This window comes from Bufo bufo, chromosome 3 (assembly GCF_905171765.1).
Source record: "Bufo bufo chromosome 3, aBufBuf1.1, whole genome shotgun sequence".
NCBI lineage: Eukaryota > Metazoa > Chordata > Amphibia > Anura > Bufonidae > Bufo > Bufo bufo.
In genome coordinates, this window is record NC_053391.1 from 7,584,763 (window position 1) to 7,851,445 (window position 266,683).

The 266,683-nt window shown below is 45.8% G+C and overlaps 1 protein-coding gene across 1 annotated transcript; it reads right to left on the reverse strand.

The window, feature by feature from the left end:
* Window positions 1-65,082: 65,082 nt before the first annotated feature.
* Window positions 65,083-243,584, reverse strand: CASR (calcium sensing receptor). Its single transcript, XM_040422857.1, has 8 exons — window positions 242,929-243,584; window positions 186,630-186,687; window positions 132,108-132,544; window positions 117,286-117,592; window positions 106,859-107,677; window positions 85,703-85,939; window positions 68,277-68,400; window positions 65,083-66,518 (listed from the first exon to the last, which is right to left on the reverse strand). Exons 3-8 carry the CDS (start codon window positions 132,290-132,292, stop codon window positions 65,119-65,121), a joined length of 3,072 nt encoding a protein of 1,023 aa, XP_040278791.1. The 5' UTR covers window positions 132,293-132,544; window positions 186,630-186,687; window positions 242,929-243,584; the 3' UTR covers window positions 65,083-65,118.
* Window positions 243,585-266,683: the final 23,099 nt, after the last annotated feature.

Here is a 266,683-nt window from a genome sequence, read left to right on the forward strand (position 1 = left end):
GATGGACACCTACTGATGGAAGGCCACTGACTGACAGTAACAGACGGACACCTACTGATGGAAGGCCACTGACTGACAGTAAGGGATGGACACCTACTGATGGAAGGCCACTGACTGACAGTAACAGACGGACACCTACTGATGGAAGGCCACTGACTGACAGTAACGGATGGACACCTACTGATGGAAGGCCACTGACTAACAGTAACGGATGGACACCTCCTGATGGAAGGCCACTGACTGACAGTAACAGACGGACACCTACTGATGGAAGGCCACTGACTGACAGTAACGGATGGACACCTACTGATGGAAGGCCACTGACTGACAGTATTGTATGGACACCTACTGATGGAAGGCCACTGACTGACAGTAATGGATGGACACCTACTGACGGAAGGCCAATGACTGACAGTAACGGACGGACACCTACTGATGGAAGGCCACTGACTGACAGTTACAGACGGACACCAACTGATGGAAGGCCAATGACTGACAGTAACGGATGGACACCTACTGATGGAAGGCCACTGACTGACAGTATTGTATGGACACCTACTGATGGAAGGCCACTGACTGACAGTTACAGATGGTCACCTACTGATGGAAAGCCACTGACTGACAGTAACAGATGGACACCTACTGATGGAAGGCCACTGACTGACAGTATTGTATGGACACCTACTGATGGAAGGCCACTGACTGACAGTAACGGATGGACACCTACTGATGGAAGGCCACTGACTGACAGTAACAGACGGACACCTACTGATGGAAGGCCACTGACTGACAGTAACGCATGGACACCTACTGATGGAAGGCCACTGACTGACAGTAACGGATGGACACCTACTGATGGAAGACCACTGACTGACAGTATTGTATGGACACCTACTGATGGAAGGCCACTGACTGACAGTAATGGATGGACACCTACTGACGGAAGGCCAATGACTGACAGTAACGGACGGACACCTACTGATGGAAGGCCACTGACTGACAGTTACAGACGGACACCAACTGATGGAAGGCCACTGACTGACAGTAACGGATGGACACCTACTGATGGAAGGCCACTGACTGACAGTATTGTATGGACACCTACTGATGGAAGGCCACTGACTGACAGTTACAGATGGTCACCTACTGATGGAAAGCCACTGACTGACAGTAACAGATGGACACCTACTGATGGAAGGCCACTGACTGACAGTATTGTATGGACACCTACTGATGGAAGGCCACTGACTGACAGTAACGGATGGACACCTACTGATGGAAGGCCACTGACTGACAGTTACAGACGGACACCTACTGATGGAAGGCCACTGACTGACAGTAACGCATGGACACCTACTGATGGAAGGCCACTGACTGACAGTAACGGATGGACACCTACTGATGGAAGACCACTGACTGACAGTATTGTATGGACACCTACTGATGGAAGGCCACTGACTGACAGTAATGGATGGACACCTACTGACGGAAGGCCAATGACTGACAGTAACGGACGGACACCTACTGATGGAAGGCCACTGACTGACAGTTACAGACGGACACCAACTGATGGAAGGCCACTGACTGACAGTAACGGATGGACACCTACTGATGGAAGGCCACTGACTGACAGTATTGTATGGACACCTACTGATGGAAGGCCACTGACTGACAGTTACAGATGGTCACCTACTGATGGAAAGCCACTGACTGACAGTAACGGATGGACACCTACTGATGGAAGGCCACTGACTGACAGCTACAGACGGACACCTACTATTTATTTTTCGTATGGCATAGACACTAAAAATAGCAACACATAAAAATGGATAAGAGCATCCATAGGCATATACACATGCATAAACTCAACACTTAGCAAAATAAGGTGACAATGATGAAGCAGAGTGAATATGAAGGTGTGGCAGGGTGGAGCAGAGCAGGCTTTGTCCGTTTGTAGACAAACATCCAATTTGTCTATGTATTCAATTGCTTCAGTGGTTGCCATCAGGAAATCTTCTGGCTGCCATCATAGGACCTTGTCGGACATTCTTCTATGATGTGTTTTATAGTCTGGTTATTTCCGCAATCACAGAGTGGGGATGGTTGTTTGCCCCATTTGTGTAGGAGGTATGCGCACCTCCCATGCTCGGTTCTGATCCTGTTTAGCGTGGACCAGGTTTTGCGTGGCAGACATGTTGTTGTGATGCATGTTATGTACTTGGATCCATGCATTGGTGAGATTGTACCCTTCCTCCATGATCATTTTTGCTGTTTTGGTAGGTGGTTTACGGGATCGGAGTCTGCCACAGTTGGCATCTTCTATGTCCATGTGTATCGGCAGGTTTATGTTGTCCATTGTCTTTTTATATTCTCTCTTTAGAGCATTTTTCCTCCGAAGGTGAAGTGGAGGGATATGGTTTAATGTTGGCAGCCAGTACGTGGGGGTTGATTTGACAGTCCCTGATATCATGCGCATAGTGTTGTTCAGTTGGGTGTCTATTTTTTGTATATGTGGGCTGTTAAGCCATACTGGGGCGCAGAATTCAGCTGCAGAGAATATAAGACCCAGGGCCGAGGAACCCAGCGTGGAGGCCGATGCTCCCCAGGTTGTTCCACAGCTTCTGGACGATATTGTTTCTTGTTTTTAGCTCTTCAGCTGTTTTTGTTAGGTGTTCCTTGTAAGACAGGGTTCTATCTAGGGTTACGCCTAGGTATTTGGGTGTTTGGTTGTGCTTTAGAGAGTTGTTTTCAAATTGTATATTAAGTTCTCTATTAGCTAATTTATTATTAAAGTGGAAACAGGCTACTTCCGTTTTAGTGTAATTTGGTTGGAGTCTCCATTTTTTTTAAATATTCTCCCAGCACTTTTAGGTCGGCTGTTAGGATTTTTTCTGTCGTTTCCATTGATGTGGTTCTTGTTGCCAGTGCCCAGTCGTCGGCGTATCCAAACTTCCTCGATCTAGTTTGAGGTATATCCGCGATGTACAGGCTAAAGAGTAGTGGTGCAAGCACTGACCCTTGTGGCAGTCCGTTCTTTAGCTTTTATTTTGGAGCTGGTGTTTGTTCCCATGATTACTTGAAATGTGCGATCATTGAGCATGTTGTCTATTAGGCGGGATAGTGATTTGCAGGGGATTACACGGAGAAATGTAAGTGTCATCCCCTCTCTCCATACTGTATCATAGGCTGCGGACAGGTCTATAAATGCAGCAGAGGTTTTCAGTTTTCTTTGGAATCCCGCCTCGATATACATAGTGAGTGATAGGACTTGGTCTGCGCAGCTTCTTTTGGGTCGAAATCCGGCTTGTTCGAAGGGTATTGCTTTGAGTATTTCTGGACTGATTCGATTATAGATTTCTAGTAACTTGTACATAGCAGATAGCAGGGAGATCGGCCTGTGGCTTTTAGGATTATCTGATGGTTTGCAAGGTTTAAATATGGCTATTATCTTTGATTGTTTAAATTCCTGAGGAATATTTACTGTTTGCATTAAGTCTGTAAAGAAATCTGCCATCCATTTTCTTGTGTACTTGCCACTATTTATAAGAAACCTACTGATGGAAGGCCACTGACTGACAGTTACGGATGGACACCTACTGATGAAAGGCCACTGACTGACAGTAACGGATGGACACCTACTGATGGAAGGCCACTGACTGACAGTAACGGATGGACACCTACTGATGGAAGGCCACTGACTGACAGTTACAGATGGACACCTACTGATGGAAGGCCACTGACTGACAGTAACGGATGGACACCTACTGATGGAAGGCCACTGACTGACAGTAATGGATGGACACCTACTGATGGAAGGCCACTGACTGACAGTAACTGATGGACACCTACTGATGGAAGGCCACTGACTTACAGTTACAGACGGACACCTACTGATGGAAGGCCACTGACTGACAGTTACGGATGGACACCAACTGATGGAAGGCCAGTGACTGACAGTAATAGATGGACACCCACTGATGGAAGGCCACTGACTGACAGTAACAGATGGATACCTACTGATAGAAGGCCACTGACTGACAGTAACAGATGGACACCTACTGATGGAAGGCCACTGACTGACAGTTACAGATGGTCACCTACTGATGGAAGGCCACTGACTGACAGTAATGGATGGACACCTACTGATGGAAGGCCACTGACTGACAGTTACGGATGGACACCAACTGATGGAAGGCCACTGACTGACAGTAACAGATGGATACCTACTGATAGAAGGCCACTGACTGACAGTAACAGATGGACACCTACTGATGGAAGGCCACTGACTGACAGTTACAGATGGTCACCTACTGATGGAAGGCCACTGACTGACAGTAATGGATGGACACCTACTGATGGAAGGCCACTGACTGTTAGTAACGGACAGACACCTACTGATGGAAGGCCACTGACTGACAGCAATGGATGGACACCTACTGATGGAAGGCCACTGACTGACAGTAACGGACGGACATCTCCTGATGGAAGGCCACTGACTGACAGTAATGGATGGACACCTACTGATGGAAGGCCACTGACTGACAGTTACAGATGGACACCTACTGATGGAAGGCCACTGACTGACAGTTACAGATGGACACCTACTGATGGAAGGCCCTGACTGACAGTTACAGATAGACACCTACTGATGGAAGGCCACTGACTGACAGGAACGGATGGACACCTACTGATGGAAGGCCACTGACTGACAGTAACGGACGGACACCTACTGATGGAAGGCCACTGACTGACAGTAACGGATGGACACCTACTTATGGAAGGCCACTGACTTACAGTTACAGACGGACACCTACTGATGGAAGGCCACTGACTGACAGTTACGGATGGACACCAACTGATGGAAGGCCAGTGACTGACAGTAATAGATGGACACCTACTGATGGAAGGCCACTGACTGACAGTAACAGATGGATACCTACTGATAGAAGGCCACTGACTGACAGTAACAGATGGACACCTACTGATGGAAGGCCACTGACTGACAGTTACAGATGGTCACCTACTGATGGAAGGCCACTGACTGACAGTTACAGATGGACACCTACTGATGGAAGGCCACCGACTGATAGTAGCGGACAGACACCTTCTGATGGAAGGCCACTGACTGACAGTTACAGATGGACACCTACTGATGGAAGACCACTGACTGACAGTTACAGATGGAAACCTACTGATGGAAGGCCAGTGACTGACAGTAACAGATGGACACCTACTGATGGAAGGCCACTGACTGACAGTTACCGATGGACACCTACTGATGGAAGGCTACTGACTGACAGTTACAGATGGACACCTACTGATGGAAGGCCACTGACTGACAGTAATAGATGGACACCTACTGATGGAAGGTTACTGACTGACAGTTACAGAAGGACACCTACTGATGGAAGGCCACTGACTGATAGTAACGGACAGACACTTACTGATGGAAGGCCACTGACTGACAGTTACAGATGGACACCTACTGATGGAAGGCCACTGACTGACAGTAACAGACGGACACCTACTGATGGAAGGCCACTGACTGACATTAATGGATGGACACCTACTGATGGAAGGCCACTGACTGACAGTTACAGATGGACACCTACTGATGGAAGGCTACTGACTGACAGTTACAGATGGACACCTACTGATGGAAGGCCACTGACTGACAGTAATGGATGGACACCTACTGATGTAAGGCCACTGACTGACAGTTACAGATGGACACCTACTGATGGAAGGCCAGTGACTGACAGTAACGAACGGACACCTACTGATGGAAGGCCACTGACTGACAGTAATGGATGGACACCTACTGATGGAAGGCCACTGACTGACAGTTACAGATGGACACCTATTGATGGATGGCCACTGACTGACAGTAATGGATGGACACCTACTGATGGAAGGCCACTGACTGACAGTTACAGATGGACACCTATTGATGGATGGCCACTGACTGACAGTAATGGATGGACACCTACTGATGGAAGGCCACTGACTGACAGTTACAGATGGACACCTACTGATGGAAGGCCACTGACTGACAGTAACGGACGGACACCTCCTGATGGAAGGCCACTGACTGACAGTAATGGATGGACACCTACTGATGGAAGGCCATGGACTGACAGTTACAGATGGACACCTACTGAAGGAAGGCCCTGACTGACAGTTACAGATGGACACCTACTGAAGGAAGGCCCTGACTGGCAGTTACAGATGGACACCTACTGATGAAAGGCCACTGACTGACAGTAACGGATAGACACCTACTGATGGAAGGCCACTGACTGACAGTAATGGACGCAGAGTTTATGAAGTGATGTTTGTGATTTTGTGGGGGGCTTTTTCTAAAAGTGAAGCGCACGGCCAGGACAGCGGTCTGACTCCTCTCCTCCTAGAACAATGCGCTGAGAGGAGCTCTTGTCCTGGATGTGTCATTAAATATACCGCTATGTGACCTCCATGACAGAGTTATCCTGGTGATCACTAATACTATTGGTCCCTGGGCTGCAGGCAGACCTCAGCTCGGTAACCTAGGACACACATATGCGCCATTTAGCTTTTTCGTAATAGGGAGGAAGGATTTGGGACCCAGCTTTGGCCCCCGGTATCCTGATCTGGGCACCGGAGGCTTTCTCTCATGATCAGAGACTGCTCGTAGATGCAGTGCACGGTAGATGAGGGCATGGAGCATTAGCTTTAGCTTGGGCTTAAAGGGACACTGACAGGCCGTTAGATCATATAAAGTGACATATATTCTTCTGTTGGTCTTAATATGCTTAATTAAACTATACCATTATCACCCCTCGCTGCCTTTCTGTTACTTATAAAAAGTGTTTTTATCAATATGCAAATTACCTTACTTTGTGCCCATGGGGTTGTCTCTCATTCAGTTCTGTGTCCAGCCGCGTCCCGACTGCCGTCTCCTAGTGCCGCCCAGCTCATTAGTATTCACTGCACTGGGCGGCTTTTTTTTCTCCCGACTCGGCGAAATCCCGCGCATGCCCAGTACTATCTTCCTGGCATCAGCCTCATCTTGTCGCTCCATGCCTGCGCCTTAGCACCAGCTCCAGTAGAAGATAGTACTGGGCATGCGCGGAATTTCGCCGAGTCGGGAGAAAAAAAAGCCGCCCAGTGCAGTGAATACTAATGAGCTGGGCGGCACTAGGAGACGGCAGTCGGGGCGCGGCTGGGCACAGAACTGAATGAGGGACAGCCCCATGGGCACAAAGTAAGGTAATTTGCATATTGATAAAAACACTTTTTATAAGTAACGGAAAGGCAGCGAGGGGTGATAATGGTATAGTTTAATCAAGCATATTAAGACCAACAGAAGAATATATGTCACTTTATATGTTCTAACGGCCTCTCAGTGTCCCTTTAAGGGCCTCTGTAAAAAGGCGTATGGGTGGTCACTAAGGTGTTAATATACGTTCATGGACGGTATCAGACGTGTGATAACAGGTTTCTGAAGTCATTAGAAAGTCAGTCTATAATTTGTGCTGTGGAGGCAGGAGGACGAGATTCTGATCCACACCTGTCATTGCCTCCAGGAATGAGAGAGACTGAAAGAATTGTAATGAGGCGACCCCGGGGCAGGGCAGGGGCGGCTGAGTGTTACATACATTAATATTACAAACTGGATTCCAAAAAAGTAGGGACACTAAACAAATTGTGAATAAAAACTGAATGCAATGATGTGGAGATGGCAAATGTCAATATTTTATTTGTAATAAAACGTAGATGACAGATCAAACGTTTAATCCGAGTAAATGTATCATTTTAAAGGAAAAATACGTTGATTCCAATTTTCACGGTGTCAACAAATCCCCAAAAAGTTGGGACAAGTAGCAATAAGAGGCTGGAAAAAGTCAATTTGAGCATAACGAAGAACTGGAAGACCAATTAACACTAATTAGGTCAATTGGCAACATGATTGGGTATAAAAAGAGCTTCTTCTCAGAGTGGCCGTGTCTCTCAGAAGCCAAGATGGGTAGAGGATCACCAATTCCCACAATGTTGCGCAGAAAGATAGTGGAGCAATATCAGAAAGGTGTTACCCAGCGAAAAATTGCAAAGACTTTGCATCTATCATCATCAACTGTGCATAACATCATCCGAAGATTCTGAGAATCTGGAACAATCTCTGTGCGTAAGGGTCAAGGCGGTAAAACCATACTGGATGCCCGTGATCTCCGGGCCCTTAAACGACACTGCACCACAAACAGGAATGCTACTGTAAAGGAAATCACAGAATGGGCTCAGGAATACTTCCAGAAACCATTGTCAGTGAACACAATCCACCGTGCCATCCGCCGCTGCCAGCTGAAACTCTACAGTGCAAAGAAGAAGCCATTTCTAAGCAAGATCCACAAGCTCAGGCGTTTTCACTGGGCCAGGGATCATTTAAAATGGAGTGTGGCAAAATGGAAGACTGTTCTGTGGTCAGACGAGTCACGATTCAAAGTTCTTTTTGGAAATCTGGGACGCCATGTCATCCGGACCAAAGAGGACAAGGCCACTGACTGACAGTTACAGACGGACACCTACTGATGGAAGGCCACTGACTGACAGTAATGGATGGAAACCTACTGATGGAAGGCAACTGACTGATAGTAATGGATGGACACCTACTGATGGAAGGCCACTGACTGACAGTAACGGACAGACACCTACTGATGGAAGGCCACTGACTGACAGTTACAGATGGACACCTATTGATGGATGGCCACTGACTGACATTAATGGATGGACACCTACTGATGGAAGGCCAGTGACTGACAGTAATGGATGGACACCTACTGATGGAAGACCACTGACTGACAGTTACAGATGGAAACCTACTGATGGAAGGCCACTGACTGATAGTAATGGATGGACACCTACTGATGGAAGGCCACTTGCAGTACACAGCCCTGCAGGGTATTGCGCATAGTGAGGTCACGGTTACTTTGGCAAACGAGGATTGCTCTTGGTTACTCACAGTTTGTAGGAAGACCCTGGGCAGGCGTACAGCAGTGATGGAGAGGCTGGCACAGTAGTCCTCTGGGGCACTCTCTGTATATAGGGACCAGGCCGGTAGTAGGTGAGGTGCCCTGTGTGTTGCAGGTTTTAATGTGCCAGTGACAAGATCCCTTTAAGATTCATGACGCCAGTGCCTGTAACGGTGGCACACCGATTGATGATAGGAATAATTGAGGAACACGATGTTGTGGTGAACCAGAACTACCTTTACTGGAACAGTTAACTATATACATTTCTTTAGCAAAGTTCCATATGACAGTAGCAAATCGCAAGCAGGCTTTTATAAATGGCAGGCACAATGTTCTTGCAGGATACTCAGAGGGTTAAACGCACTCACAGATCAGGCTGCACCTTTTCCTCAGAAATCCTGTGCACTGTTCCTCAGAACTCCTGTCTGTCTTGATCCCAAGGCCCGTATGCCCTATTGGTGGCTTTATCCTTGGTAAAGAAACTTTCTCTCGTATATATCTCCTTGCATTAGATAGATCCTTCTGCCCTTCAGCTCTCTTGTCTGGCTGGAAACACTTCTGCTCTGCTCTGTACTGTACTTGGTAGGAACTGCAGGTTTCTCAGGAGGTAACTCTTCCCCTGGTGACAACTAGAAGCCTGGGCTGTCTAGCTGTATGTCAGAAGCCCACTTCAGCTGCTGCCTAGCTAAAGTCCACACTCACTTCTGACTCTACACTACTTTCCCTGAACAGAACCTGACTATATTTATTAGGGGTTCCATAGATCCATCTACTGTCTTGGAGGTAGAACTACACCCTAACAGGCCTGATACTCAGATACAACAGGGAAATACACATAAAAGCATAGCAATACACATTAAAATGTGAAGTCAAATACAATGCCACTGTTTCACAGGAGGTGGAGAACAACATGGCCCAATTGACCCTTGTGTAGTGCCCACATTTACCTAGTGGGACACTACACACTGACTGACAGTTACAGATGGACACCTACTGATGGAAGGCCACTGACTGATAGTAACGGACAGACACCTACTGATGGAAGGCCAGTGACTGATAGTAACAGACGGACACCTACTGATGGAAGGCCAGTGACTGACAGTAACAGATGGACACCTACTGATTGAAGGCCACTGACTGATAGTAACAGACGGACACCTACTGATGGAAGGCCAGTGACTGACAGTAACAGATGGACACCTACTGATTGAAGGCCACTGACTGACAGTAACAGATGGACACCTACTGATAGAAGGCCACTGACTGACAGTAATGGATGGACACCTACTGATGGAAGGCCACTGACTGACAGTAATGGATGGACACCTACTGATGAAAGGCCACTGACTGATAGTAATGGATGGACACCTACTGATGGAAGGCCACTGACTGACAGTAATGGATGGACACCTACTGATGGAAGGCCACTGACTGATAGTAACAGATGGACACCTACTGATTGAAGGCCACTGACTGACAGTAACAGATGGACACCTACTGATGGAAGGCCACTGACTGACAGTAATGGATGGACACCTACTGATGGAAGGCCACTGACTGATAGTAATGAATGGACACCTACTGATGGAAGGCCACTGACTGACAGTAATGGATGGACACCTACTGATGGAAGGCCACTGACTGACAGTAATGGATGGACACCTACTGATGGAAGGCCACTGACTGACAGTAACAGATGGACACCTACTGATGGAAGGCCACTGACTGACAGTAATGGATGGACACCTACTGATGGAAGGCCACTGACTGATAGTAACAGATGGACACCTACTGATTGAAGGCCACTGACTGACAGTAACAGATGGACACCTACTGATGGAAGGCCACTGACTGACAGTAACGGACGGACACCTACTGATGGAAGGCCACTGAATGACAGTTACAGATGGTCACCTACTGATGGAAGGCCACTGACTGACAGTAATGGATGGACACCTACTGATGGAAGGCCACTGACTGATAGTAACAGATGGACACCTACTGATTGAAGGCCACTGACTGACAGTAACAGATGGACACCTACTGATGGAAGGCCACTGACTGACAGCTACAGATGGACACCTACTGATGGAAGGCCACTGACTGACAGTAACGGATGGACACCTACTGATGGAAGGCCACTGACTGACAGTAACGGATGGACACCTACTGATGGAAGGCAACTGACTGATAGTAATGGATGGACACCTACTGATGGAAGGCCACTGACTGACAGTTACAGATGGACACCTACTGATGGAAGGCCACTGACTGACAGTGACAGATGGACACCTATTGATGGATGGCCACTGACTGACAGTTACAGATGGACACCTACTGATGGAAGGCCAGTGACTGACAGTAACAGATGGACACCTACTGATTGAAGGCCACTGACTGACAGTAACAGATGGACACCTACTGATGGAAGGCCACTGACTGATAGTAATGGATGGACACCTACTGATGGAAGGCCACTGACTGACAGTAATGGATGGACACCTACTGATGGAAGGCCACTGACTGATAGTAACAGATGGACACCTACTGATTGAAGGCCACTGACTGACAGTAACAGATGGACACCTACTGATGGAAGGCCACTGACTGACAGCTACAGATGGACACCTACTGATGGAAGGCCACTGACTGACAGTAACGGATGGACACCTACTGATGGAAGGCCACTGACTGACAGTAACGGATGGACACCTACTGATGGAAGGCAACTGACTGATAGTAATGGATGGACACCTACTGATGGAAGGCCACTGACTGACAGTTACAGATGGACACCTACTGATGGAAGGCCACTGACTGACAGTTACAGATGGACACCTATTGATGGATGGCCACTGACTGACAGTTACAGATGGACACCTACTGATGGAAGGCCAGTGACTGACAGTAACAGATGGACACCTACTGATTGAAGGCCACTGACTGACAGTAACAGATGGACACCTACTGATGGAAGGCCACTGACTGATAGTAATGGATGGACACCTACTGATGGAAGGCCACTGACTGACAGTAATGAATGGACACCTACTGATGGAAGGCCACTGACTGACAGTAATGGATGGACACCTACTGATGGAAGGCCACTGACTGATAGTAACAGATGGACACCTACTGATTAAAGGCCACTGACTGACAGTAACAGATGGACACCTACTGATGGAAGGCCACTGACTGACAGTAATGGATGGACACCTACTGATGGAAGGCCACTGACTGATAGTAATGGATGGACACCTACTGATGGAAGGCCACTGACTGACAGTAATGGATGGACACCTACTGATGGAAGGCCACTGACTGATAGCAACAGATGGACACCTACTGATGGAAGGCCACTGACTGACAGTAATGGATGGACACCTACTGATGGAAGTCCACTGACTGACAGTAACAGATGGACACCTACTGATGGAAGGCCACTGACTGACAGTAATGGATGGACACCTACTGACGGAAGGCCACTGACTGACAGTAACGGATGGACACCTACTGATTAAAGGCCACTGACTGACAGTAACAGATGGAAACCTACTGATGGAAGGCCACTGACTGACAGTAACGGACGGACACCTACTGATGGAAGGCCACTGACTGATAGTAACAGATGGACACCTACTGATTGAAGGCCACTGACTGACAGCTACAGATGGACACCTACTGATGGAAGGCCACTGACTGACAGTAACGGATGGACACCTACTGATTGAAGGCCACTGACTGACAGTAACGGATGGACACCTACTGATGGAAGGCAACTGACTGACAGCAATGGATGGACACTGTGACAAACTGCCATTTGCCACTGGGCTTTGTAGAGGACTTATGGCTAGCCTCCTGCCCTACGACTATGGCCCCGGGACATAATACCTTCTTCCATACTGAACTTTCAAGCTCCAGAAACTAAGTCCCGTTCGAAGATGGGACTTAGTCGTTTTTCTGCATGAAATTGACCGACCGCACAGCCCAAATCTATGGAACTGTTTTGGGCAGGAAATTGTGCTAGCAGTCGGTCATAAAGGACTTCACTTAACTCTTGATCCACTGGAGGGATTTGTGTGATTTTTGGGAGTGTTTATGTTTGATGTATGCGGAGTTTAAATATGTAATTTTTATGGAGATGGAATGTATGGTTTTAAAGTTACAGTGTATGTTTAAAAACTGTAGTTTTACTGTCTTTGATAGTTATGTTAATCCATAATTATATCCCAGACAGAAGGGAGGATTTTGTGTATTCGGGTGGGGATTCCTCTCCTATTGTTCCCACATGTGTATTGGTGATCTCCCTTTGTCCTGGGAGATAATTGAATTGCACTTCGGGTGTCTCCAGGGCAGAGAGGAGGAAACCATGATGCATTGTGGGGACCTGCATAAATACGGGCGGGTAGCCCTCAATAAAGTGTTCAGTTCAGTTCATGTTTTTCTAACCCTTCAAAACGCAGCCTCGTCTCGTTATTGGAGGGAATTGCTGCATCACGCTGGGGATTGCTATGCTCTGCATATTACCTGGAGGAGAGATCTTTCCCACACGGTCCTGAATGCTGGAGGTTCATTCAGGGTAGAAGGAAGATGGTGCGGCTCCAGTTAAGCTACGGCGGTTGTGGAGTCTGCGGTGCTTGTGGTGTCCAGTGCGGTGCTTGTGGTCCTCGGCGCAAGCTAGGAAGCGTCCATTAACGGAAGGGGATCCGTTACATTGGTGGCAAGCGGTGGGATGGCTTCCCTAGTGCGAGGAGCAGCATCCTGGGAACACCAAGCAGAGCTGGAGTATTGGTATAGCCACATACGGTTTGACGCTATGCTGAAGAGGCGGTTGGATATCTACGGGTCCCACCTAACAGAGGAACTGGTACCGGAAGTGAGGTGAGAACTGGGGGAGTATCTGCAGCAGGAAGCAGAATATCGGGCAGAGATAGCGAAGTATTCCGTCACTGCGCCCCAGCAAAAACGTGAGTTACAGGGGGCCGAAGGTGTCGTCCTTCCACCCCAGCGGCAGTGTGTACCCCAGGGGGCCGAAGGTGTCGTCCTTCCCCCCAGCGGCAGTGTGTACCCCAGGGGGCCGAAGGTGTCGTCCTTTTCCCCCAGCGGCAGTGTGTACCCCAGGGGGCCGAAGGTGTCGTCCTTCCCCCCCCAGCGGCAGTGTGAACTCCAGGGAGCTGAAGGTGTCGTCCTTCCCCCCAGCGGCAGTGTGTACCCCAGGGGGCCGAAGGTGTCGTCCTTCGACCCCAGCGGCAGTGTGAACGCCAGGGAGCTGAAGGTGTCGTTCTTCCTCCCCAGCGGCAGTGTGCACCCCAGGGGGCCGAAGATGTCGTCCTTCCCCCCCAGCGGCAGTGTGAACCCCAGGGAGCTGAAGGTGTCGTTCTTCCTCCCCAGCGGCAGTGTGTGTTACAGGGAGCTGATAATGCCCTCCTTCCTCCCCAGCGGCAGTGTGTACCCCAGGGGGCCGAAGATGTCGTCCTTCCCCCCCCAGCGGCAGTGTGTACCCCAGGGGGCCGAAGGTGTCGTCCTTCCCCCCCAGCGGCAGTGTGAACCCCAGGGAGCTGAAGGTGTCGTCCTTCCCCCCCAGCGGCAGTGTGTACCCCAGGGGGCCGAAGGTGTCGTCCTTTTCCCCCAGCGGCAGTGTGAACCCCAGGGAGCTGAAGGTGTCCTCCTTCCTCCCCAGCGGCAGCCTGTGTTTCAGGGAGAGGAGCGCAGCACCCTCTCTCCCCAGCGGCAGCTTAACGTAACAAGGGGAGACACCAATCGCCCAGACGGCGCAGATGGGACCGTGGTCTCTGCGCCTGACCTACCGGGATGCTGGACAGCCTGTCCAGATCCCCCACTACCCCCACCAGGACAACAGGAGGAGAGGGTAAGTACAAATTCCCCTCCCCAGTTAACTCCTAACGTGGCCTCAGGGTTAACAGAGGCGATGTTAACCCCTGCTGACTCCCATGTTCCTCTGGCTACTGAGCCGGACTATGGTCTCAGCACCTCAGCAGAAGAGCTGGCAGCTGGGCAGAGTGCAGTCGGCCTCTGCCCTCCCTCAAGTCCCCACAGCATGTTGCCCCATCACCACAGCAAAATACCCAGGTGCAGTAACTGTTTCTTGTGGGTGGGTCACCCTTGTACCTGTTTGTTGTGGGTGGGCTACTCGGGCATTACTGTGGGTTGGTGGATCGACTAACGGAGGCACTGACCGACAGAAGGTCAGGTGCCTGGTTAGTCTTCCCCCCAAAAGGGAGATGTGTGACAAACTGCCATTTGCCACTGGGCATTGTAGAGGACTTATGGCTAGCCTCCTGCCCTACGACTATGGCCCCGGGACATATTACCTTCTTCCATACTGAACTTTCAAGCTCCAGAGACTAAGTCCCGTTCGAAGATGGGACTTAGTCGTTTTTCTGCATGAAATTGACCGACCGCACAGCCCAAATCTATGGAACTGTTTTGGGCAGGAAATTGTGCTTGCGGTCGGTCATAAAGGACTTCACTTAACTCTTGATCCGCTGGAGGGATTTGTGTGATTTTTGGGAGTGTTTATGTTTGATGTATGCAGAGTTTAAATATGTAATTTTTATGGAGATGGAATGTATGGTTTTAAAGTTACAGTGTATGTTTGAAAACTGTATTTTTACTGTCTGTGATAGTTATGTTAATCCATAATTATATCCCAGACAGAAGGGAGGATTTTGTGTATTCGGGTGGGGATTCCTCTCCTATTGTTCCCACATGTGTATTGGTGATCTCCCTTTGTCCTGGGAGATAATTGAATTGCACTTCGGGTGTCTCCAGGGCAGAGAGGAGGAAACCATGATGCATTGTGGGGACCTGCATAAATACGAGCGGGTAGCCCTCAATAAAGTGTTCAGTTCAGTTCATGTTTTTCTAACCCTTCAAAACGCAGCCTCGTCTCGTTATTGGAGGGAATTGCTGCATCACGCTGGGGATTGCTATGCTCTGCATATTCCCTGGAGGAGAGATCTTTCCCACACGGTCCTGAATGCTGGAGGTTCATTCAGGGTGGAAGGAAGACGGCGCGGCTCCAGTTAAGCTACGGCGGTTGTGGAGTCTGCGGTGCTTGTGGTGTCCAGTGCGGTGCTTGTGGTCCTCGGCGCAAGCTAGGAAGCGTCCATTAACGGAAGGGGATCCGTTACATTGGTGGCAAGCGGTGGGATGGCTTCCCTAGTGCGAGGAGCAGCATCCAGGGAACACCAAGCAGAGCTGGAGTATTGGTATAGCCACGTACGGTTTGACGCTATGCTGAAGAGGCGGTTGGCTATCTACGGGCCCCACCTAACAGAGGAACTGGTACCGGAAATGAGGAGAGAACTGGCGGAGTATCTGCAGCAGGAAGCAGAATATCGGGCAGAGATAGCGAAGTATTCCGTCCCTGCGCCCCAGCAAAAACGTGAGTTACAGGGGGCCGAAGGTGTCGTCCTTCCCCCCCAGCGGCAGTGTGTACCCCAGGGGGCCGAAGGTGTCGTCCTTCCCCCCCAGCGGCAGTGTGTACCCCAGGGGGCCGAAGGTGTCGTCCTTTTCCCCCAGCGGCAGTGTGTACCCCAGGGGGCCGAAGGTGTCGTCCTTCCCCCCCAGCGGCAGTGTGAACCCCAGGGAGCTGAAGGTGTCGTCCTTCCCCCCCAGCGGCAGTGTGTACCCCAGGGGGCCGAAGGTGTCGTCCTTCCCCCCCCAGCGGCAGTGTGAACCCCAGGGAGCTGAAGGTGTCGTTCTTCCTCCCCAGCGGCAGTGTGTGTTACAGGGAGCTGAAGATGCCCTCCTTCCTCCCCAGCGGCAGTGTGTACCCCAGGGGGCCGAAGATGTCGTCCTTCCCCCCCCCAGCGGCAGTGTGTACCCCAGGGGGCCGAAGGTGTCGTCCTTCCCCCCCAGTGGCAGTGTGAACCCCAGGGAGCTGAAGGTGTCGTCCTCCCCCCCCAGCGGCAGTGTGTACCCCAGGGGGCCGAAGGTGTCGTCCTTCCCCCCCAGCGGCAGTGTGAACCCCAGGGAGCTGAAGGTGTCGTCCTTCCTCTCCAGCGGCAGCCTGTGTTTCAGGGAGAGGAGCGCAGCACCCTCTCTCCCCAGCGGCAGCTTACCCTAACAAGGGGAGACACCAATTGCCCAGACGGCGCAGATGGGACCGTGGTCTCTGCGCCTGACCTACTGGGATGCTGGACAGCCTGTCCAGATCCCCCACTACCCTCACAGGACAACAGGAGGAGGGGGTAAGTACAAATTCCCCTCCCCAGTTAACTCCTAACGTGGCCTCAGGGTTAACAGAGGCGATGTTAACCCTTGCTGACTCCCATGTTCCTCTGGCTACTGAGCCGGACTATGGTCTCAGCACCCCAGCAGAAGAGCTGGCAGCTGGGCAGAATGCAGTCGGCCTCTGCCCTCCGTCAAGTCCCCACAGCATGTTGCCCCATCACCACAGCAAAATACCCAGGTGCAGTAACTGTTTCTTGTGGGTGGGTCACCCTTGTACCTGTTTGTTGTGGGTGGGCTACTCGGGCATTACTGTGGGTTGGTGGATCGACTAACGGAGGCACTGACCGACAGAAGGTCAGGTGCCTGGTTAGTCTTCCCCCCAAAAGGGAGATGTGTGACAAACTGCCATTTGCCACTGGGCATTGTAGAGGACTTATGGCTAGCCTCCTGCCCTACGACTATGGCCCCGGGACATAATACCTTCTTCCATACTGAACTTTCAAGCTCCAGAGACTAAGTCCCGTTCGAAGATGGGACTTAGTCGTTTTTCTGCACGAAATTGACCGACCGCACAGCCCAAATCTATGGAACTGTTTTGGGCAGGAAATTGTGCTTGCGGTCGGTCATAAAGGACTTCACTTAACTCTTGATCCGCTGGAGGGATTTGTGTGATTTTTGGGAGTGTTTATGTTTGATGTATGCGGAGTTTAAATATGTAATTTTTATGGAGATGGAATGTATGATTTTAAAGTTACAGTGTATGTTTAAAAACTGTATTTTTACTGTCTGTGATAGTTATGTTAATCCATAATTATATCCCAGACAGAAGGGAGGATTTTGTGTATTCGGGTGGGGATTCCTCTCCTATTGTTCCCACATGTGTATTGGTGATCTCCCTTTGTCCTGGGAGATAATTGAATTGCACTTCGGGTGTCTCCAGGGCAGAGAGGAGGAAACCATGATGCATTGTGGGGACCTGCATAAATACGAGCGGGTAGCCCTCAATAAAGTGTTCAGTTCAGTTCATGTTTTTCTAACCCTTCAAAACGCAGTCTCGTCTCGTTATTGGAGGGAATTGCTGCATCACGCTGGGGATTGCTATGCTCTGCATATTCCCTGGAGGAGAGATCTTTCCCACACGGTCCTGAATGCTGGAGGTTCATTCAGGGTGGAAGGAAGACGGCGCGGCTCCAGTTAAGCTACGGCGGTTGTGGAGTCTGCGGTGCTTGTGGTGTCCAGTGCGGTGCTTGTGGTCCTCGGCGCAAGCTAGGAAGCGTCCATTAACGGAAGGGGATCCGTTACAGACACCTACTGATGGAAGGCCACTGACTGACAGTTACAGATGGACACCTACTGATGGAAGGCAACTGACTGACAGTAACAGATGGACACCTATTGATGGATGGCCACTGACTGACAGTTACAGATGGACACCTACTGATGGAAGGCCACTGACTGACAGTTACAGATGGACACCTACTGATGGAAGGCCACTGACTGACAGTTACAGATGGACACCTACTGATGGAAGGCCACTGACTGACAGTTACAGATGGACACCTATTAAAGGATGGCCACTGACTGACAGTTACAGATGGACACCTACTGATGGAAGGCCACTGACTGACAGTAATGGATGGACACCTACTGATGGAAGGCCACTGACAGTAATGGACGCAGAGTTTATGAAGTGATGTTTGTGATTTTGTGTTTTTTTTCTTCTGAAAGTGAAGCGCACGGCCAGGACAGCGGTCTGACTTCTCTCCTCCTAGAACAATGCGCTGAGAGGAGCTCTTGTCCTGGATGTGTCAGTAAATATACCGCTATGTGACCTCCATGACAGAGTTATCCTGGAGATCACTAATACTATTGGTCCCTGGGCTCCAGGCAGACCTCAGCTCGGTAACCTAGGACACACATATGCGCCATTTTGCTTTTTTGTAATAGGGAGGAAGGATTTGGGACCCAGCTTTGGCCCCCGATATCCTGATCAGGGCACCGGAGGCTTTCTCTCATGATCAGAGACTGCTCGTAGATGCAGTGCACGGTAGATGAGGGCATGGAGCATTAGCTTTAGCTTGGGCTTAAAGGGACACTGACAGGCCGTTAGATCATATAAAGTGACATATATTCTTCTGTTGGTCTTAATATGCTTAATTAAACTATACCATTATCACCCCTCGCTGCCTTTCTGTTACTTATAAAAAGTGTTTTTATCAATATGCAAATGACCTTACTTTGTGCCCATGGGGCTGTACCTCATTCAGTTCTGTGCCCAGCCGCGTCCCGACTGCCGTCTCCTAGTGCCGCCCAGCTCATTAATATTCACGAAATCCCATGCATGCCCAGTACTATCTTCCTGGCATCAGCATCATCTTGTCGCTCCGTGCCTGCGCCTTAGCACCAGCTCCAGTAGAAGATAGTACTGGGCATGCGCGGGATTTTGTGAATATTAATGAGCTGGGCGGCACTAGGAGACGGCAGTCGGGGCGCGGCTGGGCACAAAACTGAATGAGGGACGGGCTGTCCCATGGGCACAGGTAAGGTAATTTGCATATTGATAAAAACACTTTTTATAAGTAACGGAAAGGCAGTGAGGGGTGATAATGGTATAGGTTAATTAAGCATATTAAGACCAACAGAAGAATATATGTAACGGCCTGTCAGTGTCCCTTTAAGGGCCTCTGTAAAAAGGCGTATGGGTGGTCACTAAGGTGTTAATATATGTTCATGGACGGTATCAGACGTGTGATAACAGGTTTCTGAAGTCATTAGAAAGTCAGTCTATAATTTGTGCTGTGGAGGCAGGAGGACGAGATTCTGATCCACACCTGTCATTGCCTCCAGGAATGAGAGAGACTGAAAGAATTGTAATGAGGTGACCCCGGAGAAGAGCGGAGGAGGCTGAGTGTTACACATACATTAATATTACACCTACCTTACTATTATGACTGAGATGCAGAAAATGCTTTGAATCCCCCTCACCGCGCAGGTTACAGGGGGTCTCCTACCCCATGAAACGAATCCAGCTGACTCAGGAGATGTGCACCTGTCAGCTGAATCCAACCCCATTAGGCTGGTTTCACACGGGCGATGCGGGAAAAGGTGCGGGTGCGTTGCGGAAACTTGCTTGATTTTTCCCGCGTGAGTGCAAAACATTGCAATGCGTTTTGCACGCGCGTGAGAAAAATCGTCATGTTTGGTACCCAAACCCGAACTTCTTCACAGAAGTTCGGGCTTGGGTTAGGTATTCTGTAGATTGTATTATTTTCCCTTATAACATGGTTATAAGGGAAAATAATAGCATTCTGAATACAGAATGTATAGTACAGAAGGGCTGGAGGGGTTAAAAAAAAAAGACAAAAATTTAACTCACCTTAATCCACTTGCTCGCCCAGCCTGGCATTTCTTCTGTCTTTATCTTAGCTTTGTGCAGGAAAAGGACCTGTGGTGACGTCACTCCGTTCATCACATGGTCCATCACATGATCTTTTACCATGGTGATGGATCATGTGATGACCGGAGTGACGTCACCACAGGTCCTTTTCCTGCACACAGCAAAGAAGACAGAAGGAGATGCCGGCTGCACGAGCAAGTGGATTAAGGTGAGTTAAATTATTATTTATTTATTTTTTAACCCCTCCAGCGCTATTGTACTAAGCATTCTGTATTCAGAATACTATTATTTTCCCTTATAACCATGTTATAAGGGAAAATAATAATGATCGGGTCTCCATCCCGAATTTCTCCTAGCAACCGTGCGTGAAAATCGCACAGCATCCGCACTTGCTTGCGGATGCTTGCGATTTTCACGCAACTCCATTCACTTCTATGGGGCCTGCGTTGCGTGGAAAACGCACAATATAGAGCATGCTGTGATTTTCATGCAACGCACAAGTGATGCGTGAAAATCACCGCTCATGTGCACAGCCCCATAGAAATGAATGGGTCAGGATTCAGTGCGGGTGCAATGCGTTCACATCACGCATTGCACCCGCGCGGAATACTCGCCCGTGTGAAAGGGGCCTTAGTCTCATGTCCATTGGTCGTCTGAATCCAGAGACATAAGAGATTTTATATGATGCAGTTTAGCCCCTTGATGCATACGAGGTCGTTGTGTTGCACCTCATTGCATCCGGCTGCGCCCCCTCAGCTCTTTGTTTGGAGCGCGTGCCGTACAGTACTGAAGCTTGCTGGACAGATGAATGCATGTGCAGTGCAGGTTCCATCAGCGGGCGAGCCTCAGTCCTGTACAACGTGTGCTCCGATCAAAGAGGTGAACTCACAGCTGCAAGGCATCACCTTCACACTGCCTGGCCCTCCCCCAAATAGCTCAAATGGGTCCGCAATCCGGACGGCATGGTGCAGTGTGGAATGGAGGCATAGATCGGGTTTTCTGCACGTGCCTTCACACAGCAAAAAAAAAGTAGTGCATGCACTACTTATTTTTTGGTGCAGACCATCGGATGCGGATCGCGGACCCCATTCAAGTCAGTGCCCATGCATTGCGAACCACAATTTCCTAGATAAATTTACCCCTCTGTATGATCCGTTAGCCGGCGCATGCGTATAAGCTACTGCGATGCCGTACCAGCAATGGGCATCGCAGTGCGCATGCCCCAGCCAAGGAAGTCAGCGCGCAGGGGCGGGATCTCGCTGAGGGGGAGAGAAAACAGATGGGCGGGCAGAGGAAGAGGCTGGGCGGGGATAAGAGCCGAAGAGGCAGAGCTGCCTGGTCACCAACGCGGTGGATGCCGCCCCTGGGCACTTGCGAGCCCTCATTAACATATGCGTCAAAATTCGTTTTTGGCAGTTTTACAAGTCCACAAAAGCATATAAAGGTACCGTTTTAATCATCTGTGTTGCGGCTACAGCGCTATGGGAACAGACTCCCTTTAAGGCCGATTTATTGGCCTGTGTTTGTGGGAGGGGTGCCTGTAGTCTTCATTAACAGACCAGGCATCCTCCCCCACGTTCTGCATTAGAGCGGTGTTCATGTGCGCCATCTGAACCCAGGGGCTTAGCGAGTCATCAGTTGCACTAACCTTAGCAGTCGTTCTCTACTGCTGCTGCTTGGTTCGGGTGAGTTGCTGCTACCTTCGGCAGCTTCAGTACGTTCAGTCCGGTCGGCGGTGCCCGGATCCTTAGGTGAGGAGGAGCAGCACCGCATCGGAGCCTTCCTGCCTGGCAGCCCATCGGCTCCCCACGTGGCAGTGTCGTCAGGGCGCAGGAGTCAGCGGGACTTCGTCTCGGCTTCTTTACAAAGTATTGCACGTGCTCCTAGAGAGGTAGGGGGTGGGGGGAGGGGAGCTTGTTTAGGATTAGAGCTGGTCTTCACTCGTTTTCTGTGTGTTCTGGTGGGGCATGCTCCTGGCATAGGTCTGCGTTCCAGTGCGACAACAGCTTCCAGGGGGCCCTTGTAAGGCAATATAGACTCTTTGCCTAATGTGTCTCTGACACAAGATTTTGGTGATCAGCTAGAATTAAGTCTTATCCGGTACCAGGAGAATGAATTAGGGTGAAACACTTAAACACATGTCTAGTTCCAATCCATTCTGGTTTATTCACAGTTGGCAAACAGTTATAATAGAGGGGGTTGAGCTTCCTTGACATCCAATCATATGTTAGCATTTGTTTAACCTATAGTATGAACACACATGAGCTCTGTATTAACATAATAGATGACTCATAGTAACAGCATTTGACCAATCAGGTATAGACACATAGGCCAGTATGCATTTGAGCCAAGATGACCCTATAAGGTAAGACTGTTCAAACTACAAACTAAGGAATGTATGGGTATCTTGAAACCGCACAGGAAGTTTCTCACATTCCAAAGGGGGGAAGGGGGATTTTGGAAGTGCACTGGCCAAATGTAATCGTAATACACGTTGCTGAAAAGACAAAATGGAGTTACTTATACCCCATCAATCCCCTCTTTAGAACCTTATATATATACCTTATACTATATGGTTCTTTCTCTTCTCTTCCTTAGTTTGCTTGTAAGCCTTTAGGTATTCCATATACCCTTCAGGAGTATAATCCTCAGGCTTTGTTGGGGTTGTGTTTGCCTCTTCTACCTCTACCGGAGTATAGAGGAATGTTGAGTGTACCCCTCTTTCGGCCACATTTTTACATACGGCAAGAAGTGAGGGCACACACTGCAGACAACAGCAGAGACCCACTATTGCAGAGACCACGGCGAGTGCCACTCCTAAGACATATCTTATTTGACCAAAGTCAGGTATCCAGCCAAAAAGCCAATCCCACCATCCTTGGTCAACATCCTGTTTTATATGTTTTCTCATCTCTTCTAATTGGCCTATTTTATCTTTTATTCCACAGGAGTGATCTGATAAATTGAAACAACACATCCCTGCGAACGCTGAGCATCCTACACCATGTTGGAGCAATAAATAGTCAATAGTTGCCCTATTCTGCAAGATAGCCTTTTTATATGATTGTATATCCAGCAGCATATCTTGAAGAATTCCACTAGTGACATTTATCTGTTTTACCATAAAACAGGCAAGTTTTGATATTGTCCTGTAGTTATATATGGCCAACCCTGGTACCCCTATCAAAGACATCCCTAAACTCATATATTCTGATCTAGAGAGGAGATTCACATTATAGTCACAATTTTCTGGTAACTGTAGGGAAGTGTCTCTCATGTATTGTGTCTGCATTGCTGGGAATAGTGGTATCATTGTTAACGTCAACCTAGCTATTGTACAGGGTCCCTCTGTAATATTGGCCGGTATGTATGTGTAACTAGTATTTCCACAGGCCAATACCCATCCTGCTGGTAGAGGTACATGTTTGTCTAGGGATGGTACTGTTTTTGTAATATTACATTGCATATTTTTTACTGATACTATCTTTTTACAACTACCTAGATCTCTATCACAAATATTTGGCTCAGTCTTTGTCACGAGGGTGTCGAGGACCACGCCTGACTCCGTTATACCCGGGGTCAGGAAGTCGCAGCGGTTGGCTGCACGCTCTATTTAAGATAGGGCTGTTTTCCTTATGGTAGCTTTCTGGGTTTGCTTAGCAAACCCTTTTGGCTCACTCAGGGATCCGTAGCTCCTTCTCCTCAGCTGTTCCTTGTCCAGCACTCCCAGACCTCCTTATATTTCTCTCTCACACTTCTCTGGTTGCCAGAGATAGAGCTTCCTGCCTGGACATCTATTCTGACCTTCTGGAGCTGTGTTGCTGCGTTCGCTGGTAGTTGGTCCAGTACGCTACCCTCCAGATCCCTGTTGGACCTTTTTGGTTTATTGTGGTCGCCCACCTGGGTGTATGTGTTTGTCTGTTTTGTCTGTCCTCTCCCTGGTGTTTCCCTCTTAGTGATAGTGGTGTGGACTAGCGATCCCACCGGCCTGTTCACTATCCAGGGCTCATATTAGGGAAAGCCAGGGTTTAGGCACGCGATCGCCGCACGGGTGAGGAACCCGTCTAGGGACGTCAGGGCAGTCAGGTGCCAGCCGCAAGGTGAGTTAGGGGTCACCACCTTTCCCTCTCCCTTGGGCAGGGCTTTCCCTGTTTTCCTCCCTGTGCGTGTCGTCGGTCGTTACATTATCTCTGGCCAATTATTTTTGTGTAGGTAAAAAAAAAAATTAAAAAAAAAATAATTTTTTTTTTACCTACTTAGAATCCAGTATGGATCAAATTGCTGCTCTATCCAAACAATTTCATGGCCTGTCTTTGGAGGTGGTAGGATTGAAGGCGTCGGTCCTCCAGCAACAGCAGCAATTACAACTGACTGCAAGCCCAGCGGTTGCTACTGGTAACCAGGTTGTTGCGGAACCCAAGGTCCCTCTCCCTGACAGATTTTCTGGGGGAAGGGACAAGTTTTTGACATTCCGTGAGGCCTGTAAGTTATATTTTAAACTGCGCCCTTACTCCACTGGTAATGAAGATCAGCGGGTGGGGGTTGTTATTTCCCTGCTGCAGGGGGATCCGCAGTCCTGGGCGTTCTCTTTACCTACTGATTCCCAGGCTCTTCGGTCAGTGGATGAGTTTTTTGGGGCCTTGGGTCTCATTTATGATGATCCTGACCGAGTCGCCCTGGCTGAATCAAGATTACGGAGACTCTTACAAGGAGAGCGGCCGGTAGAGGAGTATTGCTCTGAATTCCGTAGGTGGGCTACGGATACCCAATGGAACGACCCGGCTCTCAGGAGTCAGTTCTGCTCTGGGTTATCCGAAAGGGTTAAGGATGCGCTTGCATTATATGAGACCCCCTTTTCCCTTGATGCGGTTATGTCCCTTTCTATCCGAATAGATAGACGCCTTAGGGTCAGGTTGAAAAAACCGGAGCAATTGGTAACCCCTCCGAAGCAGCAGTTAGTCTGTACGGACTTAGACGAGCCTATGCAGCTAGGAGGAACTACTCGTCAGGTCCGTCCTCCTGAGGCTCGCCGTAGGCGTGGGGTTTGTTTTTTTTGTGGGGAGAGGGGTCATTTCATTAATGTCTGTCCTTCTTTCCTCAGAAACAAAAGACCGTCGGAAAAACTACTAACCCCAGGCTGTGCGGAGGATGTCAGCCGGGGGGTATACGTTTCCTCCATACGTACATCGCAATTTGTGTTGCCAGCGGTTATTATTTTTGGTGATAAGACGGAGACTATTTCTTTCTTTCTAGACAGTGGAGCAGGGGTAAATTTGATAGATGCCCATTTTGCCCGCACTTTGGGTTTGTCTCTCTGTACTTTACAGAGACCCATTCCCATATTCGCTATTGATTCTGCTCCCCTGTCTCAGAGAAACCTCACGCACATGGTTCATAATTTACACCTTCGGGTAGGGGACCACCATAACGAGATGCTCTCAGGTTATGTTCTGGAGGGGCTTCCCACTCCGGTAGTGCTGGGTCTTCCCTGGTTGGTAGCGCACAATCCAGTGGTGGATTGGCAGGCCAGGGAGATATTGGAGTGGAGTGAGCAGTGCAGAGAAAATTGCTTAAATAGCAATTGCTTAGTCGCCTCCATAACTACCCTACCTACATTTATTTCGGACTTTGAGGATGTTTTTTCTGAAAAGGGTTGTCAGAAGTTACCACCTCACCGTCCTTATGATTGCCCGGTTAACCTTATTCCCGGCGCAAAATTACCCAAGACCAGGTTATATAATCTTTCGGGTCCAGAGAGACAAGCCATGAAAGATTATATCTCCGAGAGCTTGGCTAAGGGACACATCAGACCCTCTTCTTCACCCGTGGCTGCAGGGTTTTTCTTCGTTAAAAAGAAAGATGGGGGCCTGCGTCCTTGCTTAGATTTTCGCGAATTAAATCGGATAACCATCCGAGACCCATACCCTCTTCCTCTCATTCCTGACCTGTTTAATCAGATTGCGGGTGCTAGGTGGTTCTCCAAACTTGATCTTAGGGGTGCCTACAATCTGATTCGTATTAAGGAGGGGGATGAGTGGAAGACAGCGTTTAACACCCCTGAGGGGCATTATGAAAATCTAGTTATGCCTTTCGGTCTGACCAATGCTCCTGCCGTCTTTCAACATTTCGTTAATGACATTTTTAGTCATCTTATCGGCAGGTTTGTGGTAATATACCTAGATGATATTTTAATTTATTCGTCCGATCTGAAAACACATGAGGTGCATGTCAGACAAGTACTGCAGGTCCTACAGACGAATGAATTATATGCTAAAATTGAAAAATGTGTCTTCGCCGTTCAGGAGATACAATTCCTGGGTTATTTTTTATCTGCGTCAGGTTTCCGTATGGATCCTAGGAAGGTCCAGGCAATTTTAGATTGGGATCTTCCTGAGAACCTCAAAGCACTACAACGGTTCTTGGGCTTCGCGAATTTCTATAGGAAATTCATTAAAAATTATTCACTTATTGTAAAACCGCTTACTGACATGACTAGGAAGGGGACTGATTTTTCTAAATGGTCTGACGCCGCTAAAGTTGCTTTTTCCTCTCTAAAAGAGAGGTTTACCTCAGCACCTGTACTGGTCCAACCTGATGTCTCTCAGCCTTTTATTGTTGAAGTCGATGCGTCAGAGGTGGGAGTGGGGGCAGTGCTGTCTCAGGGTCCGTCTCCTGGCAAATGGCGTCCTTGTGCTTTCTTTTCTAAAAAACTATCTGCAGCAGAAAAGAACTACGATATTGGCAATAGGGAACTATTAGCTATTAAACTTGCGTTTGAGGAGTGGCGTCATTTCTTAGAGGGGGCAGTCCACCCCGTCACTGTAATTACGGACCACAAAAATCTTCTGTACCTCGAATCAGCTAAGCGTCTCACCCCTAGACAAGCTAGGTGGTCGCTATTTTTTACCAGGTTTAACTTTGTGATTACCTATCGTCCTGGGGCAAAGAACACCAAGGCAGATGCACTATCTCGTTGTTTCCCTGGAGGGGGTAATGTGAGTGATCCGGTGCCCATTCTTCAAAGAGGAGTGGTTGTTTCTGCGGTACACTCTGTTTTGGAGGGGAAGGTGTTAGAGGCACAGGGGGACGCCCCGGTCTCTTGCCCCACAGAGAAATTGTTTGTACCGTTGAACTTACGTTTCGAATTATTAAAGGAACATCATAATTCGGCACTTGCTGGGCACCCGGGTAGTAAAGCAACCTTGGAACTATTGTCTCGTCGTTTTTGGTGGCCAAGGTTGCGTCAGGATGTATTGGATTTTGTGTCTTCTTGTTCTACCTGTGCGCGCGCAAAAGTTTCACATACACGTCCTGCAGGGTCTCTATTACCACTTGTCATTCCCAATAGGCCATGGACACATCTGTCAATGGATTTTATCACTGACTTACCTTTGTCTGCGGGTAAAACAGTTATTTTGGTAGTAGTGGACAGGTTTAGCAAAATGGTACACTTCATTGCGTTACCCGCACTACCTAATGCTAAGACTCTTGCTCAGGTATTCGTCAGTGAAATCGTGAAGCTTCACAGGGTCCCCTCCGATGTTGTTTCGGATCGGGGTACCCAGTTTATTTCAAAATTTTGGTAAGCTTTTTGTTCTCGTTTGGGGGTACACTTGTCCTTTTCCTCTGCTTTCCATCCTCAGTCGAATGGACAGACTGAGCGTACCAACCAAAACCTTGAGACATATCTAAGATGTTTTGTGTCTGAAAACCAAGAGTTGTGGTCATCATATTTACCGTTAGCTGAGTTTGCCATAAATAATCGTCGTCAGGAATCCACTGGCAAGTCACCATTTCTTGGTGCATATGGTTTTCATCCCCAATTCTGTACTTTCAAAGAGGGGGGGTCTTCTGGGGTTCCCGAAGAGGAACGGTTTTCGTCATCTCTTTCATCGGTATGGCAGAAGGTGCAAGCTAACTTGAAAAATATGGGAGGTAAATACAAATGCATGGCTGATAAGAGACGGTCACCAGGTCCGGACCTAGGAGTGAATGACTATGTGTGGTTGTCTACTAGGAATATTAAATTGAAGGTTCCCTCTTGGAAACTGGGTCCTAGGTTTATTGGCCCTTACAAAATTGTAGCCATCATCAACCCCGTGGCTTTTCGCCTGGAGTTACCTCAGACTTTTAAAATTCATAATGTTTTTCATAAGTCGTTACTCAAAAAATATGTTCCACCTCTAGAACCATCACCGCTGCCACCCCCTCCTGTTGTCGTGGATGGTAACCTAGAATTTCAGATATCCAAAATTGTTAATTCTCGTCGGGTCCGCCGCTCTCTTCAATATCTGGTGCATTGGAGAGGTTACGGTCCCGAGGAAAGAATGTGGGTTCCTGCGTCTGAGGTAAACGCCGACAGGTTAGTTCGGGTTTTTCATGCCTCTCATCCTGGGAGACCTGGTCCTGAGTGTCCGGAGGCCCCTCGTAGAGAGGGGGGTACTGTCACGAGGGTGTCGAGGACCACGCCTGACTCCGTTATACCCGGGGTCAGGAAGTCGCAGCGGTTGGCTGCACGCTCTATTTAAGATAGGGCTGTTTTCCTTATGGTAGCTTTCTGGGTTTGCTTAGCAAACCCTTTTGGCTCACTCAGGGATCCGTAGCTCCTTCTCCTCAGCTGTTCCTTGTCCAGCACTCCCAGACCTCCTTATATTTCTCTCTCACACTTCTCTGGTTGCCAGAGATAGAGCTTCCTGCCTGGACATCTATTCTGACCTTCTGGAGCTGTGTTGCTGCGTTCGCTGGTAGTTGGTCCAGTACGCTACCCTCCAGATCCCTGTTGGACCTTTTTGGTTTATTGTGGTCGCCCACCTGGGTGTATATGTTTGTCTGTTTTGTCTGTCCTCTCCCTGGTGTTTCCCTCTTAGTGATAGTGGTGTGGACTAGCGATCCCACCGGCCTGTTCACTATCCAGGGCTCATATTAGGGAAAGCCAGGGTTTAGGCACGCGATCGCCGCACGGGTGAGGAACCCGTCTAGGGACGTCAGGGCAGTCAGGTGCCAGCCGCAAGGTGAGTTAGGGGTCACCACCTTTCCCTCTCCCTTGGGCAGGGCTTTCCCTGTTTTCCTCCCTGTGCGTGTCGTCGGCCGTTACAGTCTTATTCTGCATTTTTGCTTGTATGCAGGGGGGGCAATAGTTTCTCATCGCAGGAGAATTTATAACATATTTCTGCTGCTGTGACAAGACCTGTAATTATTTCTATCATGTTACTTTGCAGAGTCTCATATGTAGGACAGTCATAACAAGCATGATAAGGATTTGTATATACATATTTAACATCATGATCCTCCAAATCTGTGTCATTCCATTGGGAACGTAGGAGCCCCGTCCATACATCTACTGGGGTGGGGACTGCTACCAGACATGTCTCCAAAATGTTAGATGCAGATAAAGTGGTTTGGAGACAGAAATCAGTTGAGTTCAGAGTTTTGGCCAGGTACAGCCATAAGTTCTCCTTTGTCTTCCACAGATTGTCTTCCCCCCTGCATTCCAATTTCAGGTATGTCTGTCTGTTCCACAGCCATGGGACAGTAAGTAGGAGACACAAAACTGCAATTATCAAGGCACTGCATCTCAGCCATCTCGAGGAATTTCCCGACTGCGTCATCTCGTTGGGGGTCAAGGCTGTCTGCCTCCGTTAGTACCCCTTCTGTATTTTCTTTGAGGTCAAGGCTGTCTGCCTCCGTTAGTACCTCTGGGCCTCATTGGAGGTCAGGGCTGTCTGCCCCCGTTAGTACCTCCTGTGCTTCTTCAAGGCCAAGGCTGTCTGCCTCCGTTCCTGCCTCCTCTCTTTCTCTCACAAGCTTCACTCGGGTGGCGTGGATCCAAATTGGAGATTGTTCAGTCAGCACAGCTGTTCTGGTTACTACAACCACGGTAGTAGGTGGGCCATATACGAAATCACCTTGAGCTATTCCTTTCTTCAGTGTTTCGACCACCACCTCTTCCCCCACCCTGTATAGGTGGGTGGGTGGGTTCCTGTGGAAGAGAGGGAGACTTACAAGCAACTTTTTTTTTTTTTTTTTTTTCAGTTTTGTTAAGTACCTGTATCAATTTGGTGACATAGTCTTCCCTTATTAAATCAAGGTCTCCTTCCTACACTATCATTGGGCCCAGGGGGTGGGGAAAGACCTCCCCATGAGTATCTCAATGCTGTTATGTCCTACTCCGTGGAAATGTGCTATTAAGATGGAAGCACTGTGTTGGGGGATGCATGGCTTCCGTTCTTCGCAGACTAATCCTGTCTTAGGATTTTTCTGCAATACTGGATAATACCAGTCTTACTGTTCCTGTTCAGTGGCATACCACTGAAGATCAGTAAGCATTTGCAACATCTCAGAGGTTGGAGGTGCCAGACATGGCATCTCCCAATGGTTACACGGACCTGTGGGGTTGCATTTGGCCACTCATTTCGCCACCTTATCTGCCAGCGCATTGCCCTGTGAGAGATGATCCTTACCATCTGCTGCCGTGAATCCTCTCATCTGCCAGATCATACCATGGTCCCACACTACCCCATGTGTGTACCTACTCTCAGTATAAATGGTGACAGGTCTATCAGTATGTAGAATAAATGCACTAGTGAGTGCAATAAGCTTAGCTGCCTGCTGTGTTGAGTGTGGATGTCCTTGAGTAGGCCTACAACATCATGAGTGGTGTGCAAAATGGTGTAATGTTACATTGTGAAAGGAGTTGCCAACTCTACCATCATAGCACAGGCTGCAAGAGAACACAGACATGCCGGCATCCCTTGAACAGGGGTGGGCATTACCTTTGAGAAAAATACACAAGGACGCAACTTGCCTCCGTTTTCTTGTGTCAGTATACCCGCCATGGTTTTACAATTTAAAGGGCATATTATAGTCAGGGAGGCCCAGCCCTGGACTCGACATGAGTGAACATTTCAGATAATCAAATGCATTGTACATTTCAGAAGACCATTTAATCAAATCTGGATTTTCGTCCAGAGTGGCTTGCCTCAAAACATTGTCATAATAGGAGCAATCAGGAATCCATTGTCTACAGTAGTTTATCATACCAAGGAAAGATAACATTTCTTTCTTGGTGTGCGGGGTGACCAGTCCCACAATAGACTGGACTCTTTCTGCGCTGATTCTCCTTTCACCTTTTGTGAGGACCAAGCCCAAGTATTCAACCTGCATTTTACACCATTGCATTTTCTTAAGTGTCACTTTGTGACCACATCCTGACAACCATTATAACAGTGATAAACCATCCTGAATGCTGGCCTCCGCTGACATGCTGCACAGTAACAAATCATCGACATATTGCAGCCGCACAGAACCTTGGGGGGGGGGGGGTTCCATGGTTCTAACATCGCTTGGAGGACTATGCTGTACACTACAGGTGAATCAGCATATCCCTGGGGCATTTCTGCACCAGGTCAGTTGACGTCTGTCAAAGAAAAAAGCAAAAAGTAGTCTGGTTATCTTATCAACTGGGATAGAAAAGAATGCATTTTTCAGATCTATCACACTGAACCAAACAGCGTCTGCTGGAATGGCAGATAATAATTAAGTGACATCAGGTACAACAGGGGCTATAGGCACAATGATGTTGTTGATGGCCCTTAAATCCTGTACAAAGCGGGCAGTATCATCTGCCTTTGTCACTGGATTCACGGGCGTGCTGTAGGGTGAAATCACCTCTGCCAGGATTCCCTTTTGTAGGAATTCTTCTATCATTGGCCTAAGTCCATCAAGTTTCTCTTTTGACAGCGGGTATTGTTTCTGGAACACTGAGATGACACCTGCTTTTACAGTAGCTTTGTAAAGTGTGCAATCTATGAATCCTGTGTCATATTCATTTGAAGACCATAATGCAGGGTTAATGTTATTAAGTTCTGGGTGGTCCTGTATGTTTGCAAGAATCAGTGGCACTGGTGTAGAGACTGGAATGAGACCTGAGTGTACTCTTATGCCCTGATTCTTTGCTGATACTTGCAAGTCAAGCTTAATGAACAAATCTCTCCCTAACAGGCTGACTGGGCAATCTAGTATAATGCTAAATACATGATCTGTGATGTATTCCCTGTCCATGGTCTCGAGTGGTAGTGAGTCAGTTTTGAAAGGTTTTGTCAAAACCCCATTAATTCACATAGAAGGCTCCCACTTCCTTCCTCCCACTCTGAGTCATCTAAGTCCACCCCTTTTAGTCGGACAATGTGGTCCTCCTTCTGTCTATCATTAGTGTCCCAGCTGCCCATAAGAACAGAGCTCAGATGTTAAGCACAACACTTAACATGTAACACGTAACTGCAAACATTGAAACAAACAGATCTGACAATACAGACATGAACACACAAAGGGCCCATAAAAACTTTTCATTGACTTCAATAAAAAAAAATGTACAGCTTGATCAATGCTGTTGGCACCAATAAAAACCAAAAACTTCCAAGAAAAATAAAATAAAATTCTCAATGCGCATATTATTCACATTTTCATGTACTCATTTTCACAAACAGCTCAAACCACGCCCTTACACATAAAAACTGAATTGCACACACAGCTCTGCTAAAAACATCTCAGTCTTCGTACATTTTCAACTTCCACTTACAATTCAAAGCCACACCCATTCACATTCCACTGAATCATGTATCTTTCAACCCAGTCACACAATTTCTTTGTTTCATTCCAAAACTTGTAAATTTCGTTAAAACCCAAATCATCTTATATGCCATGTGGTTTTAGTTTAGTGTTGCACACATCGTCACTTACTCTATATAATTCCCCTTCCCCTATTTCCTTTGCCTTGCGTCTATTATCTCAAGAATGTTTCTTTGTTTAAGGCAGGAGAAGTAAATCCGTCCATCACAGAACGTTCTACTTAAATATTCCTCAAACTTTTACTCATATCTGAATAAGGACTTAGAATGGGTGCAACCTTAGATTGATCGGATTGGACACTTCCAATTGGCATCATAGCACAATCACTGTGGGCACTTTCTTAACTAGTGGATTTGCAAACATCATTGGATCTAATCCAATGCTGGAGCCCTGTCTGTAAGATCTATAGATAAAATACATTAGTATCTTCACAGTCTGCAGATGCATTACCAATTACCAGCCCCCTCCCCCCCCCCCTCAACAAATTACAAAAGTAATTACAAAAGTAATTTGTGGGACTAGACCGTGCAATATAAAGTTTACATGTTGGCAGTGATGGAAACAGAATGATTTCACAGTGGGATGTGACCGTACACTTACCACCCGGTCAACATCTCACACAGACAGATAATCTAATCACTTCTAAAATACTTATACTATATATACATAAGAGTTAATCCAAGCTTGTAATCTTCTGTTCCCTGAAAAGGATTTCTTCATAGTGCACTTTATTTATCTCTAATGATATGGACTCCCTGAGCCTCTTATAATCAACTTAGCTCCCTGAGCTATTGCCTGTGTCCCCTGGACACAAAAACCCACCAAAATCATAAATAGATGGTTCAACTTACTTGGGTCGAGATTTTGGTCAGTGCCCCCAGGTCCGAGGAGGACAAAAATTGATGTCTTTCACCGTAGACCCGAGGATGACCCTCTCGATCCCGAGACTGAGCCCCCAAAGCTGTAAGGCAATATAGACTCTTTGCCTAATGTGTCCCTGACACAAGATTTCGGTGATCAGCTTGAATTAAGTCTTATCCGGTACCAGGAGAATGAATTAGGGTGAAACACTTAAACACGTGTCTAGTTCCAATCCATTCTGGTTTATTCACAGTTGGCAAACAGTTATACACTGTGTGCAGAATTATTAGGCAAATGAGTATTTTGACCACATCATCCTCTTTATGCATGTTGTCTTACTCCAAGCTGTATAGGCTCGAAAGCCTACTACCAATTAAGCATATTAGGTGATGTGCATCTCTGTAATGAGAAGGGGTATGGTCTAATGACATCAACACCCTATATTAGGTGTGCATAATTATTAGGCAACTTCCTTTCCTTTGGCAAAATGGGTCAAAAGAAGGACTTGACAGGCTCAGAAAAGTCAAAAATAGTGAGATATCTTGCAGAGGGATGCAGCACTCTTAAAATTGCAAAGCTTCTGAAACGTGATCATCGAACAATCAAGCGTTTCATTCAAAATAGTCAACAGGGTCGCAAGAAGCGTGTGGAAAAACCAAGGCGCTAAATAACTGCCCTTGAACTGAGAAAAGTCAAGCGTGCAGCTGCCAAGATGCCACTTGCCACCAGTTTGGCCATATTTCAGAGCTGCAACATCACTGGAGTGCCCAAAAGCACAAGGTGTGCAATACTCAGAGACATGGCCAAGGTAAGAAAGGCTGAAAGACGACCACCACTGAACAAGACACACAAGCTGAAACGTCAAGACTGGGCCAAGAAATATCTCAAGACTGATTTTTCTAAGGTTTTATGGACTGATGAAATGAGAGTGAGTCTTGATGGGCCAGATGGATGGGCCCGTGGCTGGATTGGTAAAGGGCAGAGAGCTCCAGTCCGACTCAGACGCCAGCAAGGTGGAGGTGGAGTACTGGTTTGGGCTGGTATCATCAAAGATGAGCTTGTGGGGCCTTTTCGGGTTGAGGATGGAGTCAAGCTCAACTCCCAGTCCTACTGCCAGTTTCTGGAAGACACCTTCTTCAAGCAGTGGTACAGGAAGAAGTCTGCATCCTTCAAGAAAAACATGATTTTTATGCAGGACAATGCTCCATCACACGCGTCCAAGTACTCCACAGCGTAGCTGGCAAGAAAGGGTATAAAAGAAGAAAATCTAATGACATGGCCTCCTTGTTCACCTGATCTGAACCCCATTGAGAACCTGTGGTCCATCATCAAATGTGAGATTTACAAGGAGGGAAAACAGTACACCTCTCTGAACAGTGTCTGGGAGGCTGTGGTTGCTGCTGCACGCAATGTTGATGGTGAACAGATCAAAACACTGACAGAATCCATGGATTGCAGGCTTTTGAGTGTCCTTGCAAAGAAAGGTGGCTATATTGGTCACTGATTTGTTTTTGTTTTGTTTTTGAATGTCAGAAATGTATATTTGTGAATGTTGAGATGTTATATTGGTTTCACTGGTAAAAATAAATAATTGAAATGGGTATATATTTGTTTTTTGTTAAGTTGCCTAATAATTATGCACAGTAATAGTCACCTGCACACACAGATATCCCCCTAAAATAGCTAAAACTAAAAACAAACTAAAAACTACTTCCAAAAATATTCAGCTTTGATATTAATGAGTTTTTTGGGTTCATTGAGAACATGGTTGTTGTTCAATAATAAAATTAATCCTCAAAAATACAACTTGCCTAATAATTCTGCACTCCCTGTAATAGAGGGGGTTGAGCTTCCTTGACATCCAATCATATGTTAGCATTTGTTTAACCTATAGTATGAACACACATGAGCTCTGCATTAACATAATAGATGACTCATAGTAACAGCATTTGACCAATCAGGTATAGACACATAGGCCAGTATGCATTTGAGCCAAGATGACCCTATAAGGTAAGACTGTTCAAACTACAAACTAAGGAATGTATGGGTATCTTGAAACCGCACAGGAAGTTTCTCACATTCCAAAGGGGGGAAGGGGGATTTTGGAAGTGCACTGGCCAAATGTAATCGTAATACACATTGCTGAAAGGACAAAATGGAGTTACTTATACCCCATCAGCCCTTACAAAGTTCAGTTTAATTGAATAGAGACACTTAAGGTTTGCTCGGCTTTTGAAGTGGTTCCGTTACATGGTCATGCTCCTATGTGGATAATAGCTATTGTTCTTGTTGTAGGTCAGCTTTCCCTCCCTTTGTCGGCTATTTTCCGTGGGACCAGGTAGTAAATACAGGGAAAAAAAATATAATATATATATATATAGTACAGACCAAAAGTTTGGACACACCTTCTCATTCAAAGAGTTTTCTTTATTTTCATGACTATGAAAATTGTAGATTCACACTGAAGGCATCAAAACTATGAATTGACACATGTGGAATTATATACATAACAAACAAGTGTGAAACAACTGAAAATATGTCATATTCTAGGTTCTTCAAAGTAGCCACCTTTTGCTTTGATTACTGCTTTGCACACTCTTGGTATTCTCTTGATGAGCTTCAAGAGGTAGTCCCCTGAAATGGTTTTCACTTCACAGGTGTGCCCTGTCAGGTTTAATAAGTGGGATTTCTTGCCTTATAAATGGGGTTGGGACCATCAGTGGCGTTGAGGAGAAGTTAGGTGGATACACAGCTGATAGTCCTACTGAATAGACTGTTAGAATTTGTATTATGGCAAGAAAAAAGCAGCTAAGTAAAGAAAAACGAGTGGCCATCATTACTTTAAGAAATGAAGGTCAGTCAGTCAGCCGAAAAATTGGGAAAACTTTGAAAGTAAGGGCTATTTGACCATGAAGGAGAGTGATGGGGTGCGGCACCAGATGACCTGGCCTCCACAGTCACCGGACCTGAACCCAATCGAGATGGTTTGGGGTGAGCTGGACCGCAGAGTGAAGGCAAAAGGGCCAACAAGTGCTAAGCATCTCTGGGAACTCCTTCAAGACTGTTGGAAGACCATTTCAGGGGACTACCTCTTGAAGCTCATCAAGAGAATGCCAAGAGTGTGCAAAGCAGTAATCAAAGCAAAAGGTGGCTACTTTGAAGAACCTAGAACATGACATATTTTCAGTTGTTTCACACTTGTTTGTTATGTATATAATTCCACATGTGTTAATTCATAGTTTTGATGCCTTCATAGTCATGAAAATAAAGAAAACTCTTTGAATGAGAAGGTGTGTCCAAACTTTTGGTCTGTACTGTATATATGTGTGTGCATAAGATTGGAGGACACAAAGCAAAGGTTTTGTGTCATCGTTACTTACACAATCTTGCATAAATCATTGGCAGGTTCAGACCCTCTATTTCCGTCTTATTCAGGTTGTTACTCACCAGGGTTCTGGTAAGTTTCTTCGCCAGATGGCGGTTGCTATGCTTCGATTGGCACTTCTCTTTCATTGCGTGCACCTGACAAAAAAATTATAATAATATTCCTTTGGCATGAGATTCGCACGAGGTAAATGTCACGCTCAGGCGTGGGTCACGGTTTAGCCGCATGGTCACAGGGTTGGCCTAGGTTTGCACGTTTCCACCTCCTCGAGGCCTTCTGTTGAGGTTTTGGTCTCCACAGTCGGCTTCGGGGTGCATGCATGCCTCTCGGTTTCCCCAGCCACCTTGGTGATCGTTCTATCGGTGGTGGTGGTTCATGCAACCTGCAGTTGTCCTGATTTCTGTTGTTGTCCCAGTTTAGACATTTCACACGCGTCCGATATCGTTGAAGCCTCTGTGGACGAGAACGCCACCAGGATGTCGGAGGGGGGCAGTGTTCCATCACTCCGGAGTTGGACCATTCCCAGGCTCACATCGGAGATGTTGAAAAGGGGCATACCTTTCTCGGCCACAGCGAGAAAGGCAAAGCTGTACCGCTTACTGGTGGCGGATACAGCTGGTCCTCGTCAGGACTAGGTGTCGATGCCTATGTTGCAGACTTATCTCACCCAACTGCATGTGATGGTCAATAACTTGACATCGTCAATTAATAATATTCAGGCCAGGCTGCAGATAGTAGAGTCTCGAGGTGCTACTGCTGCTAATCCTGCCCAGGACATTCCAGTCGCTTCCACGTCCGCTGCATCAAGAAGGACATACTTGAGGGCAGAGATGTGAATCTGGTGTCCTTACTGATTGCTACCAGAGACATATCTGATAACAAAGTTATTACATGTGGTGATGTTTCCGTGGTTCTTAGGAGCCGCGATCACAGGCTCAATAATAAGTTATCATTTCCGGAATTCGTTCTGGCATTCAGCCTGTATAGAGATGTCATCTGTTCTGTCCGCCCAGATAGGAGAGAAGAGTTGGATCTGTATCTTTATAGAGTTACTGATTTGGGGCATAAGTATGGCGGTGCTGCGTTCTATGATTATCATTGTTCTTTTTCTGCGAAGGCTGCACCAGCACTCAGTCAGTTTCAATTTACTACAAATTGGGCTAATATTGACACTGAGCTCTTCTGCAGACATTTCGCAGGGCTTAAAGCACTGGTGTGTTCTTCGTGCCAATCTTTATTCCATGCGGCTGAGTGGTGTCATCTTTCTGCTGTCGGTGCAGAGACTGCCCCCAGAGCCCCTTCAGCTGGCCCGGTCGGATGCTCTCAAGGGTACCGGCATGGTCGATAAATTAGGTGACCCTATCAAATTTGTAGGGAGATCCCAGATTTGTAACAACTTTAACTTCGCAGCGTGCATCTACGGTCAATGTCGTCTGCTCCATGTGTGTATCAATTGTTTCAGAGCTCACCCTAAAGTAGCGTGTACATTAAAGTCAGACAAAGCGTACATGAGCGTCGTTAACACTGATTATTTACAGTCATGTCTGCTAGGTCATCATGACCCTGAGTTTGTTAACTTCCTGGTCACAGGTTTCGTGGCAGGTTTCCACATGGGACTGGTCACGCTGCCTGAGGTCACGCATGAGTGTAGAAACTTGCAGTCTGCCGAGAGAGCACCAAAGTCAGTTGACAAGTTATTACAGACTGAGGTCGAGAAGGGTTTTCTTATAGGGCCCTTCACAGTGTCGCCGTTTGAACGGTGGAGGGTCAGCCCGGTAGGGGTAGTTACCGGCAAGTTTAGCAAGAAAGAAAGGCTGATTTTTGATCTATCGGCCCCGCACGGGTCTCATATCGCTAGTTTAAACTCCCTTATTCCGTCTGAAGAAGTGAGCATGAAGTATTCCACTATAGACCAGGTCATAGCAACTATTATGCAATTAGGTCCGGGCGCCCACCTATCTAAGGCCGACATATCTTATGCTTTTAAACTCCTCCCCACCTGGCAATGGCACGGCATTAAATGGAGGGATTTGTATTATTTTGCCACAAAGTTAACGTTTGGCTCCAAGAGCAGCCCTTGGTTATTTGATCAGTTTGCGCAGGCCCTGCATTGGATCCTGGAGTCCAAGTTTCACTGCGAACATGTTATCCACTACCTGGATGACTTCTTATTGATTGATTTTCTCAGCTAGGTGTGCCGGTATCACCTAAGAAGGTTGAAGGCCCTTCCTCTGTTATCACTTTTCTAGGGATTGTGTTGGACTCTGACAATATGTTAGCCAGACTGCCAGAAGATAAGTTAGTCAGGATCAAGGAGGTCATTCACAAGTTCACCGTAGTGAGGGTGACAACGAAGGCAGATTTACAGTCATTATTGGGCATGTTAAACTTTGCAATGCGTATTATTCCGCAGGGTAGGTCTTTTATTTCCCGGTTGTTGGCCCTCCTTCCTGAGGCAGCGCATCAGGACAGCTCAGTGCACTTAGATGCACAGGCCATGGCAGACCTGGCCATGTGGGACCATTTTCTGAGCCACTGGAACGGGGTTTCTTTTTTCATACCCGCCACCGGTAATTCGTCTCCCATGGTCTTTTCTGACGTGGCAGCTGGTTATGGTTTTGCTGCCATTTTTGGCATCCACTGGTTGGCTGGTACTTGGCCCAATGAAGTTAGGCAGGTTCAGAATTTTCTGCAGACGTCTGCTCTGTTTGAATTATACCCTATCTTGGCGGCTGCGTATGTGTGGGGTAGCTTGTGGGCCAATTCCACAGTCGTGTTTATTTCTGATAATTCATCCACTGTGGATATTTTAACGAAAGGAAGGTCTAAATCACCGTACGTTATGTCTTTCGCGAGACGTCTAGTTCAGCTCTCTCTGCTACATAATTTTCATTACTGTTGCTCCCATGTCCGAGGCACACAGAATGTGGCGGCTGATGCGTTGTCACAGGCTAACTTCTCCCTCTTTTCACAGGTTTTGCCAGAAGCAGACGACATAGGGGCCACAGTTCCTCCCTACGCGGCACTAGTACTGGACTATCTCGTCATCTGGTTACGGCACACTGCCTAGTAGCCAGGTCACTGTCAGTTAATACGGCTAGGAGTTATAACACAGGTTGGAAGTTATTCTGCAAGTTTCAAGATAAATATCCACAAAGGGATGTTGGTTTTGTAGTATATATATTGGCGTTCATTGGCTACTGTCACTCAGAATGCGCGCTGTCTTATAACACTGTCCGGTCCTATGTAGCCGGGGTTCAACATTTCACCACCCTTAGTTATCCTGATAGGGGGTCCTTGTTTTCCGTCCATGTCATAAAAGCCACCTTGAGGGGTTTAGAGAAGACACTCCCGGAAGGCCTGATGCGCAGAGAGGGTATTACCGGTAAAGTCCTTCGAGACTTGTCTGATATGTTGGATAGAGGCTCTTTTGGGGTTGTCCCTAGTCTAGTGCTCAAAGCTGCTGTTTACCTTGCATTTTATGGCTTCATGAGACCCGGCGAGTTCACTCGTACTACCACTAATAGCAGGTTCATCAGCCTCAGCCAGTTGAGTCGGACTCCTGGCGGTTTCGTGTTGTCGTTGCCAGTTACCAAGACTTCTCAGACAGGTCCCCCCACTCAGGTTTCCTTTTTCCTCACTTCCCATTCCTGGTGCCCGGTACAGGTTCTTCGGCAGTTACTGACCGCCTTAGCTGACCGAGACCCCGAAAGTCCGTTGTTGCCATTTCCCATCGCACCCCTTACTACCTCTCAGTTTGTGGCGCATGTCCGCATTTTAGTGTCTAATTTAGGCTTAAATCCTACTTCCGTATCGGGGCACTCTTTCAGGATAGGGGCTGCTTCAGCTGCCTCCAGAAACAAGGTCCCGGCTCATGTTATTTGTAAGCTCAGTCGATGGCGCTCCTCTTGTTTTAATAGGTACATTTCCCAGCCTAAACGTGAGATGTTGTCGGCGTTTTAGAAGTTGGAAATGTGATACTGTTGGTAATAAACTTGCTATTCCGCAGTTGTGGTGTTTTGCCCTCTTTCAGGTGTCTCTTCTACACAGCGGTTATGGCACAAATCAAGCCGCTTAGTCCTAGTTAGTTAGGTAGGTTGGGGGAGGGTTTGTCCAGGGGCTCGTCTTTTCTAGATAGCCCCGACCACAAGTGTTAAGGCCGATTTATTGGCCTGTGTTTGTGGGAGGGGCGCCTGCAGCCTTCATTAACAGACCAGGCGTCCTCCCCCATGTTCTGCATTAGAGCGGCGTTCCCTCCCAACCCGGCCTTATACAGGTTACATTCTCCAGGGTATGCCCTCTTTCAGGTGTCCCTCCTACGCTCGGTTATGGCACAAATCAAGCCGCTTAGTCCTAGTTAGTTAGGTAGGTTGGGGGGGTTTGTCCAGGGGCTCGTCTTTTATAGATAGCCCCGACCACAAACAGTAAAAATAATATAACAATAACAAAGACAGGCGCACTCTGCGGTCTTACTAACCCTCGTACTGCATATGGGGTTGAGCACTTCCTGCTTTTTAATACCACGCCAATCTGTAGTTTGTAACATAGACTATTTCCAATACAAATACAAAATACTACTAAACCAATAAGAAGTACCACACAAATAAATGAAAATTTGGAACAGCAGGGACACCTGGTGGACAAAAGATGCGGCACTGCCACTTCCTGATCTCTATACACAGCTGTGTATAGAACGATGGGGAAGGCAGGGACAGCTTGCTTCCCGCTTCCACAGCTACATGATTAGCGCACGGCTGCAGTCTCTGCGCAGACGATTTAAAACATCTGTGCAGAGATGTGTGCTCACCACTAGGACGTATATAGTAAACAGGCAGTCAGCGAGCGGTTAAATAGGCGGCCAGGTCTGAGATCCTCTTCAGATGGCACTTGCCCTAGCAGCCTGATAGCACCATGGACCAGAAGACAAGAGCAATGGTGGAAGGCTGCCAACAAAAAAAACAAAAAAACGCATTATTCCCAGACCCCTCAAGTGTCCCTCATTTGGAGGGACAGTCCCTCTTTTTGACCCAAGTCCCTCTGTACCTGCCTTACCGATCCCCGCTGCTGCGGTTCTTGACATGGCAGGAATTGGCTGTGAAAAGGCTCAATAAAATCACTGCCTGCAGCCAAGAGAGTGAACATCTAAAAAAGCACTCACCCCTCCCCCGCATATAGAAAGTGAGTGCAGAATAATGTGATACACCTCTGGAGGGGACCACACACTAGATATGAGCCCCCCCCCTCTAGAATTGGGAAGGTTGAGAGACAACCTATAACCCCCCTAAGGCTATTCACGTGCCGGAGTCATAGTCTCTGTTCTAAGCCTCTGTCAGGAGTGCCTTAAGATTTGACAGAGAGATTAGCACAACATGTAGCACTAATCCTTCTGTCAAAAAGACAGACACCACATTGGGACCCATGATGGATGACTATTACTATTTAAAGTACATTCCGCACTACCAAACATACAGGAGAATACAGCATCACCTCCTACATCCAGTGATGTCCTCTCTGATGTAGATTCTCTCTTTCCTCATCTTCTCCATTCGGACCAGACCGCCATGATGATTTCTTTCTGAACTCCTCATCCTGCCACCCCCAATACTGTGCCCTCTGTGCTCCCCAATAACTATACTGCAAGAAACAGATAGTCCCCCTGAAAATACTAGCATCACACAGATAGCGCTCCCTGAAAATACTAGCATCACACAGATAGCGCTCCCTGAAAATACTAGCATCACACAGATAGCGCTCCCTGAAAATAATAGCATCACACAGATAGTGCCCCCTTTAATAATTATTGGCACACAGCGCCCTAAAACATACCTGCACCCAGCGAATCGTGCCCCTGACAGTAATAGTGTTATAAACACAGTGTTCCCCCAAAATAATTGTGCTATACTGTGCCAGGGTGCCCACCACACTAATAGTGTAAACATAATGTTCCCCAAAAATAATTGTGCTAAGCTGATACTGTGCCAGGGTGCCCCCACAGTAATAGTGCTCCCCAAAGTGTCACAATGTAGGGGGAGGGGAGGAACACCAGAATGACAACAGAAGGAAAATGACCAGGAACTAGGCTTCAAGGCTAGGGAAAGGGAAATGGTGACCACCTAAGGAAACCCTAAACCTAGCCCTGACTCCTGTCAGTATGAATAGACCCGAAAGGTGGGACTATTCATACAACGTAAAGCTAGGACCTAGTATCCCTGAAAAGCCCTAGGATTAGTGACAGGGTCTGAGACTACTGGTTCCTACCCAGATGAACGAACCAGGGTCTCCCTGAGGCCTAGTAAACAACAAGCAAATGGGAGTAACCAAATACCAAGAGAAGAACACTTATCTTCAATAGAAAATGGATGAGCAGGAACTCAGATGAGGACCACACACCAGCTCTTCCAACTCCAGGCAAAGAATATCAACGCATGGTATGAAGTGTGAGTCCAGACTAAATAGAGGAGCAGTAATGACCACAAGCTGCACCTGAGACAAGAGGTGTGGTCATTACCAACAACAACACTGCAACAAGTGAAATGCTATAAAGTGCGACATCTTGCTGAAGCGATGAACAACCACCAGAATCACAGTTTTTCCTGAGGAATTACGCAAATCTGTGATAAAGTCCATGGACAAATGAGTCCAGGGTCGGGATGGGATAGACAAGGGAAGTAAAGATCCTGAAGGCCAAGTATGTGTCACCAGGGCCGCTGATAGGCCAGTACAGCTGGCCCAGTTGTACCGGGCCCGGCTGGCAGGGGGGCCCGGGCAGCCTCGACAATTAATGTTTTTAAAAAAAAAAAAAAAAAAAAACCTCCACAGCCCTGACCGCTAGTCAACGTACCCCCCCCCCCTGCTTTCTACGTTTTTTTTTTTTTTTAAATCGCCGCTCAGTACTACCTGCCTGCTTGCTGTGCCTGTAGGGACTATTTCCTCTGTTTCGGGCGCGGAAGAGTATCTCTTCTCTTCTCTCTCCCGCGCCCGCTCCTCTGCTCTGCTCAGTCCCGGAATCAAGTCCCGGCCAGCTCGTCGCATACTGCGCGTCACGAGTTGCCAAAAGAAGCCGAAGACCGTGCAACATCGACTGTGTCAGGTGGGGGTCAGCGTCTGTGTCAGGTGAGGTGGCCAGGTGGGGTCAGCGTCTGGACAGGTGGGGGTCAGCGTCTGTGTCAGGTGGGGGGTCAGCGTCTGTGTCAGGTGGGGGTCAGCGTCTGTGTCAGGTGGGGGTCAGCGTCTGTGTCAGGTGGGGGTCAGCGTCTGTGTCAGGTGGGTGGGGGTCAGCGTCTGTGTCAGGTGGGGGTCAGCGTAATGTGAGTAGTGCAGAAAGTAGGAGTCAGGTGGATCAGTGTGTGTGTCAGGGCCTAGGGAGGGCGGGGTATCCGTGGATGGCACTGTTATGGGGGGGGGGGTCTGTCATGTGGATGACACTTATGGGGGGGGCCGGGGGGTCTGTGGATGACACTTATGGGGGGGATCTGTGGATGGCACCATTATGGAGGGGGATCTGTGGATGACACTGTTATGGGGGGGATCTGTGGATGACACTGTTATGGGGGGATCTGTGGATGACACTGTTATGGGGGGATCTGTGGATGACTGTTATGGGGGGGATCTGTGGATGGCACTGTTATGGAGGGTATCTGACTGTGAATGGCACTGTTATGGAGGGGTATCTGTGGATGACACATAGCATAAGATGCTATATACGGTATGTGTCATCCACAGATCCCCCTCTATAACAGTGCCATCCACAGATCCCCCCATAACAGTGCCATCCACAGATCCCCTCCATAACAGTGCCATCCACAGATCCTCTCCATAACAGTGCCATCCACAGATCCCCTCCATAACAGTGCCATCCACAGATCCCCTCCATAACAGTGCCATCCACAGATCCCCTCCATAACAGTGCCATCCACAGATCCCCTCCATAACAGTGCCATCCACAGATCCCCTCCATAAAAGTGCCATTCACAGATCCCCTCCATAACAGTGCCATTCACAGATCCCCTCCATAACAGCGCCATTCACAGACGACCCCCCAGCGCCATAAATATCACTTGTAGACAAATCTGCATGTTGTTTCAAGGCGGCGTCTGGGGAGGGGCCAAGGGCGGGGCCAGGGGTGTGGCTGAAGGAGGGATCAGGGGGTGGAGCTGAAGGGGGCCCCGTCATGTATGCTGTACGGGGCCCCATGATTTCTATCAGCGGCCCTGTGTGTCACCTTAGCACGTGCACAAGTACCACAAGCTAACACATAGACCTCAACACATTTACGCAACCCTGGCCACCATAATCTATGAGAAATGAGATCGACCGTGAATCTGCTCCCAGGGTGTCTTGTAAGAACTGTACAGTGATGTTCCTCGAACACCTTGTGTCGTAATTCGGAAGGAACATTCAACTTCCCTGGAGGACAGGACTCCGGTGCATCTCCCAGGGCCTCCCACACCTCTGCCTCAAGGTAGAGATAAAGGGCGGATATTACCACCCCTTCAGCCAATATCGGACCAGGATCTTCTGAATCAACCCCCCCAGGAAACCAGGAAAGCTACGTGACAAAACGTCTGCCTTGACATTCTTAACCCCAGGGCGATAGGTTACAACAAAATTTAATCTGGTAACAAACAACGACCATCTGGCCTGCCTTGGGTTCAGATGTTTAGCCGACTCCAGGTAAGCCACATTTTTGTGATCGGTAATTATCGCAGTAGGATGAATCGCTCCTTACAACCAATGACACCATTCCTCAAAAGCCAACTTCATGGCCAGCACCAATTACCTACGTCATATTTTTTTCAGCAGTTGAGAGCTTCTTAGAGAAGAAAGCACATGGGCACCATTTACTAGGTGAAGGGCCCTGCCATAAGACTGCTCATAACCCTACTTCAGATGCGTCAACTTCCACAATGAATGCTGTGACACATCCGGTTGCACCAGTATAGGAGCACAAGCGAAACATTCCTTCACCGCTGAAAAGGCTTGTAATGCCTCATTTGACCAGACTAAGACATCCAAACCCTTCCTAGTCATGTCAGTTAAAGGTTTAACCACAGTTGAGTAGTTCAAAATGAATTTACGGTAGAAGTTGGTGAACCCTAAAAACTGCATAAGCGCTTTCAGATTTTCGGGTCTATCCCAGTTCAGCACAGCACGGACCTTCTCTCGATCCATACGAAAACCTGAAGATGAGATCTACAAATACACACTTCGCCATCTTAGCATACAATTTATTCTCTCTTAGGATCTGTAACACTTGTCTCACGTGATCCTGATGCGTCTTCATGTCAGGAGAATAAATTAGAATATCATCCAGATACACCACCAAAAACCTGCCCACCAGATGATCAAAGATGTCATTGATGAAATGTTGAAAAACCACAGGGGCATTGGTTAACCCAAAAGGCACGACCATATTCTCAAAATGACCTTCAGGGGTATTAAAGGCCGTCTTCGTCTTCCATTCGTCCCCCTCCTGTCCTTGATCCTTACCAGATTATATGCCCCCCTCAAATCCAACTTAGAGAACACCTTGGCACCGACAATCTGATTGAACAAATCCGGGATCAAAGGAAGAAGATAAGGATCACTGACAGTAATGTGATTAAGCTCACGGAAGTACCAACATGGCCTAAGAGTTGCGTCCTTTTTCTTAACAAAGACGAACCCTGCGGCCACTGGGGATTTGGATGGTCTAATATGACCTTTAGCCAAACTCTCGGTGATATATTCTCGCATGGCTGTTCTTTTGGGTTCAGAAAGATTATACAACCAAGACTTGTACAACCTAGCTCCGGGAACAAGGTTGACAGGGCAAGCATACTCCTGATGTGGAGGTAACTCCTGGTTTCCACTTTCAGAGAATACATCAGAAAAATCATAAATAAATGAAGGTACAACTTTAGTGGTTACGACAGAAAGCGATGTTCTAAGAAAGTTGTCTCTGCAATAATCACTCCAATCAAGAATCTGTCTCGCTTGCCAATCGATGGTAGAATTATGTTTGCTTAACCATGGTAAACCTAGCACCAAGGGAGCAGGCAGACCCTCCAGCACAAAACATGAAATGGATTCTTGATGAAAATCACCCACTTTTAAACGGATGTCCTGCACCATTTGTGACAAACATTTCTGTGTGAGTGGAGCGGAATCAATTGCAAACACCAAAATATTTTTGTCTAATGCACTTTTAGTCAACCCATGCATACGGACAAACTGACCATCAACTAGGTTAACCCCTGCCCCACTGTCAATAAACACTTCAATTTCCATAGTTTTGGAATCTAGCGCCACCTCGGCAGACAGGAGAAATTGAGTACTACCAGCAAATTACAAAAGTAAATTCTCAGATTCCCCACCCACACCACCAAGAGTGAGATGAAGATTAAAAAATGTTTTTCTTTTTCACCTTGACGATGAACATACGTTAACAAAATGTCCCCCTTTTTCCACAGAAAAAGCAGAGTCTCTTCTTAAGTCTAAAGTTCTTATCACAAGCTCCAGGAGTAGCTCCTCCCAGCTGCATTGGTTCGTCACCAGACATGAACTCAAATGTCGCTCTACCCAAAGTGTCGGAGGAGGCCTCCACCTTAAATGATAGTACATCCTGAGAGTGAGGAACCTTAGATCTCTACCTCAGGCTTCTATCAATATGTACAGCAAGGGACATGGTCGCTTCCAATGACTCAGGATATTCGTGAAACGCCAACGCGTCCTTCAGGCTCTCGGATAACCCTTGACAGAATTGACTACGGAGAGCTGGATCATTCCACTCCGTATCCATAGCCCATCTCCTAAATTCAGAGCAATAGGTCTCCACAGAACACTCTCCCTGCCGTAAGCCACGCAACTTAGTCTCGGCTAGGGAGATCCGATCTGGGTCATCGTAGATAAGACCTAGAGCTCTGAAAAATTCATCTACTGACCGGAGGGACTGTGATCCGGTCGGCAACGAAAAAGCCCAAGATTGAGCGTCACCTTTAAGTAACAAAATGATTATACCACTCTTTGACTCTTGTCCCCAGAAGAGTTAGGACATACTATAAAATATAATTTGCACGACTCCCTGAACCGAATAAAGTTGTCACTTCCCCTGGAAAATCTATCCGGGAGAGCGACCTTAGGTTCAGGACAGGCCTGAATCCCGCTGCCGAAACCATCCGCCTGTGGTCTCTGGATCTGTGAGATGGTCATGTGGAGGTCAGCTACCTCCAAAGACAGTCCCTGGAATTGTCCGACCAGTGCAGAAATTGTATCCATCGCTGCACTGACACAAACAAAATGGCGGTTTTTCGGCTGTTGATAATGTCACATTGTAGGGAGAGGGGAGGAACACCAGAATGACAACAGAAGGAAAATGACCAGGAACTAGGCCTCAAGGCTAGGGAAAGGGAAATGGTGACCACCTAAGGAAACCCTAAACCTAGCCCTGACTCCTCTCAGTATGAATAGACCCTGAAGGTGGGACTATTCATACACCGTAAACCTAGGACCAAGTAACCCTGAAAAGCCCTAGGATTAGTGACAGGGTCTGAGACCACTGGTTCCTTCCCAGATGAACGAACCAGGGTCTCCCTGAGGCTTAGTAAACAACGAGCAAATGGGAGTAACCAAATACCAAGAGAAGAACACTTATCTTCAATAGAAAATGGATGAGCAGGAACTCAGATGAGGACCACACACCAGATATTCCAACTCCAGGCAGAGAATATCAACGCATGGTATGAAGTGTGAGTCCAGACTAAATAGAGGAGCAGTAATGACCACAAGCTGCACCTGAGACAAGAGGTGTGGTCATTACCAACAACAACACTGCAACAAGTGAAAACAGATAGGCTGTCAGATGACCTAACGTGCAGCCAGTCTCTCAGATCTTCTAACCTCTGTCACTGGAGGGCACCATTAGACGTAATTATCTCCCAGAGTGCATCGTGTTAACAGTGCCCTCAATAGTAATAATGCCCCCATTGTGCCCATACTAGTCATTATGTTCCCCATAGTCCCCCAGTAGTAATAATTATCTCCCAGAGTGCAGAGTGTTAGAACTGCCTCCCAAGTGTCCCTTTTTTTGACTTAGGTCCCTCTGTCCCTCTTTGGTCCTTAAAGAGGTCCTCTTACCTCTCCTGACATGTCAGTTGTAGTAACTACTTGCATTCCCCATGTAATAACGAGTCTGGAGCGTCTATTCTTATGACTCTATGATGTGCCATTCCTGTATTATTCCTGCTAGAAGTTTATGAATTAATTGTCAGCAGCTTGCAGTAAAGATACCAATTGGGGGGGTGTCCCTGCACAGTCTTACACTAGCAGCGCCGATTGGACAGAGTTATACACACCCGCTTTTGTAAACTTCTAGAAGGAATAATACAGGAATGGCACTTTATAGAGTCATAAGAATAGATACTCCAGAATTGGCAGTACATGGGGAACGTATGTAGTTACTAAACCAGACATGTCAGGAGCGGTGAGAGGCCCTCTTTAAATGTCCCTCTTTTTGACCTGGGAAATAAATGTGCAGTAATAAACGGTTTCTACCTGTATATTACACTTCTACTTCAGTATTTAGTGCTATTTGTACCTTAAAATATTAGAAGATTTATCGGCTAACTTCTACTCGCCAATCTCCGGCTGCTGCAGTTCTGGCGGTGCCGGTCCCCGCTGCTGTCCACTTCCTGTTACGACCATGAAATGGCTTTGAATGCTGCTGAATCAGTGGCTGCAGCCATAACCCTCCTTACAAAATGAGCCGCCAAAAAGTAAGTAGGCGTAAAGGACGCAAACGCAGACTCAAGTGAAACTGGCTTCAAATATCCCCAACCTTGCTCTCCTCCTGCCACCGATAATGGTGCTCTGCGGCCTCTACCCTCTGCCATTCCCCCAAGGAGGTGCGCTCCGCATATTCAGCCTCCAACCCCATGTGCACTGTGACGTCTGCATAACTCGCCCTCCCCGAGAATACTGCCCGGTGACCCATAAAAAGAGCTGTAAGTTACTCCAGTGACGACGCGAGCCGACGTGTAAAAGTATGAGACATATGTGTGTACTAGGCCTCACTTATCACGGGAATAGGGTCTGTTGCCCATAGCAACCAATCACAGTTCAGCTCTCATTTCTTAAACTGCTCTGGAAAAATGAAAGCTGCATCCTGATTGGCTGCTCGGGGCCACGGAGGCAGTCCTACTCTGAGGCCCATAGTGTGTGTATCTGCCCGAAACAAGTCACCAAAATTCACACAAGGCCTCTTTTGTGCAAAAATGAGCGACTTTCTCCATTTTACAGTGAAAGAGGCGGAGGGGCTACACTGTCGTTTAGCAATACTTTTCCTGGAAAGCTGGTGGAAGTTACACCAGAAATGTCCTTTTCTGGTGCACGGATCCTCCTCCATGACTGATATTACAATGAGGATTGCGCTCCTTAGTAATTTTGACGCATAGTATTCTGAGTACACTTCCGTCCTGATTACCCTCCCATGTTGCGTGTGCACATGTATGATGCTTTTGGCACATGCCTTCAATGACCCCTAGGCCCTTATTATACTGGTGTATGTCAATAGTCATCGCCCATTGGGGGGAATCGCTAAGGTTTCACACCACGCGGAGTAGCGCAATTGTAAGCTGTGTACCGGGGTGGGCTCCCCAGGATACAGCAAAATCATGAACGAGGATGACAACTCCAACACCAGTTTTGCCAAAACCGTAATTAACTTAAAAGTGGTGATGAGCGTGACCACAAATGCTGGGAACATACAATTAAAATGTAAATACACCCAGCTGGAAGGCTGAGACCCTTGTGCTGCACAGCGCGGTGACCTCTGTTTAATGCTGGAGGTAAGAGCGGTAATTTACTTACTGGCTGGCTCAACTAAAACAGCCACGCCTTACCTGTTATTACCCTATAATCAGGAACAACTGTTGGGTACTGTGACAAGGTGGACAGTGCGGGAAGGTGTGTATATCCCACTGGGTGGGATAGCTAAAATCCGGGATGCAAGGTTGTTTTTGGTATATTCTGGGCTGTATTTTAGTTGGATTGGCAGATAGGACTGGAAGTGGGATCTGCCAATCCACACCCTTCCAGGATGGGTGTTTCCTTGGTCCAGAGAGGATCGCAAGTGATGTCTGCGATAATCAGACTGGGATAAAGCACCTTCCAGGGTGTCAGTCTGGGGAAGAGAGTAACTTGGAAGCAGAGACCTGCCGAGGCTCCGCATGGTCTCAGTCAGGAGGACTGAGGGGCCACAAGGCTAAGTGACGCCTGATCACCTCCCTGATCACTATTTGGACCGACTTGCACGTGTGAACGGTGCTCTACAAAAGAGGTAGTGATGTATTTTGTTTAGATAGTGCCTAGATGGGCAGGTGTTTATTTTGTTTTGTTGATGCTGAAGTGCCATAATAAATCACAAGTTTGGACCTTAAACTCGGTGTCTGGCGAAGAAGTCTGTGAGCGCGACCCCCTGAAGTAAAGCGATCCCTTACAATTGGTGGAGGATGCGGGCAACAGCAAATGTCCATGCAAAAAGGCACTCGGATGTTGTCTATGCTAAAAAGGCAAAGTGTTGCTAGGGGCAACGGCATGGCAGAAAGAGCAGGTGCTGCTGAAAGCTGCTGAAGGTTGTATTCAGGATCGGGGGATTTTCCAATTTTGCGTTTTCGTTGCAGACCATGTAGTAGGAAGGGGAAAAAAAATTCCAAATGGGGTAGAATTGTGAAAAAGATGCAATTCTGATAAAGGTTTCTATTATTTTTTTTTTTTTACACTGTACATTATGTGGTAAAATTGACCTGTTACCTTCATTCTCCAGGTCAGTACCGTTACAACGATACAACAGTTGTATAATTTTTCTTGCGTTTTAATACTGAAAAAAAAATTTATAACCATATTCTGACCCCTATAACTTTTTTGTAGTTTTGTGTACGGGACTGTGTGAGGGCTGTGCGACTTTTTGATCACTTTTTATTAAAAAAATTATTGAAGTGAAAAAAAATGGCAAATTGGCATTTTTAAAAAAAAAAAAATTGTCACCTTGGGTGACAATAACTGGCAATCATTAGATTGCCCATTGTGTTCATTGATGTCTACATAGACATCATTGAACACTTCATTGCACTATACCAATACAATGCTGCCACCTAGTGGCCTGTGCGAGCGGGCGCCATGTTTAGGGTCCTTAAGTGGTTAAAGGACCAGAAGTCCAATTTAAAGAGACAAAGATCTCTCCTGATAAGACTGTGATGTCTGCGGTGCAAAAGAAACGTGTATGCTGAAATTGTCTCTAGTTAAAAAGAAACACCTGGAGACTGTGGTCTCTGATTAAAGTGGACGGTTGTGGCAGATAAAACGGCAGGAAAACCTGGCGAAACAGATGGGTTGTACCTAGGATGGCCACTGGCTTCACCCTCGAAAGCCGGACCTCACAGGCCACAACCCCAAACCACGCCTACAATGCCCCTAAACTAAGCCCACAATGCCCCAAACAACGCCTCCATCCCACATGAAGCCACGCCCCCACACCCGTGAAGCCATGCCACCACCGCCGGCCAGAAAAACATGGGGGAGGAGAGGGAAGAACTTTGTGAATGGAAGGTGAACGGGGGCAGCCGGGGTGCTTCTCTCCCCCTCAGTCAGCCACAGGGAGCCATATCTGCAGCTCTAGTGACTGACTGGGGGTGAGAGAAGCCTCGGTCAGTTGCTGCAGCTCATGCTCAGACAGCACAATGCTGCTGTCTGAGCGTGAGCTACTGAAAAGGAGGACATCCCTGTGTCCGTCCAGGCCTTGCATCGGGCGGAGGACAGGGAGCCTGAAATCCGGACTGTCTGGCCTAAAACCGGATGTCTGGCCACTCTAGTTGTACCCAAAGTGAAATAATGCGTTTTGATGCAGAGCGGGAGGCTTTGGAGGCACAACTGCAGTTGGCCTTTTAGAGAAAGTCTTTAACATTGAGTGGACACTTAGCAAAGGTCCAAAGTATCACTATACCTGGAGATCAAGAGGAAAAGGTGATGTGTGCCGTTGCTAAGAGCAACCAACTACGACAGCATGCAGCTGTCCGGCAACAGAGAGAGTGCTGCTGGAGATGCTTTCAAGTGAGAAGGTGTGCACCAGATTGTCCTTTGGTCAGGAAGCCTGAGAATGATAGTTTAAACAGGAGAACTGAAAAACCGTATGAAAGATCCTGCGAGTTGGTGATTGGGGGAATCACGCTGTGGGTCACTTTAGATTCCCGCCAACAAGTGTCCCGTGTTATGCCCGAAGTACTGGACTTTCTAAAGAGAGGGCCAGAGACAGATGCCACCGTGACCTTTATAATGGACTATGGCTCTGTACAGTGGGAGCTCTTGAAATGCGAGACCATGAGGGTAGAGTTCATACTGGGCAAGGACTTTCCGTTCTTTTGGCAGATATGAAGCGGCAAGAGTGCTTCAAGTTCTGCGGTTGGAGTTCCAGAGACAAATATATATGCTGTTGCCAAGGGAAACAAACGGGAAGAAAAGGAGGGGAAGAGCGGTTTGGCTCTCAGGAGTTCCTATATTTCCTGCAAATGTGCACAGAGTCCTAAAAGGTGCGGCTGGAGTGACCGTCCGGGAAAAGTCTGGACTCAAGGCCAGGACTTTTCTAGTAGCAACGGTTGCATCATGGAGTCTGCAGGTGATCGTGGTATCAGGAACCAAGGGAAGGTTTCCAAAGTCCGGAAGAAGGATGATGATCTCGGTAGAGATGTCCCTGGAATGTCCTCGTCTCCCGATACTTCCGAACCCGTGACATCAGGGGGTAAGAACGTTCCTGTTGTTGGTTGTGTGGCAGATCCCATGACAGTGAGCTGGCGGCAGTTGCTCCCTGCTGGGCGGTAGGGGGTAAGAAACCCAGTCAAGAAACTGCTACAAAAATATGTGACAATGTGAAAAAAACTGTGTCTGAACAGGCGGGTAAGCCTGTTGTGGTTGCTCTCCCACAGGAGTCTGCAGGGGAGAAGGTTACTGTGTTGCCTAAATTGCCCGTAACAAAAGCTAGGTTTGGGATGGCAAAACTCGGAGATCCTATGCTAGCCCGGGTAAGAGGTAGCACGATAGTGAAACCTGAGACTGGTAAAATTATAAATGTGCTGGACAGTCATGCGCATAATAAGGACTATCCAGTGGTTCTCACTGAGTGTGAGACTCCAGTGGGAACTGGGATTTATGGACTTGCAGGTAGAAATACGTTCAGGCATGCAGGAATGTTGGGCTGTGATTTCCCATTGTTCTGTGAATTGGGGGGGGAAGTGGAACCACTTCTGCAGTTAGTGATGAACCTCCTGCAGAACTTGTACCAACCCCTTTAAGTAATATGATGTCACGGTGGGGAGTGGGGGAAACACCTCACAGTACAATGTATATTGACGGGTTATACCACTAGGCCTGGAAACAGGAATAAAGGGAGCAGGTCACCTTCTTACACATCCCTAAATCCTAGCCCTGACCTCCTCCTAACTGTATGAGCGAACCCTAATGGTGGGAGGGCTCATACCTGGAACATCGGGCCCTACTAACCCTAGAGATCCCTAGTAATAATGTCAGGGCTAGGAGACAACCTGTTCATCCACGACACGGATGAACCGGAGTCTTCAGCAGGCCTAGCAACAAGAAAGGAGCGGACAGTAGCATAAACCAGATTGGCAGGTAAGCACCCAGCGCAAACAACACACACTGGAACAACAAAACTTCCCTGCCACAACAACTGGATGAAACCACAACTGCTACTGACTAGTGGTTCCCCCTCTGAGAAACCCTGGAGCCAACTTCCACAGGCAGGTGGTCAACTCAGTTCCTCCTCCGAGGAACCCAGGAGCCCCCTCACCGGAGGCACAACACACAGGGAAACGCCTTGCATACATGCTGAATGAACAACACCAAAAGACCAGACATGAAACTACAACAAGACGTACACCACACCCTGAACATAAACCCACACCAAACATCAACATAGGTAATGTAGGGAACATGGAGGATACATAAGGGATGACAATGTATGTCCAACAAGGTGGCCCTCAAACTGGACAGATGGTAAGGTCCAGGATGGCAGCATAACTCCAGCTCCACAAGAAGCTGAAGTCCCACTAACCTCAGGCTCCAAGCCCAAGTACTATAAGAGTCCACGCCCAGCTCCACCTTGCTCACACTTAACCCCATACCCAACAGAATGGGAAGGGACAACAACCTTAAAGGGGAAGTGTGTAAACATGCTAAAAACTACACATTCCCACCAGCAACAAGCATGCATGGCTAAAGTGTCACGGTCCACTACCACCAGACCATGACACAGCCATGACATATGACCATTGAAAACAGTTGTACCGATAAGATGCAAAGTGATGGTGCCAAGTTTGCAGAAATGCATAATGAAATGTGATGGCATGTGAAATATGTGGTGATGATGACATGCCTTTTCCGTTGCAGGTTGTGATCAGGGGAGAAGCGCCCCCTGGGTAAAAAATTATAAAGGATGCAGAAGTGTTGATGTTGAGAGAACGCAGCTGGGGGAACTCAATGTGGAAAATGTTCAGGGAAATGTGGCAGGGCTAGAGTATGTACCACATGTACCAGAGGAAAGTGTGCAGTCGCTCCAGTGTTCTATGTTTAATGAGGAAATTACCCAGGTGGGGATTAGCTCATCGGTGCCCCTAGAGGTCAGGATTAATTGCTGTGACCGATAGCAACTCAGAGAGTGAAGCTACCATGTCAAGGTCCTGCGAAACTAAGGTGGTTACTAGTAGCGACCAGACGACAGTTATACCTGATGAGACGAGAGTTAAGTGGGGAGATGTCAGCCTAGTGTCTGAGACCCATGCCCAGGCAGTGATAGATGACCTGACAGGTCAGTACAACTGCAATCAGGAGGATGATTTCTCTCTCTCCACACGGTCCCTAGATATGATAGAGAAGGAACTAGCTGTCTTCACAGAGCAACTGAAGAAGGCTTCAGAGGGGTCAAAGGAGGAGACCCAGAAAGAGATGAGTGAACTGAATGGTCAACTGCCTGATGTCCAGGAGAAAAGTAAAGACTCCAGAAAAACACAAAAGGACTACAGTAGACATCGACAAAGGGCTTGAAGAGTCCCTGAGTGGAACTCCCACAGGGTTGCCAAAAGAAAATGTGGGTACTCCTGTGTCTGCCAATGTTCAAGAGAAGGATAATAAGGCTATCTCTCTGGCAGCGGTCCTTGAGGAATCGCCTAAGGAGCGAAGTTAAGGTGAAGGACTGGAAAAACACCTTAGAGCAGAATTGGAAGATATTTGTCACGGTCTTTGTTGTGCGCCGTGACACATTAGCCGTACATGCTGGTTGCCAGGGGCAACGCGTTGTTGTCGCAGCATGTATGGGCTTTGCTCCCCTTCTCCTGGTTCCTCCCCTGTCTGGTGCTGGAGGGGTTAACTTCCTGGCTGGGTGTGGCCACTTGGGTATATGCTGTTTGGTATGGTGGCTCCAGTACTTATACACAGGTTCCAGTCATGGTGGCAGCGGCAGGTAAGTGTGTTCTTACCTGCCGATCCAGTTGCTGTTTATGGTCTCCACTTTTCCCTGCAACTAGGCCGGGAAGACTCCTGTTTATCCGTGTCTGGGATGAACAGATCGTCTCAGCCCCTTCCCTATTTTGAGGGATTATCAGGGTGACTCAGGGTCCGAGGTTCCTGGATATGAGCCGTCCTACCATCCAGGTTCACTCATATGGTGAGGAGTAAGGGCGAGGATTAGGGAAGCATTAGGAGGTGACCTGCTCCCTGTCCTCGGTATCCTGGCTTAGTTGTCTTCCCGTTTACTCTCCTCATTGTACAGGGGGAGTTTCCCCCACTCCCCACCGTGACAATATTATAAGATCAAAGGATGACATCGTGAAGAACGTCCACAAGTTAGAAAAGTACAAACCAGGACCTGTTAAGAATAGGTCTGGAAACCGTGACGTTGCGGTGCCAGCCAAAGCAGAAAAGATGGAAGAGGTCTCTTCTGACCAAGTTGATGAGGCTGATAGGGCTGCGGAAGCCAAAAGACCCATGGGAGAGTGTAGCCCGGGCCTGAAAGATGTCCCCTCCGCCTACAAGCCCGTCCAAGTAGCCAGCAGCTTGCTTACATTTGTACTGTGGTTCTCCACGGTATATTTCACCCTTTGGTATGCAGAGGGTTAAATTCTCAGTCATTTCCAAGGGTTTCATTGAAGATTTGCAGCAGATCTGTGCCAAGATCTGCAATGGATATTTCTGCTGAATTTCACGTCCTGAGGGCTCATTCAGACGGCCGTATGCTGTTTGCAAAAATACTGAATGCTATCCGTTTTTTTGCGGATCCGCAAAAAAAATGAAACATGTCCTATACTTGTCCGTGAAAATCAAGACATGGCCCTATTGAAGTCTATGGGTCCGCAAAAATACTGAATGCTATCCGTTTTTTTGCAGATCCGTTTTTTTGCGGATCCGCAAAAAAACGGATAGCATTCAGTATTTTTGCGGACAGCATACGGCCGTCTGAATGAGCCCTAAATCATACCCTTAGGCTACATGCACGTGAACGTTGTTTGTTTCCTTGTCCGTTCCATTTTTTTTTGCGTATATGATGCGGACCCATTCATTTCAATGGGTCTGCAAAAAATGCAGACAGAACACCGCAAAACACATACGGTCGTGTGCATGTAGCCTTAATCTTCAAAAGATCTGTGCCTTCCTATAAAACATATGTACTGTGCTGGAGTTCATGGTGGGAATGTGTAGTGATATCATGTGCAGACCATGACAGCATAATGACACTCTGGTAGAATCATATCCCTTCGTTAGGATGTGATGGACACTGCAGAGACAACACTGATATATAATAAAATATATGAGCTAATTGGCATTAGGTCTTTAGGTATGTAGTAAAAGCTAAGGCAGAGAAAGCATAACAGCAGTGCTCTGCAGACCTCATGGTCAGCAGCAGTTGTAGTACCCCGGAGTGGTTATCGTTTCTTCACCCTGCTACTGTCTCTAATGTCTAACATTAATGCCATCTGTGTATTTCTTCCAGGTTCTTTGTCGCTGTGCATTGATAATGTTGCTATGAAACTGTTTTGTACATGTAATGTGCCTGGTTCACCAGCAGGTGGCAGCTTATATGGCAGAGAGATCTTTAGATAGAATGGAACTTACCATTCTATTCTCCCTCTTTTGGGCAGAAGTGGGCAGCAGAAAGTGTCTAGTCAAGCCAGGGCAGCGTCAGAGTCAGACCTAACATAATGTAGCAGCTAGGGGAGGCCCCCCTCCTGCAGCAGCAGGAGTCTCTCCAGAGGGAAGCAGCTCATAGAGCACCATGACTCCTTATAGATTTACAGATAGAGTGTCACGAGGGGGTCAACAGCCAAAGACATCCCACTCCAGAGGTACCAGAACAGTCCTAAAGTCCAGCTACCAGACTAAAGCTGAGTTTAGCACAGCAGAGAGAGAAAGCAGAGTACTCAAGTTTGCCTGCCAGTTTATGTCAAAGCCTGCTGGAACCAGGGGAAAGCCTGAATATTGTCTGGATTCAAGTAAAGCTGTTGAACTTTATAAAAGTCTGGACTCGACATATTCTCCACCGCCACCATTACTCTCCCCTTTATTGCTTCGTAGCCAAACCCTGGGGAGTGACGGTATCCAGGTAGGAGCACCGTGACACACAGAGAAAACTGTTGTGGCTGCACCACACCACTCGGCATTCCTATAAACCTGGGACAGATCGGCCCTGGGGGCTGGCACGTTGCACAATCAGGAGATGGAAGAGTGAGCTGGTAGAGCCTTGGGCACAATGGTTTTACCTGTAATGACGCCTTCACATGCAGCAGTTTTGTGGCAGAAAATTCCATGACTAAAAATCATTTCCATTCACCGTAATGGGGCCTGCAGAAATCCATGTGCTTGCCGCCCCATTCAAATGAATGGAACTGATTTTCAGTCTCAGAATTTTCTGCCACAAAATCTGCCGCGTGTGAAGGAGCCCTAAAAAACGGTGAAATTGCAGACAGGTTGCAGACGCATTCAGCTTGCATTGTGGTCCATGATAGAAAAGTCCAGTGCGACAGGCAACCAAAAATCCAAGTGGGATTTAATGTTAAGAGTCATATCTCCATGTTGTGTCAGACACGTTGTTGTGCAGCAGGCTGCTGTGTAATACATTATCCTCTGTGTCACAGGCTGGTATTAGGGGTTATTATGGCGTAACTACAGGCTAAGTGAGCAGACGGCCCTGGGGTCCTCTCTAGATCCCCACAGCGGACTCTACAAGGCTCCCTTAGTACTTGATCTTATTATTGGGAAATGCTTGGACCACTATTCCCTCTAAGCTGTGCAGCAGCGTGGCCGAACAGAAATGGTCCCTGCTGTGAGACAGACTGCTTCTGCACAGACTTCCTGAGTTCTCCACTGAATCGCTCTGCCCAATCATAGAGAGAACTGTGAGCTGGTACAGAAACAGCTGCACAGTCCTCCCTGCTCTCATCTGTCTGATCAGTGGTAGCCTGGAGACATGAGTAACCCATGGACCCCAGTATGCAGTATTACCTTCCACTGCCCTAAACCAGGAATATTAACATCAACCATTCCACAGCCCTAGTCCACCAGGAACCCTTACATTAATTCTCCCTTCACTAGGGATGCTTGCATTAACTTGCAACTACACTAGACCACCAGGGATACTGAAATTAACTTCCTCACTGTCCTAGACCACTAATTATACTGACAATTGTTTCAATGCTGTAGACCACCAATCATACTAACATTAAGCTCTTACCTCCCTTGATCACCGGGTATACTAACATTAAGCCCTTCAGTGCCCTAGACCACTAGGGATACTGGAGTTAACCAGCTGGCTGCCCTACACCACCAGTTGTGCTGACATGACTCTTTATTGTCCTAGACCACCAAGTATACTAACATATTGCTCTAGATCAGGGGTGTCAAACTCAAATTCATCGGGGGCCGCATCAGCAGTTTGGTCACCCTCAAAGGGCCGGTTGTATCTGTAGGACTATGTGTCCACTCTTTATTATCATAAATTATTGTCACTGCATTCAATTATTACTGTTTTTTGTAATAATGTAAGTAATAACTATCTCTGAAAGCAGAAACATAGTCAGAATAATGGCAAGTAGATATTCAAATGTACAATTATTGTACAATTTATTGAAAAATGATTTTTGGTAACAGACAGTAATTATTTTATTTTTTTAAACATCTGTGGATGACGGACACTGTTATGGGGGGATCTGTGGATGACGGACACTGTTATGGGGGGATCTGTGGATGACGGACACTGTTATGGGGGGATCTGTGGATGACGGACACTGTTATGGGGGGATCTGTGGATGACGGACACTGTTATGGGGGATCTGTGGATGAAGGACACTGTTATGGGGGGATCTGTGGATGACGGACACTGTTATGGGGGGATCTGTGGATGATGGACACTGTTATGGGGGGATCTGTGGATGACGGACACTGTTATGGGGGGATCTGTGGATGACGGACACTGTTATGGGGGATCTGTGGATGAAGGACACTGTTATGGGGGGATCTGTGGATGACGGACACTGTTATGGGGGGATCTGTGGATGATGGACACTGTTATGGGGGGATCTGTGGATGACGGACACTGTTATGGGGGGATCTGTGGATGACGGACACTGTTATGGGGGGATCTGTGGATGACGGACACTGTTATGGGGGATCTGTGGATGAAGGACACTGTTATGGGGGGATCTGTGGATGACGGACACTGTTATGGGGGGATCTGTGGATGACGGACACTGTTATGGGGGGATCTGTGGATGATGGACACTGTTATGGGGGGATCTGTGGATGATGGACACTGTTATGGGGGGATCTGTGGATGATGGACACTGTTATGGGGGGGATCTGTGGATGACGGACACTGTTATGGGGGGATCTGTGGATGACGGACACTGTTATGGGGGGATCTGTGGATGACGGACACTGTTATGGGGGGATCTGTGGATGACGGACACTGTTATGGGGGGATCTGTGGATGACGGACCCTTATGGGGGGATCTGTGGATGACGGACACTTATGGGGGGATCTGTGGATGACAGACACTTATGGGGGGATCTGTGGCTGGCACTGTTACAGGGGGGGATCTATGGATGGCAGTGTCATATATGTGCCATCCACAGACCCCCCACCCCATAACAGTGCCATCCACAGACCCCCCACCCTATAACAGTGCCATCCACAGACCCCCCACCCCATAACAGTGCCATCCACAGACCCCCACCCCTTAACTGTGCCATCCACAGATTCCGTGTAACCCCCCGTCCCCCCCAGTATACAAATATAAAATGTATTATTGAATTAAAAGTTATTAAACATGCCCCCCTCACTCCTAATTGTACCGTATATCCGAATTGCTTGTGTATAATGGCGGCAGGCAGGACGGGCGGCCGGCGCGTCACTCACTGACGTCACTTGCCTGCGCCGCCTGCTTCATTCATAAAGGAGGCGGTGCAGGCACGTGACATCAGGGAGTTACGCTGCCGCCCGCCCGGCCTGCCTGCATTCTACACAAGCAATTAGGATATACGGTACAATTATTTCCTGTGTAGAACGGCCGGCGCCGCTAGAGGGCAGACGTTCTCTGGCTTGTAGGCTGCCGCGCATGCGCTGAAGAGGCGGCTTTCTTGTGTCAAAAAAAAAAAAAGCGAGAATAAAAGGTGAAGGCTGGCGGCCGGCGGCTCCTGCGCGGGCCACATGACGAGGTCTGGCGGGTCGGATTCGGCCCGCGGGCCTTGTGTTTGACACCCGTGCTCTAGATCATCAGGTATATGGACAATAACCCCTTCACTGCCTTAGAGCGCCCTGTTTCTTACATTAACCCCATTCACTGCTCTAAAGCCCAGAAGATACCTTAGGTAACCTCTTTATGGCCATAGACTACTAAGAATTCACTAACCCCTTCACTGTCCTAAACCACCAAGGAAACAGATATTAATCCTTCACTGCACTAGACCTGGATGCTGTTTCTTACTGTTTGCCTGGACAATAAGTTGCTCTGTATATCTGGCTTCTTTATGGCTAGTTGCTCTATAGTACTTTATTTGCTGAAGTTCTTCATTGCCCGGGTTAGCAGTCAGGTCCCAAACTGCCCTGCTTACAAGCCACAGAGGCTTAGAGGGCACCTCACTGGTGACCTGATAGAAGGCAGATGCCCCCTCACAATGGGGTGGGAAGAGTTTAATAGCGGCATGGGATGCTTGTGTTGCAGCTGCACTGTAGAATAAGGCCCATTAGTGGTCGTTAAGGGCTTAAAGTGTCTCAGGACTCCACTTTTTATTAATTCATTACTAGGTTCTGCTGAGACTTGTAGTACCTCGCCATTTCAGTGTGTAATCATGAAGACAGTTTTCTATGGCAGGACTGGGAGCCTTCACTAGTCCCCAGGCTGCCAGAGCAACCAATTGGCAACCTTCAGCATGGAGACAGTTTTCTATGGCAGGCCTGGGAGCCTTCACTAGTCCCCAGGCTGCCAGAGCAACCAATTGGCAACCTTCAGCATGGAGACAGTTTTCTATGGCAGGCCTGGGAGCCTTCACTAGTCCCCAGGCTGCCAGAGCAACCAATTGGCAACCTTCAGCATGGAGACAGTTTTCTATGGCAGGCCTGGGAGCCTTCACTAGTCCCCAGGCTGCCAGAGCAACCAATTGGCAACCCTCAGTTTCACCGTGGATGGTGCTAACTGGAGGTCGGAGGGAGCCGTCTTCCTCTAACTAACCTCTCAGATGCTGCGTTTACTGTTGACTGACTGAGGCATCTCAGGGGATAAACGACAAGAAATCATTTAACATAAATGTTCTTATTACACGGGTCGGTGTATTCTGGGATGACGGGAGGTGTTAGGATGATTTCTGGTAAGGTGTATCTGGTGAAGAAAGGAAGACGAAAACCAGAGCAATACAGCAATGTTTTTATTAAATGTTGTCACGTAGCTGCTCTAAAACAAGGAGGAGATTTAAGGGGGTCTCCAGGAAGTGTTCCTGAGGGACGAGATCTAGAATAGTAATATTCATACAACACTGTCACACAATAAGAAAAGCCACATCAACACAGGCAGCTTCAGCCTTGTAGGGTCTACAGTAAGACGTTCAGATGCAGATTTGGTTCCTCAAAAAACAATGGGCTACAGGTGTACAGAGACAGACCTAACATCGATGGATTACTCTTAAGCTGCCCACACACATCAGATAAAAAGTTGGCTGAAATGGCCTAAAAGTTTTTTTTTTAATTCAACCCAAATGATTGGCTTTAAAGCAGTCTTACAGCTTTTGAAAATGTGATCCCTCTATTCGGACAATTTTTTCAAGTGCATGACATGATCACCAGCTAGTTTTCGAAAGCTCTGTGTATTTTTTTTTTAGCCTAAACTGGCTGATCGGTCTAGCTGGTCCGATCACTTACACAAACGATCCCATGAACATCCAATCGGCTACATTTGAGCCGATAGGTCTCTCTCGTTTTTATGCCCAGATTTACCCAAAGGATTGAAGATTACTGTGGGGTGGGGCCCCTGTTAAATGCACAAAATGCATTCTCACCTTTGATCCTATTTTTATCTCCTAATACTATTAAAACTGAGAAATCTATGAAGTAATTTTCTCTCTGTTTCACAGAAGCTCAGCCACGTCCCTCCTCCTGCTCCTTACTGTCCTGTGCCTGGTTGTAAGACAACTGGCTGCAGCAGGAACCTCCCCCCTCTGCAGAAAGACACAAAGATGGTTAAGCCCCAGCTTTCTTGGCTAAGCCTCACTCTCAACTGAAAATGGAAAAGACCAGCAGGTGATTAACCCCACGTTCTCTGCAGGATTTCTACAAGAGTGTGGGGTTAGGATCATGCAGAACAAGCTGGGGATTGATTTGTTTACTTTTATGATTCCTTTTTAGGGTTGGTCAAGACGAAACCAGTATGAAAGATTTACATACACATTCCATGCAGAAGACGTCCTGGAATTCACCATAGGGCTGCACGGTAAGAATACTGACCACTATGCCACCATTAAATGTACAAACCAATAAATTAGCATAGAAATACCCTATGTGATTAATAGATTATCATACGCATGATGTGACTAAAGAGGTCTACACATACATCTTACTTTGAATTTTCAGAAAGATCTGCATGGGACCCACCAACAAGAACAGGGAACACAATTATAATAACTGGTACAGGAGAATACTTCTCCTACAATGGAATCACGGCTTAGATACATTATGCAGTTACATATTGGCAGTAGGAAGGATATGCGAGTTCACCAAAACAAGATACAAGTGACTAATCCTATAAGTTCATTTAACAGTAATACACAAATGGAGAGAGAAGTCTCCAGTAAATTTGGTGCATGTTCCCTCTTAGGATCCACCAACACTGTCCTTCGTCTTCCAGAAGAAAGTTCCACCAATGCTTTGAAGGACTGTCCTTAGTCCTCTAGAGGAAAAAGTTCCACCAACGATTTAAAGAACTGTCTTTCATCTTTCAGAAGAATTAAGTTCCACCAATGCTTTGAAGAACAGTCCTTTGTCTTCCAGAAGAAAGAAGTCTTTGATCAACACTGTCATAAGGTCTGGACTGACGTTAAAATTTACTGCTATCTTAAGAGATTTATTAGGAGTTTATCATGTTTTCTTTGATGGATCCATCAACATCATGCCTATCCTCCTGAATTGTTGAAGCCGCCATGCTAGATTTGTCTGTGTTGCCTTGACCAGTATAACCCTGTGCCTCAGACTCGTCAATGTTGGAGGCTGTTCTAAAGCTGGATTCGCTGCCGGCATCACTGTTTTGCAACGGGAGCAAAGCCTTGTGTCTCATCAAGCTGTCATCACTGTTCTTTGCCTCCTCTCTTTTGGGTTTCATAGCCTTGTTGGACACAGAATTTTTCGAAGGTTCCTCAAAGCTGAGAGACAAAGTGACGGTTCCACTCCCAATGTTCACCTTCTGCTTGCAGCTCCTGGCTCGCTCTGCTGCTACGACATGTGCATCGTGGTTGCTTTTGCTGCTGATGGAAGATGATGGAGTGGAACCTGATGAGCCTCCCAAGCTGTTAGACCTTTTGTGGGAAACATTGCTGCGTCTCAGGGTGGCTCTGGCTGCAACTTTGAATGCATGGGCTACCGTGCTGCATCGAACCTCTTCAATGGTGTTCCTAGATGGTTTGAACAAAATGATATAGACCTTATTGAAGAAAATGCAAGTCAGCAAGCCAAAACTGGAAGCCAGGATGGCAATGACCTCAACAGCTGACACATATTTCCCATAGGTGCTTACATAAGCCGGAATGAAGGAGATCCAGACAATGAAGAATATGAGCATGCTGAAAGTGATAAACTTTGCTTCATTGAAATTTTCCGGCAGTTTTCTGGCTTTGAAGGCAAAGAAAAAGCAAATTGCGGCAAGTAAGCAAATGTAGCTGATCAAGAAACCGAGAGCCATCAATGATCCCTCATTACATATGACAAAAATGATCTCATCTTCGTGATTTTTAGCACTCTTCGGGGGTGCACTGTAAAGCCAGATAATACAAGTCACAATTTGAACAAAGGTACAAAGGAACACAAGAAGAAACTGGAGGTTCAGGCCCCACCATTTCCGCTGAAAGCTGGTGGGGATTTTGGCCTCGAAGACAAGCAAGATACGGTTGGTCTTCACCAAGATGCACGAAATACAAAGGACAAAGCTAATACCAAATGCCGGCTGCCGTAACTGACAAGTCCAGTCCTCGGGTTCTCCAATGAAAAACAAAGAACTAGAGAAGCAACACAGCAGGGAGAAGAGGAGGAGATATGACAGCTCTCGGTTGGTGGCCTTGACGATGGGAGTGTTGCGGAATTTGATGAAAACACTGAAGACGAAGGACGTCAGGCATATCCCCTGGATGGCGAACATTGTCAGGGCTATTCCAAAGGGTTCTGTCCAAGACAGGAACTCTATCTCTTTGGCGATGCAGGACGTGTGGTTTTCATTGGACCAGTAATCTGTGGCACATTTCTCACAGGCACTCGCATCTGCAAAAAAATAAAAGAAACAAATTATTTACAATATAAAAAATTCTAACACAAGCAAAACTATGTGTCTAAAGAGATTTTTCTGAGAAGCAGTGCAATAAGCAACTTCACCTTAATAACAGCTAGCCCAATGATTTTCTCCAACTTTCCCACATTCCTGAATGGTACAACTTTTTTATTATTGAGAAAATGTTTTGTTTTTTTTGTGGTCCCAATTTAAAGGGCAAGGACACCTTTGCACAAATTTTTCCTTTTATTTGTTCATTTACTTCCTAAACACAAAATTGAGCAACTTTCTAAATGGTGTTTACAAAAATTTTCCTATCATTCTGCTGCTGTAGAGTATCTATAAGTCCTTCACCTAGCTGGTGGTGCTGCTGTATCTGACATAGATCTGGCAGTGCACTGTTCCTGGCTGTGTTAGCTCTCTGTGCTCTTTCAATCTAATGCATGTCTCTGTATGTTTAAATGTAATGCAACGTTTATTTACAAGATCAGTGGCAGAAATCCTAGGCTGACATGTGGATGTGCAGTGACTGCGCTGGCGAATCAGTGAGAGGAATATACCCATTGAATATGGCTTATATGCATGGGGATAATCTGCAGCTTTTCTGTACAGAATCCGAAAGGAGAATTAATACACTCAATGATTTTTTTTATTGGGTGGATTTTTTCCCCCCGCATGGGAATGGGTATAAAATAAAGGATTTCAGTACACAACCCACATCAAAATCCTGAATGTGTGAGCAAACCCGAGATAGCAGAGACAAGGAGGTTTTACACAGGAGATCAGAGTGTGGAGAGGGATCAAAGCATCCAATGAGGGCAGGTCACACAGGATGAACTGTGTGTGCAGACAGAGAGGACGGCACACGCAGCAGTACTACAGGAGGAGCGAGAGGGGAAATCAGACAGTCCTTAGCATCATGTTAGCATGTCTGTAAGGAGGAGACATCCTTCATGAACTGCAGAAGGAGAAATCACACCAGGAATGAAGCCGTGCTGATGGATGACAGCTAGTGAAGGCAGCAGCATCCTGGACACACAGATCTTACATCCAGCACTTATTACTTGGAAGGACATCCCCACATGAGAAAGGCCTGTAAACTGTAAAACAGGTCTGAATATGAATGAAGGAATGATTGCAGATTAAAGGTTAGCGCAATTTTTTTTCCTTCAAGGTGACCACTAAGATATGTAAAAAAAAAATTTCCATGTTGTACCTGCCCATAGGCTTCAGGCCATAACAAATTCAACATATAACGTTAGAGGGAATAGTTATCATCCCCCTATGCCATGGATTCAGCGTTAAAAAGTCACAAAACCTGGCCATCTGTCCAAGCACATGTTTCATTTACATCAGAAACTGGTGTAAATGATGACTGAAATCTATGCCAGGATGGATTTCATTTACGATGAGGTCTTTGCCTCGCCATAAATTAAATGTCTCCTCCAGCGGCACAGGGCCCATCAAGAATGTTGTAGCACACGTCAGTCTTGATAAATCAGGGCCTAGGGCTTTATAACAGCACAGTGCCTGTACTGATGTGCAGTTACACAGCTCAACCACTAGAGGGCCCTACAGGTGAATCATAGTCTCCTTTTAAGGATTGGTGATTGTATCTTAACCTTGAGGAGAGGAAAATAAAGCGATTCCGTTTTTTTTCCCAGTGCTGTGATTTTTGTATATCACTGAAGTAGATTTGAGCGGTCAGCAGGTGACTACCTTGGACTAGAAGTCACTACAGGAAGTATTACCTGTCTCATCCGAGTACTCCCCATCTGGACAGTCCTCGCAGCTGAAGCAGCAGGTGGGCTCTCCTTCAATGATGCCTTTCCTGGTGCCTTCCTGGCAGATTCTGCTGCAGTTTGAAAAAGGAACCTGGAGGGATTAAAAGTGATTTCATATTACTGGAAAGCGGTAATGTGTGGAGGGGTCCAGCAGGTGGCGCTACATGCACACTGCACACTTGGTACTGCTGGAAGCTAGCATCATGGGAAACAACACATAAGAGGTAATTTCCATTCAGTGACCGCCAGAGGGTGAAAATACCTCATGACCTAGTCTGGGTCACACAGCATATGATTTGTTACAATGTCTCCAGGCTGATAGAACTCAGCTCCACTGATACAGTGTAACAAGCCCATCAGCTGTGTGAAACAAGGTGGGTTTCTAGTCTCTAAATCAGGGTTTTTCAACTCCGGTCCTCGGGACCACCTACCGGTCCACAGAATGAATACCTGTGGTAAGTCCTGATACACGGACACTATTTATATTACCTGCTGAATACTAAGGAAATTCTGAAAACATGAATGGGAGGTGGGTCCCAAGGACTGGAGTTGAGAACCCCTGCTCTAGATGTAAACAAATGTTTCCTTACATTATAGAGATGAAGCGTCACTTACATGAAACCAGGCAGTCCTTCTAATGATTAATCCATTCAGAGAACAACGACTATAATAAACCTAAACCTATTCATACATCTAATTAGAGATGAGCGAATTTCTTGAAATTCAGTTAGGGTCCATTTTGTCAAATTTTTCAAAAAATTAGATTTGTGTACAAATTCTACATGAATCAAAAGTGCTCTAATTGGCCTGAAAATTGGTATAACGTTCTGAGCTCTCCTAATATTTTTTCCTTAACTTTCTCTTTTTTTAAAAAAATATAATACATTTTTAATTTTTTACTCCCTTCTCCCTAAGCTCTTGAACGTAATGACAGCAATAGTAACTGAGTGACACTGACAAACATATCTATGAGTAAACGCACTTTTGACGGCGTTGAACATACAGCGTGTTTAAAAACACACCAGGCCAGCACATGTCTCATGCTTTTTCCTATTCCAAAGCTTCCAAATATTGTCCCTTATCGAGGGCAGATGGTGTTTAAACACACACAGTGTTATGGGGAAAAAACAGTGGCTTGTTGGGACCAAGCATCTTAATAGTATGTCTTAACGGGAGGGCGTATCCCTGCCCCTGTTTATACACATGCACATGTTAATGTGGGAAAAAAGAGTAGCTTGTTCTGCACAAGCATCCAGAAATAATGCCTTAATGGGGGCAGAATGCTTGCCCGTATTTATACACATACAAATGTTAATTATCAGAAGAAAGAGTGACTTGATCTGAATGAGCTTGGAAAAATGCTCACTTTTAATCGGGAGCAGTAGCACAGTGTGGATGTGGAAAGAGTAGGGTGTGTGGGTGTACTAGTGGCAGAAATAGCCGCAACAGCAGGCCATGCAATAGACATGACAGAAGATCATAGTAGTTGTAGTATTGGCGGCGTTAATAGTGGTGGCAGTAGGGGATTTTTAGCAGCAGATCTTGCACATGGCAATGCTTTTGTTTCCCGGCAGTGTGCAGAAAAACTGCTAGGCAGAAGATGCTCACACAGAGCTAGAGGAAGCCAAGCTTGGCCTAGTTCTGGCAAAACTTGAGTGGCATCACCAGTTCTCAAAGCAGATGTGGCCTTGCTAGCTTTTTTGGAAGGTTTTGGCCATATGATACCTCTCGTTTTTATTGCTGCTGCCACCAACCTCCTTCTCTGATGTTTCCTTCTCCTCAGCACCAAGATCTGGCTCCCAGGTCACAATCATCTTCACCCTCCCCAACACATTTAACATACTGTTATATATAATGGTCGGCTCCTTGGCTTCCTCACAATTTCCTGCCCTGTATTTACTACTGTCGTTACCACTGACCCTACCACCACTGTGGCTACAAGTGCAACTATTACCACCAAGTCACTATAAAATGAGTCAACTCAACACTACCCAGTGGATTCACAAGAATGGGGATAAGTTGCACATGCCCCAAAAGAAGCCAGAAAGTGGCAAAACACAGGGTCGGGCTATAAACAGCAGGTTTCATTGATTTTTTGCTGATTTTACACATTTGTTTGAGAGTACGGAATAAAAGCCAGCCATTTTATTATATCCCTGCAGTCTACACTATTTGTGCTTTTCTCCTATTGAGCGCAGTTTGCTGAGGAGGAATTGTGACGCTTCTGGGACTGCGCCAGAGAACTTATCTCCAATCTTTTTCATCCACGGGGTAGTGGTGAGTAGCTTGTAGCCATCTGCTGATACTAACTGGAACGTGATTGCTGTGGGACTTTGCAATTTTTTAGTGACCAAGTGTGAACAGGGAGGTAGCGGATCGCTCTCTATTCACACAATGCTCCGTTTGCAGTAGGAGATTTGGTGCTGTTCGTTTTTAATTCTTTGTCTACTACTACCACCTCCAACCCCAACACAGCTATGCATGGGGTCTCCCACCTCTGCCTGAACCTCCTCGTCATGAGAGTCCAAACGCTGACTGCTCTCAGAAAAGTCAACAGGGAGTCTATCTTGACTATCTGTCCTAGGGTGTAGTGGGGTTTTGTTGGCTCTTCTTAGGAAAAAAGAAGGCGCCCCACAAGAAGGAGGCAGTGAAGACTGAGAGGATAAAACTGAAAGGCTTCTCTGGTCCAAGAAGGAGGAGGAGGAGGAACGCCGTGACCCCTGGCTTCAAGGTAGGGTGTCAGACTCAGAAGTAACTTCCATATAATCCTGCTGTGACTGAGAGGAGTGGGCCATCCAATCCACAATCTCATCCTCTTTATCCTAAATAATAATGTGGCACCTATTGGAAGCCAGGGAGAACTATGGCCTGCTACTACTACTACTGGCCGCATAGCTGGTGCTGCTTCTGCTGTTTGCACTACTACCCACATTCTGACTGTCGGGTGATAAGGACTTGGTCTTTTATTTTGCATTCATCCGTTTACCAGACATTTTATTTTGAGGCCTATAAATGAAAAGTCACGGTTTTGGTACACAGATTATTAAACAGTAGTAGCAAAATCGCAAGTATTTTTTTCTATAATTTAAAGACAGAAGCACCATTAAATGTTTCTCCCCATATATAAACACACAGCACACTGGTACTGCCAATTTACAATGTTAACAATGCAGTTTTTGCAGTAAAATGCTTTTGCTGCAACTACACGGTAACTTGCAGTAATACAACACATTCAGTAAAACAGGTATACTAATGGTGTTAATTAGAGATGAGCGAATTTCTCAAAAATTATATTTGGTAGGTTCGCCGAATTTTCCGAAAAGATTAGATTCGATCAGAATTCCTTTGTGGCAAATCGCGTTAAAAAACAGCTATTTCCTGGCTGCAGAGAGCCTGTATAGTGGTGTAGAACACTGTGCCTAGCAGTAACACGCATAGGGAGTCTGCTGTGGTAGTGAAACAATACTGTGAGTCCGTATGACCTCCAGATGACAGGCGTCGCCCTTAGAATCACTGCACACTTCACTTCTTTGGGCAGTCACGGGGCCAAAACTGACTAAATAACTCAAGTGTGAACTCAACCGTACAGGTCGATGTTAGCATCAGGTATAAAGAACCGTGCAGAGGCCCAAGATCCTACTATAGCATAAAGGCACACTCCTTTTACACCATCATCAGCTGATATAGATGTCTACAGACATAGATGTCTACAGAACCTGTTCTATTAAACGCTTATACAAGTAGAGCCCCCAGACAGAGAGGAGAGGGTGTCAGCAGTAAGTTTGCGTTGACGTCACTCATTATTTTGACCTTCCTCTCATCCTTTAGAACAATAACCCCCCAAAAAACGGATCCTGTCTGTGTAGCATCTGCCTTCACTCGGTCAGCATTTGGTCAATAATCCATCAGTATTGCTAATGCCAAAAAAAACAGGAGTGGATCCAAAACAGAGATGACACGTGAATGGAATATTTGCATGTCTTCTGTGTTTTGTACCCACTCCTGCTTTTGGCTACCAAATCATAAGCTAATTCTCATGGGACCATACAGGCCTTACAGCTGATACACAGACAGGATCCGTTGTGCGTCTCATTTTTCCTTCATTCTGACAAATCAGATGAAGGGTCAAATAAATGATGATGTCAACCAGGCCAAAAAGGCAAAATAGTGGCATAGTCACGAAGTGGGGAGGGTGGGAACAGCATGAGAAGTCCACAGAGTGGCAAGTTGACATAGTGTATACCTGGCAGAAGCATCAGGAGACCACAGAGTGGAAGGGTGACATAGTGTGGAGGTAGCAGCAGCATCAGGAGACCAGAGAGTGGCAAGGAGACATAGTGTGGAGGTGGCAGCATCATCAGGAGACCACAGAGTGGCAAGGTGACATAGTGTGGAGGTGACAGCAGCATCAGGAGACCACAGAGTGGCAAGGTGACATAGTGTGGAGGTGGAAGCAGCATCAGGAGACCACAGAATGGCAAGGTGACATAGTGTGGAGGTGCCAGCAGCATCAGGAGACCACAGAGTGGCAAGGTGACATAGTGTGGAGGTGGCAGCGGCAGCAGGAGACCACAGAGTGACCCGGTGACAGAGTGGGGAGGTGGGTGGCACTAACAGTACTCGCTGACGATGGTGGGTGTAAGAAGGAGCACTTGGCATCAGATGTGTGGCATCAGGTGGGTGGCAGCATTAGAATAGTAGCTGAGGCAGGTAGCCAGAAGAAACCAGTCTCTTTTGTCAAGGTTGGGGTGAGGCAGCATGGATGATCTAATCTGATGCATGAGGCATTGGTCGGTGGAAATCCTGGCTGATCCACACCTGATTCATCTGGACAAAGGTCAGTCTCTCCACATTTTGGGTGGAAAAGAGAGTTCTCCTTGGGGTAACTATGGCCCCCGCTGCACTAAACACCTGCTCTGATGCCACACTACTGGCAGGGCAGGACAGCTTTTCCAGGGCAAACTCGGCCAGTTGCGGCCACAAATCCAGTTTGGCTGCCCAGTAGTCCAGCGGATCTTCAGTGACGGCTGGCAGGGTGCACTCCAAGTATGCCACTACCTGCTGGTTCAGGTTCTGCTTTATGTCTAGCTGCTAGTAAGTAGTTTCTTCACTATGTGGGTGAAGAAAGCAGCTTATCAGTGACTCTAGACTCAGGCTGCTGCTGATGGAGCTGGTACTGCTCCTGCCACCCCCTTCTCTCCTTCCCAGCAGCCATGGCAGTGGAACGTGAGCACAGAGGGCCTTCCTGGTCATACCTGCGAGAGGATGGACGATGGCTTAGATAGGCAGCGGCCAACTGACTACATAGGATGTCTCTATAGTAGTTTAGTTTGTCAACCCTCTAAGCGGGTGTAAAAAAGGCCCCCATTTTGGACTGGTAGCGAGGGTCTAACATGGTGGAGAGGCAATAGTTACACAGGGGAGTACCTCTGTCTGCCTGTATCATCAAGAAATCATTTATGGCCTTTCTCTGTTCGTACAGTCAGTCCAACATATAGAAAGTGGAATTCCAACGGGTGGAAACGTCGCATATCAGCCTATGTTGGGGGACGCTGTTCTGCCATTTTAGCTCAAGGAGGGTGTGCTTGGCAGTGTACTTGTGGCTGAAGTACATGCAAAGTTTCCTGGACATTTTTAGAATGTCTTGCAGATGGGTGGAAGACTTCAGGAAACGCTTGACAACCAGATTGAACACTTGCGCCATGCAGGGAGCATGCCTCAGCCCTTCTTTGACGCAGCACCGACACCATGTTTGTCCCGTTGTCGGTCACCATGGTTCAGATTTTAAGTTGTCGCGGAGAAAGCCAGGATTCGATTTCTTGATGAAGGACGTGGAGCAATTCCTCTACTGTGTGATTCCATTCTCCTAGGCAAACTAGGTGCAGAACAGCGTGAAACCGCCATGCCCTGCACATGTGATATGCTGGTGGGGCATTGTGAATTGTCTCTGCAGTGGACGCTGAGGACAAGGTAGAGGATGAGGAGGCAGAGGCGATCATTGTCGCAGGACCAGCGGCGTGAGAACGTGGAGGCGGCGTCACCTGACCAAGTTGCTGGTTTGACTGGGCAGGAACCACATTTACCCAGTGGGCCATAAAGGACATATATTGTCCTTGACCGTAGTTACATCTCCACACATCGGCGCTGCCGCTCACTTTGGCAGACACTGACAGGCTTAAGGACTGGCCCACCTTCTGTTCTATATGTGTGTGCAGGGCTGGTACTGGCTTTTTGGCAAAGAAATGACAGTTTGGGACTCTCCACCTTGGCTTGGCACAAGCCATCAGTTCTCTGAAAGGTGCAGAGTCCACCACTTGGAAAGGGAGGGACTGCAGCACCAGCAACTTGGCCAGGAGCACCATCAGCATACTGCTGTCTCTTGGCAATTGCTTCAGTGATTGATTGCTGACGGAATGACTGACTAGGAGGAGGAGGAGCAGGAGCATCAGGACCAGCAGATGATGGGAAGGACAGGAGACAGACAGCTTCCTTCGGCTGAGGTGGTGGAGCCTTGACTGCCTGAAATCTGGTGCGTGCCACTGGGTGATGCAGCGGGTGCTGCAGCAAGCTGGACCACCACATTGGAGCCACGGAACTACCAGGCCACTTTATGGTAACGCTGCATATGTTGATGCAGGGCCATTTTGGCAACATTGGCACCCTGGCCACGCTTCACCTTCTGGCCACAGATTCGACAAATGGCCATGTTCACCTCCCCCGGCGGCTTAACAAAAAACTGCCACACCTCCGAGTAGGTAATTTTACCCCCAACACTCTGCACTGACTGACTGCTACTGCCACTGCCTCCTTGAACCATTGCACCTGTAAGCCGTGTATCGGGGTGGGCTCCCCAGGATACAGCGAGGTCACGAATGAGGAAAACAACTCCAACACCAGCTTTTGCCGAAACAGAATTTTGCAAACATGTGGTAATAAACACAACCACAAATGCTGAAAGCATAAAATAAACGTGCATACACCCAGCCCGAAGGCTGAGATCCCTGTGTTGCACAGCACGGTGCCCTCTGATGGATGCCGGAGGAAATTTTGCGGTAATTTACCTACTGGCGGGCACAACTAAAGCTGCCTCGCCGTACCTATTATTACCCTGAAGCAAACACTAACAACTTTTTGGGTGCTTAGTATGAGTTAGCCTGCGGTGCAACACAACAGTTTACAATCTTACCGTGCTCTATAGTATTCCCCCTGCCATAACTAGTCTGGTAGCACGTGCCTGAGTATTACTTCTGAGCAAAACGCTAAACTGGATTGAGTTCATAGGGGTGTTTATCAGCTCTCAAATGTGCAATGTCCCTTTAAGCAAAACTTTAGGCCTGTCACAAAGCAGAGACCCTAACTAGCTAACTACAGAACTGGTCTCTGTCTCTTGTCGCCAACACTGCAGTGAGCTGCGTGCACAATCTTACCGACCCGGGTCTGCTCTTTATTCGCTGATAACTTGGAACCGAACAACCAGTCTTTTCAGCAAACATGAAGTCCCGCAGGGTGTGCAGCTTTGTTCCTCAGCTCTTATCAGCCTTCCTGGAAACAATGCTCCTTTCCCTGGACAGGATCTGGGACTTGGACAACGATTAGCTTCACTCAGCTGCAGCTGTGGTCACTAGGGGTCCGCTCACTCCTGGATCCATCAGATCCTCTGCTCACACACAGTTCCTCAGTCCAGCTAGCTTCTAAGATGGCTGCTGCTTCTTCTAGCAAGTTCTGAAAACCACACCTGCACCCGGGCCATGCCAACTAAGGGTTGTGTCTTACGATGTAGCTGGCCAGCTAAGACCTGTCCTAGGTTGCTAGTATAGCTTATATGTGTATACAGCTAGACCTGCCAATAGCCTTAATACAGTTCCTATGTGTATAAAAACAGGAAACGGCAGCTCTCACCTGTGTCTTGTTGCCACGAGCGCGGACATAGCACCTGGTTTGCACTATTGTAAAACCTCAGAAAAAAGCTTGTAAAGTCCAGCTCAAGTGTTCAAGGAGTAAACTTTATTCCAGCGGCTTAAAAAACTTGCGGTACACATAACTTGTTACGCCTTTCCAACCATTGTCAATGTCAGTCCTTCATCATGACAACTGTCATAATGAAGGACCGATATTGACAATGGTCTGAAACGCGAGTTTTTAAAGCTGCTGGAATAAAGTTTACTCCTTGAACACTTGAGCTGGACTTTACAAGCTTTTTTCTTAAGTTCCTATGTTTATGTTTTAAAGACAAAAGCAGAGTTATTTACTGTGACATCATGTTTTGGATGTCATATAACTGTTATATTTTGTGTTCACAGAGGCAGAAAAAGATAGCATGCCTTTAAGATTCATTTTGTAATGTAAGGTAAGCTCAATGACACAGCAGAAACAACAGAAAGCATAGTGTTAATCTGTTGTTGCTGGGCAGAAATCTAGACCAATCACAGCCAGCTTCTCACACAGCAAGAGTTTTCACCAATCACAGCCAGCCTCACACACAGCCTGTCTGGGAATTTCCCTAGCAGGAGCTGCTAGAATCATCATTCACCAGAGACAGGAGCTGAAGAGACATTCACTCCACTTAGAGCTGTGTTTTTATGGAAGCAGAGAGGCCAAAATAGGTATTTAAAACCGTTATATAATGTTCCTACTGTTAGTATAATGATTAGAACTGTATACTGAACCAGTTATATGTGTGTTTACTTACAGTTCCACCAAATTCAAATTGCCAAATACAAATTGCAAGTTACAATTGCAAACTACAAAGTTCACAATCCAAATTAAAATTTCATATTGCAATCCAAATTGCATACAACCATACCAGATCATACTCAACCAATCTGCAAATAGTTACTGCAAACTGCAAACCCAGTTTAGCCAGTAGAACTGTTAAATCTCAGATAAACCTCTCAGAGAGATCATAAAGTACTTAAATAACTTAAAGTGAGAGAACAGATACTGAAGAGAGAAATATATCCACCATTTTATGATGAATGACAAGATTGAACAGTTGAACCACCATCTTATGCATACCGCCATTTTGTGATATCTTTTCAACACGTGTTTTGTACATGGACTATCTGCTGCGGAGGCGGCAGTGTTATATATGAAGAAAAGTTGAAGTTAATAAAGAAGGTATTTCAAGCATTTGCTGTGCTCTTTAAACCTACTGTTTCCATAAAACGGCGCTAGAGGAATTACAGAGTAATAGACAGTCTGGTTAGACTAAAAGTCAGAGATATCAAAATTCTTATAATGCCACAGCGCAAAAGGCACTTTATAGTGCTGCGCCTGCCACAGACGAACCCACCGACTCTTGGCTGGGGGTGTCTGATGTCACTTGGGACGAACTGGATGATCGAGTCATCCATTCAAGAACCGCTGGGTTGCTGGTCAAGACACGACCGCTAGCTGACACCGGGAGCTCAGGCCTCTCGCTGCGACTCCTGCTGCCATGGCCCCTTACTCTGCTGCGACCTGTGCCTGCGCCAGAAACATTTAGTCCGGTGCCCTTCTCCTGTGCAGGGCCTGGCACTTCTCTGTCTGACATACTGTTAGATCAAATAAATAAATAAAACGGAAATTAATACACAACAAAAAGGGCTGTAATTTTCTCACTTCACCACACGACGGCTAATAAGCCCTTTTTCTTTTTCCCCACTAATACACGCCAAAAAAAGGCTTTTAGAACATATAACTTCGGCCATGAACGGCAAATAATTATTTTTATTTTGCCACTAATACACGCCAAAAAGGGCTTTAATTTTCTCACTTCACCACACAACGGCTAATAAGCCCCTTTTTCCCCCCACTAATACACGCCAAAAAAAGGCTTTAGAACATATATATATACTTCACCGCACAAGGGCTAATAAGACCCTAATAACAAGAACTGTTTGCTGGAATTACAGAGCTGTATAATGGCAATTTGGATCCGCAGTCAGTGCAGCAAGGTGTAATAGGATTGTTCCTATTCCCCAGGCTGTAACCTCCCCGACTGAACCCTGTTCTGCTTCAATACTGTGGAATAATTCCTCCCTATCCTTTCCCTACACTTCTAATGCTCTTTCCCTGAACTACTATTGAGCAAAATAAGCACTTTCCTAGCACTGTCCCTAGCGCCTGCTGACGTCTCTCCCTGCACTAAGTACACTGGAAAATGGCTGAATTCCCATGACTGAGGCTATTTATAGGGCTGTGACATCACAGGGGCTGGCTGGCTGTTGATTGGCCGCATGCATGGCATTGTGGGTGATCCCTCGTTCCCAGAGTTCCTTGCTCCATGTCCTAACATGTGCAGCAGCGATTTTAGGAAAAATTGTGATTCGTTACCATGAAGCATGAGGAAATTCGGATTCGGTGCGAATCGAATAATTCCTGAAATTCGGATCAAATTCCACTTCGTCAACTTCGTTTCGCTCATCTCTATCGTTTATGCAGTAACATGCCTTTGCAACTTTGCTGTAACTGAATGGTATCTCAATGTCCAATGTGATCACTAACACGGGAATATTGATACAAGTTAGTGCAATGCAAATGCCAAATTATAAACAGTAAATTGAGGATTTTAGAAAAAAGGGGCACTTGCTTAGTGTTTGCAGTAGAATGTATGCTGTTGGGGTGCTGGCAATAAGCCTATGAACTGTAGAAACTTGAGGCTTTCAGTTTTGCCAAAAAAAGCTGGCTGGCTGCCCATATACTGAAGAAATGAGTTTGTGGCAGAATAGAACTTACCAGCAGTTGTATGAACTATGAAATAGTCCCTCCCTCTCTGTGACAAACTGCCATTTGCCACTGGGCATTGTAGAAAACTTATGGCTAGCCTCCTGCCCTACGACTATGGCCCCGGGACATATTACCCTTCAAGAACAGTGTAACAGAACAATGCCGCATGTCTGGACTGTTAATAGAACCGAACGCGGTTGGAATTTGTGACAGACCCATCTGTATGGATTAAAAAATGGCACCCAGATAGCTGATTTTATTGTATTTGTGTACTCTGAGCAGCATTCCCCTAATGATGTGCCCTCAGACTTGAGCTATCTGGGAATAGGTTAAATGTCTGTGTTTGCTGGGAGGGTGTGACATTGTGTGTTTGGGTGGTGATTCCTGTCCTGTTGTTCCCACATGTGTATTGGTGATTTCCCTTTGTCCTGAGAGATAATTGAATTGCTCCTCGGGTGTCTCCAGGGCAGAGAGGAGGAAACCATGATGCATTGTGGGGATGTGTTGTGTCTGTGTATCCTGAGTGCTACGTATCTGTCCTGTATCACAGTCCTCCCTCTGGTCCCCTAGGGGCGTGTACACCAGATGGGGACCTGCATAAATACGGGCGGGTAGCCCTCAATAAAGTGTTCATGTTCTTCTTGATCCCTCAAAACGTAGCCTTGTCTCGTTATTGGAGGGAATTGCTGTATCACGCTGGGGATTGCTATGCTCTGCATATTCCCTGGAGCTTTAACCCCTTCAGGACCGGACTCATTTTCACCTTAAGGACCAGGCCATTTTTGGGAAATCTGACCAGTGTCACTTTAAGTGCTAATAACTTTAAAACGCTTTGACTTATCCAGGCCATTCTGAGATTGTTTTTTCGTCACATATTGTACTTCATGACACTGGTAAAATGAAGTCAAAAAAATTATTTTTTTTGCACAAAAAAATACCTAATTTACCAAAAATTTGGAAAAATTTGCAAATTTAAAAGTTTCAGTTTCTCTACTTCTGTAATACATAGTAATACCCCAAAAAATTGTGATGACTTTACATTCCCCATATGTCTACTTCATGCTTGAATTATTTTGGGAATGATATTTTATTTTTTGGGGATGTTATAAGGCTTAGAAGTTTAGAAGCAAATCTTGAAATTTTTCCAAAATTTACAAAAACTCAATTTTTAGGGACCAGTTCAGGTCTGAAGTCACTTTGCGAGGCTTACATAATAGAAACCACCCAAAAATGACCCCATCTAAGAAACTACACCCCTCAAGGTATTCAAAACTGATTTTGCATACATTGTTAACCCTTTAGGTGTTGCACAAGACTTATTGGCAAATGGGGAGGAAATTTGAGAATTTCATTTTTTTTGTCTAATTTTTCTTTTTAACCCATTTTTTCCACTAACAAAGCAAGGGTTAACAGCCAAACAAGACTGTATCTTTATTGCCCTGACTCTGCTGTTCACAGAAACACCCCATATGTGGCCGTAAACTATTGTATGGCCACACAGCGGGGCGTAGAGTGAAAGGTGCGCCGTTTGGTTTTTGGAAGGCTGATTTTTATGGACTGGTTTATTTACACCATGTCCCATTTGAAGCCCCCCTGATGCACCCCTAGAGTAGAAACTCCATAAAAGTGACCCCATCTAAGAAACTACACCCCTCAAGGTATTCAAAACTGATTTTGCATACGTCATTAACCCTTTAGGTGTTGCACAAGAGTTATTGGCAAATGGAGATGAAATTTGAGAATTTAATTTTTTTGCCTAATTTTCAATTTTAACCCATTTTTTCCACTAACAAAGCAAGGGTTAACAGCCAAACAAGATTGTATCTTTATTGCCCTGACTCTGCTGTTCACAGAAACACCCCATATGTGGCCGTAAACTAGTACATGGATTGCAGGATAAAACTTACCAGGAAAGGTTAAAGGACCTTAATATGTATAGCTTGGAAGAAAGACGAGACAGAGGGGAGATGAGAGAAACTGCTAAATACATAAAGGGAATCAACTCGGTAAAGGAGGAGAGTATATTTAAAAGAAGAAAAACTACCACAAGAGGACACAGTTTTAAATTAGAGGGGCAAAGGTTTAAAAGTAATATAAGGAAGTATTACTTTACTGAGAGAGTAGTGGATGCATGGAATAGCCTTCCTGCAGAAGTGGTAGCTGCAAATACAGTGAAGGGGTTTAAGCATGCATGGGATAGGCATAAGGCCATCCTTCATATAAAATAGGGCCGGGGGCTATCCATAGTATTCAGTATATTGGGCAGACTAGATGGGCCAAATGGTTCTTATCTGCCGACACATTCTATGTTTCTATGTTTCTATGTATGGCCACACAGCGGGGCGTAGAGTGAAAGGTGCGCCGTATGGTTTTTGGAGGGCTAATTTTGCTGGACTGTTTTTTTTACACCATGTCCTATTTGAAGCCCCCTTGATGCACCCCTAGAGTAGAAACTCCATAAAAGTGACCCCATCTAAGAAACTACACCCCTCAATCAATCTGATTTTACAAACTTTGTTAACCCTTTAGGTGTTGCACAAGATTTAATGGAAAATAGAGACACAATTTCAAAATTTCACATTTTTGGCAGATTTTCCATTTTAATATTTTTTTTCCAGTTACAAAGCAAGGGTTAACAGCCAAACAAAACTCATTATTTATGGCCCTGATTCTGTAGTTTACAGAAGCACCCCATATGTGGTCGTAAACCGCTGTACGGGCACACGGCAGGGCGCAGAAGGAAAGGAATGCCATACGGTTTTTGGAAGGCAGGTTTTGCTGGACTGTTTTTTTGACACCATGTCCCATTTGAAGCCCCCCTGATGCACCTCTAGAGTAGAAACTCCATAAAAGTGACCCCCATCTAAGAAACTACACCCCTCAAGGTATTCAAAACTGATTTTACAAAAGTTGTTAACCCTTTAGGTGTTCCACAAGAATTAATGGAAAATAGAGATTTAATTTCCAAATTTCACTTTTTCGGCAGATTTTCCATTTTAATATTTTTTTTCCAGTAACAAAGCAAGGGTTAACAGCCAAACAAAACTCTTTATTTATGGCCCTGATTCTGTAGTTTACAGAAACACCCCATATGTGGTCGTAAACTGCTGTACGGGCACACGGCAGGGCGCAGAGGGAAAGGAACACCATATGGTTTCTGGAAGGCAGATTTTGCTGGATTGTTTTTAGACACCATGTCCCATTTGAAGCCCCCCTGATGCACCCCTAGGTTAGAAACTCCAAAAAAGTGGCCCCATTTTGGAAACTACAAGATAAGGTGGCAGTTTTGTTGGTACTATTTTAGGGTACATATGATTTTTGGTTGCTCTATATTACACTTTTTGTGAGGCAAAGTAACAAAAAATAGAAATTCAGAAATTTCATCTCCATTTGCCATGAACTCTTGTAGAACACTTAAAGGGTTAACAAAGTTTGTAAAATCAGTTTTGAATACCTTGATGGGTGTAGTTTCCAAAATGGGGTCATTTTTTGGAGTTTATACTCTAGGGGTGAGACGGGGGGGCTTCAAATGGGACATGGTGTAAATAAACCAGTCCAGCAAAAACTGCCTTCCAAAAACCATATGGCATTCCTTTCCTTCTGCGCCCTGCCGTGTGGCCATACAGCAGTTTATGACCACATATGGGGCATTTCTATAAACTAAAGAATCAGGGCAATAAATATTGAGTTTTGTTTGGCTGTTAACCCTTGCTTTGTTATGGGAAAAAATGAATTAAAATGGAAAATTTGCCAAAAAATAGCTGTTTTGGCACTGTTTTTATTTTTTATTATTTACAACGTTCATCTGACAGGTTAGATCATGTGCTATTTTTAAATAGCAGGTTCTTACGGACGTGACGATACCTAATATGTATACTTTTTTATTTATTTAGGTTTTACACAATAATATCATTTTTGACACAAAAAAAAACATGTTTTAGTGTCTCCATTGTCTGAGAGCCATAGTTTTTTGAGTTTTTTGGCGATTGTCTCAGGTTGGGTATAATTTTTGCGGGATGAGATGACGGTTAGATTGGTACTATTTTGGGGTGCATATGACTTTTTGATCGCTTGCTATTACACTTTTTGTGATGTAAGGTAACAAAAAAATAGCTTTTTTGACACCGTTTTTATTTAATTTTTTTTACAGTGTTCATCTGAGGGGTTAGGTCATGTGGTATTTTTATAGATCAGGTTCTTACGGACATGGCAATACCTAATATGTCTACCTTTTTATAATTTATCAGGGTTTTACACAATAATATAATTTTTGAAACAAAAAAAAATCATGTTTTAGTATCTCCATAGTCTGAGACCCATAGTTTTTTTATTTTTTGGGCCATTGTCTCATGTAAGGGCTCATTTTTTGCAGGATGAGGTGACGGTTTGATTGGTACTTTTTTGGCGTACATGCGACTTTTTTGATCACTTTTATTACCTTTTTTGGGAAGTAAGGTGGGCAAAATTTCAATTTCCTCATAGTTTTTATTTTTTTATTTTTATGGCGTTCACTGTGCGGGGAAAGTAACATGACCGTTTTATAGATCAGGTCGTTACGGACGCGGCGATACCTAATATGTGTAGTGTATTTTATTTTTATTTTTTTTATTCAGTGATAAATGTGTTTTTTTGAAACTTAACTTTTTTCACTTTTTTCACTTTTTTTTTGACCCAGACCCACTTGGTTCTTGAAGATCCAGTGGGTCTGATGTCTGTATAATACAGTACAGAACAATATATATTGTACTGTACTGTATTTTACACTTGTCTGAACAGATCTATGCTTTTAGCACAGATCTGTTCAGCACCATGGACAGCAGGAAGCCTGAGAGGCGTCCTGTTGCCATGGGAACCTTCCCCGTCTGCTCAGAACTGCGCAGACGGGGAAGGGTAAGCACAGGGCTGAGGGGGGCTCTCTGGGGGCTCTCTCCCTCTCCCATCGGGGGGCTGCAAAGGCACAGCAGCCCCCCGATGGGAGAGGGAGGGAGCTCCCTGCGCTGTTAACCTTTTCCATACAGCGGTCCGTACGGACCGCTGTATGGAAAGGGTTAAACGGCTGACATCGCATCGCAGATGTCAGCCGTTTATACCAGGGTGCCAGCAATGTGCTGGCACCTTGGTATACCCACTAGACACCAACGATCATTGAAGGGGAGGCGGGCGAGGGATCACCTTACCGCACCTCCGCACCGCCTGCGACACCCCCCCCTGCACCACCCGCCCACATAATATCATTCAGGGGTGCAGGGGGGGTGCAAAAGCTTTATTTTAGACATACTAAAGTTTCTGATCCCCGATCAGAAACTGCAGAAAGCGCTACAAACCGCAGGTCTGAATTGACCTGCGGTTTGCAGCGATCGCCGACATGGGGGGGTCACAGGACCCCCCTCGGGATTGACCCAAGGTGCCCGGCTGTGTGTGACAGCCGGGATCTCAGCGCTGTCACCATGTCTGCAGAGATGGTGACAGTTTATGCCATGACGTGTATACTCATCATGGCGCGCTAAGTAGCAGTGCTCCATGACGAGTATACTCCTCATAGGTCGGGAATATTTTCACACTATCTCCTTCTCTGATCGCTTCCCTGACAGGAATTGGGGTGATCAGAGAAGGAGAAGCACATAGTCCCTCCCTAACCCCCCCTTACCTGCCCCGATGCGCTGCGATTGGTCCCTCTGCAGTAATGGACCAATCACAGCGATCGCGGGCGGGTCAGAGCGGCTATACAGTGCCTGCCGGCTTCTCTGGTTGCCTAGCAACCCCAGCACGCCGGCTTCACTGAAGCTTCAGCGCTTCGCTCCCTGCGCTGACAGTGAAAGCCGATCACGTACATGCACGTGGAGATGCGGTGAGGCACCACATTCCCCCGCGTACATGTACGAGATGTTGCGTGAAGGGGTTAACCTCTTTCTTCTTGTCCCTGATACCCTCTCCTGGAGGAGAGATCTTTCCCACACGGTCCTGAATGCTGGAGGTTCATTCAGGGTGGAAGGAAGACGGCGCGGCTCCAGTTAAGCTACGGCGGTTGTGGAGTCTGCGGTGGTTGTGGTGTCCAGTGCGGTGCTTGTGGTCCTCGGCGCAAGCTAGGAAGCGTCCATTAACGGAAGGGGATCCGTTACACTCTCTATGCTAAACTTTCCCTGATAAAACCCTAAAATCTACCCAATTATTTCTCCATATTCTCTTCCTATTCCCTCCCTGTAGTCTCCCTAGTACAGCGTGATTACTGGCTCGTGTCTACTGTACAATTGCTTTTTGGCAGACACATCCACAACACCTGCTCTCAGGTAGTAATTGAAACAGAATGGAGTTCTATGGGTCCTCAGCAGCAGGATTTGCCAGAATTCTTCCCAATTGGCTGATCAGTTCGTCTGTCAGCCTCTAAACCAATCCAGGCAAGCCCTCCGTCCCAGGGTCATGTGACCCTCCATCTTACTCCATCCTTCTTCCTTCCTTTAGTTTTTCCTGCCAATTTATGGACTCCGTTTTTTCGCGATTTGTCCAAACCAAATTGCAAAAACTTCAGACGCATTTGGCAGTCAAAATTATGTGAAATTTGTAACAAATCTGATTAAGAACCGATTCGCTCATCTCAAATCTACATGCTATGAAATAACAATCACACTCCATATTAAATGTGTGTGCAGTAGCCACATCTTCTCCCTTCATTTCACACGATCACCTACCTCTCTGGAGAATCCGCTCCACAAGATTTTGCTCTCATTGATGAACAGACGTTCGCCTTTCCTGGCGTAGACGTTATATTGGCCAATGTCTTCAAAGACAACTTCATCTGAACCATCTTCCTTTGTCAGGTGCCAGTTAATGATGGTGTAATTCCCCATCAGGTCCCCGAAATCATTGAAATCTACCTGCTCCCCGATATTATTGGTGAAATTGAGGTGCCGCAGATGTTTTAAGACCTAGAACATAAAGGAAAGTTTTACTTCAGTGATAGAAATGTCAATAAAAATCTGGAAATGCAAAAGATACTATAAGAGAATGTACAATTCTACTCCAGAGCTGCACTCACTATTCTGCTGGTGCAGTCACTGTGTACATTCATTACTTATCCTGTACTGATCCTGAGTTACATCCTGTATTATACTCCAGAGCTGCACTCACTATTCTGCTGGTGCAGTCACTGTGAACATACATTACTTATCTTGTACTGATCCTGAGTTATAAACCATATTATACTCCAGAGCTGCACTCACTATTCTCCCTGTGGAATCACTATGTACACAGTGGCACTCACTAGGGTCACATAAAGTATTATTATCGGAGGAAGAGAAGTGATTTGGGAGACATTGATTTACTGTGGAGACAGGAAGGATTTTGGCTTTTAGCAGGTTTCTTGTTTTCTAAGTGTCTGCCGTTTCTTAAATTAATAAAGCTCTAAGTATCAGATCCTGGAAAAACAAAGGGGAAGGAAAGCGTTGCCCTCCCTGCGCAGGATACATAGTTATAACTACGCTTATACACAATGTATATTACTTGCTACTTGTTCTGCCATTAAATATCGTTGCACAGAATTTCCGGTCACTCTGCTGTTCGGTGCCCATTGTATATAGATTGGTGTGAACTTAGATCATCCCGGGCCTTTAAATTTATACCCTTTTAACCCCAGGTCATTCATTGGTCCAATGTCAGGTGGCAATTAGTTTATTAATATTTTTATAGAGCCTGGAACTCTTTTTTTTTTATACAGATTTCCAAATACTTTGCATAGACATAAGTACCATAAATCCCATCTGCCTGCAGCCACCACTAGGTGAAGATCTGAAGCTTACTGCATCTAGATATATACAGCCACCACTAGGATTCTCTGGAGCTTACTACATACAAACATATTCTGCCACCACTAGAGGGAGCTCAGGAGATTACTACATACAGATATATATAGCCACCACTAGAGGGAGCTCACTACATACATATATATACAGCCACCACTAGAGGGAGCTCAGGAGATTACTACATACAGATATATACAGTCACCACTAGAGGGAGCTCAGGAGATTACTACATACAGATATATACAGCCACCACTAGAGGGAGTTCAGGAGATTACTACATACATATATATACAGCCACCATTAGAGGGAGCTCAGGAGATTACTACATACAGATATATACAGTCACCACTAGAGGGAGCTCAAAGAGATTACTACATACAGATATATACAGCCACCACTACAGGGAGTTCAGGAGATTACTACATACAGATATATACAGCCACCACTAGAGGGAGCTCAGGAGATTACTACATACAACTATATACAGCCACCACTAGAGGGAGCTCAGGAGATTACCACAAACAGATATATACAGCCACCACTAGAGGGAGCTCAGGAGATTACTACATACAGATATATACAACCACCACTAGAGGGAGCTCAGGAGATTACTACATACAGATATATACAGCCACCACTAGAGGGAGCTCAGGAGATTACTACATACAGATATATATAGCCACCACTAGAGGGAGCTCAGGAGATTACTACATACAGATATATACAGCCACCACTACAGGGAATTCAGGAGATTACTACATACAGATATATAGAGCCACCACTAGAGGGAGCTCAGGAGATTACTGTATACAGATATATACAGCCACCACTAGAGGGAGCTCAGGAGATTACTACATACAGATATATAGAGCCACTACTATAGGGAGTTCCGGAGATTACTGTATACAGATATATACAGCCACCACTAGAGGGAGCTTAGGAGATTACTACATACAGATATATACAGCCACCACTCACCACTAGAGGGAGCTCAGCAGATTACTGTATACAGATATATACAGCCACCACTAGAGGGAGCTCAGGAGATTACTACATACAGATATATACGCCACCACTAGAGTGAGCTCATGAGGTTACTACATACAGATAAATACAGCCACCATTAGAGGGAGCTCAAGATAACTACATACAGATATATACAGCCACCACTAGAGGGAGCTCTGGAGATTACTATATACAGATATATACAGCCACCACTAGAGGGAGCTCAGGAGATTACTGCATAGAGATATATACAGCCTTTACTAGAGGGAGCTCAGGAGATTACTACATACAGATGTATACAGCCACCACTAGAGGGAGCTCGAGATAACTATATACAGACATATACATCCACTACTAGAGGGAGCTCAGGATAACTACATACAGATATATACAGCCACTACTATAGGGAGTTTAGGAGATTACTGTATACAGATGTATACAGCCACCACTAGAGGGAGCTCAGGAGATTACTACATACAGATATATACAGCCACTACTAGAGGGAGCTCAGGAGATTACTATATACAGATATACTCAGCCACCACTAGAGGGAGCTCAGGAGATTACTGCACACAGATATATATATCCACCACTAGAGGGAGCTCAGGAGATTACTACATACAGATATATACCGCTACCACTAGAGGGAGCTCAGGCGATTACTACATACAGATATACACAGCCTTCACTAGAGGGAGCTCAGGAGATTACTACATACAGATATATACAGCAACCACTAGAGGTAGCTCAGGAGATTACTACAGAACAATATATACAGCCACCACTAGAGGGAGCTCAGGAGATTACTACATACAGATATATACAGCCACCACTAGAGGGAGCTCAGGAGATTACTACATACAGATATATACAGTCACCACTAGAGGGAGCTCAGGAGATTACTACATACAGATATATACAGCCACCACTAGAGGGAGTTCAGGAGATTACTACATACATATATATCCAGCCACCACTAGAGGGAGCTCAGGAGATTACTACATACAGATATATACAGTCACCACTAGAGGGAGCTCAAAGAGATTACTACATACAGATATATACAGCCACCACTACAGGGAGTTCAGGAGATTACTACATACAGATATATACAGCCACCACTAGAGGGAGCTCAGGAGATTACTACATACAACTATATACAGCCACCACTAGAGGGAGCTCAGGAGATTACTACAGACAGATATATACAGCCACCACTAGAGGGAGCTCAGGAGATTACTACATACAGATATATACAACCACCACTAGAGGGAGCTCAGGAGATTACCACAAACAGATATATACAACCACCACTAGAGGGAGCTCAGGAGATTACTACATACAGATATATACAGCCACCACTAGAGGGAGCTCAGGAGATTACTACATACAGATATATATAGCCACCACTAGAGGGAGCTCAGGAGATTACTACATACAGATATATACAGCCACCACTACAGGGAATTCAGGAGATTACTACATACAGATATATAGAGCCACTACTATAGGGAGTTCCGGAGATTACTGTATACAGATATATACAGCCACCACTAGAGGGAGTTTAGGAGATTACTACATACAGATATATACAGCCACCACTCACCACTAGAGGGAGCTCAGCAGATTACTGTATACAGATATATACAGCCACCACTAGAGGGAGCTCAGGAGATTACTACATACAGATATATACGCCACCACTAGAGGGAGCTCAGGAGATTACTACATACAGATAAATGCAGCCACCATTAGAGGGAGCTCAAGATAACTACATACAGATATATACAGCCACCACTAGAGGGAGCTCTGGAGATTACTATATACAGATATATACAGCCACCACTAGAGGGAGCTCAGGAGATTACTGCATAGAGATATATACAGCCTTTACTAGAGGGAGCTCAGGAGATTACTACATACAGATACAGTATATACAACCACCACTAGAGGGAGCTCGAGATAACTATATACAGACATATACATCCACTACTAGAGGGAGCTCAGGATAACTACATACAGATATATACAGCCACTACTATAGGGAGTTTAGGAGATTACTGTATACAGATGTATACAGCCACCACTAGAGGGAGCTCAGGAGATTACTACATACAGATATATACAGCCACTACTAGAGGGAGCTCAGGAGATTACTATATACAGATATACTCAGCCACCACTAGAGGGAGCTCAGGAGATTACTGCACACAGATATATATATCCACCACTAGAGGGAGCTCAGGAGATTACTACATACAGATATATACCGCTACCACTAGAGGGAGCTCAGGCGATTACTACATACAGATATACACAGCCTTCACTAGAGGGAGATCAGGAGATTACTACATACAGATATATACAGCAACCACTAGAGGTAGCTCAGGAGATTACTACAGAACAATATATACAGCCACCACTAGAGGGAGCTCAGGAGATTACTACATACAGATATATACAGCCACCACTAGAGGGAGCTCAGGAGATTACTACATACAGATATATACAGCCACCACTAGAGGGAGCTCAGGAGATTACTACATACAGATATATACAGCCACTACTAGAGGGAGCTCAGGAGATTACTATATACAGATATATACAGCCACCACTAGAGGGAGCTCAGGAGATTATCACATACAGATATATACATCCACCACTAGAGGGAGCTCAGGAGATTACTACATATAGATATATACAGCCACCAGTAGAGGGAGCTCAGGAGATTATTACATACAGATATATACATCCACCACTAGAGGTAGCTCAGGAGATTACTACAGACAGATATATACAGCCACCACTAGAGGGAGCTCAGGAGATTACTATATACAGATATATACAGCCACCACTATAGGGAGCTCAGGAGATTACTACATACAGGTATATACAGCCACCACTAGAGGGAGCTCAGGAGATTACTACATACAGATACATACAGTCACTACTAGAGGGAGCTCAGGAGATTACTGCATACAGATATATACAGCCACCACTAGAGGGAGCTCAGGAGATTACTACATACAGATATATACAGCCACCACTAGAGGGAGCTCAGGAGATTACTATATACAGATATATACAGCCACCACTAGAGGGAGCTCAGGAGATTGCTACATACAGATATATAGAGCCACCACTAGAGGGAGCTCAGGAGATTACTACATACAGTTCTATACAGCCACCACTAGAATGAGCTCAGGAGATTACTACATACTGATATATACAGCCACCACTAGAGGAAGCTCAGGAGATTACTACATACTGATATATACAGCCACCACTAGAGGGAGCTCAGGAGATTACTACATACAGATATGTACAGCCACCACTAGAGGGAGCTCAGGAGATTACTACATACAGATATATACAGCCACCACTAGAGGGAGCTCAGGAGATTGCTACATACAAATATATACAGCCACCACTAGAGGGAGCTCAGGAGATTACTACAGACAGATATATACAGCCACCACTAGAGGGAGCTCAGGAGATTACTACATACAGATATATACAGCCACCACTAGAGGGAGCTCAGGAGATTACTACATACAGATATATACAGACAGCACTAGAGGGAGCTCAGGAGATTACTACATACTGATATATACAGCCACCACTAGAGGGAGCTCAGGAGATTACTACATACAGATATGTACAGCCACCACTAGAGGGAGCTCAGGAGATTACTACATACAGATATATACAGCCACCACTAGAGGGAGCTCAGGAGATTACTACATACATATATGTACAGCCACCACTAGAGGGAGCTTGAGATAACTACATAGAGATATCTCACCTACGTTTACCATATGTTACCGGAAAAGTTTCTATACCAAACACATCCATATGGCCCCATTCACACAGCAAAACAGAGACCTGCTGCTACTGAGCAGAGAAACAACCACATACACTGCCTGGTGGGAGCCTAATGGCGGCATATGCCCCTATGTGACTTCTGTCAGAATATGCAGGAAGATACGCCAGACGTATGACGGGGGACAGAAGCTTCAGACATGATCTGAACAGAATATCACGTACAAGCCCAAAACTAACATCATAAAGGTAAAGAAAACACGCAAAGAATAAAATGTGAGATTATCCAGGATGTAGACTGTGCCCAGAAAACATAAAACCTGTAAAAACCGCACTCTGGACAAGAGCACACTGACCTCGGAGCTGAAACCGCCCTCTGAGCCGCCAGGGGAGCTGCCTATATTTGTGATCGGATCGGCTAGCAGATGATGAGCCCTAACCTTGCAGTGGGGTGTGGCGGAACTGCTTCTGTAAGGAAAGCCTAAAGAGGGCCACCTTGAAAGGAGGATGTGTGAGTTGAGGGCTGTGGGTGGGAGGGTCAGCTGTAGCTGAAGACCGCGTCACTCGGGAGCTCGCTGCTCCTACCTTTTGTAGTCCTGCTGGCGCCTCCCCTCACACAAATGCGGCGTCTGCCGCGCCTATACTTGTGATCGGATCGGCTAGCAGATGATGAGCCCTAACCTTGCAGTGGGGTGTGGGGGAACTGCTTCTGTAAGGAAAGCCTAAAGAGGGCCAAAAATGACGCGTGAGACACGGATGGTACAAAGGATTCGTGTTACAGATTTACAGTAATATTTTCTGAAAAGCACAAGACATTTCGGAGCGTGGATTGGGAATGTACCTGGTATAGCATGAACTCTGCCACCGACCTAGTTTCTTTATGATGTGCTCCGGGGTGCCGTTTTTTGAAGCTGCGGATGCTGCGCCTATCCTAAAGGAATGCCCTGTGATTGAGCGCGGGTTTACCTTTACCTTGGAGAGGAGGATCCGGACGTGCTTTAGGAACACTTGAATGCTGAGTGGCACGGAGCCAAACGCTAGTAGGGGAGATTGGGCTGGGGCCTGAATGATGGTGTCAGCCCATTCCCGTAGGACCGCTACCGGGCACCAGGCATTGCCGGTTGGAAAATATCTCACCTCTACGGTTTCCCCCGGCCGAGCAGTTTTAGAATGCGGCAGGGTGAGTGAGAAGGCGGAACCTACCTGGACGAGATGTCCCTTCTGGAGGTACCCGGGGGAGGAGCCTGGGCAGGTGAACTCGCCTGGGCGTAGGAAACCATAGAAGCTGAGATACATTGCTGTTTTGATAAGTAGACTAGTATGGTGTCCGAAAGGTTCGTTATCTAACATGTGCGACAGGGATTTGAAGATTTCCCCAGTGATGGGTTCTCGTGAAGCCTTGGGTCTAACCGTAGTGTATTGAATACCCTTGAGGATGGCTTTAATGGGGTGTGCCAAAAATAACGATGGCCTGTCGGGGTACATGCTGTACCAGAAATGCTGGACGCCAGTTAAGTATAGCTTGATGGTGCTGTGGGATAATTTAAGAGTCTTATGGCAGTATGCTATGAATGCTAGGATGTAAGACACATGATCTAAGTGAGCCTGTGGAAATAGGTGTTTGAACGTGCTGAAATGTCCCCAGGCGGTGTTATAATTCCTCTGCGTGTTTTTGGAGAGGGACTGATTGATGAGTGACCTAGCCACTTCCAAGTGCAGCCTCAATCCATGTGGAGAAGGCTGTGAGCTGGTGTTGGAGTCGGGCATGGGTCTGCGTCTGGAGAAACCTGGAAGAAAGATTGCATGTTAAGTCTTGACAGCGCGTCGGCGGCCAGATTAGCCTTCCCAGCAATGTGCGCTACTTCATAGTTGAAATGATGTTGTAACGCCAACCACACGAAGCGCCTTAGGAAGGCCATGACCTGCACGGATGCCGATCTCCCTTTGTTGACTAGATCGACCACTACCATGTTATCAGATATGATTAATACCGTTTTATTGGACCACTGACTACCCCAGGTCTGCGCTGCGGCGACTATGTGGTAAATCTCGAATAGAGGTGATGAGTCTGAAAACCCCGGTATGCGGGATACCTCTGCCGGCCAAGCGCTAGCTATCCAGTGCTCCCCATAAATAGCCGCAAACCCCACCGAAGATGAAGCGTCTGTGTGTACGACAGGGGAATTGTTGGAGACTTTGGGTATGAACAAAGAGACTCCGTTCCAGTGTGTCAGAAACCGATCCCACATGACCAGATCTGCCTTGGCCTGGTGGTCGAGATAGATGATCGAATTCTGATCCGCTGCCTCTGGCAACAAGCGCAGGAGTCTGGAGATGAAGGATCTGCCCTGGGGAATAATCCTCATGGCGAAATTGAGCATCCCCAGAACGCTTTGCAGATTGACCCTGGACGTGACCCCCTCTTGAAGCAAGTTGCGCACCGCCGTTTTTATTCTAGACAGCTTATCTGCTGGTAGACTGGCCTGGTCAGACGCGGTGTCTAGCTGGATTCCTAAGAAGGTGATCCTAGTGCTGGGCCCATCTGTTTTGTTATCAGCCACTGGTACTTGGAGTTCCCTAAAAACTTGCATCAGGGTATCGAGGTCTACCGGTGGTCGTGACGGGGGTTCAATCAACAGGAAATCGTCTAAGTAATGTATGACGTGAAAAGCGTGGAATTTGTGCTGCAAGATCCAGTGTAGGCCCCTGGCGAATTGATCGAAAAGCCATGGACTGGATCTAGACCCGAATGTTAATTTGTTGGCGAAATAATAACAGCCCTCCCATTTGACCCCGTGCCATTGCCATAACTGCGGTGATATGGGAAGGAGTTTGAAGGCATCCGTGATGTCAGCTTTGGATAGCCACGCCCGTGCACCTAAGGACAGAATAACCTGGATGGCTTCGTCTATGGAGGAATATTTCATCGTGAACTCTTCTGCTGGAATGAGCGAGTTAAGACTCGGTATGGATAAAGAATGGGGCGCTGACAAGTCATAGATCAATCTTTGTTTATTATTAAACTTCCCGGTGACTACCCCTATGGGGTTGATCCTGAAGGTTTCAAACGGGGGTATGGAGAATGGACCGATGAGGTATCCCTTGGCTAGTTCGGCCTGGATCAGCAGTGACACTACCTCGGGGTTGTTCAATGCAGATTGGAGGTTCCTACATTCAAACGAAGCCTGGGGAATGGCGACCTGTCCTGTATGAAACCCTGATGAACAGCCATTGATGACAAACCTGACCCAAGCTAGGTCGGGATGACCTGTCAGGTGACACGCGAGCATATCGATGTTTACCCTGCTTAGTCATGCGGGGTTGTGACCTTTCTGTGGGCAAGCAATGCGGGGATGTGCCCTGTAGCAATTTGCGCAAAGATGCAAAAGGCGGCACTGATTGTAGAAACAGCTGCCAGCATTAAAATTGTTGCATATCTGCGACTTCCCCAAGTATCTGATGGGCCGACCTAGCTTGTCCACCCCCGTGCCTGCTTTGGACGAAAATGCCTCGGGGGCGTTTTTTGGGATGGGAACGTCGAGTCGCGTGCTGGCATTGGTGCACCATTCTTCTGCATGGGAATAAGACCCACAATTGACACATGCCGGTGACTTCTGACCGGCGAAGTGCCGACAGAACAGCTCAGTGTCCACGACTGCCCAATCTACAGTATGCCGGAACTGGGTAAGCATTGCAGCCGCTTTGGCGGAGAATGAGCGGTGATATTCATAGAAGGCAGTGCCCCCGTACTTGTGACCCAGTTCCGCCACCTTGTAGAGGTACAGATCCAACTCCTCTCTGCGTGTTGGGGATACCGTACAGATGACGTCTCTGTATAGGCTAAATGCCAGAACAAATTCGATGACACTGAGCTTCCTGTTTAATCGATTGTCTCTGGATTTCAATATTACTGACACTTCGCCGCATGCGATCGTTTTGTTATCAGGGACTTCGTGGGTAGCAATAAGTAAGGAGGCTAAATTGATGTCCTTACCCTCGAGGATGTCCTTCCTCAGAGTGGCAGGAATGAAGTGAGACGGGGATATGCTGGGGAAAACGGGTGGGGTGTGGACGCCCAAGCCGGCGGAAGTAGATGGAACCACCGGACCCTGGCTGTCGTCAATGGGATTGGAAGCCCTGCTTTCAACAACTTCAAGTCTGGTCTGAAAGCTGGACATGGATGAGGCCATGTTATTTATGACAGCATGCAGCTGACTAATGGAAGTTTGAATGGTATTCATTGTAACCACGTCTTGGCTGGGGCCCGAATCCGCCTGGAGGAGACGATACAGTTCTGCCTTCCTGGCTGATGCGGGAAAGGGGATGCCTCTGCGCAGGAGCTCGGCCGATAGTTTTGGAATGGTCCAGGCTCTGAGGGACTGGGAGTGCTCCCTGTCAGACATCAGGTCGAGACTTCTCTGGGAATCGACCGTGCCTTGGCTCCTCTGGTCCTGCGCTGGTTCCATCTAAGATATTGTGAAGACATGAAGGCCCTGTTGCCCAGAGTGTCCTCCTGCATGCACTAGTGTACCCGGAACTAATCACCTGTGGGATTCTAACCGTGCGCCCAGACTAGATGGTGACATTGAATGCAATGCGTGCCCTGGAACCTCGTGACTGGAGTGACCCTTGTATGGCTGAAATGGATGCGACGTGACATGAATTGATGCATGAATGAAATTTTTTTATATTTTTTTTACACATATATACATACATATACACATACATACGTAACCCCCTACACATATATATATATGTACATACATACATGCACGTATGCCTGTAGTCGTGACAGGACTTTAGCGGAGTCCTTGGACGTGAAGGACCGAGTCTGCCTGTAGACGTGACAGGGCTTAATTTGTGTCCAAGACCGTGTGGAACTGATGCTTGCCTGTAGTCGTGACAGGACTTAAGTCGTGTCCTGCGTGCGTAATGGACTACTGGTGCCTGAAGACGTGACAGGGCTTTGACCTTTGGATCCGAAGGCGTGACGGATCTGCGCACGTGCGTGAGGCGCATACTCAGAGGACAGACACGTGAGCCTTAAGATACGAGACTAGTGCCCCAGCAATGAGGGGGGCACCCAGGCCATACTGCCCCTCATGGATTTGTCTTTTGCCCCACTATCATGCAGCAGGAATGTCACGTCACTGACACTTCTTCCCCCCCCCCCCTTCTCTCCCATAGGTAACAACCACTTTATTTTTTTTTATTTTTTTTATTTTACCTTCAATTATCCCTGAGCAGGCGCCCTGTAATGAAAAAGTTGCGCTTGATGAGCCTCTCATAACTGCGGTGCCACAGCCCTACCAACCCCAGACCATACCTTTCACGCAACCGCAATAGCGCTGCTTTGATGGGGCTGCCGAATTGCCACTTAGCAACAACCTGTTGATAGAAACACATGTGAGGAGGCGGCTGATACGCCGCAAGGACCGGGCGTGCGTGCCAGTGGTCCGGCTGCTGCTGGTGAGTACGATGTGTCTGCTAGTGTCTGTGCCGCCCCCCTACCCCACTTACCCTCCGTGTGTACCGATGTACGGTCCCTCGCATCGATTGCCGGCCCTATACTTACCCACCGGAGGAAGTATCGGGGGATCGCGTACCACGCCGACGCCGGAGCAAGAATAGGAGCAGGAGAATCCCGGAAGTGACGTCAGCTGTAGCTGAAGACCGCGTCACTCGGGAGCTCGCTGCTCCTACCTTTTGTAGTCCTGCTGGCGCCTCCCCTCACACAAATGCGGCGTCTGCCGCGCCTATACAAGTGGGATAACATGTTCTCCACACTACAGACAATAAATGGATAATCGATGGGGTCTAATGGCAGGAGCGCCCACAATCATGAGAATGGAGCAGCAGTGAGCATGTGTGACCACCAGTCCATCCACTTCGATGGGCATGAAGGACATAGTAGAGCGCAGCGCTCAGCAGTCACGCAGTGAACAGAGCGCCGGTCATCTGTCAATAATTTGGACATATTTGGACATATTCAGATTTAAAAGAAATTACAGGGCAACTTTTATGCCCTAGACCACCACCATTAACCCCTTCACCATCCCAAACCACTGGGAATATCAGGTGGTAATCTGTAAATCATATTGAGTGGTTATAGACACACACTGTACATACACACACACACACATACTTATTACACACACAGTGTATATAGACACAGTGCACATATATATACTGTACATACTGTGACATAGCAAATTTTTTTTTTTTGGGAAGGCAGGTATTTTCCTCCCAACATGGGCGGCTGGGCTGATTTCCAGCCAGGTGAGATCAAATACCGGACCAAAGTTTAAGTGCCGGTCTGGGTTTTGGAAGCACCTGGCTGTCCTTAAATAGGCAGCTGGGCTCAGAAGCCATGTCTCTGTCTTGGGATCTGAGGCATGGTGCCTCATTTTTTTCGGGTACGGCTGGATGTCCTGGATTAAACCAGCTAAATTTAAACCTGTGTCACGTGACAAAATGGAGGCTGTAATGAAAGCTCTCATGGAGGCTAATCAACACCAGCAAGAAACAAACCAGCTGCTGCTACAACACGTGATGGCTTTACAGACGGCAGGAGCGTCCCAGAGTGTCCATGAAGTCCGGAAAGCGGTCCGTACGGCGATCCCCAAGATGACACCATAAGATGATGTGGAAACCTACATGGCGATGTATGAGAAGGTGGTCACAAGGGAGAATCTACCCCGAGATCAGTGGGCTGAGGTCGTCGATCCGTTCCTGACATCCGATTCCCAGCGGGTGTATTTCGACTTGCCGGACAATCAAGTGGCCGACTACCAGAAAGTCAAGGGTGAGATTCTGGCAAGACTGGAGGTGAATGTGCTGGTCCAGGCCCAGCGGGTGCATCAGTGGGGGTTTAAGCCAGCTGAGCCTGTGAGACCCCAGTATTATAACTTACTTATTAACCTCTTGCAAAAGTGGCCACAGCCTGACGTGCTGAGCCCCACTGCTATGCTGGACCGTCTGGTGGCTGATATGTTCTGGAGGGCTCTGTCACCCCCTCTCCAGCAATGGATTGGCCAGGTCTCTCCAGGTAATGCTCTCGAGATGGTCGACCTGGTGGAGCGCTATGAGGCTACTCAGAATCTACAGGGGGGGTTCTTTTGGGAGGGGGGTAATCAAAACCCGTAACTCTCCACCCCAAACCCGGCGATTTGGGCCCACCAAACCCACCCGGGATGTACCCCCTGTGGACCCAGCTCCGATAGTCTGCTGACGGTGTCGGGAGCCTGGCCATGTACGAGCTGACTGTCCACATCAGGTGGAACCCATAGACACAAACTATGGCTTCTGTCAGTCGTTATATGCTAGGAAGCTGTGTGCAGTGGGTGCCCCAGAGACACTGAATCACCTGTTCCAGGTGGAGGTGGTAGACACTCCAGCGTAGGCTCTGTTGGACTGGTAAGGGCTCCCCTGGTACGGTCCACTGAGTATACTGGCCGGAAAGTTGGGGTCATGTGTATTCATGGAGACCTAAAAGACCCACCAATCTACACTACAAACTTATAATAGGGAGAGACTTCCCGGGCTTCCCGGCACTGTGGCCTGCTACGAGAGTGACTGATACCCATGAGACAGGGGTAACCCTAGCAGAGTGGCCCGGCTCAGGGGGGAGACCAGAACCCTGGGAACCTGAGTCTAAAGGGCCAGGAGTAGGGGTGACCACCACTTCGGTGGAAGAGGGCGAGACAACCCCGCTAAGTGTGATGGTGGGAGACATGGAGGACTTGCCGCCGAGTCCTGAGCTGGCAGACCTCAATGTCTCCGGGGATAATTTTGGTACCGCCCAACACCGGGACCCAACCCTATCCCGAGCCTGGGAAAATGTATTAATAGTAGATGGTGAACCACAACAACCAGGGGCAGAGTCGGTGTTCCCCCATTTTGTGGTTCATCAGGGTATGTTGTACCGGGTAAACCAGCTGCGAGGTGAATCTATTGAACAGTTGGTGGTGCCCCAGGCTTATCGCAAACTCGTGTTAGAGTTAGTCCACCAGCATGTTCTCGGGGGGCATCTGGGAATACAGAAGACACAGGATCGGATACTACAATGGTTTTACTGGCCCAGTGAGTTTAGGGAGGTGAAAGAATTCTGTAAGTCTTGCCCGACCTTGGTACCTCTCCCGATCATCGAGGTGCCGTTTGAGTGAATCGCTATGGACCTCGTAGGCCCAGTCCCGAAGTCCGCTAGAGGACACCAACACATCTTGGTCGTCCTGGACTACGCCACTCGGTACCCGGAGGCGGTGCCACTGCGACATGCATCGGCGAAGCTTATAGCTAAGGAGCTAATGGAGTATGTAATCAAGATGCAACAGGATAGAGACCGTTTTGCCTCTTGTCAGCGAGCATATGGAGGCCGCTCAGCGAGCCCAGAGTTGGATTTATAATCAGCAGGTTTCTAGCTAGGTGGCAGGGGCCCTTTGAGGTATTCGAGAAAGTTGGATAGGTAACTTACAAGATACACCAGCCAGGGCGGCGGAAGCTGGGGCAGGTGTACCATGTTAATTTACTTAAACCTTGTAAAGATAGGGAGACCTGTACAGAAGACAGCCCACGGCTGGGTTTTTTAGGGGAAGAGGTTCCGACTCCTATGTCTGAGACAAGGGAAGCGGTTGCCACAGTAAAAATTGCTGACAGCCTCTCCTCTAAAGAGGCTCAGGAGACCAGGGAGTTCATTAGTCGGAACACGGATGTGTTCTCGGAACTCCCTGGACGCACTTTCGTAATCCAGCATGAGAGTGTCACTGAGCCTCAGGCAAAAGTCCGGTTAAAGCCATACCGAGTACCCGAGGCTCGGCGAAAAGCCATCTCGGAGGAAGTGCAGCTCATGCTGCGGCTGGACGTCATCGAGGAGTCTAAACGTGAGTGGGCCAGTCCGATAGTCTTAATACCCAAGCCGGATGGGACGTTACAGTTTTGTAACGATTTTCGTAAGCTGAACGAAATATCTAAATTCGATGCATATCCCGTGCCTCGGGTGGATGAGCTTATTGAAAGGTTAGGCCAAGCCAGGTATTTTTCTGTTTTGGACCTCACCAAAGGGTATTGGAAGGTACCCTTGACGGAGGCTGCCAAGGAGAAAACTGCCTTCATCACACCAGAGGGGCTGTACCAATATAAGGTGTTACCCTTTGGCCTGCAGGGCGCCCCTGCCACTTTTCAGCGGCTAATGGATATTGTACTTCGTCCACATTGGCGGTACGCCTCGGCTTACCTTGACGATATTATTATTCACAGTACGGACTGGGAAAGTCACCTGCCCAAAGTACAGGCCGCAGTGGACTCCCTTTGAAAGGCAGGACTAACAGCTAACCCAAAGAAATGTGCGATAGGGTTAGAGGAGACCAAATACCTTGGGTATGTCATTGGGCGCGGAGTCATCAAACCCCAAGTAAATAAAATAGAGGCGATACGGAATTGGCCCCGACCTGTCATTTCTCGGCAACTAAAGTCGTTCCTGGGACTGGTGGGCTATTACATGAGGTTCGTTCCCCATTTTGCCACTTTAGCGGCTCCATTGACAGGGCTCTTAAAGGGACAGAAGTCCGTTATAGTCCGCTGGAATGACCAGGCGGAAGAGGCTTTCTCCGCTTTGAAGTCGGCCCTGTGCGGGTCCCCGGTTTTGGTGACGCCCGACTTCAAGAGGGAATTTGTGGTACAGACCGACGCCTCCGAAGTGGGCCTCAGAGCTGTACTGTCTCAGGAAGTCAACGTGGAAGAGCATCCCGTTGTCTTCCTCAGCCGTAAGCTCACTCCAGCGGAGACCCGGTACAGTAGAGTGCCTGGCCATCAAGTGGGCACTCGAGTCTCTCCACTATTATCTGTTGGGAAGAAAGTTCCGTCTGGTGACCAACCACTCTCCTCTCAAGTGGATGAGCAAGGCCAAGGAGAGGAATGCTCGGGTCACCAGATGGTTCTTGTCCTTGCAAAACTTTAAGTTTACAGTAGAACACAGGGCAGGCCGTTTACAGGGAAACGCGGATGCCCTGTCCCGGGTACACTGGCGTGTGTTCACCCCCTAAGGGTTGAACAAAGGGGAGGGTATGTGACACAGCGAGGGGTTTTGTTTCGGAAGGCAGGTATTTTCCTCCCAACATGGGCGGCTGGGCTGATTTCCAGCCAGGTGAGATCAAATACCGGACCGGAGTTTAAGTGCCGGTCCAGGTTTTGGCAGCACCTGGCTGTCCTTTAACTAGGCAGCTGGGCTCAGAATCAAGGTCTCTGTCTTGGGACCTGAGGCATGGTGCCGTGCTGGAGGCTGAGAGCCGCATGCGGGGAAACAGGCCCCCTAAAGCCTGCTGTGGACTGTTTTGTGCTTTGGACTTTCCTTTGTGTGAACGAACACTAAGACTGAAAATGTTGCTTAGTTTTTTCCTCCTGTGTGAATAAACACTGAAGTTTTGTTTTACAAACTGGTTCCTTGCCTCTGTTCTGCGTCTGCTTACCCTGCCTACCAGAGCGAATCCTCACAATACACAATCATACACTCACTACACAGACACTGTACATACAGTACAGACCAAAAGTTTGGACACACCTTCTCATTCAAAGAGTTTTCTTTATTTTCATGACTATGAAGGCATCAAAACTATGAATTAACACATGTGGAATTATATACATAACAAACAAGTGTGAAACAACTGAAAATATGTCATATTCTAGGTTCTTCAAAGTAGCCACCTTTTGCTTTGATTACTGCTTTGCACACTCTTGGCATTCTCTTGATGAGCTTCAAGAGGTAGTCCCCTGAAATGGTCTTCCAACAGTCTTGAAGGAATTCCCAGAGATGCTTAGCACTTGTTGGCCCTTTTGCCTTCACTCTGCGGTCCAGCTCACCCCAAACCATCTCGATTGGGTTCAGGTCCGGTGACTGTGGAGGCCAGGTCATCTGGCGCAGCACCCCATCACTCTCCTTCATGGTCAAATAGCCCTTACTTTCAAAGTTTTCCCAATTTTTCGGCTGACTGACTGACCTTCATTTCTTAAAGTAATGATGGCCACTCGTTTTTCTTTACTTAGCTGCTTTTTTCTTGCCATAATACAAATTCTAACAGTCTATTCAGTAGGACTATCAGCTGTGTATCCACCTGACTTCTCCTCAACGCCACTGATGGTCCCAACCCCATTTATAAGGCAAGAAATTCCACTTATTAAACCTGACAGGGCACACCTGTGAAGTGAAAACCATTTCAGGGGACTACCTCTTGAAGCTCATCAAGAGAATGCCAAGAGTGTGCAAAGCAGTAATCAAAGCAAAAGGTGGCTACTTTGAAGAACCCAGAATATGACATATTTTCAGTTGTTTCACACTTGTTTGTTATGTATATAATTCCACATGTGTTAATTCATAGTTTTGATGCCTTCATAGTCATGAAAATAAAGAAAACTCTTTGAATGAGAAGGTGTGTCCAAACATTTGGTCTGTACTGTACAATACTGCACACATATATACTGTACATACACTAATTGCACACATATACTCTACATACACACAAATGCGCACACACACTGCCCATACTTATACTGTACATACACACACACACACTCTGTACATACACTCACCGCGCGCACACACACTGCTCATACTTATACTGTACATACACACACACACACTCTGTACATACACTCACCGCGCGCACACACACTGTACATACACACTCTACACACACACTGTACATATACTGCACACACACATTCTGTACATACACTCACCGCGCGCACACACACTCATACTGCAGCAAGGAACAAGGGGCCGTCATTGATGGTTGGTATGAGCCGTCTTTTCAGAAATGTCATGATTGCAGATTGCAGTCTGACACTTCAGCTGTTTAGTATGGCTGTAAAGCCGATCCGGGACGGCTCTTACTGGGAGTAGCCAAAGTGCTGGGTGGGTGGCTTCTCCCCACGTTCCAGGCCGGGTATTGGGAGGCTTATAAAGAGCAGTCAGCATTATCAGGTGGTGTGGATTATCCTGCATCTGACAGTAAAGCTGTGGAGTACTCTGTGCTGAGGACTGCAAACAGGTGTGCAGGCCGCCTGGAAGCCTACCAGTGAGCTTGTCTGTGGCTGAGCATATAGCCGGGTGTGAACTGACACCTAGGATTCCTGGGGACCATTGTTTTGTTTTGCTGTGAACAAGCACAAAGACTGTTATGTTTTGCTGTGTGTGAATAAAACACTGATTCCTTACCTCTATACTGCGTCCGCTAACCTGTCTACCAGAGCAAAACCCCACAATACACACACTGCCCATACATATACTGTATATGCACACACTGCACACACTGTACATACACCACACATACACTGTACATACACCACACACTGTACATACACCACACATACACTGTACATACACCACACACTGTACATACACCACACATACACTGTACATACACCACACATACACTGTACGTACACACACTGCACACACATACACTGTACATACACCACACACACACTGTACGTACACACACATACATACTGTACATACACCACACACTGTACATACACCACACACACACTGTACATACACCACACACTGTACATACACCACACACACACTGTACATACACCACACACTGTACATACACCACACATACACTGTACATACACCACACATACACTGTACATACACCACACACTGTACATACACCACACACTGTACATACACCACACACTGTACATACACCACACACTGTACATACACACACTGCACACACATACATACTGTGCCCATGCACATTGTACACACTGTATATACATACACTTTACACAAATACTCACTGTACACACTGTCCACATATACACTTGAAGTCACGGAGCCGCGGTCTGGCGCACGGCGTGTTCTGAATTTTCTAATTAAAGCGCTGCATCCTGCAGACCTGCATCCGGTAATCAGGAAAGAGCTGGAAGGATTAATAACATCAAGTGAGCAAACCGCTGCCTGCCTCATCCATCTGCAAATTGATATACTGGATAATTGGATCATAATAAATGATATTATTTCTGGGGAAAACACTGAGGATTTCAGAACTTTCCTCCAGACAGCGCTCAGATTACCAAGATGGTGCCAGAAAACATCTCCAGGGATACAGAGAAAATGAAATGTGTGCACCATCCTGAGGACGCCCGGGTCCAGGCCTCAAGAAGGGGGATTCTGATGATAACATGTCTGGGTCGGACTCAGGGGCTGAGATCTATGGGGCCTGGAGGGAAGGGGAGGCCTGCACTGATCTCCTCTCCTTCTTCCTTCTTGAGTTGGAAATAGCCACCACTAGGGGGAGCTCAGTGCAAAGACATTATTATAGCTTCCTATGCAGTGAGCTCCCCCTAGTGGTGGCTTCAGACAGACAGCTTTGTAATATATGACGGGAACCAGATTTATCAGTGTATTTAGAAATATGGTGCATATTACAACACCTGTTCCAGTGGATGAAAACGTTCTGGTACATATCTAAAACATGAAAATCCAGCCCTGATCTATAGCTTCTCACATCTGAGGGTTTGCTACATAGATACATACTCTACTTCCATAGACTGCAAAAAACACAAGATCGTAAAGTTGACGTTTACAGCGTATACAATTGTATCCAATAATTGTATACAGACAATGCTGGAAAATGAAAAAAAAAAAGAAAAAAAAATCTGCACTGGTACACTGTACCAAACTATCAGGACATGGAGAGATTGTATTATTGATGGATTGAGGATTATCTACACTGAATACATTGTAACAAACCATCAACTGTGCAATATTAGGGCAGGTCAGGTATTTTAAGGCTGAGTTCACAAATGACTGATTAGCTGTGGATTTCCGGTTGCAGATTTGGGGATATTTGCAGCATGTCAATTTACAATGCGGATTTGACCCTTTTCAATGTAAAGAATAATGCTGCTAATAATCTGCATCGTTGGTGAGTTTTTTTTCTGCTACAGATTAGAAGCAGAAATGCTAAAAAAATTGCTGCAGAAAATTCACTGCAAATCAGTAACTTGTGAACCCAGCCTTTAAGGCTATGCACACCTTTGGCGACATGTTTGAGCTAAAAATCTTTTTTTTTCTATTGGTCTTTATTAACAATGCTGAACCCTTGTCTTTGTGCAGCCTTGAGCTTCTCTAGTAGCAGGATGTGAATTTTCACTATATTGGGTCAGGCAGGGAGCTGACGGGCTCCTTATCTCTGACATTATAAACACTCATTATAGCTCAGTCCTTATCTTACTGATAAGAATCTGCCTTAAATATGTGTTTATGACCTTTTAGTAATTTAGACATAAGGTTTATTAGATGAACGGCACAAAGTAAAAATAAAAAGTAGGATTCACGCAACAGGAAAAACAATTAACCCTTTGTGACAGAACGGCTCAATATTTTTTTAATAAAGATGAACTGAAAAAAATTATGTTTAGCCTAAAATAAGTAAAATGAAATCATAAAAGAATATTGCCCCGAAGGTGTCCATAGCCTTTAAATGTAGATGACAACAATATTTACTGACAGCAAGCAGAGATCTTGACAATGGCAATAAATTTTAGAGCTGCAGAGCATTTCTTTATACAAGGATTAAAGGGGTTGTCCGAGATACTGATATTGATGGCCTATCATCAGGTTGGTGGGGTTCCAGTCCTGACACCCATGCTGATAAGAGGCCAAGTCACTCGGTGAGCGCTGCAGCCTCTTCCTAGACCATGTGACGTCACATTCATATATGGCCTGTGTATTTATTAACCTAACCCCTTTGCCACAATGAAAGTGCTCATTGCCCATGGCCCTTCCGCTGCGCCCCTCTTGCCCCTACCTGGTGCTGCCTGAGGCAATCGCCTCACCTGGCCTCATTGGTGGTGCGCCCCTGTGTGAAGCTCAGTCTCATTCAAATGAACGGGACTGGGCGGCAATGCCAAGAACTGCCACTGACCAATGCACGGTGCTGTGCTTGGCAAGCTGCAAGGAGGCCACGGCCCTCACCAGAGTCCTGCAGCCTCTTCAAACAGCTGATTGGGGCGGGGGGTGGCTGTGCCAGGAGTTGGACCCCACTGATCAGATATTGATGATCAGATATCATCAATATTCTACTCCTTGAAAATTCCTTTCAACTGTTCTTACATTGGCTCCATTAAAGCTAATGAGATGACCACCATGAGAGAAACACTGGAACATATAGTTGTACAGTAAGTACCTACAACACAGAAAACACCTACCTGCCAGGCTTCCACCTTCTTTATATCTGCACATGACCCATTGGTGAAGAGCCCTTTTCCGGGCGTGCACGTGTATATGTCTTGCAGTGCATGGGCGATGGAGTACACGGCTAAATACACATTATACGATATCCGTAAATGAGTAAAATCCAGGTAGGGCGTCTCCACGCTGGTGATGTTCTCCTGCCCCGTACAAGCTGTGGTGTTACTGTTCTTCTTCAATCCCTCGGGCATGTAACAGTTAAACGTTTCCTCCCAGAATTCTTTGAGAAAACCATTGCTGTTGGACATTTTGGGATGCACTTTGTGCAAAAATTCACGAAACCCAGGAATCCGTCCTGCTCGCAAGGCAAAGCCGATGGTACCTCCAATGACGTGGAAGTACTCCGGGATGGCGATCAGTGAGGAGCTGGCCCAGGCCTCGCTGGCCAGCCAGATGCGCCCTGTGACGTTGCGCTTGACAATCTCCTTGATGAGGGGTTCAAGGTCAGGTCCACTGGAGAAGACAACAATGACTTTAGCTGTCGAGTTCTGGATCATGTTAACCACTTTTTCAATCTCCTCAATGGGTGAATACTGTGAGATGAGCTCACTGAAGTCTATGCAGATGTCTCGTTCTTCTGCTTCTTCTCTAAACTTCTCAATCCCCGGGCGTCCATAGTCATCGTCTGCAGCAATGGTTCCCACCCAATTCCACTGGAAATACTCAATGATGTCGGCCATCGCCGTGGCTTGTTGCTCATCATTGGGCATGGTCCTCAAAAAAGATTTGTACTGATTTTTGTTGCTTAGCAGTCGACTTGAGGAAGCATAACTAACCTGGAAGAGGAGACAAGGACATAACTGAGTGACCTGGTACGTACACTGTGTAGATTCTGTACGCAGAGGAAAAAGGCAGGAACTCAATGACCTGTGAAGGCTTACTCCTTATCAGAAGGATCAGTTATAAAGAGCTGCACCCACATACATTACTTATCCTGTACTGATCCTCAGTTACATCCTGTATTATACTCAAGAGCTGCACTCACTATTCTGCTGGGGCAGTCACTGTGTACATACATTACTTATCCTGTACTGATCCTCAGTTACATCCTGTATTATACTCCAGAGCTGCACTCACTATTCTGCTGGTGCAGTCACTGTGTACATACATTACTTATCCTGTACCGATCCTGAGTTATATCCTGTATTACACTCCAGAGCTGCACTCACTATTCTGCTGATGCAGTCACTGTGTACATACATTACATTACTTATCCTGTACTGATCCTGAGTTACATCCTGTATTATACTCCAGAGCTGCACTCACTATTCTGCTGGTGCAGTCACTGTGTACATACATTACTTATCCTGTACTGATCCTGAGTTACATCCTGTATTATACTCCAGAGCTGCACTCACTATTCTGCTGGTGCAGTCACTGTGTACATACATTACTTATCCTGTACTGATCCTGAGTTACATCCTGTATTATACTCCAGAGCTGCACTCACTATTCTGCTGGTGGAATTACTGTGTACATACTTTACTTATCCTGTACTGATCCTGAGTTACGTACTGTATTATACTCCAGAGCTGCACTCACTATTCTGCTGGTGCAGTCACTGTGTACATACATTACTTATCCTGTACTGATCCTGAGTTACATCCTGTATTATACTCCAGAGCTGCACTCACTATTCTGCTGGTGCAGTCACTGTGTACATACATTACTTATCCTGTACTGATCCTGAGTTACATCCTGTATTATACTCCAGAGCTGCACTCACTATTCTGCTGGTGCAGTCACTGTGTACATACATTACTTTTCCTGTACTGATCCTGAGTTACATCCTGTATTATAATCCAGAGCTGCACTCACTATTCTGCTGTTAGAGTCACTGTGTACACACATTACATTATCAGTATTCGGGGATACTATATCTCCTTATGGCATGAGAAGTCTTATAGTCCAGACAATACTCCTCTGGAATTCGAGGCTATGTAGATGAGCTCTTCACTGTCATACACCCTGTTAATGAATTCTGGGATTATATTGGGGTACTCTGTTCAGGATCCTTATCTCTCGTTCTCTTTCCTGGATTACACCGACTGTTCTGCCCAGCCGGGTTTGAGAATCATTACAGATTACGTCTTCCTCAGTTTTGGTAGAAGATTAGTGTGGTTATAGCACCATCTAGCGGTGTTAAGTTGTATTACACTTTGTTTTTCCTGTTACAAAGACTACTGCATTGTGGGTGGTGCAAAGCATTGTGGGACTGCAAAGCATTTTGGGAAAGAGAAGCCTCCAATCACCAGGACACACCAGCAGAGCTTTCCTGTTGCCTATCTCCTTCTCATATTCCACCATCCTTGTAAAATCATATCTGGTGAGAGATCTACCTTTGTTTTGGGGATATTATGTTATGCAGAGCTGTTCAGTCAGTTGTAATTGTTATTCAGGGAGTTGTTTCTACTGTTAGGTAGACATGTAATCCTATGTATAGGCAGCCATTTTACCATTTGCTTTCACTGTCAATGCAAATGTTATAGTACATGCTATACTATACTTTATACTTATACTTGCTATTTGTATTCTTGTAGTTTTACCAAACAATCCTGTTTTGCCAATAAACAAGTAAGACTACAAAGAACAGTCCTCCTATTTGGAAGACAGGAATGGTTTATGTCAGACTGAACACTTTGTGAACCTGTATGAAGACAGATGCTAGTCACCAGCGACAGTGGATCTGACTATAGGGAGCCGCCATCACACATGCAGTTCTCCGTACAAGATTGCAGCGGCTGCCATATAGTCACAAGAAGTGAGAGTGCAGCCCCAAGCAAGTGCAGCACGATCCAGACCACGCTGAAGTTGATTACTACCTAGACTGAGTCCGCACAGAGACATTAAGCAGCCAGCAAAAGGCACACAATGTCCACTAGCCAGGCATCATCCTACAGGACCAGGTCTCGAGCAAGCTGCTCTAGAAAGTCCTCAATAAAAGAAAAGGCTGTTCTTGCCTGTGCAGAAGCTGAGGCTGCATGGTCTTCCTTTACTGCACAATAGATGCAACTAAAGAAAGAGAGTGTCAAAGGAAAAAGAGAGAGCATGCCTGCAAGCATCACTGGAAGAAGAGACAGCATGCCTGCAAGCGTCACTGGAAAAAGAGACAGCATTTCTGCAAGCGTCACTGGAAAAACTTGCCGCAGAGAAAGAGGCGGCAGCCGCAGTAGCCGAAGCAGAGTTCCTAGAAGCCTTTGAGTTCCCCGAATCCAAAAAACACAGCGCAGCGCGTCTCAGAATACATCCATAAGCATCCCAAGACAGATGACAACTATGATCCAGTATATCAGCCAGCCTCTACAGATCCTACTTTGAACCACAGTACCTCAAGCAAGACGGTATGCGACAAAACGATGCTGACCACAACTACCGCCCTACAGAACAGTCTTCTCAAGAAGAGAACAAACTCAAAAGATCTTAAAAAAGAATGCCCCCTGCACAAGAAACCATATCCTCTACTAAAATGCAGAGCCTTTAGGGAGAAGTCTTTAGAGAACTGCAAAGAATTCTTCAAAGAAAACATCTGCTTTAGGTGCTGCGCTACAACATCGCACTTCGCCAGGAGCTGTATGGCCAGTGTGACATGCACAGAATGCGGTAGCACAGAACACAACACGGCTTTACACCCTGGACCAACTTCTCAGGTATCATCCCAAGCAGGGGAGCATGACGGGAAGCAGATAGACACTGACATAGATACCCAAGTAGTCACTTCTCACTGTACAGAAATCTGTAAAGGACTCGCAGGGGGGAAGTCCTGCTCAAAAATCTGCCTTGTCAGAGTTTATCCGGTCGGCCACTGAGATGAGGCGATCAAGGTATATGCAATCTTAGATGATCAAAGCAACCGGTCTTTAGCTAAATCCGCCCTCTTCGACACCTTCAGTATCGTAGTATCGTTCTCCCTACTCATTAAGGACATGTGCAGGTACTGTTGAGACGGCGGGGAGGAAAGTAAGTGGGTACAAGTTGGAGTCTATAGATAGTCAGACCTGCTTGTCTCTGCCAACCATACTGGAGTGCAATCACATACCTGACAACCGATCTGAGATACCTACACCAGAGGTGACAACATACCACCCCCACCTGAGGCGTATAGCTCACCTGATACCGGAACTGGACCCAGAATCCCCGATAGTCTTACTCCTTGGAAGAGACATACTACGAGTTCACAAGGCTAGAGAACAGATTAACGGTCCCCAGAACGCTCCATACGCCCAGAGACTTGACCTATAAGAGACGTCTGTCTAGGAGGAGCACACAAGCCGACCTCAGTCAACAGTATGCTTACCAATACACTTGAAAAAGGATGTCCTTCCGTATTCCAGCCATGTCAGAGCAGTTTCCTGATAAAAGAATTGCCACACAGAGCTACCGTGCCTTGTCCTTTCGCAGATCCCTCCTGTGAAGACCACGCCTGCGATGGTGAGCAAGATCACTTAAGGTGCACAGTTTTCCACAGGACAAAAGAAGACAATGGGTTTGCAATATCCATAGAAGACAGGCTGTTCTTGAAAATCATGGATCAAGGAATAGTAAAAGACAAGTCAAAAAGCTGGGTCACACCTTTACCGTTTAAACCCCGAAGAGAACGTTTACCTAACAACAAAGAACTTTTCTACAGACGATTTATTTCCCTGAAACATAAACTTCAGAGGACACCAGAGACGAGAGAACATCTCTTTAACTTCATGGAGAGAATATTCCAGAACAACCATGCAGAATGGCTCCCACTCTCCAAGACTCCGAGGAGTGTTGGTACTTACCCAAATTCAGCTTGTATCATCCTAAAAAACCAGGGCAGATACGAGTAGTATTCGACTCGAGCGCCACGTGGAAGCGTCTCACTAAATGATGTCTTACTGTCTGGTCCAGACCTCAACAACAGACTTCTAGAGGTACTTCTGCGCTTCCGCAGAGATTCCGTAGCATTTATGGCCGACATACAACAGATGTGCCACTGCTTCCTTGTCAAGGAAGAACACAGAAAATACTTGAGGTTCTTCTGGTATCGTAACAACGACTCAATGAAGACATTGTAGAGTACCGTGCACATCTTCGGAAACAGTCCTTCCCCTGCAGTCGCTATCTACGGTCTCAGGCATTCAGCCCGAGAGGGTGAGGCAAAGTATGGGTCAGATTTCAGATCCTTTGTGGGAAAAGATTTCTACATGGACGACTGCTTGAAATCCACACCCACGAACGAGACCGCAATCAGTCTCCTGAAAAGGGCTCAAGAAATGCTCGCTCTATCTAATTTATGGTTGCACAAAATCGCCTCCAACAGCCGTGAGTTAATGAAGGCCTTCTCACCCCAAGACCATTCAAGTGATCTAAAGGACTTGGATCTTAGCACCGACTCCCTTCCCATGCAGCGGATGGGAAGGCAGATACATTCACCTTTCAAATCAGCAAGGAAGAAAAGCCCTTTCCACGTAGAAGAGTTCTGTCCATCATAAACAGCTTATATGATCCTCTGGGATTCGTAGAGCCTGTTACTATCCAAGGCAAAATGATGTTAAGAGACTTCACCACAGAGACGTCTGATTGGGATGACCCGCTTCCCGTGGACAAAAAGGACCTGTGGACAGGTTGGGAGAAGTCTCTTGACGCTTTGACCAGCCTTCACGTGGCACGACCCTATGCTCCCGTGCTATCAACTGAAGTCAGGATGCAAAGACTGTATATCTCCTGCGATGCTTCAGTCAAGGCAATTGCAGCGATAGCATACCTAAAGACCATATATGTCAACCCTATGCCATATAGGGTTTGTTATGAGCCGATCCAAACTGGCGCCACTCCGCGAAAACAAGATTCCCAGACTGGAGCTCTGCACTGCTGTGCTGGCAGTGGAGTTGGCTGAACTTATAACAACAGGAATGAACCTGGAAATTGAGGAAGTCGAGCTTTACATGGACAGCAAGATATTCCTAGGATATATTTGCAACTAAACCAGATGCTTTTAGGTCTATGTCAGCAATCGGGTGCTATGGATCAGGAGATCCACTTGTCCTAAACAGTGGCTACACAGCATAATCGTGCCTACGTGCCTACACAGCATAATCCTGCAGACCACGCGACTAGATCCGTCGCACCAAGCCACCTTAAGGACACAACATGGTTTACGGGTCCTGCATTCCTGTACCGTCCAACGTCTTGCAGCATCAGATCCGACACGTTCGAATTGGTAGACTCAGATGTCCGACCTGAAGTATCTGTTCTACGTATGGTGACTTCGGACCAGCAACTTAAATCTCATCGTTTCAAGAGGTTCTCCACCTGGATGTCGCTCGTTCGTGCTATGGCCTGTCTAGTTCATATAGCTCAGTCTTGCAAAGGTTGGCATCACTGCAAACGCCTTTACCTCGGTTAATTTAGAAAAGGGCAAAAACATAATAATTCGCATTATACAACATGAATGTTATGCTAAGGAAATAGACTACCTTAGCAAAGGTCAAACAGTCTCCAAGGATAGCGCTTTGAAGAAGCTTGATCCCATCATTGACCAAAATGGGTAGATATAAATAGGAGGCCGTCTTTGAGAAGCCAAAGTGGAATTCGTGGAGAAATATCCTGTAATAATTCCCGGACATCATCACGTCACGACCCTGCTTGTGCGACATCACCACGTTCAAGTGAAACACCAGCGCCGATTGTTTACTGAAGGGAATCTACGAGCTGCCGGACTATGGATAGTTGGAGCAAAGAGGTGTGTGAGCAAGTTCATCTTCAACTGCGTTACCTGTCGCAAACTTCATGGCATGTTCCAGAACCCAAAGATGGCCAGTCTCCATGGCACACGAGAGGCAGTCACGCCAGTGCAAAGCGCTGGGCGGTCATGTTTACAGTGATCGAATCCATGGATACTTCAAGTTTTATGAACGCACTTTGACGGTTTATTGCCATTAGAGCGCCCGTGAAGCATATTCGTTCGGACAGAGGCACAAATTTTGTTGGAGCAGTGAAAGAACTTCAAATTCCTTCCAACTTGGACACTGCCAAGGTGGAAAGATACTTAAATGAACAAGGATGCACCTGCACCTTTATTCCGCCTCATTCTACTTACATGGGCGGCGTCTGGGAAAGGATGATAGAGATAGCAAGGAAAATCTTGAATTCAATCTTCTTGCAAGTGGGGAGTACAAGACTCACACAATCACACATGAAAGTTTGACCAGATTCTTGGCAGAAGTCTCAGCCATCATGAATGCAAGACCGTTGACTACCCTTTCCAGGGACCCTGAAGATTTGACTATCCTAACTCCTGCCATGTTACTCACACAGAAGACCAGCACCCCGAATGCTCCTCTTGGAGAATTTAATGACAAAGACCTCTAAAGACGACAATGGAGGCAGGTGAAAAGTCTTTCTAATGTCTTCTGGGACAGGTGGAGGAAGCAGTATATTTCCACCTTGCAATCAAGAAGGAAGTGGCAAACTAACAAGCTGAACATCAGACCTGGGGAGGTCGTGCTCGTGAAAGACAGCCAGTCGCACTGGAATGAGTGACCACTGGGCCTCATCACCAACACATTCCCAAGCAAGGATGGGAGCGTACGTAAGGCCGAGATCAAGATTTGGAAGTTTGGCGAGTGTAAGCTATTCCTCAGGCCATTAACGAAGCTTGTTTTATTGTTTTCACCTGAGGGATCTAGTGGTGGCATCTGTTGATGCCAGACGGGGAGTGTTCTGCCCAGCAGAGTTTAAGAATCATTACAGATTACCTCTTCCTCAGTTTTGGTATTTCTATAGTGATTAGTGTGGTTATAGCACCATCTAGCGGTGATAAGTTGTATTACACTTTGTTTTTCCTGTTACAAAGACTACTGTATTGTGGGTGGTGCAAAGCATTGTGGGAGTGCAAAGCATTCTGGGAAAGAGAAGCCTCCAGTCACCAGGACACATCCGCAGAGCTGTCCTGTTGCCTATCTCCTTCTCAAACTCCACCATCCTTGTAAAAGCATATCGGTTGAGAGATCTACCTTTGTTTCAGGGACATTATGTTATGCAGAGCTGTTCAGTCAGTTGTAATTGTTATTCAGGGAGTTGTTTCTACTGTTAGCTAGACATGTAATCCTATGTATAGGCAGCCATTTTACCATATGCTTTCACTGTCAATGCAATTGTTATAGTACATGCTATGCTATACTTTATACTTGCTATTTGTATTCTTGTAGTTTTACCAAACAATCCTGTTTTGCCGATCAAATACTCCTCCTGTTTTACCAATAAACAAGTTAGACTACAAAAAACAGTCCTCTTATTTGGAAAACAGGAATGGTTTATGCTGAATGTCAGACTGCGCAGTGTGTGAACGTGTATGAAGACCGAACACCGACAGCCCATTGATATGAATAGACTCTGTGTAATAAAAAATAGTGGTAGGTTGTGGTGGCTCACTAGCAAGTAGTTAAGGTATGGTGCTGCAAGCTCATATAGAGGGAATCACCCCACCCTCTTTTAAAGGCAAATGTAGTAATAGAATAATGAGCGAGCACTCATACACTTGGCAACCAGATTGACGTATGCAGAAAATATTTATTATATCCCCATAAAATACAAGTAATAAAATTTATAAGAACAATGTAGCAATAATATACAACATTACAGTCACATATATTGTGGTAGATATGATCGATACTATATTCATATGACTCAATAGTGTCGATAAATTCAATAATATATATCACACCAAAAAACTTTCAAGTATCTGCTGTTATTTGGGAAAGAGGGGGTATTATCTTCTAGCGCTCTATCCCAATTTGGGAAACTGAATGTCACTGAAAATGTTGTAGGTGTATTCACTGGGAGCGCAACATGTCCATAAAGTGTCCACAGGAATCCTGATAATGTGAAAAGTCTCTTATAGCATATCCTTTTAAGCTCGATATGAGTTTTGGATTGAAGAAAACTTTAAATCGATGTTTGGCTTACCGTCTAGCGTCTGTTGTCTCCCTATTGCTTCAATGGAGCTTTAAATATTTGCCGGCTTATTCAGTCGCTCCATACAGCAAGCTGGTTTAAATTTCGCGGGAGTTCCAAAGATCGCGGGAGTTGCCACTCTGTTCCGCAATTTCCTTTGGTGCAGCTTTCGACGATGAGAATAGTTAATCCTTTTACTGTAGAGATTTTCTTCTGTATGGCCATACAGTATTATCGGAGGCTTTTTAATGCAGGTACATCACTTGTTTCACCATACGCGTTACGGGTAGATTCACTCTCCCTTCCTCAGTGGTCCCTTGAGGAAGGGAGAGTGAATCTACCCGTGTGGCTGGGAGACATTAGGGAGACAGCAGACGCTAGACGGTAAGCCAAATATCGATTTAAAGTTTTCTTCAATCCAAAGCTCATATCGAGCTTAAAAGGGTATGCTATAAGAGACTTTTCACATTATCAGGATTCCTGTGGACACTTTATGGACATGTTGCGCTCCCAGTGAATACACCTACAACATTTTCAGTGACATTCAGTTTCCCAAATTGGGATAGAGCGCTAGAAGATAATACCCCCTCTTTCCCAAATAACAGCAGATACTTGAAAGTTTTTTGGAGTGATATATATTATTGAATTTATCGACACTATTGAGTCATATGAATATAGTATCGATCATATCTACTACAATATATGTGACTGTAATGTTGTATATTATTGCTACATTGTTCTTATAAATTTTATTACTTGTATTTTATGGGGATTTAATAAATATTTTCTGCATATGTCAATCTGGTTGCCAAGTGTATGAGTGCTCGCTCATTATTCTATTACTACATTAGACTCTGTGTAATGCTTAATTTCCCTTGTGGTGGTGGTGGCGCTGTAGGGAAACTGAACACTTACAGTCAAGTTTTCCTACACAGATTCGGATCACTGGTGGTCACAGCAGGGGGCACTTTTTAACCAACATATTAACAAGTCTCTTCTAAAAGGTACGAGCAGAGGACCTCCAACTTTTTATTGTATCTGTGACTGTTTTCTAAAGCCAACAAAATTCCCATAGACCCTAAATGGTGTAAAAATGTTTTTTAACGTGAGCCCTGTCACTGCCTAGCCACCGGGAGCCATGTGCGTCCTTTACAGAACTTCACAGATAAAATATTCATGGAAACTTTACGTGAACTACCTATGGAGCTGTAAGTCATTTTCTTCTCCATTCACAACTAAAGCAAATAAAATCCTGCTAGCTGTTTTTGGAATGTGGTTTAGCTCCACCTCTCTGTGAGTCATGTGACCTAGTAGCTAAGCTCCCACAATGCACTGCTCACTTAGCTTTCAGTGTGACCAGAGAATACAACAATTGGATGTTTGATATTTTGATGATGTAAATGTGTTACATTGTATTCATGACGTCCTCCTACACTATTTCACCCCCCCCTCTTCTCACCTGAGGTATATGGAAAAGTCCCAGCAGATTGGCTACTGCGGTAGATATTCCGGAGCCGGTGGCGCCCACCACAGCGATGGTGGAGGGCATATGTTCTGAACAGTTACAGAAGTCATCCAGATTGAGGGAGTCGATCTTGTTCTGGGCCACGAAGCTGAGTGTGGCCTCCAGCGCCTTGGACACGGTGTTACAGGTGTCAAAGATCCGATAGCCTAGTGTTATATTCGGTAACAGGGCGGTGGAGTTGTTAATTTCTTCGATTGCGAATATCATGGCCTGTAACCATCGGAACCCGCGGAAGTTGTATCTGCAAAAGGGAAAATCCGAGGACAAAGCGAGCATGAGTGACAATATTCTGCTTGTTATTAATCACAGCCACTTTGGTGAGGAGCCAGCGCGAGCTTCCACACAGGGCATCGGCAGGCAGGACAAGCATTGTCCCCGGCCCCAGAGGAAGCAGCTCCATCGCCCACTTCTTTCCTGAACAGTTTTATTTCTGTCACAATCCGGATGTATTATCATGATCACTGAGGTCAGACAGAAGCAGTAAATAGTCAGCCACAAAATGAAAGCGGCTCTGTCACCAGGATCAACCCTATTGAACCAGACATACTGTATGGTAGTAGTAATAAAAATGGCTGGCTCACAGTAATTTGCACACAATTCCACCATTGAATATATAACACAATACATTAAAAACACAATTCATATCGTCCATTTCATGAACAAGTCCCTTTAAATGCGGAGCTCATGCATGTATCAAAAAACAAAAAGTTAAAAAAAAGAACACGGTTTCCTTATTTGTTTCTTCACTCTGGGCGTGTGGTTAGTGGTATTAGTTATTATTTAATTGCATTCACACAGTTCTATTAATTAGTTATAAACTTGCAAAACGTCCTCACGATCTGTTATATTATTTGAATGCTCAATGCCAGTTCTCAATTAGCTCATTCCTTATGCACATGAATCAGCTAATTAAGAACTGGCATTGCACATTCAAACAATATAACAGATCGTAAGGACGCTTTGCAAGTTTATAACTAATTAATAGAACTGTGTGAATGCAATTAAATAATAACTAATATCACTAAACACACGCCCAGAGTGAAGAAACAAATAAGGAAACTATGTTTTTATTTTTTGATACATCCATGAGCTCCGCATTTAAAGGGACCTTGTTCATGAAATGGATGAGGGGTGGTTAGTGGGCTGGGCTCCAGGGTAACTGGTGAGCTTCCTCTACCATATTGGTAATTTTGCAAAATACTGTGTGGTAGGGTTGATAATGCTGATTAAAATTATAGCTTTCTATTGTCTGTATGTTAAATAGCTGCTAAGATATCTGCATTCATGATCATTTGGAGCACCAGGAGGTGGGGCTGAATCCTTTGAGCACTGCTGTGTAACACCACCTGTGCTCTGCACACTCCCCCCTCCTCTTGACTGACAAGGCTAGACATGCTGAGTGCAGAGCTCTGTCCTAGCATCTACATATCATATCACTATGTACTATAGCTTCACCACACTGAGATCTGCTCAGAAAACAAATCTACATATTACTGTTTTATTCACAGACACAATATATCATTATAAAGACACCAGTAATGTGTGATACCTTATAAGTATAGGGAAGACATGCTGAGGGCAGAGCTGTGTCCGAGCATCTACATATCACATACTCTATGTACTATAGCTTCACCACACTGAGATCTGCTCAGAAAGCTAATCTACATATCACTGCTTTATTCACAGACACAATATATGATTATACAGACACCAGTAATGTGTGATACCTTATAAGTATAGGAAAGACATGCTGAGGGCAGAGCTGTGTCCTAGCATCTACATATCATATCACTATGTACTATAGCTTCACCACACTGAGATCTGCTCAGAAAGCTCATCTACATATTACTGCTTTATTCACAGACACAATATATGATTATACAGACACCAGTAATATGTGATACCTTATAAGTATAGGAAAGACAGGCTGAGGGCAGAGCTCTGTCCTAGCATCTACATATCATATACACTATGTACTATAGCTTCACCACACTGAGATCTGCTCAGAAAGCTCATCTACATATCACTGCTTTATTCACAGACACAATATATGATTATACAGACACCAGTAATATGTGATACCTTATAAGTATAGGAAAGACATGCTGAGGGCAGAGCTGTGTCCTAGCATCTACATATCATATCACTATGTACTATAGCTTCACCACACTGAGATCTGCTCAGAAAGCTCATCTACATATCACTGCTTTATTCACAGACACAATATATGATTATACAGACACCAGTAATGTGTGATACCTTATAAGTATAGGAAAGACATGCTGAGGGCAGAGCTGTGTCCTAGCATCTACATATCATATCACTATGTACTATAGCTTCACCACACTGAGATCTGCTCAGAAAGCTCATCTACATATTACTGCTTTATTCACAGACACAATATATGATTATACAGACACCAGTAATATGTGATACCTTATAAGTATAGGAAAGACAGGCTGAGGGCAGAGCTCTGTCCTAGCATCTACATATCATATACACTATGTACTATAGCTTCACCATACTGAGATCTGCTCAGAAAGCTTATCTACATATTACTGCTTTATTCACAGACACAATATATGATTATACAGACACCAGTAATATGTGATACCTTATAAGTATAGGAAAGACATGCTGAGGGCAGAGCTGTGTCCTAGCATCTACATATCATATCACTATGTACTATAGCTTCACCACACTGAGATCTGCTCAGAAAGCTAATCTACATATTACTGCTTTATTCACAGACACAATATATGATTATAAAGACACCAGTAATGTGATACCTTATAAGTATAGGAAAGACATGCTGAGGGCAGAGCTGTGTCCTAGCATGTACATATCATATATTCTATGTACTGTAGCTTTACCACATATCACTGCTTTATTCACAGATACAATATATGGTTATAAAGACGCCAGTAATGTGTGAAAGCTTATAAGCATAGAAAAAAACGATCTACCCCATGTGTTAATGCTATAGCTTGGTAGTAAGTCTTTTGTTTTGCATGTAGAGATCCTAGGTTTGAATCCTGGGAGAGACTTCCAGTTTTTTCCTTCAGGTATTTTTTTCTTCCACATTTAACCCATAATAAAAGTCTATATCCTTATCATATTGAGAATAATTTTTTTAGACTTAGAAAGCTAATAAATATTACTGGTTTCTTTATAATCATATACTGTGGTGTGTTTGTGAATAAACCAGTAATAGGTTTTAGGTTTCTTCTATGTGCATGGCAGACCACTTACCACCAAGCTATATCATTACCACAGAGAGGTATGTCTGGTCTATGCTTAGAAGCTGACACACGTTACTGGTGTCTGTATAATCATATATTGTGTCTGTGAATAAAGCAGTGATATGTAGATGAGCTTTCTGAGCAGATCTCAGTGTGGTGAAGCTATAGTACATAGTGTATATGATATGTAGATGAGCTTTCTGAGCAGATCTCAGTGTGGTGAAGCTATAGTACATAGAGTATATGACATGTAGATGAGCTTTCTGAGCAGATCTCAGTGTGGTGAAGCTATAGTACATAGAGTATATGATATGTAGATGAGCTTTCTGAGCAGATCTCAGTGTGGTGAAGCTATAGTACATAGAGTATATGATATGTAGATGAGCTTTCTGAGCAGATCTCAGTGTGGTGAAGCTATAGTACATAGAGTATATGATATGTAGATGAGCTTTCTGAGCAGATCTCAGTGTGGTGAAGCTATAGTACATAGAGTATATGATATGTAGATGCTAGGACACAGCTCTGCCCTCAGAATGTCTAGTCCTGTCAATCAAGGGGAGGGGGAGTGTGCACAGCACAGGGGGTGTTACAAAGCAGTGCTCCAAGGATTCAACCCCGCCTCCTGGTGCTCCAATTGCTCATTTGCATATGAATAAAACAAAAGAGTTATCTGTAGCTGTTCAGCATTCAGACAATAGAAAGGGATAATTTTAATCAGCATGATGAGCCCCACCAGGCAGTAAGCCTGGTTTAATAGGGTCGATCCTGGTGACAGAGCCGCTTTAAAGGGATTTTCCATGATTAAAGGGTGTGCTCACATATCTGTAGAGCGTTCTTAAAAATGTGCCCCTATCACTTTAAATCCGCAGCAAACAATACGCATTGATTACAAATGTAGTAAACAATAACTTGATACTTGATCTTTTGATGAACTAATGTTTTGCTGTATCAGTTAAAAACTTGCAACATTTGTATCATTCATGGTGACATCATTCCTTTAGTCATGTGACTCAGTGCTTAAGGGATTGGCCGATGTGACCATATGACTGACATGTGACCAATGGACTTGATGTCAAAGAATTCTTCACACAACACCAGGGGTCCTGAAAAAAGTAATATTTAGTGTTGCCTGACTATAGAAAGAAGCATTTAAAGGGACGTATGGTATCTGCCCTATGTACTACCACACCACACGGATACTACAACTACCCCCGCACTCCCTATTCTGCAGGACCGGTGGCACTTTCCTGCTGCAGATGTGATTCATCGACTTTTTCAATGCCGTGCGGCCACTGGAAGGGGAAGTGACACGTCAGCCACATATGATTGGCTACATGTCACTTCATTTTAGTTGAGGAATATTACTATGGCACACATGTTTCCGCTGGGAGTTGTAGTGTAACAAGTTCATCTCCCCGCTTCATGTCCCGACACATTTTTTTTGTTTTAAGCACGCACGCCTTTAATACTTTCTCCGGTTAATTAATGTTTGCATATTTTTTTGGGTGATACATGGGGATTTATTTGTATTTTTTTTTTAATCTTTTATATTTTTTTATGTTGTGCTTTGATTTTTTTATACACAGGAGATTGTGGGAAAAAAGTTTCTCATTGTTTCTATCTCTTTTTAATTGAGCAAAGTGCATCTAAGCCTTTTTCAAGTTGTGTCATTTTATATAGGTGTTATATCATTTAAAGTTGTGGGGGCAGGGCTAGCAATGGCAGATTACAACAGGGGTGTTTTGAGTGGCTGCCAGGGGCCCTGGTCTCCTGGGGGGCCTATGACCGTCAAAAATTCCCATCAATACTCCTGGGCAAAACATCTGGGGTCTGCCCAGTGGCAGATAGCTTCCGTGTCCACCATTCAATCTCATCGGTCACAGGCCACTAGGCCTGAAGCCTATGAGGTTGTAGAGCGGTGCAGACGGTCGCGATGTGATGACATTAGTGTAACTATCTGCACCAGGTTAGGCTGCGTGATGATCATCATGACTACCCTGCATCGCAGACAGCGGAAGTGAGGGCATCAGGAACTACTGGGGCAATACGAACTACTGGGGGACCTACTGGTCAAATCAGAACCACTGGGGGCACTACTGAGGAAATTAGGACTATTGGAGAAAATTAGTGAAATAGAACTAGAGGGGCACTACTGGGGGAAATAAGAACTACTGGGGCACTACTGGGGGGAAATAAGAACTACTGGAGGCACTACTAGGGGAAATTAGAACTACTGGGGGCACTACTGGGGAAATGAAAACTACTGGGGCACTACTAGGAGAAATTAGAACTACTGGGAGCACTACTGGGGAAATTAGAACTACTGAGGGCACTACTAGGGGAAATTAGAACCACTGGGAGCACTACTAGGGGAAATTAGAACCACTGGGAGCACTACTGGGGGAAATTAGAACTACTGGAGGCACTACTGGGGAAATGAGAACTACTGGGGCACTACTAGGAGAAATTAGAAGTACTGGGAGCACTACTGGGGAAATTAGAACTACTGGAGGCGATACTGGGGAAATTAGAACTACTGGAGGCAATACTGGGGAAATTAGAACTAATTGGGGGAACTACTAGGGGAAATAGGAACTACTGGGAGCACTACTGGGGAAATTAGAACTACTGGAGGCAATACTGGGGAAATTAGGTCTACTGAGGGCACTACTAGGGGAAATTAGAACCACTGGGAGCACTACTGGGGGAAATTAGAACTACTGGAGGCACTACTAGGAGAAATTAGAACTACTGGGAGCACTACTGGGGAAATTAGAACTACTGGAGGCAATACTGGGGAAATTAGAACTACTGGAGGCAATACTGGGGAAATTAGAACTATTTGGGGGAACTACTAGGGGAAATAGGAACTACTGGAAAATATGCACTACTAGGAAACATACTGGGGTACTAAAGAGGGCAGTATAACTACTAGGTACACGATAGGGGGCATTATAAATGCTGAGGGTACCATGGGGGGCATTACTACTAAGGTCACTATAGAGGGGTTTTATTACTACTGAGTGCACTGTAGGGGGGCTTTATCACTACGGGGGACACTATGGATGCATTTTTACTACTGGGGTATTGTGGGGAGCATTATTAATAGTGGGCACAATATGGAGGGCACTCTGCGAGATAAATATTACTATTGGTGGAACTTTTGGGAGCAGTTTTACTTTGAGGGGACTATTTGTATGTCACTGTTATTTTTTCAGTATAGTGTTTGGGGGCCTTGGGGAGCACAGCGGGTACAGTTTTGGAGTTAGCAGCAAGATGACAATGTTGGGGCAACAGGAGGGGGAGGATGATGGAAAAGTAAAGAACCTAAGATGTCTGTGTTGAAAACTGTGCAACGACGAAACACAAAAGAAGTTGTCATGGAGGTCTGGTCTGAATGGAGAAGATAAGGAAAGAAAACGTCTACATCAGAGGAGACATCACTGGAGATAAGAGGTAGGTGGTGCTGTATGTGTGAACGATGAATGTAATGTCCATCTACATAAGTATTTAGCACTAGGGCTGGGGTATATACTGTGCAGTATGTTTTTGTTTTTACTCATGGGGCCCAAGATTGAAGAACAGCCCAGGGCCTTTGGGTCATTTAATCTGCCCCTGGGGACCAGCAGCTGCGGTGTGGGCTAGTGGTGGTGCTTTTATTTTAAATTTTAGTTTATTTTTTCCCTTTGTCTTCTATTTTACACTTTGTGCCTTCCCCCAATTTCATATCACATTATTTTTATTTCTGATTTCTTCTGTATCTTGAAACTTCAGCCCCAGTTACAGTGGGGAATAGATCTGGAACCTCATTGTGGAGCTGATCAGGCTCTGCTAAGACTCAGCAGCTCCTGCAGTTACCCAGTGATCACCTGATTGCTGGAATGGGAGAAGGAAGTGTCATGGCTGCTTCCTGGTCTGCATACATAGTGCTCATTGAGGGCCATGTATACAGTGATGGAGAAGGCAGGGACAATAATATGCCACCTCTGTTTTCTCTATGGGAAGCCCGACTATCAAAGCAAATAAAAATAAAAAAGTGGAGACAGCACGTCCTAGGTGGAAGTTTAATTCAGATGCAACGTTTCGGCCAGTGAAGCCATGCATACACAGCAACAAGTGGGGGTTTAAATACCCCTAAATTAACAACATATGTGGGGGAGTGTCGCAATTAACCCTGGCAGGGGGGGCGTGTCTAGACACCGCAGGAGATGGCCGCTTGAAAGACCGGCTCCTGCCCGCACCGCAATTAACTGGCCTGCAGCGCTCCAACACCGGCCCACATGGGGAAGAAAACTGGACACAGGAGAACCCCTCTCCCTCCTCGGTCCCCCTCACCTGCCAGGACCATCCATCAGTGCTGGGAGCGAGCGCCCGTATCGGCGCTCCCGCCGCGCCACACCAGGACACAGAGGGCCTCCCGCCATTCCTCCCTCCCTCCTCCTGTCTCCCGCGCCTCAGACAGTGAGCGCAGATCGGTACAGCAGTGATCCTCTGCTAGTTTTACACAGGAGTCTGAAGCCTTACCCGCGGCTCCCCCGTGTGGAATATCGGCTCTGCAGCTCCCCCCTGCTGCCCTGGAGTCTCTGCCACCCGCCGATAACAGCGTGGACACTGTCATGGCGGCCCCTGCATCCGTTCCGCGTAAAGAGGCAGAGCGCACAGGTACCGGGTCTCCCCTTAGGGTTTGGGATCCTACCCCTGTGGCCCACACACCTAGCCATATTGGGGCTCCCCTGCAAAAACCCCGGCCAGACAAGCCTCCTCCGTCCTTCCCCTGTGCTGGATCAAGGGGATAGCAGCTGCCCTCTGACATGTGGGCCAGATCACCAAGCCCTCCACCACTCACTATTACGGGCCCATCAACCTCACCTGAGCCCCCACAACCTTGGGCGAGATACTTTAGCCGTTTTCCTACAAAGGAGGATTTTTGGGCCCTTATCTCTGAAGTTACAGAAGCCTGCAGGGCCGAGATTGCAGAGGTCCGCACTGATATCAAACTAGTGGTGGATCGGGTGGACTCTCTGGAAAATGCCCATGATGACACCAGGCAGTACGTTTCTGCTCTTCATGAATATATCTCTGCCCAAACAGCTGTACTTCGGGGCATGGGATGGCACTTGGAGGACTTAGATAACCGGGGCCGTCGCAATAATATCAGGATACGCGGCCTACCAGAAGCATCCGGAGAGGAAGACCTCTTTCCCTCGCATAAGATCAAGCTGGACAGGGCGCACAGGGCACTCAAGCCCAAGGGCTCCGCTGCCCATCCCAGGGACGTAATTTGCTGCATCGACAACTTTGACCTTAAAGAAGCCATCATGGCTAAAGCACGATCCCTGCGCAACCTTGACTTTAATGGCGCTCCTGTGCAGCTGTTTCCTGACCTATCCTGGTTTACGGTCCAGAAAAGGAGACACCCCAACCTCTTCTTGCATCACCCAGGAACCGCCAGATCGCCTATCGCTGGGGATTCCCATTTGCCCTTGTGGTCCGTCATCAGGGAAGAACAGAGACTCTTTGCTCCTTCACGGATCTTCAGCCTTTTTGAAAGTCGCTGGGAATCCCTATACCTGACATCTCTGATTGGGAGTTTGAGTCCCCAGCGCCTTCGCCACCACGCACTTGGTCACCTGTCGCCAGGAAAAGAAAACCAAGTTCAAGTGCGTCCTCTTCCCCACGGTCTCCTCTGTCATCAGGACTACGTCCGCCTGCCTGACCGCTCCTGGCCTGGAGGAAATGGCTGTCCTGAGCCATGCTCTTACCCCCTCTAGGTTCACAGGTTCACAGGGACATTGGACTCTGATGGATCAGTATATGGGTCGTCTATCAGTATTGTTTGGCCAGTTGCTGACTACTTTTTCCTGCTCCTTTACGGTGCGGGCTCTCCGTAGGGCCCTTATAGTTCTTCGTTTACGATATAAGTTTTCTGAGATTTACTCTCTGACCGGCCTTGACCTGCTGGTCTCCGACACTCTTACCCCCTGAGGGGATTTTTGTTTTCCCCTGGCAGCGACCAGTGTTCCCTCTAAGCCTTCGCAGCTGCTGAGCGGGATCGGCTCAGAGCTGGGCACAGCGCCATCAAAGGTGGGCGATAGGAAAACCTAAGATAATTGTCACTTCAAAGAGCATACAAACCCCTGCACCATCCCGTACAATATACAGTATAGTCCTCTGTGTTATCACTGGACATTGCTCTCCATATATAAACCATACAGGGAAAAAAAATCTTTGATCCAGAGAACTTACATAGAAAAACTAATAACCAAGAGGCTAAACAAAACCCAGTTTCTGACCCTTATGTTAAAACATAACTTTCATTTGATTGCTTTAATAAGGAAAAAAATAATTTAAAAAAGCTGCTGTTTCTCTAGATGACATTATGTTGATAGTAGTGGTAATAGTCTCAAGGGTCTATAAAAGCAACTATTTTTACAAACCATTGAAACTCTATTAACACTACTATCAACATAAGGTCATCTAGAGAAACCGTAGGTTTTTATTTATTTTTTCATCTCTTTAGGTGTTAAAACATAACTTTCATTAGATTGCTCTAACACCTAAAGGGGGAAAAAAAAAGAATTTTAAAAACCTGCTTTTCCTCTAGATGACCTTATGTTAATAGTAGTGTTAATAGAGTCTCAAAGGTCTGTAAAAATAGTGTAGCTGCTTTTATAGACCCTTGAGACTCTATTACCACTACCATAAACATAAGGCCATCTAGAGAAACAGCAGGTTTTTAAAATAGTTTTTTTCCTTTGGGTATTGTTATGGGGGACCTGTGGAGGACACACTGTTATGGGGGACCTGTGGAGGACACACTGTTATGGGGGACCTGTGGAGGACACACTGTTATGGGGGACCTGTGGAGGACACACTGTTATGGGGGACATTATACAGGGGTAATATAACTGAGGGGTATCAGGTAAATTATACAGGGGGTAATATAACTAAGGGGTATCAGGGTACATTATACAGGGGTAATATAAGTTATATTACCTCTGTATAATGTCCCCTGATACCCCTTAGTTATATTACCCCTGTATAATAATGTCCCCTGATACCCCTTAGTTATATTACCCCTGTATAATAATGTACACTGATACCCCTTAGTTATATTACCCCTGTATAATAATGTCCCCTGATACCCCTTAGTTATATTACCCCTGTATAATAATGTCCCCTGATACCCCTTAGTTATATTACCCCTGTATAATAATGTACACTGATACCCCTTAGTTATATTACCCCTGTATAATAATGTACACTGATACCCCTTAGTTATATTACCCCGCCCTGTATAATTTAACCTGATACCCCTCAGTTATATAATATATCTGAGGGGTATCAGGGTACATTATACAGGGGTAATATAACTAAGGGGTATCTATCAGGGTACATTATACAGGGGTAATATAACTAAGGGGTATCTATCAGGGTACATTATACAGGGGTAATATAACTAAGGGGTATCTATCAGGGTACATTATACAGGGGTAATATAACTAAGGGGTATCTATCAGGGTACATTATACAGGGGTAATATAAGTGAGGAGGGCTATCAGGGACATAATACAGGGGTGAGGGGTAAGATAAGTTATATTACCCCTGTATAATGTCTGATAGTAGTCTAGCCCTCCTCAGTTATATTACCCCTCATGTACCCTGATACCCCTAGTTATATTACCCCCTGTATAATTTACCCTGATACCCCTCAGATATATTATATAACTGAGGGGTATCAGGGTAATACAGGGGACAACAGAGGATTCGTAGCACTGTGGGACAGGGGGGGTACATACTTCTTTTTTTATATGCCCTCACCTCACCAGCTAGCAGACGGCCAGGCGCGCAGGGTACTCAGATCAGATGCGACGTGACATGACGTCAACATAGCCTGCGCCGCACAGCACGCACTCCCTCTCTGCCTCCACCGGGTCCGGGACTCCGCCCCCCTATTTGAATACTAGCCACCGCCCACCGGCAGCTCACAGTCAGGTATTGTAAATGAACTGACCGTGCGGCGGGCGGCGTCAGCCTGCAAAACAGACAGGGGAATCAGCTGGGGGCCGGCACAGCTGAGTGAGCGGGCGTTATAAAATTGTGAGCGGGGCCACAATAATTGCTGCGCGGCCGCCCACCCGCGCAGCTTAGAGGGAACACTGGCAGCGACTCCCTCCCTGGGAATAGTTATTTACTGTTACTTATTTGTCTGATTTTGTGTTGTCTTGTCCTGTCTCCTTCCCCCTCCTTCTTGTCTCTTCCATTTTTCTCCTATTATAGGTGCCTGAACTCCCTTGTCTGTGGGGATCGTACACCTCAATTTAACCCGTGACCCGTTCCTCCATTAGTGCGACACCGCAGAATATTCTGGTGAGCTGTATCTTGCATATAATATATACCATCACATATCCTCATGGTGAAGTGCGTAACTCTCAATGTCAAGGGGCTCAACTCCAATGCCAAGAGGAAGCTCTTGCTTTTGGAACTGAAATCCCTTAAAGCAGACACTTTGATGGCGGTGCCTCCTTTTGCCTCTCACTTGTACCCTATTGCTTACTCGGCTACTCATTGCCGTAGGAAGGCGGGGGTCGCCATCTTGATATCCCCTCAGAGTTGAATCTTAAACGCTGGACCCCCAGGGGCGTTATATTATTCTCTGCGGTAACTTAGCAGATAAACCCATCACTTTATGTAACATTTTTGCCCCAAATACTTGGCAGATCCGCTTTCTCGGCGGAATTTTCAGCAAGGTTTTTGTTGAAGGAGCGGACTCTCCGGAGCCTTTGGTACTTCTGGGCGGGGACTTTAATGCCGTTTTTTCTGAATCCATGGATCGCTTAGCTCTACCAGGTAGGCCGGTGCACGCGACACAGCAGCGCTTGGCTAGGGACTTTCGTAAATTAGTGCGAAAGTATTCCCTGTATGACCTCTGGCGTCTCTCCCACCCAACTGACAGATCCTTCTCCTTTGACTCTGCCCCACACGGATCCCACACCCGTATCAACAATTTTTTTGGTACAATCTCGACCCTATGGTTATTGGAGGGGGCGGATATGGGCCAAATCACCTGGTCCGATCACGCCCCATTAATGATCGACATTAGTAGTGGATCGGGTCATGTCCGCCAATGCCACTGGAGACTTAATGACTCCCTTTTGAAGCAGCCCATTACTAGGGAGGAAATCGCGAACATTTGAAGTCCTACTTTGCTTTGAATGAGGGGTCAGTGGGAGATGTTCGTCCTCTGTGGGAGGCCCATAAGGCGGTCATGAGGGGTCATTGTATTGGGATAAGCTCTAGACTAAAGAGGGACTTGGTTGCCCTGGTCAAGACTCTTACCTCCCGCCTGCGAACCCTAGAGGGCAAGATGGCTTCTTGTCCCTCACGCTCCACACTCAGACGAATTGTCGACACTAGAGCTCAACTAAAGAGTCTAGCTTTAGGTCGTGTCAACAAGCTATTGCTTTACACACGACAGCATTACTATGCCTGGGGGAACAAACCCCACACGCTACTGGCCAGACAACTCAGGAACTGCACTCCCCAAGCGAGTCCGAGTGCTATTAAGGGGGCAGATGGAAGGATTCACTATGACTTCGACCTTCTACACTGCCCTGTACAATCTACCCTCCGACCTCCCCTCCGATGAGGGACTCCAGTACACTCCAGTCGTACCTAGCCTCCTGTCACCTTCCTACCCTGACAGCCTCCGATCTCTCCATCCTTAATGGTCCGGTCACTCCTGAAGAGATAGGGGAAATAGTAGACCAATTGCCTGAAGGTAAATCCCCAGGACCTGACGGCTTTTCATATAAATACTATAAGACTTTCAAGACCGAACTAACCCCTCACTTAGTGACCCTTTTTAACAATTTCCTAGCCGGCAACACAGTACCTGCGCCGATGTCCCACTCTTATCTCACAATGATCCCTACAACCGGCTCCCCGCTCCTGCCACTGCAAGATTAGTGTGCAGCTGCAAACTCAGCAAGGACATTTGGAAACGTCCTTGTAGAAAGTAACATGTACATCCGCATCAGTTTCACATATGGACTCACTGGATGTCTGAAGTCATCCTGTAGTCCACAAGTGGTTAAAATTAAGTCTGTCTATGTGGTTGGTGCCTGAAAACCAATCCATATCTGACAACTGTAAGGATATAACCAGCATCTAGTGGTGTAGCTAAAGGGGTTGCAGTGGTTGCAAATGCAACCGGGCCCCTAGCCAGTGGAGCACTGCCAATTACTGAAGTGCGTCTACCTAGCGTTTCCATTATGGGAGCGCTCACTAGTCTGTAGGTGGCGGGGAGAGCGGTGAGAGTACTGCCGGTACTCACCCCTTCTCCCTGTTTTTCTCTGGGCTGCGCTGCACTGTCCCGACTGTGTGCAACGCGGGCCCGGAGAGGACCAGGTAGAGAAACTGCAGCAGAGGACGCCGCACCTGAAGAGGAGCAGCAGAGCAGGAGAGGTAAGTGAATTATTTATTTTAAGGTCTATTGGGGGTCTGACATGGAGGTCTGATGGGGGTCTGATACTAGGGTCTGATCTAAAGGTCTGATATGGGGGTCTGATATGTAGGTTTGATGGAGGTCTGATATGGGGGGGGTCTAACATGGAGGTCTAATAGGGATCTGAGCTGTGGTCTGAGATGGGGGGCAGAGTCTGACATGCAGTCTTGATCTGAGGGAGGATGCAGGAATCTGACACGGAGGTCTAATGGGGGTCTGATCTCAGGTATAATATGGGGGTCTGACATAGAGGTCGAAAGGGGGTCTGATATTGGGGGGTCTACATGATGGTCTAAAGGGGATCTCATCTGAGGATCTGATATGGGAGTCTGATCTGAGGATCTGATATGGGGTCTGATCTGAGGATCTCATACAAGGTCTGATCTGAGGATCTGATATGGGAGTCTGATCTGAGGATTTCATACAAGGTCTGATCTGAGGATCTGATATGGGGTCTGATCTGAGTATCTGATATGGGGTCTGATCTGAGTATCTGATATGGGGTCTGATCTGAGGATCTGATATGGGGTCTGATCTGAGGATCTCATACAAGGTCTGATCTGAGGATCTGATATGGGGTCTGATCTGAGGATCTGATATGGGGTCTAATTTGAGGTCTGAGATGGGGGTCTGATCTGAAAGGTGAGGGGGTATGTAAGGGGTAATTTTTGTACTGGCTCACAATATAAGAAGGTATTTTTTGTACTGGCGCACATTATAACGAGAAGTATTAGTACTGGGGCGCTATGGAGAACATGATTACTAGTATAGGCACAATGGGGACATTATTACTATTGGGGGCACTGTTAACACTATGCACTCTGGGATATAATTATTTTGATTGGTCGGACTTTTGGGGAGCACTATTAGTGTCGGGGGCACCTTTACACACTATCAGTTTAGCACAATTACTTTTGCTGAACTCTTGCTTCAGGGCCATGAGCCTTCAGCTTCACCCCTGCCAGCATCCGCTGCTCACCATGACCCTGAGAATCCACATCCCTTACCTGGTACATTCGAGGGATTCTGGTCTTGACTCCAAGATCTCATCTTTAGAATTGACTCCAAAATGAATGGGGAAGAGGCCACCAAGGATGATGTCTCCCTTCTTCTGGGCTCTGGTGTTCGGTCCGTAGGTGGACGTGTCCAGCACAAAGCTCAGCAGCAGCAGGCAGCAGATGTAGTGATTCATCCTTCTCCTTTCTGGTGTCTGGGATCAGAAGAAGGATGAGGAGAACGTGTGGCATGAAGCACAATGTCAGGCAGAGGCTGTGAAAGCTGATAACTACTGTCCCTGCTATGGTTGGTGGAGGCCCACGGCCTCATTTCTACAGTGGCAGAAGTGGAGGGGAGGCTGTTGCTGTACTGGTGATCTCTCCACTGTGGTTTTCGCCATTGCAGTCTGTAGGGAACCTCAACGTCTTGTCATGTGAAAGCCATTGCCCTTAAAAAATTAAAAATGTAAAAATTAATATATTTAGTACAGAACATATAGCACCGAGAAGTGGTGAGCAGAGTACATAGCCCTCAACCCGTAATATAACTAGGAGAGACAGTCCTTAGTATAGTATATACATGTAATGTATGTACACTGTGACCAGCAGAACAGTGAGTGCAGCTCTGGAGAATAATACAGGGTGTAACCCAGGATCAGTACAGGATAAGTAATGTATGTACACAGTGACTGCACCAGCAGAATAGTGAGTGCAGCTCTGGAGTATAATGCAGGATGTAACTCAGGATCAGTACAGGATAAGTAATGTATGTACACAGTGACTGCACCAGCAGAATAGTGAGTGCAGCTCTGGAGTATAATACAGGATGTAACTCAGGATCAGTACAGGATAAGTAATGTATGTACACAGTGACTGCACCAGCAGAATAGTGAGTGCAGCTCTGGAGTATAATACAGGATGTAACTCAGGATCAGTACAGGATAAGTTATGTATGTACACAGTGACTGCACCAGCAGAATAGTGAGTGCAGCTCTGGAGTATAATACAGGATGTAACTCAGGATCAGTACAGGATAAGTAATGTATCTACACAGTGAATGCACCAGCAGAATAGTGAGTGCAGCTCTGGAGTATTATACAGGATGTAACTCAGAATAAGTAATGTAATGTATGTACATAGTGACTCCACCAGCAGAATAGTGAGTGCAGCTCTGGAGTATTATACAGGATATAACTCAGGATCAGTACAGGATAAGTAATGTATGTACACAGTGACTGCACCAGCAGAATAGGGAGTGCAGCTCTGGAGTATAATACAGGATGTAACTCAGGATCAGTACAGGATAAGTTATGTATGTACACAGTGACTGCACCAGCAGAATAGTGAGTGCAGCTCTGGAGTATAATACATGATGTAACTCAGGATCAGTACAGGATAAGTAATGTAATGTATGTACACAGTGATTGCACCAGCAGAATAGTGAGTGCAGCTCTGGAGTATAATACAGGATGTAACTCAGGATCAGTACAGGATAAGTTATGTATGTACACAGTGACTGCACTAGCAGAATAGTGAGTGCAGCTCTGGAGTATAATACATGATGTAACTCAGGATCAGTACAGGATAAGTAATGTAATGTATGTACACAGTGACTCCACCAGCAGAATAGTGAGTGCAGCTCTGGAGTATAATACAGGATGTAACTCAGGATCAGTACAAGATAAGTAATGTATGTACACAGTGAGTGCACCAGCAGAATAGTGAGTGCAGCTCTGGAGTATAATACAGGATGTAACTCAGGATCAGTACAGGATAAGTAATGTATGAACACAGTGACGGCACCAGCAGAATAGTGAGTGCAGCTCTGGAGTATTATACAGGATATAACTCAGAATCAGTACAGGATAAGTAATGTATGTACACAGTGACTGCACCAGCAGAATAGTGAGTGCAGCTCTGGAGTATAATACAGGATGTAACTCAGGATCAGTACAGGATAAGTAATGTATCTACACAGTGACTCCACCAGCAGAATAGTGGGTGCAGCTCTGGAGTATTATACAGGATATAACTCAGAATCAGTACAGGATAAGTAATGTATCTACACAGTGAATGCACCAGCAGAATAGTGAGTGCAGCTCTGGAGTATAATACAGGATGTAACTCAGGATCAGTACAGGATAAGTAATGTATCTACACAGTGAATGCACCAGCAGAATAGTGAGTGCAGCTCTGGAGTATTATACAGGATGTAACTCAGAATAAGTAATGTAATGTATGTACATAGTGACTCCACCAGCAGAATAGTGAGTGCAGCTCTGGAGTATTATACAGGATATAACTCAGGATCAGTACAGGATAAGTAATGTATGTACACAGTGACTGCACCAGCAGAATAGGGAGTGCAGCTCTGGAGTATAATACAGGATGTAACTCAGGATCAGTACAGGATAAGTTATGTATGTACACAGTGACTGCACCAGCAGAATAGTGAGTGCAGCTCTGGAGTATAATACATGATGTAACTCAGGATCAGTACAGGATAAGTAATGTAATGTATGTACACAGTGATTGCACCAGCAGAATAGTGAGTGCAGCTCTGGAGTATAATACAGGATGTAACTCAGGATCAGTACAGGATAAGTTATGTATGTACACAGTGACTGCACTAGCAGAATAGTGAGTGCAGCTCTGGAGTATAATACATGATGTAACTCAGGATCAGTACAGGATAAGTAATGTAATGTATGTACACAGTGACTCCACCAGCAGAATAGTGAGTGCAGCTCTGGAGTATAATACAGGATGTAACTCAGGATCAGTACAAGATAAGTAATGTATGTACACAGTGAGTGCACCAGCAGAATAGTGAGTGCAGCTCTGGAGTATAATACAGGATGTAACTCAGGATTCGTACAGGATCAGAAATGTATGTACACAGTGACTGCACCAGCAGAATAGTGAGTGCAGCTCTGGAGTATAATACAGGATGTAACTCAGGATCAGTACAGGATAAGTAATGTATGTACACAGTGACTGCACCAGCAGAATACTGAGTGCAGCTCTGGAGCATAATACAGGATGTAACTCAGGATCATTACAGGATAAGAAATGTATGTACACAGTGACTGCACCAGCAGAATAGTGAGTGCAGCTCTGGAGTAGATTACAGGATGTAACTCAGGATCAATACAGGATCAGTAATGTATGTACACAGTGACTGCACCAGCAGAATAGTGAGTGCAGCTCTGGAGTATAATACAGAATGTAACTCAGGATCAGTACAGGATAAGTAATGTATGTACACAGTGACTGCACCAGCAGAATAGTGCGTGCAGCTCTGGAGTATAATACAGGATGTAACTCAGGATCAGTACAGGATAAGTAATGTATGTACACAGTGACTGCACCAGAAGAATAGTGAGTGCAGCTCTGGAGTATAATACAGGATGTAACTCAGGATAAGTACAGGATAAGTAATGTATGTACACAGTGACTGCACCAGCAGAATAGTGAGTGCAGCTCTGGAGTATAATACATGATGTAACTCAGGATCAGTACAGGATAAGTAATGTATGTACACAGTGACTGCACCAGCAGAATAGTGAGTGCAGCTCTGGAGTATAATACAGGATGTAACTCAGGATCAGTACAGGATAAGTAATGTATGTACACAGTGACTGCACCAGCAGAATAGTGAGTGCAGCTCTGGAGTATAATACAGGATGTAACTCAGGATCAGTGCAGGATAAGTAATGTATGTACACAGTGACTGCACCAGCAGAATAGTGAGTGCAGCTCTGGAATATTATACAGGATGTAACTCAAGATCAGTACAGGATAAGTAATGTATGTACACAGTGACTGCACCAGCAGAATAGTGAGTGCAGCTCTGGAGTATAATACAGGACATAACTCAGGATCAGTACAGGATAAGTAATGTATGTACACAGTGACTGCACCAGCAGAATAGTGAGTGCAGCTCTGGAGTATAATACAGGATGTAACTGAGGATCAGTACAGGATAAGTAATGTATGTACACAGTGACTGCACCAGCAGAATAGTGAGTGCAGCTCTGGAGTATAATACAGGATGTAACTCAGGATCAGTACAGGATAAGTAATGTATGTACACAGTGACTGCACCAGCAGAATAGTGAGTGCAGCTCTGGAGTATAGTACAGGCAATGCAACCACTATTTATATCGATAGATAATAATGTACTGGAAGACGGGAAATCACAGAATAAAGAAATGTAACTCTGTCTAGAGAGAAAATTCCACCTCTTGCTTTCTCAGTGCCTTAGGCCTTAGGCACGGACCTGCAGATTATGGTAAACTGACCGAATACCTGGAAGTTACGTGACCTGTGTGCTATAAGAGGAGTTTGTTGAGGTTATATGTTTCTCCATGACCCCTGTGCTGTAGATCATTTACATTACACAAGGGGCTACTCTGTTGCCTCCACTATGCTGGAAGGAAAGAGTTAATGGCGTAATCCAGAGAGGACCAGAATCCTGCCGCTCACTTCTATGGGAGGATTTATATGCATTGTATATGCACTTGTTCATCCAACCTCCTCCACCCATATAATACAATCTACACTTTACTTTCTGGATGAAGTCTGTGCCATCATTAGGCTCCAAACAACCACCTAATTATATATAGCATTGATCGTTTCCCGAATTCCTGTCTGACTTCAATAATGTCAGCATCTATGGGAGCCTCAAAGCTCCGGGGCCATTAGGTCCATTGCCAGTAACTATGAGTAATCGTTTTGCATTTGCTCTGTGCCCAGAGGAGAACATGGAGATCAGACATCTAATCTAATCTCAAAAAAGAGTGACCTGGGCTGCAAGGTGACATCAGACCCTCCCCGTAATTCCACCCTGAGTCACCGCCAATTAAACTCCCTGGTAAATGTCACACCATCCAGAGGTGAAGGCGTTTCCTCAGCTTATGGGTCCTTCTACATGGGCAGATACTTGCCTGTCACGAGGTCCTATAGATGGTATATAGCAAGGTTATATGAACATTCATTAGGACAATGATGCTTGAGATGGTCAGAGACTTCCTGCTGTGAGATGGTCAGAGACTTCCTGCTGTGAGATGGTCAGAGACTTCCTGCTATGAGATGGTCAGAGACTTCCTGCTGTGAGATGGTCAGAGACTTCCTGCTGTGAGAGGGGCAGAGAGAGCTGCTGCATCCCCAGCCAGGACACAGAGCTAATCAAACAGCCCCTCAAGAGACCAGAAACTATACAAGATTCTGTTCTTTGGTAGAGACCTAATGTCTTGTCATGATGGAGGCTGAGGCGAATGGGGAGAAAATTAGAAGAATATCTCATCCTCATAAACCCTAAAAGAGGTTTTCCAGGACCCAGTAGGTCCTTCATGCCCACCTTAATGACTGATATCTTGCCTGTGATATAGTTACTGTCTCGAAGCTGGTGACATAACGCTCCTCTTCTCATAATCCAGCACTCACTGCAGTCAAGTCCTTTACCAGGTTTCCAGTCTGGTTAATGGATGGGGCCAGAACTATTCCTGTCCTTGGCGCATGCAAAAACTCCTGAATCCTGAAAATTAGCACATGCACCAGGGAAAGAGATAGTTATATCCCCATCCACAGCAGAAGAGGCGTCTCGTTAATCAACCTGACCTAGGATATGCCACCCATGTCAGATAACTGCAGGTCCCACCTCTGGGACCCACAACTTTCCCGAAGAGCAGGAGAGCGCACCGATCGTGTGCAGCCCCGGGACATTCACAGTTCCACAGAAGTGAATAGAGCAGGGGCCACGCTTTTGCGGTGCACTCTTCATTCATTTATATGGGACTTCCGAAAATAACCGGGCGCACTCTAGAGATAGATAAATGGACGCACAACTATCTGACATTGGTGGCATAACCTATCAATATCCCACCAATGTTCCAGGGGAGACAACCCCTTTAAACACCTTGTACATGTCCTCTGGGTCACTGAGTGTCTACGAGATATCACTGTATGAATGACTCCATCTTTTCTAGAGATATTAACAATCTGAGGTCTCTCTCCGGTGAGCAGACAGTCCTCCGTCTGGCGGGACCACTGGACACCACGGACATCTTATCTGCCACTACTACAGGTGTTTACCATGTGGTGGAGCTAGGAACTGTGGCCAGAACTAGTCCTGTATCTCAATACCCTGACGAATGCCCACCTGGCTTGCCCCTACCATTGTTTCAAAGAAATCACAAAGTGATTGCAACCAGAGACCCCAAAAATCAGCAGTAACTATCACGCTTTTGAGTCTTGGTATCACACGACCAATGTGCAGAATAACTGGGTCCTAAACCCAAATGACCTAAATAAATGGAGCAGGAGTAACTGGTCCTGGATATTGGTGGCAGGAGCGATGCGATTATATCTTTTCACTTACTGTCTGTATCGTCGCCAATCCCAGTGCACCCAACTCTTATTTATATGGTGTAAACCAGGAACCTAGGGATACAAAGCGTCACCTGTCCGTTATAACCATTCATCCCTATTTTTCCTTTTGCTTTTTTCCTTCCCCTTTACCCCCCTTTGCTGTGCAGTTGGTGCTGTGTCCCCAGACTGTACTTTCACAATGATACTTTTTTTTTTAAAAAGGACCTGGATTGATGCATGTTCATGTTCTGTGGCAGAAATGTCTGACCATCAATTATGTCTTGTAGGACTGAGTTACAGATGTAGCAAATGGTATCTAGACATATAACACTTTAAATACAGGGGTATAACATCAAGCCTCTAGCCATGCAGCCTGCCATTACCACAGGTGTATAACATCCAGCCTCTAGCCATTTATTCTACCATTACCACCGTGTATCACATCCAGCCTCTAGCCGTGCAGTCTACCATTACCACAGTGTATAACATCCAGCCTCTAGCCGTGCAGTCTACCATTACCACAGTGTATAACATCCAGCCTCTAGCCATTTATTCTACCATTACCACCGTGTATCACATCCAGCCTCTAGCCGTGCAGTCTACCATTACCACAGTGTATAACATCCAGCCTCTAGCCATGCAGTCTGCCGTTACCACAGGTGTATAACATCCAGCCTCTAGCCATTTATTCTACCATTACCACAGTGTATAACATCCAGCCTCTAGCCATGCAGTCTACCATTACCACAGTGTATAACATCCAGCCTCTAGCCATTTGTTCTACCATTACCACAGTGTATAACATCCAGCCTCTAGCCATGCAGTCTACCATTACCACAGTGTATAACATTCAGCCTCTAGCCATGCAGTCTACCATTACCACAGTGTATAACAACCAGCCTCTAGCCATGCAGTCTACCATTACCACAGTGTATAACAACCAGCCTCTAGCCATGCAGTCTGCCATAACCACAGGTGTATAACATCCAGCCTCTAGCCATGCAGTCTACCATTACCACAGTGTATAACATCCAGCCTCTAGCCGTGCAGTCTACCATTACCACAGGTGTATAACATCCGGCCTCTAGCCATGCTGTCTACCATTACCACAGGTGTATAACATCCAGCCTCTAGCAATGCAGTCTACCATTACCACAGGTGTATAACATCCAGCCTCTAGCCATGCAGTCTACCATTACCACAGTGTATAACATCCAGCCTCTAGCCATGCAGTCTAATCATTACCACAGTGTATAACATCCAGCCTCTAGCCATTTATTCTACCATTACCACAGTGGATAACATCCATCCTCTAGCCATGCAGTCTACCATTACCACAAGTGTATAACATCCAGCCTCTAGCCATGCAATCTAATCATTACCACAGTGTATAACATCCACACCAAAGTTAGAGGTAGGTGGAGCTTCCTTAATAATTATTTTAGGGATTTAGGTCAAAAGCTTAGGGCAAGGACCTCAAAGGTAGTGTTTTCCAAAATACTGCCTGTACCACGAGCCACACAAGAAAGGCAGCGGGAGATTAGGGAGGGGAACAAGTGGCTCAAGAACTGGTGCAGGAAGGAGGGGTTTGTATACTAATGCCAGAAGCCTGACTAATAAAACTGGGGAACTGGAATTAGTGATGTGTGAGGAGAACTATGACAGTGGGAATAACTGAGACATGGCTGGATGATAGCTATGACAGTGGGAATAACTGAGACACGGCTGGATGATAGCTATGACAGTGGGAATAACTGAGACACGGCTGGATGATAGCTATGACAGTGGGAATAACTGAGACATGGTTGGATGATAGCTATGACTGGGTGGTTAACGTACAGGGTTACAGTCTGTTTATAAAGGATCACCAAAACCGGAGAGGGGAAGGGGTTCTACTTTAGGTAAAGTCCTGTCTAAAGCCCACAGTCTGAGAAGATATAAGTGAGGGACATGAATGAGTCCACAGAAAATCTACTTCTAAACTAAATAGACGCGGCGGCAAATCATAATGAGGTCATTATTATGAGGGACTTCAACTACCCAGATAAAGACTGGGAAACTGAAACTTGGCAATAACCAAAGACAATTACCTGTCACGGTCCCTCAGGTGACTGATGTCAGGAAATCAAGGAGATTGGCTGAGCGAGGAGGAATCTAACAGCCTCCTTGATTTCTCTTAATTCAGTGTTGATAGGGTTAATGACCCCACCCTTCTGACTATGCAGTAGATAGCTTCATTTGGGTTTGGCTGAGCTGGTGTGAGTTTGTCTCTGGTATTCCTGTTCTTCCATCTCTACAGAAGTTAAGTGTTGCGTTTGTTTGTATTTGTTATATTCCCTGTTGTATCTGGGCCTGAGACAGAGACTTCCATTCATCCATCTGGGGAGGAATGGGTTGTCTCTGATCCTAACCTTTTCTAGGGCCTTATAGGAATATAAAGGCCTAGGTATCCTGCATATGAATATTCCTACCTCCAGGGTCTATTCATATTGATAGATAGTTAGGGCCCGGATTAGGGTTGTCTAGGAGGTGTCCTGTTTCTTCCCTAGTTTCCAGGCCCAGTTACTGTTCCCCTTCCCTCCTGTGTTCAGTGTGGAGTCCCCCCCCCCCACACTGATCGTGACATTACCTCTCCCAACTGGTTCAGGACCCGACTAGAGGGACGGCCATACTGGTCTTAGTATTAACCAATAGACCTCACAGAACAACCGATGTGCAGGTCGGGGGACACCTGGGAAATAGTGACCATAAAGTAATAACCTTCCAATTGTCATTCAAAAGAGGGTTTCTACAGGGAGGAACAAAAATAACAAACTTCAAAAAAGCTAGATTTAGCCAACTAAGAGAGGCCATAGGCCAAACTAACTGGGACAAAGTCCTCAAAAATAAAAATACAGCCACAAAATAGGATATTTTTAAAAGCATCCTGAAATCTAATTGTGAGCCTTATGGGAATAAAGGTTAAGGAACAAGAAAAAAACTATGTGGATAAACAGAACGGTAAAGAAAGCAATAAATGACAAAAAGAAAGCATTTAAATCACTAAAACAGGAGGGTAGCGAGGAAGCACTGAAAAACTATAAGGAAAAAATATAGAATATGTAAAAAACTAATAAAAGTGGCCAAACTAGAGACCGAGAGATTAATTGCCAAAGAGAGTAAAACTAACCCTAAAATGTTCTTCAATTATATAAATGGTAAAAAGTATAAATCTGAAGGTGTCGGCCCTTTAAAGAGTAATGAGGGGGGAGTCGCAGAGAGCGACGAGGAGAAAGCAAAGCGGTTAAATATTTCTTTCTCCACTTTATTCACTGAGAAAAATAAACTGTCAGATGACATGCAGAATGTCCCACAGGATTGGCGCATGGCAAATGTGGTGCCAATATTCAAAAAGGGTCCAAAAACAGAGCCTGGAAACTATAGGCCGGTAAGTTTAACATCTGTCGTGGGTAAACTGTTTGAAGGTTTTCTAAGGCTACTTTCACACTAGCGTTATTCTTTTCCGGTATTGAATTCCGTCACAGGGGCTCAATACCGGAAAAAAACGCTTCAGTTTTATCCTAATGCTTTTTGAATGGAAAGCAATCCGTTCAGTATGCATCAGGATGTCTTCAGTTCAGTCCGCTTTACGGTATTTGGCCGGAGAAAATACTGCAGCATGCTGCGGTATTTTCTCTAGATAAAATTCCGGAACACTTGCTGGAATGCCGGATCCGGCATTAATTCCCATTGAAATGTATTAATGCGGAATCTGGTACCAAGTGTTCTGGAAAACCGGATCCGGTTTCCCAATCTGCGCATGCGCAGACCTTTAAAAATGGGAAAAAATACTCTTTTTCCGGATGACATCGGAGACAGATCCGGAATTTCAATGCATTTCTCAGACAGATCCGCATCCGTCTATAAATGATATCTGTTTGCATATGGATTTCCAGATCCGGCAGACAGTTCCGGCGACGGAACTGCCTGCCGGATCCTCACAACACAAGTGTGAAAGTACCCTAAGAGATGCTATCTTGGAGTACCTCAATGAAAATAAGCAGATAACGGTCATGTCAAACTAATTTAATCAGTTTGTTCTAGACTTGACCGCGGCGAGTCAATGGATGTCGTATATCTGGACTTCTCCAAAGCATCTGACACTGTACCACATAAAAGGTTAGTATATAAAATGAGAATGCTCGGACTGGGAGAAAACGTCTGTGTGTGGGTAAGTAACTGACTCAATGATAGAAAACAGAGGGTGGTTATTAACGGTACACACTCAGATTGGGTCACTGTCACTAGTGGGGTACCTCAGGAGTCAGTACTGGAGGGGTCACTGTCACTAGTGGGGTACCTCAGGGGTCAGTACTGGAGGGGTCACTGTCACTAGTGGGGTACCTCAGGGGTCAGTATTGGAGGGATCACTGTCACTAGTGGAGTACCTCAGGGGTCAGTACTGGAGGGGTCACTGTCACTAGTGGGGTACCTCAGGGGTCAGTACTGGAGGGGTCACTGTCACTAGTGGGGTACCTCAGGGGTCAGTACTGGAGGGGTCACTGTCACTAGTGGGGTACCTCAGGGGTCAGTACTGGAGGGGTCACTGTCACTAGTGGGGTACCTCAGGGGTCAGTATTGGGCCCTATTCTCTACAATATATTTATTAATGATCTTGTAGAAGGCTTGCATAGTAAAGTATCAATTTTGCAGATGACACTAAACTGTGTAAAGTAATTAACTCGGAAGAGGACAGTATACTGTATATATACTACAGAGGACAGTATACTGTATATATACTACAGAGGACAGTATACTGTATATATACTACAGAGGACAGTATACTGTATATATATACTGCAGAGGACAGTGTACTGTATATATATACTACAGAGGACAGTATACTGTGTATATATATACTACAGAGGACAGTATACTGTATATACACTACAGAGGACAGTATACTGTATATATACTACAGAGGACAGTATACTGTATATATACTACAGAGGACAGTGTACTGTATATATATACTACAGAGGACAGTATACTGTGTATATATATACTACAGAGGACAGTATACTGTATATATACTACAGAGGACAGTATACTGTATATATATACTACAGAGGACAGTATACTGTATATATACTACAGAGGACAGTATACTGTATATATATACTACAGAGGACAGTATACTGTATATATATACTGCAGAGGACAGTATACTGTATATACACACTACAGAGGACAGTATACTGTATATATACTACAGAGGACAGTATACTGTATATATACTACAGAGGACAGTGTACTGTATATATATACTACAGAGGACAGTATACTGTGTATATATATACTACAGAGGACAGTATACTGTATATACACTACAGAGGACAGTATACTGTATATATACTACAGAGGACAGTATACTGTATATATACTACAGAGGACAGTATACTGTATATATATACTACAGAGGACAGTATACTGTATATATACTACAGAGGACAGTATACTGTATATATATACTACAGAGGACAGTATACTGTATATATACTACAGAGGACAGTATACTGTATATATATACTACAGAGGACAGTATACTGTATATATACTACAGAGGACAGTATACTGTATATATACTACAGAGGACAGTATACTGTATATATATACTGCAGAGGACAGTGTACTGTATATATATACTACAGAGGACAGTATACTGTGTATATATATACTACAGAGGACAGTATACTGTATATACACTACAGAGGACAGTATACTGTATATATACTACAGAGGACAGTATACTGTATATATACTACAGAGGACAGTATACTGTATATATATACTACAGAGGACAGTATACTGTATATATACTACAGAGGACAGTATACTGTATATATACTACAGAGGACAGTATACTGTATATATATACTACAGAGGACAGTGTACTGTATATATATACTACAGAGGACAGTATACTGTGTATATATATACTACAGAGGACAGTATACTGTATATACACTACAGAGGACAGTATACTGTATATATACTACAGAGGACAGTATACTGTATATATACTACAGAGGACAGTATACTGTATATATACTACAGAGGACAGTATACTATATATATACTACAGAAGACAGTATACTGTATATATATACTACAGAGGACAGTATACTGTATATATACTACAGAGGACAGTATACTGTATATATATACTACAGAGGACAGTATACTGTATATATACTACAGAGGACAGTATACTGTATATATACTACAGAGGACAGTATACTGTATATATATACTACAGAGGACAGTATACTGTATATATACTACAGAGGACAGTATACTGTATATATACTACAGAGGACAGTATACTGTATATATATACACACTACAGAGGACAGTATACTGTATATATACTACAGAGGACAGTATACTGTATATATATACTACAGAGGACAGTGTACTGTATATATACTACAGAGGACAGTATACTGTATATATACTACAGAGGACAGTATACTGTATATATATACTACAAAGGACAGTATACTGCATATATACTACAGAGGACAGTATACTGTATATATATACTACAAAGGACAGTATACTGTATATATACTACAGAGGACAGTATACTGTATATATACTACAGAGGACAGTATACTGTATATATATACACACTACAGAGGACAGTATACTGTATATATACTACAGAGGACAGTATACTGTATATATATACTACAGAGGACAGTGTACTGTATATATACTACAGAGGACAGTATACTGTATATATACTACAGAGGACAGTATACTGTATATATATACTACAAAGGACAGTATACTGCATATATACTACAGAGGACAGTATACTGTATATATATATATACTACAGAGGACAGTATACTGTATATATACTACAGAGGACAGTATACTGTATATATATACTACAAAGGACAGTTTACTGTATATATACTACAGAGGACAGTATACTGTATATATACTACAGAGGACAGTATACTGTATATATATACTACAGAGGACAGTATACTGTATATATATGTACTACAGAGGACAGTATACTGTATATATATACTAGAGGACAGAATACTGTATATATACTACAGAGGACAGTATACTGTATATATATATATATATATATATATATACACATACTACAGAGGACAGTATACTGTATATATATACTAGAGGACAGTATACTGTATATATACTACAGAGGACAGTATACTTTATCTACTACAAAGGACAGTTTACTGTATATATACTACAGAGGACAGTATACTGTATGTACACTACAGAGGACAGTATACTGTATATATACTACAGAAGACAGTATACTGTATATATATATACTACAGAGGACAGTATACTGTATATATATACTACAAAGGACAGTATACTGTATATATACTACAGACAACAGTATAATTTATGTATATATATATATATATATATATATACTACAGAGGACAGTATACTGTATATAACTACAGAGGACAGTATACTGTATATACACTACAGAGGACAGTATACTGTATATATATATATAAACTACAGAGGACAGTATACTGTATATATATATACTAAAGAGGACAGTACACTGTGTATATATATACTATAGAGGACAGTATACTGTATATATACTACAGAGGACAGTATACTGTGTATATATATACATATATACATACACTACAGAGGACAGTAACTGTATATATATACTATAGAGGACAGTATGCTGTGTGTATATACTACAGAGGACAGTATACTGTATATACACTACAGAGGACAGTATACTGTATATATACTACAGAGGACAGTATACTGTATATAACTACAGAGGACAGTATACTGTATATATATACTACAGAGGACAGTATACTGTATATATACACTACAGAGGGCAGTATACTGTATATATACTACAGAGGACAGTATACTGTATATATACTACAGAGGACAGTATACTGTATATAAACTACAGAGGACAGTATACTGTATATACACTACAGAGGACAGTATACTGTATATACACTACAGAGGACAGTATACTGTATATATACTACAGAGGACAGTATACTGTATATACACTACAGAGGACAGTATACTGTATATAACTACAGAGGACAGTATACTGTATATAAACTACAGAGGATAGTATACTGTATATATACTACAGAGGACAGTATACTGTATATATACTACAGAGGACAGTATACTGTATATAACTACAGAGGACAGTATACTGTGTATATACTACAGAGGACAGTATACTGTATATACACTACAGAGGACAGTATACTTTATATATACTACAGAGGACAGTATACTGTATATACACTACAGAGGACAGTATACTGTATATAAACTACAGAGGGCAGTATACTGTATATATACTACAGAGGACAGTATACTGTATATATACTACAGAGGACAGTATACTGTATATAAACTACAGAGGACAGTATACTGTATATATATACTACAGAGGACAGTATACTGTATATATATACTACAGAGGACAGTATACTGTATATATATATATACTACAGAGGACAGTATACTGTATATATACTACAGAGGACAGTATACTGTATATAACTACAGAGGACAGTATACTGTATATAAACTACAGAGGGCAGTATACTGTATATATACTACAGAGGACAGTATACTGTATATATACTACAGAGGACAGTATACTGTATATAAACTACAGAGGACAGTATACTGTATATATACACTACAGAGGACAGTATACTGTATATATACTACAGAGGACAGTATACTGTATATATACTACAGAGGACAGTATACTGTATATATATACTACAGAGGACAGTATACTGTATATATACTACAGAGGACAGTATACTGTATATATACTACAGAGGACAGTATACTGTATATATACTACAGAGGGCAGTATACTGTATATATATACTACAGAGGATAGTATACTGTATATATACTACAGAGGACAGTATACTGTATATATATACTACAGAGGACAGTAAACTGTATATATATATACTACAGAGGACAGTATACTGTATATATATACTACAGAGGACAGTATACTGTATATATACTACAGAGGACAGTATACTGTATATATACTACAGAGGACAGTATACTGTACATATACTACAGAGGACAGTATACTGTATATATACACTACAGAGGACAGTATACTGTATATATACTACAGAGGACAGTATACTGTATATATACTACAGAGGACAGTATACTGTATATATATACTACAGAGGACAGTATACTGTATATACACTACAGAGGACAGTATACTGTATATATACTACAGAGGACAGTATACTGTATATACACTACAGAGGACAGTAAACTGTATATATACTACAGAGGACAGTATACTGTATATATACTACAGAGGACAGTATACTGTATATATACTACAGAGGACAGTATACTGTATATAACTACAGAGGACAGTATACTGTATATATACTACAGAGGACAGTATACTGTATATATATACTACAGAGGACAGTATACTGTATATATACTACAGAGGACAGTATACTGTATATATACTACAGAGGACAGTATACTGTATATATACTACAGAGGATAGTATACTGTATATATACTACAGAGGACAGTATACTGTATATATACTACAGAGGACAGTATACTGTATATATACTACAGAGGATAGTATACTGTATATATACTACAGAGGACAGTATACTGTATATATATACTACAGAGGACAATATACTGTATATATATATACTACAGAGGGCAGTATACTGTATATATACTACAGAGGACAGTATACTGTATATATATACACTAAAGAGGACAGTATAGTGTATTTATATACTATAGAGGACAGTATACTGTATATATACTACAGAGGACAATATACTGTATATATATATACTACAGAGGGCAGTATACTGTATATATACTACAGAGGACAGTATACTGTATATATATACACTAAAGAGGACAGTATACTGTATTTATATACTATAGAGGACAGTATACTGTATATATACTACAGAGGACAGTATACTGTATATATACTACAGAGGACAGTATACTGTATATATACTACAGAGGACAGTATACTGTATATATACTACAGAGGATAGTATACTGTATATATACTACAGAGGACAGTATACTGTATATATATACTACAGAGGACAATATACTGTATATATATATACTACAGAGGGCAGTATACTGTATATATACTACAGAGGACAGTATACTGTATATATATACACTAAAGAGGACAGTACACTGTATTTATATACTATAGAGGACAGTATACTGTATATATACTACAGAGGACAGTATACTGTATATATATATATATATATATATATATTTGTGGTCAGGACCTATGCGAGTGGAAGATGCCCAACCACCACCCCCCTACCTAATTGGCCTGAGGTGTGCCTTGGCCTCACTAGGTCGGTATGCCTGAAAAAGGGGGCATACTCTGAATGTGATGGTTGAATGACTGAATGAAGAATGGGAATGGGTGGGCAGGGGACGTCCAAATGCCGACGTGCTGTCTGGGAGAGCCGGACCGCTTATAACAGGTACCGGCCCCTCCCACAAATCCAGGCTAGCCTGCGGCCAGCCTTAACACATACACTACAGAGGACAGTAACTGTATATATATACTATAGAGGACAGTATGCTGTGTGTATATATACTACAGAGGACAGTATACTGTATATATATATATATATATATATACTACAGAGGACAGTATACTGTATATATATACTACATAGGACAGTATACTGCATATATACTACAGAAGACAGTATACTATATATATACTACAGAAGACAGTATACTGTATATATACTACAGAGGACAGTATACTGTATATATACTACAGAGGACAGTATACTGTATATATACTACAGAGGACAGTATACTGTATATATACTACAGAGGACAGTATACTGTATATATATACTACAGAGGACAGTATACTGTATATATATACTAAAGAGGACAGTACACTGTATTTATATACTATAGAGGACAGTATACTGTATATATACTACAGAGGACAGTAACTGTATATATATACTATAGAGGACAGTATACTGTATATTTACTACAGAGGACAGTATACTGTATATATATATATATATATATATATATATATATATTAAGGAGGACAGTATACAGTATATATATACTACATAGGACAGTATACTGCATATATACTACAGAAGACAGTATACTATATATATACTACAGAAGACAGTATACTGTATATATACTACAGAGGACAGTATACTGTATATATATATATATTAAGGAGGACAGTATACAGTATATATATACTACATAGGACAGTATACTGCATATATACTACAGAAGACAGTATACTATATATATACTACAGAGGACAGTATACTGTATATATATATACTACAGAGGACAGTATACTGTATATACACTACAGAGGACAGTATACTGTATATATACACTACAGAGGACAGTATACTGTATATATACTACAGAGGACAGTATACTGTGTATATACTACAGAGGACAGTATACTGTATATATATTACAGAGGACAGTATACTACTACAGATGGATCTGGATATATTGGAGGCTTGGGCAGAGAAGGGGCAGATGAGGTTTAACACTGACAAATCTAAGGTTATGCACATGGGAAGGAATAATGCAAGTCACCCGTACATACTAAATGGTAAAACACTCGGTAACACTGACATGGAAAAGGATCTAGGAATTTTAGTAAACCGCAAACTAAGCTGTAGAAACCAGTGTCAGGCAGCTGCTGCCAAGACCAATAAGATAATGGGTTGCATCAGAAGGGGCATAGATGCCGGTGATGAGAACATAGTCCTACCACTTTACAAATCACTGGTCAGACCACACATGGAGAACTGTGTACAGTTCTGGGCTCCTGTGAACAAGGCAGACATAGCAGAGCAGGAGAGGGTCCAGAGGAGGGCAACTAAAGTAATAACTGGAATGGGGAAACTACAGTACCCTGAAAGATTATCAAAATTAGGGTTATTCACTTTAGAAAAAAGATGACTGAGGGGAGATCTAATTAATATGTATAAATATATCAGGGGTCAGTACAGAGATCACTCCCATCATCTATTTATCCCCAGGACTGTGACTGTGACGAGGGGACATCCTCTGCGTCTGGAGGAAAGAAGGTTTGTACACAAACATAGAAGAGGATTCTTTATGGTAAGAGCAGTGAGACTATGGACTCTTTACTGTAAGAGCAGTGAGACTATGGAACTCTCTGCCTGAGGAGGTGGTGATGGTGAGTACAATAAAAGAGTCCAGGAGGGGCCTGGATGTATTTCTGGAGTGTAATAATATTACAGGATAACATACTGAACTGGATGGACGGATGTCTTTTTTCAGCCTTATAAACTATGTTACTATGTTACTAGCCTACAGCCTTGCATTCTTCTATTACCACAGTGTATAACATCCAGCCTCTAGCCATGCAGTCTACCATTACCACAGTGTATAACATCCAGCCTCTAGCCATGCAGTCTACCATTACCACAGTGTATAACATCCAGCCTCTAGCCATGCAGTGTACTATTACCACAGTGTATAACATCCAGCCTCTAGCCATGCAGTCTACCATTACCACAGGTGTATAACATCCAGCCTCTAGCCAAGCCGTCTACCATTACCACAGGTGTATAACATCCAGCCTCTAGCCAAGCAGTCTGTCATTACCACAGTGGATAACATCTGACCTCTAGCCATGCTGTCTACCATTACCACAGGTGTGGGATGGAGGTGGTAAAGCACGCCACCACTGGATTCTGGAGCAGTGGAGACATCTTCTGTGCAGTGATTAATCATACTTCTTTATCTGACGGTGTGATGGAAGACTCTGACCAATGGCAGGAGTACCTTATCTGCCTGACTGCATTGTGCCAGCTGTACAGTCCGGTGCGGAAGGGGTAATGTTATGGGGGATTTTCAGGGGTCACCTCAGGCCCTTAGTTCCATTAAAGGGAAATCTTAATGCTTCATCAGTCAAGACATTGTGGACAACTGTATGAGGACAACTTTATGGGAACATATTGGGTAAGGCCTTTTTCTCTTTCAGCAAGACTGTCCTCTGGGGCACTAAGCGAGCTCCATAAACACATGGTTGGGGGAGTCCGGTGTGGAGGAACTAGACCGGCTGCAGAATCCCTAACCTCAACTCTATCCAGCATCAGAACAGAGATTACGAGCCAGGCCCTCTCATCCACAATTAGTGTCCAACTTCACAGATGCCCTTTTGAATGAAGGGGGTAACAATTCCCCCAGACACATTCCAAAATCTTGTAGAAAGCTTTCCCAAGGGAGCAAGGGGGGGACAACTCCAAATCAATGCCTCCTGGAGGTGGAACGTGGAGGGGTTCAATACTTTTATCCATACTGTAAATACAGTCCTGATCAAAAGTTTAAGACCACTTGAAAAATGGCAAAAAATCCTATTTAGAATGGCTGGATCTTAACAAGGTTCCAAGTAGAGCTTCAACATGCAGCAGGAAGAAATGGGAGGGAGACAAAACATTTTTTGAGCATTCAATTTAATGAAAACAACGAATAAACTGAAACAGGCTGTTTTTCAGCTGATCAAAAGTTTAGGACCACACCTCCCCAAAAAAAAACGAAACCCCCCCAAAACAGAAATCCAACTTCCAAACATGAACTCAGTAATGAGTAGCTCCGCCGTTATTGTTTCGGCATGCTTGATGCAAGCGTTTCCATGAGGTGAGTGAGAACATTTCTCCAAGTGGTGAAGACGGCCGCACGAAGGCCATCTACTGTCTGGAACTGTCGTCCATTTTGTAAACTTCCCTTGTCTTCTGTGGCGAAACCAACCTCGCCACTGGGTTTTGGAGGGGCCTGGCTACTAGCCTCTTGCCCCAGAATTATGGGCCCTCTCATCAGCCAGGCCTCATTTGTTCACAAAGGACTTGGACTAACTTGAACTCTCACCCCCACGAATTAGACCAGGGTTCAAGTTAGTCCATTACGTTTGGTAATTGTATTTTGTGGATTGCGTCTCAGACAATGCTTATTGTGATAGTTAATTGCGTCTCAGACAATGATCATTGTATTTTGTTTATTGCGTTACAGACAGAGGGAAGGGGATTTTGTGTACAATAGCTGGGAAGGTTGAATACTGTAAATACATGTGATTGGCTGTTTTTACAAAACCCTGTGGGTGGTAACATTGTTGGAAGATGTGTATAAATCAATGCTTGTGTTAAAATAAAGGGAGTTCCTGTTTTATACCTTCATGAAGTCTTGGCTCAGGCAGCCCAGATCCCCAACTGCCACTGGGAGTACAGGGAGAGGAGATTGTCGGTCCCTCATCTCTGCAACAACCAGAATCACTGGTAGTGGAGACAGCCGGTCTCACTACCCAGCGGCAGTATACTCTACAGGGAGAGGAGACAGTTGGTCTCTCTCCCTAGCGGCAGATGGGGTATCCAGAGGAGGGGGTAAGTGATAGCCCCCCTCCACAGCTCTCTCCCAGCCCAATACTGAGGGTAGTGGGTAAGGCTTTAAACCCCACTGACCCCTCTACAGCAGAAGAGCTGGCATCAGAGCAGAGCGCCGCTGGCCTCTGCCCTAACCATTCAGTTACTACCCAGCAGGAGTTGGCACCATGCACCCCAGCGGAAGCGCTGGCATCAGGGCAGAGCGCCGCTGGCCTCTGCCCTCCCCTATCCTCTTTTACAGAGCCGGACTTCCCACAGGCTACCCCAGCGGAAGAGCTGGCATCTGGGCAGAGCGCAGTCGGCCTCTGCCCTCCCCTATCCTCTCCTCCAGAGTCGGACTTCCCACAGGCTACCCCAGCGGAAAAGCTGGCATCTGGGCAGAGCGCAGTTGGTCTCTGCCCTCCTCTAACCTCTTCTCTAGAGCCGGACTTCCCACAGGCTACCCCAGCGGAAGAGCTGGCATCTGTCCAGAGCGCAGTCGGCCTCTGCCCACCAAGTACCTACAGCTCCAAGGTAGAGAACCACAAGGAAGCAAGGAGTCGCAGATGCCCACTCAACAGCTGGGGACATACAGAACAGAGCCAGGCCCCAAAATTCAACAGGTCCAGTATTGGGTTGTGGGTGGACTGCCAGACTAACTCAGGTACTGACCGGGAGGTCAGGTATCTGGTTAGTCTTCCCTGGGAGGGGGAGATGTGTGGCGAAACCAACCTCGCCACTGGGTTTTGGAGGGGCCTGGCTACTAGCCTCTTGCCTCAGGATTATGGGCCCTCTCATCAGCCAGGCCTCATTTGTTCACAAAGGACTTGGACTAACTTGAACTCTCACCCCCACGAATTAGACCAGGGTTCAATGCTCATTGTATTTTGTTTATTGCGTTACAGACAGAGGGGAGGGGATTTTGTGTACAATTGCTGGGAAGGTTGAATACTGTAAATACATGTGATTGGCTGTTTTTACAAAACCCTGTGGGTGGTAACATTGTTGGAAGATGTGTATAAAATGCTTGTGTTAAAATAAAGGGAGTTCCTGTTTTATACCTTCATGAAGTCTTGGCTCATGTTTGGGGGATGGAATAACTACACTCTTGGGGATTGCTATATCACAATACTCCCCTGATTATAAGCTCTTGTAAGAGCTTGCTCCTGGTTCCTGTCTCTGGATTTAGGAGAGGTTCACCCACTGGAGCCTGGAGCCTTGTCGTAGGTCCAGGGTGGGTAGGAGACGGCGAGACCTCCACCAAGCTTCGGTGGTTCGTGGGGTCTGCAGCGCTGACGGTGTCAAGTGGAGTGCTTGGAGTCCTCTGGAAGCACTAGGAGCAACTATCGACGGAGGTACCCGGTCGGGGTGCTAGGCGTTCCGTTACACCTTCCTTCCCCAAAGGTTCTCAATTGGATTTAGATCAGGGGAACACGCAGGATGGGCCAAAAGAGTGATGTTATTCTCCTGGAAGAAGTCCCTTGTCCTGCGGGCATTGTGTACTGTAGCGTTGTCCTGTTACCACACAGACGAGGGCCCTCAGTCATGAGGAATGCTCTCTGCAACATCTGGACATAGCCAGCGGCCGTTTGACGCCCCTGCACTTCCTGAAGCTCCATTGTTCTACTGAAGGAAAAAGCACCCCAGACCATTATGGCGCCCCCTCCACTGTGGCGCGTAGAAAACATCTCAGGTGGGATCTGATTGTCATGCCAGTAACGTTGGAAACCATCAGGACCATCAAGGTTACATTTTTTCTCATCAGAGAATAAAACTTTCTTCCACCTTTGAATGTCCCATGTTTGGTGCTCTCTTGCAAAGTCCAAATGAGCAGTTCTGTGGCGTTCAAGGAGACAAGGTCTTTGAAGACGTTTTTTGTTTTTAAAGCCCTTCAGTCTCAGATGCCGTCTGATGGTTACGGGGCTGCAGTCAGCACCAGTAAGGGCCTTAATTTGGGTCGAGGATCGTCCAGTGTCTTGACGGACAACCAATTGGATCCTCCGGCTCAGTGCTGGTGACATTTTTTTGTGTCTTCCACTTGACTTTTTTGTTCCATAACCCTCAGGATCATTTAAGAAATCCTGAATGACTGTCTTCCTGCGTCCCACCTCAGGAGCGATGGCGGCTGTGAGAGACCCTGCTTATGCAGTTCAACAACCCGACCACGTTCAAAAAGGGAGAGTTTTTTTGCCTTTGCCATCAGAACGTGTGACTACCTGACAGAAAATGACAATGAATCCACATCTTTGTACAGATTCGGCCTTTTAAAGGCATGTGGTCCTAAACTTTGGATCAGCTGAAAAACAGCCTGTTTCAGTTTATTCGTTGACTAAAACTCAAAAAATGTTTTGTCTCCCTCCCATTTCTTGTTGTTGCATGTTGAAGCTCTACTTGGAACCTTTTTAAGATCCAGCCATGTAAAATAGGATTTTTAGCCATTTTTCAAGTGGTCTTAAACTTTTGATAAGGACTGTATGAGCTGTTCTGATGGCACCTTTGCCATACAGGGATATGATAGGACCCAAATTATGCAACACTGCCCAGCAGGTAAAGGGTGAATCATTCTCTATTAACAAAAGGGATAGATTTGTATCATTTGTCTCCATTAGAAAGTCATTAGACAGAGGAGCGCTGCTTAGTGGATGGCATTTCGAGAGGTTACGGAGGAAGGACTGCGTTGTAGATATCTTCTGAATGCGCCCGGGTTGGGTTTCATAGGCAACTACTTCCATTAAAACACAATTTCAACTCAAAAATCACATAGGATTGATGGTTAATGAGTTCATTGCCGAAAAGCTCTGGTAATGTGAAGTGCGTCAGAGGCATTGATTTACAGGGACGGGTAAATGGCGCTCTGAGCTGAGATTTCTCCTATTAAATTCAAGGAACAAACATAAGTGGATATAAATTATTCAGAGGGCACCGAGAACAAACAGAGCCTCAGTGGGTGCCCTCGTCCACCCCTCCAAACCACATTAGTGTCTTCCTGCAGCCGCCAATGAGTTATCCACTCCAGCGATAAGCAAATAGCAAAGTCTGCGCCGGCTCCATCATTAGGACAGCAGGTGGACGAAATCTGCAGAAATAATAGAGGATGGGGCTGAGGCGCTATTACCTAGAGAGGCATGCGGGCCACCCATCAGGAGCCAGCTGCAACTCTGCACCCCAAAAACTGCAGCTCTAATTGGTGGGTAATATTTACATACAGATTCTGCAGGCTGATATACAAAAAGCTCAGTGTAATTATATACCCACCACCCCAAGTGCTTTATTTACCGGTGCAGTCATTGTGTACATACATTACATAACTTATCCTGTACTGATCCTGAGTTACATCCTGTATTATACTCCAGAGCTGCACTCACTATTCTGCTGGTGCAGTCACTGTGTACATACATTACTTATCCTGTACTGATCCTGAGTTACATCCTGTATTATAATCCAGAGCTGCACTCACTATTCTGCTGGTGGAGTCACTGTGTACATACATTACTTATCCTGTACTGATCCTGAGTTACATCCTGTATTATGCTCCAGAGCTGCACTCACTATTCTGCTGGTGCAGTCACTGTGTACATACATTACTTATCCTGTACTGATCCTGAGTTACATCCTGTATTATACTCCAGAGCTGCACTCACTATTCTGCTGGTGCAGTCACTGTGTACATACATTACTTATCCTGTACTGATCCTGAGTTACATCCTGTATTATACTCCAGAGCTGCACTCACTATTCTGCTGGTGCAGTCACTGTGTACATACATAACTTATCCTGTACTGATCCTGAGTTACATCCTGTATTATGCTCCAGAGCTGCACTCACTATTCTGCTGGTGCAGTCACTGTGTACATACATTACTTATCCTGTACTGATCCTGAGTTACATCCTGTATTATACTCCAGAGCTGCACTCACTATTCTGCTGGTGCAGTCACTGTGTACATACATTACTTATCCTGTACTGATCCTGAGTTACATCCTGTATTAAACTCCAGAGCTGCACTCACTATTCTGCTGGTGGAGTCAATGTGTACATACATTACTTATCCTGTACTGATCCTGAGTTACATCCTGTATTATACTCCAGAGCTGCACTCACTATTCTGCTGGTGCAGTCACTGTGTACATACATGACTTATCCTGTACTGATCCTGAGTTACATCTTGTATTATACTCCAGAGCTGCACTCACTATTCTGCTGGTGCAGTCACTGTGTACATACATTACTTATCCTGTACTTATCCTGAGTTACATCCTGTATTATACTCCAGAGCTGTACTCACTATTCTGCTGGTGCAGTCACTGTGTACATACATTACTTATCCTGTACTGATCCTGAGTTACATCCTGTATTATACTCCAGAGCTGCACTCACTATTCTGCTGGTGCAGTCACTGTGAACATACATTACTTATCCTGTACTGATCCTGAGTTACATCCTGTATTATACTCCAGAGCTGTACTCACTATTCTGCTGGTGCAGTCACTGTGTACATACATTACTTATCCTGTACTGATCCTGAGTTACATCCTGCATTATACTCCAGAGCTGCACTCACTATTCTGCTGGTGCAGTCACTGTGTACATACATTACTTATCCTGTACTGATCCTGAGTTACATCTTGTATTACACTCCAGAGCTGCACTCACTATTCTGCTGGTGCAGTCACTGTGTACATACATTACTTATCCTGTACTGATCCTGAGTTACATCCTGTATTATACTCCAGAGCTGCACTCACTATTCTGCTGGTGCAGTCACTGTGTACATACATTACTTATCCTGTAGTGATCCTGAGTTACATCCTGTATTATACTCCACAGCTGCACTCACTATTCTGCTGGTGCAGTCACTGTGTACATACATTACTTATCCTGTACTGATCCTGAGTTACATCCTGTATTATACTCCAGAGCTGCACTCACTATTCTGCTGGTGCAGTCACTGTGTACATACATTACTTATCCTGTACTGATCCTGAGTTTTACAGCAAGACACGGAGGCTTCATATTGCTTTCTCCTTCTTTACTGAACCACCAATAGCAGCAAAGAGAAAAAATTTACATACAAGGAACCATAGCAACCAAGGTCCCTCCCCACTGGCCCCTATAATAGGCCGCACTTCCTCTGTAACTTCCTCTTTCTTTGCTGCTGCCAAGCTAAGTACATCATTTATTCTCTGCTGTTTTTAGCTACTGTATTGTTATCTCTTGTAGTTTTGAGCTGCGTACATAGGGTGACTAACCCTGTTTGCTACTCAGCGCTCTGCTTGCGTTTGCGTCTTGCTTTGCAGGTGGGGGGTTTATGTACCTCTGCGCTTATCCTCGCGCTTTGGGGATATTCATGCGGCCGCATTAAGGCTCTCCCTCCTTCCCTCCTCCCCACCCCCCAACCGGGTTCTTTTCATTCTGGGCTTGCATTTGTCCAGAAGTCTGAATGCCCAGCTTGATGAGTTACAGCCTAGGACACAGGCGTTCTCTAGGTTCAAGTCCTGACAACCAGCCTTGTACTCCACTTGTGTCCAGAACTTCCCCTAGCTCATTCCTCATATTACTCTGCTGGAGGTATTTTAGTATGGCCGTTCGCCTCATTGGTTCCCCACCCCCCGGATGCATTCCTACCTGCGCTGGCGCCACACCCTCTATTTCGGCGGCGCCATTCCCGGCGTTTCCTCCCATCTTGATGGCCCTCTGTGATCGCCGGCCGCGAGATCTCGCGAGATCTCGGCGGCCATCTTGGAAGCCCTCTGCGATCGGCCGGCCACGAGATCTCGGCGGCCATCTTGGTGAGGTCGATCGCATTGCGCGGGCTTCCGGGGGCGGTCCTTCCACAGTTCCGGCTTCCGGTCACTCGTTCCGACTCCCTGCACGGTCGGCGGCTCCTGCGATCCTGCTCCTCGGCTCATCGGCTCCTAACGCTTCAGGTGACATCAGACCTGGTCCCCTGGGTTAATCTTGCCCCAACGCTGCCCCAGTTAGGCATCTAGGCTAGCTTAGTTAGGCATTCACCTCAGACATGTCTGCCCCTACCCCACCTCCTACTGCCAGTCGCCCCCCCTCCTCCCCGGTGGGACTTCACCCCACTGAGTCTGTTGCGCAGGCTCTTGCCCTACAACGATCAGTTTCTGACGCGATTGTGGCAGCCATGGGCTCCATGTCGTCGGTGTTGTCACAGACTATTGTTCAGGCTATGTCTGCACGTCCTGCTAGTGCTCCCTTGCTAGACCCCATTGCCGTACCGCAGCCTACCTCTATTGAACCCCCTGTATTACAGGGGACTTTGACTGGTGCGCACCTTGCCACCCCAGAAGCCGTGCTTAGATCACGGAAAAGGGCCTCTTCCCGCCAGGCAGAACGGGCGCGGACATGGAAATGCGCTAGAGCGCAATCACCGGACCTGTCTGACTCGGAACGAGCTTCAGACGAGGAGGAGTTAGCGGATTTGGATTACGGCACAGAAGAGGATCTCACCCCCCCAGGTCAGGGACCTTCGGCCTCCGCTGCGGCGGCCTCCTCTGCCAAGGAGGTGGCGTCGACTTCCGCTGCTACCCGTTCTGAGGTTGTGTTGGATGATTTGGGCGAACCGATGTTCGACCCGAGTCGCTTCATCACCCTCGTTCGGCGGAATGGCTCCCCTCCCCTCATGTGGGAGCGTATTTGGAGCATTGGGTGCGTCACTCGCTCAGCCGCGAGTCACGCAATAAGCTTAGGTCCGAGTGTCCCCGGCCAGTGGTCCCCAATAAGGTGTGTGACACCCCGTTGGTGGACCCCAAGATGTCGCAGTTTCTAGCTAAAACGGGTTGGAACCCAAAAAAGGGCCTAGATTCAGCGCTCCGCAGCTGCCAGGACAAGATTTTAGACGTCTTTGGTCCATTGACCAGGATTTTGGAGATGGCTGAGGCGGCTAGGCTTGAGGGTACCCCGATTGACCCTATGGAATTGAGGGGTTGGGCCCAGAGGGCCATATGCCTTACTGGCAACGCTAATACGGCCGTTGCAATTGAGAGGCGCAAGGCTATCTTGTTCAAGATAGACCCCAAATTGGCCAATTTGGCGCTCACTGAGGCAGGGAAGGACGCCCAGGGCCTCCTCTTCGGCGAGTCCTTCATCAAGGACATGAGCCGGTTCGTGGGCACTTTTACAGCGCTAGACAAGGCCCAAGCATCCATGCGTAGGGTCTTCCAGGGAAGGGCCTCTCATCGGGCCGGCAGTGGTAGGGGCCGCATATCCGGCCGTGCAAATTTCCAGGCCCGTGGAACATACAGAGGTCCAGGTGGACATCGTCCTCAGTTTCAGGACCAAGGCAACGCAGCTCCGTTCTTCGCCACAAGAGGACATCAATGGCGTTCTCGCTCCTTCCGGGGCAACCCGAACATTCGCAGACCATTGGGTAAGTGCTCCCCGGTTTGGGGATTTCTATGCTAGCGCTTAAGCTAATAATTCAGTGTTATAGCAATTGACTCATATCCAGTATTTCTGTGTTCTTACCCCCTTTTCAGCCTCTTACATTTCTATGTTACCTTGGCCAGGGAGCGGACTCCTGATTTGTTCCCACGCTTGAAGCCGTATTGCCACGGTCCCATGGGTACTTACCAGGGAGGGGATTTCACATAGAGCTCAGGAGGTCCCCTTATCTAATTCCTTCCCCTCCGCTAGTTCACCCGGTAGCACGGTTCGTGCATCGGTGGACGCGGAATTGCAGTCCATCTGACAGAGGTTGTCCCTAGAGCCGGCGCCCCCGGCATGGGCGGGGGGGATCAGCTTTATCTCCCTCGTGCAGAAGAAAGATGGGCGGATGTGACAGGGCATCAACCTTCACATTTTGAAGGCGGTAATTTCTTACCATCTCTTCGAAATGAAGGGATCCAGCGGGGTCGCTGAAACGTCCAGGGCGGACCTATTGTCTGATCTCGGTTGCCCCCTCAACTGGGATAGATTCTGCCTTACTCCGACCCAAAGGTTGGAATCCTTTGGATTCACGGTGGGTTCACTCTCAGGGTCCCTCAGTCTGCCGGCGGCGAAGTGGTGGATTTTTCCGCTAGGAGTTGCAACATGCGCTCCTCGCTCCCCATCTCCCGTTTCGCCACCTAGCCCGCATTTCGGTCCGGTTGGTCTCATCATGGCAGGTTGTTTTCCCATGCCCCACTGCATTATCGGGCGCTCCTGCGACCGAAGATCGCCCTTCTTCGGTACGGTGCCTCCTTGCGGACGCAGTGTTTCCGGGTTCGGGACCCCGGGAGGAGTTGAGTTGGGGGATAGTCAGCCTAGAGACATAGAAAGTGACTGTGGTCTGTGGATCTCTACCGGAGTTGGCTATCTAATCGGATGCGAACCTCCAGGGCGGGGGTACCCAGGGCTACGGGCTCTCCACTGGGGTCCCTGGTCGGCGGATGTAACCCTCCTACACATCTTGTGTTGGAACTCCTGACGGGGTGTTCACGACAACTTCAGGTTTATGGGTCCGAGGTCCGTCGTTCGCTTCGCTTTTCGGCTCTACAGTCATCACACCCGGTTCTTCAGCGGACGTGCGGACCCGAAGGCTATGACGACGGACGCGGTCCTCCAGGACTGGGCTGTGTCCCGCCTATACAGGTTTTATCCATTCTCGTTGACCCAGAGGACACTTACACAGGTTCTCCGCCTTCGGGGGGCCCAGGTTATAGTGGTTTCGTTCTGGGGGTCCCAGGTCTGTTTCATTTTTGTAGATTAGGAAGAAGACCCCGGTCCTTCTTCGAGCCGGTTGGATCTCCCACACAACCCTCGGGGTCTGCGCCATTCCCTTTATCCTCGACGGATCCCTGCTGTGGCGCTTTCACATTTAGGCAGTTGTCAGCTTATTTACTGGCGTTATTTTGCCTTTTTTGCATTCATTGGGGTCTCGATGGTGAGGACTCTTGTTTACGACGCATGTTCTGTTACCCCGGATGGGGTCACTTGTAACATTCCGCGTCACATCATGACTAGCTTTGTCTTATGTCCTTCCCAGTTTTATTCTTCCCTGATCTTTTGTTCCAGGGCGTTCCTTTGGGAATACGTGTCCAGGACTCTGGCACATTGGTGTTCGGCCAGTTTTTCATTTATTTATTCCTATTGTCATCTTTTCGGATGGGGTTTTTTCCCCTACGTTAGCACGCTGGCTTTTAGGGGTCAGGTCTTGGCCGGTGTCGACACGTCTATCTTCAGGGCCCCTTCTGCGTATGGGACCTCTGTCACCGTTTGGGCGGTTTTGGGGGCAAGATTTGGGGATGTTATACGTCTTCCTGATGGGTCCGAGGTTTCCAAGTTCAGGGAGTACTGCTTTCGGCCTCCATCTGAATTGTTCACTGCAATTTTAGACGGGCTTTGAACTTGCAATACGAAGCCTCCGTGTCTTGATGTAAAACTTAATGATTTTCCTATTTCATGACGTAAAGTCATAGTTTTATTAAAGACACGGAGGCGAGTATTGCCCGCCCTATTCCCTCCCTTGGGGTTTTGTCTCGCGGTTTTTGTTACAGGGGTCATGCATCATTACCTCTATGTATTACTAACCTTAAGTTATTTTGTTTTAGGTATTGATTGTCCTAATGTTTGTTTCATTGCCATCGTTTGCATGATATTTAGCCATTTATATTGTCTTCTGACATTTTACACTTGTTGAGTCAGTTGCGTAGATGGCTTCCGTACATGCTGTCCTGACACGTTTGTTTCACCTAGGCCTATGGTCTGTTTTATTTTTCAGGATGAAGCTATTTCTGCTATCGGTTGCCGTATTATCGATTGAGGTCTTCTGCAGTTTAGCCAGGTTGGCTAGTTGGTTGCGCTAAATGGGCGTTGGAGGTTCCGTTCCAGTTTAAAGTTCGGCGTTTTCGTATGGATGTTCGGGATGTCAGCATCAGTTTTCAAAGAAAGAGGAAGTTACAGAGGAAGTGCGGCCTATTATAGGGGCCAGTGGGGAGGGACCTTGGTTGCTATGGTTCCTTGTATGTAAATTTTTTCTCTTTGCTGCTATTGGTGGTCAGTAAAGAAGGAGAAAGCAATACGAAGCCTCCGTGTCTTTAATAAAACTATGACTTTACGTCATGAAATAGGAAAGTCATTAAGTTACATCCTGTATTATACTCCAGAGCTGCACTCACTATTCTGCTGGTGCAGTCACTGAGTACATACATTACTTATCCTGTACTGATCCTGAGTTACATCCTGTATTATACTCCAGAGCTGCACTCACTATTCTGCTGGTGCAGTCACTGTGTACATACATTACTTATCCTGTACTGATCCTGAGTTACATCCTGTATTATACTCCAGAGCTGCACTCACTATTCTGCTGGTGCAGTCACTGTGTACATACATTACATTATTTATCCTGTACTGATCCTGAGTTACATCCTGTATTATACTCCAGAGCTGCACTCACTATTCTGCTGGTGCAGTCACTGTGTACATACATAACTTATCCTGTACTGATCCTGAGCTACATCCTGTATTAAACTCCAGAGCTGCACTCACTATTCTGCTGGTGGAGTCAATGTGTACATACATTACTTATCCTGTACTGATCCTGAGTTTCATCCTGTATTATACTCCAGAGCTGCACTCACTATTCTGCTGGTGCAGTCACTGTGTACATACATTACATTACTTATCCTGTACTTATCCTGAGTTACATCCTGTATTATACTCCAGAGCTGCACTCACTATTCTGCTGGTGCAGTCACTGTATACATACATTACTTATCTTGTACTGATCCTGAGTTACATTCTGTATTATACTCCAGAGCTGCACTCACTATTCTGCTGGTGCAGTCACTGTGTACATACATTACTTATCCTGTACTGACCCTGAGTTACATCCTGTATTATACTCCAGAGCTGCACTCACTATTCTGCTGGTGCAGTCACTGTGTACATACATTACTTATCCTGTACTGATCCTGAGTTACATCCTGTATTATACTCCAGAGCTGCACTCACTATTCTGCTGGTGCAGTCACTGTGTACATACATTACTTATCCTGTACTGATCCTAAGTTACATCCTGTATTATACTCCAGAGCTGCACTCACTATTCTGCTGGTGCAGTCACTGTGTACATACATTACATTATTTATCCTGTACTGATCCTGAGTTACATCCTGTATTATACTCCAGAGCTGCACTCACTATTCTGCTGGTGCAGTCACTGTGTACATACATAACTTATCCTGTACTGATCCTGAGCTACATCCTGTATTAAACTCCAGAGCTGCACTCACTATTCTGCTGGTGGAGTCAATGTGTACATACATTACTTATCCTGTACTGATCCTGAGTTTCATCCTGTATTATACTCCAGAGCTGCACTCACTATTCTGCTGGTGCAGTCACTGTGTACATACATTACTTATCTTGTACTGATCCTGAGTTACATCCTGTATTATACTCCAGAGCTGCACTCACTATTCTGCTGGTGGAGTCACTGTGTACATACATTACTTATCTTGTACTGATCCTGAGTTACATTCTGTATTATACTCCAGAGCTGCACTCACTATTCTGCTGGTGCAGTCACTGTGTACATACATTACTTATCCTGTACTGACCCTGAGTTACATCCTGTATTATACTCCAGAGCTGCACTCACTATTCTGCTGGTGCAGTCACTGTGTACATACATTACTTATCCTGTACTGATCCTGAGTTACATCCTGTATTATACTCCAGAGCTGCACTCACTATTCTGCTGGTGCAGTCACTGTGTACATACATTACTTATCCTGTACTGATCCTGAGTTACATCTTGTATTATACTCCAGAGCTGCACTCACTATTCTGCTGGTGCAGTCACTGTGTACATACATTACTTATCTTGTACTGATCCTGAGTTACATTCTGTATTATACTCCAGAGCTGCACTCACTATTCTGCTGGTGCAGTCACTGTGTACATACATTACTTATCCTGTACTGACCCTGAGTTACATCCTGTATTATACTCCAGAGCTGCACTCACTATTCTGCTGGTGCAGTCACTGTGTACATACATTACTTATCCTGTACTGATCCTGAGTTACATCCTGTATTATACTCCAGAGCTGCACTCACTATTCTGCTGGTGGAGTCACTGTGTACATACATTACTTATCTTGTACTGATCCTGAGTTACATTCTGTATTATACTCCAGAGCTGCACTCACTATTCTGCTGGTGCAGTCACTGTGTACATACATTACTTATCCTGTACTGATCCTGAGTTACATCTTGTATTATACTCCAGAGCTGCACTCGCTATTCTGCTGTGTAGATATATTACATTTTGTGCAGCCCCATCCCTCCTATTAACCCACTTTCCCAGACGTCATGCAGTCTCTGAGCTTTAATCTGGAGGATGAAGTAAACACGGTTTCTATAAAAGTCTTAATGGTTTGTGGGAATCCACCTGCTGGAAGAAGTTTGCTGCAGCATTAACACAAGAGCACCATTCACTGCTCAGCATATTTTTTACTCCAGTCACATCCAAGGCTGCAGTCACATTTCTACCTTACCCACAACACTTCAGTCCAGTTTGCTGTCGTCTCTGGTCAGTACAGAACCCGTTAGTTGAGATATGATGTGTACAAGACTTGGTCAGGATCCAAGCAGCACACTGCAGCACCATAAAGTTAACCCTAACATTTCCATATTAGGGTCCATTCACACGTCCGCAAAATGGGTCTGCATCCTTTCCGCAATTTTGCGGGACGGGTGCAGACCCATTCATTTTTAAATGGGGCCGGAGGGTGCTGTGCACTTCCGCATCCGTGCTTCCGTTTCCACAAAAAAATAGAACATGTCCTATTCTTGTCCGTAATTGCGGACATGATTAGGCATTTTCTATTATAGTGCCGGCGATGTGCGGTCCACAAATTGCGGAATGCACATTGCCAGTGTCCGTGTTTTGCGGATCCGCAGAACACTTATGGACGTGTGAATGGCCCCTTATACAGCGGAATCAGTGATTGTACTCACTGCTGGTCCCAGAAATATTAACCCCGATGAGGTTGGTTGTGATGCAGAGGAGACTCATAGACACTGCCAGCTGCTTTATTGCGCTGATACTTTTCCATTATGTTAGTCGCTTAGATCCACTGACATTTGCGCGGGGGGCGGGGCTTACTATTTGATCGGTCACTTCTCCTGACAGCAGAGAATGCTGCAAATTGTAGCCTGTTGTCAGAAAGAACAGGAAAGCAGAGAGCAAAGAACAGCCAGCTTCTCCCCCAGAAACATGACCAGATACACAGTGAGAAGATGGGCCACGGCCACAAGTGATTGGTGGAAGATACGTTTTTACGACCACAGTGCCCCCATAACAGTGACATCCACAGTGCCCCCATAACAGTGACATCCACAGTGCCCCCATAACAGTGACATCCACAGTGCTCCCATAACAGTGACATCCACAGCGCCCCCATAACAGTGACCTCCACAGCGCCTCCATAACACTGACATCCTCAGTGCCCCCATAACACTGACATCCACAGTGCTCCCATAACAGTGACATCCACAGTGCCTCCATAACAGTGACATCCACAGTGCCCCCATAACACTGACATCCACAGTGCTCCCATAACAGTGACATCCAGTGCCCCCATAACAGTGACATCCACAGTGCCCCCATAACACTGACATCCACAGTGCCCCCATAACAGTGACATCCAGTGTCCCAATAACAGTGACATCCACAGTGCCCCCATAACAGTGACATCCACAGTGCCCCCATAACAGTGACATCCACAGTGCCCCCATAACAGTGAAATCCAGTGTCCCCATAACAGTGACATCCACAGTGCCCCCATAACACTGACATCCACAGTGCTCCCATAACAGTGACTACCAGTGTCCCCATAACAGTGACATCCACAGTGCCCCCATAACAGTGACATCCACAGTGCCCCCATAACAGTGACATCCACAGTGCCCCATAACACTGACATCCACAGTGCCCCATAACAGTGACATCCAGTGTCCCCATAACAGTGACATCCACAGTGCCCCATAACAGTAACATCCACAGTGCCCCCATAACAGTGACATCCACGGTGCCCCCATAACAGTGACATCCACAGTGCCCTCATAGCAGTGACATCCACAGTGCCCCCATAACAGTGACATCCCCAGTGCTCCTATAACAGTGACATCCAGAGTGCTCCAATAACAGCGACATCCACAGCGCCACCATAACAGTGACATCCAGTGTCCCCATAACAGTAACATCCACAGTGCTCCCATAACAGTGACATCCACAGTGCTCCCATAACAGTGACATCCACAGCGCCCCCATAACAGTGACATCCAGTGCCCCCATAACAGTGACATCCACAGTGCCCCATAACAGTGACATCCACAGTGCCCCCATAACAGTGACATCCACAGTGCCCCCATAACAGTGACATCCGGAGTGCCTCCATAACAGTGACATCCACAGTGCCTCCATAACAGTGACATCCACAGCGCCCCCATAACAGTGACATCCACAGTGCCCCCATAACAGTGACATCCACAGTGCCCCCATAACAGTGACATCCACAGTGCCTCCATTACAGTGACATCCACAGTGCCCCCATAACAGTGACATCCACAGCGCCCCCCTAACAGTGACATCCACAGCGCCCCCATAACAGTGTCATCCACAGTGCTCCCATAAGTGACATCCACAGCGCCCCCATAACAGTGACATCCACAGTGCCCCATAACAGTGACATCCACAGTGCCTCCATAACAGTGACATCCACAGTGCCCCCATAACAGTGACATCCACAGTGCCTCCATAACAGTGACATCCACAGTGCTCCCATAACAGTGACATCCACAGTGCCCCCATAACAGTGACCTCCACAGTGCCCCCATAAGTGACATCCACAGTGCCCCCATAACAGTACCATCCACAGTGCCCCCATAACAGTGACATCCACAGTGCCTCCATAATAGTGACATCCACAGTGCCCCCATAAGTGACATCCACAGCGCCCCCATAACAGTGACATCCACAGTGCCCCATAACAGTGACATCCACAGTGCCCCCATAACAGTGACATCCACAGTGCCTCCATAACAGTGACATCCACAGTGCCCCCATAACAGTGACATCCACAGTGCCCCCATAACAGTGACATCCACAGTGCCCCATAACAGTGACATCATCAGTGCCTCCATAACAGTGACATCCACAGTGCCCCCATAACAGTGACATCCACAGTGCCTCCATAACAGTGACATCCACAGTGCCCCCATAACAGTGACATCCACAGTGCCCCCATAACAGTGACATCCACAGTGCCCCCATAACAGTGACATCCACAGTGCCCCATAACAGTGACATCATCAGTGCCTCCATAACAGTGACATCCACAGTGCCCCCATAACAGTGACATCCACAGTGCCTCCATAACAGTGACATCCACAGTGCCCCCATAACAGTACCATCCACAGTGCCCCCATAACAGTGACATCCACAGTGCCTCCATAACAGTGACATCCACAGTGCCCCCATAACAGTACCATCCACAGTGCCCCCATAACAGTGACATCCACAGTGCCTCCATAATAGTGACATCCACAGTGCCCCCATAAGTGACATCCACAGCGCCCCCATAACAGTGACATCCACAGTGCCCCCATAACAGTGACATCCACAGTGCCTCCATAACAGTGACATCCACAGTGCTCCCATAACAGTGACATCCACAGCGCCCCCATAACAGTGACATCCACAGTGCCCCCATAACAGTGACATCCACAGTGCCCCCATAACAGTGACATCCACAGTGCCTCCATAACAGTGACATCCACAGTGCTCCCATAACAGTGACATCCACAGCGCCCCCATAACAGTGACATCCACAGTGCCCCCATAACAGTACCATCCACAGTGCCCCCATAACAGTGACATCCACAGTGCCTCCATAATAGTGACATCCACAGTGCCCCCATAAGTGACATCCACAGCGCCCCCATAACAGTGACATCCACAGTGCCCCCATAACAGTGACATCCACAGTGCCTCCATAACAGTGACATCCACAGTGCCCCCATAACAGTGACATCCACAGTGCCTCCATAACAGTGACATCCACAGCGCCCCCATAACAGTGACATCCACAGTGCCCCCATAACAGTGACATCCACAGCGCCCCCATAGCAGTGACATCCACAGTGCCCTAATTACACGTAGGCACAGGAATAACCATTTCTTTATATTGCACTGCAACTTACAAGCGATGTCCACCTTTATGTCCACCTTTATGTCCACCTTTTTGTCCACCTTTATGTCCACAATAAGTTTATTGTCCCAATAACGTTTTTTTAACAAATCAATTGGAGAAATGCTTCGTTTTATGATTTATATGCATTGGGGCAATGAAAGGAATTTGTGGTGAGATGGACATCGCCTTGAAGTTCCGCTCATCTGTGGAGAGTCTCATGGTGCGGCGTTACTCAGATATCTCCTGTGATCTCACAGGCGGAGCGCTCCTCGCCCCCGATACTGGAGCACATAATGGAGAGGAGCTGTCTGATGACATCACGCCCCCGGCCGCCTTCTTCGGACCTGAAGAATGTGAAGGTGATATTGTTCGGAAGGAGGTGCAAGAGGAGGAAAGTTCACCTGAAGTCACAGTCGGCTGAGCCTCGCCAATCGCAGCCGCAGCCCATCACCGGGGCGACGGTGTGACTTTCAGAGGCGCCATGCCTCATTTAGCCTTAGTAATAACCTAATTGGACTGGAAAAATGCAAGGACAGGAGCGTGAAAGTAAAATCAAAACAGCTTAGCAGAGCTTACCGAACCATCGGAAAAAGAGAGATGACACAGATAAGCCTAAACTTACACATTTCTGGCCGTGATTAGCTATAAGCGAGTCAATGGTGGAAAACGAACAATTAACCCATCACTGACCAGTGTGAAACAGTACCAGAGAGCTGCCGTCAGCCTCAGACAACAGAGGGACATGGCAACTATGGAAGACTCAGGATAAGTAATGTATGTACACAGTGACTGCACCAGCAGAATAGTGAGTGCAGCTCTGGAGTATAATACAGGATGTAACTCAGGATCAGTACAGGATAAGTAATGTATGAACACAGTGACTGCACCAGCAGAATAGTGAGTGCAGCTCTGGAGTATAATACAGGATGTAACTCAGGATCAGTACAGGATAAGTAATGTATGTACACGGTGACTGCACCAGCAGAATAGTGAGTGCAGCTCTGGAGTATAATACAGGATGTAACTCAGGATCAGTACAGGATAAGTAATGTATGTGCACAGTGACTGCACCAGCAGAATAGTGAGTGCAGCTCTGGAGTATAATACAGGATGTAACTCAGGATCAGTACAGGATAAGTAATGTATGTACACAGTGACTGCACCAGCAGAATAGTGAGTGCAGCTCTGGAGTATAATACAGGATGTAACTCAGGATCAGTACAGGATAAGTAATGTATGAACACAGTGACTGCACCAGCAGAATAGTGAGTGCAGCTCTGGAGTATAATACAGGATGTAACTCAGGATCAGTACAGGATAAGTAATGTATGTACACGGTGACTGCACCAGCAGAATAGTGAGTGCAGCTCTGGAGTATAATACAGGATGTAACTCAGGATCAGTACAGGATAAGTAATGTATGTGCACAGTGACTGCACCAGCAGAATAGTGAGTGCAGCTCTGGAGTATAATACAGGATGTAACTCAGGATCAGTACAGGATAAGTAATGTCTGTACATAGTGACTCCACCAGCAGAATAGTGAGTGCAGCTCTGGAGTATAATACAGGATGTAACTCAGGATCAGTACAGGATAAGTAATGTATGTACACAGTGACTGCACCAGCAGAATAGTGAGTGCAGCTCTGGAGTATAATACAGGATGTAACTCAGGATCAGTACAGGATAAGTAATGTATGTGCACAGTGACTGCACCAGCAGAATAGTGAGTGCAGCTCTGGAGTATAATACAGGATGTAACTCAGGATCAGTACAGGATAAGTAATGTTTGTGCACAGTGACTGCACCAGCAGAATAGTGAGTGCAGCTCTGGAGTATAATACAGGATGTAACTCAGGATCAGTACAGGATAAGTAATGTCTGTACATAGTGACTCCACCAGCAGAATAGTGAGTGCAGCTCTGGAGTATAATACAGGATGTAACTCAGGATCAGTACAGGATAAGTAATGTATGTACACAGTGACTGCACCAGCAGAATAGTGAGTGCAGCTCTGGAGTATAATACAGGATGTAACTCAGGATCAGTACAGGATAAGTAATGTAATGTATGTACACAGTGACTGCACCAGCAGAATAGTGACTGCAGCTCTGGAGTATAATACAGGATGTAACTCAGGATCAGTACAGGATAAGTAATGTATGTACACGGTGACTGCACCAGCAGAATAGTGAGTGCAGCTCTGGAGTATAATACAGAATGTAACTCAGGATCAGTACAGGATAAGTAATGTATGTGCACAGTGACTGCACCAGCAGAATAGTGAGTGCAGCTCTGGAGTATAATACAGGATGTAACTCAGGATCAGTACAGGATAAGTAATGTATGTACACAGTGACTGCACCAGCAGAATAGTGAGTGCAGCTCTGGGGTATAATACAGGATGTAACTCAGGATCAGTACTGGATAAGTAATGTATGTACACAGTGACTGCACCAGCAGAATAGTGAGTGCAGCTCTGGAGTATAATACAGGATGTAACTCAGGATCAGTACAGGATAAGTAATGTATGTACACAGTGACTCCACCAGGAGAATAGTGAGTGCAGCTCTGGAGTATAATACAGGATGTAACTCAGGATCAGTACAGGATAAGTAATGTATGTACACAGTGACTGCACCAGCAGAATAGTGAGTGCAGCTCTGGGGTATAATACAGGATGTAACTCAGGATCAGTACAGGATAAGTAATGTATGTACACAGTGACTGCACCAGCAGAATAGTGAGTGCAGCTCTGGAGTATAATACAGGATGTAACTCAGGATCAGTACAGGATAAGTAATGTATGTACACAGTGACTGCACCAGCAGAATAGTGAGTGCAGCTCTGGAGTATAATACAGGATATAACTCAGGATCAGTACAGGATAAGTAATGTATGTATACAGTGACTGCACCAGCAGAATAGTGAGTGCAGCTCTGGAGTATAATACAGAATGTAACTCAGGATCAGTACAGGATAATTAAAGTATGTACACAGTGACTGCACCAGCAGAATAGTGAGTGCAGCTCTGGAGTATAATACACGAGATAGCTCAGGATCAGTACAGGATAAGTAATGTATGTACACAGTGACTGCACCAGCAGAATAGTGAGTGCAGCTCTGCAGTATAATACAGGATGTAACTCAGGATCAGTACAGGATAAGTAATGTATGTACACAGTGACTACACCAGCAGAATAGTGAGTGCAGCTCTGGAGTATATTACAGGATGTATCTCAGGATCATTACAGGATAAGTAATGTATGTACACAGTGACTACACCAGCAGAATAGTGAGTGCAGCTCTGGAGTATAATACAGGATGTAACTCAGGATCAGTACAGGATAAGTAATGTATGTACACAGTGACTGCACCAGCAGAATAGTGAGTGCAGCTCTGGAGTATAATACAGCATGTAACTCAGGATCAGTACAGGATAAGTAATGTATGTACACAGTGACCCCACTAGCAGAATAGTGAGTGCAGCTCTGGAGTATAATACAGGATGTAACTCAGGATCAGTACAGGATAAGTAATGTATGTACTCAGTGACTACACCAGCAGAATAGTGAGTGCAGCTCTGGAGTATAATACAGGATGTAACTCAGGATCAGTACAGGATAAGTAATGTATGTACACAGTGGCTGCACCAGCAGAATAGTGAGTGCAGCTCTGGTGTATAATACAGGATGTAACTCAGGATCAGTACAGGATAAGTAATGTATGTACACAGTGACTGCACCAGCAGAATAGTGAGTGCAGCTCTGGAGTATAATACAGGATATAACTCAGGATCAGTACAGGATAAGTAATGTATGTACACAGTGACTGCACCAGCAGAATAGTGAGTGCATCTCTGGAGTATAATACAGAATGTAACTCAGGATCAGTACAGGATAATTAAAGTATGTACACAGTGACTGCACCAGCAGAATAGTGAGTGCAGCTCTGGAGTATAATACAGAATGTAACTCAGGATCAGTACAGGATAATTAAAGTATGTACACAGTGACTGCACCAGCAGAATAGTGAGTGCAGCTCTGCAGTATAATACAGGATGTAACTCAGGATCAGTACAGGATAAGTAATGTATGTACACAGTGACTACACCAGCAGAATAGTGAGTGCAGCTCTGGAGTATATTACAGGATGTATCTCAGGATCAGTACAGGATAAGTAATGTATGTACACAGTGACTACACCAGCAGAATAGTGAGTGCAGCTCTGGAGTATAATACAGGATGTAACTCAGGATCAGTACAGGATAAGTAAAGTAATACATTTTTATCTATTTAGATTTTTATATGCATGTACTGTAATCTTAAGGGTTTTCCCATTTCTCATATCTTATCATATTTTCCTGTGAGATCACGGATGAGGTTGTTAGAGGCTGCCGTCCGGAGCACGTAATATAGAATATACCAAATATAATAGATTAAAACGGACTGTAATATAAGTATAAATGTCACTTCCTACTGAGCTTTTTTTGTCACACTTATTAACCTTCCTGCCAAGTGTTCGTTCTCTGCGCAGGTTAATGAGTGATCGGGGACCACAGGCTAAATGTGTGCTACAGTACAATCAACAGACACAAATGATACAATGTATCTGTGTAACTAGATACAAGAGGTTACAATGTATCCATTAGCAATACGTCAATAAGTGCCCAATGATCTGCAGATCTCTAGAGCGGTCAGTAGTGTTACAATGAGCGGTATTCAGGGACCCTGGTCACATACAAGGCTCTGGATATGATTCAGGGTCATGGGGTCATTGATCACATGACCACGCCCAGTTTTTCCTTTAGAATGTGACTAGTGTTGCAGCATTGATTGTTATGTGGATGTACAGCTCCTCCAGGTGTGAACATATGTAACAGAGCCACGGCTTCTCCCTCCACGTCCCATTCACACTGACGGGACCATTCAGCCCATGCACTGCATTATGGGAATTCTCCAAATGTTAGTGGAGAGTATCCGAGCTGTGTGCAGACGCTGACATCTAATATGAATATGTCTCCTCAGAGTCAGTATCACAAAGGGCTTAGATACAGAAGCTCCGCAGAGAATGTAACACGGCAGGCTTAGATATGGCAGCTTCGCTGGTATCACACATCATCATTTTAGATACATGTTTCAGCAACAGTATCACACAGGATAGGATTAGATGCAGTGTCTCAGAAGACAGTATCACACAGGATAGGATTAGATACACAGCTCAGCAGACAGTATCACACAGGATAGGATTAGATACACAGCTCAGCAGACAGTATCACACAGGATAGGATTAGATACAGAGCTCAGCAGGCAGTATCACACAGGATAGGATTAGATACACAGCTCAGCAGACAGTATCACACAGGATAGGATTAGATACACAGCTCAGCAGACAGTATCACACAGGATAGGATTAGATACACAGCTCAGCAGACGGTATCACACAGGAGAGGATTAGATACACAGCTCAGCAGACAGTATCACACAGGATAGGATTAGATACACAGCTCAGCAGACAGTATCACACATGATAGGATTAGATACACAGCTCAGCAGACAGTATCACACAGGATAGGATTAGATACAGTGTCTCAGAAGACAGTATCACACAGGATAGGATTAGATACAGAGCTCAGCAGGCAGTATCACACAGGATAGGATTAGATACACAGCTCAGCAGACAGTATCACACAGGATAGGATTAGATACACAGCTCAGCAGACGGTATCACACAGGAGAGGATTAGATACACAGCTCAGCAGACAGTATCACACAGGATAGGATTAGATACACAGCTCAGCAGACAGTATCACACATGATAGGATTAGATACACAGCTCAGCAGACAGTATTACACAGGATAGGATTAGATACACAGCTCAGAAGACAGTATCACATAGGATAGGATTAGATACACAGCTCAGCAGACAGTATCACACATGATAGGATTAGATACACAGCTCAGCAGACAGTATCACACAGGATAGGATTAGATACACAGCTCAGCAGGCAGTATCACACAGGATAGGATTAGATACACAGCTCAGCAGATAGTATCACACAGGATAGGATTAGATACACAGCTCAGAAGACAGTATCACACAGGATAGGATTAGATACACAGCTCAGCAGACGGTATCACACAGGAGAGGATTAGATACACAGCTCAGCAGACTGTATCACACAGGATAGGATTAGATACACAGCTCAGCAGACTGTATCACACAGGATAGGATTAGATACACAGCTCAGCAGACAGTATCACACAGGATAGGATTAGATACACAGCTCAGCAGACAGTATCACACAGGATAGGATTAGATACACAGCTCAGCAGACAGTATCACACAGGATAGAATTAGATACACAGCTCAGCAGACAGTATCACACATGATAGGATTAGATACACAGCTCAGCAGACAGTATTACACAGGATAGGATTAGATACACAGCTCAGCAGACAGTATCACACAGGATAGGATTAGATACAGTGTCTCAGAAGACAGTATTACACAGGATAGGATTAGATACACAGCTCAGCAGACAGTATCACACAGGATAGGATTAGATACACAGCTCAGCAGACAGTATCACACAGGATAGGATTAGATACACATTTCAGCAGACAGTATCACACAGGATAGGATTAGATACACAGCTCAGCAGACAGTATCACACAGGATAGGATTAGATACACACCTCAGCAGACAGTATCACACATGATAGGATTAGATACACAGCTCAGCAGACAGTATCACACAGGATAGGATTAGATACACAGCTCAGCAGACAGTATCACACAGGATAGGATTAGATACACAGCTCAGCAGACAGTATCACAGAGGATAGGATTAGATACACAGCTCAGCAGACAGTATCACACATGATAGGATTAGATACACAGCTCAGCAGACAGTATCACACAGAATAGGATTAGATACACAGCTCAGCAGACAGTATCACACAGGATAAGATTAGATACACAGCTCAGCAGACAGTATCACATAGGATAGGATTAGATACACAGCTCAGCAGACGGTATCACACAGTATAGGATTAGATACACAGCTCAGCAGACAGTATCACACAGGACAGGATTAGATACACAGCTCAGCAGACAGTATCACACAGGATAGGATTAGATACACAGCTCAGCAGACAGTATCACATAGGATAGGATTAGATACACAGCTCAGCAGACAGTATCACACATGATAGGATTAGATACACAGCTCAGCAGACAGTATCACACATGATAGGATTAGATACACAGCTCAGCAGACAGTATCACACAGGATAGGATTAGATACACAGCTCAGCAGGCAGTATCACACAGGATAGGATTAGATACATAGCTCAGCAGACAGTATCACACAGGATAGGATTAGATACACAGCTCAGCAGACAGTATCACACATGATAGGATTAGATACACAGCTCAGCAGACAGTATCACACAGGATAGGATTAGATACACAGCTCAGCAGGCAGTATCACACAGGATAGGATTAGATACATAGCTCAGCAGACAGTATCACACAGGACAGGATTAGATACACAGCTCAGCAGACTGTATCACACAGGAGAGGATTAGATACACAGCTCAGCAGACAGTATCACACAGTATAAGATTAGATACACAGCTCAGCAGACAGTATCACACAGGATAGGATTAGATACACAGCTCAGCAGACAGTATCACACATGATAGGATTAGATACACAGCTCAGCAGACAGTATCACACATGATAGGATTAGATACACAGCTCAGCAGACAGTATCACACAGAATAGGATTAGATACACAGCTCAGCAGACAGTATCACACAGGATAAGATTAGATACACAGCTCAGCAGACAGTATCACATAGGATAGGATTAGATACACAGCTCAGCAGACAGTATCACACAGTATAGGATTAGATACACAGCTCAGCAGACAGTATCACACAGGACAGGATTAGATACACAGCTCAGCAGACAGTATCACACAGGATAGGATTAGATACACAGCTCAGCAGACAGTATCACACAGGATAGGATTAGATACACAGCTCAGCAGACAGTATCACACAGGATAGGATTAGATCCACTGCTTAGTAGACAGTATCACACAGGATAGGATTAGATACACAGCTCAGCAGACAGTATCACACAGGATAGGATTAGATACACAGCTCAGCAGACAGTATCACAAAGGATAGGATTAGATACACAGCTCAGCAGACAGTATCACACAGGATAGGATTAGATACACAGCTCAGCAGGCAGTATCACACAGGATAGGATTAGATACACAGCTCAGCAAACAGTATCACACAGGATAGGATTAGATACACAGCTCATCAGACAGTATCACACAGGATAGGATTAGATACACAGCTCAGCAGACAGTATCACACAGGATAGGATTAGATACACAGCTCAGCAAACAGTATCACACAGGATAGGATTAGATACACAGCTCATCAGACAGTATCACACAGGATAGGATTAGATACACAGCTCAGCAGACAGTATCACACAGGATAGGATTAGATACACAGCTCAGCAGGCAGTATCACACAGGATAGGATTAGATACACAGCTCAGCAGACAGTATCACACAGGATGGGATTAGATACACAGCTCAGCAGACAGTATCACACAGGATAGGATTAGATACACAGCTCAGCAGACAGTATCACACAGGATAGGATTAGATACACAGCTCAGCAGACAGTATCACACAGGATAGGATTAGATACACAGCTCAGCAGACAGTATCACACAGGATAGGATTAGATACACAGCTCAGCAGACAGTATCACACAGGATAGGATTAGATACACGGCTCAGCAGACAGTATCACACAGGATAGGATTAGATACACAGCTCAGCAGACAGTATCACACAGGATAGGATTAGATACACAGCTCAGCAGACAGTATCACACAGGATAGGATTAAATACATGGCTCAGCAGACGGTATCACACAGGATAGGATTAGATACACAGCTCAGCAGACAGTATCACACAGGATAGGATTAGATACACAGCTCAGCAGACAGTATCACACAGGATAGGATTAGATACACAGCTCAGCAGACAGTATCACACAGGATGGGATTAGATACACAGCTCAGCAGGCAGTATCACACAGGATAGGATTAGATACACAGCTCAGCAGACAGTATCACACAGGATAGGATTAGATACACAGCTCAGCAGACAGTATCACACAGGATAGGATTAGATACACAGCTCAGCAGGCAGTATCACACAGGATAGGATTAGATACACAGCTCAGCAGACAGTATCACACAGGATAGGATTAGATACACAGCTCAGCAGACAGTATTACACAGGATAGGATTAGATACACAGCTCAGCAGACAGTATCACACAGGATAGGATTACAGATGAAAACAGCACCAGAACCAAGTCCATTACATCAATACTACACTAGATCCAAGCTCATTACATAATTACAGCACCTTCTCCTCTCCCTGTGACCTATCAGCACATCCCCCACCCAGTGGCCTGCTAAGGGGGGTCGGTCTGCCCCGGGTGCCGGCTCTCAGGGGGTGCCAGAGTCCAGAAGCAATGAGTGCTTCCATCAATACAGATGCTGAATACAGATTTCCATCAATACAGATAGAAGGTCACTCACCGCTCAGCTCCCCGCGCTCCTCCCCTCCTTCAGGCCGGCGGCGCTCTGAATGGTGAAGCAAGAAGACTTTTTCCCGCTCCATCATTCAGTCTGCAGACACAGATCGCGCTGCCGGCCTGCGTGGGCGGAGCCTGCAGCTTGGAAATCTGCATAAGCTCCTCCCATACCGTGCTGCAGAGCGATCTGTGCCTACAGGCAAGAGAGGACTGTGAGCTTCAAGAACGGGACAAGTGATCAGGTACTGAGTTTTATTTTTTGCATTTTACAACACAGAGGGGGCAAAGATGGCTTTACCACTCTGGAGGGGGCACAATGGGCATTGCTAATGTGAAGGGGGCAGAATGGGCATTTCTACGCTGGAGGGCGCACAATGGACATTGCTAATGTGAAGGGGGCATAATGAGCATTTCTACTCTGAAGGGGGCACAGAGGGCATTTCTACTCTGGAGGGGGCACAGAGGACATTGCTAATGTGAAAGGGGCACAATGGGCATTTCTACTATGGAGGGGGCACAATGGGCATTTCTACTATGGAGGGCACACAGTGCACAGAGGTACTACTCTGAAGGGGGCACAGTGCACACAGGGCATTACTACTATGAAGGGGGCACAGAGGGCATTACTACTAATAAGGGGCACAATAGGGATTTCTACTATGGAGGGGGCACAGAGAGCATTATTACTGTGAAGGGGGCACAATGAGTATTTTTACTGTGAAGGGGCACAATGGGCATTATTACTATTAAGGGGGCACAATGGGGATTATTACTATGAAGGGGGCACAATAGGGATTATTACTGTGAAGGGGGCACAAAGAGGGCATTACAACTGTGAAGGGGCACAGAAAGGGCATTACTACTGTGAACGGGGCACAGAGAGGGTATAACTACTGTGAGGGGGGCACAATGAGGGCATAACTACTGTGAAGGGGGCATAATGAAGGGATAAGTACTTTAAGGGGGCACAATGTGGGCATAACTACTGTAAGGGGACACATATCTGTACAAAACTACTGTGAAGGTTGTACAATGAGGGAAATACTACTGTGGGGGGGGGGTACGATTTTTTAAAAGTATTTGGAGGGTGCCAGAGAAAGGACCCGCCCTGGGTGCCAAACAACCAAGGCACGCCACTGCCCCCACCACTGCCACCCCCTCTCCTCCTTCATGCTGAGACCATGGCCAGCTGACAGGGGAGGATGATTCAACCTGATCTATCTCAGGCTGTATAGCAGCTAGAGATATGAGCCAGGTTTTGCTTTAAAGCTACTAATCTAAGATGCAAAACAAGACCAGGATCAGTCACTCCCAACCACGGTTGTGACGGTTGTATCTCTGGCTGCATTGCTACTAGCTCTGTGGTTTTGTGTATAAAGCTTTTCTGGAAGTCCCATAGCGTTGAATGGAGGGGTGTCACGGCCACGGTTTTGGCCGTGACTCCTTGGGAGCCGCATACTGTTGCCCGCGGTTTTGGGTTGTTGTGTCAACCGCAGCTTGAGGCATAATGTAGTTAGCCTCAGGTGCGGTTCCCTTGGAGTTATGTGCACGTTTTGTATGCACTTTCGTATGTCTGTGTGCACTCTGTTTTGTGTGTGGTGTGCACTGACATCTTCCCTTCACTGTGGTTGCCCGTGGCAACGTTTGGGTGTATGTGTACATGTGGTGGCAGTGTCCCGGCCTTCGGGCTGACTCCCAGGACACGCTTGCCACCCATGTCGTTGCCTGCGGCAACAGCCACAGTGTGTTTGTAGTTTTGACACTTCCCCTTTTAGTTATGTTTTCCCTTCTGTGGTATTGGAAGGGTTAACTCCCTTTCTGTGTGTCTGAGTCACGGGGTGTGTCTGACTGTTGGGTGTGGCCTCTTGGCCCTATATAGCCTCAGTTGTAGGCAGTAGCCAGAGAGGGTGTTTCAGTCATGCTGGCTGTAGACATCCTCCTGGTTACTTACCAACTGCCAGTGGGGGCCAACCTTCTGGTCATAAGCTTATATATGTCCTTTGGTGTCTGAAGATGTGTTTGCTTTATGTTGTTTTATTGCACCTGTGGTCCTGGGTTCCCGTGTGTTGTATGTTTGTGTGCTGAGTCCTGCTGTCTGTGGGCAGTACACCCACATGGGTTCCAGGCTTGGTTGTCTGTGGCAGGTCAGTGTGATGTTTGTGGCAAGTACCTGCCACTGCCACAGGTTGCACTTGTTCTCCCTTCCTTGCAGCTTGGCCAGTTAGACTCCTGTTCCTCCGTATCCAGAAGGAACAGGATGTCTTACTCTGACTCCTAGCCTAGGGACCGGCGGAGGGCGAGTAGGGATCCGAGGTTCCTGCGCATGGGTCCTCCTACCTTCAAGGTCGGCCCATGCAGGTAGGAGTTAGGGTCAGGTTAGGGACGCTGTTAGGAGGTGACCTGCTCCCTAATCCTGTTCGTCCTGGTCAAGCTGCGACCATCATCCTCCGGCACACGGCTGAGGGTTTCCCCCATCCTCAGCCGTGACAAGGGGTGGCTGCACATGCATGTCTTCTTCTCCTTCACTGCTATGGGATGCCTGAAAATAGCTGAGCATGCTCCCATAGCAGTGAACAGACAGAATGCTCTCCGTTTACAGCAGGACCACCTTCTTGAGAGAGAAATAGGATCCACATCTATCAGACATTTATAACATATCTTATCGATATGCTATAAATGTCATGATGGTAATACCCCTTTAAAGGCTGTGGACACCTTTGGGGACGTTTTCTTAAATTGCAATTTTACACATTTTGAGCTATAAATCATTTTTTCAATTGGTTTTTATTGAAAGTTTCCAATAGTTTTTCCTCTATAGTTTTCACCACCCTCTGTCCCATCAAGGAGCTCAGCTGATGGCTCATGTGAAGCCTGTGAACTCCTGACAGCTCATAAACACTTACTATAACTAAATCCGTATAAAACCGATAAGAATATGATTCAAAGGGGTTGTGCCATGATGGATGTAAAGAAAAATGAAAATCCGACATCATATAGTACATCACAGCTAGAACCAGCTCTGTACCAAGGATCCAGAGATCTATTCATTCATTGCTCTGGATGTATTTCAGATTGGCAGCTCAGGGGGCGTGTCCTTTCTACTGCAGCTTTTTCCCTGTAACTGCCACAACTTCTAACAGAACTTATGGTTGGTGACAGTAGAAGATTTAAACTGAGCATGTGCGACCACCTCAGTGAGGTGGGGGGAGAAATAAAGAAAAGAATATTCAGCAGGTTGGGATATGCAGACACATTTTAATGAATAACTCAGGGCTACAATACATTTTTTATTTCTTGAAATTACAAAAGTATTTCAGATCCAGGTGCTGGTTTGGAAAATGTCAAAATTTTTTAGTAGTGCAACCCCTTTAAATGTTAAGTGTTTATGAGCTGTCAAGAGTTCAGAGATAAGCGGCCTCAGATGACAGCTCAGGGTAAAAGTGACAGTAAGATAACTCTGCAGCTAGGCTAAAACCTAACCCTCTATGAAAAAAACTGCAGAAAATATTTAATAAAGACCAATACAAAAAAAATATTTAGCCTAAAATGAGTAAAATGTAATCATAACACAAAAGCAGTTCAAAGACTTTAAAGGGCAGGTGCAATAATATAACCATTACCATAAATAACAGTATTATTCACATGGGCTCTTCTAACAATACAATAAATCTAACAATACAATATATAACACACAATGATGGGCACATGGAAATTTTACATAAATTAGCATAAAGCGAACATAATCGGACGCTAGCCGCGGATCCGCAAAATATAGATATTAAATGTCTGCACGCCACATAACGATGACTTCAATGGGTCTGTGGTCAGCATGTTGCAGCAAAGTATAGGACATGTTCTATCTTTGGGGGCTCAGTCGCATGGATGCAGAAGCAGATGACGCCTTCCCGGTCCTCTGTATCCCACAGGCTCTGGCAATCTCTCGGGGGCTCCTTCTCTCTCTCTCAGCGCTGTGACCACAAGGTCCAAACAATCTGCCCTATTTATCAAACCAGAAATCTGAAACACAGTGTTAGGCCATACTGGGCACGACCCATATGCTGACCCTCTCATCCTGGGCATGACCTCTATGCTGACCCTCTCATCCTGGGCATGACCTCTATGCTGACCCTCTCATCCTGGGCATGACCTCTATGCTGACCCTCTCATCCTGGGCATGACCCCTAAGCTGACTCTCTCATCCTGGGCATGACCCCTAAGCTGACCCTCTCATCCAGGGCATGACCCCTAAGCTGACTCTCTCATCCTGGGCATGACCCCTAACCTGACTCTCTCATTCTGGGCATGACCCCTATGCTGACCCTTTTATCCTGGGCATGACCCCTAAGCTGACTCTCTCATCCTGGGCATGACCTCTATGCTGACCGTTTCATCCTGGGCATGACCCCTATGCTGACCCTCTCATCCTGGGCATGACCCCTATGCTGATCCTCTCATCCTGGGCATGACACAAAAAAATCCTTGATGCAAATGTTTTGCATCGAAGAGTCGTTTGTGTCATGTGACTATGGAGCGGGAGTGAAGCGCTTGCTATTACTTACCGCTCCGTGATCTCCCTCTGCGCTTGGAATACTTACCTTTCCAGCAGGCGGCCTCCGGACACTCCACAGCACGTCCATGGTCCCGCGCTGCACCGACCTCCTGAAGTACGCACGCCGTGACCTGACGCGCTGTGTGACGTCAGGCGCAGAGCAGCGCGGAACGATGGAGTGTCGGCGGCGCCCCTGCTGGAAAGGTAAGTTGGTGCGACTAAGGCCAGGCACCTGCGCCATGGCACAAGGGGGGAGAGCTGCTGGCACAAGGGGGGAGAGCTGCTGGCACAAGGGGGGAGCGGTGCTGGCACAAGGGGGGAGCGGTGCTGGCACAAGGGGGAGCACTGCTGGCACAAGGGGGGAGAGATGCTGGCACAAGGGGGGTAGATGATGGCACAAGGAGGAGAGCTGATGGCACAAGGAGGAGAGCTGATGGCACAAGGGGGGAGACCTGATGGCACAAGTGGGGGGGAGATGATGGCACAAGGGGGGAGAGATGATGGTACAAGGGGGGAGAGCTGCTGGCAAAAGGGGGGAGAGCTGCTGGCAAAAGGGGGAGAGCTGCTGGCACAAGGGGGAGAGCTGCTGGCACAAGGGGGCTAAATGATGGCACAAGGGGGGGAGAGCTGCTGGCACAAGGGGGGGAGAGCTGATGGCACAAGGGGGGAGACCTGATGGCACAAGTGGGGGGGGGGGAGATGATGGCACAAGTGGGGGGGGAGATAATGGCACAAGGGGGTAGAGATGATGGCACAAGGGGGGAGAGCTGCTGGCACAAAGGGGGGAGAGCTGCTGGCACAAAGGGGGAGAGCTGATGGCACAAGGGGGGAGACCTGATGGCACAAGTGGGGGGGAGATGATGGCACAAGGGGGTAGAGATGATGGCACAAGGGGGAGAGCTGCTGGCACAAAGGGGGGAGAGCTGCTGGCACAAAGGGGGAGAGCTGATGGCACAAGAGGGGGGAGATGATGGCACAAGGGGGGAGAGCTGCTGGCACAAGGGGGAGAGCGGCTGGCACAAGGGGGGGGAGCTGCTGGCACAAGGGAGGTAAATGATGGCACAAGGGGGAAGAGCTGCTGGCACAAGAGGGGTAGAGCTGCTGGCACAAGGGGGGTGAGCTGATGGCATAAGGGGGGAGAGCTGATGGCACAAGGGGGGAGAGCTGATGGCACAAGTGGGGGGGAGATGATGGCACAAGGGGGTAGAGATGATGGCATAAGGGGGGGGAGAGCTGCTGGCACAAAGGGGGAGAGCTGCTGGCACAAAGGGGGGAGATGATGGCACAAGGGGGGAGAGATGATGGCACAAGGGGGGGGGGAGCTTCTGGCACAAGGGGGGAGAGCGACTGGCACAAGGGGGAGAGCTGATGGAACAAGAGGGGGGAGATGATGGCACAAAGGGGGAGAGCTTCTGGCACAAGGGGGGAGAGCTTCTGGCACAAGGGGGGAGAGCGGCTGGCACAAGGGGGGAGAGAGGCTGGCACAAGGGGGGAGAGCGGATGGCACAAGGGGGAGAGCTGCTGGAACAAGGGAGGTAAATGATGGCACAAGGGGGGAGAGCTGCTGGTACAAGGGGGGAGAGCTGCTGGTACAAGGGGGGAGAGCTGCTGGCACAAGGGGGGAGAGCTTCTGGCACAAGGGGGGAGAGCTTCTGGCACAAGGGGGGAGAGCGGCTGGCACAAGGGGGGAGAGAGGCTGGCACAAGGGGGGAGAGCGGATGGCACAAGGGGGAGAGCTGCTGGAACAAGGGAGGTAAATGATGGCACAAGGGGGGAGAGCTGCTGGCACAAGGGCGGAGAGCTGCTGGTACAAGGGGGGAGAGCTGCTGGCACAAGGGCGGAGAGCTGCTGGCACAAGGGGGCTAAATGATGGCACAAGGGGGGAGAGCTGCTGGCACAAGGGGGAAGACCTGCTGGCACAAGGGGGAGAGTTGATGGCACAAGGGGGGAGAGCTGATGGCACTGGGTGGGGGGGTTTGAAGGCACTGGGGGAGTGGAGCTGATGGCACTGGGGGAAACTGATGTACTTGGGCTGATCGCACAGGGGGGAACGAAGGGTGTTGGGGTCTGATGAGTTTTTATAAAGGAAAAGAGTCTATTAATTCATTTTTCCTTATTAGATTACTCGATTAATCTTAAAAAAATTATTGACAAAATACTCGATTTCTAAAATAATCGTTTACTGCAGCCCTATAATTCACATTACAAACACTTTCTCAATAACAGAAAACATACACTACTCCCAAAAAGTTCTGGATATTTGGCTTGTGGGTGAGATTTCAAGATGACCCTAAAATGCCCTCTAACCTTTACAGGAGAACTTAATGTGACCTTCTCTAACCTTCTGAATGCTCCTGTCCAACTGCTCAATGTTTCAGGACTTTTTGCACAACTTGCTGTTCTCTAACAAGGAGATTAACGGCAAAATTCACACCAGGAGTTTGATCCATGAATCGCCCAATAAATTTCCTGGTTCAGTTAGAATTGGTATTAAACAGTCCTCCTCATCATGCTGCTCACATTGTGACATCATGAGACCAAGACGACACCTAACAATTGATGAATAGTACCTCGTCATTGTGAGGCTTCAAGCAGGATGTTCTCAGACGGAAGTGGCCCCTGAGCTTAGAGCGTCACAGAGAGTCATCAGCAGGTTGTATCAGAGATACAGAGACTGGAAGAGTCACAGAAAGGCAGAGAAGTGGACGTGGAGAAGTCAAGGAGAGCGCTCTGCATCAGCCATGGTTGTCACCAGACGAGCCTTTGGTGGTGGTGGTGTTACAGTGTGGGCAGGTGTGTCTAGTCAATACAGAACTGCCCTACACTTTGTGAATGGTCCAGTGACAGCCCAGACTACTTTCCAAAAATTTCACCTGAAAGGCAGTGAAACCATATGTCCTCCATACCAACGTAACAGGAACTGTGAGAGCAAACATACACCAACATACACCAGCTGGGTACATAATGGTCCATACACATGTCCGTAGAATGGGTCCACATCCTTTCCGCAATTTGCATTCTCTATGGGGCAGGAATGGATGCGGACAGCACACAGCAATTGCGGACAAGAATAGGCAGTTCTATGGGGGTGCCGGCCAGTTGTACTGCGGATCCGCAATACACTACGGACGTGTGAATGGACCCAAACTGTAAATTACTCAGGTATAACTGCTTCTTCAGTGCATACAATTAAGTAATGAGAAACCAAAATTCTGTAATCAGCCCTTTATATGGTACTGACCTTAGACGAGGAGTCCGACATGTACACCTGCCCAGCACTGCTGCCATGTCCTCAGGACCTACCGAAAAAACATGAAAAACAACATTGTGAGTGAAGAAAGGAAAGCTTCATGTAAAAAAGTCTGAGAACACAGAGCCGATACTGAGGATTACACGGAGTATACAGGACAGGATAAGTGGGACTGTGCAGTGTATATATATATATATATATATATACACAGAGTAAGAGCAGATACTGAGGATTACACCAAGTATACAGGACAGGAGAAGTGATACTGTGCAGTGTATATATATATATACAGAATAAGAGCAGATACTGAGGATTACACCCAGTATACAGGACAGGAGAAGTGGTACTGTGCAGTGTATATATATATACAGAATAAGAGCAGATACTGAGGATTACACACAGTATACAGGACTAGCGCGCTTCTGTGTAGTTTCCATGTATTTTCAGCATATTATAACTAGAGTTGAGCGAACACCTGGATGTTCGGGTTCGAGAAGTTCGGCCGAACTTCCCGGAAATGTTCGGGTTCGGGATCCGAACCCGATCCGAACTTCGTCCCGAACCCGAACCCCATTGAAGTCAATGGGGACCCGAACTTTTGGGCACTAAAAAGGCTGTAAAACAGCCCAGGAAAGAGCTAGAGGGCTGCAAAAGGCAGCAACATGTAGGTAAATCCCCTGCAAACAAATGTGGATAGGGAAATGAATTAAAATAAAAATAAAAAAAATAAAAATGAACCAATATCAATTGGACAGAGGTCCCATAGCAGAGAATCTGGCTTCACGTCAGCAGAGAATCAGTCTTTTCATGCCATAGCAAAGAATCTGGCTTCATGTCATAGCAGAGAATCAGTCTCTTCATGCCATAGCAGAGAATCTGGCTTCATGTCAGCGCAGAATCAGTCTTCATGTCATAGCAGAGAATCAGGCTTCACGTCAGCCACCACTGGAACAGGCCACTGTCACACATTTAGGCCCCGGCACCCAGACAGAGGAGAGAGGTCCCGTAACAGAGATTCAGGCTTCATGTCAGCACAGAATAAGTCTTCATGTCATAGCAGAGAATCAGGCTTCACGTCACCCACCACTGGAACAGGCCACTGTCACACATTTAGGCCCCGGCACCCAGACAGAGGAGAGAGGTCCTGTAACAGAGAATCTGGCCTTATGTCAGCACAGAATCTGTCTTCATGTCATAGCAGAGAATCAGGCTTCACGTCACCCACCACTGGAACAGGCCACTGTCACACATTTAGGCCCAGGCACCCAGGCAGAGGAGAGAGGTCCCGTAACAGAGAATCTGGCTTCACGTCAGCAGAGAATCAGTCTCTTCATGCCATAGCAAAGAATCTGGCTTCATGTCATAGCAGAGAATCAGTCTCTTCATGCCATAGCAGAGAATCTGGCTTCATGTCAGCGCAGAATCAGTCTTCATGTCATAGCAGAGAATCAGGCTTCACGTCACCCACCACTGGAACAGGCCACTGTCACACATTTAGGCCCAGGCACCCAGGCAGAGGAGAGAGGTCCCGTAACAGAGAATCTGGCCTTATGTCAGCACAGAATCTGTCTTAATGTCATAGCAGAGAATCAGGCTTCACGTCACCCACCACTGGAACAGGCCACTGTCACACATTTAGGCCCCGGCACCCAGACAGAGGAGAGCGGTCCCGTAACAGAGAATCTGGCCTTATGTCAGTGCAGAATCTGTCTTCATGTCATAGCAGAGAATCAGGCTTCACGTCACCCACCACTAGAACAGGCTACTGTCACACATTTAGGCCCCGGCACCCAGGCAGAGGAGAGAGGTCCCGTAACAGAGAATCTGGCCTTATGTCAGCGCAGAATCTGTATTCATGTCATAGCAGAGAATCAGGCTTCACGTCACCCACCACTGGAACAGGCCACTGTCACACATTTAGGCCCCGGCACCCAGGCAGAGGAGAGAGGTCCCGTAACAGAGAATCTGGCTTCATGTCAGCGCAGAATCTGTCTTCATGTCATAGCAGAGAATCAGGCTTCACGTCACCCACCACTGGAACAGGCCACTGTCACACATTTAGGCCCAGGCACCCAGGCAGAGGAGAGAGGTCCCGTAACAGAGAATCTGGCCTTATGTCAGCGCAGAATCTGTATTCATGTCATAGCAGAGAATCAGGCTTCACGTCACCCACCACTGGAACAGGCCACTGTCACACATTTAGGCCCCGGCACCCAGACAGAGGAGAGGTTCATTCAACTTTGGGTTGCCCCACAATATAATGGTAAAATGAAATTAAAAATAGTATTGAATGAGGAAGTGCCCTGGAGTAGAATAATATATGGTTAAGGGGAGGTAGTTAATGTCTAATCTGCACAAGGGATAGACAGGTCCTGTGGGATCCATGCCTGGTTCATTTTTATGAACGTCAGCTTGTCCACATTGGCTGTAGACAGGCGGCTGCGTTTGTCTGTAATGACGCCCCCTGCCGTGCCGAATACACGTTCAGACAAAACGCTGGCCGCCGGGCAGGCCAGCACCTCCAAGGCATAAAAGGCTAGCTCTGGCCACGTGGACAATTTGGAGACCCAGAAGTTGAATGGGGCCGAACCATCAGTCAGTACGTGGAGGGGTGTGCACAGGTACTGTTCCACCATGTTATTGAAATGTTGCCTCCTGCTAACACGTTCCGTATCAGGAGGTGGTGCAGTTAGCTGTGGCGTGGTGACAAAACTTTTCCACATCTCTGCCATGCTAACCCTGCCCTCAGAGGAGCTGGCCGTGACACAGCTGCGTTGGCGACCTCTTGCTCCTCCTCTGCCTTCGCCTTGGGCTTCCACTGGTTCCCCTGTGACATTTGGGAATGCTCTCAGTAGCGCGTCTACCAACGTGCGCTTGTACTCGCGCATCTTCCTATCACGCTCCAGTGCAGGAAGTAAGGTGGGCACATTGTCTTTGTACCGGGGATCCAGCAGGGTGGCAACCCAGTAGTCTGCACACGTTGAAATGTGGGCAACTCTGCTGTCGTTGCGCAGACACTGCAGCATGTAGTCGCTCATGTGTGCCAGGCTGCCCAGAGTTAAGGACAAGCTGTCCTCTGTGGGAGGCGTATCGTCATCGTCCTGTGTTTCCCCCAGCCACGCACCAGTGATGGGCCCGAGCTGCTTTGGGTGCCACCCCGCTGTGAACATGCTTCATCCTCATCCTCCTCATCCTCCTCCACCTCCTCGTCCTCCTCGTCCTCCAGTAGTGGGCCCTGTCTGGCCACATTTGTACTTGGCCTCTGGTGTTGCAAAAAACCTCCCTCTGAGTCACTTTGAAGAGACTGGCCTGAAAGTGCTAAAAATGACCCCTCTTCCTCCTCTTCCTCCTGGGCCACCTCCTCTTCCATCATCGCCCTAAGTGTTTTCTCAAGGAGACATAGAAATGGTATTGTAACGCTGATAACGGCGTCATCGCCACTGGCCATGTTGGTGGAGTACTCGAAACAGCGCAACAGGGCACACAGGTCTCGCATGGAGGCCCAGTCATTGGTGGTGAAGTGTGTCTGATCCGCAGTGCGACTGACCCGTGGGTGCTGCAGCTGAAACTCCACTATGGCCTGCTGCTGCTCGCACAGTCTCTCCAGCATGTGCAAGGTGGAGTTCCACCTGGTGGGCACGTCGCATATGAGGCGGTGAGCGGGAAGGCCGAAGTTACGCTGTAGCGCAGACAGCGAGCAGCGACAGGGTGTGAACGCCGGAAGCGCGAACAGACGGCCCGCACTTTATGCAGCAGCTCTGACATGTCGGGGTAGTTGTGAATGAACTTCTGCACCACCAAATTCAGCACATGCGCCAGGCAAGGGATGTGCGTCAAACCGGCTAGTCCCAGAGCTCCAACGAGATTTCGCCCATTATCGCACACCACAGGCCGGGCTTGAGGCTCACCGGCAGCAACCACTCGTCGGTCTGTTGTTCTATACCCCCCCACAACTCCTGTGCGGTGTGGGGCCTGTCCCCCAAACATATGAGTTTCAGAATGGCCTGCTGACGTTTACCCCGGGCTGTGCTGAAGTTGGTGGTGAAGGTGTGTGGCTGACTGGATGAGCAGGTGGAAGAAGAGGAGGAGGAAGCTGAGTAGGAGGAGGAGGAGACAGGAGGCAAAGAATGTTGCCCTGCGATCCTTGGCGGCGGAAGGACGTGCGCCAAACAGCTCTCCGCCTGGGGCCCAGCCGCCACTACATTTACCCAGTGTGCAGTTAGGGAGATATAGCGTCCCTGGCCGTGCTTACTGGTCCACGTATCTGTGGTTAGGTGGACCTTGCCACAGATGGCGTTGCGCAGTGCACACTTGATTTTATCGGACACTTGGTTGTGCAGGGAAGGCACGGCTCTCTTAGAGAAGTAGTGGCGGCTGGGAACAACATACTGTGGGACAGCAAGCGACATGAGCTGTTTGAAGCTGTCTGTGTCCACCAGCCTAAATGACAGCATTTCATAGGCCAGTAGTTTAGAAATGCTGGCATTCAGGGCCAGGGATCGAGGGTGGCTAGGTGGGAATTTACGATGGCGGCGGTCAGTAGCAGGCGGAGTCTCTTGGCGGCGGGTGTTCTGATTTTTCCCACTGCTCCCTCTTTTGCTACGCTGTTGGCTTGGTCTCACCACTGCCTCTTCCTCCGAACTGTGAAAGTCAGTGGCACGACCTTCATTCCATGTGGGGTCTAGGACCTCATCGTCCCCTGCATCGTCTTCCACCCAGTCTTGACCCCTGACCTCCTGTTCAGTCTGCACACTGCAGAAAGACGCAGCAGTTGGCACCTGTGTTTCGTCATCATCAGAGACGTGCTGAGGTGGTATTCCCATGTCCTCATCATCAGGAAAAATAAGTGGTTGTGCGTTAGTGCATTCTATCTCTTCCACCCCTGGGGAAGGGCTAGGTGGATGCCCTTGGGAAACCCTGGCAGCAGAGTCTTCAAACAGCATAAGAGACTGCTGCATAACTTGAGGCTCAGACAGTTTCCCTGATATGCATGGGGGTGATGTGACAGACCGATGGGCTTGGTTTTCATGCGCCATCTGTGCGCTTTCTGCAGAAGACTGGGTGGGAGATAATGTGAACGTGCTGGATCCACTGTCGGCCACCCAATTGACTAATGCCTGCACCTGCTCAGGCCTAACCATCCTTAGAACGGCATTGGGCCCCACCAAATATCCCTGTAAATTCTGCTGGCTACTGGGACCTGAGGTAGTTGGTTTACTAGGACGTGTGGCTGTGGCAGAACGGCCACGTCCTCTCCCAGCACCAGAGGGTCCACTAACACCACCACGACCATGTCCACGTCCGCGTCCCTTATTAGATGTTTTCCTCATTGTTCCCGTTCACCACAATTTTGAGAATGGCAAATTTGGGAATTCTTTTTTAACCCAGAACAAAAAGTGTGCTTTTACGGTAACTACAAATAACTTGACCAGATAAAACAGTACAGATTTGGTTGAATAGAGATGTGAGACCTGTTTTTTTTTGCGCTGTGTGACAGTTATAGGTTTAATCACACAATGACACTTCTATCAGCACGCTAGCGCGTGTCTTAGGTTTTTCTGAATTACACTATCAGCACCTTCAATGTAAGATATCCTTTTTGGGATAGATTTCAAGTAGGCCTCAAATACCACAAACTAGTTATTTTCAGAATGGCAAATTTGGGAATGCTTTTTCAACCCAGAACAAAAAGTCTGCTTTGACGGTCACTACAAATAACTTGACCAGCTAAAACTGTGCAGATTTGGTTGAATAGAAATGTCAGGTCTATTTTTTAGGCGCTGGGTGACAGGCTCAACTTGCCCCTGATGTAATATATGGCCAAAAAATAATCAGACTGTTGATGGTTAAATGCACTTGGGTGACACAGGCTCAGCCTGCACCTGATGTAATATATGGCCAAAAAATAACCAGACTGTTGATGGTTAAATGCACTTCGGTGACACAGGCTCAGCCTGCAGCTGATGTAGGATATAGCACAAAATAACCACACTATCGATGGTTAAATACACTTGGTGATAGCTCGTGCTGGCGCACCACAAGTCACAAAATGGCCGCCGATCACCCCAGAAAAAAAGTGATCTAAAAATGCTCTGGGCAGCCTCAAAAAAGGGAGCAAGTCAATAATAGCACTTCAATGATCCACAGCTGCAGATCGATCACAGAATGAAGTCTTTTGGAGGAGTTAATCTGCCTAATCTCGCCCTAACGTCGCAGCTGCAACCTCTCCCTATACTTGAATCAGCAGAGTGACGTGCGGCGCTACGTGACCCAAGCTTATATAGAGGCTGGGTCACATGGTGCACTGGCCAATCACAGCCATGCCAATAGTAGGCAAGGCTGTGATGGCCTCTTGGGGCAAGTAGTATGACGCTTGTTGATTGGCTGCTTTGAAGCCTTTCAAAAAGCGCCGAACACCGAACCCGAACCCGGACTTTTACGAAAATGTTCCGGTTCGGGTCCGTGTCACGGACACCCCAAAATTCGGTACGAACCCGAACTATACAGTTCGGGTTCGCTCATCCCTAATTATAACATTTATAGTTGGGGGGATACATATGAATGGAGGTGTTAGGATACGGCTACTCTGTCAGGTTCTCTGATGCAGTTTCGGAGATGTCCTATCTGTCTTCTGTAGTTTTGCTCCTTTTATGATCCACTTCTGATATCGGGGCACGAAAGATGAGAAAGGAGGACCCTATGACCCCCTGGTGGATCCTTGTTTGGCGGGATTACCCATAATACCCTGCAGTCAGCCTCAACCAATCAGAAAGGACTATATTGACACTGTATAAGATCCCAACCAGATCCTGTGTATTCTGAGTTTGTAGACGGATGTGTCAGGGGGTCTGTCAGAGACACAGCAAAGAAAGCATTGTCTTTCCACACACAATACAGCTAGTTTAGGGTCAGCCGGGGGCAGTGTTAGGGGGGAAAATAGATAGTCACATTTAAATAATTGGCAGACAGAGTTGGGGACAGGACAGGGACAGAGTACTGAGTGCATCACTGAACTGAGCTACAATTCCACTACTACCCATACACAGCCACAAATTTCTCTGCCTTGTCCATCATGGTCCACACGGTGCTGCTGCTGCTGCCACTATCCCTACAAAGCCAGACGTCTCCTGCCTTGTCCATCATGGTCCACACGGTGCTGCTGCTGCCACTATCCCTACAAAGCCAGACGTCTCCTGCCTTGTCCATCATGGTCCACACGGTGCTGCTGCTGCTGCCACTATCCCTACAGAGCCAGACGTCTCCTGCCTTGTCCATCATGGTCCACACACGGTGCTGCTGTTGCCCCCCGAAACAATGCTAGAACAGGTCAGAAGCACAGAGGTTAAGAAATGATAAGCTCAGAGTCCTGTCTACAAATGCTCGCAGTTTAGGTAAAAAAATCAATGAACTTGGGTCAATAATGGCAACTGAGAATGTAGATTTAGTGGCTGTTACGGAGACATGGTTTAATGAAAGAAATGACTGGGACATAACCATACCAGGGTACTCTTTATACAGAAGAGACAGAGAAGGCAAGAAAGGAGGAGGAGTGGCCCTGTATGTGAAAGATAGCATTAAATCTAACCTAATACAAGTTGGTGAGGCCAACATAGAGTCAGTTTGGGTTACGTTGCAGTTTGCTAACCATGCAGTAACTCGTGTAGGTGTGATATATAGACCACCTGGTCAAGTTAAAGAACTAAATGATCTACTAGTTGAAGAAATAGCTAAAATGACAATGAAAGGAGAAGTTATCATTATGGGAGATTTCAATCTTCCAGATATAAACTGGAAAACCAAAATAGCAAGTTCTACCAGGAGTACAGATATTCTAAATTCCCTACTGGGGTTATCTCTACAACAAGTGGTTGAGGAGCCAACCCGGAGGGAGCCCATTTTGGATTTGGTATTCACAAACGGGGATTCGGTATATGATGTCATTGTAGGCGAAACCTTGGGATCTAGTGATCACCAGTCAGTGTGGTTTAATATAAGAACTGTGAAAGAGTCCCACCACACAAAAACAAAAGTTTTAGATTTTAGAAAAACAGACTTTTCAAAAATGAAATTAGTCATAAATGAGTCCTTATCAGACTGGAACGGATTACATGGAGTCCAGGAGAAATGGGACTACTTAAAAGGTGCATTATTGAAGGCAACAGAAAATTGCATTAGACTTGTCAGTAAAAGCAAAAAAAGGAGGAGACCACTGTGGTACTCAGCAGAAGTGGCCCAAATCATTAAAAATAAAAAGCTAGCATTTTGTAATTATAAAAAAACCCAGAGCAATGAAGATAAGGAAATCTACAAGATTAGGCAGAGAGAGGCCAAGCAAGTTATAAGAACTTCTAAAGCGCAGGCAGAAGAAAAACTAGCTCAGTCTATGAAAAAAGGGGATGAGACATTCTTCAGATATATAAATGAAAAAAGGAAATTAAAACAAGGAATAACTAAATTAAAAACAAAGGACGGAAGGTATGTAGAAGAGAATAAAGGGCTAGCCGACTGCCTTAATGAATACTTCTGTTCAGTTTTTACAAAAGAAAAAGGAGAAGGACCTCCACTAGAAAGAATGACTATTAAATCGTTTGATGCATGTATCTTTACAGAGGAAGATGTTCTAAGTTTGCTGTCTAAGGTGAAGACAGATAAGTCACAGGGGCCTGATGAGATACACCCAAAATTATTAAAAGAGCTTAGTGGTGAGCTGGCAAAACCGTTAACAGATTTATTTAACCAATCATTAGTAACAGGAGTCGTCCCGGAAGATTGGAAATTGGCAAATGCCGTGCCCATTCACAAGAAAGGTAGTAGGGAGGAATCGAGCAACTATAGACCAGTGAGTCTGACATCAATAGTAGGCAAATTAATGGAAACCCTATTAAAGGATAGGATTGTGGAACATCTAAAATCCCATGGATTGCAAGATGAAAAACAACATGGGTTTACTTCAGGGAGATCATGTCAAACAAATCTTATAGATTTTTTTGACTGGGTGAATAAAATAATAGACGGTGGAGGTGCAGTAGACATCGCATATCTAGATTTTAGTAAGGCTTTTGACACTGTCCCACATAGAAGACTTATCAATAAACTGCAGTCATTGAGCATAGACTCCCATATTGTTGAGTGGATTAGGCAGTGGCTGAGTGACAGACAACAGAGGGTTGTAGTCAATGGAGAACATTCAAAACAAGGTAATGTTACCAGTGGGGTTCCACAGGGATCTGTACTGGGACCGATTTTGTTTAATATCTTCATAAGTGATATTGCAAAAGGCCTCGCTGGTAAGGTTTGTCTTTTTGCTGATGACACAAAGATATGTAACAGGGTTGATGTTCCTGGAGGGAAACGCCAAATGGAAAAGGATTTAGGAAAACTAGAAGAATGGTCAGAACTCTGGAAACTGAAATTTAATGTGGATAAGTGCAAGATAATGCACCTGGGGCGTAAAAACCCAAGGGCAGAATATAGAATATTTGACACAGTCCTGACCTCAGTATCTGAGGAAAGGGATTTAGGAGTAATTATTTCAGAAGACTTAAAGGTGGGAAGACAATGTAATAGAGCAGCACGAAATGCCAGCAGAATGCTTGGATGTATAGGGAGAGGTATAAGCAGTAGAAAGAGTGAAGTGCTTATGCCGCTGTACAGAACACTGGTGAGACCTCACTTGGAGTATTGTGCGCAGTACTGGAGGCCATATCTCCAGAAGGATATAGATACTCTAGAGAGAGTTCAGAGAAGAGCTACTAAACTAGTACATGGATTGCAGGATAAAACTTACCAGGAAAGGTTAAAGGACCTTAATATGTATAGCTTGGAAGAAAGAAGAGACAGAGGGGATATGATAGAAACTTTTAAATACATAAAGGGAATCAACTCGGTAAAGGAAGAGAGCATATTTAAAAGAAGAAAAACTACCACAAGAGGACACAGTTTTAAATTAGAGGGGCAAAGGTTTAAAAGTAATATAAGGAAGTATTACTTTACTGAGAGAGTAGTGGATGCATGGAATAGCCTTCCTGCAGAAGTGGTAGCTGCAAATACAGTGAAGGAGTTTAAGCATGCATGGGATAGGCATAAGGCCATCCTTCATATAAGATAGGGCCAGGGGCTATCCATAGTATTCAGTATATTGGGCAGACTAGATGGGCCAAATGGTTCTTATCTGCCGACTGTCATGGTCTTACCTTCTTGCTGTTCTCCTTCGTTTGACATGTGCTGGCGGCCATCTTGGTTTCTGGGTTTCTTGTAGCCTTCCACCCTGCGGCTCCTCCTTCCCACTGGGAGGAGCTGAATGCCTAGCTCATATATATAGGAGGTCTGTGGCTTCAGTTCCTTGCTTGGTCCTCCTGTGTTCACATGCTTCTAAGACTGCTGCTGCTTCTGGTTCCTGATCCTGGCTTCGTCTGACTACCCTGCTGGTTCCTGATCCTGGCTTCGTCTGACTACCCTGCTGGTTCCTGATCCTGGCTTCGTCTGACTACCCTTCTGGTTCCTGATCTCTGGCCTCTCAAAGACTCTGCTTCGGTTTCACCATTCGTTTGGACTTTTGCTTTACAGCTTTATTTTCAATAAAGCCTTCTTATTTTCACTTATCTCTTGTTGTACGTCTGGTTCATGGTTCCGTGACATTAGGACCAAGCCATGAGTTCTGACGGTACAGGGCCATCCTCGCTACCCATGCTGGTTGCCAGACTTGATCAGCAGGATCACCTGTTGGGTCGGTTCGCTGTGGCGTTGCAAACCCTGCTTGAACGCACGGCTCATTTCGCTCCCGTTGCCGATGGGTCGGTTGTCGCTCCTACTGCCGCTCCGGTTGTTGCGCCAGAGTCTACCCCGACACCTGTTGTTGCGCCTGCGGTGTTTCGGGGTATGACCGGTTCTGCCCCTCTTCCACAGCGCTTTGGGGGAGAGCCAACTCAGTGCCGAGGTTTCCTTAACCAGGTGGGCATTTATTTCGAGTTGCTGCCACATGCCTTTCCCACTGAGAGATCAAAGGTGGGCTTCTTGATCTCGCTGCTCTCGGACAAGGCCTTGGCCTGGGCCAGCCCTTTATGGGAGAACAACAATCAGGTGGTTGCCGAGTTTTCCGGTTTTGTTGCTTCTCTTCGGAAGGTATTCGATGTGCCGGCTCGTGCCGCCTCTGCCGCGAAGCTCCTTATGTCCATCAGACAGGGTTCACGATCCGTAGCTGAATACGCCATTGAGTTTCGTACCCTGGCAGCAGAGGTGGGCTGGAATAATGAGGCTCTGGTCGCTGCTTTCTCTCATGGTCTCTCGGATGCCTTGAAGGATGAGGTTGCAGCTAAGGACCTACCAGTGGAGCTCGAGTCTCTTATTTCTTTCCTGATTTTGATTGACACCAGACTCAGGGAGAGACCTTCCTTTAAGGAGAGCCTGCGGAGGTCTTCTAACAGATTGGCGCCTACGTTTGCTGTCCCACCCGTGCCTCCCTCTCCTCCCACGCCTCCTGGGGATGACTTGTCTGGGGGTGAACCCATGCAGCTGGGGTTTGCTCGCCTGTCCGAGGGGGAGAGGGTACTCCGGAGACGCGAGGGTCGATGCATGTACTGTGGTCTCGGTGGGCATTTTCGGTTGGCATGTCCGAACCGTCCGGGAAACGCTCGTACCTGAGATCCTGTCGGGGGCAGATCTTGGGTGGAGTCTCCTCGTCCCCGGTTTCCCGTGTTGACAAACCACTGATCACTGTTGTCCTCTCCTGGGTCGGGGGCTTGGTGACGACCCAGGCGTTGGTGGACTCTGGTGCTGGTGGTTTGTTCATTGATAGTGTGTTCGCTGCCGCCAATTCCATTCCTCTGCAGGCTCGAGGTTCCCCACTGGCTCTTGAGGCGATAGACGGCAGACCCGTCTGTCGTCACACGTGACTCATGAGACCCTTCCAGTGGGGATAGCCATTGGTGCCGTTCACAGAGAGTCGGTCTGCCTCCAGGTTATTTCGTCTCCACACTACTCGGTGGTCTTGGGGTACCCCTGGCTCCAGAAGCATAATCCGACTTTCGATTGGAGATCGGCCGAGATCCTCTCGTGGTCACCGCAGTGTGGGGCTAGTTGCATCCATGGGTCTGTCAAGTTGCTGTGTACTTCCTCGGACTCTCTGTTGCCTCCTGAATACGAGGAGTACCGGGATGTATTCGATAAGGTGCACGCGGTTGCCCTACCTCCGCACCGCCCATACGATTGTGCCATAGAGTTACAACCTGGTGCCGTTCCTCCTCGTGGCAAAGTCTATCCACTGTCGGTAGCGGAGAATGAGGCCATGGAGGAGTACGTGAGGGAGGCGCTTTCACGCGGACACATTCGCAAATCCTCGTCCCCGGCAGGGGCTGGATTTTTCTTTGTGAAAAAGAAGGGCGGTGAGTTGAGGCCTTGCATCGATTACAGGGGTCTCAATCGCATCACGATCAAGAACGCTTACCCGATACCCTTGATTTCCGAGCTGTTCGATCGCCTTAAAGGGGCCACGGTCTTTACCAAACTCGACCTGAGGGCGGCATATAACCTGGTAAGGATCAAGGCGGGCGATGAGTGGAAGACCGCGTTTAACACCAGGACCGGTCATTATGAATCCTTGGTTATGCCCTTTGGGTTGTGCAATGCGCCCGCAGTCTTTCAGGAATTCATCAACGATGTTTTCCGTGACCTGTTGCAGCAGTGTGTGGTGGTCTATTTGGATGACATCTTGGTATATTCTGAATCCATGGAGGCCCACATTCTGGATGTCAGACGAGTGTTGCAACGGTTACGAGAGAACAAGCTGTTCGGTAAGCTTGAGAAATGCGAATTTCACCGATCCCAGGTAACCTTCTTAGGTTACATCATTTCCGCTGAGGGGTTCTCCATGGATCCTGAGAAGGTTTCGGCTGTCTTACAGTGGCCCCAGCCCAGTGGTCTTCGTTCCCTGCAGCGCTTTTTGGGCTTCGCCAATTATTATCGGAAGTTCATCAGGGACTTTTCCATGCTGGCCAAGCCTCTCACGGATCTGACCAGGAAGGGCAGTAATTCCCAGGTCTGGCCGCTCGAGGCCATCCGAGCTTTTGAGGCCCTAAAGTCCGCTTTTGTGTCGGCTCCGATTCTGTCGCATCCCAACCCTTGGTTGCCCTTTGTCCTCGAGGTGGACGCGTCTGAGACGGGAGTAGGCGCCTTTCTGTCTCAGCGTAGAACACCAGAGGGTCCTCTGCTTCCTTGTGGGTTTTACTCCCGGAAACTGTCTTCCGCGGAGTGAAACTATCAGATTGGTGACAGGGAGTTATTGGCCATCGTGCAGGCCCTTAAAGAATGGAGGCACTTGCTCGAGGGTTCGGTGGTTCCGGTTCTCATCCTGATGGACCATAAGAATCTGACCTACCTTTCTGAGGCCAAGAGATTGACACCACGTCAGGCCAGATGGGCTCTGTTCTTGTCACGTTTTAATTACGTGGTCTCCTACCTACCCGGTTCCAAGAACATCAGGGCGGATGCCCTATCACGGCAGTACTCCGAACTGTCCAGGGAGGAGTCGATTCCGACTTCGGTCATACCTCCGAATCAGATCCTGGCCGCCATTCGCACCAGCCTGACCTCTCCCCTGGGTGAGCAGATTTTGGCGGCTCAATCTGGTGCTCCCTCTGGGAGACCCAACGGCAGATGTTTTGTGCCTGAGGAGTTGCGCACTCGGTTGTTGCGAACCTACCATAACTCCAAGACCGCGGGGCATCCTGGAAAGAATCAGCTGTCCTGGGCTGTTTCACGTCTGTTCTGGTGGCCTTCCCTACGTTCCGACATCGCCGCATATGTAGCGGCATGCTCCGTTTGTGCCCAGAGTAAGTCCCCTCGGCACCTTCCGTTGGGCCTTCTGCAACCCATAGCCACCGGGGAGTGCCCATGGTCACACCTGGGGATGGATTTCATTGTGGACCTCCCTGCATCCCGAGGCCATACGGTCATTCTCATGATTGTGGATCGGTTTTCCAAAATGTGCCACTGTGTTCCTCTCAAGAAGTTACCCTCTGCACAAGAGTTGGCCACGATTTTTGCCAGGGAGGTCTTCCGGTTGCACGGTTTGCCCAAGGAGATTGTGTCGGATCGGGGGAGTCAGTTTGTGTCCAGGTTCTGGCGCGCCTTTTGCTCCCAGTTGGGGATTCATCTCTCCTTCTCCTCGGCCTACCACCCTCAGTCCAATGGGGCCGCAGAACGATCCAATCAGGCCTTGGAGCAATTCCTTCGTTGCTATGTCTCCGATCACCAAGACAATTGGGTTGACCTTCTGCCTTGGGCTGAGTTTGCCAGGAACACGGCGGTGAACTCTTCCTCTGGGACGTCTCCCTTCATGGCCAATTATGGGTTCCAACCTGCCGTGTTACCGGAGGTATTCTCTCCCCAGGATATTCCGGCTGTGGAGGATCACCTTTCCGTCCTACGTGCTTCTTGGGTACAGATCCAGAAGTCCCTTGAGGCCTCTGCGCAGCGCCAGAGACTCCAGGCTGATCGCAGACGAGCGCCTGCTCCTTCCTACCAGGTCGGAGACCGTGTATGGTTGTCCACCCGCAACCTCAACCTTCGAGTGCCCTCTCCCAAGCTGGCGCCTCGCTTTGTTGGTCCCTTCCGAGTGCTTCGCAGGGTAAACCCGGTAGCCTATGCCCTTGCGCTTCCTCCTGGCATGCGGATCTCTAACGTGTTTCATGTCTCCCTGTTGAAGCCACTGGTGTGTAATCGTTTCACTTCCTCGGTTCCTCGGCCTCGTCCGGTCCGAGTGGGCAATCATGAGGAGTATGAGGTGAGCAATATCCTGGACTCACGCCTGGTCCGCGGTCGGGTGCAGTTTTTGGTCCATTGGCGTGGTTATGGTCCAGAGGAGCGTTCCTGGGTTTCCTCCGCAGATGTCCATGCTCCTGCCTTGCTCCAAGCCTTCCACGCACGCTTCCCTCAGAAACCGTTTTTTGCTCCGCGGAGGAGGGGCCCTTGAGGGGGAGGTACTGTCATGGTCTTACCTTCTTGCTGTTCTCCTTCGTTTGACATGTGCTGGCGGCCATCTTGGTTTCTGGGTTTCTTGTAGCCTTCCACCCTGCGGCTCCTCCTTCCCACTGGGAGGAGCTGGATGCCTAGCTCATATATATAGGAGGTCTGTGGCTTCAGTTCCTTGCTTGGTCCTCCTGTGTTCACATGCTTCTAAGACTGCTGCTGCTTCTGGTTCCTGATCCTGGCTTCGTCTGACTACCCTGCTGGTTCCTGATCCTGGCTTCGTCTGACTACCCTGCTGGTTCCTGATCCTGGCTTCGTCTGACTACCCTTCTGGTTCCTGATCTCTGGCCTCTCAAAGACTCTGCTTCGGTTTCACCATTCGTTTGGACTTTTGCTTTACAGCTTTATTTTCAATAAAGCCTTCTTATTTTCACTTATCTCTTGTTGTACGTCTGGTTCATGGTTCCGTGACACCGACACATTCTATGTTTCTATGTTTCTATGCTGCTGCCACTATCCCTACAAAGCCAGATGTCTCCTGCCTTGTCCATCATGGTCCACACGGTGCTGCTGCTGCTGCCACTATCCCTACAGAGCCAGACGTCTCCTGCCTTGTCCATCATGGTCCACACGGTGCTGCTGCTGCCACTATCCCTACAGAGCCAGACGTCTCCTGCCTTGTCCATCATGGTCCACACGGTGCTGCTGCTGCCACTATCCCTACAAAGCCAGATGTCTCCTGCCTTGTCCATCATGGTCCACACGGTGCTGCTGCTGCTGCTGCCACTATCCCTACAGAGCCAGACGTCTCCTGCCTTGTCCATCATGGTCCACACGGTGCTGCTGCTGCTGCCACTATCCCTACAGAGCCAGACGTCTCCTGCTTTGTCCATCATGGTCCATGTGACAGATCCATCTGTATAGACCTATATTGCTGGTTCGTCTGTTTGCCTTAATTTCGCTGGATTTCCTGCCCGTATGCCCCTGTTCGTGTGTTTCCCCAAATACTGATTGGAACTACTGAACGGACGGCCACCCAGGAGAGGAGTGTGCTGCTAGTTAACCCAAATGGCCTCATTGTTCACAAAGGACTTAAACTAACTTGAACTCCTGGTCTAATGCGTGCCATTTTGGGATGTTAAATGTCTGTGTATTGAAAAGGGTTGTGACATTGTATGTTTAAATGGTGATGTCTGTTCTGTTGTCCCCACATGTGTATTGTGGTTTCCCTCTGTCTTGAGAGATAATGGGATTACTCCTCGGGTCTCAGGGCAGAGAGGAGGAGACCATGATGCATTGTGGGGGATGTATTGTCTCTGTAGTGCTGCATGTCTGCCCTGTGTCAGTCTCCAGTCTGGTCCCCTAGGGGCGTGTCCACCAGATGGAGACCTGCATAAATACGGGCGGGTAGCCCTCAATAAAATTGATTCCTGTTTGACTTTCAAGACGGAGCTTGGTCTCGTTTGTGGAGGGATTTATTATTGGGACAGCGCTTTCGTATATTGCTAGCTGTGGAAGGAGTTCGACTGAATTGCTGATCGGGAGTTGCCACTTCGTATGCTCCATTCGGAAGTTTGACGATCGGCTGGATTAAAAACTGCATTTCTGGAGAAAGGGGCTTATTCACTAAACGGCGGCTTCATCTACCTGGCGGTGAGTGTCGTAACAGTCCACATGGTGCTGCTGCTGCTGCCACTATCCCTACAAAGCCAGACGTCTCCTGCCTTGTCCATCATGGTCCACACGGTGCTGCTGCTGCTGCCACTATCGCTACAGAGCCAGACGTCTCCTGCCTTGTCCATCATGGTCCACACGGTACTGCTGCTGCTGCCCGCCACTATCCCTACAGAGCCAGACGTCTCCTGCTTTGTCCATCATGGTCCACACGGTGCTGCTGCTGCTGTTGCCACTATCCCTACAGAGCCAGACGTCTCCTGCTTTGTTCATTTTGCTCCATACTGTGCTGCTGCTGCAGAGTGATAATAAACAGGCTTTGTGTTACCACCATCTAACATGCGTTTACCCATAGCTATATACACCACTATCATGAAAGTCGGGCACTAAGTAGAAGCAGCGATGGTGATTTCCTCATCTCCAACAATTTACTGACACAGAAGCCGACCCCAGTGCTGGGTACACCGCCACAAAATGTCTGTGTCTCAGGAACTTGTCCTGTGGCTTTGAGCATCAATTACAGCCTGACTACGGCGTCTCCTGCTGATCACAAGGCGTCTTATTGTCTGAGGCATCGCACCCCACTCTTCTTGAAGGGCAGCCCACAGGTGATTGAGGTTCTGGAGTACAGAGTTACAAGCATCTACACGCCGACTCAGCTGATCCCATAGCTTTTCAATGGGATTCAGGTCTGGAGAAAGTGCAGGCCGCTCCATGTGAGGTCCCCCAGTCTCCCGCAGACATTTCCTAATGATGGACCTCGATGAGCTGGAGCATTGTCCTCCATGAAGATGACATTAGGCCTGTGTTGTTCATGCAGAGGCACAATTACTGGATTACTGATGTTCTTCAGGTAGTCTGGGCTGTCACTGAACCATTCACACAGTGTAGGACAGTTCTGTATGGACTAGACACACCTGCCCGCACTGTAACACCACCACCACAAAAGGCTCGTCTGGTGACCACAGTGGATGATGCATAGTGTCCTCCTTGACGTCTCCAACATCGTTGATGGCCATCATTTCTGCTCAGCGTTAATCAACAGTGAACAGCACCGAGGCCCACTGCTCCCTTGTCCAACGTAGATGCTCCCTGGCCCATGCAGGACGATGACGCCTGTGCCTGGTGGTGTGGTCAGGTACCCTTGCAGGCCGTCTAGAACGCAGACCACAGTGAATGGTTTTAATTGGTCTGACGTGACACTTGGGTGCCTCTCACCTTCCTTAAATGTGCCTGGAGCTGTGGCATTCATCATCCGGTTCCGCAGGGCATTGTTCACAATTAGGCGGTCATCAGTGTGGGACGTGGCCAAAGGACGTCCACTTCTCTGCCTTTCTGTGACTCTTCCAGTCTCTGTATCCCTGATAAAACCTGCTGATGACTCTCTGTGACACTCTAAGCTCAGGGGCCACTTCCGTCTGAGAACATCCTGCTTGAAGCCTCACAATGACGAGGTCCTGTTCATCAATTGTTAGGTGTCGTCTTGGTCTCATGATGTTGCAATGTGAGCAGCATGATGAGGAGGACTGTTTAAATACCAATTCTAACTGAACCAGGAAATTTATTGGGCGATTCATTAGCATTAAAGAGTTAAAAAGGTGTTGGATACAGTCCAAGGAGACACATGAGTGTCATACACCACTGGCAGAACAATCGAGACACTTGTGATTTGTGTTGAATTTACTCGGACTCAAATAGAATCTGATGACCAATTCATGTAAATTTGACCCAAAATGAATTTCAAGAAACATTTGTAAATTATCCTTTCTACATGTAATATATCCTTATTTACTATACGTCTTTACCCCTTAAAGGGTTATTCTAGTCTTACCGATCCTGACATATGAATGAAGAGGAAAGAAGTGAGAAGTCAATGGAAAGACAGAACCACATTCTCGAAACAGGAGCAAGACCCAGAGCCATATCCATTTCATATTCTGTGGATAGGCTATAAATGTTGATATGGGACTGTACCATATTTCCAGCAGTCTCCATGGTCCAGGAGTCTCCTCCCCCATCCTGCCAGGTCTCAAAAAGTTTTATCAAGCCTTGACCCTCAGATCTAATTATACTTTATATGGGGATGTAAACCTGGGCGAGCCTGTCGTCACAAGGTGGTACTTCAGCAGAGGGTCACTGCCAAATTGGTAGAGGATTATTCAAAGGTCTTGGCATATATACAGTAAACGGGTCAAAGGAGAGACCCCATCTTATATCAAACCCCTGGCCAACCCCTTACATATAAATTAATTCCAGAGCCCCACATTTCGCTTACTATCTGTGCTGCACCATTACAGCATCCTGCCGAGCACGCCAAGTATTAGACCAGGGTATTGATGAGCGAAGGTCCCTTAAGGTAATATTGTAAAGATCAATGGGAGAGTCCGACCGGAGAGTTGTATAAGGACGTAATAAAGTGCGGCTCACGTCCTGGATCATTACTCCGGAGACACGGAGAAAATCATTAAAGGAACAGAATGCTGAAATTGTATTGACAAAGAGGAAAAGCCCATTGATGTTTCCATTCTGAACATTTCAGTTACAAAGGGTCCGGCACAATAAGCTGATCCCACTGCTTGGACCACTGGTATTATATTAAATGCTATGAAGGACCCAGCAAGAAATGTTCACTTCCTCGTCAGCGCCACCACAGGTGAAACAACGCATTACACACAGTCAGCATAATGCACAGTTGTGTCCACTCCAAGGAACGCCAGACCCCACCATCACTAATGTAGAACTTCCACTAGGTTACAATCTGACAAGTCCTTTAAGAACTTCTTCATAAGAGAAAACTCATTCCCAGATGAATCACTGGAGACTTCGGAGAAGCCACTGGAACTATATCATTGTATATCATAATTATTGTAGACATTTTATTAAGGGGAAGACAAGTTCCCCCGCGGAGAGGTTCTGCAGTATGAGACGCTTCCAAGAAATATTGTGGCTCCTTCTCCTCCTCCTCAAATAGCTTATTGGAGGAGAACCAGCAGATTACATGGGGACAAGGGAGGCACTGGGGGCAGGGGAAAGGGGGCCCTGCAGAACTCAGGAGCCCATACTGTAGGGATTCCTGTGCTGCCATCATTCAGCCTCCAGACAAACCGATGACTTCCTGCACTTGGGGATTGTATTAGACAAGACTGTGTCCTGAGTAGAAGACCGGGGCCTCTCATCATCCAGATGTCAACTAATAACCGTATACTCAATTATGTGTCATCATTACTAAATATAAAGACAAGAATATTATTACATATACATAATGTAACGGATGTAATGTACATACACAGTGACTGCCCCAGCAGAATAGTGAGTGCAGCTCTGGAGTATAATACAGGATGTAACTCAGGATCAGTACAGGATAAGTAATGTATGTACACAGTGACTGCACCAGCAGAATAGTGAGTGCAGCTCTGGAGTATAATACAGGATGTAACTCAGGATCAGTACAGGATAAGTAATGTATGTACACAGTGACTGCACCAGCAGAATAGTGGGTGCAGCTCTGGAGTATAATAGAGGATGTGACTCAGGATCAGTACAGGATAAGTAATGTCTGTACACAGTGACTGCACCAGCAGAATAGTGAGTGCAGCTCTGGAGTATAATACAGGATGTAACTCAGGATTAGTACAGGATAAGTAATGTATGTGCACAGTGACTGCACCAGCAGAATAGTGAGTGCAGCCCTGGAGTATAATACAGGATGTAACTCAGGATCAGTACAGGATAAGTAATGTAATGTATGTACACAGTGACTGCACCAGCAGAATAGTGAGTGCAGCTCTGGAGTATAATACAGGATGTAACTCAGGATCAGTACAGGATAAGTAATGTATGTACACAGTGACTGCACCAGCAGAATAGTGAGTGCAGCTCTGGAGTATAATACAGGATGTAACTCAGGATCAGTACAGGATAAGTAATGTAATGTGTGTGCACAGTGACTGCACCAGCAGAATAGTGAGTGCAGCTCTGGAGTATAATACAGGATATAACTCAGGATCAGTACAGGATAAGTAATGTATGTACACAGTGACTGCACCAGCAGAATAGTGAGTGCAGCTCTGGAGTATAATACAGGATGTAACTCAGGATCAGTACAGGATAAGTAATGTATGTACACAGTGACTGCACCAGCAGAATAGTGAGTGCAGCTCTGGAGTATAATACAGGATGTAACTCAGGATCAGTAAAGGATAAGTAATGTATGTACACAGTGACTGCACCAGCAGAATAGTGAGTGCAGCTCTGGAGTATAATACAGGATGTAACTCAGGATCAGTACAGGATAAGTAATGTAATGTACACAGTGACTGCACCAGCAGAATAGTGAGTGCAGCTCTGGAGTATAATACAGGATGTAACTCAGTATCAGTACAGGATAAGTAATGTATGTACACAGTGACTGCACCAGCAGAATAGTGAGTGCAGCTCTGGGGTATAATACAGGATGTAACTCAGGATCAGTACAGGATAAGTAATGTATGTGCACAGTGACTGCACCAGCAGAATAGTGAGTGCAGCTCTGGAGTATAATACAGGATGTAACTCAGGATCAGTACAGGATAAGTAATGTATGTACACAGTGACTGCACCAGCAGAATAGTGAGTGCAGCTCTGGAATATAATACAGGATGTAACTCAGGATCAGTACAGGATAAGTAATGTATGTACACAGTGACTGCACCAGCAGAATAGTGAGTGCAGCTCTGGAGTATAACACAGGATGTATCTCAGGATCAGTAGAGATGTCCCGAACTATTCGCCGGCAAACAGTTCCCGGCGAACATTGCTTGTTCGCGTTCGCCGCAGCGGGCGAACATATGCGATGTTCGGTCCGCCCCCTATACGTCATCATTGAGCAAATTTTGACCCTGTACCTCACAGTCAGCAGACACATTCCAGCCAATCAGCAGCAGACCCTCCCTCCCAGACCCTCCCACCTCCTATAAAAAAGCAAGGACAGCCTCCATCTTAGATTCATTCTGAAGCTGCAGTGTTAGAGCAGGGAGAGTGCTGCTGCTGCTGCTGCTGCTGAATTAATAGGGAAATCGTTAGCTAGGCCAGTGTTCTGTGTCCACTCCAGTCCTCAAAGACTCATCTGCTGTAAGGAGAGCGTCCGGACAGCACCCCAAAAAGCCCTTTTTAGGGCTGGTACATCAGTCTGCTTTATTTTTAATTCTATATATATATTGCAGTTGCCTGCCCGTGTGTGAGAGGCCACAGGCCCACAGACTGTACTGTGTGCTCACCACTCATATAGGGTGGCACAGCACCTTGCAGATAAAAAAGTCATAAAATTTTTCCTCTGTAATATAATTGCAGTTGCCTGCCAGCGTGTGTCATGCCCACAGACTGTACTGTGCCCACTGCCCACCACTCATATAGGGTGGCACAGTACCTTGCAGATAAAAAAGTCATTTAATTTTTTCTCTGTAATATAATTGCAGTTGCCTGCCAGCGTGTGTCAGGCCCACAGACTGTACTGTGCCCACTGCCCACCACTCATATAGGGTGGCACAGCACCTTGCACGCATTGTACCACTAATCTAAAAAAAAACGACAGGCAGAGGCAGGCCACCCCGCAGGGGCCGTCGTGGTGCTGTGATTCCCTTTGGCCCTAGAATAATGCCCAGTGTTCAGAGGCCAGGTACCCTGAACTCGAAAAGTTCTGAGGACATAGTTGACTGGCTAACACAGGACACCCAATCTTCAACAGCTTCCGCTCGGAACCTTGACGCACCATCCTCCTCCAGCTCAGCTTCGGGCACCTCTCAAGTTACCACTCGCCCGCCCACCACCACCACCAACACTAGCACCACAGCCGCTTCACTTGATCTGTCAGAGGAGTTATTTACACATCAGTTGGAAGAAATGAGTGATGCGCAACCATTATTGCCAGAGGATGGAGATAACAGGGATATGTCTCAGTCAGGCAGCATTACACACATGGACGTACGGTGTGATGATGATGATGATGTTGTACCCGCTGCTGCTTCCTTTGCTGAGTTGTCAGATACAAGTGAAGTGGTTGATGATGACGATGTGTCCGTGGATGTCACGTGGGTGCCCGCTTGAAGAGAAGAAGAAGAGGGGGAAAGTTCAGATGGGGAGACAGAGAGGAGGAGGAGACGAGTTGGAAGCAGGGGGAGGTCGTCGCAAGGAGCTAGTGGCACAGTCAGACAGCATGCATTGGCACCCGGGGTCAGCCAGACAGCACGTCAATCAACGCATGCTGTTGCCACCACCAGAATGCCGTCATTGCAGAGCTTAGCAGTGTGGCATTTTTTTGTGTGTCTGACTCTGATAACAGCGATGCCATTTGCAACCTGTGCCAAAAGAAACTGAGTCGTGGGAAGTCCAACAACCACCTAGGTACAACTGCTTTGTGAAGGCACATGATCGCACATCACAAACGCCTATGGGATCAACACATGATGAGTACAAGCAACACACAAACTCAAAGCCATGGTGGCTTTGAGTTTGTGTGTTGCTTGTACTCATCATGTGTTGATCCCATAGGTGTTTGTGATGTGAGATCATGTGCCTTCACAAAGCAGTTGTACCTAGGTTGTACCTTCACAAAGCAGTTGTACCAGTTGTACCTCCTGGTCCAGCATCTTCAGCCACGTCAACCACTGCTGTCCTCCTTGCCCCCTCTCAACCATCCGCCACTCCGCCTCTCACCTTCAGAAGTTCCTGCTCATCTGCCCACAGTCAGGTGTCTGTCAAGGACATGTTTGAGCGTAAGAAGCCAATGTCACAAAGTCCCCCCCTTGCCCAGCGTCTGACAGCTGGCTTGTCTGAACTCTTAGCCCGCCAGCTTTTACCATACAAGCTGGTGGAGTCTGAGACCTTCAAAAAATTTTTAGGTATTGGGACACCGCAGTGGAAGGTTCCCGGTCTAATTTTTTTTTCACAAAAGGCAATCCCCAACCTGTACTTTATGGTGGAAAAGGAAGTCATGGCATGTCTGGCACACAGTGTTGGGGCAAAGGTCCATCTGACCACTGATACCTGGTCTGCAAAGCACGGTCAGGGCAGGTATATCACCTACACTGCGCATTGGGTCAACCTGCTGACGGCTGACAAGCATGGAATGCGTGGCTCTTCAGAGGAGTTGGTGACACCGCCACGACTTGCAGGCAGGCCTGCTGCCACCTCCTCTACTCCTCCTACTCCATCCTCTTCAATAACCTCCTCGGCTGAGTCCTCTTCTGCTGCTGCGTCTTGCTCAACATCAACTGCACCCCCCAGGCTCCCTAGGGGCTATTCCACATCCCGCATACGACAGTGTCACGCCGTCTTGGGGTTGACTTGCCTGAAAGCAGAGAGTCACACAGGACAAGCACTCCTGTCCGCCCTGAACGCACAGGTGGATCAGTGGCTGACTCCGCACCAACTGGAGATTGGCAAAGTGGTGTGTGACAATGGAAGCAATTTGTTGGCGGCATTGAATTTGGGCAAGTTGACACATGTGCCGTGCATGGCACATGTGTGTAATCTGATCGTACAACGCTTTGTGTATAAGTACCCAGGCTTACAGGACATCCTCAAGCAGGCCAGGAAGGTGTGTGGCCATTTCAGGCATTCCTACACGGCCATGGCGCACTTTTCCGATATTCAGCGGCGAAACAACATGCCAGTGAGGTGCTTGATTTGCGACAGCCCGACACGTTGGAATTCAACACTCCTAATGTTCGACCTCCTGCTCCAACAAGAAAAAGCCATCAACGAGTATTTGTATGACCGGGGTGCTAGGACAGCCTCTGCGGAGCTGGGAATTTTTTTGCCACGTTACTGGACGCTCATATGCAATGCCTGTAGGCTCATGCGTCCTTTTGAGGAGGTGACAAACCTAGTCAGTCAAAACGAAGGCACCATCAGTGACATCATCCCATTTGTTTTCTTCCTGGAGCGTGCCCTGCGAAGAGTGCTGGATCAGGCCGTAGATGAGCGTGAAGAGGAAGAGTTGTGGTCACCATCACCACCAGAAACAGCCTTATCATCATCGCTTGCTGGACCTGCGGCAACGCTGGAAGAGGAGTCTGAGGAAGAGGAGTCAGAGGAGGAAGGTGGCTTTGAGGAGGAGGAAGACCAACCACAGTAGGCATCCCAGGGTGCTTGTTGTCACCTATCTGGGACCCGTGGTGTTGTATGTGGTTTCTAAAATCTATTCCATACACCGGCCCCTGATAGGGGACGTAACAGGGATTAAACAGATAGGAATAGTACTACTTAACACACCACTCATTTAGGGTGGCACAGTACATTGCACGGCGCACGCGCAGTGCCCCAAATTGGAAGTAAGAGGACCGACCAACCATCTTTTTCCATCTCCCGGTTCCTAAAATCTATTCCATACACCGGCCCCTGATAGGGGACAAAACAGAGATTAAACTGGTAAGAACAGATTTTTTTAATTAAAAAAAAAGAGGACAGCCTCTGCGGAGCTGGGTATTTTTTGGCCGCGTTACTGAACGCTCATGCACAATGGCTGTAGGCTCATGCGTCCTTTTGCGGAGGTGACAAACCTGGTCAGTCAAACCCAAGGCAACATCATCGACCTCATCCCATATGCGTTTTTTCTTGAGCGTGCCATGCGAAGAGTGCTGGATCAGGCCGTAGATGAGCATGAAGAGGAAGAGTTGTGGTCACCATCACCACCAGAAGCAGCCTTGTCGTCGTCGATTGCTGGACCTGCGGTAACGCAGAGAGAGGAGTCTGAAGAAGAGGAGTCAGAGGAGGAAGGTGGCTTTGAGGAGGTGGAAGACCAACCACAGAAGGCGTCCCAGGGGGCTTGTTGTCACCTTTCGGGTACCCTTGGTGTTGTACGTGGCTGGGTGGAGGAAGAGACCTTCAATGACGTCAGTGAGGACAAGGAACGGGACATGGCTAGCTTGGTATCCAACCTTGTGCAAATGGGGAGTTTGCGGTTGTGCAAATGGACTGTTTGCGGTGCATTAAACGGGGAGTTAGGTCTGTCAGAGTTTGGTCTGTCACTGTGAAGCGGGCGTAACCCTTACACTACCTGATCGATACAACATCATACCTGATCGTATACACACACTGGATGTTTTAAAGCACGTTATTCCAAACAATTTAGGAATGTTAGGTGATTTATGCCCTTTATGGATTAAAACCCGACTCTGCGTCAACTACGTAATTTTCCATAGGAGTTTTGCCATGGATCCCCCTCCGGCATGCCACAGTCCAGGTGTTAGTCCCCTTGAAACAACTTTTCCATCAATATTGTGGCCAGAAAGAGTCCCTGTGGGTTTTAAAATTCGCCTGCCTATTGAAGTCTACGGCGGTTCGCCTGTTCGCGAACATTTGCGGAAATTCGCGTTTGCCGTTCGCGAACGGAAAATTTTATGTTCGCAACATCTCTAAGGATCAGTACAGGATAAGTAATGTATGTACACAATGACTGCACCCGCAGAATAGTGAGTGCAGCTCTGGAGTATAATACAGGATGTAACTCAGGATCAGTACAGGATAAGTAATGTATGTACACAGTGACTGCACCAGCAGAATAGTGAGTGCAGCTCTGGAGTATAATACATGATGTAACTCAGGATCAGTACAGGATAAGTAATGTATGTGCACAGTGACTGCACCAGCAGAATAGTGAGTGCAGCTCTGGAGTATAATACAGGATGTAACTCAGGATCAGTACAGGATAAGTAATGTATGTACACAGTGACTGCACCAGCAGAATAGTGAGTGCAGCTCTGAAGTATAATACAGGATGTAACTCAGGATCAGTACAGGATAAGTAATGTATGTACACAGTGACTGCACCAGCAGAATAGTGAGTGCAGCTCTGGAGTATAATACAGGATGTAACTCAGGATCAGTACAGGATAAGTAATGTATGTACACAGTGACTGCACAAGCAGAATAGTGAGTGCAGCTCTGGAGTATAATACAGGATGTAACTCAGGATCAGTACAGGATAAGTAATGTATGTACACAGTGACTGCACCAGCAGAATAGTGAGTGCAGCTCTGGAGTATAATACAGGATGTAACTCAGGATCAGTACAGGATAAGTAATGTATGTACACAATGACTGCACCAGCAGAATAGTGAGTGCAGCTCTGGAGTATAATACAGGATGTAACTCAGGATCAGTAAAGGATAAGTAATGTATGTACACAGTGACTGCACCAGCAGAATAGTAAGTGCAGCTCTGGAGTATAATACAGGATGTAACTCAGGATCAGTACAGGGTAAGTAATGTATGTACACAGTGACTGCACCAGCAGAATAGTGAGTACAGCTCTGAAGTATAATACAGGAGGTAACTCAGGATCAGTACAGGATAAGTAATGTATGTACACAGTGACTGCACCAGCAGAATAGTGAGTGCAGCTCTGGAGTATAATACAGGATGTAACTCAGGATCAGTACAGGATAAGTAATGTATGTACACAGTGACTGCACCAGCAGAATAGTGAGTGTAGCTCTGGAGTATAATACAGGATGTAACTCAGGATCAGTACAGGATAAGTAATGTATGTACACAGTGACTGCACCAGCAGAAAAGTGAGTGCAGCTCTGGAGTATAATACAGGATGTAACTCAGGATCAGTACAGGATAAGTAATGTATGTACACAGTGACTGCACCAGCAGAATAGTGAGTGCAGCTCTGAAGTATAATACAGGATGTAACTCAGGATCAGTACAGGATAAGTAATGTATGTACACAGTGACTGCACCAGCAGAATAGTGAGTGCAGCTCTGGAGTATAATACAGGATGTAACTCAGGATCAGTACAGGATAAGTAATGTATGTACACAGTGACTGCACAAGCAGAATAGTGAGTGCAGCTCTGGAGTATAATACAGGATGTAACTCAGGATCAGTACAGGATAAGTAATGTATGTACACAGTGACTGCACCAGCAGAATAGTGAGTGCAGCTCTGGAGTATAATACAGGATGTAACTCAGGATCAGTACAGGATAAGTAATGTATGTACACAATGACTGCACCAGCAGAATAGTGAGTGCAGCTCTGGAGTATAATACAGGATGTAACTCAGGATCAGTAAAGGATAAGTAATGTATGTACACAGTGACTGCACCAGCAGAATAGTAAGTGCAGCTCTGGAGTATAATACAGGATGTAACTCAGGATCAGTACAGGGTAAGTAATGTATGTACACAGTGACTGCACCAGCAGAATAGTGAGTACAGCTCTGAAGTATAATACAGGAGGTAACTCAGGATCAGTACAGGATAAGTAATGTATGTACACAGTGACTGCACCAGCAGAATAGTGAGTGCAGCTCTGGAGTATAATACAGGATGTAACTCAGGATCAGTACAGGATAAGTAATGTATGTACACAGTGACTGCACCAGCAGAATAGTGAGTGCAGCTCTGGAGTATAATACAGGATGTAACTCAGGATCAGTACAGGATAAGTAATGTAATGTATGTGCACAGTGACGGCACCAGCAGAATAGTGAGTACAGCTCTGAAGTATAATACAGGATGTAACTCAGGATCAGTACAGGATAAGTAATGTATGTACACAGTGACTGCACCAGCAGAATAGTGAGTGCAGCTCTGCAGTATAATACAGGATGTAACTCAGGATCAGTACAGGATAAGTAATGTATGTACACAGTGACTGCACCAGCAGAATAGTGAGTGCAGCTCTGGAGTATAATACAGGATGTAACTCGGGATCAGTACAGGATAAGTAATGTATGTACACAGTGACTGCACCAGCAGAATAGTGAGTGCAGCTCTGGAGTATAATACAGGATATAACTCAGGATCACTACAGGATAAGTAATGTATGTACACAGTGACTGCACCAGCAGAATAGTGAGTGCAGCTCTGGAGTATAATACAGGATGTAACTCAGGATCAGTACAGGATAAGTAATGTATGTACACAGTGACTGCACCAGCAGAATAGTGAGTGCAGCTCTGGAGTATAATACAGGATATAACTCAGGATCAGTACAGGATAAGTAATGTATGTACACAGTGACTGCACCAGCAGAATAGTGAGTGCAGCTCTGGAGTATAATACAGAATGTAACTCAGGATCAGTACAGGATAAGTAATGTATGTACACAGTGACTGCACCAGCAGAATAGTGAGTGCAGCTCTGGAGTATAATACAGGATGTAACTCAGGATCAGTAAAGGATAAGTAATGTATGTACACAGTGACTGCACCAGCAGAATAGTAAGTGCAGCTCTGGAGTATAATACAGGATGTAACTCAGGATCAGTACAGGGTAAGTAATGTATGTACACAGTGACTGCACCAGCAGAATAGTGAGTGCAGCTCTGAAGTATAATACAGGATGTAACTCAGGATCAGTACAGGATAAGTAATGTATGTACACAGTGACTGCACCAGCAGAATAGTGAGTGCAGCTCTGGAGTATAATACGGGATGTAACTCAGGATCAGTACAGGATAAGTAATGTATGTACACAGTGACTGCACCAGCAGAATAGGGAGTGCAGCTCTGGAGTATAATACAGGATGTAACTCAGGATCAGTACAGGATAAGTAATGTATGTACACAGTGACTGCACCAGCAGAATAGTGAGTGCAGCTCTGGGGTATAATACAGGATATAACTCAGGATCAGTACAGGATAAGTAATGTATGTACACAGTGACTGCACCAGCAGAATAGTGAGTGCAGCTCTGGAGTATAATACAGGATGTAACTCAGGATCAGTACAGGATAAGTAATGTATGTACACAGTGACTGCACCAGCAGAATAGTGAGTGCAGCTCTGGAGTATAATACAGGATGTAACTCAGGATCAGTACAGGATAATTAATGTATGTACACAGTGACTGCACCAGCAGAATAGTGAGTGCAGCTCTGGAGTATAATACAAGATGTAACTCAGGATCAGTACAGGATAAGTAATGTATGTACACAGTGACTGCACCAGCAGAATAGTGAGTGCAGCTCTGGAGTATAATACAGGATATAACTCAGGATCAGTACAGGATAAGTAATGTATGTACACAGTGACTGCACCAGCAGAATAGTGAGTGCAGCTCTGGAGTATAATACAGGATGTAACTCAGGATCAGTACAGGATAATTAATGTATGTACACAGTGACTGCACCAGCAGAATAGTGAGTGCAGCTCTGGAGTATAATACAAGATGTAACTCAGGATCAGTACAGGATAAGTAATGTATGTACACAGTGACTGCACCAGCAGAATAGTGAGTGCAGCTCTGGAGTATAATACAGGATATAACTCAGGATCAGTACAGGATAAGTAATGTATGTACACAGTGACTGCACCAGCAGAATAGTGAGTGCAGCTCTGGAGTATAATACAGGATGTAACTCAGGATCAGTACAGGATAAGTAATGTATGTACACAGTGACTGCACCAGCAGAATAGTGAGTGCAGCTCTGGAGTATAATACAGGATATAACTCAGGATCAGTACAGGATAAGTAATGTATGTACACAGTGACTGCACCAGCAGAATAGTGAGTGCAGCTCTGAAGTATAATACAGGATGTAACTCAGGATCAGTACAGGATAATTAATGTATGTACACAGTGACTGCACCAGCAGAATAGTGAGTGCAGCTCTGGAGTATAATACAAGATGTAACTCAGGATCAGTACAGGATAAGTAATGTATGTACACAGTGACTGCACCAGCAGAATAGTGAGTGCAGCTCTGGAGTATAATACAGGATATAACTCAGGATCAGTACAGGATAAGTAATGTATGTACACAGTGACTGCACCAGCAGAATAGTGAGTGCAGCTCTGGAGTATAATACAGGATGTAACTCAGGATCAGTACAGGATAAGTAATGTATGTACACAGTGACTGCACCAGCAGAATAGTGAGTGCAGCTCTGGAGTATAATACAGGATATAACTCAGGATCAGTACAGGATAAGTAATGTATGTACACAGTGACTGCACCAGCAGAATAGTGAGTGCAGCTCTGAAGTATAATACAGGATGTAACTCAGGATCAGTACAGGATAAGTAATGTATGTACACAGTGACTGCACCAGCAGAATAGTGAGTGCAGCTCTGGAGTATAATACAGGATGTAACTCAGGATCAGTACAGGATAAGTAATGTATGTACACAGTGACTGCAGCGGCAGAACTTGCTTTCCATTGTGTTGCTCAGTGTTTTCCCTTATTGGACCCATAACATAAGCATTAATGGTCTTCGTCAGTGTTGAGCACATTGGGTAGATTCAGAAGGATTATGTGAGTGAGCATGATGATGATGATGATGATGATGATGGAAATATAACGCACTATATAAATATTAATAATCCGATTATTTCACCAGGATGAGATTGCCCGGCACAGGTGGGGGTCTAGGGGTCCTATTTACCTCCATATCCCTGGGAGCAGGTGGCGGACGGTAATTGTGATGGAGCGTTAAGTGTTTGCCCTTCGATTGTTTTCTGTCAGACATAATAGATCCGTTATTTACTCTGCTAATGATGAGGGTTTTCAGGAGCGGTTACATGGCGGGGTGTAATCTAGCTGGAGGGGGAGGGGGGTTAATACATTCACATAGGGTCAGGCCACCTCATTAAATCACATTGTGTTCTCTGGTTAATAGCTGCTTATATTAGCAGATTCTCTTTCCACACACCAGTAAGGGGCGACCATTAACCCTGTGATGTCCACAACCAGTGTCGGACTGGCGTACCTAGGGCCCACCAGTGTAACCGATTCTGGGGGCCCACCTTAGGGCTCCTGCACACAAACTCATTTTTTTTCCGTGTCCGTACCATTATTATTTTTTTTTTTTGTGGCCTGTATGTGAAACCGTTCACTAAAAACGGAAATGACTCCGTGTCAGTCTGTCCACATGGTCGTTACGCAAAATGATAGAACATGTCATATTATTGTCGGCACTACAGACAAGGACAGGGCGGTTCTTTTCCGCATAATGCAAAACGCGCACACCCGGTATCCATGTTTTGCGGATCCGCAATTTTATCGGACTGCAAAACATCCAACGGCCGTGTTCATGAGCCCTTACAGTGATAACAGAGATATCACAGATGAAGTATGATGGCGGACGGTCACAGCAACGTGCACAGACACACATGTGGCAGAATTTAGGCTACTTTCACACTTGCAGTAGCCGGCGGGGGAACAGCCTGCCGCATCCATGTTAAAGCTAGCCCACCGTTCCGCCAGAAGTCCGCTTTAGTTTTTGTCCGTTTGCCGTGCTGCCGCTGGACCTCCTGGCTGCCCCCATTATAGTGAATGGGGCCGGAGCGGCTAGGTGGGCTAGCGTAAGCACGGATCCAGTGGGGGAACAGCCTGCCAGACCCTGATACCGCAAGTGTGAAAGCAGCCTTACACATATGTGGATATCCTGCTCTTATCACACATAGGAAACATACAATGCACGCACCAAGACATGTATCCCTGACCCTATGAAGTGTAGCACACGGGGCGGCCTCACTTCAGTAAGCGCCATTTATCATGCAGTTAATACAAGGCACTTACTAATGTATTCTGATTCTTTCCATCACATTATACACATCACGTATCCATGGTTACGACCACCGTGTAATCCAGCAGCGGTGGCCGTGCTTACACACTATAGGGAAAGGCGTTGGCCTATGCGCACTTCCAGCGTTTCCCTATAGTGTGTAAGCATTTTCCCTTATAACATGGTTATAAGGGAAAATAATAGCATTCTAAATACAGAATACATAGTACAATAGCGCTGGAGGGGTTAATTTTTTTTAAAAATAATTTAACTCACCTTAGTCCACTTGATCGCGTAGCCGGCATCCCTTCTGTCTCATTTGTTGAATAGGACCTGTGGTAAGCATTAAGTACAGTTACAGGACCTTTGATGACGTCACTCTGGTCATCACATGGTACGTCACATGATCTTTTACCATGGTGATGGATCATGTGAGGACCGGAGTGACATCATCAAAGGTCCTGGAATGAATGCTCACCACAGGTCCTGTTCAGCACAGAAGGAGACAGACGAGATGTCGGCAGCGCCAGCAAGTGGATTAAGGTGAGTTAAATAATTTTATTTATTTTTTAACCCCTCCAACACTATTTTACTTTGCATTCTGTATTCAGAATGCTATTATTTTCCCTTATAACCATGTTATAAGGGAAAATAATACAATCTACAGAACATTGATCCCAAGCCCGAAACTTCTGTGAAGATGTTCGGGTTTGGGTACCAAACATGCGCGATTTTTCTCACGCGCGTGCAAAACGCATTACAATGTTTTGCACTCGTGCGGAAAAATCGCGGGTGTTCCCGGAACGCACCCGCACATTTTCCCGCAACGCCCGTGTGAAAGAGGCCTTACAGTCTCCTACAGCTCACTACTGTCACACACCTGAGAAATCAGCCCAGCACCGCAGAGGAGTCCTTCTCTCCAGCAGCCACAGTTATCTGACAGCAGGGAGGGCAGGAGGATGGCCAGACATGTTCTCTCCTCCTTCACTGCCAGCAGCCCCAGAAGTCTAGAAGATACTGCGGGGCCTCCTGTACAATGTACACCAGTAGGAGGCTGCATTACTGTGCGATACTGCCACCTAGAGGTTACACTTAGAGATGAGTCAATTTCATATTTTGAAATTCGTTCACGCTTCGTTTGTTGGTTAAAGGTGAATTGTGTTATGGATTTCGTTACCACGGACCATAACGCAATTCTATGACGGAATACATAACGGAATCCCTTTAGAAGTCTATGGGCTGCAAAACGGATCCGTTCCATTATGCAGGGGAGGACTCAGGATCAGGAGAGGACTCCCCTGCATAACGGAAACAGGACGGATCAGTTTTGCAGCCCATAGACTTCTATTATGACCGAATGAATAACGGTATGCCTCTAAAGTCATTCCGTTATGCATTCCGTCATAGAATTGCGTTATGGTCCGTGGTAATGGAATCCATAACGCAATTCACCTTTAACCAACAAACGAAGTGTGAACGAATTTCATAAACGGAAATTCGCTCATCTCTGGTTAGAATAATTATCTCTCCTGAGAAAGGAGAAATAAATACTCCTCCATCTTATCTCGGGCGCAGGAGACTGGGGCCCACCGAGGAATCCCCCGCCTCCCCGGTGGGCCAGTTCGGTGATGAACCGCGCTCTCCTTAGGGCTGCCAGGCGGAGGCTTCCACCCAGCAGTGAGCCCGGTGACATCACCGGCACTGATGGGCGGGCTTTAGCGCTGCCCTAGCCTGTAAAACGGCTAGGGCAACGCTAAAGCCCGCCCATTAGAGTCGGTGACGTCACCGAACTCACTGCCAAACGGAAGCCTCTGCCCAGCAGTGTGTTATTGTAAATAAGAGCCCTTGCCCTGCTAACATCAGGGGGGCTGCCTGGGTGAAATTATAGGTATGTTCGGGTTCAGATCTGAACCCGGACAAACCCTTTTACCTGTAGAAAGGCAATGTTCTCTGACCGAGTGATGGTCTCAATGCCAGAAGACTCAACAATTGCTGGTATGAACGGGGCCAGGCCAACTGAAGCATGTTACAAGACATTGAACCGCATGCTTCAGGTAGGAGCGCACTAGTATGCTTACCCTGGGGGGTGGAGGTTGCAGATGGAGGAGGGTAGACATGTCATGACCATAGCAGGCTACAGCTATTTTTTATAAATATATGTGAAAAACGGGCACTCAAGTCATAGGGTGTTGCATCGGAAAAGTTTATATAAACATACTATTATAACATTTAAAATAACATTTAAAACATATTATGTAAAAACAATATTCGATTAACTTTCGATTGATTCTCGATCGATGTTATAATCGATTTTGATGGTATAAATCGATATAATAATCGACTCTTAAGACTCTTATGACTCTTATGATATGAAATAATCAGTTAATCGACTGGTTGAAAATAGCCACAACCGATACTGGAGAAGCAGCAAATACACAGAAGCTCTACATGACTTTAGAAGCGATCTTCTATCCCACGTGGTTTCTGTACCTTTTTACAGATTGCAGCGCGCTGTTTCTTTCGGATGAAAGTCAGACATGGACCCTCCACACACTCAGGACTTGATCTTCAGTCAGTGTCTTCTCCTCAGCAAGTCAGTGATCCAAGTAAATTGGAATTCACCAAGGGAATTTACTTGGATCACTGACTTGCTGAGGAGAAGACACTGACTGAAGATCAAGTCCTGAGTGTGTGGAGGGTCAATGTCTGACTTTCATCCGAATTCTTTTACAGAATCTGTAAAAAGGTGACGTACAGAAACCACGTGGGACCCCACGTCAGACGCCACCAGGTACGTGATCATCATTTGAAAAATTCGGGATTACCACTCGAAAGTTCTGAGAGTTATAACTGAAGCCTATACAAGGAGACTGCTTACTTTGCTTTCTTCCATATGTTCATCAACCTGCTAAAAAGCATAAGTGGTTTCACATGTTAACATTGGGAACATTATTTGAAAAGATCGCTTCTAACGTCATCTAGAGCTTCTGTGTATTTGCTGCTTCTCCAGTATCGGTTGTGGCTATTTTCAACCAGTCGATTAACTGATTATTTCATATCAGTCTTAAGAGTCGATTATTATATCGATTTATACCATCAAAATCTATTATAACATCGATCGAGAATCAATCGAAAACTTATTGAATATTGTTCTTACATAATATGTTTTAAATGTTATTTTAAATGTTATAATAGTATGTTTATATAAACTTTTCCGATGCAACACTCTATGACTTGAGTGCCCGTTTTTCACATATATTCATTTTTCTGTTTGTTTATTGGGGTAAACATTTACGTGAGCACCTGATCCCATTCGGATTGGAGGTGAGCCGCCTTGTTTTCATTTTTCTAAAGCTATTTTTTTATGGTAGTCAAGAGGGTAATGGCTTTAATTATGTGATCTAGGGTAGTAGAACGAAAAAAGACAAGATCTCTGGTGGTCTATGTCAGCGAAGAAGTTAATGCCAACATCCCTAGTGGTCTATGTCAGCGAAGAAGTTAATGCCAGTATCCCTAGTGGTCTAGGACAGTGAAGAAGTTAATGTCAGCATCCCTGGTGGTCTACAGTAGTTAAAGGGTATATTAATACATGGTTTCCAGAGATTTACTCAACTCCCCAGCATTCATCAAAATCTCTGCAGCCTCCTCTTTCTCCCCTAAACATATTATAGAGATAAAAGCAAAGGACAGAGATGATTGCAAGGATGTGATACGGCAGCCACCCAGCTGTCTCTGTCATCACCAGAAGATGCGGTGTCACAGTGCCCCATAGTCTCCAGGTCACCAGTGAAGCAATGCAGGGTGTCATTGATGTCCATTAAAGAGGAACATCACCCTTTGCTAATATTGTTCTAGAGAACCACTTGAGATTCGGTATGGTTCAGGTTTGCCGAATTTTTGAAAAATTACGGTTCGGACCCGAATCGATTTTGGTCAAACCAAAGTTGCTCCAATTTCCCTGAATATTGGCAGATAACACCCTCTAGTCTCCTAGGGCTCTTAATGTTTAGGAAAACTTGTTATCTCTTTTCATTTATTTTTGATGAATTTTTTTATTTTGCTGTGTCCATGGAGGAGGAGGTGGAGGAGGAAGATAAGTGACTGCTGTGGGAGCCAGCACCATGATATGGATATGGTGGGAGGGTGTCAAAAGGACCTGGCCATGTTGCTGGGGTGCTGCCTCTCCACTGCTGAAAAAAAAACATTAGACTAGTGGACCGCGAAAGACATGTACTGTCCGTGCCGTAACAGGTGCTCCAGGTGTCCACCATGGAGTGCAGCATGCCGCACAGCGAGAATCCTAGGAAGTGGCCCACGTTGTCTGCCACGTGAGTACAAGGCACTACTACAATGGTACTGTAGCGAGTGCACCTCCAGCAACGTGGCCAGGTGGGGGTTCAGCTTGTAGACAGGCGGATTTTTTTATGGCCAAACATTCCGTTACAGATGTCTCACGATTGAGCCGAGGACAAGGAGGGGTCATAGCAGGAGAAGCACAAGGTGATGATGATGATAAACAGAAACGAATAACTGATATCACCTTTTCACTCACAGATAATTAAACTGAACAAGCCCCCCCCCCCCCAAATAAAGAATCTGGAATCGTGTGGAGACTGTATGTGGTGTGTATACTGTATGTAGTGTGTATATAATATGATATACTGTATGTAGTGTGTATACTGTATGTAGTGTGTATACTGTATGTAGTGTTATATACTGTATGTGGTGTGTATACTGTATGTAGTGTGTATACTGTATGTGGTGTGTATACTGTATGTAGTGTGTATACTGTATGTGTGATATACTGTATGTAGTGTGTATACTGTATGTGGTGTGTATACTGTATGTAGTGTGTATACTGTATGTACTGTTATATACTGTATGTGGTGTGTATACTGTATGTAGTGTGATATACTGTATGTGGTGTGTATACTGTATGTAGTGTGTATACTGTATGTAGTGTGTATACTGTATGTACTGTTATATACTGTATGTGGTGTGTATACTGTATGTAGTGTGTATATTGTATGTAGTGTGTATACTGTATGTAGTGTGTATACTGTATGTGGTGTGTATACTGTATGTAGTGTGTATACTGTATGTGGTGTGTATACTGTATGTACTGTTATATACTGTATGTAGTGTGTATATTGTATGTAGTGTGTATACTGTATGTAGTGTGTATACTGTATGTAGTGTTATATACTGTATGTAGTGTGTATATTGTATGTAGTGTGTATACTGTATGTAGTGTGTATACTGCATGTAGTATGATATATTGTATGTAGTGTGTATACTGTATGTAGTGTGTATACTGTATGTACTGTTATATACTGTATGTAGTGTGTATATTGTATGTAGTGTGTATACTGTATGTAGTGTGTATACTGTATGTAGTGTTATATACTGTATGTGGTGTGTATACTGTATGTAGTGTGTATATTGTATGTAGTGTGTATACTGTATGTAGTGTTATATACTGTATGTGGTGTGTATACTGTATGTAGTGTGTATATTGTATGTAGTGTGTATACTGTATGCAGTGTGTATACTGCATGTAGTATGATATATTGTATGTGGTGTGTATACTGTATGTAGTGTGTATAATGTATGTAATATGATATACTGTATGTAGTGTGATATACTGTATGTGGTGTGTATACTGTATGTGGTGTGATATATTGTATGTAGTGTGATATACTGTATGTAGTGTGTATACTGTATGTAGTGTGATATACTGTATGTAGTGTGATATATTGTATGTAGTGTGATATATTGTATGTAGTGTGTATACTGTATGTGTGATAGACTATATGTAGTGTGTATACTGTATGTAGTGTGATATACTGTATGTACTGTTATATACTGTATGTAGTGTGTATATTGTATGTAGTGTGATATACTGTATGTAGTGTGTATACTGTATGTAGTGTGATATATTGTATGTAGTGTGTATACTGTATGTAGTGTGATATACTGTATGTAGTGTGATATATTGTATGTAGTGTGATATATTGTATGTAGTGTGTATACTGTATGTGTGATAGACTATATGTAGTGTGATATATTGTATGTAGTGTGATATATTGTATGTAGTGTGATATACTGTATGTGGTGTATATACTGTATGTAGTGTGATATATTGTATGTAGTGTGTATACTGTATGTAGTGTGTATATTGTATGTAGTGTGTATACTGTATGTAGTGTGTATACTGTATGTAGTGTTATATACTGTATGTGGTGTGTATACTGTATGTAGTGTGTATACTGTATGTGGTGTGTATACTGTATGTAGTGTGTATACTGTATGTGTGATATACTGTATGTAGTGTGTATACTGTATGTGGTGTGTATACTGTATGTAGTGTGTATACTGTATGTACTGTTATATACTGTATGTGGTGTGTATACTGTATGTAGTGTGATATACTGTATGTGGTGTGTATACTGTATGTAGTGTGTATACTGTATGTAGTGTGTATACTGTATGTACTGTTATATACTGTATGTGGTGTGTATACTGTATGTAGTGTGTATATTGTATGTAGTGTGTATACTGTATGTAGTGTGTATACTGTATGTGGTGTGTATACTGTATGTAGTGTGTATACTGTATGTGGTGTGTATACTGTATGTACTGTTATATACTGTATGTAGTGTGTATATTGTATGTAGTGTGTATACTGTATGTAGTGTGTATACTGTATGTAGTGTTATATACTGTATGTAGTGTGTATATTGTATGTAGTGTGTATACTGTATGTAGTGTGTATACTGCATGTAGTATGATATATTGTATGTAGTGTGTATACTGTATGTAGTGTGTATACTGTATGTACTGTTATATACTGTATGTAGTGTGTATATTGTATGTAGTGTGTATACTGTATGTAGTGTTATATACTGTATGTAGTGTTATATACTGTATGTGGTGTGTATACTGTATGTAGTGTGTATATTGTATGTAGTGTGTATACTGTATGTAGTGTTATATACTGTATGTGGTGTGTATACTGTATGTAGTGTGTATATTGTATGTAGTGTGTATACTGTATGCAGTGTGTATACTGCATGTAGTATGATATATTGTATGTGGTGTGTATACTGTATGTAGTGTGTATAATGTATGTAATATGATATACTGTATGTAGTGTGATATACTGTATGTGGTGTGTATACTGTATGTGGTGTGATATATTGTATGTAGTGTGATATACTGTATGTAGTGTGTATACTGTATGTAGTGTGATATACTGTATGTAGTGTGATATATTGTATGTAGTGTGATATATTGTATGTAGTGTGTATACTGTATGTGTGATAGACTATATGTAGTGTGTATACTGTATGTAGTGTGATATACTGTATGTACTGTTATATACTGTATGTAGTGTGTATATTGTATGTAGTGTGATATACTGTATGTAGTGTGTATACTGTATGTAGTGTGATATATTGTATGTAGTGTGTATACTGTATGTAGTGTGATATACTGTATGTAGTGTGATATATTGTATGTAGTGTGATATATTGTATGTAGTGTGTATACTGTATGTGTGATAGACTATATGTAGTGTGATATATTGTATGTAGTGTGATATATTGTATGTAGTGTGATATACTGTATGTGGTGTATATACTGTATGTAGTGTGATATATTGTATGTAGTGTGATATATTGTATGTAGTGTGTATACTGTATGTAGTGTGTATATTGTATGTAGTGTGTATACTGTATGTAGTGTGATATACTGTATGTAGTGTGATATATTGTATGTAGTGTGATATATTGTATGTAGTGTGTATACTGTATGTGTGATAGACTATATGTAGTGTGATATACTGTATGTAGTGTGATATACTGTATGTACTGTTATATACTGTATGTAGTGTGTATATTGTATGTAGTGTGATATACTGTATGTAGTGTGTATACTGTATGTAGTGTTGTTATATACTGTATGTGGTGTGTATACTGTATGTAGTGTGTATACTGCATGTAGTATGATATATTGTATGTAGTGTGTATACTGTATGTAGTATGTATACTGTATGTGGTGTATATACTGTATGTAGTGTGATATACTGTATGTGGTGTGTATACTGTATGTGGTGTGTATACTGTATGTAGTGTGATATATTGTATGTAGTGTGTATACTGTATGTAGTGTGTATACTGTATGTAGTGTGTATATTGTATGTAGTGTGATATATTGTATGTAGTGTGATATACTGTATGTAGTGTGATATATTGTATGTAGTGTGTATACTGTATGTAGTGTGTATATTGTATGTAGTGTGATATATTGTATGTAGTGTGTATACTGTATGTGTGATAGACTATATGTAGTGTGATATACTGTATGTAGTGTGATATATTGTATGTAGTGTGATATACTGTATGTAATATGATATACTGTATGTAGTGTGATATACTGTGTGTATGGTATAATGTACTATACAGTGTATATTGTATAATGCACTGTGGAGACGCTGTGTGGTCCTATTCTGGGGCCACTGTGTGAACATCAGTTGTTGTATAGTGTGCACAATCTGCTCCGATGAAGGGCTGAGGAGGGTTTGTGTCAGGGCTCATGCACACGGCCGTGGTCGTATTGCGGCCCGCATACGGCGGGTCCGCGATACACGGGCACCCGCCATGTGCATCCCGCATCACGGATCGCGGACCCATTCACTTCAATGGGTCCGCAATCCGGGAGATGCCGAACGGAGGCACGGATCGGAAGCCCACGGAAGCATTACGGAGTGCTTCCATGGGTTTACTATATTTACATTTAGTCATAGACTACTGGTTGCCTACTCTTGACAGGTGCATTTGTGTTTTTATTTATTTAAAATGTAACTTTTATTTTGCTTTCTTAATAATAAATGATGGACGTTTTGTTATCTAACCTACTATATTAAAACTATCTCCTGGACACCCATGTGTGTGCTTCTATTATTGATTTATTCTTGTAACGGACCGTTTCGGCAGACAAGGGGTTAAAATCCGTTTAGGCGATATGCCCCTTTTCTGAGAGACAGGCACAGCTACTGCAGAACACCAATGTCCCGAACTGGATACAAAGTAGCACTCCAAACTGGAACCTCACGAATAGCTGCTAGCAGACGAACAGGAATCAGCTTACCCTCCTGGCAATCAGTCTCTAACAGCATACAGCGGATCCCCCCAAGAACGAGACAAGGCTCCGTGTTGAGGGTCAAGCAGTGGTCTGAGGTGCTGGCACACCCAGCCTGGTTTTTATTACAGTTGTTGCAAATACAGGTCCGCCCACAGGGGTTTGAAATACAGCCAATCAATATGTTACAACACATACAATGTAAGTACACGCCCCTAGGGGACCAGAAGGAAGACTTGTGACATAGGACAGATATGCAGCACTGTAGGATACACAGAGACAATACATCCCCACAATGCATCATGGTTTCCTCCTCTCTGCCCTGGAGACACCCGAGGCGTAATCCAATTATCTCTCAAGACAAAGAGAAGTCCCCAATACACATGTGCAGACAATAGGACAGACATCACCATTTAAACACACAATGGGACAATGGCACAATAGAAACACACCCAGCATTTCCTCCCAAGCTGACAAGTTACACTTATTATAAATTGGGCACACTCACTTATGTAGAATCATATATTTTATTCAAGGACATGTAAGGTAAAGTAAAATCAATTATTTTAAAAAACACATATAAAATACAGTCAAGCAATATAAGAACACATGGATACAATAAAATATATAGATATAGAATAAATACTAGGACCAGTGGTGGATAGACTAGGGATGGTAAAAAATCAGTCCATACGAAAATCAGAACAAATAGAAGTATAGCCCAGCTGGTGGCTTGAGCTAATAGAGTGGCTAGCTTCACAAAGTACTATAAGGTTCACAGTCCTGATTCAGTGCAAGAGGATAATGTAACTGTGGTACAACAGAATTCACTTAAGTGAGTATACTTGCGGCGTCCCGCTAATACTCACTGTTCCTTATGCGGTTCCTTATGCAGGTAAACTTGGAAACAAAATTGTCGTTATCAGCTGCTGCTGTAGCAACTGAAGGATACTGTGTCTTTTCTCTGTGCCCTTGCGATCCTCTGGCTGCCGCTCCGTAGTAGCAGGAAGCCGGTCAGCGCTGGGACTCAAGATGCTTTTCCCCTCGTCGGTATGTTATGCGACACACTCCTCGTGTGTTTGCGCTTGTAGGTCCCGGCGTATCAGGGGTTTAGTAAGGCACAGAGTTCTCAAAGACTTTGAATTGCCGCACGGCTCTGGATAGTTCAAGCACGTACTCCTTGGGGTTGTTCCGGGGGGCTCCTCACCAAACGCGTTTCGGGGTACTTGCCCCTTCTTCAGTGGTCTGAAGAAGGGGCAAGTACCCCGAAACGCGTTTGGTGTGAACCTTATAGTACTTTGTGAAGCTAGCCACTCTATTAGCTCAAGCCACCAGCTGGGCTATACTTCTATTTGTTCTGATTTTCGTATGGACTGATTTTTTACCATCCCTAGTCTATCCACCACTGGTCCTAGTATTTATTCTATATCTATATATTTTATTGTATCCATGTGTTCTTATATTGCTTGACTGTATTTTATATGTGTTTTTTAAAATAATTGATTTTACTTTACCTTACATGTCCTTGAATAAAATATATGATTCTACATAAGTGAGTGTGCCCAGTATATTTTTTAACATTATTTATTCACTCTAGAGGAAGGGCGGATCCTCTTTTACTGGCAGCACCTCGTCCTAATTTTTCCTCAGTCCTGTGCGTCTAATTAAACCTGTGACTTATTATAAATTGTTACAACTTTGTGAGTTTACATTGGCCATACATATAACTTACATCAATTTAAACAGTATAACTTGGGGACAAACCTATCCAAAATTCACTTGAATAGGTTCAGGGGTTTAAAAGTTAGTATATGGCCCATAATCCTGGGGCAAGAGGCCAGCAGCCAGGCCTCTCCAAAACCCAGTGGCGAGGTTGGTTTCGCCACAATTCTCTTTTAGCACTGTTAATGCAGCAGTAGTATATGGGTTGCAATCACTCTCTTGTAGCTGACCATTGTTGGTTCTTGCTATGAGCTGTATAGATACTTGATTTGCAACCTTTTGCTGTGAACTATAGTCATTTGAGGCTAGTGTTTGATTACTGGAGCAGTATAGTCACTTACAGTTGCAAGAAAAAGTATGTGAACCCTTTGGAATGATATGGATTTCTGCACAAATTGGTCATAAAATGTGATCTGATCTTCATCTAAGTCACAACAATAGACAATCACCGTCTGCTTAAACTAATAACACACAAAGAATTAAATGTTACTATGTTTTTATTGAACACACCATGTAAACATTCACAGTGCAGATGGAAAAAGTATGTGAACCCCTAGACTAATGACATCTCCAAGAGCTAATTGGAGTGAGGTCAGCCAACTGGAGTACAATCAATGAGATGAGATTGGAGGTGTTGGTTACAGCTGCCCTGCCCTATAAAAAACACACACCAGTTCTGGGTTTGCTTTTCACAAGAAGCATTGCCTGATGTGAATGATGCCTCGCACAAAAGAGCTCTCAGAAGACTTACGATTAAGAATTGTTGACTTGCATAAAGCTGTAAAGGGTTATAAATGTATCTCCAAAAGCCTTGCTGTTCATCAGTCCACGGTAAGACAAATTGTCTATAAATGGAGAAAGTTCAGCACTGCTGCTACTCTCCCTAGGAGTGGCCGTCCTGTAAAGAGGACTGCAAGAGCACAGCGCAGACTGCTCAATGAGGCGAAGAAGAATCCTAGAGTGTCAGCTAAAGACTTACAAAAGTCTCTTATGCTAACATCCCTGTTAGTGAATTTACGATACATAAAACACTAAACAAGAATGGATTTCATGGGAGGATACAACAGAGGAAGCCACTGCTGTCCAAAAAAACCATTGCTGCACGTTTACAGTTTGCACAAGAGCACCTGGATGTCCCACAGCAGTACTGGCAAAATATTCTGTGGACAGATGAAACCAAAGCTGAGTTGTTTGGAAGTGTCACGGAACCATGAACCAGACGTACAACAAGAGATAAGTGAAAATACGAAGGCTTTATTGAAAATAAAGCTGTAAAGCAAAAGTCCAAACGGATGGTGAAACCGAGCAGAGTCTTTGCGAAGCCAGAGGTCAGGAACCAGAAGGGTAGTCAGACGAAGCCAGGATCAGGAACCAGCAGGGTAGTCAGACAAAGCCAGGATCAGGAACCAGCAGGGTAGTCAGACGAAGCCAGGATCAGGAACCAGCAGGGTAGTCAGACGAAGCCAGGATCAGGAACCAGCAGGGTAGTCAGACGAAGCCAGGATCAGGAACCAGAAGCAGCAGCAGTCTAGAAGCATGTGAACACAGGAGGACCAAGCAAGGAACTGAAGCCACAGACCTCCTATATATATGAGCTAGGCATCCAGCTCCTCCCAGGGGAAGGAGGAGCCGCAGGGTGGAAGGCTACAAGAAACCCAGAACCCAAGATGGCCGCCAGCACATGTCAAACGAAGGAGAGCAGCAAGCAGGTAAGACCATGACAGTACCTCCCCCTCAAGGGCCCCTCCTCCGCGGAGCACAAAACGGTTTCTGAGGGAAGCGTGCGTGGAAGGCTTGGAGCAAGGCAGGAGCATGGACATCTGCGGAGGGAACCCAGGAACGCTCCTCTGGACCATAACCACGCCAATGGACCAAAAACTGCAACCGACCGCGGACCAGGCGTGAGTCCAGGATATTGCTCACCTCATATTCCTCACGATTGCCCACTTGGACCGGACGAGGCCGAGGAACCGAGGAAGTGAAACGATTACACACCAGTGGCTTCAACAGGGAGACATGAAACACGTTGGAGATCCGCATGCCAGGAGGAAGCGCAAGGGCATAGGCTACCGGGTTTACCCTGCGAAGCACTCGGAAGGGACCAACAAAGCGAGGCGCCAGCTTGGGAGTGGGCACTCGAAGGTTGAGGTTGCGGGTGGACAACCATACACGGTCTCCGACCTGGTAGGAAGGAGCAGGCGCTCGTCTGCGATCAGCCTGGAGTCTCTGGCGCTGCGCAGAGACCTCAAGGGACTTCTGGATCTGTACCCAAGAAGCACGTAGGACGGAAAGGTGATCCTCCACAGCCGGAATATCCTGGGGAGAGAATACCTCCGGTAACACGGCAGGTTGGAACCCATAATTGGCCATGAACGGAGACGTCCCAGAGGAAGAGTTCACCGCCGTGTTCCTGGCAAACTCAGCCCAAGGCAGGAGGTCAACCCAATTGTCTTGGTGATCGGAGACATAGCAACGAAGGAATTGCTCCAAGGCCTGATTGGATCGTTCTGCGGCCCCATTGGACTGAGGGTGGTAGGCCGAGGAGAAGGAGAGATGAATCCCCAACTGGGAGCAAAAGGCGCGCCAGAACCTGGACACAAACTGACTCCCCCGATCCGACACAATCTCCTTAGGCAAACCGTGCAACCGGAAGACCTCCCTGGCAAAAATCGTGGCCAACTCTTGTGCAGAGGGTAACTTCTTGAGAGGAACACAGTGGCACATTTTGGAAAACCGATCCACAATCATGAGAATGACCGTATGGCCTCGGGATGCAGGGAGGTCCACAATGAAATCCATCCCCAGGTGTGACCATGGGCGCTCCCCGGTGGCTATGGGTTGCAGAAGGCCCAACGGAAGGTGCCGAGGGGACTTACTCTGGGCACAAACGGAGCATGCCGCTACATATGCGGCGATGTCGGAACGTAGGGAAGGCCACCAGAACAGACGTGAAACAGCCCAGGACAGCTGATTCTTTCCAGGATGCCCCGCGGTCTTGGAGTTATGGTAGGTTCGCAACAACCGAGTGCGCAACTCCTCAGGCACAAAACATCTGCCGTTGGGTCTCCCAGAGGGAGCACCAGATTGAGCCGCCAAAATCTGCTCACCCAGGGGAGAGGTCAGGCTGGTGCGAATGGCGGCCAGGATCTGATTCGGAGGTATGACCGAAGTCGGAATCGACTCCTCCCTGGACAGCTCGGAGTACTGCCGTGATAAGGCATCCGCCCTGATGTTCTTGGAACCGGGTAGGTAGGAGACCACGTAATTAAAACGTGACAAGAACAGAGCCCATCTGGCCTGACGTGGTGTCAATCTCTTGGCCTCAGAAAGGTAGGTCAGATTCTTGTGGTCCGTCAGGATGAGAACCGGAACCACCGAACCCTCGAGCAAGTGCCTCCATTCTTTAAGGGCCTGCACGATGGCCAATAACTCCCTGTCACCAATCTGATAGTTGCACTCCGCGGAAGACAGTTTCCGGGAGTAAAACCCACAAGGAAGCAGAGGACCCTCTGGTGTTCTACGCTGAGACAGAAGGGCGCCTACTCCCGTCTCAGACGCGTCCACCTCGAGGACAAAGGGCAACCCAGGGTTGGGATGCGACAGAATCGGGGCCGACACAAAGGCGGACTTTAGGGCCTCAAAAGCTCGGATGGCCTCGAGCGGCCAGACCTGGGAATTACTGCCCTTCCTGGTCAGATCCGTGAGAGGCTTGGCCAGCATGGAAAAGTCCCTGATGAACTTCCGATAATAATTGGCGAAGCCCAAAAAGCGCTGCAGGGAACGAAGACCACTGGGCTGGGGCCACTGTAAGACAGCCGAAACCTTCTCAGGATCCATGGAGAACCCCTCAGCGGAAATGATGTAACCTAAGAAGGTTACCTGGGATCGGTGAAATTCGCATTCCTCAAGCTTACCGAACAGCTTGTTCTCTCGTAACCGTTGCAACACTCGTCTGACATCCAGAATGTGGGCCTCCATGGATTCAGAATATACCAAGATGTCATCCAAATAGACTACCACACACTGCTGCAACAGGTCACGGAAAACATCGTTGATGAATTCCTGAAAGACTGCGGGCGCATTGCACAACCCAAAGGGCATAACCAAGGATTCGTAATGACCGGTCCTGGTGTTAAACGCGGTCTTCCACTCATCGCCCGCCTTGATCCTTACCAGGTTATATGCCGCCCTCAGGTCGAGTTTGGTAAAGACCGTGGCCCCTTTAAGGCGATCGAACAGCTCGGAAATCAAGGGTATCGGGTAAGCGTTCTTGATCGTGATGCGATTGAGACCCCTGTAATCGATGCAAGGCCTCAACTCACCGCCCTTCTTTTTCACAAAGAAAAATCCAGCCCCTGCCGGGGACGAAGACTTGCGAATGTGTCCGCGTGAAAGCGCCTCCCTCACATACTCCTCCATGGCCTCATTCTCCGCTACCGACAGTGGATAGACTTTGCCACGAGGAGGAACGGCACCAGATTGTAACTCTATGGCACAATCGTATGGGCGGTGCGGAGGTAGGGCAACCGCGCGCACCTTATCGAATACTTCCCGGTACTCCTCGTATTCAGGAGGCAACAGAGAGTCCGAGGAAGTACACAGCAACTTGACAGACCCATGGATGCAACTAGCCCCACACTGCGGTGACCACGAGAGGATCTCGACCGATCTCCAATCGAAAGTCGGATTATGCTTCTGGAGCCAGGGGTACCCCAAGACCACCGAGTAGTGTGGAGACGAAATAACCTGGAGGCAGACCGACTCTCTGTGAACGGCACCAATGGCTATCCCCACTGGAAGGGTCTCATGAGTCACGTGTGGCGGCAGAAGGGGTCTGCCGTCTATCGCCTCAAGAGCCAGTGGGGAACCTCGAGCCTGCAGAGGAATGGAATTGGCGGCAGCGAACACACTATCAATGAACAAACCACCAGCACCAGAGTCCACCAACGCCTGGGTCGTCACAGAGCCCCCGACCCAGGAGAGGACAACAGTGATCAGTGGTTTGTCAACACGGGAAACCGGGGAAGAGGAGACTCCACCCAAGATCTGCCCCCGACAGGATCTCAGGGTACGAGCGTTCCCCGGACGGTTCGGACATGCCAACCGAAAATGCCCACCGAGACCACAGTACATGCATCGGCCCTCGCGTCTCCGGAGTGCCCTCTCCCCCTCGGACAGGCGAGCAAACCCCAGCTGCATGGGTTCACCCCCAGACAAGTGATCCCCAGGAGGCGTGGGAGGAGAGGGAGGCACGGGTGGGACAGCAAACGTAGGCACCAATCTGTTAGAAGACCTCCGCAGGTTCTCCTTAAAGGAAGGTCTCTCCCTGAGTCTGGTGTCAATCAAAATCAGGAAAGAAATAAGAGACTCGAGCTCAACTGGTAGGTCCTTAGCTGCAACCTCATCCTTCAAGGCATCCGAGAGACCATGAGAGAAAGCAGCGACCAGAGCCTCATTATTCCAGCCCACCTCTGCTGCCAGGGTACGAAACTCAATGGCGTATTCAGCTACGGATCGTGAACCCTGTCTGATGGACATAAGGAGCTTCGCAGCAGAGGCAGCACGAGCCGGCACATCGAATACCTTCCGAAGAGAAGCAACAAAACCGGAAAACTCGGCAACCACCGGATTGTTGTTCTCCCATAAAGGGCTGGCCCAGGCCAAGGCCTTGTCCGAGAGCAGCGAGATCAAGAAGCCCACCTTTGATCTCTCAGTAGGAAAGGCATGTGGCAGCAACTCAAAATAAATGCCCACCTGGTTAAGGAAACCTCGGCACTGAGTTGGCTCTCCCCCAAAGCGCTGTGGAAGAGGGGCAGAACCGGTCATACCCCGAAACACCGCAGGCGCAACAACAGGTGTCGGGGTAGACTCTGGCGCAACAACCGGAGCGGCAGTAGGAGCGAGCCCAGGAGCGACAACCGACCCATCGGCAACGGGAGCGAAATGAGCCGTGCGTTCAAGCAGGGTTTGCAACGCCACAGCGAACCGACCCAACAGGTGATCCTGCTGATCAAGTCTGGCAACCAGCGTGGGTAGCGAGGATGGCCCTGTACCGTCAGAATTCATGGCTTGGTCCTAGTGTCACGGAACCATGAACCAGACGTACAACAAGAGATAAGTGAAAATACGAAGGCTTTATTGAAAATAAAGCTGTAAAGCAAAAGTCCAAACGGATGGTGAAACCGAGCAGAGTCTTTGCGAAGCCAGAGGTCAGGAACCAGAAGGGTAGTCAGACGAAGCCAGGATCAGGAACCAGCAGGGTAGTCAGACAAAGCCAGGATCAGGAACCAGCAGGGTAGTCAGACGAAGCCAGGATCAGGAACCAGCAGGGTAGTCAGACGAAGCCAGGATCAGGAACCAGCAGGGTAGTCAGACGAAGCCAGGATCAGGAACCAGAAGCAGCAGCAGTCTAGAAGCATGTGAACACAGGAGGACCAAGCAAGGAACTGAAGCCACAGACCTCCTATATATATGAGCTAGGCATCCAGCTCCTCCCAGGGGAAGGAGGAGCCGCAGGGTGGAAGGCTACAAGAAACCCAGAACCCAAGATGGCCGCCAGCACATGTCAAACGAAGGAGAGCAGCAAGCAGGTAAGACCATGACAGGAAGAAACACACAACACTATGTGTGAAGAAAAAGAGGCACAGCACACCAACATCAAAACCTCATCCCAACTGTGAGGTATGGTGGTGGGGGCATCATGTTTCGGGCTGCTCTGCTGTGTCAGGGCCTGGACGGATTGCTATCATCGAAGGAAAAATGAATTCCCAAGTTTATCAAGACATTTTGCAGGAGAATTTAAGGCCATCTGTCCACCAGCTGAAGCTCAACAGAAGATGGGTGTTGCAACAGGACAACGACCCAAAGCATAGAAGTAAATCAACAACAGAAAGGCTTAAACAGAAGAAAATCCGCCTTCTGGAGCGGCCCAGTCAGAGTCCTGACCTCAACCCGGTGGAGATGCTGTGGCATGACCTCAAGAAAGCGATTCACACCAGACATCCCAAGAATATTGCTGAACTGAAACAGTTCTGTAAAGAGGAATGGTGAAGAATTACTCCTGACCGTTGTGCACGTCTGATCTGCAACTACAGGAAACGTTTGGTGGAAGTTATTGCTGCCAAAGGAGGTTCAACCAGTTATTAAATCCAAGGGTTCACATACTTTTCCCACCTTCACTGTGAATGTTTACATGGTGTGTTCAATAAAAACATGGTAACATTTAACTCTTTGTGTGTTATTAGTTTAAGCCGACTGTGATTGTCTATTGTTGTGACTTAGATGAAGATCAGATCACATTTTATGACCAATTTGTGCAGAAATCCAGATCATTCCAAAGGGTTCACATACTTTTTCTTGCAACTGTAAGTGACTATACTGCTCCAATAATCAAACACTAGCCTCAAATGACTATAGTTCACAGCAAAAGGTTGCAAATCAAGTATCTATACAGCTCATAGCAAGAACCAACAATGGTCAGCTACAAGAGAGTGATTGCAACCCATATACTACTGCTGCATTAACAGTGCTAAAAGAGAATAAATCAATAATAGAAGCACACACATGGGTGTCCAGGAGATAGTTTTAATATAGTAGGTTAGATAACAAAACGTCCATCATTTATTATTAAGAAAGCAAAATAAAAGTTAAATTTTAAATAAATAAAAACACAAATGCACCTGTCAAGAGTAGGCAACCAGTAGTCTATGACTAAATGTAAATATAATAAAAGTCCCTCTACACGTGCAGGGTATATATGAATGTAATATATATCCATGGGTTTACAGTACGTGCCACCGCACCGCAAAAAAAGTAGTGCATGCACTACTTTTTTGCGGTGCAAACCGTAGGATGCGGATCGCGGACCCCATTCAATTGGTTGTGGGCATGAGCCCTTAGTAGGGACTGGGTTAGTATTTAGGTTAGTAGAACTAGTGGTTTAAGGTTAGTGTTAGGAAAGGTTGGGGGGAGTAGTGTTAGTGGGTTAGTAGTACGGTTAGGGTAGATAGGATTAGTGTTAGTGGAGCTTTGGGATAATAGGATTAAGGTTATTGTGGCTCGTGGTTCTGGGTTAGTACGGTTATAGTAAGATGAGTGTTTGTAGGGTTTTTGGGTTAGGGTTAGTGCAGGTTTGATTATGGTTTGTAGGTTAGGTTTAGTGGTAAAGTTTAGTAACTTAGTTTAGGGTTAAGGTTGTTAGGATTAGTGTTAGTGAGGTTCTTGGGTTAGGGTAAGTAAAGGTTTGGGTGAGTAGGGCAAGTTGGTTAGGGTTAATGTTAGTAGGGTTATTGGGGTAGTAGTAAGGATAGAAGACTTAGTGGTGTAGGGTTAGTAGAGTTATTGAGTTAGGGTTAGTATAGTTAAGAATGTCAGGAATAGTGTTAGTGGGGTTTTCGGGTTAGGATCAGCATTGTTAGGCTTTGGGACAATAGAACTAGAGTTATTAGGATTAGTGAGTTAGATTTAGTAGGGTTGGGTGAGTAGAGACAGTGGGTAAGGCTAATGCCAGTCCGGTTATTGGGTTAGTAGTGGTATACATTAGTGTTTGTTAGGGTTAGTGGGGATTTGGGGTTAGGGTTAGCAGTAGGGATGAGCGAATCGACTTCTGATGAAACATCCAAACTTGATTCGCATAAAAGTTCATTTCAACACTGTGTTCGTTTCAATATTAGAATGTATTGGCTCCGATGAGCCAAAGTTATTACTTCACGAAGTCTCGCGAGACTTCAGGTAATAACTTTAAAAATTAATTTCTACCGTTAAAAACATTTTCCCGAACTCAGGTTCGGTTTCAATGTACCACTTGGAACCGAACCCGAGTTTGGGAAAAGGTTTTAACAGTAAGGGTTAACAGAACTAAAATTCGTTTGGTTAGTGCTTTAAGGTTAGTAGGGTTACAGTTACTAGGATTAGGGTTAGTAGGGTATTGGGTTGGTGTATGTAAAGGTTTGGGTGAGTGGGGGATAGGAAGGTTAGTGTTGGGGTCAGTGCTGGTTGAGTTCAGTTAGTAAGGTTAATGGGTTAGAATGATTGGTAGAGTTAGTATTAGTATGTTTACTAGGTTAGGGTTAGTAGCATTAGTTTCAGTGGGTTAATGTTAGGATGTATATGTGGAATACTAGTCTACAGGACCCCACTGAGGGGCCGCACACGATCTGCTCTGATCGGAGGGATTTCCCTGTGGATCGGATCATTACCAGCTCTGATTGCTCCTTCTCATGGGCGAAGTGAGGACGTGAAGTCCTAATAATTAACCGGTGCCGGCTAATCAATTATTCAGTGTCTGAGAGCACCACCCCTCCCCCATCGGATGGGGCTCATAATCCGTGTAACGTTAACCTCTGACCCCATCTGGGGAATAAATGAGCGGGATAAACCTCCCCTCAGATACAAAACCAAGAAAAATCTATGAAAAACTGGTTGAACTGTAACAAGACTCAGCTGTGGCCCCTAGAATCCCACCAACATCAAGCCACAGGTAGAGGGCGCTGTCAGGAGCCTCACACCCAGCCACAGGTAGAGGGCGCTGTCAGGAGCCTCACACCCAGCCACAGGCAGAGGGCGCTGTCAGGAGCCTCACACCCAACCACAGGTAGAGGGCGCTGTCAGGAGCCTCACACCCAGCCACAGGTAGAGGGCGCTGTCAGGAGCCTCACACTCAGCCACAGGTAGAGGGCGCTGTCAGGAGCCTCACACTCAGCCACAGGTAGAGGGCGCTGTCAGGAGCCTCACACCCAGCCACAGGTAGAGGGCGCTGTCAGGAGCCTCACACCCAGCCACAGGTAGAGGGCGCTGTCAGGAGCCTCACACCCAGCCACAGGTAGAGGGCGCTGTCAGGAGCCTCACACCCAGCCACAGGTAGAGGGCGCTGTCAGGAGCCTCACACCCAACCACAGGTAGAGGGCGCTGTCAGGAGCCTCACACCGAGCCACAGGTAGAGGGCGCTGTCAGGAGCCTCACACTCAGCCACAGGTAGAGGGCGCTGTCAGGAGCCTCACACCCGAGCCACAGGTAGAGGGCGCTGTCAGGAGCCTCACACCCAGCCACAGGTAGAGGGCGCTGTCAGGAGCCTCACACCCAGCCACAGGTAGAGGGCGCTGTCAGGAGCCTCACACCCAGCCACAGGTAGAGGGCGCTGTCAGGAGCCTCACACCCAGCCACAGGTAGAGGGCGCTGTCAGGAGCCTCACACCCGAGCCACAGGTAGAGGGCGCTGTCAGGAGCCTCACACCCGAGCCACAGGTAGAGGGCGCTGTCAGGAGCCTCACACCCAGCCACAGGTAGAGGGCGCTGTCAGGAGCCTCACACCCAGCCACAGGTAGAGGGCGCTGTCAGGAGCCTTACACCCAGCCACAGGTAGAGGGCGCTGTCAGGAGCCTCACACCCAGCCACAGGTAGAGGGCGCTGTCAGGAGCTTCACACCCAGCCACAGGTAGAGGGCGCTGTCAGGAGCCTCACACTCAGCCACAGGTAGAGGGCGCTGTCAGGAGCCTCACACCCAGCCACAGGTAGAGGGCGCTGTCAGGAGCTTCACACCCAGCCACAGGTAGAGGGCGCTGTCAGGAGCCTCACACCCAGCCACAGGTAGAGGGCGCTGTCAGGAGCCTCAGACCCAGCCACAGGTAGAGGGCGCTGTCAGGAGCCTCACACCCAGCCACAGGTAGAGGGCGCTGTCAGGAGCCTCACACCCAGCCACAGGTAGAGGGCGCTGTCAGGAGCTTCACACCCAGCCACAGGTAGAGGGCGCTGTCAGGAGCCTCACACCCAGCCACAGGTAGAGGGCGCTGTCAGGAGCCTCAGACCCAGCCACAGGTAGAGGGCGCTGTCAGGAGCCTCACACCCAGCCACAGGTAGAGGGCGCTGTCAGGAGCCTCAGACCCAGCCACAGGTAGAGGGCGCTGTCAGGAGCCTCACACTGGAGATAATGGTCACCATGGTCCTTTCTTAGGCCTCTTGCCCACGAACGTTGTGCATTCGAGACTGCAATTTGCGTTCCCCAATGCACGGGCAACGTCCGAGCAGCGGCCGGGACGGATCGAGACCCATTTAACTTGAATGGGTCCGTGATCCGTCCGCGCTGCAAAAAAATAGAACAAGTTCTATTTTTTTGCGGTGCGGAGGCACAGACAGAAACACCACGGAAGCGCTCCGTAATGCTTCCGTGGGGCTCCGATCCGTGCTTCCATTCTGCATCTCCGTGATTGCGGACCCATTCAAGTGAATGGGTCACCAGTATGCGGCCCGCAATACGGCCATGGGCACAAAACGCTCGTGTGCAAGAGGCCTTACAGGACTCCTTCTCCCTGCGCAATCACGCTCCTGTCATACAGCACCCAAATCTCAGCTTCCTGAACTGCTGCAAGTGGAATATGATATAAGACTCCTTCCAATAATCAGCACTCATCGTGATCAGAAAGAGTAACATGGCAGTGAAAGGGTTAAAGGGAGAAAACGATTATCTCAGTAATTCAGAGCGCAGCTCTGAGGCAGCATAAATATTAATGCTAATACTGTGCAATAATCAGAAGACATGCAGCGTATACCTGGTGTTACATAGGACTGCAGGTGACATCTACTACATTATCTATACTGAGATACCTATCACAGTGTTATCTATGGTGTTACATAGGACTGCAGGTGACATCTACTACATTATCTGTACTCACAGAGTTATCACTGTGTTATCTGTGGTGTTACATAGGACTGCAGGTAACATCTACTACATTATCTGTACTCACAGAGTTATCACTGTGTTATCTGTGGTGTTACATAGGACTGCAGGTGACATCTACTTCATTATCTATACTGAGATAGCTATCACTGTGTTATCAGTGGTGTTACATAGGACTGCAGGTGACATCTACTACATCATCTGTACTCACAGAGTTATCACTGTGTTATCTGTTGTGTTACATAGGACTGCAGGTGACATCTACTACATTATCTGTACTCAGAGAGTTATCACTGTGTTATCTGTGGTGTTACATAGGACTGCAGGTGACATCTACTACATTATCTGTACTCAGAGAGTTATCACTGTGTTATCTGTGGTGTTACATAGGACTGCAGGTGACATCTACTACATTATCTGTACTCAGAGAGTTATCACTGTGTTATCTGTGGTGTTACATAGGACTGCAGGTGACATCTACTACATTATCTGTACTCACAGAGTTATCATTGTGTTATCTGTGGTGTTACATAGGACTGCAGGTGACATCTACTACAATATCTGTACTCAAAGAGTTATCACTGTGTTATCTGCGGTGTTACATAGGACTGCAGGTGACATCTACTACATTATCTATACTGAGATAGCTATCACTGTGTTATCAGTGGTGTTACATAGGACTGCAGGTGACATCTGCTACATTATCTGTACTCAGAGAGTTATCATTGTGTTATCTGCGGTGTTACATAGGACTGCAGGTGACATCTACTACATTATCTGTACTCAGAGAGTTATCACTGTGTTATCTGTTGTGTTACATAGGACTGCAGATGACATCTACTACATTATCTGTACTCAGAAAACTATTACTCTGTTATCTGTGGTGTTACATAGGACTGCAGGTGACATTTACTACATTATCTGTACTCAGAAAACCATTACTCTGTTATATGTGGTGTTACGTAGGACTGCAGGTGATATCTACTACATTGTCTGTACTTAGAGAGTTATCACTGTGTTATCTGTGGTGTTACATAGGACTGCTACATTATCTGTACTCAGAAAACTATTACCTTGTTATCTGTGGTGTTACATAGGACTGCAGGTGACATCTACTACATTATCTGTACTCAGAAAACTATCACTGTGTTATCTGTTGTGTTACATAGGACTGCAGGTGACATCTACTACATTACCTGTACTTAGAGAGCTATCACTGTGTTATCTATGGTGTTACATAGGACTGCAGGTGACATCTACTACATTACCTGTACTTAGAGAGTTATCACTGTGTTATCTATGGTGTTACATAGGACTGCAGGTGACATCTACTACATTACCTGTACTTAGAGAGTTATCACTGTGTTATCTGTGGTGTTACATAGGACTACAGGTGACAACTACTACATTATCTGTCCTCAGTGAGTTATAATTGTGTTATCTGTGGTGTTACATAGGACTGCAGGTGACATCTACTATATTATTTGTACTCACAGAGTTGTCACTGTTTTATCTGTAGTGTTACATAGGACTGCACATGACACAAAAAGCTCAGTGATAAATTTAGCTCTGCTACATAACTAGGCAATGATTAAAATGAAGTCAGCGGCACTCACCTGCACAGCCAGAATTGAGAGGTGCTGGGTGTAAGGTTCCCAGGGGTCCCCCAGTCAGTAGATCCTGATCCTCTGCTGTCTAACGCTCTACGACCCTCCTGTGTCGGAGCCCCCTGCACACTGTGCACAGTATCCCTGCCACAGCCAGACCAGAGTGTGACTACAGCCACCACAGACCCCCTCACCGGGCACAGACCCTACATACAGGCATATATCTATACACCATGCCCTGACCCCAGACACAGCAGCGTCCTCTATAGCACTTATATGTCCCCTATACATACACTGCCTAGACCCATATATATGCACCGATGTCCATATAACACTACAAAGCCCCTATATATACAGGCATCATACACTATGTAGATACCTCCCTCTCAGGTAATGCACCTACACAATCAGCTCCTAGACATCAGTTTCTTCAGAGTCTCTGGCTGCTCCAGGAAAGCACAGATATAATAGTTCTGAGTATGACTGCACTCATTATCCTTGCACTATCACCCCCAGTGGAGACCATTCACCTGTACTGAGCACCTTCCCCTCCTGCCCCTTAATTCCTCAGCAATAGTCTACTGCCTGCCCGCAGCCTCCTGGACCCAGTGTGCAGGGGTGGTGGATGACTCCAGGCTGAGCTCCTTCTGCTCCTCTGCTGCAGCCAGAACTCATAGCAGGATGGAGGGTGGAGGACCCACAGCAGCCACTAGAGGGCACTGCGAGAGGCACCGACCAATATGGAAAGTCTGTTTCTCCCCTTTAAGAAGGTAAGTGAAATAAAATATTAAAAATCAGAGACTACTGTGGAATTCTTGCTTTGAAGCCACCTGCTTGCAGATCTATATGAGGGGGCTGGGGTATGGCAGCTGCAGGAGGTTCATTTCTCTTGGTTATTGTTCACCTTCAAAAAGCCAACAGTCCAAATAGACCCTTTAAGATACTCTGTCCAGAACAGACTGCAGAACTAATGTACACCTCCTTCAGCAGGTTCAGGGTGTAAGCACCTCCACTTCTGCAGCTAGTGCTCCAATGCAGCTAATATTTAAAATGAAGCAACTTTGCAAATAGTCCTCTGTCGATTTGTGTATGCAGCCCCAATGCAGATCCGTATGTACACAAACTAGTCTCTGATCCTGCAAGTGTCATGCTCTCTGCCTCCGCATTTGCTCTCGGTGCTCTCATAGGAAGAAGGATATTCCGCGCGGTGGCACATGATGCTCCCTGTGATGTTCATTGTTTTTTATTTTGTTGCTTACATTATTGATACATTTATTTTGTGCTTAGAAAATGTAACAAATCTTATAGCAATTTTATTTCTCTTCCAGGGATATACAGACCATGGAGTGTCCAATGGCTGATCCGTCCCATCTAGAAGGTACATACAGACCATAGAGGGTCCAAGGGCTGGTCCGTCCCATTCAGTAGGGACATACAGACCATAGAGGGTCCAAGGGCTGGTCCGTCCAATCCAGTAGGGACATACAGACCATAGAGGGTCCAAGGACTGGTCCATCCCATCCAGTAGGGACATAGAGACCATAGAGGGTCCAAGGACTGGTCCGTCCAATCCAGTAGGGACATACAGACCATAGAGGATCCAAGGGCTGGTCCATCCCATCCAGTAGGGACATACAGACCATAAAGGGTCCAAGGGCTGGTCAGTCCAATCCAGTAGGGACATACAGACCATAGAGGGTCCTAGAGCTGTTCCGTCCGATCCAGTAGGGAGAAACAGACCATGGAGGGTCCCAGGGATGGTCCGTCCCATCCAGTAGGGACATACAGACCATGGAGGGTCCAATGGCTGGTCCGTCCCATCCAGTAGGGACATACAGACCATAGGGGGTCCAAGGGCTGGTCCATCCCATCCACTAGGGACATACAGACCATAGGGGGTCCCAGGGCTGGTCCTTTCCATCCAGTAGGGACATACAGACCATGAAGGGTCCAAGGGCTGGTCCGTCCCATCCAGTAGGGATATACAGACCATAGAGGGTCTCAGGGCTCGTCCATACCATCCAGTAGGGATATACAGAACATAGGGGGTCCCAGGGCTGGTCCGTCCCATCTAGTAGGGACATACAGACCATGGAGGGTCCAAGGGTTGGTCCGTCCCATACAGTAGGGATATACAGACCATAGAAGGTCCCAGGACTGGTCCATACCATCCAGTAGGGACATACAGTCCATAGGGGGTCCCAGGGCTGGTCCATCCCATTCAGTAGGAAAATACAGACAATAGATGGTCCCAGGGCTGGTACATCCCATCCAGTAGGGACATACAGATCATAGAGGGTCCCAGGGCTGGTTCGTCCCATCCAGTAGGGACATACAGACCATAGAGGGTCCCATGGCTGATCCATCCAATCCAGTATTTACTGCAGCTAATGGGTGGAGACCCTGGCATTGTGCCCTGTAAGCGGGGTGATCCAAACCAGCACCCATTGCAAGCATAAAAGCACGGGATCCAAAATAATTATTGGTGGCTGTATACATCTGTATGTAATAATCTCCTGATATACCTCTAGTGGTGGCTGTATATATCTGTATGCAGTAATCTCTTGAGCTCCCTCTAGTGGTGGCTGTATATATCTGTATGCAGTAATCTCTTGAGCTCCCTCTAGTGGTGGCTGTATATATCTGTATGCAGTAATCTTCTGAGCTCCCTCTAGTGGTGACTGTATATATCTGTATGCAGTAATCTCTTGAGCTCCCTCTAGTGGTGTCTGTATATATCTGTATTTAGTAATCTCCTGAGCTCCCTCTAGTGGTGGCTGTATATATCTGTATGCAGTAATCTCCTGAGCTCCCTCTAGTGGTGGCTGTATATATCTGTATGTAGTAATCTCCTGAGCTCCCTCTAGTGGTGGCTGTATATATCTGTATGCAGTAATCTCCTGAGCTCCCTCTAGTGGTGGCTGTATATATCTGTATGTAGTAATCTCCTGAGCTCCCTCTAGTGGTGGCTGTATATATCTGTATGTAGTAATCTCCTGATCTCCCTCTAGTGGTGGCTGTATATATCTGTATGTAGTAATCTCCTGAGCTCCCTCTAGTGGTGGCTGTATATATCTGTATGTAGTAATCTCCTGAGCTCCCTCTAGTGGTGGCTGTATATATATGTATGTGGTAATCTCCTGAGCTCCCTCTAGTGGTGGCTGTAAATGTCTGTATATAGTAATCTCCTGAGCTCCCTCTAGTGGTGGCTGTATATATCTGTATGCAGTAATTTCCTGAGCTCCCTCTAGTGGTGGCTGTAAATAACTGTATATAGTAATCTCCTGAGCTCCCTCTAGTGGTGGCTGTATATATCTGTATGCAGTGATCTCATGAGCTCCCTCTAGTGGTGATTGTATAAATTATGTATGCAGTGAGCTCTCCCTAGTGGTGGCAGCCAGAATTTTGTCTTGCAACTATATGCCTAAGCAGGGGATTTGGAGCTCTGTGTCGGGAAAACTGATATCTGATAAAGATCTACTAATGAATTAATCAGTGTGCAATGTTCCACGGCTGCTTGCAAAATTCTTCTGGTTGCCCTTGGAAACAGACCTCTACCTTCAGTCATGTGACTGGCCATGGAGATGTGGAGTCCTCCTCTGTTGCATTGCACAGATTGTGAATGTTACACTGGATGACTATAGAGATTACATTGTTTGCAGGTGGAGCTCCCCTTTAACCCGACAACGTGGATGCGGTGGTGAGACCAGAGCGTGGACTCTGCAGCTCCTAATGGCTGATGGTCTGTGACAGGCGATGAGTAATCTGAGGGCACCGCTCTGCTCTCTGCTGAGTCTGCAGATCAGGAGGGAAACGTTCTGTGTAGTCACAGGTCGGAGTGAAACCCGAGTTGTGTGAGAACCTGAGGCCGGGGGTATTTATAAGGAGCGAGGCCCATGTCTGCTAAGGAGCGTTGGGGAAACTGGAGCTGGTGACATCACAATCAGCATAAATGTGACATAAAACCTTCCCTTATCAAACAGCCCTCCTCACTTAGTCCTGCGCACACAGCTGAAGTGTGTTACAGTGTATCACTGCAGATCAGAGCCAGAGTCTGGGGTGTAGCCGACAGAGGATTGCCTCTGTTTATTCCGCTCATAGCTGATGGGTTGTTACAGTTGCATCTGGTTCATACAAGCCTTTGTGAGCTGCACATATCAGCAGCACAGATTTCTCTCCTGTTCTGAGGACTTGCTGCAATGCATTAGACCAGGCTGTTTTGCTCACAAAGCATTGCCTAGACTGAATGCATCCAGAGGCTGAAAACCTGCACCAGACCTGATACTTCTCACAGCTGAGAGTTTGTTACATTTGTATCCAGTCTAGATAATTGTGTGTAAACACATCAGGAGCATAAACATCTCTCCTGTCACGAGAATGTGCTACAATGTATCAGTCAGGTAAATGTATCAATGTAGACTATTTAGCTCATGGAGGCTGAATCCCAAAGAAATCTAATAAATCTGAGTTTGTTACAATTGTGTCCGGTCCAGATGTTTCTGCTTAGGGGGTGTCGGGCCCCTATGTCCTGCGCCTGCCACTCAAGCCCTGTACTAAGTGCAATGCATTGTGTGAGTTTTGCCCATCTGGGCACCCACATTACACTCTGTAGACCAGCAGAACTGTGAATGCAGCTCTGGATGTGACTGGAGTATAAGACTAAGAGAACTTATTTATGTAGAGCAGTGATGGTCAACCTGAGGCTCTCCAGCTGTTGCAAAACTACAACTCCCAGCATGCTCAGACTGCCTACAGCAGGGCATAGTGGGAGTTGTAGTTTTACAACAGCTGGAGAGCCGTAGGTTGGCCATCCCTGATGTAGAGATTGCTCCCTGAATACAGGACTATCCTCCCCCCTTGAGATAAGTGCAGTGTTCACATGACCCCATGCCCGTGGTCCCCCGCTGCCGTGGTCCCCCGCTGCCCGCTCCTCCATGTAACCTATACATCAGTATCTGGCAGATGGATCCTGAGTCTTGGTAGCGCATTCTCCGCATTGCTCCTGCGTGGACTGTGAGCGCCGAGCGGGGGAATTCCACGTCCCGCTGTTTACGATAAGGGAAGCGCTGAGCTCAGCGTAGTTTTCTTGTCGATCCACGGTTTCTTATCTCTTGTTTTCTCTGTGAATGAGGCAGGAGAAGGCGATTATCATCGCAGTGACATGAATGAGCTGCTCTCCTATCTGCACCATCTCTGGCCCCTATGGGTGGACTGAGCGGAACCAAAATATCATCACGCGGATACGGCCCCTCCCCCGCTGGAAAAATACTAGCGCCCTACATAGGACAGAAGCCGAGGGGCTGAATATTACATTACAAATGGCAAAGATATGGCGCCGCTGCACCAGGAGGAAGCTAGCCTCCATAACAACGACCTGGCTTGTCTCCAACCTGTGCAAAACCACAACCCCCAGCATGCCCTGACAGCCTCTGGATGCTGGGGTTTATCGTTTTGCAACTGCTGGAGAGCCACTGATGTATAACCTATGATGAACCCCCACACCATCTCTCACCTCTTACCAGGAGCTATGGGCACAGATGCCACCTCAGGCACCAGCAGCCGGTGGCATCATATGGTCTCCATATATTGCACATGTGTGGAGTGAGCAATGCAATGTAAGATCCACAGTGACATCTAGTGGACAGTGTGTAAACTGCAGGCATGCAGGGAGAAGTCCAGGTATTTACTGAGCATCACTGCTCCTGGGCTCAGGGTATTGATGAGGGTCCTATGGGTAAGGGAAGACCCCCTTTAGAGAAGCCCCAGACACAGGAATACCCTCTTTCCTGTTCTGTCCTGCTGCTCCCCCTCAGGCCCCGCACTAGACCAGGTTTTTAGCTCCTCTTGACAGCCGCCAATCATCTCTTTCTACACCCGTCCAGATGACGCTCTTGCTTTTCGAAACCGAAACCAGGAGTGGATTCAAAAAGAGTAGAAATCATATCTTTCCTTAAAGGGTTTGTCCAGGATTTTGATATTGATGGTCCATCCTCGGGATCAGATCGGGGGGAGTCCGACACCCCACATTCTCCGGATAAAGAACAGACACAGTCCCGGAGTCCGGACACACAGTGAGGAGGCAGCGTAAAGGAGGTGGAGTCTCTTCTAACCTCCTCCCGACCACCCCATGTAAAAATACGCCGGCGGTCAGGCATTTAAAAAATGGCGCCCGCTCGCGAGAGGAGCGGGCAGCATAGCCGCGGGGTGCCTACTGTTTCATACATCTAATCCTTCAGATGCCGTGGTCAAACCTGACCGCGGCATGTGAGCGCATAAAAACCCGTAGGCATGTGCTTCCTGGTGTGCTCCGGCTCCCCCCGGTGGAGATCGGCAGCCCCTGTCCTCCTGTAAAATCCTCATAGAATCCAACTATAAAAAAAAAAATTGTAAAAAAAAAATCGTTTTTATAAGTTCAAAAAAATTAAATATAAAAATTCAAATAACCACCCCTCTTTCCCAAAAAAAGGAAAAAAAAGCATAAATAATACACATCATTAATGCATGCAAAAACGTTCATACTATTAAAAAATAAAAAAAATTCAATTAAAATATATAAATATTTTGCCCATACAGAAAATGGGGAAAAAAAAGTCCAACTGGCCGATCCTCAGTTTTTTTGTTGCTTCTCCTCCCACAAAAATTAGATATAAAATTATTAAAAGTTGAACGCACCCCAAATAGTATCACTGAAAAGTACAGATCGGTCGGCAGAAAATGAGCAAAGCTCCGTACACATGTTATAGGGGTCAGAATATGGCGACTAAAACAAAACAAAAATTTCTTTCAAGGTTTTAATTTTTTCAGTATAAAAACACAAGAAAAAATATCCGTATGTGGCAGTGGCGTAGCGTGGGTTGCCAGCACCGGGGGCAAGCCATGTATTGCGCCCCCCCCCCCCAACCTGTGGACACGACCCTTTTTACAGATATTGTAGCAGTCCTATGTAACACCACAGATAACACAGTGGTAACTCTCTAAGTACAGATAATGTAGTGGATGTCACCTGCAGTCCTATGTAACACCACAGATAACATGGTGGTAACTCTCTAAGTACAGATAATGTAGCAGTCCTATGTAACACCACAGATAACACAGTGATAGCTCTCTGAGTGCAGATAATGTAGTAGATGTCACCTGCAGTCCTATGTAACACCACAGATAACACAGTGATAGTTCCCTGTGTATAGATAATGTAGTAGATGTCACCTGCAGTCCTATGTAACACCACAGATAACACAGTGATAGTTCCCTGTTTATAGATAATGTAGTAGATGTCACCTGCAGTCCTATGTAACACCACAGATGACACAGTGATAACTCTCTGAGTACAGATAATGTAGTAGATGTCACCTACAGTCCTATGTAACACCAGAGATAACACAGTGATAACTCTCTGAGTACAGATGATGTAGTAGATGTCACCTGCAGTCCTATGTAACACCAGAGATAACACAGTGATAACTCTCTGAGTACAGATGATGTAGTAGATGTCACCTGCAGTCCTATGTAACACCACAGATAACACAGTGATAGTTCCCTGTGTATAGATAATGTAGTAGATGTCACCTGCAGTCCTATGTAACACCACAGATAACACAGTGATAGCTCTCTGAGTACAGATAATGAAGTAGATGTCACCTGCAGTCCTATGTAACACCACAGATAACACAGTGGTAACTCTCTGAGTACAGATAATGTAGTAGATGTCACCTGCAGTCCTATGTAACACCACAGATAACACAGTGGTAACTCTCTGAGTACAGATAATGAAGTAGATGTCACCTGCAGTCCTATGTAACACCACAGATAACATGGTGGTAACTCTCTGAGTACAGATAATGTAGTAGATGTCACCTGCAGTCCTATGTAACACCACAGATAACACAGTGATAGCTCTCTGAGTACAGATGATGTAGTAGATGTTACCTGCAGTCCTATGTAACACCACAGATAACACAGTGATAGTTCCCTGTGTATAGATAATGTAGTAGATGTCACCTGCAGTCCTATGTAACACCACAGATAACACAGTGATAGCTCTCTGAGTACAGATAATGAAGTAGATGTCACCTGCAGTCCTATGTAACACCACAGATAACATGGTGGTAACTCTCTGAGTACAGATAATGTAGTAGATGTCACCTGCAGTCCTATGTAACACCACAGATAACACAGTGATAGCTCTCTGAGTACAGATGATGTAGTAGATGTTACCTGCAGTCCTATGTAACACCACAGATAACACAGTGATAGTTCCCTGTGTATAGATAATGTAGTAGATGTCACCTGCAGTCCTATGTAACACCACAGATAACACAGTGATAGCTCTCTGAGTACAGATGATGTAGTAGATGTTACCTGCAGTCCTATGTAACACCACAGATAACACAGTGATAGTTCCCTGTGTATAGATAATGTAGTAGATGTCACCTGCAGTCCTATGTAACACCACAGATAACACAGTGATAGCTCTCTGAGTACAGATAATGCAGTAGATGTCACCTGCAGTCCTATGTAACACCACAGATAACACAGTGATAACTTTCTGAGTACAGATAATGTAGTAGATGTCACCTGCAGTCCTATGTAACACCACAGATAACACAGTGATAGTTTCCTGTGTATAGATAATGTAGTAGATGTCACCTGCAGTCCTATGTAACACCACAGATAACACAGTGATAGTTCCCTGTGTATAGATAATGTAGTAGATGTCACCTGCAGTCCTATGTAACACCACAGATAACACAGTGATAGCTCTCTGAGTACAGATAATGAAGTAGATGTCACCTGCAGTCCTATGTAACACCACAGATAACACAGTGATAGCTCTCTGAGTACAGATAATGAAGTAGATGTCACCTGCAGTCCTATGTAACACCACAGATAACACAGTGGTAACTCTCTGAGTACAGATAATGAAGTAGATGTCACCTGCAGTCCTATGTAACACCACAGATAACATGGTGGTAATTCTCTGAGTACAGATAATGTAGTAGATGTCACCTGCAGTCCTATGTAACACCACAGATAACACAGTGATAGCTCTCTGAGTACAGATGATGTAGTAGATGTTACCTGCAGTCCTATGTAACACCACAGATAACACAGTGATAGTTCCCTGTGTATAGATAATGTAGTAGATGTCACCTGCAGTCCTATGTAACACCACAGATAACACAGTGATAGCTCTCTGAGTACAGATAATGAAGTAGATGTCACCTGCAGTCCTATGTAACACCACAGATAACACAGTGGTAACTCTCTGAGTACAGATAATGTAGTAGATGTCACCTGCAGTCCTATGTAACACCACAGATAACACAGTGATAGTTCCCTGTGTATAGATAATGTAGTAGATGTCACCTGCAGTCCTATGTAACACCACAGATAACATGGTGGTAACTCTCTGAGTACAGATAATGTAGTAGATGTCACCTGCAGTCCTATGTAACACCTCAGATAACACAGTGATAACTCTCTGAGTACAGATAATGTAGTAGATGTCACCTGCAGTCCTATGTAACACCACAGATAACACGGTGATAACTCTCTGAGTACAGATAATGTAGTAGATGTCACCTGCAGTCCTATGTAACACCACAGATAACACGGTGGTAACTCTCTGAGTACAGATAATGTAGTAGATGTCACCTGCAGTCCTATGTAACACCACAGATAACACGGTGGTAACTCTCTGAGTAAAGATAATGTAGTAGATGTCACCTGCAGTCCTATGTAACACCACAGATAACACGGTGGTAACTCTCTGAGTACAGATAATGTAGTAGATGTCACCTGCAGTCCTATGTAACACCACAGATAACATGGTGGTAACTCTCTGAGTACAGATAATGTAGTAGATGTCACCTGCAGTCCTATGTAACACCACAGATAACATGGTGGTAACTCTCTGAGTACAGATAATGTAGTAGATGTCACCTGCAGTCCTATGTAACACCACAGATAACATGGTGGTAACTCTCTGAGTACAGATAATGTAGTAGATGTCACCTGCAGTCCTATGTAACACCACAGATAACATGGTGGTAACTCTCTGAGTACAGATAATGTAATAGATGTCACCTGCAGTCCTATGTAACACCACAGATAACATGGTGGTAACTCTCTGAGTACAGATAATGTAGTAGATGTCACCTGCAGTCCTATGTAACACCACAGATAGCATGGTGGTAACTCTCTGAGTACAGATAATGTAGTAGATGTCACCTGCAGTCCTATGTAACACCACAGATAACACGGTGGTAACTCTCTGAGTAAAGATAATGTAGTAGATGTCACCTGCAGTCCTATGTAACACCACAGATAACACGGTGGTAACTCTCTGAGTACAGATAATGTAGTAGATGTCACCTGCAGTCCTATGTAACACCACAGATAACATGGTGGTATCTCTCTGAGTACAGATAATGTAGTAGATGTCACCTGCAGTCCTATGTAACACCACAGATAACATGGTGGTAACTCTCTGAGTACAGATAATGTAGTAGATGTCACCTGCAGTCCTATGTAACACCACAGATAACATGGTGGTAACTCTCTGAGTACAGATAATGTAGTAGATGTCACCTGCAGTCCTATGTAACACCACAGATAACATGGTGGTAACTCTCTGAGTACAGATAATGTAATAGATGTCACCTGCAGTCCTATGTAACACCACAGATAACATGGTGGTAACTCTCTGAGTACAGATAATGTAGTAGATGTCACCTGCAGTCCTATGTAACACCACAGATAGCATGGTGGTAACTCTCTGAGTACAGATAATGAAGTAGATGTCACCTGCAGTCCTATGTAACACCACAGATAACACAGTGGTAACTCTCTTAGTACAGATAATGTAGTAGATGTCACCTGCAGTCCTATGTAACACCACAGATAACACAGTGATAGCTCTCTGAGTACAGATGATGTAGTAGATGTTACCTGCAGTCCTATGTAACACCACAGATAACACAGTGATAGTTCCCTGTGTATAGATAATGTAGTAGATGTCACCTGCAGTCCTATGTAACACCACAGATAACACAGTGATAGCTCTCTGAGTACAGATGATGTAGTAGATGTTACCTGCAGTCCTATGTAACACCACAGATAACACAGTGATAGTTCCCTGTGTATAGATAATGTAGTAGATGTCACCTGCAGTCCTATGTAACACCACAGATAACACAGTGATAGCTCTCTGAGTACAGATAATGCAGTAGATGTCACCTGCAGTCCTATGTAACACCACAGATAACACAGTGATAACTTTCTGAGTACAGATAATGTAGTAGATGTCACCTGCAGTCCTATGTAACACCACAGATAACACAGTGATAGTTTCCTGTGTATAGATAATGTAGTAGATGTCACCTGCAGTCCTATGTAACACCACAGATAACACAGTGATAGTTCCCTGTGTATAGATAATGTAGTAGATGTCACCTGCAGTCCTATGTAACACCACAGATAACACAGTGATAGCTCTCTGAGTACAGATAATGAAGTAGATGTCACCTGCAGTCCTATGTAACACCACAGATAACACAGTGATAGCTCTCTGAGTACAGATAATGAAGTAGATGTCACCTGCAGTCCTATGTAACACCACAGATAACACAGTGGTAACTCTCTGAGTACAGATAATGAAGTAGATGTCACCTGCAGTCCTATGTAACACCACAGATAACATGGTGGTAATTCTCTGAGTACAGATAATGTAGTAGATGTCACCTGCAGTCCTATGTAACACCACAGATAACACAGTGATAGCTCTCTGAGTACAGATGATGTAGTAGATGTTACCTGCAGTCCTATGTAACACCACAGATAACACAGTGATAGTTCCCTGTGTATAGATAATGTAGTAGATGTCACCTGCAGTCCTATGTAACACCACAGATAACACAGTGTGTCACCTGCAGTCCTATGTAACACCACAGATAACACAGTGATAACTCTCTGAGTACAGATAATGTAGTAGATGTCACCTGCAGTCCTATGTAACACCACAGATAACACAGTGATAGTTCCCTGTGTATAGATAATGTAGTAGATGTCACCTGCAGTCCTATGTAACACCACAGATAACATGGTGGTAACTCTCTGAGTACAGATAATGTAGTAGATGTCACCTGCAGTCCTATGTAACACCTCAGATAACACAGTGATAACTCTCTGAGTACAGATAATGTAGTAGATGTCACCTGCAGTCCTATGTAACACCACAGATAACACGGTGATAACTCTCTGAGTACAGATAATGTAGTAGATGTCACCTGCAGTCCTATGTAACACCACAGATAACACGGTGGTAACTCTCTGAGTACAGATAATGTAGTAGATGTCACCTGCAGTCCTATGTAACACCACAGATAACACGGTGGTAACTCTCTGAGTAAAGATAATGTAGTAGATGTCACCTGCAGTCCTATGTAACACCACAGATAACACGGTGGTAACTCTCTGAGTACAGATAATGTAGTAGATGTCACCTGCAGTCCTATGTAACACCACAGATAACATGGTGGTATCTCTCTGAGTACAGATAATGTAGTAGATGTCACCTGCAGTCCTATGTAACACCACAGATAACATGGTGGTAACTCTCTGAGTACAGATAATGTAGTAGATGTCACCTGCAGTCCTATGTAACACCACAGATAACATGGTGGTAACTCTCTGAGTACAGATAATGTAGTAGATGTCACCTGCAGTCCTATGTAACACCACAGATAACATGGTGGTAACTCTCTGAGTACAGATAATGTAATAGATGTCACCTGCAGTCCTATGTAACACCACAGATAACATGGTGGTAACTCTCTGAGTACAGATAATGTAGTAGATGTCACCTGCAGTCCTATGTAACACCACAGATAGCATGGTGGTAACTCTCTGAGTACAGATAATGAAGTAGATGTCACCTGCAGTCCTATGTAACACCACAGATAACACAGTGGTAACTCTCTGAGTACAGATAATGTAGTAGATGTCACCTGCAGTCCTATGTAACACCACAGATAACACGGTGGTAACTCTCTGAGTACAGATAATGTAGTAGATGTCACCTGCAGTCCTATGTAACACCACAGATAACACGGTGGTAACTCTCTGAGTACAGATAATGTAGTAGATGTCACCTGCAGTCCTATGTAACACCACAGATAACATGGTGGTATCTCTCTGAGTACAGATAATGTAGTAGATGTCACCTGCAGTCCTATGTAACACCACAGATAACATGGTGGTAACTCTCTGAGTACAGATAATGTAGTAGATGTCACCTGCAGTCCTATGTAACACCACAGATAACACGGTGGTAACTCTCTGAGTACAGATAATGTAGTAGATGTCACCTGCAGTCCTATGTAACACCACAGATAACATGGTGGTATCTCTCTGAGTACAGATAATGTAGTAGATGTCACCTGCAGTCCTATGTAACACCACAGATAACATGGTGGTAACTCTCTGAGTACAGATAATGTAGTAGATGTCACCTGCAGTCCTATGTAACACCACAGATAACATGGTGGTAACTCTCTGAGTACAGATAATGTAGTAGATGTCACCTGCAGTCCTATGTAACACCACAGATAACATGGTGGTAACTCTCTGAGTACAGATAATGTAATAGATGTCTCCTGCAGTCCTATGTAACACCACAGATAACATGGTGGTAACTCTCTGAGTACAGATAATGTAGTAGATGTCACCTGCAGTCCTATGTAACACCACAGATAACATGGTGGTAACTCTCTGAGTACAGATAATGTAGTAGATGTCACCTGCAGTCCTATGTAACACCACAGATAACATGGTGGTAACTCTCTGAGTACAGATAATGTAGTAGATGTCACCTGCAGTCCTATGTAACACCACAGATAACATGGTGGTATCTCTCTGAGTACAGATAATGTAGTAGATGTCACCTGCAGTCCTATGTAACACCACAGATAACATGGTGGTAACTCTCTGAGTACAGATAATGTAGTAGATGTCACCTGCAGTCCTATGTAACACCACAGATAACACGGTGGTAACTCTCTGAGTACAGATAATGTAGTAGATGTCACCTGCAGTCCTATGTAACACCACAGATAACACGGTGGTAACTCTCTGAGTACAGATAATGTAGTAGATGTCACCTGCAGTCCTATGTAACACCACAGATAACATGGTGGTATCTCTCTGAGTACAGATAATGTAGTAGATGTCACCTGCAGTCCTATGTAACACCACAGATAGCATGGTGGTAACTCTCTGAGTACAGATAATGTAGTAGATGTCACCTGCAGTCCTATGTAACACCACAGATAACACGGTGGTAACTCTCTGAGTACAGATAATGTAGTAGATGTCACCTGCAGTCCTATGTAACACCACAGATAACATGGTGGTATCTCTCTGAGTACAGATAATGTAGTAGATGTCACCTGCAGTCCTATGTAACACCACAGATAACATGGTGGTAACTCTCTGAGTACAGATAATGTAGTAGATGTCACCTGCAGTCCTATGTAACACCACAGATAACATGGTGGTAACTCTCTGAGTACAGATAATGTAGTAGATGTCACCTGCAGTCCTATGTAACACCACAGATAACATGGTGGTAACTCTCTGAGTACAGATAATGTAATAGATGTCTCCTGCAGTCCTATGTAACACCACAGATAACATGGTGGTAACTCTCTGAGTACAGATAATGTAGTAGATGTCACCTGCAGTCCTATGTAACACCACAGATAACATGGTGGTAACTCTCTGAGTACAGATAATGTAGTAGATGTCACCTGCAGTCCTATGTAACACCACAGATAACATGGTGGTAACTCTCTGAGTACAGATAATGTAGTAGATGTCACCTGCAGTCCTATGTAACACCACAGATAACATGGTGGTATCTCTCTGAGTACAGATAATGTAGTAGATGTCACCTGCAGTCCTATGTAACACCACAGATAACATGGTGGTAACTCTCTGAGTACAGATAATGTAGTAGATGTCACCTGCAGTCCTATGTAACACCACAGATAACATGGTGGTAACTCTCTGAGTACAGATAATGTAGTAGATGTCACCTGCAGTCCTATGTAACACCACAGATAACATGGTGGTAACTCTCTGAGTACAGATAATGTAGTAGATGTCACCTGCAGTCCTATGTAACACCACAGATAACATGGTGGTAACTCTCTGAGTACAGATAATGTAGTAGATGTCACCTGCAGTCCTATGTAACACCACAGATAACATGGTGGTAACTCTCTGAGTACAGATAATGTAATAGATGTCTCCTGCAGTCCTATGTAACACCACAGATAACATGGTGGTAACTCTCTGAGTACAGATAATGTAGTAGATGTCACCTGCATTCCTATGTAACACCACAGATAACATGGTGGTAACTCTCTGAGTACAGATAATGTAGTAGATGTCACCTGCAGTCCTATGTAACACCACAGATAACATGGTGGTAACTCTCTGAGTACAGATAATGTAGTAGATGTCACCTGCAGTCCCATGTAACACCACAGATAACATGGTGGTAACTCTCTGAGTACAGATAATGTAGTAGATGTCACCTGCAGTCCTATGTAACACCACAGATAACATGGTGGTAACTCTCTGAGTACAGATAATGTAGTAGATGTCACCTGCAGTCCCATGTAACACCACAGATAACATGGTGGTAACTCTCTGAGTACAGATAATGTAATAGATGTCTCCTGCAGTCCTATGTAACACCACAGATAACATGGTGGTAACTCTCTGAGTACAGATAATGTAGTAGATGTCACCTGCAGTCCTATGTAACACCACAGATAACATGGTGGTAACTCTCTGAGTACAGATAATGTAGTAGATGTCACCTGCAGTCCTATGTAACACCACAGATAACATGGTGGTAACTCTCTGAGTACAGATAATGTAGTAGATGTCACCTGCAGTCCTATTTAACACCACAGATAACATGGTGGTAACTCTCTGAGTACAGATAATGTAGTAGATGTCACCTGCAGTCCTATGTAACACCACAGATAACACAGTGATAACTCTCGGAGTACAGATAATGTAGTAGATGTCACCTGCAGTCCTATGTAACACCACAGATAACATGGTGGTAACTCTCTGAGTACAGATAATGTAGTAGATGTCACCTGCAGTCCTATGTAACACCACAGATAACATGGTGGTAACTCTCTGAGTACAGATAATGTAGTAGATGTCACCTGCAGTCCTATGTAACACCACAGATAACACGGTGGTAACTCTCTGAGTACAGATAATGTAGTAGATGTCACCTGCAGTCCTATGTAACACCACAGATAACATGGTGGTATCTCTCTGAGTACAGATAATGTAGTAGATGTCACCTGCAGTCCTATGTAACACCACAGATAACATGGTGGTAACTCTCTGAGTACAGATAATGTAGTAGATGTCACCTGCAGTCCTATGTAACACCACAGATAACATGGTGGTAACTCTCTGAGTACAGATAATGTAGTAGATGTCACCTGCAGTCCTATGTAACACCACAGATAACACGGTGGTAACTCTCTGAGTACAGATAATGTAGTAGATGTCACCTGCAGTCCTATGTAACACCACAGATAACATGGTGGTAACTCTCTGAGTACAGATAATGTAGTAGATGTCACCTGCAGTCCTATGTAACACCACAGATAACATGGTGGTAACTCTCTGAGTACAGATAATGTAGTAGATGTCACCTGCAGTCCTATGTAACACCACAGATAACATGGTGGTAACTCTCTGAGTACAGATAATGTAGTAGATGTCACCTGCAGTCCTATGTAACACCACAGATAACATGGTGGTAACTCTCTGAGTACAGATAATGTAGTAGATGTCACCTGCAGTCCTATGTAACACCACAGATAACATGGTGGTAACTCTCTGAGTACAGATAATGTAGTAGATGTCACCTGCAGTCCTATGTAACACCACAGATAACATGGTGGTAACTCTCTGAGTACAGATAATGTAGTAGATGTCACCTGCAGTCCTATGTAACACCACAGATAACATGGTGGTAACTCTCTGAGTACAGATAATGTAGTAGATGTCACCTGCAGTCCTATGTAACACCACAGATAACATGGTGGTAACTCTCTGAGTACAGATAATGTAGTAGATGTCACCTGCAGTCCTATGTAACACCACAGATAACATGGTGGTAACTCTCTGAGTACAGATAATGTAGTAGATGGGTATAAGGCCCCAGAATTCAGAACACACACAGTGTGACCTGAAGTCTGGGGCCAGGATGCGGCAGGGTCGGCCACATTCTCAATCCACCCCCCAACCCTACCGTATAACACATTACATACATCACTACAAAATATACAGTATAATACAGCAGCACATGCCTCATCCATCCAGTGACCTCTCCTGTGATGTAGACTTTCCTCAGCGTCTTCATTCGGAGATGAGACCGACATGACACCTTCTTTCAGCCGCGTCTCATCTCTGCAGAGTTTTATTATTATTAGTTATTATTATATATAATCGCTCCTCTGTAATATTAGGGTATATAATGGGTATATAATGGGCCGTTATATATAATAATAAAACAGGGGGTCTTTATATATAGTAATTATACAGAGGGGCCATTATATATAATAATATTACGGGGTCACTATATATAATATATTTTTTTGAGCAGTGTATAATAGCCCCTTATATAATTATTGTACAGGGTGGGCCATTTATATGGACACACCTTAATAAAATGGGAATGGTTGGTGATATTAACTTCCTGTTTGTGGCACATTAGTATATGTGAGGGGGGAAACTTTTCAAGATGGGTGGTGACCATGGCGGCCATTTTGAAGTCGGCCATTTTGAATCCAACTTTTGTTTTTTCAATAGGAAGAGGGTCATGTGACACATCAAACTTATTGGGAATTTCACAAGAAAAACAATGGTGTGCTTGGTTTTAACGTAACTTTATTCTTTCATGAGTTATTTACAAGTTTCTGACCACTTCTAAAATGTGTTCAATGTGCTGCCCATTGTGTTGGATTGTCAATGCAACCCTCTTCTCCCACTCTTCACACACTGATAGCAACACCACAGGAGAAATGCTAGCACAGGCTTCCATTATTCGTAGTTTCAGGTGCTGCACATCTCGTATCATCTGAAGGCAATTGTCTATGCTGTCAAGATGACCCTTTTCCTATTGAAAAAACAAAAGTTGGATTCAAAATGGCCGACTTCAAAATGGCCGCCATGGTCACCACCCATCTTGAAAAGTTTCCCCCCTCACATATACTAATGTGCCACCAACAGGAAGTTAATATCACCAACCATTCCCATTTTATTAAGGTGCATCCATATAAATGGCCCACCCTGTATATTATGGCCCCTCTGTATAACTATAATATATAATGGCCCCTTGTATAATTATTATATATTATGGCCCCCTGTATAATATAAAACGGTGCCCATTCTTTGTATCTCTTCTGCCCTCCTCCATAGGGCCCCCAGTTGGCCCCCAGTACTTACATAAAAAATCAAAAATAATACTCAGGGAACGCAGGCAGTCAGGAACACATCACCCTGCCCTCCTGCGCCGCATCAGCACGTCATCTCGCGAGACCCGGCGCAGAAGGTCACGGTGATATAATCGTGATCTCCTGCGCCATTCTACTGCTTCTTAAAGCTCCAGGCCTGGCCTGAAGCTTATGAGTCAGAACGGAGGGGATGGGAGCCATAGGCATCCATCACCCTCATTATACTGCCTTCTACCTGGCGCCCACTACAATTTGGCGCCAGGGGCAACGCCCCCCCCCCCCCTTCCACGCTACGCCCCTGGTATGTGGTATCGCTGGTATCGTAATGACCTAGAGAATGTAAGTAACTGGTCAGTTTTACCGTATAGGGAACGCCGTAAAAACAAAACCCAAAAACCTGTTACAAGATTGAGGTTTTTTTTATTTATTTTTTTATCCCATTTGTAATTTTTTCCCCGCTTCCCAACACATTTTATGCCACCATATGGTGCCTTTAGAAAGTGCCTCTTGTCCAGCAAAAAACAAGCCCTCATACGGCTATGTGAATGAAAAAATAAAAAAAAGTTATGGCTTCGGGAGAACCAGGAATAAAAATCAAAAACGAAAAAAAAAAAACGGAAAATCCACTGGTCTTGAAAGGGTTAAAGGAGGTGGGGTTTCTGAAAAAAGGGGGAAAGTCTGGCCCCGAAACCCTACTCTCCTAGATGGCTCTGCCAAATTCCTGGCAAGACTGTTTTTATGTTTTATGACTGGATACATTGTACGGCAACAGGAAACAATGTATCAGTAAATAGCAGTCGGGTCCTGACCACATTTACTATTGTGTTTGTGCTTAGCAGTCAAAAAGAAGACTTTAAGAGTAAAAGATGTGAAAGAAGCTACACCGCCACGAGTTGTCCTGCGGGCAGTCATACCCCAGACTTCTACAGCCTCGTGTCTTGCATTGGAGGTGTTTTGTGGTCTTGTCTTTCATTTCCTGAGAATGTCACGGTTCCTGTTTATGAGGTTTTCATGTGAGGTACGGTACAGTCATCACAATGCTCTATGCGGCCCCCGCTCCGAGACCCTCCATGACCAGAACCAGAAACAACCTTGACGTAAAGCGGAAAAACGTTCTAATGTTCATCGCCTTATAGTCCTCAGTCTGGTTCAGGACTGAAAAGAATAGGTCATCGATACCTGATCGGCGGGGGTGTCGGGAGTAGGACCACCACAGATCACATACTGATGACCAACACATTCACGGATGGATGTCCAATTCACAATGTTATACACATTTATTTTTGTTTTAAGTTTTTACAGCTCCATTTGTCGTACTCTTCTATTGCTTTGACCATTGGCGGTGTACTATCAGATAGAATTGGATACAATGTTGCTTATAGAGAGGGAGGAAAATAGCTATCAAATAAAGGGGAGAGAAGGGGGAGGGAAGAAGGAAGAGGGAAGAGGGGGAGAAGAGAAATAGAATAGAAAACGTTTCTTTTTTTTTGCGCAGTGTTTTTGCGCAGTATATATTTCACGTGATCCTTCACCACTATTCTCACATCCATGGTTATCACTGAGATATTGGTGAGAATAGCGAGTCACATAGGTATATACTTGTATCATGATTATTATATATTACTAGTTGATGATGAATTAATACTGTTGATTTTCATAAATTACTTAATGATATACATGAATTTACATATTTTTTATTTATTTGTTAAATGTATGTCTTTTTCTAAGGATCATGTTTAGGGCATTATACATTTATTGAATCATGTATGAAATATAGACATTTTTTGGAGTATAATTCATCTCAAGTACATACTGTATGTATATTATTATTTTTACCTTGTAGTTATTTTTCATTATAATTATCGTTCTATATATATAATATGGGATATTTTGGTTTGCATTGTTCACATTACTATATAAATTGTTCACATTCATCCACTCCTTTCCTTTTAATAATTATTACGTGTGGCCAAAAAAATATTTCTCAGATAACTAATACGGATTTTCTTAAAGTTGGAACGCATTTGCGTTCCACTTGTGTATCGCATGATTCACTCTATGTATCGCGGTAGTTCTCTCTGCAACTGTGAGCGCTTAACCTTCAACTTCCGGTCTGTGGGGCGCATATGTCGGGAAGCGTCACGTTCATGTGATTTTTCTTCACATGACCTTCACCTCACTAACACTTCCTTCACATTGGCGCACGTGCTATATACTATTATGGACGCCAGAGGCACCGCAAGTGTTTTACTTCTATCACAGGTGACTTACATTATCAATTATTCTGCATTTTGAGTATATATAAAGGGCTCTGGACATACAGGCATTTACCCCTGAGGAAGCCGGCGATGCGCGTGGGGCGACACTTCTCCATTCAGACCCACCTGGATGATTTTATACCCTTGTATCTTACTCAGGTATTAGGTGCCATATTAACATTGAAACCAGGACGGATCCGTTCTGCTGCCCTCGGACTTTTATTATGATGGAAGTCGAAACGGAAGCCTTTATTAATAGAAGTCTATGGGAATCATAATGGATCCGTCCCATTTCCGTTATGCAGAACGGAGAAAAAAGTCCTGTCGACAGGACTTTGTTTTCCGTCTTGCATAACGGGAACCAGACGGATCCATTATGATTCCCATAGACTTCTATTATGACGGATAAAAATGAAATGCCTCTTAAAAGCTTCCGTTTTGACTTCCGTCTTATGGATTCTGTTATTTTCCATTATAACCATGTTATAACGGGAAGACAGAACGGAATACATCGAGCTGATGTGAACCAACCCTTAATCATAAGTCCCTTCACTGTCCTAGACCACCTGAGGTTTCACCATTAACCACTTCACTACCCTGAAGCACCAGAGGTTTCACCATTCCACCTTAACTGCCTGCAATGTTAAAGGGGTATTCCAGCCATAAAAAAAAGTGTGGTTGGATACAAATGGGGAAAAAATAAAAGGGCTTATACCCACTGATCCCCCTCCGGTTCCTGATGCTCAGCACAGAAAATGGCTTAGACATCCCACTCAGCTAATCACTGGCTGGGAAGGGTCACAATAATTGGGATAGATATGATAGATAGATAGATAGATAGATAGATAGATAGATAGATAGATAGATAGATAGATAGATAGATAGATAGATAGATATGAGATAGATAATAGATAGATAGATAGATAATAGATAATAGATAGATAGATAGATAGATAGATATGAGATAGATAGATAGATAGATAGATAGATATGAGATAGATAGATAGATATGAGATAGATAATAGATAGATATGAGATAGATAGATAGATAGATAGATATGAGATAGATAATAGATAGATATGAGATAGATAGATAGATAGATAGATAGATAGATAGATAGATAGATAGATAGATAGGAGATAGATAGATAGATAGATAGATAATAGATGGATAGATAGATAGATAGATAGATAGATAGATAGATAGATAGGAGATAGATAGATAGATAGATAGATATGAGATAGATAGATAGATAGATAGACAGATAGATAGATAATAGATGGATAGATAGATAATAGATAGATAGATAGATAGATAGATAGATAGATAGATAGATAATAGATAGATAGATAGATAGATAGATAGATAGATATGAGATAGATAATAGATAGATAGATAGATAATAGATAATAGATAGATAGATAGATAGATAGATAGATAGATAATAGATAATAGATAGATAGATAGATAGATATGAGATAGATAGATAGATAGATAATAGATAGATATGAGATAGATAGATAGATAGATAGATAGATAGATAGATAGGAGATAGATAGATAGATAGATAGATAGATAGATAGATAGATAGATAGATAATAGATGGATAGATAGATAGATAGATAGATAGGAGATAGATAGATAGATAGATAGATAGATATGAGATAGATAGATAGATAGATAGATAGATAGATAGATAGATAGACAGATAGATAGATAATAGATGGATAGATAGATAGATAATAGATAGATAGATAGATAGATAGATAGATAGATAATAGATAGATAGATAGATAATAGATAGATAGATAGGTAGATAGATAATAGATAGATAGATAGATAGATAGATAGATAATAGATAGATAGATAATAGATAGATAGATAGATAGATAATAGATAGATAGATAGATAGATAGATAGAAGGATAGATAGATAGATAGATAGATAGATAGATAGATAATAGATAGATAGATAGATAATAGATAATAGATAGATAGATAGATAGATAGATAGATAGATAGATAGGAGATAGATAGATAGATAGATAGATAGATAGATAGATAATAGATAATAGATAGATAGATAGATAGATAGATAGATAGATAGATAATAGATAGATAGATAGATAGATAATAGATAATAGATAGATAGATAGTTAGATAGATAGATAGATAGGAGATAGATAGATAGATAGATAGATAGATAGATAGGAGATAGATAGATAGATAGATAGATAGATAGATAGATATGAGATAGATAATAGATAGATAGATAGATAGATAATAGATAATAGATAGATAGATAGATAGATAGATAATAGATAGATAGATAGATAGATAGATAGATAGATAGATATGAGATAGATAGATAGATAGATAGATAGATAGATAGATATGAGATAGATAGATAGATATGAGATAGATAATAGATAGATATGAGATAGATAGATAGATAGATAGATAGATAGATAGATATGAGATAGATAATAGATAGATATGAGATAGATAGATAGATAGATAGATAGATAGGAGATAGATAGATAGATAGATAGATAGATAGATAGATAATAGATGGATAGATAGATAGATAGATAGATAGGAGATAGATAGATAGATAGATATGAGATAGATAGATAGACAGATAGATAGATAATAGATGGATAGATAGATAGATAATAGATAGATAGATAGATAATAGATAGATAGATAGATAATAGATAGATAGATAGGTAGATAGATAATAGATAGATAGATAGATAGATAGATAATAGATAGATAGATAATAGATAGATAGATAGATAGATAATAGATAGATAGATAGATAGATAGATAGATAGATAGAAGGATAGATAGATAGATAGATAGATAGATAGATAGATAGATAGATAGATAGATAGATAGATAGATATGAGATAGATAATAGATAGATAGATAGATAATAGATAATAG

Bases quoted from the DNA above. Each gene is read 5' to 3' on its own strand.
- CASR (XM_040422857.1), bottom strand. From the start codon at position 132,292: ATGAATCACTACATCTGCTGCCTGCTGCTGCTGAGCTTTGTGCTGGAC. The intron at 85,940-106,858 runs GTAGGTGTTTTC...TTTATGTTCTAG, and splicing joins AGAAGGTGGAAGCCTGGCAG to GTCTTAAAACATCTGCGGCA. The intron at 66,519-68,276 runs GTAATACTTCCT...ATTTTTTTGCAG, and splicing joins GGAGTACTCGGATGAGACAG to ATGCGAGTGCCTGTGAGAAA.